The sequence below is a fragment of the Vidua macroura genome, chromosome 2, assembly GCF_024509145.1.
Source record: "Vidua macroura isolate BioBank_ID:100142 chromosome 2, ASM2450914v1, whole genome shotgun sequence".
Classification (NCBI taxonomy): domain Eukaryota; kingdom Metazoa; phylum Chordata; class Aves; order Passeriformes; family Viduidae; genus Vidua; species Vidua macroura.
In genome coordinates this window covers 87,420,286-87,669,025 of record NC_071572.1, presented here as the reverse complement: position 1 = coordinate 87,669,025, position 248,740 = coordinate 87,420,286, and the positions used below count along the sequence as shown (strand labels likewise).

At 38.1% G+C, this 248,740-nt stretch overlaps 1 protein-coding gene across 5 annotated transcripts; it reads right to left on the bottom strand.

The window, feature by feature from the left end:
• Nucleotides 1-20,231: 20,231 nt before the first annotated feature.
• GRIA4 (glutamate ionotropic receptor AMPA type subunit 4) lies at nucleotides 20,232-231,668 on the bottom strand. Of its 5 annotated transcripts, none has more exons than XM_053969887.1 (16): nucleotides 231,478-231,668; nucleotides 230,148-230,306; nucleotides 163,276-163,515; nucleotides 109,372-109,556; nucleotides 94,555-94,608; nucleotides 92,430-92,588; nucleotides 90,446-90,613; nucleotides 88,767-88,871; nucleotides 83,328-83,438; nucleotides 75,638-75,844; nucleotides 69,012-69,382; nucleotides 67,402-67,600; nucleotides 62,260-62,507; nucleotides 37,425-37,539; nucleotides 27,960-28,094; nucleotides 20,232-21,365 (listed from the first exon to the last, which is right to left on the bottom strand). In XM_053969887.1, exons 1-16 carry the CDS (start codon nucleotides 231,563-231,565, stop codon nucleotides 21,201-21,203), a joined length of 2,709 nt encoding a protein of 902 aa, XP_053825862.1. In that variant the 5' UTR covers nucleotides 231,566-231,668; the 3' UTR covers nucleotides 20,232-21,200. The 5 variants fall into 5 exon arrangements, with proteins under 5 accessions (XP_053825862.1, XP_053825858.1, XP_053825859.1 ...); XM_053969883.1 differs by lacking the exon at nucleotides 37,425-37,539 and adding an exon at nucleotides 30,351-30,465 and having other exon boundaries at nucleotides 231,478-231,645; XM_053969884.1 differs by having other exon boundaries at nucleotides 21,279-21,365; nucleotides 27,847-28,094; nucleotides 231,478-231,645.
• Between the last annotated feature and the right edge of the window lie 17,072 nt (nucleotides 231,669-248,740).

Here is a 248,740-nt window from a genome sequence, read left to right as displayed (position 1 = left end):
CTTAATTGTTTCAGAAATTTGAACACTTTTCCAAATGTTAATAGAGCTGTATGTAAGCAATTACTTTTCCTAACAACTGTTCAGCCTCCTAGGGAAATGATGCATCTTTTGGTTCTAGAAAACATCTTGGAAAGTACTGAATGATGAAATTAAGTATTGAGATAAATCATTGAAAATACAGTTTCAACATAAAATTTAGAGAAAATTACAGAGTTCAATACATCTATTTTATAGCTTGTTTTTTCATAATGAAAATGCAGTCATTTTGTGTTAATTTGAATTAAAATATAATATATTTAAATAATTATCTGCAATCCCTTTAATTGTTTGATTTACCAACCTGAGATCCTGATGGTAAAGCCTAAGGTCAAGATTTTGGCCCTGTAAATGTCACCCAAGTTAGGACATACACATGAATTAACTGTTCTACCAATGCTGATCATGGGGTGAACGTTGTAAATGCAGTCCCCAAGAACAGCCCAGGATGAACAGCGTCTCAACAGGACACAGCTGATAAAGCACACTAGGATTCAAAGACAACTTCCTTTCCTTGAGTTAGTGGTCTTATGTTATTTCTAGGACATTTTGAGCAACTTTCATTGTGCATAAAGAGATAGTGCAAGCAACGTACACAAGGTATAAAATATTAGTTTATTAAGATAAACAAGAGATGGTTAGGATTTCATAAGCATTTGTATCCTTGTCACCTCAAGGTATTTTTACTAGCCAGGGAATTATCAGCCAAAAGAGGAGGAGTTTCTAAAATCCCCCTTGCAAGTGGGAACAGAAGCCCATAATTAATATTTCTTCACCTTTTCACATAACTGTTCATGCAGTTGCTACAAAAGAGCATCAGTGATGAGTATCCTCTCTGGCTCATTCGCCCCTGAAAGGACCCTGCAGAAAGGCACGGAGTGCTCCAAGGAGATGGAGTTAGACCTAGGGCTGATATTTTACAAACACAAAAATACCCTCAAAAATCCTACTCTCTGTCAGTCAGGAGCCTTGACAGAAGTGATAGGTGGGAGAAGAGGGAGGAGGAAAGACTAATTTTTCTCTGTTGTTGCTGAAATTAATTAGTGAATTTAAGCCAGACTGTGTCAGAAAATGTCACCACATGCAATTTTATTCACGTTTTTTTCTCTTTTCTCTTTTTCCTTTTTCTTTTCCTTTTTTTCTCTTTTCTTTCTCTTTTTAATTTTCTTTTCTGTTTATCACTATAAGTCTGAGTACCTGCATCACTCAGACACTGTTGAAGTTTGCAGCTAACATTAAGATGAAATATTAATAGGCTGGATTATTCTGTAAGTTAATGGGTTTGTTTTGCATTAGGGGCTCAGAATGTTTGTAGTTGGTATTAGGACTATGGAAAGATTTTAATCCAAGCTTAAAAAAAATTAAAAAAAAGAAAAAAGAGAAGAAAAGAAATATGATTGCATTTTTAAATGAATTCTCACCTGTTTTTTGTTTCCAGATAACCAGCTTATTTGAAGATGCACGCTTCAAGCAAATATGAGGAGTGAAGAACACCTTTAGTATGGGCTTGGGGCAACTTGCAGTACTTCATCTTTTCTTTCTTTCTTTTTTTTTTTGTTTTGTTTTGTTTTGTTTTGTTTTGTTTGATTTGTTGTTGTTGTTGTTGTGGGGGGTTTTCTTTGGGTTTTTTTTTATTTGTTTGTTTTTCTGTTGTCAATTTTTACCAAAGCCATGATTTGGTAAAAAGCACTAGCTATGCCACTAGCGCTCTTGGCTTGGTGCCCCAGGTGATCTAGCAGTGACACAGTGATCAGCCTTTTGTCACTCAGGCAGCATCAAATGGGAGTCGGGAAGGGAGCTTTGGACAATGGGAGCTCTTGCCCACACCTCATTGGGTTTTTCTCTCTAGTCTCTTAAATCTCCAGTCTCTAAATCTCCTGATGCTAGGTCACAAGATGCCAATGAATGCAAGAGTTCTCAGCCATCACAAAACATAGTAGGAAAAAAAAATAGATCCAAGACCAGAAATAGACGCAAGACCAGAAGAAGCCCTTTTCAGATGCTGTGCATAAGCTTTGTAAACTTGACCTGCTTTAGAGGACATTTCCATCCTCTCCTTTTACAGATTATTAAGAATGTCATTGTTATTTTCTGTTCTAGTTTTATTGGTTTTAATTTCCCTGCTTCACTCTATCAGTAGTTTTATTCTATACATTAGTAGACTGTGAAACACCTTGTCTTGTTACTTCCATACTTTCTAATTGCAACACTCCATCATTAGTCAACGGGTTCATAATGTGGAAGGCAAAGTTGCTATTTCATTTCATGCTATATAATACAATGCTTTTGGTTCAGTAATTACATTGTGCCAGACTTGTGATCAATCCTGAGATAGCTCACTTGTGATGGATAGCCCCATCACAGAGCGTATAAGAGTTAAAGGAAGAAGCAAATTTTTAATTTTGCTCCTCTGTCAATTTAGCTACTTTAATACTTTGCACACCAATATTTATCTCGCTGTAGAGATTACAGAAATGAGAACTTAAAAGAGAGAATCGAAGTTTGAAAAGCATTTTATAAAGTTTTGGTTTGCAAACCAGGAAAGATAAAAATTAAATGTTCTTCCACAGAAAGCTATTGTGTGTTATTCTGTAAATGGATTGCCAATCTTCTAGTCACCTGTTTAATGTACTGGAGAAAATCATTACCTGCTTCTTATAACTATTCTAAGGGTTATGTGAAATGAGCTCATCGTCTTACTAATACTATTGCTCAGTGCTAGGCTTGTGAAAAAAAAGATTTCCAAAGGTTTTTTTCTCTGTCATAGAGGTGTTTGTAAGTCAAACAATTTTTTGAAGTGCTGGCAACGTTCAAACAGTCATAGGATATAGGGAGTGCCTTTTCCTGACAAGGAAAGGGTTGCAAGTATGGGGTGCAAGAGGGTAGCATGGGTTGCAGGGACAGCCAGGACAGCCATGCCAATGGAGTAAAGGTGAAGTGAGCTGTGGCCTTTAAGGACAAATGACACCCTATTGCCTTGAGGTTGCAGCAGAGGAAAGCCTGATCCTAGTGGAGCATGTTTACATTTTTCTGAAAAAGGCCTCCTCAGAGCCAATTTCACAGACAGAATTTCTGTCCAGACAGACTATTACTTTGGTTCAATAAAGCAAAGTTCATGTTCTTGCATATCTTTATAGATAGGAGGGCACAACCTATTCCTATGTTTTTCAAACATAAATAGAATTTTTTTCCTATTTATGTTATAAAATTCTCTGGTCTTCATTGTTCTCTGACTTTTGCTCGGGGCTGCATCTCAGACTTTTCCATCCTACATCCTATCTGCCATACTTACTTGTATATAATCTGTCCCCCGAGGAATACCAGCGAGATCCCACTAATCAGAAATAACAAACTTAAAAACCCCTCAGAAAGCCAAGGTCCAGTACCCTAATGGGGATTTTGTCATCTTACCAAGGCAAGGTGGCTGTGTCTCAAATTATGTCAAGGTCATTTTGTATCCAAAACCTTGGGAAAGGTCTGAGGTTCAGAATTCCATTAGAGGTAGTTCAAATTAGAGAGGGCAGCAGGACTAGACTGGTGAAGCAGGTAGTACACACTCTGCTCTGACAGTGGATATTAAAACAGCTGAAAGGAGTTAACTGTGATACTTAACAAGGAGGTAGGGAAAGGAGGTATCAGGCAGAGAATTCTAGGTGGACAGAGGCTGCCTTTCACTGCCTCCTCCTCTTTCTCAAGAAGAAACAATACAGCATTGCTTTGGATTTTTCATTAGAGCAGCTCCTTCCAGTATCCCCTACATGGCAGATGAGCAAAACCGACATGGCAAGGCCAGCTGTAATGATAAAAGGACAACACAGAAGGACCGCATCTGGAATTGGATTACAGAGGTAGAGTCAGTAAGTGGATTCCAGGGACATAGGAGAAGGCCAAAAAATGATGGCAGCTACAGAATGGATAGCATCTCACCTCTCTTCTTGACTCTTCAATATGCTTTTCTATTGATTCAGGTATTCAACTGACTTTGAAATGGAAGCATTGCTACTATTTTATACACATGCTACTAACACAAAAGTTTTTTAGTTGAAGGACTTCAGGTTGTTTCTGAGAACAACAAGTTGCTCCACCAAAGAGAATTTTGGAGAAGTACTGTGAAGACAGATAATTTGTTCAGTCACTCCATTTTGGCATGCATCTTTTTTCACTATTGCATCAAAATAGCAATTAAAAAAGTAAAAACACAGCAGAAAAAGTGGGGAAATTGAATATGCAAAGGTGAAGAGATGAATTACTATTTTTACCATGCCTGGGTTCAGATATGCTCAGCAAGAACACTAGTGCTTTGAGCTCTTGCAGAACTGAGGTCTGCTTGGTGATCCCTCCTTGGGGAATAAGCCTCAAGATTTCTGGACAAGACCTGAGAACTCAGGAGGTGAAACTAAGAGAGTGAGCAGTATCAGCACAGACCCCTGGGGAGTGGGATGGTCACTAAGCCTGGGATCCCAGGGGTCAGCCTGTGCCGACTCTGAGCAGCTGGGGGAAGAAGAGAGGTTCATCATCCTGCTGAACTGTGGTTGTCCTCTTCCAACTGTCCCAAAGCTTAAGGAATTGCAAAAAATACAGAAAGGAAAGGAAACATAGATAAGTGCTACTATTCTTTCATATTTGTTTTAGTATACAATAAAATCCCAGAGCTGAGGGCAGGAGACAAAAATGGACCAATCTAATGAAAACATTAAAAAAAAAAGATGTTTTTGCTGTGTGACTGTATGGATGCTACTTTTCAAGACCTGCACAGGGCTTGGGCAAGGGTACAGTTGCTTTTAGATGTGTGCAGGTCTCCCTGCAGAGACCTCCCAGAGCACTGGCACGTGGTCTGCTCTAGGGATGGTGGCTGGTGCACTAATGGCTCTCTAAATCACTCAGAGCAGACTACAGTTAAAAGAACTAACACTGTTTCTCTTACAGGTTGGAGCTGGAGAGATCTTTCGGCTCAGAAATATAGAGGGAAAAGGGTGGACTAATCCAGAATGGTTTGCAGGGTAGCTCTTACTTCTAAAGACAAGCTAAGGGTTATCGCCAGCCTCTGAACTGACTCACACCCAAGAAAAAGCATTTCTGTCAAGTCAAATCTGCATTGTCACATAAAGTACTGATTTATAGTTGACCTCATATAAAAGATGTAGACAATCTAATTTTTTTGTCCTAGATCATCTTGATAAAAAAATATTTTCTGGAAGCAGTTCTTTCAGAGGAAGGAGTGAACACAAACACTTGAACTACTTCATTTTTATCACAAAAGGATAAAAATTCCTGTGAAGTGAAGTGCATGTGCCAGCTCCTCCTTCTTCCAGGAGCCTGCCAGCTTCCCTTCCTTCAGATTGTTTTTCCATCTGCAGTGTTTACAATAGTTGCAATGTTTCTGCAAGATGGAGACAGGGCTGTTTATTTACGAGGCTGTACTCAGAAACTTGTCAGTTTAGCTGGACTGTTTGCCAGAAAAGAAAATTCAGTCTATTAAAAGATGCCAGCTTTTATTCAGGATGAGCAAATCCATTCAGTAAATAAATCCCTTGTGCCTTCTTCATACTCTCCCTTTTGATACATGAGCATTTTTAAGTCTTAGTTCATATGTTTATTCTTTTTGTAGAAAAGAGTTATTTCCTGTAGAACAAAAGTCTTTTGGGAAAGAAATCAAGCTCTGTGAACTTCAGTTCACAGCTTTTTATCCAAGAGTTCAGAAAGAGGTTAGGGGAAAAACAAAAAAAGTGTAAGTGGAGCAGACTTTGAAAAGCTTCTCCTGAACCTGCTCTGACAATGTCAAAGGGAGGGAACAACCTCCAGACTTGATCTGCCAGCTTCCCTTGGGATCAGCAGAACCTTCTGCATGGCACAGATGGTGTCAGGGCCATGGTCCTTCTCCTGATGAGCGCTGTGCTGGCATCCTCACCATTGCCTGCACCAAGGGAAGCTCAGAAGGTTCAGTAGTGTCTCCACTGCTCTTCAGTTGATGGAGACATCAACAGGAATGGTACGTCTGTGTGTGCATATAAACCAAAGGAGGTTTAGGAGAATATAGGTTCTGATGGAGATGGACCCCATGGACCACAGGATAAGAGCTGCCCCTCATCCCATGGGTGATGCAGTTGAACACTTGTCCCAAGTGTTGCTGTACTCCTACCCAGGTGCACACTACAAATCTGACATGTGTGACATTTTTGTTGGGTGGTCTTCATGAGTGAGAGGTGTGGTGGTGCATCCCTTCTTTCCTCCCAGGCCATACTATGGTCTGGGAAATGCTTGTGAGGCCTCAGCCTCTGACGAACAGTACCTGGAAAGAGCTCCTCTCTTGACCTTATCAGAAACACCAAGTTCTCAGGAACTTGTGATGCCTAACAACCTCCTGCCCTTGTTGTTTTTTAATGGACAGCCATAGAAAATTTTTTTGCCTGAGTAACAACCCAAGTAAAATGACATTTTTGTTCTCAAACTTTCAATAAAAGGAAGGATGCCGACCCAAAGTGTGGCCAGGATGGAACTTCATTATGACTAGAGCCTAGTCTCTTGAGGCCCTATAAACAGCAGTCCAAAATGAGAAACTTTGAACTCCCCTGGACCACAGTGTCTCCTATACCACAAGTGTTTATATGCTGTAGCCAATCTGGGAAAAATGCTGCTCTCCTGGATTCTTAAGTACTTTATATTTGTAATTAAGTTAGGCCTGTAAATAAGTTACTGTTGTGTTATTGTAAATCCCATATGAATCCTTTACTCTCTTCCTGTACCTCCCCCCTTTCCCCCATCTCCGCAAAATGGTTTTGGGTTTATTTTGGTTCATTTTGGTTTGGATTGATTGACCCTGGATTTCTTCTTGCTGTTTTTTCTCACTGTGCTTACCCATCTAGTAAGTAGCAGAGTGAATCTTGCCAATGAACTTTGTCGTGCTGTCGCTTCTGTAATTAACTTTTTTTTACTGATACCTTTGCTGGTGATTCTTTAAGCAATTTACAACACTCATTCACAAAAGGAGGGAAGGAGGTTGTTGTTTTCCTGAACTAGTCTTGTCCAGAATGGCACAAGCATTCTGGGTCCTGTGGCAGGTTTTCCATCTGCTTCACAGTCTCCCCACCATTGCTGTGCTTCTCTAACTGGAACCAGCAAAGAATAGAAGGGTGGAGAGCCAGGACAGATGGAGAATTCAGAGATACTATCAGGAAGAGACCAAATTAACACTAGCAGCTCCTAAGGAAATTTAAAGCACTTTCCCTATCAAATGATCAGGAGAACATCATTGGCTCAGATCCAAAGTCTATTAAGGAAAAAAAAAAAAAAAAGCCTTTTTGAGAATGAAAAAAGAAAGGAAGAAGCAAGTCCCATTGTTAAGGAGTGACTATACTGGTTATTCAAACTGATTCTATGATACTGAGATAAATGGATTTTGGTCTGAAATCATTCCTCCAAAAACAGTGGGGAACTTCTGTGGTGAGACCTTCAGAAATTTAGTGGTACATCGAAGGAAAGGGAAATCATAAAACTGGAGGGAAAGAAAGGAGCTGCTCAGGTTAGTTGCATAGCAGATTTTCCTAATGGAATGTTTCTTGTCAAAGGCCTGGGCTATGGAAGTGTCCTGGGATGAGTGTCTGAGAAGAGTGAGCAGGTCCAGAGTTGTGACAGATACAGTTTATGTGGCACAATGGCATTGTTTAGACTTAATTTTAATTTGACAGCTAAAATTAAATACCAGAAAGTAAACAAACAGGGAGCTTTGAGACTATATTTTCAGGTGAACCAATATCATCTTTCCATCAAGCTGCTTTTCTGACAGTGTCATTGTTTTTCCAATGTAAATTCCACACTGATCTTATTAATCCTGCATTTTTATTAGAGATATTTTTTGTAGACTTATCTCTGCTCCTTTGTCATATTCAACCTGGAGTTCAAACTGAAATTTTAAATTAGTTTTGAAACCAGTGTAGTGAGGCGGGTAGTAAAACTGAACTGTCCTGTTTAGATTTCCCAAACCTTGGGTACAATGCCTACCTGGAAAAGTTTTGCCCAATATACAGATTTTTTTTTTTTTTATGCTGGAGAAGGAAGGGAAATAAAAGGGACTGAGCAAAGATAGAAACTTGTTTTAAACAAGTGCTAAAGGGAATTCTAGCAAGGTATTTGTGAGAATAAAAACCAAACACCTACAAAGTTTTTAAATTTAACATTTTTGGCTTGTTCCTTATTGAAATTTGACCTCTAGTGTTCTTACTATCAACCTCTGCAGCCCTGAGAGATGCTGTTTCATAGGTGATGAGAATCGTCAGGGAAAAATGGGTTTGCAAGAGCTGAGCATATTTATGTCAGCAGCAGAGAGAATGTCCCAAATCAATTCTCAGGTATTCCTCTACAATGGTTTCCCATACATCAGCACCCAAGTTTGACAACATCACCAAGCTGAGCCAAGAGGGTTACAAATGGACAGACAGCTTTGCCACCATAATACCAGGCAGTTCATCTCCAGAAGCAAAACACAGTGAAGGATTACTGAGGTGTGGTTTTCTCTTTAAATAAAGGCTGATGTCAAGATTTACTGGTGTGGTCTGGGGGCAGCCAGCACTGTTAGTGCCTGTGGAATATTTTTCCCAGGGCTATACAAGAAATTTCAGTTTCAAACAGAGTCTGTTTGGTAAGTTTTAGCAGTTCTTATGTATTTGGCAAAAAAAAAACCTCCAACCCACCAACCATGCTACTAATATATACGAAATGCAGCACTTATTTTGTACTTATTTTGTATATGTGTGGGCATATAGGAAATCATCCAAAAAAATCAAATTAAGAAATGCATCACCAATTATCAAATATACATAAATTAATCTTTTCTGCCTGAATTACCAATTCAGGGGACATATTCACCTACTCATCACATTTCCCACTGAGATTAACAGAACAAGGTTGTTGGCCCGCAAGGAGTAGGCAGGGGAAAAGCCACCACATGTTCACTGCAGCATGTGATAATAGCTCACTGCTGAGTGTGGTTGGGCTCTCATCCCACCTTGTCCTCCCTCTGACAGTCTGTGACTGCCTTGGGATGTGGCCAGTTGCTGCAGGATCAGCTCTGGAGGGGTAAACCTGTCCTAGGGGTCCTGGGTGGGAGCTTGGCTTCATTCTTCTTTTCCCTGAGTGTCCATCCAAGGCTGGTGGCTGTGGTGGGGTTTGGGTGGTGCCCTCATTGACTGCTTTTGGAGGGAGAAATGGTAGGAGCATCTCTCCTTTTGGGTCATTGCTGGGACAGCAAACCTTCCACGTCCCTGAAGAGAGGTCAGGCAGACCTACAGCTATAACCAGGCAAGGCAGAGCTTTCTGTCTTCAACTGCACATGTCTGAATGGATCTCTCACGGCTGCAGAAAAGTTTCCCTTCCTCCTGCCAAAGTGACAAAGCTTTTAGGAGTATGAAATATGGCTGATTAAAGCATTGTGCTGACACAGCCCAAGGGTGCATGTATCAAGAGCTGCTCCATGTTGAAAAAAACTGCTGCACAATCAGCTATTTAAATAATAGATCAATTTAATTTATCTGAGAGAACATGTCATGACAACATAACTTGATTAAGGTCTAGAAGTATCTACATGGGAGATTTCAGAGGGTAGGATATTCTAGCACATAAAGGCAAAACAACACAATCAAATTCCTGGATACAGAAAGTAGCTGTGTTTAACCTTGAAAAAAGTTAGGGTTTAAGTCAGTTCTGAGTGGCATTTGAAAGCCCAGCACCAGCACAGGAGGTGCTGTGGGCTGTCACAAATGTGCCCTTCAGTGAGATGCTTGTAATTTTCCCTTCTCCACTGTAGCCCTGTGAATCTCTGAAAAGAGCAATTTGGGATTGCCCAAATTGTCCTTGCTAATAAATGATGAAGGTCTAAGTACCTCAAGAAGATAAACACCCCAGGTGGTAGGTGGGTATCATGAGATGGAGTCAGCTTGTACCACACAAAAAATTAGCTTGTGAAACCAAGTGACCAGCCTACACCCCAGTGTTTCTTCCCCATTATCCTTATATGGTATGAATTATATTGTATGCTGGTAGATGCTCCTTATGTCCTTGCAGTCCGGCCATTATGATGTCTTTTTCCAAAATAAACACCAGGAAACAGCAACTGCTTGGGCTTTATAGTTTAGTGGTGGACTTGGAAGTGTTAGGTTTACAGTTAGAGTCACCGATCTTGAAGGCCTTTTCCAGCCTAAATGATTCTATGATTAATTTGCAACAGTTTGCATTTACTCTGCTACAAATGTTTGCTCCCTTCAGTAATGATAACCACTCTAGCACTGCATCTATCACACATCTCCTTTTCTCTGCCAGGACTTTGCTATAGCTGCTCTCCCCATTCCTTTGTCTCTATGCTTTTCCTTAAATGTCTTTTAGAAATGAAACTATCTCTCTTTCCTGTATATAGGGAACTGACAGTAGAAATCCAGGCAACTACACATGGATCTTGCAATATGGGGGTTCTCTTAGTGAAAGAGATTTGGGAAATATAGGCCATGGAAGGTCATGAAAGGAGCTGAGAGAGCAAAGGGGCTGTGGGGAAGCCAGGCATTATAAGGAGCAACTGTTTAATATATGCTCTCATCCTTTTAAAACTAATCATTTACTAGACATGAATAATCCTTGGTGAAGAATACCAGCTCCCCACTGTGATGGACAAATCAGGATCTGTGGGTGTGCTGTTGACTCCTAAATTTTGTGTATGATCAGCACCTTAAACTGCACCCTCCACATCATCTCCCAGCACACACTGCTGTATCACATGCTAAGCATAAACCTCCTGCTCAGCAACCTGTTCCTTCTGTCCCAGGAAACTTGTTGCTTCCCTCATCTTTGTGACTCATTGCTGCCACATTGGCTGCAAAGGGTTTAAAAGTCAGAAAATCCCACTTATGGAATGTACTTTTAAGAACAGCTCCAAAATCTCATGTCAGCCAGTTCTGCTGCCTTTTTCACTTTACTTCATTACGTAGGATCTGCTTGGCCACAAAACAACTGTTTTTGTCTCTCTCTAAATTGTCCATTCAAGGAACAATGCTGCTTCATGTTGAAGAGCCAGTGACAGGAAGGAAACAGTCCTCCACTGAAAAATGCTTAGAGAATATCATTTAACTTGCAAGAAGCTCAAGGCCATTGCAAGTTTCTGTACCAACCCCCACTGAGAGCACGGACATCCCATCTCAGTGTTAGATCAGGTTGCTCAGAACCACATCCAGCAACTTTTAATTACCCCTGAGAATGGAGTCTCCACAGTCCCTCTGAGCAGCCTGTCTCCATGTTTGACCAACCTTTCTGTAAAAATTTTGTTTACAATTGTCTAACTTGGATTTCTGCTGTTGTTACTTCTCTCCATGTCCATGGAGATGTCCATGTCATGTCCTTTCTTTGCCTGTATTTCCCCTTCAAGCCTTTGTACACACTCTTGACTTGGTGTTTCCGGAGATGCTCTCTCTTGGAACAATCTCCCACTGGATTTGTTCTAACAAGATATTTGGATTTCTGCTTGACCACGAGGACCAACTCAGTACAAAAGATTTAGCCTTTCTGTGACTCATTCCAAGGACTTTCTCCAAGTACTGTCCAGTTTTGAGAATACTGCTAGAATTCTTCCTTTGTTTTTGTTTCAATTGCACATTTGCTGTTTGACATTAATGGTAGCTGGAACTGTGGGGTTTGGCATATTTTCTTTTCTTTTTTTTTTTTTTTTTTTTTTGAGGGCTGACACTGGGCTTCCCATTGAATGAAATGGTGCTCAGTGGCATGTGCTGATTCCCTATAAAAATTTCAATCCACAGTTGGAAAATGTACAAATCTTTTTCTTTCCTCTTCTTTCTTCTAACAAAGAACATAAGAAAGGATGTTCTAGAAAGGGACATTTCTTTGTCTTAACATCATTTTACTGAATAAATGGGATTTTTTTTTTCTATTTATCAGAGAGCTAATTAAAAAACAGAAGATAAAATTTTCTGATTGATGACTTCATACCATGAAAGAAAGAAATATTGTTCTGCCTAGAAATTACTTCTGTTTTGTAACTACTGGGAAACCCTTCAGATATATCAAATTTACTAAAAATGTAGTGTTTATCCCTTTGTACAAGCTTACTGTATAGGTATAAATCTTACTTTCCTAAGGGATATTAAAGTAAATGGGCCTGAAGAAGTACTGTTGAAATATTTCTCTTCTTTCAGCTGTAAATTTGGTCAGAGGGAAATTAGGATATTTGGCATTTTATACACAGAGAAGCTTTAAGTTTGCAAAGCTTCATCTCTCTTTCTTCTTCAAAGCCAAACTCATAAACAAAGGAACTGTTCCCAAACTGTCACTATAATGTCACTCAGTTCCACAAAGTCACCACATCACTTCTGTTGTTATAACAACTTAATATCATCTGTTGCTAATGCCTCAAAACCATTTCATGACAATCATTTTGAAAGTAACTCTGAAGTGATGACTTTAAATGCAGTTTCTCTGCAATGTTTTGCAGAAAATCTCTGTTTCAATAAGAAAACTTTAGAATGAAGAATTATTTTATTAAATATTATTAGCACTGGTAATTTGTGATAATAAAATCATGTTTCTCACTATTAAAACTTATTTTTCCATTTTGTTCTCCCTTGTTATTTTCTATTTCATATGAAATGTTGAAAAGTTTTATATGAACCTAAGATTTTGAATAAATAGTTTAGAAAAATGGAATGCAATTTAAGATGGACAAATGTAAAACTGTACACTTAAGTAGGAGTAATCCACATCAGAAATGCAGAATGAGGACTGAGTGGCTCTGTAGCTTTACTGCAAAAAGTCAGGAAGAAAATGCACCAACACCCTCCTACTCCTGTAGATAAAAAAAATATAAATTAGGAATTCTATCTGCAATGAGCGAAAGAAATTTATGACCAAGTGGTCAGCCAGGCTTTGGCAGAAGGAGCTGGAGCATGGCAGGAACATGCTGGAGACCAGAGCTGTAGTGGGGCTTGAAATAAGGAAAGACATCTAAGAGAGTGTGGGAGAGTATGTAAAGAGGAAAGGCAGCCAAACAGCAACCAGTAGAGCAGGTTCACAACTCACTCATTCAAATTTCCATCAATTCCTTTCCTGCTCACCAGCTATAGCCCACTGATGCTTGACAGGGCAGAATTCTAGCCTAGAATCTCACAAACAGGAAAAAGGGCCAAAGTGGCCCAGCAGAGAGGGAAAAGAAGAAAGCATGGGACCAGAAGCAGGACCAGAAGCAAACCACCTCAGAGGAGGCCTTTCTGCTCCTCTTGTTTGCTGATCCACAAGTGGCCAGATGAGCATCCCACAAAGTGCCATGTCCCTTATACCTGTCCCTTAGACTGTGGATTGCAACTATTACTGAGACTCATAACAAGATGAGACAGTATGACTGGTTTGGGTGAACTTCATGCTGATGGAAAATCAAAAGCCTGTGTTGCCTTGTGAGAATAAAATCTCCCGAGAGTTTTTTTCAGGTTGACCACAAATTGCTAGTGCTCTGTGACCACACACAGTCCCCTTTCCATGCTTCAGAAAACAGCATGGTTATGACAATACTGAGTGAAAGCATCCGTCAATTTCCTATTTGGGTCAGGACTTCTATGATTTATCTGTAGAAACATCCTACAGAATTTGCCAAAAGTAGGAAGAATGGATTCATGCTTGTCAGTTATTTTTTCTCGGTTAATTTAATGTCATAGTGACTCCTGGTTTTTAATTCCTAACAGAGGATGTGATAATCAGGTGGACAGCTCTGAATGCATGGAAAGTATGTCAGCATGATGGACCAAATCCTATCAGTTGTGCTTGCTAATGGCTCCGATGTCTTCCAGCCTTCTCTCAGGCTTTGCATGCCCCTGTGACCAAATAAAATGGGAGAAAAAGAATGCAGCAGCATTTCCACATCACCTTCCTGCCTTCCTGAGAAACCTGTCTGAAAGCAGTGACCTTAACTGCACTCTCTCTCCTGAAACAGATTCTGTTTGATGGGGAGAAAGAGGAGACAGGTTAGAAGTTGTGCCCGCATGCTTAAAAGAAACCTCCCCTTCTGTTCAGGAACTTTGCAGGAATTTCAGACTCAATTGCATCACGCTTGCCACTTCAAAGCCTTCAGCGACTGATCACACACTTGGAAAATATCAAACCTAACTGAACCTGACATGGTTATCAGTGTAACTCAACCTGTTTGACAGTCTCCTTCCTCCTTGTACTCAGAAATGTCTCTGGGGAAAGAGCAGACATTTCTTCCCAACATTATTCAGAGTGATAATTGCTTGTTTTAAAAGAAATCACCTCTTTACATTTTCCGTGGGAATGATGCAATTCAGTGGTTCATACAGTAACTTCATTTTTTTTTGCTTTGTGTTAGAATTAGTTTAAAATACTCCGTAAATGAAGAAATGAAGTCTTACATCTAGTCTTTATATAAATGATGCCCTTTTAATGTATGTTTAATTTCTTTGTTATCATCCTAGATCTGATTCATGGAATAGTTCCTGTGGTGAAGATGAAAACCAGTCTGCCCCTGGCTTGGGTTTCTTCTGTAGACATTCCACTTGGTGTGAAGAAATAAGCATTAATAGAGTGAAATTAATGAAATGAATTAAAATTGAAATTGAAAATGGAAATTTCTGTATTACCTACAGTTAACTCACTTGAGCTGTAGGAAATACAGGCTCAAGTTCCAGCTGTAATGAAAATGTACCTAGTGAAATGCACAGAGAGAGTGCCTCAGGCTGCACTGACCTGCCTTCAGCCCTCTTGATCCAAAATGTCATGCCTGAGGTTTGCTGAAGACGCACTTGCCACTAGGGAATTATCTCCTCACCTCCTCTCACCTCTCCTTTGAGAATTCAGATTTTGGGACATCTAGCTGCTGCTGTAACCAGGGTTCCCACCAACTTACCATTGGCTTATATTAATTAAATGGCAATTGAACACAACGGGTACCAAGCAACATAATCTTTTGGAGCTGGGGGACAGCAGTCATTGCTAGAGGTTAGTGGTATCTCAATAGCAGCTGTGAGAGTAGCAGGGAGTCCAAAATTGTGTGTTTACACACAGAATGGCTAGCAAGCAACCTCTGGCATCAGGTATTGTGTAGTTGCAGGTAGTAAACATTCCGTTTGGAAGCAATGGCAGCAACTCCATCCTTGTGTCCCTGTGTCACTGGCACTGTGATCAGAGCTCGTCACACTGATGCTGCAAATGTGCCAGACTCACTCCATTTCACAGGTGCTGGCTGGACTTGGGTCCCCATGAGGAGGAGTCATCTGCCCAAGTGTGGGCACCTGCACTGTAAATGTCATCTATTGAATGAGTCATTCTTGGTTGTCTTCACCAACGAAACTCAGAAAAGATTGTTAGGGCATAACTATCCCACCCACAAAGCATAGTCTAAAATCAATTATTTATACTACATCCTACAAGTTTCTAGACAGTTAAACTGGAGATGTTTAAAGTCAGTAAGTGTCATCCCGAATATCAGATGTTCTCAGAATGCCATTGCATTTTCTATAGGCTTTCCAGTAATTATTTATTAATCCTTGTGATGGAACTTTTAACAGATGAATTTTTTTGTAGAATATTGATTCTGTCCTTCAGACAAAAAAGCATTTTTTTCCTAAAGTTGTTTTAGAAATGTCAGGGAACTTCCAGCAATTGACAGTATTGCAGGTAGCTGGAATATAAAAGGGAAGAAGGGAAGACACCACCTCTTTTATGTATTTATGGATTTCATGACTACTGTAGAGTTTAGAAAGACTTTTTTAATAGAATTACTGAATTTAAACTGCTGCAGTCTTATGACTTCCAAATTCTCCACATCTTCTACACAGTTGCACCAAAATACGTTTAAAAGTCCCACCAGATCAGATCTTTCCATTCACACTAGTGGTTACATTTTTACACCATTATGCATGGATTTGAACAATTAGTATTGGGCAAATGGCCAGAACAGCTAAAATACACAAAACCTTGAAAAGTAATGTAATTGTTTTTCCAGGACTTAGGAAAAAGTGTCATTTATCTTACAGCACTTGAAAGTCCACTTCAACAGTTTAACCTTGTTGAAGCTCTTTGAAGCTCTTAGAGATACAACAATCTAAAAAGACAATTAGGGTCTGGCCTTTAGAACTTTATAGTATTTGGTACTAATGGAAGATGAGGGATTGGTCAGCTAGGGGTGTGAATCTTTGCTTTAGCCATAAGGAAAGACTGACAGCAGGGCACACTCCTCTGAAATGTGATGATAACATGCCTTAGTCCCCTAATAGGTCCTGATTCTGAGCTCAGCAACACAAATGATAATGCACATCTTCATTTAGGTAAGAAGCTTGGGATATGTGTGGCAGCTTTTGAATCTACTCTCAATGCAGAGTAACAACAAAAAATTTAAGAAAATGTTGCCCTTAGGAAAATATTGAGAGTGGTACGAACTTTTGAAGAGGTTGCCCAGAGAGGTTATGCATTTTCAACACTGGAGATGCTAAAATTATGATAGAATAACATTGAGAAACCTCTTTGAAATTGGATCTAACTTCAAAGCTGAATCTACTTTAAATGGATGTTTGAAGGAGCTGACCTCCAGAAATCCCTTCTAGTCTAAATTATTTCATGTTTCCTATTTACTGGTTTCAGCTTGCCTGACCTTACATTTAATGCAACCTTTATGAAATCAGTAAGTTATTTGGAATCTGTGGCACTCCTCTCACTTAGAAAAGGAAGTGGCTCTAAATTTCTATTTATAATTCCACTGGTGACTTCTTACCCTTAGACATTTTAGTTGAAGCTAAACTTGTTGTTGCATACCAATTACACATTTTGTGGTAACAATGTTAATTAATCCATGTCTACAACAAATCTCTGCAGCTTTTTGCAGGCTGCCTTTCTTTTCTTGTTTTCAGCATTAGTGTGGTAGGTAAATTCTGCAGGTGGAGAGCTTTAGGAGGTCCCTTTTGCTGTAATTTTCTAATCATGGATGAAAGTATACTTACACTGAATATTAAAGAATACTTGTTCTTCATTCTGACATCCTGTCAGGGTTGTTATTACAGAATTATTAAGCAACAGAGGTCAAAAGTGTCACTGCCCTCCTTTACCACATGCAATGATTACAACCAGTTGTATAAAGCTATACTCCTTTCCCCAGGCTCTGTTCTCAATTGCACTGAGACAAATTCAATTCAGAACATGTATATTTAGTTCCCAGAATAGTCCCTAGGTGAAATTCAGCAATAAGAAGTGGTTGCATAAAACAAATTCTGCATGTGAGGCTATCAGACAACCCAGCAAGTCTGTACTGATTTTAAATTTAATAGGTGTTTAATAGAATACACAACCAGTGTGAGAGGGTTTAATGTGTAGGACAAGAAGCTACTAATAGAACAGTGAATGTTAAAGCAGGCTGGTCCTACATTATGATTCACATCAGCTCAGAAAACTTATTTTGCAGATGAGTCTAATATTGTTGTGAGTGTTAATGTTAATAATTGCTCTTGATTACATTGAAACTGAAATTATTTTAGAAGCAGATAAATGCTGATATTATTCAGTTCATCATTAAGACAGCTAAATTTAGAAATCTGTAGGAAAATTATGTGTCTGAATTCTTTTCATACTCCATGGAGATCTAGTCAATGGAGGCTTGAAATGAACTCATCTGTAGAGACTGGGACACAATTCATTTACTCTTCTACAGGTAGTATTTGAGATGCCTTGGGCCATCTGAGACATCTGCACAGGGATCCCTTATCTTCTCCAGACTGAACCCAAACTCTCTCAGTCTGTCTTCACAGGAGAGGTGTTCCAGACCTGTGATACACTTAGAAGCTCTCCTCCAGAATCACTCCAGCAGGTCCACATCTTCCCTGTGCTGGGACCCCAGAGCTGATGCAGCCCTGCAGGTGGGGTCTGAGCAGAGCAGAGGGGCAGAATCCTCTCCCTGGCCCTGCTGCCCACCAGTGGATGCAGCCCAGGACACCATTAGCTCTCTGGGCTGTGAGAGCACATTGCTGAGACATATTAAGCTGGTCATCCAACAGCACCCCCCTGTCCTTCTCCTCAGGGCTGCTCTCTATGGTCACAGCATATACAGCAGCTACCCTCTTGGAGTAAGACAAAAGATTAAGTCACTGTGGAGACAGCAGACAAACACCCTGAGATTGCTTTCTCAACCACTTGAGCTGTAGGGCAACTCTCCCTGCTGTAGCATTTCCTATCTAGATTTTTTCCTTTTTTTTTTTTTTTTTTCCTTAAAATATTTTATCTGCATATGACAGGGATCAGGAAAATGAGAGTATCCTCTTTACCTCAGCTGACCAGATATTCCCTTGGCAAGGACAAGGCTTGGAAATGGTAAGAGGATGTGTGGTGATCCCCCACTGTGGCTGTGGCTGCATGGCCTTGGTGGGCCACGCCACTCCATGGCCATGCAGCCCAGTGGCTGCACCGCTCATGCTGCTCAATTCTGAATCCTTCTTGGTGCACGGTTACTGACACTGGGCTTCTCAAAGGACTTGGGTGCCTCATTGCCAAGTGGAAATCTGACTTAGAGAATTAACAGTGAGCTCCATGGAGCAGCATTCCTAACAGCAGAGATGGACTGTTTGCTGAAAGTGAAAAATAAATATAATGTGTTAAAGAGACAGGGGAGTGTATAAGAGTAACACTGGAAGGCAGTAAATATCCCAAGACAGCCCTGGCACTGCTCACAGTCATGGACAAGGAAGGGATGAAGACAAGCTCCTGGAAAAACAGACAGACACAGTAAAACAAAACAGACAGCATTCTTCATACTCAGTCTCTCAATCCGTTTAGCCTCTAATATGTTTAATATGTTACTTTGTGAAAAATGGAGGCAAATACTTTTTTTTTTTTAAGACAAACTCAGAACCAACCCACTCAGAAGCTGTTTTTTAAATATAACTGTAAAAAGAAGGGAGCTTCCAGGTTTACTCAAAAAAGAGAAAAACAAGATAACTCACCTAACCTAGCCAAAGAAACACAGAACAATTTACAGTAACTCATGAGTGTGCTAAACATGCCAGTAAAACATGGATACAAAGTAACATTAGTCACAGTGATTCATTGTAGTGTTATCAGTCTTTTTCTCTAAGAACCCTGCACACACTGTAGTTATTATGCCTGAGGGGTAAGCATCACCTTATTTTCATGTTTGCCTGCACTGCTAAGCTCTGTATAAGAATTGGTCTCCATCAGCCTATATTAAGGTTAGTGGAAGGATTTAGGCTCTTGCTGCTGTGGTTCATCTGTCTGATATTTTAAGGTCTACTTTAAGACAGTAGCTATAAAGGGTTTCTATAGAGTATTTGAGGCAAGAAAGTCATATTTATATTGTTGATATCTGGAGTGAAACTAAGCCCTGCTTTGCAACTCTGTGGCTGTCTGTGTCAGACAGCAGGAGCATCAGCTCAGCAGTGTCTGGTTGCTGTTTTTGGCAATAGCTGGGGGTTGGTCCTTGCTGGGCAGCTTTGGGCTCCACTCTTCGGCCATGAGAGCCCTGGAAGCTGAGAGAAGCACCAGCACCAGGCTCATGGGCCTGGGAAACTCAGGAGTATGATTACTCCAACTCTGAATTCACTTGCAGTCTGGGCTCTGGCACGTGGCTGTTACTCTGGTGGCAATACTCTGGATTTGGACGCCACTGCCAGGCCAAGGAGAATGACCATCATAGAACAGACTTGCTGTAACTTTGCCCCTACAGACATGCCTGCTCTTGTTCACATCTGCCTTTTATTCAAATGGTGGCTTTTAGTCTTTCCTAGGCATGCCACTGATAGGCTGGGGGTTGAAAACCGAGGCTCCTGGACACCAAGCAGGCTGCATCTATCATCTATCACATCAGTCTCAAGAACTGTCATTTGTACTTCCTTGCTCCCTGGTATTGCTTTCCTTGACCTACCCAGATGACAAACACTATCACTAAATGGTTGCCTAACACTTCAAAAAGGTTTTTAGTGGCTAGTACTAAAATACCTAATGAATAATCATGACAATTCTTTAGCTGCTCAGAGTCCTTCCTCCCTATTTAAGTGCCTTAAAAGAACTTTAGAAATGTGCGGGAACTCAGTCAGACTGACTCTGACAATATTCTGAGTCCTGTTGTAAGAAATGAACAGCCCTTTTCTATTTTCCAGGAGGCATCCCTAATGACCAGAAAACAACTCAAGCTCTGTCAATATTATAAGAACAATTGTTGTTTTATTCTTTTTGGTGGGTACAAAAACCACAGTTTCTTACACAGAACAAGATTATAAATAATATCTGTAACATGAGTGACCCGTAGTCTCTTTTGATTCTACACTGCAGACTGATGAAGTACTCTAAACATTTTATCATTTTGTTTCTTGTATTAGACAGATGCAAATCTGTGGAACACGGAATGATGGAACAGAATGAAGGTAACAGCAAACAAGAGGATGACCAACAACTTTTATAAAAAAAAATTCTCTGAATTTTATTACAGTGATGGCATTTTATATCAATTATTGCAATGATTTTCCCCTAAGATGGTTAGAAAAAAGAATTGTGTTGTCCTCTACTGAATTTACATCAGTTAAAAAGCAAGCATGTTTCAATATTTCTCTTTTTCCAAAGAAAATGTAAATAATTTCTTTATTTTTTTTCACAGGATTTACATATTTATTATTTTTTTAATCACAGTTTAGTGATTCATTTCTACAGCTGAACAGCTGAGTATTCTTCCATTGTATATATTGATGTTCTGGAGACACAGGTTAGCATGTTCATTGACTTCTATAGCTATTTTTCTCTCATTGTCAAAACAAAGACCAAAATGGTGTCCTTTCTGAGCATGTTCTTCACAGTTTAATGCGCTAAATTGGCAAGTCTTATTAGTTTTAAGTCCACTCAAGTGAAATTTGTTGCTGTTAATACACCCTTCCCAGCCCCCTCCCCCCAACAAAACTAAATTATGAATTTTCCTGATATAAAATCTGAGTTTGGGTTTCCGAGCTGAGCTCATGCACACATTGTTGCTGATGATGTCTGGCGCATTTGGACGTACTTCCCTTTCTCAGCCAAATTATTAGTTCATCAATGACACTCCCATGTCGTTACAGTCTGTGCTGTGTTCCCATCAGTCACCAACACAGTTTGATTAAGGCACTCAATTATTTTTTTGGTTTTTATGGTAGGTCCGATGCAATTACAGCCAATCCTGAACTTTGTCTAATTGCAGCTCCAGTGTGCACGGCCTTCGGGCAGTCGGGAGTCAATACGCGTCCGTTTTCTCCCACGCTCCCTGTGATGGATAATCTGGCTTTGTTTCTTATGGCTTCAGAAAAGGTAAGCTAGGTTTGAAGAAAAAGCAGAGGAGAGGAAAGTGTTATAATGTTTCTGTCCTTCAACCGACCAGGACACAGCAAACACCAAAATATTAAATTTTAGACATCTGCATTTTTTCATGTTAACATTAAATATAGAAATAGTAATCATCATAAATATAATACATAGCACTTAAGTCTACAGGGGAAAAAAAGACTAGCAATTCTGAGGGTAAATTTCACTACAATAAACTGTTACTGATTTAAATATAAAATTTGAATTTGATAATGAAATTAACTGAAGAGGTAATACCTTCATCTAAATTGCTTCAAACTAAATTTATAAACAGTGAGAAGACCTTTTGGAACCTGAAAGCATTAGCATCTGTGAATAAAGTCATGCTCAGGTGTTTATAGGCTTTGACCTTCAACTAGGAATGCCAGGATTAAATATAACTACTGAAAAATGTTTATAAATTGCAATAACTGTACCATCTATCTGGCAGTTCCTTCATTCAAATCTGATGAAATTATTACTTATTTTCACAATGGATGTATTTAGTACCAGGAAATCTGAAAACTGTCATCAAATCTCTTTCATATATATATATATATATATATATTTTTTTTTTTTTCCTACAATTAGAGAAGGTGATAACTTTCAAAGAAGATGCAATTTATTGAGAGAAAATGCAGTTTTATACAGTTTTCTACATTATGTATAAATTTCCCATAAGAAGGTTTAAATTTTTGTTCCTTGAAAATCTTTAGTTTCAGCTAAATCAGAACAAAATATCTTGTTTAGGGACTAAATTACTCAAGCAAAAAAATCTGGATTTGTTAAAAGACTTATAGTTATTCTATCTAACTTTAGTCATCAAAAAATCAGTAGCTAAATCTAAAAATCTAATAGGTCTCTCAAGTGATTATAAAAAAAAAAAGCCAAGATGACTAGTTTAAAGTAAATGATTTCCAGATTACTAAAATTAGGGTGTCTAAGGTAAAAAAATGCAGCAAGGCATCCAAACTATAGTACATTAGAAGAGATTTCAGAGATAACTATGTTAAGATACTAATTAGTGGGGAAATCTGATTTCTAGTCAGAAGCTATGTAAATGGTATGTAGGGATGCAGTCTGAAATACTAATTAGGAAGAAAGGGAGATAGGAGTCTTCACATGGGAGCAAAAGGATGACAAACATCATAAAGTCATTTTGTCTGCTTTGTTACTAATCTGTACATTTTGAACTTTATCCCTCTGAGCCCAGTTTCTTCTCCTTCTGAGGTAGCAGTGAAATCCTGAGCTGCTGTTTGATATGTGGAATTTATTTTATATATGAGTATATAGGGATGAGGAAGAGCCCTTAAAACTCCCAAACATTTCCACTGCTTGTGATGCACTTCTGTGGAAATGCACCAGTCTAATATTGCATTGTCATCAGTAGCTCCTTCAAAAAGTTGTCAAAAATACAGCGGCTGTTTGTGGCACAGTCAGATCTTGGATTTAAAAGCAGCTTTCCAAACCAATTACCCTAAACACTTCAGCCCTCAAAAGCACCCAAATTCAGGAAAAGGCCTCAGCTTACAGAACGCATTATGGCATTGCCCTTACACTGGAAAACCTTGGCTTTGGTAAAGGGCATCCTTTGAAACCTTTCCCTGCCACCACTGTACTTTGTGGCAGGGACTGTCACCAAACATATCTTGATCTAAAACAACACCCAGATACAAAAATGTAGCAGAGGTGGTGAGGAAGTGGGGAACTGGGCCTATACATTACCAAGAACTTCAATTATTTCCCAGCAGCAAATAAAAATCTCTACATTAGCAAAGCACAGACACAATGCAGTGTGGTACAGATCCACATGGTGCATGTCCTGAGTCCCACTGCAAATGGATACCGGTAACTGCAGAAGTGCAGAGAACATGTTCTGGTCAATGGAAAGAAAAAAACCTAAAGGTGCTTTAGTGTGGAAAAGGGATGAGAGTCCAAACCAGACTAAAAAGCAAACTTGGGTGGAAAAGGGACAGCTTGCTCCAGATGGGTTAAATTTCCCAGAAAGTCATCATTGTGTACCAGAGTCTCTTCAGCACACTGATCATCTGTTCATGGCCATTCAGTTTCCCACTGAGTAAGAGCACTCAGATTTGTATGGGATATACAAGTTGTATGTAACTGTGCTAGCTCAGTCTAAATAACTTTCTGGCCATTGACAACACACTCAGGACAAAAAACAATAAAAGGGATCCGGGATAAATAAAAAAGATGAAAAAAAGAGAACAACACTTTCTCAGTAGCCTTCCACAGAAGAACAGAGAAGCTGCAAGGAAACATTTCTTATCCTCAGTGCAAGACTAACAACAGCTCAGCAACACACCACAGGACAACTCAGACACTTACAAAGCCAGGAGGATCAGGTCAAACTTGTACTTGGGACAGTGCCACAAAGCCAAGTAACCAGGTAGGCATTTGCTCTGTGTTTTAAACTGTGTTACAGGTAAGAAGCCAGGCTAATACTCTGCTTAACTGTGCTGCTGCAACTTCAGATTTATGGCCTGGATGCAGAAACAGTTTCAGGAGTGGCTGGGATAAGAGGGAAAAGTCTCGGTATTTCCTGTGAATATTATCCAAACCATGAAAGTCTCCTTTCAATAAGTGTATGCGGTTAATGGTGATAATGTATTTTCAAATTTGTCATTAGTTTTGATTAGATTAGTTGTGAAATTAATCACATGAAAACACTGACTGCCCTGTTCCTAGAAGGGAAATGGGAATTTCAGAAAATTATATCCTCAGTCTGTTTAATACAAATATCCAAGCCTGTGTGTGTTCTTTTGTTGTTCAGGCTCCTCTAGTACATGGGTCACATGGAGGGAGCTTTGGCACAAATATCTAAGATGAACTTTTTATATATTTTTCTTTCTTGACTATGAAATTGGAACTATACAAGTCAAAATAAGTACATTACACACTTACTGAGCCATCCTGTAGCACTTCACCTTTTTTTGTAGTTAATTGTAATAACGATGTTTTTCATTGCTTTTTGTAGTTTTGTAATTAGTTTCATTCATTAGTTATAAACAGCAGCATGGGATGGGCGAACAAGAGAAGGCAGCAGAGCTGGAAGCTGGTTCCTGAGCTTCATGGCCCACTGAGAAGACCATGAAAAGGTGGTGATGGAGGCTGGCTGGATACTGGAAAAACCCCTTCAAAAGCCTGTGGGTTTGGGGTGAGGAACTCAGCAGGGCTTTGCCTTAGAGCAGATGAACAGAAGGATGTTAAACTCCTCACTGCTCTCGGTATCAGCTCTACTTGTACACTAAGGGGTTAATACTAATGGGAAACTGCTGCCTGGAGGAGGAGCAAAGGATTGTTCCCTCCTTAAAACAAATTTCTTCCCTCTCTTCAGCAAATGCAACTGCCTGCCAGTGCTTCTGAAAGTCTTTATCCCACACATATAGACTAGTCCATTATCATATAGACCAGTCCACACATACAGACTAGTTCTTCATTTTCATTTTCAGCTGCCTTGCAGGCAGGGTGAACTTCCCTGAGGTAACTCATGTTTGACTGTATGAAACTAAAATAAAAATCAGGGTAATGAATATTAATTGTCAGGAGGGTTATTTAAGCTATTTTATATTAGTTTAAAACATATAACATTAAAACTATTTTATGTTAGCTTAAAAAGTCAGATGTGTTGGTTACTCATGCAGGTTAGAACCACCAGGCAACTTTCCATATTAGTGAGTTTTAGTTCCAATACGATCTCTTTACTCCTTGGATAAAAAAACCAAAAAACCAAAAAGATATCAAAGTTTTCAAAATGTGTAAGACAGACATATTTCTGCAGAAATATGTGCAGCCATCATCATGGGCTCTGTAATGCTGCCAGCTAAACAGGGGTTTATGACTAGCACGTGTATGAACAGATGGCATAGTCCCCCTGTGCAGTGTGGCACACAGGCAACTCTCACTGCCAGTGTGGCCAGGAGAGGATGACTGGGCCTTGGCAGTCTCCCACATATGAGCATAAGCATTTTTATAAGAAGTTCACTTGAAATTTCTCAATTTCATGTAAATATTGCCAAAATAATTTTTTCTGCCAAATAAGCAGAAAGAATTTCAGAAGTCTGTAAATATTTGTTAAAAATCCTAGTGATTTTTTTTGAATTTTAAATGTCTGAACCCTAAATTGTTAATTATCAGAAGTTTTGACTGACCTAAAAATGAATTTTCAGTAAAATAAAATGCAACATTTTCGTATCTTTTTTTGTATTGTTTAAAGTATATTTTTCCAATAGGAATTAAACCCTGTGTTACAAGTCCCACAGAAATCCAGATTTTACAGTAAGGTATTTATGATCTTTCCTTTAAATACAAAACTCAGTTAGCTCTATTTTTTTATTATAAGAAAACACTAAAACAAAAAAAAAAAATCCTGCAAGTATAATCAGTGTCTGTTGCAATGGAATAACAGAGCTGGTTGGCAACTGTGGGGATTGTCAAGTCATGCCATGTTTAGCATGCTCAACCAGTTTGGGTCAGGTCAGTCTTTGAATGAAAGCTTAATTTTTTTTGTTTGCTTTTTTTAAGACTGTATTTTGAATGCACTGCACTCTGTAAACTTGATAATGAATATGTTTTCTGGGATTCTTACTTTTATACTAGCCTGGGGACACTCTCAGTTGTGAGCACATCACTAAAGAATTTAAAGGAAAAATGCACCCTTCACTTGCATTTTGCACAATGATGTGCACAGGATTACTTCTTTTTAAGACCCTTATTACTGACAGTAGGGAGTGGACTTGGGAGATTAATACTGGCATCTGGAAGTCCTGTTTTCCAGTTCACAGTAATGAACACTGGTCTATACTCTTGGAGTCCCCTTGGCACATAGGGTGCCTCACATTTTCTCTATGAACAAAGTGCATAGCTGACAGTTCGTTTTTTTTTTTAACGTGGGGAAATTGGTAGCTCTGTGACAATTAGAATATACCCAGTCATGACTCTTTCTAGAACAAGGAAGAAAAGAAAATCCCACAGAACAGTGTGTAGGGGACAGTTTCCCAGCCAGCCCCCTCCCTCGCGCCCCGAGAACCCACCTATTCCTCGCAGCGCTCCAGCTATCATGCTCAAACAGCATTCTCTGCTCACTCTGTGTTTGCTCTGTACTGTATGGTTCGGTACTGTACGGGCTGTGCCTTTAGGCTGTAAGCTCCTCGGGACAGGGACCTGTTATGTGTCTGGCACACTTCACCTACTGTACAGCGCCGTCTACTCCAGCGCTATATAAATAATAAATAAAAAATAATAAGTGCATCTCCAATTGTTTCCTACAAGTTTTTTTTTTCTTCTAGGTGGCAACATTAGTACTATATTATTTGTCTCATTTCCCTAAATTTGTGTTTTCTACTTCCACTATATATGGATGGCTCAGGAAAATGTAGCTGAAGAAAGTTGTTAACAGAGGAGACATGTGGCTTGCTATTTGTAAGGGCAAGGGAGCTCTAGCATGACCGGGTAGGGTGCTAGCTGCACATTCACTTATAAAGCAGCCAGCATAGCTTGGGAGCTACGTAAAAGTTATATTTAGAAGCTCAATTTGCTGCTGCATGCCATTTCCAAAGGTCATGGAGTTGATTTGTCTAATGATTAGTTGGCAAGATACTCACTGTATGGATGAGAGCAAGTACATTAGTAAACCATCCCTGCACACCTACTCAGGGGAGCTATGCAGGATGCAGCTCGGCAGCATCAGTGCTTCAACCTCCAAAATCACTGCATGAACGTCTAAAATACACTAGTCTTGACCTAGGTAGGGGGGTTTGTTACTGAAAGCTGAGGATGATAATCAAGTTCTATCCACTGGTTAGTGACTCTTTGTGAATATTACAGTGGGCAAAAGTTGACCTGAAGCAGGATATTGTGGGGAGAAAAAAAAATAGCCACACAATTAGCACAAAACATGTATCAAAGGGAGGGTGAAGGAACAGGGAGGGGAGGAGGGAGAGAAGGTAAAACAACATTTAGACTTCTTGTAACAGTGCCTTTTCTTCCATTAGGTTAACTATGGTTCAGTGATGTTGCCTATCCTAAATCTTGGTTACAGATAGGGCCAATATTGAATAATACAGGCTTGCAGCAATTTGTCACTAGTAGAGTGCAAACCTTTCAGAAAATACACTTTCCAATCAAGTACTTAAAATCTGGCCCTCAGGATATATACTTTCTTATTTAAAATAGTTGTCATCTCTCAACTGATTTGACAACTTTGAGTTGTTCAAAATGTATTTTTCATGTTAAAAATTCCTTGCAATGCAGATGTCTATTAGCAACATAGAATAATATGCTGTACATCTGCAGCCAAAAGAACTGAACCACTTTGCACTGAAGTTTTCCAAAATATGAAGCTCTGTTCAGAAGCAAGCACCACTAGACAGACATGTCACAACACTGCGTTACAAGATGCATCACCCACTCGCTGTAGTAGGCCCTAAGTCCTACCCCTAAATTTTAATACTTTCGGTTCCATATACGTTGTAACCTTCTCTATATGTTGCTAAATTCTGGGTATTCTGCGAGGAAGTTGGGTTAAAAGTCTGTGCACTCTTTGCCACCTTCATTCGTTTCGCCTCTGCCCTGGACTTGTAACAGAACTCTATCAAAGCCACCAGCATTGCCAAGCCCAAGCCTCCAACCAGAATGTAGAAGACTCCAGCAACGTTGCTGAGACTCAAGGCACTCGTCTTGTCCTGGGAAAACAGAAGTGACACAGTTAACCCTGGAAAATGGATCCCAAGAAGCACAAAACACACATTAAAACGTTAGAAATAGACAAGTAACACTGTTTAGCTGAAATTTAATGACAGTTGTTCACATACTTTAGCAAAATTTGACCTATCTGGATCTATAAAATATATTTTAAGCAACTAGTTTTCCTGGTTGGCATAAAAAAAATATTCTAGTATATTGCCAACATATCAGGATGTCATTGCTTGCTTACTGCAAAGCATTACTTCCATTACATGGAGAATTAAGCAATGACATGTCTAGGTCTATTTAGGGGACATTTCAGCACTGATACGAAACTGCATTTATGTAAAGCTCTTCAGAAGCCTTGGAATCCTGAAATCTGTTTTATGTCAGACAAGACTCTGCTTGATCTTTAAAAAAAACAGTAATTGTACTTGTGATAGGCATTGCTGTTAATTTAAAAGATCCAGACTGAGCTTCTGATACTTCAATGACAGGCAAAAATAACATGTGAGGCTTAAGTTCTTTCTTTGAACAAACACTTCCTTTGAAAGTGCACACTGTACCATACACATTGTGATATATTTGCCTCTTACCTATTATTGTATTTTGGTTTTATTTTACTATAGATACAGTTCTGGAACATGCCCATGGACTACTAAGCTCAGTAGCAGTATACTTCTAAATATCAATTTATGCAATTTAACACATTTTTCATAATTTAGATAAAAATGAGGATTTTCTTTAGCAAATTATTAAATATTCATCATTTTAGAATCACCTTCTTGGGTGTATTGTAGTAAATAACTATTCTACATTTCTCTATACTTCACTGCTTAGTTATGAACCACATTTTTTTTTACTTGAAATCCATGTGCTTTTTCAGCATAGTTCTCAAGGAACTCTCTCAGGATTGACTTCATATGCTACATTGTGTGCCTTAAAATACTTATAAAGCTTTATTCTTATGCAGACTATATAATCTTTAACTAAAGTAAGGAGAGTATTTAACTTCTGATTGTAATCTCTATGACATTTTAACTTATGAAGACTGCAAAAAATTTGGATGTTTAATTTAAAGAGGCACTATTCATTGTGCAATCAGTAGATTAGCACAGTAAAGGTTCCCATGGATGTACAGAGATGATTGGGGTTTATAGCTGGGCTCTGCTTTGTGCCTTTTTAGCTTGCTAGGAAGAGCCTAAGTATCTTGGAGATGGCTGTTCCTCTGGTGGCAATTGCTAACCATGGTGCTTGCAAACAAGGAGGAGGCAGGAATGAGAAAGACCTGCCCTGATGTAGGTGATGGGTTGAGGCTTTCTCAGCTGTTATTTACAGGTACTTTGTCATCCACTTAAATGATTTTCACTCATTTTTTTCAAAGCACTTGCCAGAAAAAGCAAAATGTGTTGAAAGCTTGTTTCCCACATTAATTTTGTCAAGGTAAGTCTCGGAACATGCAGGCATCAAGCAGTCAGTGCCTGTCATTATTTCCTTTTAGCTGTGGCTGCAGAGGCTGACATGGAGTCAGGTACTGTGAAGAAATGTCAGACTCCTCAAATACAGGGCTGGCACTGACTGTGGTGTTTCCCAGCCATCAGAAAATACCCGTTTCTGGGTCTGTCTCCACAAAGAGAAGGAGCTGTCAGTTCTCTGGAACTGCCAGGATTCCTGTTTGGGTATGGACTAGGATAAACACTGGAAACTGCAGAAACTATTAATTACTGAAGCCTTTCACTTCAAAGTTCAAGTTTTCAGCTTTAAAGTTGAGTTTTCCTTGGCCCTCAAGGAGCCGGGGACATCCTCAAAGGCTGCAAGACACCACCTTCCTGGCCAGCAATGAAAGGCAATCCTTTCTGCCAGCATTTCTTCTTCTCAGAAAACTGCTAAAGCAGGCCAGCTCCTAAAGAACTTGTGAAGGGACATTTCCTAAGCAGTCAATGGGAAAAGTCCATACCCTCCAGGCAAGAAGGAAACAGCTAATCTAACCTGCCTCTTCCAAACCCAAAAATCTGCTTTGTATTTCTTCAAGAGATGCTCTGAATATGTGGGATGATGTTTGTTGATTTATATCACTGAAGACTTTAAAATGCAATAGTGCTTCCTTAAATTAAAGTGTGGCCGCCATCAAGATGGGCCAAAGTTGATTCATTCTGTGTCTACAGCTGCTTATTTTATTTCTATGTCATTTTGTTTATTACTTCCTCTACTGCTTTGTGAACACGATAGTTAGGTCCCGAACTGTAGCGACTGACCTTACTTCCAGAGTCCTTGGGTCCACATTCACCTTTATCGTACCACCATTTGTTTTTCAGCTTGTCTAAGACGCCTGCCTCACTGAGTTTCAAAACGGCAAGGTTTACAGGAGTTCTTCACGTGGAAAATAACATAAATAACATTATATATGTTATTTTATGTTATTCAAGTAAAACTACATAGAATCGCATTGCAAAGTGACAGAGCAGAGGCCACAGTGGGTGCTATGTCATGTACTGTTGGCCCAGGTTTAGAGACAGACATATGACCGGGACCTGCTCCATCGCTTTAGGTAACAGGCACATACTGCTGGGGAAGATTTGTAAATAAATAGTATGCAATTACTGTGAACCCAAAACTATTGGCTTACACATATTAACAACATACCCTTCAGAGATATATGTAAGACAACTGCATACGCGACTTAAGAAACATTGATTTGTATTCCTTGCTTTCAATCTATTTTTAGTTTGCACGCATACAAACTAATAATATGATTTGGCCATAGGTATTTCATTTACTGCCCTCAAAATTATCCTGGCAAGAAAAGAAGATGCTTCCTGCAGTGTGCTGCCCATAACCATTTGGCACAGCCCTGTAATAGGAGGCCTGCATGCAAAGAACTTGGGGGGAGAGCTGCAAAGATCCCCTTATCCTCAGCTAAGAAGGACAGCTAGTCTTCCATTTTAATTTCCCATGTCAATATTATTTTAAAATTCAAAGTATTTCCTTAAATCTCACATATTCGTGTCAATATTTCAAGTGTCCCAGGCTGGTGATAAATTTCTGCTTGGAATAGTTATTTTTACTGGTGGTATTTGCTGTGGGTGATGTAACAGAGTTTAATATTGAAATGAAACCTAATCCCATGCCTCAAAATGATGAAATGCTATGGGTTTACAGTGAAGTTGCTTAAACTCATTGAATAATCTCAGAGTATTATGGTAATGCCCCACTTCATGCAGATCTATCACTATATGTTTTAAAAACATATTAAATTATTAACAGACTTTATTTTAAGTACTTTCCACTTCAAATCATTGCCCAATTCTTAATGGAATTATGTGGTAGGCATATGGATATCTATTTATGTGCAGGTGTGCATGCAAATACAATATATATCAGAGAAGCAGGGAGATAAACACAAATGGCATGTGATAGATAGCCTTCTAGTGATGTTAAATGTCATGATACTGTGTGTGCCAGCAGATTTCTATGGGAAAATGTATCTCCCATAATATGCCATAATTAATTCATTACTTAAACATTAACTTATGGATTCAAGTCTTAATAAATAAATAAACAGTGCAAACACGAATTAGTATAGTGTAACTGAACCTACTAAAATAGTTTGCATTGAAGAGGAAAGGGGCTTATTGCACTCTATAACTGATTTAACTGGAAATTCCCAAATGCTTTTGTATTAATATATTTGTGCATGTTTATCTATAGCTATTTAATACACAAGTAACAGCTCTGACTCTTGTATGCTATTCTTAGCTCTAGGGACCCTGCCTCTTCATACATTCTGTTTACTCTTTCCATATGTACCTAAAGTGGGGGGATTCACCTCATCTCAGTATTTGCACCCTTAAATTATGCCCCATGCTTTGTCTCTCTGTCCACACCTCCCTGCAGTTAATGGGAAAGGTAGATACCTCCAAGTGGTGGGCTTTGATACCAATATTAACAAAGGATGATGTTGAGATGCCTGTCTCATCATTTACTGCTGAGGAAGCCTTGATGCCTTGGAGAAATTTTTGACAGCCACAGTTGGGTGAGAGGATTTCCCAGGAACTCTCAAGTGATTACTCTAAGTAAAGGAAAAGCTTCATCCACTTTCCAAATCCCACACATTTAATTCATACGCAATACTCTGTTTCTAGAAACAAAAATGCCCAATTTTTGCTCTTTTCCAGTTTTAAAACTTAAATTTTGCCTTAAGGCTTCTGGCAGCAGGCTGTGCAGGTTGACAGTGGAACATGAGAGTCCCACAGCTGTGAAATGAGTGGGCTTGGGGTGCTGGCAAGTTGCCTGTCAACATGATCCTCTGCTGGCTTCTAGTACAAGCACAAAATAATTAATATTATTTGAATAGCTGTCATCTGTAACATGTCATGCACTGGCACTGAGCCACGTTCCCATGCCCCTGAATTCTATCAGTGTAACAGTGCTGGTTATGACAAAGGTAAGGGGCCATACAGGTACTGTTCTCCCTTGGAAAATCAGAAGCCTATGGAATTGTTGCAGGTTAAACTGATCAAACTGATAACTAGGAATAGATATGAACTATCAAGGCCACCAGCAAAGTGGGAACAAGTCAGAAAACATAGCCTTTCCTTCTTTTTTTTTTTTTTCCCAGCACTAACATTTTAGGCATTTAAAGCCTGAAACAGGCTGAGAATTTTTTCTTTTTTCTAACTGTAGTTCCTTTAATGTTATCCTTCCTGCATTGTCTCTGCAAGGAAGCTCTCAGGTTTTCCTTTGGGAAACAAAAATCAATTTCACACATTAAATTGCCATGCTGTCCTCAGTGTCTAAGCCATCTCAATGGCAATGGTCAGTAGAGGAAGTTCCCATTTTTCACTGGGATGCAGTAGTGATGTGACTGATGCCAGGCCCTTGTTTCTCCTCTCCACAAATTTTAGTGGAAAACTTTCTGAGTGAAGACCCTGCTGAAGTTCAAGAAAGCCTGTCCTTGGCCCCTCTCCTTGTTGCCTGCTTTGACAAGGCTCTATGACATTTCCTTCACATCTGCCCTCAGACAGTACCAGCTGTGATGATGGCAAAGCATTCTGAGAAAAAAACTTAAAATTATATATTAAAAGATTTTAAAATATTTTACACCTTCAAAACAGGTTTTCTGTCCTAATTCAAATCAGTCAGCTGTGATGGGAAATGTACAAGGTCCAATATAAGAAGCCCAGACTAAGGCACTGCAGAGTGGAAAAGGAAGATGTTTTGCTTATGTTTTCCAGATTCACAGCATATATACACCTCTTTGCAATCACAGTAAATGATTGCAGGTGTTATGAATAGTAATGTATTTTAGGCTTTTGTTTCTTTGTTTCATTTTCAGTAGATTTTCAACAGCTCTTATGGGAGATGCATGTCCAGATCAGCTTGGCTCTCACAGCAAGTCACTTATTTTGATGTGACTGTCAGTCACAAATTCAGAGACTACAACTTGTTACTGGATTACTTACACAATCAGTTGGTGAATAGTACCACTGATATTAAAGGGGACAGAAACAAAAAAAAAAAAAAAAAAAAAAAAAAAAATATGGTTTGCTGTATGTGAACAAGAGGAATGTACTGAAGTCACATACAGGGGATAAATTCAGCATTTATAATTAAATTTCCCATTAAGTTCAGTATTGTATATTTAAAATGGCAGTGGAAAATTACTATAGATTTGGGTCTTGTTCAATTGCTTAGTGATTCCTGAATTACTAAAGTTGGGCTAAATCTTCAGCTAGAGTAAACTGGCACAGTTTGTGAAAATCAGTGTAGTTTTTTCCAGTGTACAGCTGCTGAGAATCTCTCTTGCTGTATATAAAGACGATCCAACTGCCTCAAGTTCATGTAAGGATAATATATGAGAAATAATAACTAAAATTACCCTTTATCTATGGAGAAGAATTTGCCCCACATAGCCATAGTGCAAAACTGCTGTGTGACAGCACAGGAGACCCTGTTCTTCACCCATGTGCTGAAGTCAGTGTTGGCACAGCCTGACCTGGGCACAGGGACACTGGTTTTCTAACTTTTCATCATGTTCTCAGCCCTTCTACCTCTTCTCTTGGCTTCTTATTCATTTCCTCCTATCCTGTCATCAATCACTTGCTGTTGGAAGGGCCATTTTTTAAGAGCCTCAGGCTGGATCTTGAGCCAACAACATCAGCAAAATCAGAGTGCTTTAAAATGGATTAATGAAGTTCTGAGCTAGCTGTGTTCAGGACAACAAATGGGCAATTATAACATTTAGATCACAATACTGAGTGATTCTGAAACAAATATAGAATTCTGGCAGACAAGGATTTTTAAAATGCAATCATGAATATATTTTAGGAGCATTTTCATTACCCACTCATGGCTGAGACATTAATTAAGTGTAAGGTCAGTGTCATCAGCTGACTGAAAAAACACGGGCCACCGTTTTCTCCTGAGGGCTGCCAGCAGAGACTGGACAAGATCTCCATTAGCACAGCTTCTGTCCACTCACACTTTATAAAAACAATGGAGCAAAGTGGCAGAAACTGTGTTTCAGTACCTTCCCACGCACCACATGAAATGATGGCATACAGTTAGTATCTGAGGTAATACTTTCAAAAACACTCAAATGACTTGAGGAACTCACTTTTGTCTTCAATCATGAACTAATTAATCAGATCACTAAACCACAGGTGGTTCACACAGGGCAGCCTTCTGAACTGTCTTTCTGAATTTTGAAAGATTATCCCTTAAAGGGAACAATAAATGGGGAGGCTAGAGGTGACCTTTTAACAGCAGAGAATGGAGGTAGGAGACATCCTCTTTTACAGAGCAATACAAATCTTTGGAGAACAGCTGAACTCCCTGGAAGCTCCCTCATTTCTGTAGTCCTCTGTACTATCATGAAGGGATATTGTGGGTCTGCACTCTCATATTCTGAATAATGAATCTCAAATAGTAACAGCACAGTTATCAGTTAAGCTTCAGGTGCTGCATTTCTTTCAAGTGGAGTTTCTTATTCTCATTTATGAGAGGACAAAGCCCTGCAATTTAAACTGGAGCTGCTAAAAAAGCTCAGGGTTTGTTCTTTTTGAATTCATACAATGAAAAGAAGTATTCTTAAGCTTCTTAAGAAGGTAAGAACTTAGTTCAGGACTTGTTGGTAGCTTTCAGGATTACCAAAGAAATGCATAGTGTCCTGGTTTTTCCACTAGTGATAATTTGCTAGCAGAAAAGAAATAAAATACATAGAGCTCCATTAATTCAGCAGAAAGGGTTTTGATTTCAATTGATCAAGACTGTTTCTGAGCAAGGAAATGAATTTTACAGATGATAAATGGCTAAGTAACCTTTTGGGGAATCAGCCTGGCTGTAGTTTATAACCCAAGATCAGATGCTGCTGCAGTGCAGGCTTTGAGAAGCGTGGGAGTGCCTGCTCACGCGCATGATGTACCTGCTTCCACCAAACGTGGGCACTCTAGGCACACGATAGACCTGAAGCTTCCCAGGACCACTGGTACTGCCAACTCACTCAGCTGTGCCTGGGAAAAACTGTGGCAAGAAACAGGCCCAAGGCCAGAAAGATGCTCATGGCAGGCTGTGTATAGTCCCAGAACCACTGGTTGAGCTCCATCACGTTCTCCATCCTTTGCTAACACTGTCCTGCCCACCACATTATCTACTGTATCCTGAACTGCCTGTGTCACCTACTGTTTATTTACACTGACAATGTGTTCCTTCCTTCCTCCTGCATTCACAGATCCTTGGTTTCTCCATGAACCACACTCCTCATCTTTCTTTTCTACTTTTCCCACCAACTCCTTTTCCTGTCACTTTGCACAGCACTTCCAGACATTTTCCTGGTGAAGCTCGGTGTGTTCCTCTACCATGAGCTGCTCCCTTTTCCCTGCTTCATGACTCACAGCACCTGTGGCTGGTAATTAGGGAAAGTAAATTAAAAAACATCCTTAGTTTGCTATCTAGCTTTTGTCTCACTTTGCAACCACTGCAGGCTTATGAGGAGGATATTCTAAGAAAATTGAGGTATTTTAATGATTTTATTCTCTGCCTGTGATATTAAAAGCATAAATAAATAAATACTCCTCCCCCAGTAATACAAAAGCCCAGGCTTGAGTAGAGGTAAGTGCTATTTGGTCTAATATATCTGAACATTTTGGAAGAGAAAATAGAGACCATTTTTGAAACTGTGACTGCTGGCGAGCAGAGCGGTGTGGGGAAAAAACAACAGGATTGCAGGCAAAGTGAAGAGGATTAGGAGACCAGTTCTGGGTGAGTGCAGAACAGCCCAAGGGATGGTCCCTGAGGCCAGGACACAGCACGAAAGAGCAGGAGGACTAAAGAAGGAGAGAAAATAGTAAGAAAAAATATATGTAGGCAACTGTAAAGAAAGCTACATAAACTGTGTATGACAAATCAGTCAAATTTAATCATCTGTATCTGACTAGCTCTGTGCCTGCACAACTACCTGTGAAGTATTCTCTAATATATTGTTCACACACAAGCACATAAATAAATATTATTACATGCTGCTTGGAACAGAAGGGGTATTTTTAATACCTCAGTTTTCCCCCACTTCATTGTCTTCCACATTTTTGCTTCTTTCCAGCACCAGACAGTTTTTCAAATGAAGCTGTGAGGCAGCAAGGAAGTACTGGTACTGGCCATATGGAAGATAGGGAAATGCAGTAAGAATATGAAGCTGTTAACACCTCAGCCTAGCATGCAGCCTAAAATTCCTGTCTGATATATTCTGGTAAATTATGCCTAGGGAACCACCATGGATTTCAATTTGTTGGAAAGTTATCAGAAAATGTCAGTATGAAGATATTTTATCTGAAATTTGTCTTCCTATTTTGGATACTTGTGAAAATTGTAATTTGTAAAGTATTGCTTGTGTCAACAATGGATCCCTGAGCCTGGACCATACATTAAATTACCCCTCAGAGACAGGCACACTGATTTTTTTCCCCTTTTCCTCTAATGTCACTGAAAAATATTTTTAGTAGTACCATACAGTAGGAAAAAAGTCTTAGCTGGTGAGCAGGCTTCTGAAGGTATTTAACAAGCTTGGAAAAGGCTCACCACAATTTCAGAAGATGCATATTTCTGAAAACTGGTGATAGATCTCACCCCAGAGACCATTTATGAGTTCCCCTTGGGGTGCTTAAACGAATGCAAATATTTTTGCTTTGACAGTAATTGCATACACCTCAGTTTCAGCTGCAGGTACCAGCAGTGCTGTGCTACTGGTGAAGCTGTTTTGTCGCAGGTAAGACCCCAGCAGATGCACCAATTACTTCACATACTGTTTACCCGCTTTTGGTGACATTGAGGCTAACCTTGGAGTCACCTCCCCCGCTGCCACATTCTCCTTTGTCGTACCACCATTTGTTTTTCAATTTGTCCAAGAGGCCTTGTTCATTCAGTTTTAAAACTGCGAGGTTAACAGCATTTCTTGAAACGATAAAACATATTTTGTAAGAAACTGCACAGCTGTTAAGATGTTAGAAGGAATGAGGACTTAAGCTGTTTATAAGCTTGATCCACACACTAAATAAACCTCTCATTTCCATATTTTAAAGCCCTTGGCAGCACAAATAATTGTGGTTACTTCCAAATGTGAAAAATGTGTTTCCAGTTCTAGAAATGATTTTCAGAACAGCTTGGATTTTAATGCAAAAATTCTATCAACCAACCCAAATTATTTTTGCAAAATGATGATAAAACTCTGCCTGGAATTAAAAACGATTTACACAGATTTATTTGAATCTATATTTAAAGTGTGGGCCCAGGCTGTTTTTTCAAGCAGATGAGAAAATGTATCCCCATGTACTAAAGACTGCCTGTGCTAGATGCTGCCAGTCACTGTGTCACTACAGTTGTGACATGTAGCACTTCAGACTGATCCTGCATGAGCTAAGGATTAGGGCTCCAGAAACAGGCTATGGGAGGAAGAGCTGAGGAGGACTAACAGCTCACACACTGACTAAGATGCTGTCCAGAGCCAGTCAATAGAAAGCACTGTACAAAAGTGCCCAGAGGTCTGTCTGTCTGAAGCCCTGCTGCTGGCACATCTGCATATGGGATGCAGGCTCTAGAGTCCTCATCCCTTTGCACATTAGAGGCTTAGCTGAAAGGCAAGACCTGGGGTCTCGCCTAGTGCCATGACTCCAGGGACTGCCCTGCTGTTCTGGGAGAGCACCCTGTGTCCCAGCCCAAAGAACACCTGAGAAATGGTGGAAGAAGGTGATGATGAGGGGTGACTGCACTGGGGAAACCTGGGAACAGTGTGGCCAAACTGAAGCTCAAGCACTGCTGGAAGAGAAAAGCCAGCCAATTAGTTATGTGCTGAGAGACAAGAAGGTTTTTTGGACATCCTGGGGACTTTTCTCTGGAGAGTTTATACATGTTATGCTACCACTGAATGAAAGACAAATCCTGCTTTGCTAGCAACACAGTGGCATGGGTGCAACAGACTGAAAGGGGTTCTGTGAGCCTGGTGTCCTCCATATCATGTTTAAATTATCTTTTTTTCAGATGAGAGAAATACCTGAGAGAGACTTTGGATCTGTGCAGGCAGAGGGGCATTGTCAACACAAAGGCTAAAGCACAGAACCACTGCTTCTGTAGGAATTCAAGGCTGCTGGAATTGTACTGAAACTCAGCCAAGAACTAGGACACAGCTGCTCCTAGGATGCAGTTGCTTCTGTGCATGCTCAGAGGTTCCCCTTTAGGTGTCAGAGAGCATCAGGACTGGATGGCAGCGGTTAGACAGTATAGACCACCATACAAACCTGAATGTAAGACATCTGGATTTATGATAGTGACTGTAGCCACTATATAACATTTTAAAATCAGTTGATAATTAATCTTCCAAGGTATTTATGCAGCCTTCATCATCTCCAAAGGAAACTTTGCACTTAAGTGTACAGCTTCCTATCTGCATTACTAAGACCCTAAACAGTCACATATCCTAATGATACACAACTACATCAGTATCAGTAAAATTTTATCTTCCTATTTTTATGTCCAGAGGTCCCTAGTGCATCCATGCCTAAAAGAAATGTATACTCTCTCTGATGGGTGTCTGCCCAGGCTCGCATGTGGCTCTGCAGAGGCACGTGGAGCAGCAGCACAGTTCATCCCCAAAGTATCTGTCAGTCAGGACTGAGTGGGATATGACAAGAACTGTGGCTGTCAATAACATTCTCACTTCAACAATGAGAGGATGCAACACCTTCAAAGCACTCAGAGAAGGGCCAGGAAGAGATTCTTTGGCAGCAGGGCTCTGTCAAATCATATGGCACTAGAAGACACTGGGGTTTGTGATTCAGCCCTTCTAGAGATGGCTGATCTCTCATCTCTGGGGGTCCTTTCTGGTCTTAGAATATAATTTTTTTCTCTTATTAAGAGAGGTATCTTCCTGGCAACCAGGTACAGATAATGGTACTTCATAGCTTATGGAGAGTCCTTTACTACTCTGGTTCATCTGTGGGACAAATGTCAGCTTCAGGACAAACCTTTACTGTCTTCTAGTAACAGCTTTTCATAAAGCTCCTCCTGGATGAAAGACAGGTCCTTGCTGGCTGGTCATGAAGTTTGGAAACTACTTAAGTAGATCTGATGTTACCTAACTTCACTGCAGTTAGACTTACAGGAGATTTTCAACAGAGATAAAGTGATTGCTTGTCTGTCCCTGAAAGTGAAAGTGAGAACTGTAGGCTGTAGTGGGAGTGATAACAGACTGCTCTTGGTGGATAAATCTTTAAGGGGAATTTAGCAGCCAAGCTGACAAATGTGATTTTGTGTAAGTGCTCTAATTATGGTTCGCACTCCAGAGGGAGAGAAGCAATTGCAAAATTGGAATGAAATTGTTCATTTGTCCCTTTTGTTCTTGGAAGCAATTGCTTTTGAATCAGTCATATTTACTACAGATTTTTCATACTCAGCTTTTCATTACAAAGCCTGTGCTTTCAGTCTGTTTGCCCCATTCAGAAAGATAACTGTGTGGCCAGCCTTGCCACTTAACAGAGAGATTTCCAGCACACTGAATATAAATGTTACCTTTTTAAGGACATTGGGATCAGGCCATAAATGAAAGATGATCCTGGAAACACATTTCTTTGATGCTGAACAACATTACTTATTCTGAAAATTGCTTGGATATATATCTGGAGCCTGCTGTCTACAAAGTCAATGTCAAAACTCCTTCTTGCTTCAAGGGATCCAAACCAAGGTCTAATTTAATGTTGTTATGTTGAATTGTCACACTGGGCAGCAATAACACAAGCAGCTGCTTTGACAGTTCTACAGATGCAGGCAGGATTGATCACTCCCACAAAGAATGAAATATATCTCAAGGAATATCACTAACTCTCAATTCAACAAGCCACTTAATCTCAGCCTGATTTTAAAGCAGATGGGAAACCCTATCAATCTGTCTATCTGAAAAAAGCATCTTCAAAGTATTTCCTCTGAGCTGTAGTCTCTCAAGTGTGAACATTAAAGCTCACCAAATTAGACAAAGTCCTTATGCTAAAATTCTTAGAAAGGTTTTTTCTTTTCAGTCTTTATCTTATTTTGGGTGAAGATGTTACTTGATAATTTAGAACTTTTTTTTCAAGTTAATGTCTACTTACACCTTTCACTTGGATATTCCAAGATGAATTAAAAACAACTAGTTGATGTCTTTTACAACTAACATAAATTTTCATGTTTAATTTTCATGTTGAAGGGAAAGAGCTTTCTCACTTGCCAAATGTTTAAGTTTATCTTTCAAAGCATTAAAGATTATCAAGGAAAATATTCCCACAGTCATTTAGAGAAGCTGCAGCTGGTTGATAGTAATCCTAGAGTAATAAATAAATAAATGAAACCCATTCATGAGAGGGTTATTTAGCTGGGTTATTAGCCATATCCATAGACAGTTTCACATCACAATAGAGAAATGAAAATAAAAAGGATGAAGAAGTAAATGTGGATTTAAGCTGCAATCATCACTCTGAAATTAAACTGTATTGTTTATAAATGTAACACATTATTGTCCTCATCATGTCTAGTAGGCCATGTAAAACCAGGTTAGTTTCACACTGCTTTCTCTGTTGCTTTGTTATCCAGGTCCACCTCAACATGTGGAAATAAATAATTTCCCTCTGGTCAGCAAAACACAGAGAACCTTTGATCAACACTGCTGTACCTCCCAGGTAGGTTATAACTAAGAGCCTAAAACGTGCAATGGTGACTGCATTGAAAATTATATACCAAGATCTCAGAGCTGGTCTAGATCACCCATACTCATCCTAGACAGTGCTTTGTTCTGCCACAGAGGAAGGCATTTGGAAACCTGAGTATCCATGGCAAAAACTTTTCTTTCATCTTAAAAAGTAGGACTGCATCTGCAATGCCACACTTAGTCCAAACAATATATTCCTCTATAAAGGAACTGATGTCTTTGCAAGAGTCAGGGTTTAATAGTAGTAAGCAGGCAAGGCCTTTAATATTTGACCTTTAATCCTTGGTGTCACTGCACAGTCCTGCCTCTTCCATTAGTCTGAAGAAAACAGAGTCTTTGCATGCAATAGTCAAGACAGTTAAGACAAAACTGCTGACCTCACTTCACAAGTACTTGGGTACATGGACAGTGATTTCAATGCATGGATCACAGCTATTTTTAACGAGTCTTTAGAATTACAGTATGAAAGATGTGATGAGGATTAAATCATTTTCACTCTTTTAAAATCACTGTCCATCTCCCTATAAATAAACAGCAGTAAGCAGTTTAAAATATTAATTAGTACCCCTTCTTTTTTTTTCTAGAAGAGCCCATCTGTGCTGTAGATACATCTTACACAGTTATCAAAAGATAAAACTCTACAGACAGATGACAACGGGACTACCCAGTCCCTTGCAAAATAACATCAGTGATTCCAAACAGATACCTCATTTGTTACCCAAAAGAATTGCAGCAGGGTGTTTGCCCAAAGCCCAGGGAAGCCAGCAGAGAGGTTTGCTTTGACTTCCAGTGAGTTTGGATCACATCTATGGTTTGCAGTTGACCCATCTGCTGGACTTCAGTCTATAAGAAGCAGTGAGGGAGGCATGCAACAAGTCACCTGAACACCATGGTGTACTACATTGTGGTACCCAGCTCGTGTACATGCTCAACCACAAGAGGGGCATTTCCACAGCTAATAAAGACACACAAAGGTCCCTGCACCACAAGGAAATGAGGTTAGGTCCAGGCTAGGGACCACCACAGCCAACAGGCACCAATCAGCATCATTCCCAAATGCAATTCCAAGGCCTTGGCCTGGTTCATGGAGACTGCCTCCATGAATTATGGTCTCAGAATATCTGCTTTTGAATACTAAATACTGAATACTGGCATAAAGGCACAGACAGGTACCTAAGTATGCATTACAACCAAGGCAGGATCTCTGCTGTAAGCATTTAATAACAATATTTTAGGCAGCCAGTAGAGCCTTGCCAGGAAAACTTAAATGTCTTAGCTATTTAAACAGCTTTGACATTTTCCTGAATCCCTTTCCTGAACTTAGTCTCATAAATTCTGTGTAACTGGCGTGTCAGATACCAAAAATACTTCCTTGCATCCTGAGCAGATTCTTAGCACAGTTCTGCAGTTATCATCACAGACGGCGGCACTGTTGTTTCACTGCTAGAGTTGGGGATGTTGTTCATTTTCAATATTGAACGAGCTAGATGTGGAAAAATAATGTGACTCACTAATGAGACCCTGCATACACGAAAAGAGCCTTGTTTAAATTGCAGCCATAATGTACAGCCCAGCATCCCAGAAATGCTGGGGCCACCACTACTGCTGAGGAGGCAAAAGCAGAGCAGAGACCCCCAACCCTCCAAAAGGCTTTTCACAAATCATTCTCACAAGGGATTTCAAAGTCTCAGAAATTGCTCAGTCACTTAGAAGTCACATGGTGCAAAGAGATGGCATCTCTGGTTAACCTCAGGTTCTCTGAACATACAACAAAGTTCAACAAGGAATACTGAATGTTATATGGACAAAGCTCCATAGGTGGGCCATATACAAGGTATGAACCAACTGGCAAAGTACAGAGGCTTCCTTTCTATTGGGATAAAATATATGACCACATTGCCCTATAAGTGTGTTGCACATATACTCTTATGTAACTGTAAAGAAGAGGGTGCCTGTAAAGAAGAGGGAATCAGAAAGATGGGAAGTAAAACCACATATGTGGTGGTGCATCACCACTACAGGAACAAGCTTTCCTGGGACTGCAGTATCACAGCCAGTGTTGGCAAGTGATGATGTGTCCCAAGCTCATTTTCTTCCCTGCACTTTGGATGTCTTTCCCTGCAGCTACCTGCTGGTGCAGCCATCATGCAGACCTGCCCCTGGGCACTCCTGGAGCAGGCTGGAGGGCTTTCTCCTGCAGGACAAGGCAGAGAGGGTGCTCAGTGAAGCCAAGGGCAGTGACCTTATTTCAGTGATGTGAATTGCAGTTATTCTCTCGTGATCTAATCTGTATCCAGCCCAGGTGGCTTGGGAAGAGGAGGCCACAGCTGCCAGGAGCCTCTCCTCACCCCCCAGCCTAGCTCTTCCTGCATGCAGCTAAGGATCTTTCTTAAATGTGCTTAGCGAAACACAAGTGGGCACATTTTTATAGCTTATGTATATAATCCATTCAAATAATTTTTAACAGGAAAAATTAAAATGCAACCTTACCAAGCAAAAAAATTAAGACCTGCACATCTTTTGAGCTGTTTATTTTACCCATGTTTTGAAAAGCACTGATGGCAGATTGTAATATGACACAAATGTAGTGCGGTTTAAGGGTGTTTGACAATTCATCAAGAGAAATTAAGTGTAAAGCTGCATGGCACTGCTGAATATGTTTAATAAATTAGGAATGAAACAAGCACTCTGTTAATGAGGAAGATGCAGCCAAGGCTTACATCACTGTGTACTCAGAAGGCTTGAAAGATCAATAACATAAATATTAAAAAGAAGAGCTAATGCATGAACATTTTTACAAGAAAAATGATCTAAACTTTAAAGACAAAAGGCCTGCTTTAAAAGCATGTCCTCTTAAACCAATTTAAGATCTTACACGGGAAATTTTTTTACTGTGATTGATAAAGGTTTGCATACTGTCATGTTACTTGTATGAAAAAAACTGTATTCAAATACTGAAGCACAGGAGTCATCAAAACATTTTCACGTTACTTCAAACAAAATAGAGTCCTTGGCACTTGCTGTCAGAATTTGGCCAGCATTTATAATAAATAAAGAGCTGCTAGTATTCATGTTGTGAATCTTCATATATATTAGCTCTTCTCCAGTGGGTCTCTCAGGTTTTTCTACTAAGCTCATCCATTTTTATGTTCATGCTTATCAAAGAAAGGACATGATCAGCCATCTCAGCAGAAAGCTCAGGTCCAGCTCAGGACTCACTGGAACAGTGAACGCCTCCTGAATTCCATCTTGCAAAATTCACATACCCCTGCCCTGAAGAACTGACTGGTCTGTAGAAAGCCAAAGTGCTGCAAAAAAGCTCTGAGCAGTTTCTGTGCTTCATTAGAAGCTGAAGCCTTTTAAAAACATTATTTTAAAATCTCCTGTCCAACTGCACTTGAAACACCTTTTACAGAAAAATATATCAAAATATTAGTCAAACAATAAGAATAAAGTAATTTTACAAGAATGTTTATTCCTATCTATTTAGATATGGGAAATTTACAGCAGTGCTCAGATACTTTTCAATTGTGGCTAATTAATATAAGTATAGCACTCTTCATTTAGCCATCCAAATAAGACAGTTAATTTCCAGGGGCAGTGAGTATTTACAGCTTCTATGTATAGCCTAAGTATAGTACATGTTTAGTTCCTAGAGCTGAGCTTTGTAAACAAATATGAGCCAAACTGACACCTTGAAGATCAGCAGGAGTTCCAATTAATGGGAGACCCACTGCTGCTAAAAATTGCCACAGCTACTTTGAATTCAAAGAGGTTCTGACAATTTACACCAGCTAGAGGTCTGATGACTGTAGTTTAAAATATTTATATAGATTGAAAGCTGTTTTGCAGCAAGATATTCCAATTACAGTATGCAAACACTTCTTGGCACAAGCAATTAAATATATATTTTGCCTGTGTAAAAACAACAGCAGTTGACCTGGGATTGCTACTCAGCTTGTTTCTCTGTTTTACACAAAACTTTGCTGTAAATAAAAAACACATAAAATTGTCCCTAGAGAATTGGTTCATATTGGTTCAGTACACAGTCTTTAGCAGCAGCAGAAATGCTAGTTTCTCCCAACTCTGGGGTATTTTAATTTTTGCTAACAACTACCTAATCCTGTTGTCATTGAGCAGTGCATTTTGTTGTGGTGGTTTTTTTTTGGTTTGGTTTTTTTTTTTTTTTTGGGTTTTTTTTGGGGTTTTTTTTTTGGTTTTTTTTAAGCACAATTTTTCTTGCTGGTTCCAGCATAAGTAGGATTATGTGAATTATGTGAATAGGCTGCTGCAGTCCAACACCTGCCAGTCAGAATACATGTTTTAAAGGCTTAGAATCTTAGAGTCATAGAATAGTTTGGGTTGGAAGGGACCTTAAAGATCATCTAGTTCCAACTCCACTGCCACGGGCAGGGACACCTTCCTCTAGACCGGGTTGCTCAGAGCCCCATCCAACCCAGCCTTGAACACTTCAGGGATGGGGTATCCACAACAATGCTTGGCAACCTGTGCTAGTGTCTCACCACCCTCAGCAAATCCCTCATTTGAGTGATATTTTTCAAAAATGTCTGAGACCAGTTTAACACTGTCTCCATGCTGCAGGAATTACTCTCAGGATAAGCTTAGCCCACTGCCAAGTGCCTCAGAACTCTCTTTCACCTCAGAAACATTAGTAACCTTGAGCCATTTATGGTTTTTACATAGTTGAAATTGCTGAAAGAATTTACAGTAATATTTTTAAAATTGAAATATGTAAAGTGAGCATGTGTAAGTACATCCCTCTCCCCCACCAATACATAATGCTTTCAGATGGGCCAACATTCAACTCTGGCTTGGCTGGCAGAAAGCTTTTTGCTTTTTATGCCTTATGTGAAGCAGACATCAACTCACAGTTTTGTTGCAGCAAGATGTTTGGGTACTGTTTCACCTGCCTCTCCAGTAACTCCTAAGTTTAGGGTCCCCCAGCTGAAAGAAAATGACTGTATCGGCACAGACAGGTCGGGGTTTCATGGCAAAGCACAACATGTGGTTCAGTGCCAGGCAGAGGTTCCATCTGTGTTGGATAGGCACTGCTGAAAGTCAGGGAGTAGCAGCTTGAGGTGAGGGTCACAGCAGTGAAGATTTATCATGCCTCATGCTGTCCTGCTCCTCTCCCAGTTAGACTGCATTAGTGCAAGCCTCTTGCAATGACATTATGTTTGGTTACCCAGGCATATGTTGAAACTCCTTATGTCTCTCCATCTCAAGAAAAAGCCAAATGCTGCACAACTGATCTTATTGTTTTGCAAATGGATGATTTAACAGGACTGAAAATATTATTCACCATTACTGATCTTGGCCAGAGGATTTAAATTTTCCTTTATATAATATCTTAATCATATTTGTAAGGCATTTAAAATTTATGCTTTTGAATGCCACAGAGGGACTATTTTCACCCAGTATGAGGCTAGGAAAGCATATCTCTTTTGGATGCAATTCAGTGCTTATTGAATAGAAATATGGTGTGGTTCCTTGTAACTTAGAAAGCTGTTTCTTCTTTACATCCACCTCAATCCATTTGATATCACTGATGGATTACTAGAGAGCCTATTAAGATCACCAACTCTGGCTACCTGATGCAGAGGAAGATTTTACTACATCAAAACCTTCCAGAACAAAGCAGGTGGCAGCTGTTTCAGCAGCTTCTAATTTTTCACTCCATTCAACATGTCCCAGCAGTGGCAGAAATATTATACCTTTGACTGAGCATTTCACAGCTTTCCTCTGCAGGAAGACCCAGCCCTAGGTTGAATCACCTATCCCAGAAGAAATGTTACTGTGATATCCAAAAGGAATCAGAACTTATTGCTGAATCTCACTACAAATCATGGAAGACAAAATATCCTGCTGGGCTAACTGCAAATTTTAAGTTTTCTAGTTCCTTACCAGCCCCATATCTCAATGTGCTATATAAATGTATGTTCTATTTATTGGGTAGCAGGGCATAATAACAAACCCATGATTTTAATGCAGTATTGAATATACCTGGCATTTTTGCAGATTTGATTCAAATCTGGAAATATTTCAAAATATTTCACTCTCAGACTTCTTCTATTATTCATTAATGTAAAGCTGAATCCACCACTTATGAATATACAATAATGGGTAAGAGGAGCTACATCTGAAATGGTCTTTGCCTGTTTTCTACTCCTTATGATATGTTGATGTATTTTCCCTCTTGCAAGCATCAGGATCTCACAAGAGCACCTGATTAGTGTAAGATGTCTTTAAGACTCAGAAATTGCAGAAAAACATCAGGAGTCACGATAGAGTGATTTCTGCAAGTAAAAGTGCACAACTGAGCATCTCTGCATGCTTTTTTCATAAACTACCTCATCATCAGCTTATGATTCTCCATAAAAAGTGAAAAAATCCTCTATCCTAGCTAATATTTCTGAGATATCCTCAGAGAAGTCATACAAATGGAGTTGCATTTAACCACTTTCAAGGTGACAGATACAGGTATCTGTGGCAAGAGCTACAGTGAAAGAAAAAACCCCAATTTCTGTCATCTTCCCAGCAGCTGCATTTGGGGGAAAAAATACTACTGCTGTTTTCAGGAATTCATGGAGTAACCACATTCAGTTGAATTTATAAAAAAAAACCATGGCCAGCAAGTCAAAGGAGGTGATTCTGCCCCTCTATTCCACTCCTGTGACTATCTCCATGCAGCTCTGGGGACCCCAGCACAGGAAGGACAGGGACCTGTTGGAATGGGTCCAGAGGGTTGGACCCTGGCTGAGAGAGCTGGAGCTCAGCTTGAAGAAAACTAGGCTCCAGGGAGACCTTATTAAGGCCTTTCAATACTTTAAGGGGGGTAATAAAAAAGATGGGAACAAAGCTTTTGAGTGGGCTTGCTAAAGCAAAACAAGGAGCAGCGGTTTTCAGCTAAAGGAAGTCAGATTAGACTGAAAGAAGGTAGGCGTAAGAAATAAATTTCTTAGAATAAGGATGGTAAAACACTGGAATAGGTTGTCCAGAGAGGTGTCTCATTCCTGGAAATATTTCAGGTCAGGCTGGACTGAGCTCTGAGCTCTTCAATAACTTTTTCCTAGTAAGGAAAGCTTACTCCACATAGGAAAGCTGCAGGGCAAAACTGCTGTTTGCTTGTGAGGGAATTCATCCACTGACATCAATGTCCATGAAGTTATTAATGAAACATGGCCACTATGCCAAAAGCTATTGGCAGCACAGAAATCAGGATGGATTCTTGACTTTTGTGGCCACCAGAAACAGATCACTAATTCATGAGATTTGTACAGTTGATACAATTTTGGCAGGCCTAAACTTAGACTGAGAGGAGGCATGAGGGATTTCTGTAACATTACATTCATGCTTCTTTGTGCCTCCATACAGATGTTTTTCATAAAGGCAATAAGTGGAAAGATTCCTGCTAAGACATGTTTTCTTAAGCTTTGGTCTGATTATGATGCAAGCACTTTGAAGTTCATTACTTTGATAAGAAGCAGAGACTGAAAGACAAAAACCAGGGGAGCTATTTCCCAGGTGGGAACTGAAGCTGCAACTGCAATGCAAGCAATAAAGAACACTGCATAACTTGTGCCCTAGTGAAATGCTGGCTTGTGTTTTGCCTAATGGCAGATCAATATTATACAAATGAAGCAATTACAGTTGTGCCATATAAAGCCTTATTTGGTCAGCAGCCAAAATGGGGATTAGCTGGAAGAGTTCCTAGGACTTTCTGTCTGAATATTATTGCAGAAGTTAATGAGGAATATCTGATATGCTTAGACAAACATAATGAGTGCCAGCAACCAGATGAGATGGTTGGTCCAATAGCCGGTGTGAGGATAATTAAAATGCCCTGAAGCCAGCTGAACAGCAGCCCAAGATCAGGTGAAATGATCACAAGGGCAATCCAATCCCTCTGGCAACCAGCTATATGATGTCACCATCAATACATCCATGTACACAGCAGTAAACTCTCCATCTTCCCCAAGCAGGGAAGCAAGTTCCACTTAAGCATCGAGCACCTTCACTTTTGCACAGCTCTGTGTCCCTATACTGCCACTGGTGGTGGTGAAGGAAAGGCCACAGTCAGCTCAATACAATGGTTCTGCCAGGACTTTACTATGTCCCACTCATTCTCACCCACTACACCACCTGGTCCAGCTCCTGCCCATGGCAGGGGCTTGGAAACAGATGATCTTTAAGGTCCCTTCCAACCCAAACCACTCTCTGAAATGTAAATATAGCAGCTCTCAGACCAGGTGGACCAAGCACAGTCGCATCAATATGGTAACACATGCTTGTAATGTCTCAAATACAAGCAGCCAGGCTACAGAGAAAACTCAGTACTAAAAGTGCTACTAGATATCCACAGTGGATATGGAGATACAAATAATGTAATTACTATGGTCCTGAACACATGCCCATGTGCCAATTTTAATTAAAAAAAACTTATGGAGTAGGGTCCACTGGTGATGGAGATTTCTGCCATTGCTTTCTAAATGGAACACAAAACATGTGGTCATAGACCACAGACTGTTTCAGAAACCATTAGCTGAAGTTACATTTTCCTGGTCGTTTTCTTTCCAGATGAGTTTCTTTGACCAAAGACACCAAGAAATCTACCACTGTGTTTATCCTGACACACACACCTCCATGGATTTGAAATAATCATACAAACATCTGGAGTGGGAATGGGCTTCAAATATCCACAGCACAATAAACACAATGCTATTAATCTTCACCATTCCTCTGAGGCTGATGGGCATTTGTCATTACCCTCAATTTGCAAAGGTGAATCTGAAGTAAGAAGGTGCACAGATCTCCTCCAAGACTCCCAGGAAATCTGGGCAGGGTCATTAACTAAGCTCACCAATATGACACAACTTCAGGCAATAAAACTTCATTGCTTCTCAGAAATCTCTGTGTCTTTTCAGGCAATCATTCATAGAGAATTTATCCTTCTGGTCTCCCAGAGATAGACTAAGCTTAAACTTCTGTGTGTATTTCCTCAATTCAGTCTTTAACCACAATATACTCCTAATTTATCCTGTCAAAAGTGGGAGACAGCCAACCTGAGTGGCCTCAATCCCATAACAAATGAACTCTTCCACATTTTGACCCGCACAGGAGTTCCAAAAATATCCAGGCTGTCAATCACTCAGCAGCTGTATAAATCTGTTTAGGAAGTTAACTGCTCCTTTTTCCTGGCAAAGAAGAGGTATGAAGCACTGTCACTTACTTCACTGACTTCAGATTCTCTCACTCTATTTTGCTTTTCTAGCAAGAAAATTTTATTCAGATGGGAATGATCTGTTTGACATTTAATTCACAGAAATTGTAACTAAAGCCTAGTGGTCAGGAGAAGACCTTCTACCACGCAGGAAACATAAACATCACTTTCCATAAGCTATTGCAACTTTCCAAATACTCCTGTAGCTCCAGGAGATTCAATGTGATGGTGAAGATATCCTTATCATAGCCATAATTTTCAAGAAAGGATCATAGCACAGTGCAGTCTGGAAAGTGCCTAAGGAGTTGTCTGGTCCAACTTCCTGCTCATACAAGGGTCAGTCCTGAGATCAGACCAAGCTGCTCAGGGCTTCAACCAGTCACGTTTTGTACACTTCCAAGGATGAAGCCTGCATAGCCTCTCTGAGCAGAGTGTCACTGTCAGACTGCCCTCAGGCAGTCAGGGGAAATAGTTCCTCTCTACATCCAGTCTGAACTTTCCCCTTTCATTTTATGTTTGTTGTCAATGCCCTACACTGCTTGAAGAGTCTGGCTCCATCTCCTCGAACACCCTCCTGTAGACACTCTGGGCTGCTCCTAGGATGCCCCAAAACCATCTCTGCTCCAGGCTGAACAAGTCCAGCTCTCCCAGACTCTCATCATCTGAGAAGGTCCAGATCCATATCCAGCTCTATCTTGATAATTTTCCATGAAATAGGTTCAATTTATTGATGTTTTTCTTAAGTGAGGAGGCCGAAAAAAAGGATGTTGTGTTCTAGATGCAGCCTGAATGTTTGCAATTATTTTATCTAATGCAACAGTATCTTCTCTTGTGGTCTACAAATTGGATGAACTAAAAGCACTCTAATTGGAAACTGCTTTGGATAATTGCCCACTATCTAAAAGAGATGCCAAAAATAGCAGCCTGCTTATTTAACTGTGACAGGAAAAAATCCTAAATCCTCAAGAAACTGTGATGACTTTCTGTTCACTTTCAACTACACTTTCATAGACTGAGTTTGCATTACTAAACCGAAAAGTCAGAACTAATAGTCAAGTGTTCATGTGGTTTTAAACCAAAAAATATTAGCAGCAGCTATAGAATATAATCAGAATAGTATCATATACTGATTAAAACCTGAGGAACTGGATCTCAGTAAATGCAGAGCATCTGAATGTAGGTTAGTCCCCTAGATTTAGATAGAGGGCATTTTCTTTTTATTTAAAACCAATAAAGAAATGAGCATCGTCCCAAAACCTGTCTCTTCATATTTTCTGTTGCAAGCAGTAAAAGGCTCTTGTGGAAACCTTAAAATTCAAAACTGTGGTTGAACATGTAAAAATGTGAAGAATTGTCTAGTAATGTTTACATTTAGGCACATGAAATATGGACAATTTGGGTTTTCTAGAAAAAGCTGAGATTTTCTGTAGGAAATAACTAGATCCCATGAATTTTTCTGTAGGCTTAAGAGTTTTAAGATCCAAAATAGACCTAAATCACACAAATGACGTAGCATAAAATGTGTGAAATCAGGTGCCTGCATCTGTACCAAAGAATCCAAAGATCTAATTTTACATATAAAAGCCTCTTAAAGACATAGTTGTAAATCTGGGCCACACTAAATGCAACCATATCAGCAACAGATTGGAAAGAGCCTGATGTGTAATTATGTTTAGAGAAAGCTGTACATTTTCTGGAGGTAACAGATGGGCTGCCAGATGTTGGGGCTGCTCTCACCTGCAGGCCTCATTCATCCCTGCTGCTAATAATGGAAGGTCTGGAAGCTAGCAAGGGATCTGGATCTTCCTGCACAGAGATGATATTCCTGAATAAGAGGGGAGAAAAAATATACTAAGAAAGCTCTATTTTCTTTGTGTGCTGGAGGCACATGTGTGGCACATGAAAGAACATGTGTTCTTTCAGAGTAGAAAGAAGTGCCTGAAGTGCAACAACAAAACAGGTCTCTGCATCAGGTCATACTTGGATCCCTTTTATCCAGTTGACTTTTGGCTTTAAAAAACTGCAGGGAAAATTTTAGTCAAACTTTGACTACAGAAAACTGCCAATCCTGCCAATAACTGTTAAAAGAAAGTCATAACAAAAAACCAGACAGCATTGCTTAGCATAATGGGATTTGCTAAAAGATACAGTTAAATAGGAGCTAAATCCTTTTTCAGGCTTGATTTAAGCTTCCACTCAGTGACTTGTTTGGAATAGGAAGCAGAGGAAGGAAAGCAGAAAATGGGGGTAAGGCATTGAGTTATGGAAGTACAGAGATGTGAGCTAAGGATAGCTAGAGATAGTTGAGAAAAAGAGCTCTAGTTTTCATTCTACCTCCTACCACACACAAAGTAGATCAATTAAGAGGAAAAATTATTGATGAGCCACAAGTCACCATTTTATCAAACAATATTTTAGACTTGAACTGTTCAGTGAGATATACATATGGCCATTTTTACTTGGAACCTGAGCTCCCTGGGAACATTCTGATGATGGGAAAGAGCTGCATTTTAGAGCTGTTGTGTCAAGGCACACAGTAGCTTAAATTATACATTAAAACTTCTGAATCTTGTTTTGTGCTGTCAACACCTTTCTACCTTTCATGCTGGGATGTTCAGTCCATAATGCCTACTCTGTCACACATTGTGCCAGTCTGAGATACTGTTCTCAGTTCAAAGCAACCACAAGAAAGAAAACAAACTTTTCTCCCTACTTTTGGTTGGCAATTTCTCACAAGAATCAAGGCTGCACAAAGACCAAATGGCCATTTTATGTCTCTTGGAGTCCATCTAGTACTTACTGTCAATTGGAAATGGGCAGTTTTGCAACTATCACACAGACTAATAGCAAACTGTTTTTCAGGTGCTATTTGTACCCTAAATGTCATTTCCACAGAGAGGTATTGTTCAAGCTGCTGAGATGCCTTTCAGCAGCCTGCTCCCTTGCTTCGGTCTACCTCCAATTTACCTGAACAATTATTATCTTAGTGGGATCGGCCTTTAAGTTGTCGGGAACTGTACCATCAACTTCAAAGGGCAGTTCCTGGGACTTGACACCTAAACAGCCAGAGAGTTGTAATAAAAAGAAAAGAGAAAAATCATAATGAGCAGCATTGTTAAAATATAAAGGGCTGCATCTTGCCCTCTGCTGAGATGCTTTACAAGGGATTGGGAAAATGGCAGGGAAAAGGGCAGGAGAAAATTATTTCTGAAGTGCCAAGAGGAAGCATTTATTTCTCAAGGGATCTATAGACTGGAAACCATAACCTTTTGTATCCCACTGGCATACAGTGGGGATTAATGTTTATCAAAGGTTTGTAAAAGTCCAGAAAATCAGTAAGATGTGTGCACAGCAATGGTATCAGTATTTTTGAGACATTACGGCCTTTGCTGATAGTCTGAGGTAAGTTCATTGGTTATACTTGACTATAAGCCCGTCTTTACCTGTCAGAGAATTCAGCAGTCTGACAAATTTCATTTGGATAGATTTGTTATTGTGAAGCTCCTATCCTGTTTGCATTCAAATCATTCTGAAGCAGACAAGCAAGAAAAGAACTCTGATCTTTTTGCTGCCTTGATTTCTTTCTGATTGTAGAAAACAAACATGTTGTTGAACTTTTCCTGGTGCTTACTATCTCATATTGGCCCAATGCTTCTGTAAGACAGTAAAGAAATTTTTAGTAATCACTTAATATCAGAATGAGAAATCTCTTGTATAAATAGCTTGTAAAAATATTTTTTTTAAAAAAGCCTCATTGTGCTTTTAAGCAAATACTAAAGCATAAGATACAGAATGGTAGCTTCATCTTTTACACTGATTATACTGCTAATTTAAATATACCTATTGCCACTGAAATTTTTAGGAAAAAAACCAACCAAACAAACAAAACCAACCTTTCTAGGAAATAGTTTTACTGCTGTTTCCATGCTCTGTTCTTTCACTCCTGCTCAGAAACACTTCATTTCACAACTTTTGTCACTAAAATCCCAAGACTTCCCTTGAGTAAGGAGCAGGATGATACTAGCAGAGAGGCACCAGAACCTGACAGTGTGACCAAGATGGGAGCTAAGCTTCTTGGAAGAGCTTTGTCTTCCATCAGTTGCTTCTACTGTCATTTGTAGTGTAGGAAAACAGAAATGGCAGCAGAACAAATTCCTGTGACTTTTGATTTCTCCTCCAAACCACAGACAGCTTTGTTCAATTATGAATCATCCCTGAGAGCGAAAACTTCCTGCTAGTGGCAATGAAGAAACAGGCTCTGTGAGGCAAGGCAGGTCAGAGATGGCTCTTTGAAGTACTTGAAAGATAGAGTGATTTTATTCTCCCTCAGGTCACAGAAAATTCAGCAAGGACATTAATGAGTTGTTTTCTTTCAAAGAGACAAGTATCAGAAATTATCTCAATAGCACTGCCATTTGCTGACTTAAATGAGAATTATTACAATTTCCTTCCTCTATAAGTAAAAATTGCAAGAATGGGCAAAACTCTTTCAAGTAGAAAATTTTGCCTCAATACATTTGCTTGTACGTCTTGCAGGGAATCTTATTAGTCATCAAATTTTCCTTTTTTTTTACTGCACTATTTTTGCACAGGGAAGACCCTTATCTTGATTGAAAATTATGAGATTAATCCAACAAGCATCACTGGGGAACAGAGCAAGGTGGGACTCAAATCTCTATTCCCAAGGCTTTATATTTACTTTTTAAATAGATACTCTGTTTTTAGACAGAAATAACCCAGGTAACTAAAATTAAGTATGCCTCCCAGGCTCAGCTGAAAGAACAACTTGCTAACATTCATTGTCAGGCTCTCTTCACTGATCTTATTTTGACCCCTGACTTTTATATTTCTTCCTAAGCGGTGGCCCATTCTCTGCCTTTTTACCTAGTAAGTGTTATTTTCAGTTGATAAAAAACCCAACAAGCTCTGAAGGATCTGACTTGCTTGAGAAATATCTCAGCTATAAGCTTTGACACTGAATGGTAATGATGTGGTAATTCAAGCCTTGTTATGCCTACAGTGAAGGGAAAAATATTATGCAAAGTCATACAGTATGATCTAAACCATCAAACAGGATAATATTTATATATGTATAAAATGCTACAGATCACATTCTAGTTTTCATATAATTTTGTATCACAGAAAGAAATGACCTTGGAAAATCCTTCTAGGCTGACTAATATCCTGTTCTTTCAAGTATCAACAGACTACCCCATAACTATGGAGGGGTTTTTGCTTTCTCCAGTGGCCCTTGCTTCAGAAGTGTAGAGGTCAAACTCAGTATTTTCACATCACTCATTTTAATTGTCAAACATCAATTATTCACCAGTTCTTTCTATATCTTCTCTACATCGTATATAAATAACATCAGTTTTGAGGTCCTACGGTGCTTTGCTGAAACGACTGTGAATAACACTGATTAAGGGCAAGACCAGGCATTCCGGCAGGGAAAGGGAAATGTAAAAAAAATCAAACCTGCTTCCTCTGCGTCTCTCCTCACTGTGACAGTTGCTCGTCTTCAGAATGATCTGGGGAGTCCTTTATGTGCCAGTGTTGCCAACCAGAAGACAGCTAACTAGCAAAATATCCATTCTTCTCTCTGGAGTGCCAGAACATGCTCAGAGGCACACAGGCTGCTGGTGTTATCAGGATGACCCAACCACACACTACTTTTACCTATTTTTGTACCTTTCTAGAAACAGGAACATGCCATTGAGTGAAGAATGCAGCCCAGATGCACAGAAACACCAAGATAGAATAGTTATATCAACAATATTGGTTAAAAATTAAAAAAAAATCTATAAAGACCTTTGAAAACTGAACAATATAGGGTACACTGAAGAGTGGTCTAGGGAAATGCTTCCTTTATGATACAACACAGTTTGTACAAGGAAGCTTCACTGATGGGAAAAGTCTGTTTTTCTGAAGTCTATGGATTTCTGCAGTACAAAACCATTGAAAAACAACAGTGGAAGAAGTCCTCTGTAGTAAACAAATGTTGACAGTGTAAAAAAATTGGGAGGTCAGCTCAAACATTTTTCCTAGTTCTTCTCTTACTCAAAGGAAGTCTGTGAATATCATACCTAACCTTTTGTACACACAAATCCAATCTTATAGAAAGCATAAGAAACCAGACCATGCAAGAAGTTTGGGGGGAAACGTTTTTACCTGTCCTTACAGTTGACTACTACATAATGACTCTGATGGTTTTCCTACAGAGCCGGGTGTGAATTACCAGCTCACTGACCTACAGGGTCAGTTATCCAGGGTAAAATGAGAACTGGTGCATATCTCAGAATAATATATTAAGTTCACAATAAACATCTTTGGCAGTGAGTGATGAGCTGGGAATTCCTTCCACAATAAGCTCCTTATAGTCTGGTCTCCAAAAATATTGAGGACAATATTTGATAAAAAATTAAATAGTCCCACTGGAAGAAACTATACTATCATAATGCTATTTTCAGGTCAATGAAAAAAAAAGAAAAGGAAGTATCACTTACCAAAAAAAAAAAAAAAAAAAAAAGGGGTGGGGGGAATATTCCATCCTATGTAAGGTCTGACAAATTTTTTTATGAATGAGCATGCATTACTAAAATAAGTTTTCTTCCAACACTAGATTTCTAATCAACCATACTAGATATATCTGTGAAAAGCAAAGGTAACATTGCCAGCTGTAGTGCCACATTGAAATGAAGCAATGAAAGAATGGTAGTTTTAGATATTCACCTCATAAAAACAAGAAGATGAAGTCACTGAGATCAAGATGGTAGATTACAGAGCCCATGCACACAAAGACTCCCCTCATAACAGATCTTTATCTTATTCCCACAGATTCATTTTTCTTGAAGAAAAACGTCCTTTCACCACAGATCTCTCACTTCTAGGATCAATCTCTTTCAAGTACTGCACATTACATTGTATAAAACAGGAGAATCCATACACTGTTGACACGGCACTGTTTGGATGCCTTTTGCACCCAAAGCATTCTGCAGGGTGCTCCTCCCTTGCACGGGATGGAAACTAAAATCTCTAGCTTCACTTGCATTACAGATTTCTCTCCACAAAAGTTCCTAGAATGATGGCAAAGTTACATGTGCAACACTAGCATCCCTGATGCACCACCCACACTGCACAGCTTGTTAAACATGGTAAAGAACGGATAAAGCGTAAAGAGTCAGTTCATGTCACAAGATGTCACACCAGCAGATATCACCAGGTGGACCTTTTTGCCTTCCACTCCAGAACATAAAGAATTCTTCCTAAAGTCAAACTAAGTTAATCCTTTACTACATAAAAAAATAGAGACTTGAATAATGGAATATAGAATCCCAGGTTCATATATATATAAACAATAACTGTAATTCCAATAGCAGGAACTTACTAGAGCTCTGGATTTCATTAGGTTGTTGAACAAATATCACCAATCTCTAAAACACATTGATGCATCTAGTCAAAGTTTTCCTATTATTTGTCTAAATCTAATCCTGCCATTCTCATCTGCCTGGGCTCAAAGTGTCTCACCAAACACTTATGACCTTGCAGGTTTCACTCATCCATGCTGCATACTTTTGTCTACAGGACAGGACAAATGTCCTTAGTTGAAACAGTAAGAGAAGAAATGACAACTCCTCATTTTTTAGCCCAGCCTCTCATTCCCCTTTACATAAAACAGCTTCAAGGTACAAAAAGCTGAAAAACCTTTTAGTGTGTACCTTTGAGGAAATATTGCCCTTAATTCCTTTTTCATTACCTCTTAGGGTGGAGAACTCTATCATGTTCTTCACTATTCAAACTTATTTATGATGCCTACATATCTAAAACAGAAAAGCAGAGGCATGCAAGGCACAGGACTTGAGTACTACAAGATCTCCAGGTGTTGCCCTCTGGAAACACAGTTACTGCAACTGGCAAGGCAGACGACCCAGGGATGATCCACAATGGCCAGAAGTCTGGCCACAAGAACATCTTCTAATGACAACACTTTAACAAAGGCGGGTCTTGCTAAGCAGACAAGCAGCACTCTCTTAACCACCTTTGAAAGCACCACCTTTGAAGGAAAAAACTCATTAATTCACACTGGGTACTATACAGTGACTTTGGAAGGATACCTACCGTTGTAGCAGGAGAAACAGTAAGAACAGCTGCGTAATGCCATGAGAGAAACTCAATCTTTGCTGTGATGAGAGCCTTTGCCCTCAATCCCACATTCCTTCTCAAACACTTCAGTCTTTTACAACATCATATAGAAATGAATATCACTGAAAAGGATGGAAGGAAGGAGACACACATGATATGTGATGTGGTACTGCCCATTGGGCATAAAAGAAACACACATCAGGCATTTCCCATTCTCCTCCATTCAGTGATATGCATTAATTGTAATACTGCACCAGCACTGAGAATAAATAATTCCAATTAGCCAATAGGTACTGGTTGAACACTGCAGGAGTGTAGCATGAAACCCAACAAGGAAAAGTTTTGACTTAAAATCCACTATCCTGCTCATGTGTACAGTCATGAGCAACAGGGAGACCAGTCCTTGGATCTCTCTGACAGGTGGATTTCATCTGCATGAACCAAGTGATGGGTATGTGCTCTGTAATGAACATGAGCCTGGTGATGTGATGGCAGGGTACCATCCCTAATCCTATACTACAGGAAGAACCACTTTCTGTCAGTTAGATGTGTGAAAATATATGGTCTGGTTCTCCATAGACTCACATCAATTTTATTTAGATGCTACTATATTTTCAGGGAAAAAACTCCTGATTTATATAATTGTAAGTAGGAGGATTAAGACTAAAATACTTCTAATGAAATAGGTGTTCAAACAGTTCAGTGATTAATTTGATATGAATAATTCATTTGGAAAAAATGTTTTTTTCCCTAGTCCTGAACAAACCAAAGATAGCATTTGAATGTTTAAATTTTATATACTACTTGCAATTATTTGTGAAGTACATCAAGTAATTTGTGGTCTACATATAACTCAACTAGGAAATTAGGATTATTAAATAAAACAGAATTTACAATTCCTGTAGCAAATTATGTCTTTTGGCTAATTTATGTAATGAGCTCAGCTAGCCTGCCCTTCATGGATTTCAAGCTGCATGTTCAATATTTGCAATTATCTGTGCAGACAGCAGTTACATAAGTCATCTGATCAGTGATAGAAACACTACCATGTGGGATGCAGCCAAAATAGCAAAAGCAGCATATTCTAAATCTTTAAAATTTAAAAAAATACTGAAACATGCAGATAAAATTTACAGCTGACTCTTTTCTGTTCAAAATCATAGGGGGAGGAAGCATTTCCCCTCTTCTGCAAGTGCTACTCTCCATAGATATACATGAAAGAGGTGGTACAAATATGAGGTATTGCTTGTTCTTTATTTTTATCCAGAACATTAAGTGTGTTGCTTAATGTTTTTAGTAGGTAAGCAGCACTGATGATTTGTTGCTGGGGCTGGAGAGGGAATGGGGTGCAGCAGGAGAACAAGCAGCTTAGCACATGTGAAAGAAAGGCTCAGGAAAGGCATGGACATGGACAGCCAGTCAAGACAGCTTGAAAGAAGATTTGGTCCAATTTTCAAGTCCAGTCGGATTTCCCCTGTTCTGCTTTTTGAAACGTGTTTGAAAGTAGCATGAGAAAAATGACATGTTTTTGATCACCTCACCCTAATCATAGCTTCTGACCCCCAGTTAGACGAAACTATGGCCTGACTGAACTGTCTGGGAGCTTGGTCTTTAGCTGGGATGGAACCACGACTTCACACTGGATCCTTACAATCGTGGTTGTGCTCTTCCTCTCTGCTCTTATTAGTCTTACTAGGCCCTCTTACTTCTAGCTAGACTTATGTCTCATCCCCATTACTCCGATGTATTTTTGTCTAGCTAACTGAACAAACCTGAAATAAGCCCAAATTTGACACAAATCAACTTCCACAGGCTATCAGTGCTCATTATAACAGGCTGTCTCTTGTTGGTATTGAACGCGCTGCAGAAGGAAGGGGAAGGGATTAAAGAACACTATAAAGCACACTTAAAGCAAAGAGCCCACTGCTAGGACATATATGACAGCAGCCAAAGTACTCCTAAAATGTATCCCCTAGCTTTGACTCATTAATGGGCAGCTTTGACTGTCAGCAATGGGCATTTCCTTACTACCCTAAACTGCAGTGCTGCCTACCACTCTTAGGTTGTCTGAAACACTGAAAATGAGATATTAATTTATCAGAAATATAAAATAAAAACCCGGTGTTCTGAAAATATAGAGCAGCCTATCTTATTAGCACTGCTTTCTAACTACTCTATGAGTTCTGGACATATTTTTCTATAGAATTAACATTTTTATTATCATTTTCCCTCTCTCACCTCCTTAATGTTCTCTTACTACTTTATTCAGCAGTGAAAGTGGCAATTTTTAATTCTGAGAGGTACTGAATGTTAAGGACAAAAATTCATATCCAGTAACTGAGATAACTGGCCTGATTTTCCCCTGCACATTTTGCCATGGATGGAAATGATTCTAATGATATTCATTTCACCATCCCTGTAATACAGTTACAGCTACTGATGCTTGTGGCATTGTGTGCAGGTTAAACTGATGAGTTATGAGTGAGTCTAGTTATCTGCATAGCGGTAATGATGTCTCCTCTGCAGTCAGAGACGTAAACAAATAGGTCCTTAGTTACTTCATCCACAGACATATGGCTTCACCTGCACTTGCGACTCTTCCCTTACACCTACTTCCTCCCCTTTGTTTCACATTGTAATCCCTTATCATGAGCACAAATGTGAGAAATGAGGTGCTGAGCACGCTGCAGAGCATTCCTTTTCCCCCACTCATGTGCACCTCATTACTGTCAGGCTCCCTTCAACTGCTAGTTGCTCTTTTGTTTTGAAGAAAATTGGCAAATCTACACTGGAAAATGCAAGTTTTGTTTGCGTTAAACATTAAAGAAACAGAATGGCAAGTACCGCCAATTTTGACACAAAACTGGTACCTTGACTTGTGTCCCCTGACAATTTAAATGAAATGCAAATGGTGTTTCGCCTGTGAATCAAAAACTCTCCTACTTTACTGAATTCATCTGATACCATGAAAAAGAAAATACTGGTGAGTTTGAAGGCAGTACTGAAATGCATAATGCTAGAAACACAAACATTTTTTCTAAATAAGAAGGTGCTTTAGTAAAAAAGTACTTTAATGAAGTTGCTTTAATGAAGGACTAATTACCTCCAAGCACTGACATTTGAAAAAAGATGCTACAAGCAGCTTCTTACTCAGAAATTAGTAGCCAAGATCAATAAACAAAACATAAAATGTAGGCATATTATTGATGCAGATACTGATGTAGATAATGTAAACATAATATTGCTATAAAGGGTTGAATTCCATGAAAAAAGCTGATGAAATAGAATAACTGGTGTTAATTCTATTGAGGCTGACTTCAAGTAGCTAGTGTTCAACCAGTTTGGTTTTTATATGGCCTTGAAACATATGCCAACTATAGCTGCTCAATCCATACTGCAATTAGAAATGGTTACCTTTGTTGATCAAAAAAAAAATGAAATGGAAGAAAAGAAAAATAACATACCATGTTCACACACAAAACAAAAAGAGCTATATCAGGGACATCAGGGAAGGTGGAATACTATAACAACACATTTTATATTGTTATACTATTCCACCCACCTTAATGGAGAACCCTTCGGTGTGGCTACGCCATAGCCTTTCGAATCCAGATTTCCTCCCACTTTCATGGTGTCACATGGCTTTCGTTGCTCAATGTATTCATTCATGGTGGACTCCAGCAGGAAGGCAAACTTGCCCTTGGATTTGCGGACACGAGCTACTCCCTCTGCAGTAGTCCTAGTGAACACTGATGGCTCAGCTGATTTCATGTAGGTCCACATCTTTTCATACACTGCTATTTTTGATCTCTGGAGAAAATCAAAAACAAGTTAGAACAAAAGAATGTTGCAACATTTCAGAATGGCACTGCTCAAATAAAATCAATCATACTTTAACTTTTCAGACATTTGAGGTTGGGAAAATCTTGGAGAAGGGTTTTATTTGAATTCCATTATTTTAAAAGAGACAAGAAATAAAAGTATCAATACTATAGTAGCAAATAATATTTTTGAGTTTGGCTACCCTCTAGCAGTCAAAAAAGAAACCTGCAAAACTGAATTTACTGTTAGATAGAGGAAGTTCACACAGTCAATGTGTTTTAAGGAATGATATATGAATCAGATGTCCACAATAAGCCTGAACTCTTAAGAGAAACAGTAAAATAATCTCCCCATAAATACACAGCTGAATCTTAAAGCATTTCTCTAACACCCACTTCTTCTACCATCAGAACCACAATAGCTTAAGTAAGATTTCTGCTTTCATGATTCAGAGTCCAGAACTGACCTGATTTATATTCAGAAATGCTATACAATATTTGAAAACATGGTTCACAGTAAAAGATGGAAACAGCAAGTTGGAGCAAATATTAAAGGAAGTAAAATGCTATAAGCATCTTTCTTAAAGAATTATGTGTGATTTTAGAACTGCAATATCAGTGGATTTATTTTAAATATTCCGATCCTGCCAATAACTGAGTAAGAAATGTACTTTCTCAAAGAATGAATAAGAATTCATGGCTTAAAGTGCATTAGTTGGAAATTTTTCTGTCCAAGAATGCATGGAGTAACTACAGGTAAATACTTAAGCAAAAATAAAACTACTTCATAAAAAATTAAAGCAAATAAAATTTTTCACTAAAAGAGAGGAATGAAATGCTGTCAGGCTGAGAAGTTTCCCATGCTCATTAGATTCACTCAACAACTCCTTTGCTTCCTCCAGCAATAGGAATACATACATGCAAACCAGCAGTGTGTCAGCTGAACACTACACACTATTTTTATAATAACAGATGGCACTTGTCTTCCCCTATGTATGCTGCAAAAAGGACTTTTTAACCTAATGCTCAAGTCAGCTTTTATTTGAGTCAAGAGGAGTTTCTAGCTAAGCAAGATTTGGTCTATGAGCCTGTTCCTACACGGTGCTGAGCACCCCAGGAAAATATTCATTATTCTAAAGCCCCAAAACAAAGGGCCTTAGATTATTTAAACAAATACCAGATCCTATAATCTTAGTATTATATAAATTAAAAATGGCTTTAAGAAGCCTAGAACTGAGCCTTTTTTATATGTGAGAGTAATTTCCCTGAAGCACTTCTTTTTACCAATTACTGAATGACTGTACTATTACTTAGAAAATAATTTGTTAGGGACCTAAGCCTATCCTGAAAACAAGGGGCATTTAACTAAAACTGTTCAATAAAAATAGCAGAATATAGCAGAACATCATAAATTATGCTTTCCTTTTTTAGTTTGTTTGTATGCATAATTTTATCTTTCTGTCAAATATAATAACATCTGAATCAACAACAGCTGTGCATGTCCATAATCACATCCTGATTTGTCACCTTTTCTTTCCACTCTAGTCACAGCTATTTTACATTTACATAATAGTGGCTGGGAGCAGAATATAAACAAAGCCACCAATGCATTCTTTTTGCTTTACACTGATGTAATTACATGGATTTAAATTTACAGAAAGAAAAAAATGGAAGAGAGTAGTAATAAATCAGTCATAATTTCAAGAGTATTTTCTTGCCTTTGTCTGCCTTCACTTCCAAACATTTCTCTCAACATCCACTAGATCTATTTCTTTATAAAGTAACCATATAATAGGTCACTTTCATTTATAACTTTATGCAGCAAATAAAACAGCTTGATTAGTAGCAGGAAACACTATCCTACATAATTGAAAAAGGCTGCATTTAATTTTTTTTTCTTTTTGAATCTAGTCTCCTTTGCCTATGAAAATAGAAAAATATGGAAAGTCTAGCAAGGTATCTGCTCTCTAACATTTTCTTCTCCCAAACTTTCATTTGTCTGCATTCAATTTCTACATGTCAACTCAGAGTTGAAGGGTGAACTACATGTCAACTCAGAAAATTGAAGGGTGAACTAACAATTATTTTTTATTATCATATGAGGAAACATTGCAGCTTTCCCTGCAGTCAGCCAAGCTGGGATAATTTTCATTTTGGGCTTTTCTGAGTAGAACTGCTAAAACTAACTACTTTCCCACTTGAGCAGTCTGCCTGGAAAATACAACTCTCACTGCATGTAAATCAGAAAATAGGAGTATATAACAGCTAACAGTATCAAAGTTCCTCTTTTTCTTTATGTTTGCTTTAAAATTATTTTCCCTTTTCTGCTTTCAATCCAGATTTAAAACTGGCTGAAGAGGTGTTCAGAGTTTCTGACATTTTGATCAGAAATGACAAAATGATGAGAAAATGTCCTGAAGGCTCATCTTCAGCCAGATAATCACCACTGACAGAAAAGTTACACATGATTCTAATACCAAAAATTAATTGCTTCTAAACCCACAAAATGTTCGACTTGGCACACAAATCTTCTTGTACTATTATTTCAGGCTAAGTCTTAATTTATATATTATGAAAACAGCTTTTGTGTAAATATTGTCTGTCGATATTTTATCTTTCTCCCTGTTTTATGAAAAATATTTTTAGAAATAGCATATAAAGTATCATTAAGAATCACTATATTGTGAGAGTGATTAGAAATCATTTGAAAGTAGAGCTTCAACTGCACCATTTTAAAGAAAGTGATCAACATAGTTTAAATCTTCATTAAGCGTCACATTTTGCATATGCAATAGTATTTAGTATTGGTAGTTAATTTTAAAGTTTACCTCTGTATTTTGAAAGAAAAGAAAAAATAAAAAGAGCAACATTGATTTTCCTTCTTTTTTCTCTTAACCCTTTAAGATTGAAGTGAAAGAAGGGCTGTCGTCTTAGACATTTTTACTCCATTGTAGCATCGTCTCTTTAAAGTGAGAACTTGCATAAAATATTGAATTTCTGTGTTTACTGGATAATTTAAAAGAACCGTGAATTTTTTCTGACCAATATTGTTTCTACATCAAAATATCTGATCTCATTACTTAATACAATGTCTTGTACAAGTAGTTTGAAACTCTTAAGAAAACAATTCCAGTCCTTCATTCTCTACTATTTCTTTGGGAATTGATTTTTGCATTCCATCACCTAACAAATTTGCAAGCACTAGATACTCTTGAAAATGCAACAAGTTAATAAATACAAAGTTACATAAATCTGCCTGACCATCAGCATCATGGTTTTAAGTATCATCACAGCTTCATTCTAGTAGAAAGAACTATTTGTACCCATATATTGTGCTCATTACCTCAACTTATGATGGACTGAAACTGGAGTTCCAAGAAGAAAATATTTAACTTTCCACAAAAAGAAATAAAAATGTGTTTATAGGTGAAACATAGGTGAATATAAATAATCAGTAGAAGGGACTGCACTCATTAAAAAAATCGTAAGACAGGTGTAGTAAGAAACCTTTTAGTGGACAGTATCCATTAAAAATGAGGTACCATTCAGCTGAAACCTTCTAGAGTTCAAGAGGCAGATACTTTAATGTGTGCTTTATTTCATCATAACACACATATCTCACACAGGATGCACAGGGCTGTTTTTATTTCTCCAGTGTCTACAGAAGAAATCTAGAAAACTGGCTTAAACTGAACTCCTTGATCAGTTTCATGACGTGAAGGTCCAGTCACTGTGTTTAAGTGAAATCTATATCTTATAAATCATCTTTCCCCAGCTAATAGAACAGATTTGCAAGTTCTTCTATGGGGATATTTGTTGCAATAAAAAAGTTATTTCACTTGAGACACTGTCTTTGAATGGATGTTGTCTATAGTTTTCAAATGACATTGAAAAATTTGTTAATGGTTTACTGAGTTCAGTTTGGCCAAATTGAAAACAGTGAAGGTGCATGTGAGTACCTAACATAGAACTCCTTTCAATTAGGCAATTAGAAAAAGTTTTCTTTGCATCTTCCTGACTTATAAAAATCCCTTAATCTCCACATTTCAGCTAAATAATGAGCTAATTTTCAAGGAAGGGTTACTGGCTCATAGCATTTATTCAGAGCAGTGTTTAAACACTAAACTCACTTTGGTCAGCTGAGTTTAACTTTAATCTGCTGGAGACATGAAATAAAACAGGAAGGACTGTTTATTATGTACTGCCTGTGATGTCCAAGCTCCCTGCTTTCCAGCTGGCAAATGATGAGGATTACATACCAACCACACTAATCCAGGAAAGCAAATGACAATGAAGTCATCAATAGAGACAGCACAGGCATATGAATGGCTATTTAGGCTATTTCCTAATGCTCCAACCACATCCCCTCGAGTTAAATTTTCTCTTTATTATCCATCTGAAAGTCAGCAAATTAAAAAAATGCATTTCCTGCCCACCACCCAAGTCCCTAAAGCAAAATGCACGCAGCCAAATCCATAAGCAGAAACAAAACCTGCAAGACTCCACTTTACCATCACAGGCTTTCAATGCTGCACATCAGTATTGTAGCTTCAGATGAATCAATAGTGCAATGCTGCTTTAATTATCACTTGCTTCAGTATCCCCCAGGGCATCTCTTTTGCATCTCTTTTTTTTTTTTTTTTTTTTTTTTTTTTTTTTTTTTTTTTTTTTTTTTTTTTTGACAGGATCAATAAGCTTTCCACAGATTAAAAAAACTGAAAACTCCAACAAATGGTCTTTTGGGGGTAAAAATGTAGCTGAAGTATTTCAGGAATTACAAAACTATACTGCATAGAATTGCAAAGTCACATTATTTCACATTTCCAAGCATCTTATAAGAGTGGTTGGGAAGGATAGCTGCTCTAATGGACGCGCCAACTTACTCTGAAGAACTCTTTGGTTGACCCTGAGTCCAGTGTCCCGTAAGCAATTTCAGTTTGTTTGGCAAGGTCTTCTGCACTCTCTATGGGTGAGACCATTCGCTCAACAGTCAAGAAAGCAGCGAGGTTAGCAGTGTAGGATGAAATAATGATGAGCGTGAAGAACCACCAGACACCTCCGACAATGCGACCTGAGAGGGATCTAAACATGAATAAGATAATGCACATTTTCCTGTCTCTTGATCCATAAAGAGTGAGAGAGAGAGAGTGAAGGCACCATTATTGCTGAATATTTGTCATTAAGCAACAATCAGTGTGAGGGAGATAATTTGCATTTTAAATATTAATAGATGCTTCTACTCTAGAAACTTAATGTCTACACTGTTGTCCACTATACCATTGTGTATCACACATACACAGAAGTTTTAAACTTGAACAGTCCTCTTGAATAGTAATGTCAGTGTTCCATTATTTCAGGCTTAAAAATAGGAAAAATGTGTCTAAAGATACTGGGTAGGTAATCTCTTTTTGGAGACAAAAGTAAAGCATGGTAGCTGAAAATCAGTAGCTTTCTTGGTTTCCTCTTTAAAAAAAATGCAAAAGGCTTTGCATATGGATTATGTTGGCTCTAGGATTAACATGTTCCTGTCACCCAAACCTCTCAAAAATTCCACAAGCTACTGCAGTCATTCATTGAACATCCACATTTTTCTTTTTTAAGAAGCAAGAATTTTGTGATAGAAGAGACATTTCTGTTAAGTAAAAAATTGTATTTTCTTTTTCAATACCTGCAATTTGATGAGAAGGTTGTTGAGGAGCAAGGCACATCCACTCTTAATCAGTACCAGTTTTATTGCTAACTTCAATAATAGAAAGATTAGGCCAATGCTGAACACTCATAATTTCACTGCAAATGGCTAAAACGAAGCCTTTAAGTTTGAAAGATTGGGTCATAATATTTAATTAAAAAGTTTTAGTTACTGCCCACTAAAGTTCCAGAACTTCATAAAATGTTGAGAAATTCAGGACTGCATGCATTAGACTAATCATGTACTAGATGATCATATATTATAGGACAAATCATGTATTATAGGACCAAAGAGGTAGTAGATCTGAGGCATGTGCTCTGTAAGGCACACCCAAGCAACACGGTGTAGTTTCTCAGAAACAGACAGTCAAATATTGTCTCTCACAGACAGCAATATTTGTGAAGCAGCACTGTAGAACTTGAAACAGAAGTGGGACATTCCTTGATGCAAGGCACATATTCAGTACAACTGTGTGTATTCCATGGTTTTAACACAATGGAACTAATCTAGCAACAACACAGTTCTTCAGAAGTCAACCCAGTGGAATTTTCCCTGTGTGAACCTGCTGTTTCTGAGAGCAGTTTGGGGTTTATGCACATTGACATTGGTAAAATAATAGTAATGACTGAAATTCAAAGCAGTTTAACTGTTGCTCTTATCATGGCTATTAAAAAAGAAAAAGAAAAAAAAAAGGAAAAAGGTTGAAGAATGAACTTCAAAACACTGCCAGGAAAATTAATGAAAGAAGACTTTATGCTTCAGTGTTGAAGATAAAATGCAAATGTAAAAAGATTTGACACAAACCTTGGGGAAATATCACATCCTTGTTGCATAAAGGCACCCAGGGAAAACCAGAGGCTGTTGAATATGCCAAACTCATTGGGAGGCTGGTCACTGGGTCCTTCTTTCCCATCCTCTGGTTCTTCTGTGTGCCATTCATATGGACTAAACCTGCTAACTAGGAACAGGACCACACTGACACCAATGTAGGCAAAGACTATGCACATCCAGATCTCATACGCCAAAGGGTCCAAGAAGGAAAACACTCCTGGTTTAGATTTCTGGGGCTTTTTGATCATAATGGATATCCCCAAACTCATAAAAGGCTTAGAAAAATCAATGACCTCTTCTCGTACCAAAGTGATGGTCAGAGGCGCAACAGCAATCTCTGCTTTCTATAAAGAAAAAAAGAAATATAGATGTATAGATTAATTGATGTGTGCTTATACACTTAGTAAAGCAGCTAATTCCAAAGGTATGTTATTAACATCAGGACACTGTGGCTTAAATGCTCTTGGCAGCATTTTTCTCTTCCTTTCTATCACAGTCTGCATTTACTCAATATGCTTCAGTAAAACATACACATTACAGGTTTTTATTTTACAGAATTATACAAATATTTAATTTTTCTGCTAAGGAGAAGACTCTTAAATCTTATAGAGGTGAGCAGCAGTATAGGAAGATCATTTTAGGCATTAATTTAGATTTAAATAAAGTAATTCAAGAAAGAGTGGAAAATGAGAATGACCCTATTGTCACTGAATGTATAGAGACTTTTTAATTGTTAAATTTGGTAAGACATAATAATATTTTGAGGTAAAGCAGTTCATAGAACTCAAGAAAGCTCCAAATGCCATGAGGCTGCAAAAGTGATTAACTGTTGCTGTGATTCCACCAAACTGCACAGAGTTGTCTCAAGGGAAATATAGTTCAATGAGACTGAATCAGGCTTTAAACAGCAAAAAAATGGCAAGTATACAGGAAATAGGTGTGCAAAATCATGTGATAAAAGGATAAAATGTGTGCTGAATCCATTCCCACTAGTGTCAGGAATATTTTTTAAATATATTTCTAATATGTTTTTTGGATGACGATGCCAATCTTGAATGAATCATTATTGATGGAGATGATTATGGCTGCTAACAATGATGTCTGTATGCACTATAAAATATTGGAGCTAAGCTAATGGATCGTTTTTCTCCTTAGGGATGCTACACTACATTAAGGTTTGTTCCTTGCCTAACTTTGCCTTTTACACTAAAGCTGTCATTACAGCAGTGCTTCAGATGGAAATTGTATGGGGACCTGGGTCAAAGGAGGCACTTCTGAGAGGGGAACAGATGCAAGAGCTGCTGAAAAGAAACCTGTGTCCTGTTCATCATCATAGTGCTGTGTCTAGGTACAGTCACAGAGCAGAGTCCATGCTCTGTGACCAATGTGGACTTAACAGTGGAGTAACAGTCTTCTGCGAACAGTTTTTTGTTTCAATGAGGTTAAAACATGCTGAAAAATAAAGATGTGCTCAAATAGTTTAATCCAGTGTTATGTATAGCTCATGTGCCAAAGAAAATGTTGAAATGGAGCTTTTTTGTCATCTTACAACTTTGAAACAGGTAAATGCATTTAAAATAATTTGTGGTTTTTATTTTATGTGCTAATTCATATGGAGTTGTATATGTTTTATGGAATTTAATTTTCAACCAATATTGTGTAGTTGAAAATTAAACCTATTTTGGCAGCTTTGCAGTTGTAAATAATTCAAAAGAACTGACTCATTCCAGTGCAATGGCCCAAAAACGCACATTTGTATTAAGATGGCTGTATATTAATCATCAGATTACATTCTGAAATTATTGTGATGCAAACACTTACCAAAATTTCATATAAAGATATTATATTTTAAGCAATGCATCTGAAATCATAATTTGGCAAAAGTATCAGAAATTACCTCTGGTGCTAATGTCTCAGGTAAATGTTACGATAACACTGCTAATTCTCTGAATTTTAATTTACATTTTGTTATACAAAGCATTTTAAAAAAATTTGGCTTCTTAATCCCTTTTGATTACCTAAGTCAGGCTGAAAACAGCTATTATATGAGAAGGGTAACATGTCTAAAACATATTTTTAAGTAGTCTGAAAATGATAAACTAAACTTAGTTTCTGTAGTCTAAAGACTGTAGGATGGTTTGAGCTACCGGCTTTTCTACATAGTTTTTTTTTTTATCTCACTCATAAATAGCTTTTCTCCAGTAGAATGGTTTCATTCTTTAGAGTCAACATATTTTGTATTTCTAAATTTTGATTACTGAGAATGCCTAATGTGGAGTCCTTTAATTAAGCAAAAGATTCATGGCAACTGTGATTTTTTCCTGCCAATCTTCTCTGTGTTTGTCACATAGTGGTATCTTCATTAACACAGTATAAACGACAGACCTGGTCACTAGTCTTCAAAGGTGTTGGCTAACAGTTTTTTTTTGTGTCTGCAGATTTCTGTTGGGGTTAAAACACAGATCCTTGGGGGCTGTTTGTTTTCACAGTGTGAACTGGAAGAGTGGCGTCACCATTTCATGTGAGTTGAGGAGATTTTAAATACCTACTTAGCACATTGCATATTATATGTGAAATGCTGGAGAGGATTTATCTTACCAAATTTAAATGTTCAAACAGGGTATGCAGAACTTGAACAACATCAGAACTGCTGCCTGCAGTACTTGAAGGAGTTAAAGAGGAGAAATAGCAACTTAACCCATTTTTTACAATAGTGATCTAGTATCAGATAATTCATAATTTAGATAAATCAATTTCGTGCCAACAAATCTAAAGGGAAAATATATAGCTAGGTCATAATTGAATGCCAAAAAATTGGAGAAACTACAGCCCCCCAGATTGATCATAATATTATTTTTGTAAGACTATTGTGTGCCATGTAAAGCCTACATAAACTCTTAATTGCAAAAGCTAAATAGTGAAAATAGCTGTGCATGATAATTATCAGCGTTTGTGCTTTGCCCAGTTAATGTACACCATATAATTAAGGATTAAAATGATTAACAATATGGTGCAAAAACAATTAATGATTTTGTTGCCATTGAAATCTGTTTTGACAAAGACTAATGATACTTCACAGTTAAACCAACTGCATCAGTAACAGCATTTCAATCAAGGCTCCACCATTACCAAGTACAGATGCATTCTGGATCCTTCCAATATTATAGAAGGAGACAAGATTGATTCTGATGGAGAGAGACATTTTCTTTTCCAGAATATATAATTATTATAATGTTGTGAATAAAATTTATGCTCGGTACAAGTATTGTGAAGGTAGTAAAGCTATCTGAGAAAAATCATGCAGAAACAGATTTTAACCTCAGAAGCTCATGGCTTCTGAGATTTCAAACAGAAATGGGTTGTGACCTTTTGTGTTAAGCAGTGAAAGAAAGGCATTCTGTGTTTGGAGAATGAATATTTAATTGGAGCTGACTGGTAGTGAATTTGGAAACACCTGTTATATGTGCTTAGTGGCATTTCATCCCCAGCCAGCATTTCTGTGATATCTAGTGAGCTAGATATCAAGGCAAATAGAATCCACCTGGACCACTACATGCATGTGGGTACATCAGGGACAAATGACCAAGATTTCCTCATAGTTTATAATAATGTGCTAAAAACAAAACAGGAAAATAAACAACCATCCCCACCATTACTTTCTCTACAATCTTAGCAAATGCTATACCCCACAGCATTTTATATGATGTTTCCTCTGGGATGTGATGGAATAATCAACCACAGAGTTTAGGAAATGACTAAGCTGTTCTGTGCAGCACCTGAGTGTCCAGGTACCAGAACAACCTCTGGTGTATACAGGTCTTAAAGGAACATGGGATAAAATTTTCACATGTCCACTGTCAGTAATAAGGATAGGGCTAAGGGGCTTTGGAGTATGATGGTAAGAGCAAGAGAGCAGAGGAACCTTTTGAGTTGTACAGAAAGGGTCCAATCTCACTGGCCAGAGCAAAACTGTCTGTTAATCCATTAACATGGTTGGAAATTAAATGCTGTAAAATGTTTCCCAAACAGATCATCTAGTCAATTTTTTTTTAATTCAATTGCAAATTCTCTCCCAGTCCTGGCTGCAAATAAAAAGCCTTGCTTGAAACACAGCCAACTACTCAGACTACTTGTGTTTATGATTAGGGGATCTATCAGAGAAGATGAACATACTCTTCTTCTAGCAGAGCTTTGCAGCAAAGTCTCTGGCTGACTGATTTTTCTGTTTTCTCCTAGGCCTGGGAACCTGATGCTCTGTAAATTGTCTGGCAAGGACTCAAGGAATTTGCAGGGAGGATGCTCTTGATGGATTCCCTGTGGAAATCTTTAGCAGAAAACTTTGCAAGTAACAGAAAGAACAATTTCCTTTAAAGCTACACCTGTAGAAGTACATTAAGCATTCTTGGGGTAGCTCTTGGCCTTAAGGCCCAGTGGCACCGGACAGGCCGTGTTGCTGCTGTCAAAGTCACCCAACCTCCAAACCTGCATGGCCGCATTCAAGCTGCTTATAGGGAAAGGTCTCTGCTCAATCCCAGGGTCCAGCCGGGCTCAGGAATTGTTTTGGACAGTAATTATGGGCCAAAAATGAACTGGAGACTATTCTTGCAATTTAGCAGATTAATCAGGCGAATTCTGACATTTCCTGGTGCCACTCATACACCAGGATTGATACAGCCTCAAGGAGCCTTATGACAGTGGAGCAAATGTCCTGGGCAGCAGCTGACTCCAGTAAAAAAGCAGCTCCAAGAGCTTTGCTGCAGCTCATTCCCAGGACCCAGTCCCAGAATTGCAAAGAGACTGCAGCCATCCAGATAGCTGGAAAGAGCCTCCTCCTCACTCTTTTCCATTACAAAAAAATGAAGTGTTGGCTTTGTATTCTGGGCTGGCCTTCTTCATGCGGTTAATTTGCAAGAGATTCCTCATGCCTGTGCACTTTACTGCTTTCAGCTCTGTTAAAAGCTATTGGTGTTGACACATCTGTGTGAACTTCCTTACAACACTTTTTATTTCAGTCTAGTCCTAGGGCGTTGGTGAGGTAAATTTTTTAAGATAAAAGAAGGAAAAAAAATGAAAGTGTAATATCAAGTTTCCTCTATAATTTTCAACTAGATGATAGGCCACTGAAACTGTGTGTCTGAGCAAAAGAGTTTTCTCATAAATAGTAACTTTTCTTGGATAATTAAAAAACATTCTCATATAAAACAGTGCTTGGCCATTGATGCCCATGGGTTTGCTACTGCAATTAAAAGCCAGAGAAGGAGTAACCGCCCTACTTGATGAAATGAGTTTGAAAAATCTTTATCTTTTGCTCCCCTAAGAGTTGAGCTGCTTTCAACTTCTACTTCAACTTTCTGCTTCTTACTGAAGTAGATATACATGCTTGGTGACATTCAGTGTTTCTATTTTTTAAAGGCAAAATTGAGGTTGCCTCCTTCATGAACTTCAAAGAATATGGAGAGTTTTGTGAACCTGATATAACCTTTCCATTCCAATGGGGAGGGGAGATCACTGAAATTCTGGGGCAACATTTCCCACACTCCTACAGCACAGAGACTGTTTAATTCTGCAGAGTCCCTTGAACTGATACTAATGGAGAATTTATCAGCTATGCTAAACTGACAGAAGGGAACTGAAATGGAGCTGCTACAAAAGCCACGAGGCCTTTGCAACATATGGCCCAAACTGTCAATGGAATTGTGAAAAATGCGACTGGGGATGGATCAAATGGTATGCAGGAATTTTTTTATGGGGAGGTTGAGGCATGTTATGAGTTCATGGGTGGGAATATTTACACTTGAGTAGTTTGAGGATTTTTTTTTAATTCTATCACTGAAATGAAAAGTTTCTCTAAGAATTCTGAACTGTTCTCAGTGCAGATACAAGCAACTGTAGTCATCAGCAAAGTCAGCTCTGAGTTTTGTTACTTTTGGTAACACCTGATATTGAAAATATTTATTTAGGTTTGTTGGAACTATTTTCTTTAAATATTGGAACTTTATGTGTCAACAGAATTGCTAACTATTTTGGTATTCTGAAGAATCATTCTCCAGAGCACTCTATAACATAATGTTTACAGTTGTTAAACATACCAGGTTTGCTCTTAAATTTTATTATTGATGGTCATCTTAAAAGTCTGTCTTCATTGTGAATTGCTCAGTTATGTACTTGTCTGTATTGGTTTATTACCTATGTTTAGTATATATGATGGTGGATTTTTCACATCTCAAACTAGACCAAAAATCCCATTTTTTTAAAAAAAAGATCTGTCCACCATTCTATGAAAATGAATTAATGAGTGATATTCTTCCCGACCAAGTTTTACAATGTGTCAAGAATAGATGGTCTCTAACATTAACGAATTTTTAAGGGATATACAAACTATGGATGTTCTAATGTATAAAGGTACTAGTTAAATAAATAGTAGAACTTGCATGAAACTATTAAATTTTATCTTGAAAATAAGTGAAAACTCACAGACCTGAAACAAAATTCTGTTTCTTTTCTGTGACCCCAAGATTAAATAAAATGCACATATACTTCCTATTTTATGACTTATACTATGATAAATTAAATCCTGCTTCAAAAATTGGTATGCTTACCCCATAAACAAGTTCTCCCACCATCCCATTCCAGATTTTTGTCTCTGGATCCCTTGCTCCATATTTTCCATCAGGAACGATGGCAATTTTGTACTTGATACCAATATGTTTTGCAATTTCTGATGCCAGATCTACACAGTATCCTTCAAACTTGTCATTCCCTTCAAACGTATCATGGTTTTTCTTGAACATAACATATGGGGCTTCCTATAATGAAAGAAGTAGAACTGTAAAGGAGAAGTGTACCGAATATAGTCTGAAAAAATACAAACATGTCATGAGCTGACTGAACAACACACAATTTATAAAAAGTTCATGGATAGTATTAGCATGTTAGCATGTTTAAATTAAAATGTATGAACAGAAATCCTTCTGGCAAGTTATACTCTTCACACTAATTTGGGTTATACATTTCACAAGAATTATCGACCTTACTTTGTTTTAAATGAAAGACCTTAGTGCAGTATATGCTAAATTTAAATCATGAATAGAGGTTGAGCCTATACAGTGCAACAGTGTAATATCATACATAATAATGTACCATATCATATCATATCATAATAATGGCTGTGAGATCATAAAGGTACAATGTAGACTTCTGACTTCACTGAGTAAGCATATCCTCTAACACAGTGTGGTTTCTACCTATGTAATTTCAGATGCAGAGCCTGAGTGACTTCATTTCTTGACGTTTAGAATGTATAGATCCTAAGAGGCTGCATACATTTTAGTGAGAATACAGAAATACACTCCCAAGGAAATATTCATCTTGCCTTTAAAATAAACAGTGCAGATTCTGCAAGGTTGTTTAGGATGAACTTAAGTGATATGCATGGACAAGAATGGTATTAAGTTGACATTGATTTTACATGTTGTATGAAAAAGAAGTACCAAATATTTTAGGACAGTGAGAGCCATTGCGAACGAGTAAAGCCTGTCTTGAAAAGTGGATCTTGCATTCCCCATATAAACCATACTATCACAATAGTGAACATTATGCAACTGGGAAATCAAGGTAATTTTTCTTTTTAGCTCTATGTGAATTCAGACTTTAGAAATTATTAAGTAAAAGTATACTTTCTGATGGTATTTTAAATTACTTCACATTATTCACATTCAGAGCCAGTTCCAGATGCAATATTTGTCTAATATAAAGGGTAATTTAGGTCACCCTTTGTTTGAATTCACATCACAAAATACTGGCAACTTAAGTTTTCTCTGTGCTCCCTGGAAAATGTTGGTCTTTTGACACTAACCTTGGTAATATTCTGCCCCATTCCCATCTTTCCTATAATTAACACAAGAAAAAAAAAAAAATTAAACATGTAGTGCAGCAATGTCTGCTTCACTGAAACTACAAGAACATCATCTGTAAGCAACAATTTTGTAACCTCTATTAGGTGTCTAACAAGGGAGGATAGGTGGTATTACATGAGTGCAGTGCAATGAGTGCCTTTGCCTGTACAGATTTTGCATCTTCAAAGGAAAACTGCTGAGTCTTACCAGCAGCCTGCATTTTTTCTTGTATTCCTATCGCTACTTAAATCACCTTGATCTCAACCACTGGTCTTCTAGAGGGAGAGAGGGAGAAAAGCAGGGAGATCTTGATCTCTGCAGTAGTTCTTGATTTTCGGAAGTATTTTGGCCATGTGTATAAAATGTTCCTCCCTCACACAGGCTTTATGTTTACATGAGAGGAAGACCCAAAATCTGTGCCTTTCTACATATGTTATTGCACAGAAAAAGATTTAAAATAAGGAGAGGTGAAAAATACTCTGTCCTATCTGTGATTTAGCCAACTGCTTGCTAGAGGGGCAACCAAGTCTGTCCACTGTCCTACATTTGTGAACTCTCCTTACAAGCTTCAGCTACATTGCTTGCTGCACCTCAAAAGCAATTTTGCTTTCCAAAGACCAGTGTTAGTGATTTCTAGCTCTTCTGATTCAGCCATAAATATCCAGCCAAAGGCATGCAACTAGAATCACACCAGGAGATAATTCTGGTGATGGACTTGAAGAAGACAGGCACAGTGCATGCCAGATCAGTTTGCTTCTTCTTCCAAAACCCAGACACTGTGCTTCTGCCTGCACCTCACCACTGGCAGGGTTGCTGCAAAAAAAAGCATTTTAACTGTTTCTGCACAGCAAAGCCAAGTGACAGATGCCTCAGAACTTCAGCCCTCCTACCCAGGAGTTCTGTGAAGGAACACTGAGAAGGGAAGTGTGGGGGCCCAATACTGTCCTTGGTAGGCACAAGCAGAGGCCATCCCATGCAGTCGAGTGACCACCAAGATCTAACAGGGATCTGTTTGGTACCTGGAGGAACTGCATTGGTTCTCTTCCCCATCCACCTCCCTTTCTTACACTGATCTCACTGATTCAGAGCAAAATACAGCAGGGAGAATTTTTCATAATGCAATTATCTTATAGAGTAAGGTAGCATGCCTTGCTGTGACTGCTTTCAAAGAAGCAGCGACTGAGTATGATCTGCCAGTGTGGAATGGTACAGTTAAGGATAACAGCAACACCTACTACCATTTGCTTACTGTGTTGATCTTTCCCTCCTAACCTATTTTATATAGCTTTAATTGTTGTGCCTACTTTACCTGCCAAGTAATCAGATATCTATTTTCAAGATAGAATTTGATGGGGGAATGCAGGTGGGACTGCATGTGAGTTTCTGATAAAGACTGTTTAAAAAAAAAAAGAAATCAAATAGTAGTCTTAGTTTTAAATCCTGTCCATTTCAGACTTTGAGGATGTCTCAAACTGATGAGGTGTTCAGTTGTTATAATAAAAAGATACTGAAAGGCAAGTTTTATTGGTTTGCTAACAAGTAACTTACACAAGGTCACACTGTGAAGTCATGAAATATCTGAATTGATCAATAGCATGTACTTAGCCATATCTTGATGCTCTCTTCGATCTATGGCACTGAAAAAGACCTTTTTATTTTGTATAATCCATTGCAATAGCGTTTTCAAAGTTAGTAGTAATGTTGGTGTAATTATGGTAGTCTAAAAATGCAAGAGCTGCAAGTCGTCTGTGGAGAGGTATTATCTTCTATTAAATCAGCTGAAATAGCTGAAAACATAGGCCTACTTTTTCATTGTTTCCAGTTTTAGCATCTTGTCCAATAGAAGGATTATCTCTGCCCACCATCTTTGTGCTTACTATATTTTTGGACCATGAGCTTTTAACCTACTGATGCAAAACACACGTCTGACTTACTGCCGAATGAGGTTTAACATTGCAATATTTGCAAGATTTCAGCCGCTTGAGAATATTTTATGGAGTAGCTAATCAAGAAAAAGTCCACATTGAAATGACCAATGACTAGCACGGAACAGATATTTGAAATGGTGCAAGCTTTACTCATATAATTCACAATTTCATAACAATACTTAACATTTGCAAATACAAGTTGATGTCTGCAACAATTACCTTTATAGATGTAAACAAATCATTCCACCACATTGCCACAAATTCATGTGTACAATTAAATGCTCACAACTGATGATTCATACTATAAGGGAAGTCGGACAAAGTAACTAACCAAAATAACAAACAGATTTAAACTGGGTTCTCCTATTCCAAAGTGGATTTCAATATAATCACCATTGCAAAAATAATTTGTAAAAGTGACAAATATCTGTGCAAGGAAATTTCTAATTTTTAGAACAGGTGTGGGACACATTATCACACTTTATTCTGAAAGAAACTTCTGTAAATGTCAATGGAAGTGACTTTTTTTTAATTTTTCTTTTTTTTTTTTTTTTTTTTTTTTTCTGAATAAAGTGTCCAGGATTCGGTTTGAAGTCTTTATTATTTTCATGCAACAAACTTTATTTTTTTCTCCAGTCTACTGAAGAATTTAATTAATAAAGTTTCTAATGAAAAAATATCTTTCTATTATGTGAAAAAAAGGCTATAATTAGAATTTCTGAGGTAAGACTCTATCAAGAGTATATCAGTCAAAACAGTGATGGTGATTCTCAGTCACCTAATGAAAGTTGCCTATCATCTTAGATGCCCTAAGGTGACCTGCTTGACCCCAAGGTACTGCTCTGCAGGTGCTTTGTGCTTGCCCTTTACAGATAGGTCTGATAACCTCAGTATAAGGCATCCACCTATAGGCCATTGAATCAATTTCTAAGTCTTTGTGGAATTACAATCTTGGGGCAAAACTTACCCCACATGCCTGGAAAAGTACATACACCAGCTAAAACATCCAGAGGGAGAGGTCACATATACAGCATGAGACAGGCAAGGGTCACCCTGCCGGTGTAAGAAATGGGGGACAGACTGTATATCCTAGAGCATCTTGAATGTCACTGAATGCAACTGAATCAATACCCTTTGTAAAGTCATCCACATCTAGGTGACTTGCTTGTGAACTGGATCCTGCCCTTGAAACTTAATCTGCCAACACTACGGATATCTCATTAAGATATTGAACTGTAAGCCACAATGCAGATGCAGCTTATCATCAAGCTTTGGTTTTAAAGGAATTTTGTGATTTTTAAGTTTTGCAGTCTTAGAGTTAAGTACAGAGTTGGCTCTATCATGAAATGTATTGGAGAGTTTGGATTAGTCTTCCAAGCCTACTTCCCTAAATTCTACCTCAGCAACTTGGGACCATATTTCTGAACCTGCAAAATTAGAGATGATTGTTCTCCCTAGCTAGATAAGTCCCTTGCTTTATCTTAGTGTTAAAGCAGGGCTGCAAAGAGCATCCCTTCTCCAGTCATGCAATGAGCCTACTGTGCATTTGGAGGTGTTACCATCCCATTCCAAAGGGAATGCTTCTGCACAGGTAGGAAATCTGTCCTTTCCAGAGACCAGGAGGCTGTGCATCTCATGAAGTGCAGAGTAGGAACTATAATGGCAGTTGGTAAAGAACATCAGCTTCTGTCTCCTCTCTCTGGGCTGCTACTGCACCACATAGCGAACTGGGGATAGGCTGAGAGCCTAAACCAAATATGTAAAATAACTTCTACGTGCTCTCACTATGTTACAAATGAAGGAAACATTTTGCCAAGTAGAAAACACTCTACTAAGTTCTTTGGGTGCAGAGCTGATTCATTATAATGCAGTTTCTATGCAACAGGCATACAGCCACACTACAGCAAAGACTACAGCATAGACACATAAAAGCTGAAGAAACAGAGGACAAATCAACTTGTGCTATTTGGCTTTAGGCAAAAAGTAAAGCGAGCCATGCTGAAAACCTATAAGCTTTTCCTATGCTGCCATGACATCTGTCTTTGAAGACTGAAAAGTCTGACAGCACTGCTTGCAGAAGCTTTTCAGTTTAATGTTGGAAAATATGCATGCAACCAAAATTAAATGTGTCATCTACAATGGTTCAACTTCCCTTCAACATAAAGAGGGCAATGAAGAGGTGCAAAAATCTCTGTGGCATTTGCAACATAACAAAGAAGAGAAAAATAACAGGACTCTGAAAGTTATTCTAGTTAAATATTTCTTTTCTTTGTGTGTGTGATCATATGCTTGCAGATGCTAAATACATTGTCCTAGCAGGCCAATATTAAGAATCATGGTTCTATTCTGCCTTCAGCATCATGTGTGCAGCTCCCAGAGGAGTACATGGGAGATGGGTATGATAAGGCAGAATTCACCATGTATTCTTATTCAAACCAAATTCCAATATATTTCTCTTGCACTGTGATTTTGAAACATGGAAAGGGGACAGTTTTGGTCAAGAAGCTGTGCTGCTTTCAATTAATTGCATTTATCCAAAAATTACATGCTGCATAAACACAGGGCATGATTTGGAATATTAATTCAGCTTTTTGGTTTTGCAAATGATCCCACCAGTCCCTTCAATACAAGGGCTGGAAAAGTTCTTTTGAAGATAACATTTATTATGCACATCAAAATGCTTTAATGCAAACAGGACAGGCAAGATAACACATTTTAAAAGCTTTCTTGTTTTCCTTTTTTTTTTTTTCCTTTCTGGTGAACAGAAACCTTTTCTATTACTTTTCATTATTATATTTTACTCGCTTCTCCTAAGCTTGGAGCTATTTATGGAAATTACAGTATTCATGTGTGAGAGCTTCAGTCAAAGGTATCAGGATTGGTTTGAGAGGAAAATTTCGACTGAAAGCTTGTAATTCACATCGTTCTCTTCTCAGCTTGGCAAAGTTGAAGGTTAACATCATCTGTTCTAGACATTTCAGATTAGCCACAGAACTTTTCTTGGTGGTTCATTGCCTGGTCATCCAGTCAGAGGAACAGTAATCCATATGGAAAAATTAGCTCAATGTTACTAGACTGGTGGTTAATACTTGAGCCTTAGTTAGGAATGTTCGCAGCATCTTGGGACTCTTTTCTTCCTTGATCAATTTCTTAAAATAGGATTCTTCATCAGAGGCTGAAAAGAGGAGGACTGTACTGAAGTATATTTTTTCCATCACCGAGTCTTTTTTTTTTTTTTTTTAAGGATAAAGATACATATATTTAAAATTTCCCATGCAAAAATAAAATTAAAAGTCACACAATTTGGTTAGGAGTTATATTCTGAATTCCTGTATAGTAGTTTGGTTGTTTTGTGTCCTGGAATGATAACCTTCAACAGGAGATTTATTAAGACATAATTAATGCAAAATGCTGATACACACTGCTGAAAATCTGGTGATTAACTGTATTTTTAGTTAGAAAATGTCTTGATGCTTTCCTTTGGATTACTTTAAGCTCTGTATTGAGTTAGAAAAATTATCTCTTTATAACACCTACAGAATATTCCTTCCCATTTGAGACACAGTTTATTGGGTTAACATGTCTTGTTTAAATGAAGCAGGTTAAAAGGGCAGTGAACTGAGACGTAAAATCTTAAAAGCGGTCACGTAAAGGTCACCCTTTGCCAGTTGGCTTTGATAAACATCAGCTTTAAAGGGCATGTCTGACTTCAGAGGAAAAAAAATGTTAAATATTTTGTTTAAAATACAGATTTGTAAGAAACAATTGTTTTGAAAAATTGTGAATTAAAAATGTAAATGAATGAAGCAACCCATTCTCCTTCGCAACCACTCTTTAAAAACACAATAATCCTGGAAAATCAAACTCCAAATCTATATAGATTTTATTAAAATAGAAATTTTACTGCAATGCTGAATGAACATTAAGAATACATCTACTAAATTCATGTTTTCATTCACAATTAAGAATAGATAATACAGTTTTGACTGGCTGACTGAACCATACTACTTTGAGCTTTAGCTCTTGCTAAAGTCAATTATTGAGTTTATAATTTACCAAGAAAAAGGGACACTGGCATTACAGTAATCTCATTTCATACCCTCTGTTCTACTCTGTCATTTAAAGGTTTTGGGTTTTTCTTTACTTCCAATGTTCTGTGAGTCAAGATTTATCAATTAGAGGTTGCAAGAACTCATATCTCTGAGACTTATTTTATCAAAAAATGGAAAAGACTGAATTAAAGAAAAAAATTATCACAACTCAATTTTTAAAACCTGATTTTAAGTGAATCATTATATTAAATGCATACCAAAAAAAACCTATGCAGACATGACAGTCAGTATGATTAAGATATATGGGTCTCATCCTCCCACCAACCTAGGAACTGGCAGATTAAATTAGATCATAACTAGAAATGAGATTGTGTCACACACCAGTATAAGCATTACAAAAAAGAAACACCTTACCAAAATTGTAGTGACAACTACTGTTCGATTCTCAATGGCTGCAGTGTCATTTCCAAGTGTAGGTTCATGCTGAATCAAAACTAATTTATCCATGTCATTCCAGTAACCAACCTGCAAAACAAAATGTATATCATTTGCAGTAAGGTCTACAATCTGCATAACTACAAATATAAACTACTATAAGAACAAGACTGATCCAAAGATGGTTTTGTCCAAAGGAAATGCTGTCACGTTAGGCATGGGAGTATGCATCTATCACTTTGGGTGTACCACCTCGCACCCCTGCTGCACAGAGACAGACCTGGTGTCGCCTCCACTTTGCTGCTCCTGAATGATCTGAGCTACTTACTTCAACCAGAGACACAAGGTAAATCCCATTTTCATTAGCTTGAAGCTTTCCTGGGGCATAAATGAGATATAAGAATTTTTATTCCCCACAAGAATATTTTCATTTGTTAGTCCTCCAGATCTTTTGGTCTTAGACAGAAGAATGAAAGACATCTGGATGACAGTTTTGCAATCCCATGGCTGATCTCAGTTCCTTGCTCCACCATGGGCTTCCCAGGAGACCCCAGCTCTGGGATTTACACCAGGCTTGTTCCACTTAACTGCTAGCACTGACCTTTTATTATCTACATTAGAAGCCCTGTTATTTGTGCTTTTTTTACACTCACAGGACAGACAGTACCAGCAGTGACTCAGCTCATGCAGGATAAGCATCCCTCCTAGAAAGGTGCTTGCTTTTCCCACTGACTGTAAAGCATGGTGAGACTGAATTCTTCCTAAATATATTTTTGGGAAGTGCCTACAGGGAGGTGGAACAAATCAGGTTTTTCTGTTCTTGGCTGCATTTAGGCTGCCATAACCCTTCCCTGAGCAGCTTTAAGGTAAAACAGCTGCCCTTGTTTGTTGCTGGCAATGAACTTCTCTAGAGTCAGATTTTAATCAGTCGTCCTTGTAATCCTGTGGAGGAAAGCCCCCAAACCTATTTTTTCCCCCCTTCTTGGCCATTCTCTTTTCAGCAGATAGATCATGGCTGTCTGTGCATCCACTGACAAGGCTGCTGGGGCTTCTCTGACCCAGCACTGACAGCACTCAGCTCCATGTCAAATGGACAACATGAACACAAACATGTCAGTAGCACAGTGTTTGAATCCCACCTCAAGGGGCTCCCCGGCTTAATGAGAACCTAATGAATTGGGAGACTGATCCCAGCATGATTTAACAGACACATGATCTAAAAGGTTTCTATCAAAAAGATGCAATTGAACCAGGCACAGCTCAGTTTCTGGGAGCACCTGGGGACGAGTCAGCAGCAACTGTCCCTTGCCCCCTTCCTTGATTAATTAGGACTTCATGAGACCAAGAGCTGAGAGAGAGGAATGCCTTGTTTATCTTACTAGAAGAGGAACAGGAATTTCAGTGGAAAGTGGGCTCCAGGAAAAGCTTCAATGGAATTGTCAGGATGGAAGGACACTCTGTGCCTTGGATGAAAAATTTCATATGATGGAAACTGACTAAATGATCAAATCAGTTATGTAGTCAATATTATTTCCAGCACTATTGTAAAACCCTGATTAAATTCACTGTCACATAGGATTCTGCCTCCATGACATGTTCAGCTCAATGCAGTGATGTGATATGAGAGTCTAAAAGAGCAGGGGAGTGCTTCTTGTTCCTGACTCATATACATTATATATATATATCCTGTATTTTATTAAAATAGTCAACCTTCCTCTCGATTTTTACATTTACTATTTCATTAGTTTCCTTGGCAAAAATGCATGGAGAGGCAAGTCATTTTAACAGTCCTTAGAGCAGTTTGACTGAAAATGAATGGTTTGTATTTTTTTTAATTAATGAAGCAAACAAGGACAAACTGTCCTTGCACAAGTTCTTGTATATTTAGTTGAAATGTTCCTTTTCTTTTTGTGATTGTTCTTATAGCACTGGAGTCTTGATTTAGGTGTCTGCAGCTAACAGGAAGTGTCAGCAGTGCTGATATAGTAGAGGAAGGTTTTCTTCCTAGTAGTATACACTGCTAACAAATATTCTTTTTCAGCCAGACAGCCATACAGCTTAGATACAATTGATTATTGAAAATGTGGAGTTCTTGTCAGAAAACTGTGACCAGCTAAAGGCAAAATATGTACACCAAAATCTGGCAGTTTGGGGAAATATGATAGTGAATGATGATTTTTCATTGTGCAATTCTTCACTGCCATGAAGTTCAGAAGGAAAGAAAATGAAAATGAATGATATACTGTGCGACAGAAGTAAGTACCATATGAAAATTCAGACAGAGATAAAGGCATTATTTGAGAAATGACAGGCATCTTTTAAAGGAATTTTAGCTTTTGTGTGTTAGTATGAGCTTGTATGTGTTCAATGCTAACTTGTGCTAAAGTAACTCTGGAACTAGATTACTGAATAAATATGAAAGATATGTCATGACACTTGTATAAAAGTATAGAGATACAGAGTCACTTGGAGAGCACTAAATAACAGTTTGCTTTCCCATAAATACCTCAGCTCCACAAGGGGAAAAAAACTTCTCAAAGGATAGGATTGAATTTAGCTATAAAAGTACCTCCAATTCTATTTGGGTTGCAATTGAACTTCATAGCAGTTGCATCCACTTATACAGAGGCTGAATTTATCTTTTAAGAAAAAAATACTGCAAAAATATTCACCTTAAAGTAAATTTGCCATAACAGTTTAGCATTTAAATGAATAGTGTCCTTTCTGAAGGCCTGTGCTCCTTGTAGTAACCACAGAAGTGATCCTGTTGGAGCTCACAAGCCACTGCGGGCAAGAGAATACAGAAACATTTTGATAACTAATTTTCATGTTGTCAAGTTGGAATTCAGAAGGCAAATCTTAGACTGTCTTGTGCATGTAATGTAATGTATATACTTTGTTTACTTTTTCTTTTCCTTTTTTTTTTTTTTTTTTTTTTCATTTTGGTGATAGGCTGCATGATGAATGACACAATTACAGAATTATTGAGCTGGGAATGGACCTCTGGAGGCCATTTAATCAAACTCCTTGTTCAGCCTAAAGCCATTTGCCCAGGACTGTGTCTGGATGCCTTCTGAATTTCTCCAAAGAACCTCCCTGCACAACCTGTGGCAATGCTTGGTCACTCTCAGAGGATGAAAAAGTATTTCCTAATGTTCAGAAGGAACTTCCCGTGTTTCAGTTTGTGCTCGTTGCCTCTGGGCCAGTGCCTGGGCACCAGTGAAAAGCCTCTATCACTTGATCACAACCCTCCAGTCATTCCACCTCAGGAAGTCATTCCATTACATCTCTGTGATCCTTGTCCTCCTGTCCTTTCCCCTCACCAGCAGATTTTGTTACTGCTCTGCAGAAAAGAACCAAGTCAGAAGAACTGCATAAATGAAACTAATGTTAGCATAGGCTCATATTTCCCATTTTACTAAACCATGTGGAAGTCTGCCTCTGTCTAGCTGCGCTGTTTTTTAATAGTCTCTTCACATATTAAAAGCTGTGGGCAACAAAAATCACTTTTCTAAAGATTAGAGCCATGCATTACTCTGACTGGAAAGGCAGTTTTGAAAGGATAGTGCTGGGTGACTCATAAGTCATGTTATGTTGGACATGAGAAGAAGACATTAATAGTGAAGGCCTCTTAGTTCAATTAAGTAGAGTAATTTCTCACATATTATATAGGATTTGTCAGGCTGGACCACAGAACTGGTCCAATAATCACATATAAAGCACTATCTAATACATGAGAAATAAATTCTTATGAGTAGCCAGATCTGTCAAAGCTGTTATGACTTGTTATGTCAAATATGGGTAATGACTTAGGCATGGCAGAGAGGCATGACTGAAAGGTAAGAAAAGCACCTTGGGCCTCTAGCACAGCTCTGACATAGCTCCTCTGTTTGCAATCACCCTCCCCTTAAACTGCAGGCAAGAAGAGAGGATGGGGACATCCCTGCAGTGGGGCCAGACAGACACCTCTCCCATATCAGGTGACAAAGGTTGAAACATCAACTCTTTTCAAAAGTTTGCTGACAAGCAAATTCCCGAATGAGTTACTGAAGTTGTGACCTGATTAAACACATCTCTTTGCACCTTGCCTTTCCTCCTATACAACAGGGAACAGGGGATGGAAAGGGCACAATTCACTGTTTCCTCCAGTGCACCCCAGCCATATATTGTCCTGGCTGCCAATGGTGCGAAGGAAGCAGGGCTGGTAGCAAGATCAGACACATTTTCTGGCACAAGACAGTGGACTTCCCAAGAGAGGAAAGACAAACTCACCTTTCCCAATTTATACTTGAGCCATCTGTCACACTCTCAAAAGACAACTGCACCAACAGGCCTTATATGGAGGCACATGCTTTGCTTTGGTCTGCAGCCCTATACTGTGATATAGTGGCAATTTTTTCATCCAAGTGTGTAATTCTGCTCTGGGTCTGCAGTTTAACACTCTGTCTTCTCAGATCTGTGGCAGGTGACTGTCTCCAGGGACACACAGTTCACCTGGTAGTATTTACTGCACTTGCCACCTCTGGCCAAGAGCAGAGGACTATTTAACTCAATTTTGATTGCTTTAGCCCTACTCAAGCAGCCATGAGTATCCTATTCACCATCACCTGCCCTCTTTTCTTGTTCTGATGACCTCACAAACAAAATAGGTCACAATGACTCAAAAAAATGAAAATCCTCGAGCCTGAGTATGTTTTCTGCTTTTATTTGTTTTATACTATGATAAATGGACAAATTGCAGCACAGAAGAGAAAGAATCTACAAAGTACCCAAGATTATATTTTCAAAGTGATTGGGCTGAGTGATAATAAGCATTCAGACATGAAGGATCTGCTTAGACATGTATTAATGTGCATTTGCTTGCAAGCAATCAAGCCAATCAAGCACACAGGATTAGATACTGCAATAAATTTCAGAAAATACAAGTATTCAGGTCATTCTCTCTTCTTCCTCTCTCCTCTTCTGTCCTTTCACCCTTAAAAGCCTTATGTTAGTTACAGCCTATGGTTCATGTTTACACAGAATGTACAAATTAACTTGCTTAAAAATGCAAGTAATTTTCAAGCCAGAAATCTAGGGATTACATACAAGAAATATCTACTATTCAGAATTCTGACCATTTTCCATCACCCAGCAGCCCAGCAACATGCCATCCAGCTGGCTTTCATTAGTATGCTTGACTGACTGACACCCCACCACTCCAAGATGTACACTTGTTTTTGTGTTCCCCAATTTGAGGCACTGAATAATAGCATCTAGTAGAAAATGCAGCTAAAAACTGCTTTCACCAGAAATATCCACGTACTCAGTGTATTATACCTTTTCAAATGGCAGAGTCCACTTTAATATAAGTTTGCATAACATTTCATCATACACAACTCATTTATATGATATGAGGATAGCAATGTCAGCACATACCTTCCGAGGGCCAGTGTTTTTCAGCTCAAAGACATCCATGGTGTAGTTGACTCTGCGACCGTAGTGGTCGAACTGAACATTTCCAGTCAAACCTTGTATTCGGACCTACAAATGGAAGAAAAACCACCGTGAAGATCCAGTTTTATGATCTTTATTTCAAATGTCACAGAGCACTACAAGTTATCCTGGCTACAGCCTTAGATTACCATAAGAACACTACTGTAGAACAGTTCAAATAAATAAAGTTGGCTACTTTCTTTATGTTCTTTTTTTCCTGTCAAACCATGGTCAAAACAGGCTTAGATATGTCAGTATCTAACTGCTAACAAAGACACACAGTGGACCTTCCCTTCTTTCATGCTGTGCAGATCAACACCTTCCAGCTGCAGGTTCTAAAAAGAAATACATTTTTTAATATTCTCATCACTCCTGTGGTCATATAAAAAACCTAAAGGAAGTTTGGCCTGAACTCATGTGTCTTTTTAGCTCACACTCCCACTTGACAATAACCTTAGCTCCAACAAAGCAGTTTACTATCAGGGAAGATGATACAGGGCTGATATGGATAGGGCTTGAAAAGGGTGTTTTCAAAGCATTATAATGAAGAAGGCCAGATGTGAAGCCTTACAATTGTCTGTGGCAGGTTCCCAGCACCCATGCCTCAGCTGAAACCAGAACACTTTTTCTTTCTTTCAGCACTTTATTGTGTCACTGAAGGATACCCCAGCTGTTGTCCTTGTCCCAGAGAAGCTGTGGCCATATTGCTGATGGCTTTGATTTTATCAGGATCTGGCCATGAAAACCTCTTTGGCAGAATTTGAAGTCTCATGCTGTCTGCCTGAACACAGAAGACTGACTTACTGTTTCTCTCAATTGTAACAGATCTGTGCATCTGCACAGAATATGTGAAGCATACAAAATGCTTTATTTCTCTCCCTAAGAGTCAGGATGTGGCTTGAAATCACTTACTCTTTCCCTCTGTCCATTTCTATCTGCTGATTTTTCTCCAGGACCGAAACCTTGTCTTCCAGGCACAGAGCTGCCAGCTCTGTCAGCAGTCACTTCTCCTCAGCAGTTTCTCCTGAGTGGAGTCTGCTCATTTGCAATGATTTAAATTCTACTGCAGGATTTTTATTTTTGTTATTGTCCCATTCAAAGGAAAGGCTAAATCATCTTGACAGAGATCTGGAACTTTCTAGGCATCCATATTCATCAGGAATTCAAAATCCTGAAATAACCCATAGCTCTGGGTTATTTTTTTTTAAAGAGAAAAAAACCCCAAAACTACCTATGTAATTTCCCTGGGAGAACTCTACTTTTATTGAAGATGACAGAAACATATTTGAAAGGTTATATTATGTGGTTATGCCTTTTTTCTTAAATGACAATATCTGTACAGCCAGGTTATTTACAATAGTAACAATTGAATTTAGCAGTGCAGTGGAGGAAGTTCCAACTCTCTCAAAAGATCTAACAGTAGCTTCAAATAGTAGTAGTTCCTTTCTGCCTTCATTCCAAGTTACAAATCAGAGCAACAGCCCAAGCTGCTTCCAATTTACAAGCAGAAAATAATTTTCCCTCTCCTATTACTACCCTTGTGCATACTGTTTGGGAAGTCATATAGAGTGCAACTAGTATACAAAATTCTAAAAGATCCCTAGAATAAAGCCTCCCCTTACCTGTTTTAATGTCCTCTCCATATCAATTCCTTGACCCCATGGGGCTGCAGGGTTGGCAAGACAATCCCCAGCATTTCCTCTCCTTGAAATATCAATTTTCTGTCTTCTAAGATTACGGAAAGTTTCAGCCATCACAAGTACTCCATCATATGTCAATGCAGATGTATACTAAATAGACAGACAAACACAGCCCTTCAGAGTTGACAAAAAAAAATCTGCTGTTTCAAGATAATTCTAGTTTGATTCATTATGCAGCAGTTTCTATACCTACATTTAGAAAACAGCTCTCCTCAAAATCAAAAGCAATTATGTCTAAGGGACAAATGTAGGACATTTCAGTAGGTACAGCTTTAAATTTGTATTTCCTAAGGGTAGAAAAATCTGCATATTAAGAATTAATTAAAAAGAAAACAAATTAAACTTGAAATATTCAAATATTTTTCCTTTTCTTTTTTTTTTTTTCCCACTTGACTTATACAATAGGAAACGACCCCATCCACTCAACTTACTCAAAAGAAAAGAAGGAAACAGTAACTCACTGAGAAAAAAAAAAAAAAAAACCTGAAAAAATGCACAGCTGATGAGCAGACATCCAGGCTACTAGAACTGTTAAGAATGATCAAGAGTAGATTCTTCCTACTGGAAAACCTGTGTTGGATCTCTGTCTGATAGGTACCCTGAGCAGTCTGTGTTTCTACACTAACTACAGCAATTGCTATAGGTTGATAACACGCCAAATGAAACGTTTAGAACAAGTCTTTGGCAGATGTTAGCCTGGAGCCACATAAACAAAGAGGTGTTTTCTCAGTATGGTCCTCTGACAAAAACAATGCATCAGGGAAAGTTGTTCACATGCCCAGGGCTGATATTGATATGCTCTCTAACTTCCAAAATTCAAATTCTATTATTCAAATCTAATTTCCTTCCTTTCCTTTGTCTTGCAGATTATAAGGTCTTTGACACATGGTTTATCTATATCGCCTCAAATTTTGGTTATCCCGAGATGAATTATGTGTGATTCCAATTAATCATGCTGACTTCTCAGAAGCAGACAGAATAATCTTGGTTTTGTCGCAAGGAGTCCTATAGGTGGAATCTTTCCTGTCACCAGTAACTGGGGATGTCTGCATTCCAAGTCCTTGGTTTTGATTTGTTTCTTTTTGTTTTTGGTGTTTTTTCTTTTGGTGTTTTTTTTTTAACATAAATTTTTGGAGTGTCACTGAATTCTGTAGCTGTGTTTTGTAATAACCATGTTGATGCTCTCTCTAGACTTTGCCAAGCTACCAGTGTTCCAGCCAAGGGAGGGCTGGTTGCTTATCTTTGCATAGGGCCCAGCATAAAGGAGCCTATTTTCAAGCACCTCTGGTATGCATTAGTGCATATAATAACAGAACTACTTAGTTGAAGTCATATTTATAGCTGTGCTGTGATTTGCCTGCCAGGAAAATTATATGTCAAAGAAATATTTTCTTATCAATCTGTGAAGGATTAGGGTAGAGGAACTCTGGGATGCCATTTAACTTTAAAATCATGCCTGAATGTGATTTCTGTGATTTCCAAAGGAAACCCTATATGAAAATTTAAAGGTAGCAGATTTACAGTTAAATAATATCTCATCCAGAAGAATTCATCTGCCAGGAAAGATCTGCACTCCAAAGAAACCTAGATAATTAGACTAATTAATGTAAATTTTATTGAAATTAAGTTGTCAGTTAAGCATTTGACCTTTATCTGCTGTCGGTAGAGGGATGAAGTTGGAGAATAAGTGACAACAGACATTTAAGTACATCAGCAAAATGTGTTGCAGTTTTCATTTCCACCATACAAATGTAAAGATAGGCATGATGAATGGCCAGTAATAGTAAGATCAATTGCCTTCTCCTCTGCCTAAATATTAAAGTCTTCAATCATATATTCAGCAATGTTAATTAGAAATTAGAACACTGGAGTGATATCTGTGGTAATGTTTCAGACTGGGGAGTACCTTTGGTGGGGTCTCAGATCCTGGGTATTCTCTCTGGTCCAGTTTCTTCCAGCGCTGCATCAGCTTAGTTACCATTGGGGTACTGAAATCCACTAGCTGAAATCCAGTCACATTGGCTCCCCCATGCATAAACCTCTCCAGAGAAATGTCTTTGAATCCCTAGAAAATCAATTTAAGATTTTGTTTGCCTTCCTACACCACTGTGGGTCCAATCTGTTCTAGGTCAGCAGATAATGGCAGAATAAAGAATGCACAACAGCAGGATTCCATTAGAAGGCAAAATTTCAAACCAGGGAATAGTGTTGAACTTTCATTCATAACTTCCATTTGTGTAATAAAGAAAAAAAGCCAAGAAATAGATTTGCCACATTATTGCTAGGGTGGTCTTGACAGCTAAGCAACACATTGTTGGGAATGGCAGACAGTTTTGGAAGAACTGCCTTTGGCAAATCAACTGAAAAATGCCTGCAGAATATTAAAGGCTTAATCCAATTTCCATCAAAGTTGTCAGATTGGAATAAGCACTGCAGTAGTGATTTAAAAAATGCATCCCTCTTTTTTTGCATGTTTAAAAAATGAACAATCCTATTCCGTAAATACATTTACTCCAGGATTCATTGTTTAGGCTGAAAATGAAATAATATAATAGACATTAGAAGGTAGAGACAGCGCATGAGGATCTCATTGTTAGTGCAAGGAAAACGACATCAGAGTAACACTTCTGTTAAATAGGATTGTGGTAGCTCTTAGATCTGTTATATATTGAAAATCTAGAGTGAATCCCAACACTGAAAGAGAAGATAAAGCACATATATTTCCTGACCTATTGGTTTCTCTGGCTAACTTGTTCAGCACAACTCTTTATTGGAATTTGCCTTTAGAGACAGAACTGAACTTCAATAAACTGCATAACACAAATTGCTAAAGCACTAAGAAGCAAGCATAAATATTTCTCCTTTCCTAGCTGCTATGTAAAAGGCTAGCTCAAGAGGCATCTTATATTAATTTTCTTAAGTTCCTCTGATTGGTATTTATCAGTGAAAAGACAAATTTAGAAATATTTAGGAAAAAAAAAATTTTGTGGGGTACTGGGGTACTGACCTAATATGCCAGGGGAAAAACACTTGTTAAGGACAGAGATTTGATTCATATCCTAAGGGATATTGACAGTAAATATAAAAGGTGACACATCAGAAAGTTATATTACCCACATCATTGAAGAGACAGTAGATAACAAAGTGTGCCCCTGCTGAAGTAGATCAGATGTGCCCATCTCCACTGCATACCTCACTAGGAGATCACTGCAACATCCAGTTCCTTGTTTACAGCAACTATTTTGCATGAGAAAAATTACTTGTGGAACTATAAAATTGTAATGCTGGAAAATCTAATTTATAAGACCTAAGAGTACAGACATCTCATTTGAAACACCTGAGGCTTCAAATATAATCTGAAGTGGTACTAAGTGAAGGTTCAAGTGCAGCAAAGCACAATAAAATATTTCACATCAACTAAAATTCCTTGAGGGTGAGTAGAAAGAAAACAGTTTAAAGCATGCATTAGACTCTGTCCTACATTCACTGTGCTTTGCCAGGCAGGTATTTTGACTTAAAGAATGAGTCATTTAAATAATAAAATACTGCATTTGCTCTTTCTTTGCCCTCTTCTGAACATTAGCTGTGTGAACGTCTAATTTAGCCTTAAAGTAAAAATACTGAAGCAGTAATTTGACTGGAAATAGCTGATCTTACCGGAAAATACATGTTCCTTGGGGAATGTATAAAAGTTACCTCTAGAATTCTTAAGTTACTAATAATAAAAAGACAAGTAAAAAATCATTGTAGTTCTGTAAATTTTAATTCAGCTTCAAGATACATGTATCAGTTCTTCCTCCTACCTTGATTTTGATAAAATTTTGGAATATTACTTACTATATTACTGTGCATTTCATATCTAGATAGCTGCAATAAGAAACTCAAGTTCTTTTACACATCATCAAGAATGTATTATGTACAAACACATATTAGAGACAAATGGGAAATGCTGTGTGAAGTGCTATAACTTCAAAGTAAAACTGAGTGTTTCACTTACCAAGCAGGGGTATAATTCTAGAAAAGTATCTTACCAGGTTGGCAACAATATAATGGTATCCTTTAACATGCTTTCCCACGCTCACAATCTGTGGGAGAGAAATAAGACATAAAAGGAAAAACAATGTCATACTGTTTTCTCTATAAAGGTGTTTTCATAGAAAGCTAGATATAAACTGAAATATATAGCACTGGTAATATAAAGCTGGGAGTCTTTTTGCAATAACATACCTATAACTTTCCAGGGGCTTAAAATGGGAAAAGGTTAAAATTACAATGAGTGAAGTAATGAACTGGTATGAATCTGAGTGCCTTCTATATTGAAAATGTTACTGTAGTATACTATTTTACCAAATAGAGCAATTATCTATGGGATACAAATTCAAAAGGAGGAGATGTCACACTAGCTAGAAAGTCTACCCACTGATTTACTTTTTCGTTTGAAATAAGTGCAGAATTTAAGAATGAAACTGGGGGCTCATCTCTTGGGATCAAAGCTGTTTGCTCTTGACATGGTCAAATACTAAGAGTGTTATTTAGATCTTAGTAAAATGCTAAAGATTTTGGGAATGGGCATGGACAAGGACAGAGCAAGGTTGCCTGAGCGTTTAACCAAAATGTAGCATCGAGTGATGCAGAAAAGGCAACAACCACGATATGACAAGATCAGCCAGAGGGTTTAAACAAAAACTACGTCCACCTGCATGTTGCATCAATATTATTGTAACTTCTGTGGTGGAATGACTCTCATTTAATGAGCAGAAAAAAGAAAATGAGGTAGTATTTTGTCAGTAGAAAATGGTGATAATAGATGCATTGCAGATTAAAGCTGCTTTCACTAAAGAAACTAACCAGTACTAATAACCAATAACTAGCAACTAAAGTACCGCCAGTAACATGCAGCTTGTAGTTAACAGTACAGTCCTTTGAGCTCTTATTTTTGATAGTCCACCACTCATTTAGAGGTCTGCATGCAGCTCAAATTTTTACCTCCCCAGAAAGCAATTTAGCTTCCCTCCAAATGAATAAGACACAAGCAAAGGTTTTCCATGAAGTGCAGGTTGCTCAGTTAAGTAACAGGAAGCTGGTGGATCTGTTTCCTTTCCTGCTTTGAAATCTTAGCTCTAGACTCTCCCTGAAGAATTGACAACTTCCTGCCTTTAGGAACACCTCACGTTCAAAAGACAAGAAACACTGACTAGGCCTTGCAGCCCTTTTTCCTAGTGCTGTAAAAAGTGAGTAAAAACACATTTTAGAGATGAAGAAAAGCTGACAAAGGACTAAATATTTTGACCAAAGACATGCTAAATAGATTAAGATTTGGAAATGCTTTATTCTGGACTCTATCATTCCAGTAAATCAATTCCCTTTTGCAGCAGAATGGATGGGAAAATCCAAGGGATGTGGCATAAGTATGTGGTCAAACTTGTTCTAATTTTATTACCTTAAGTAATAAACTAAATAAGCAATTTTTCATTCATCCTTTTGCTCTATCTCAAACTTTGCTTCATATGTATAGATGTACTAGGTTGACTTTATGATGCTTCTCTCCCCAGTCGTCTGTTCTGTTCATGCTGGATATTAAGTTCTGCATCTTCAAAACTGGTTTTGAGAGTGAAGGCGGGGAAAAGAAGCGCAGTCGTTTTCAGAAACTGCGCTCACTCCCCTGCATTCTCCCTCACCATTCTCCCTCATGGACTGTGTTGTCTGCAGCATGGACAGCGAGAGAGAAAGAGACAGGGAGCTTTTTTTTTTGCTTTTTTTGCTGGTTTTCCTCATTAGCTACAGCAAGGAAAGCTTTCCCAAGACTGTGTCATTTTTTCCTGGAACTTTTCAAACCTGCTCTGGGCCAAAAACCCAGAAGAACACCAGGGGCTCATACCTGTGGCCCACCAAGGCCCAGGATGTGGCATTTTCCAGTGCAAGAGGGACTGATAAGAGACTGAGTGAGCTGAGCTGCAGCCCATGAAAAGGACTCTCTCTGAATTTGCCATCTCTTCAGAACAGCGAGAGGTTCCATTGTTTAATATTACTCATTTTCTAATGTTTGTGAATACTTTGCTTGTTAAATAAACAGTTTTTTCCACTTCTCTCAGAAGAGGTTTATGTCTCCTGAACAGGTGGGGGAGGGGCCGCTTGATTTTGCTTTCTAGAGAGACCCCTTCAGAGATTTCCTCCCTAAATGTGCTCTAAACCAGGACAATAGTCTACAGCTAAAGTGCTTGTATTTAAAAACCAAAACATAAACCTAAAATATCCTAAAAGACACTAAACACCCAAGCCATGACCAGGTTGTTACCCTTTGTATAAATGAATTTTAGGCTTAATACAACTCCCAGATCAGTGATTTAATACCATGGCTACCATTTTATTGGGAGTGGTAGAGAGGGAGAAGTCACAACTTTCCCTATTATAAGCTCAACTTATGTGAGGAGGATACTCTCAAGTAATTAATTTTTCCATAGAATAAAAAGTTTCAAGTCCTGGCTGGGTCAATGGCTTCAAAAGGATTATAATCCTTAATCCCAATAAAGTTATAAAGTTTATGCATCTGTACTCATTCAGCAGTGCACAGTAATGAAAATATTTGCCTCCCCATTACTGGGAAACTGATATAAGGTAAGAAAATTACATTTTTAAATAAATACCTCATCACAACCTGAAAGTTATTAAGTGGACTCACATAATTTAAGATCATAGAATCATAGACTGGTTTGAATTGGAAGAAACTTTAAAGATCATCTAGTTCCAACACCTCCCAAGTCTTTCTCCTCGGATCTGTTCTTAATCTATTCACCCTCATCTTGGGCAAATCTCCTTTTGAGATTTATTTCTGTGCTTGTTCCTAGGAACTGCATGTAGAGAGTACTGCAGAATTCCTGGATTTGATGTGAATAATACATAACATATTTGAAAAACCTGAAATTTGATGTTTTCATTATATTCTTTCATTATATTCTTTCATTGTTTCTTTGGGTAAGTGACACAAGTATACAGTTATGTATCACAGAGTTGTCTTAACTTCCCTTATAGTCAGTGCAAAGAGCAGGCTCTCTGAAGAGATGATTCAGCTTATTCTAAAGGACATGTGTAAAACTAATTAGACAGCTTGTGCCCTGAAAGTGTGTATTTTTCTGCATTGACTAGAAAGAGTTGATGGGGATTAGCTCTGATGCAGACACCTACATTTTATATCCTTAATGTTAACTGAAATGAATTTTACCACTATAAAATGCATATACATATAAGAAACTAAAAGGAACAGTGCATTGTAAGAATTTTTAGTTGCTGATCTACTATAACACAATTATGAAAATGCCTTATTCTGATTTCAGAATTCCAGTAGTAATCAAAAGTAACTAGAATTATATTGACTTTAAAGTTGGATAAAAGCAGGGCCAGTGAGATCCAACTCAGGCTCTTGACACAACTCTGTGACTTTATGATACAATACTGTTCTTTCAATTTAGCTGAACAATAGCCTGGTCTAGGAAATTCAGAAACTATTCTACTATTTGAAAGAAGGGTTACCAGTGTCTGCTTTGATTATTTTCTTTTTTTTTTTTTTTCCTGTGTGTGGCAAGGTCACTGACTTTGATAAAACCATTTGCAAACTTGCATCAGCATCTGAACAGAGAATCTGGCCCCAGGTCATCCTCTGTTCTCTACTACTGTGAAATGGATATTGCACATAACTCATTTTAAAATAATGCTTAACTTCTGTAGCATGAAATGTCCCTCGTTATGATTTACAGAAGATGGAGGTCAGTACAGCTGGAGCGAAAAGGACTTATTTTCAGTTAAATCTTTTCAAAGGGTGACAACTGTGCATTAACAAAGGTTTTCCTCTCTGGTATTGTGTCACAATACACTGCCTTAAGAAAAAGAACACCTGCAATAAAATGAAGTCTGTCTAATGCAATATAGAAAGAGTGGAGACTTGTTAAAGACAGAAGATTTAGACCTGATCTGAAATATTGCAGCAGAAATGGCAATGATATAAACCATAACTGAAGTGGGATTTTACACAATATCTGAACCCAGGATAAATCTTTCACAAAGCCATAAAAAAAGCATTTGAGAAACAAGCCTAATTTTAATAACTAGTGCCCAGAAAAGGGCATTCTTACTGGGGAAAGGATGGACAGTCATTAGAGAGGATGCTAAAGAAGGCAGAAAACAAAGCAGATGTGGCTCTGTCTCTCTTGTGAAGGCAGGTGCTGGGCTGGAACAGGGCTGTGCACACCTGCCCCTCTCACAGCTGGGTAGAGAACGATGTTTCCCACACAGACCCCATGCTTACTGCCAGCTGGCAAAGCAGAGAGCCCTGCGCAGTGCAGGAGGCTGCTGGGGAAGAAGACCTGGAGAGGTGGCTCAAAGGTCATTAACCAGTGCCCGGAGCATAGCTATTTGCTTCCTTCTGCTGCTAAAGTTGTTTGCTTTCAAAGCCTACTCCTATCCTAAATAGGATGTGGAGACTTGTAAGGAAAAAGGAAGCGAGGAAAGAGATGAAGGGTGTAAGAAGAGGGTCACTTCACCAATCCTTTGAATCATTCATATTCATCCTTTGTCACCTGCTGCCTATTTGCTCTTTCAGTGACTGAAATAACTTATTTCTCATGTCCAAACCTCATCAGTTGTGTGCTGCAGTAACAAAATGCATTCTTATTGGGCAGTGTGGGACTGTGTGCAAAATCCCAGCCACCCCACAGAAAGGAGCCTGTGTAGAGATCCTCCTGGCTCTGCGGGGTGAGGAAACTACTGGTGGTAGTGCTGGCAGCTGGCTCCTTCAAGGAGAAGAACTATCAGTTTGTATTGGCATTCCAGTGTTGCTTACAAGCAACTCCATAGACCTCTAGGGAAAAAAAAAAAAAAGGCATGGAGAGTAGAGAATGATGAAAAAAAGGCACTTCATGAATCTTCCATTCCCTCTGGGACTGAGATATGCAGAGAGCTGCTACTCTGGCCCTGAAGATGTATGAAGTCCAACAATGCTGCTACTAGCCCACACTACTGTGTGCTGTGCACATGCCAAATTCTTTGGTTAATGATTTGCTCCTGTGGTTCTGTGGAAGCATAACTAAACCTGCATTTTATTCATGCAAATCTAATAAACATAGGGGAAAACTGCAGTCACCCCATGCTGTTTCTGAAATAAGAGATAAAGAAATCTACATTACACCACTAAAATACATGTAAAAGCCATACTGTCTCTTGATAAATACTCATCTGTGTTGTGGTAGTGATCCTTTGTGCCAACACATCTCTGTCCTGATGAAAAACAGGGAAGCAGGAATGTTGGAGCTAGTATTCTATGTAACTCATGTGTCTGGTTAATTTTTGCCTTCCTGTATTATGTTGCAATTTATTGCAAAGTATCATGTTTAAATTTATTACTATATTAAATTATGCATGCTAGTTATGTAAATATGATTTGCAAAAGTGCCAAGTGCTATCTTCAGTTAGCAGACACACTAGAAACTAAGACGAGAAAAAAAAATGTTTTTAAAACCAGCCAAATTGACAACTCAATCAATTTAGAGAAATTCAGCAGTCAAACATTACTTTTTCAAGTTTAGCACTCCTGAGGAGTGCTAGATTGAGAGGAGATGAAGAAGGAAGGGAATATTTTGGCTTCTGTACTTTTCTCCACACACACATTTACTTGCTCTCATTTTGATGGTAATACTAACTACTAATACTACTGCTACTACTACTATTACTACCGCTGCTACTAATTCTTCTCCTATGACTACTACTACTAATTCTTGCTGTGACAACCTGCTCCATTTTACCTATCAGAGAGATTTGGTTTTCAGTGCAAACACATACATGATATTTCTCAACAACATATCTCAAGGCTTTTTAAGGCTGAGGAATCAGTGGTGTCAAACAATGCATTGAACAACTGATTTAGTTAGACAGCTGTGAACAGCACTCAAGACACTGGGCAGCTACTTCCCTATTATGCTTGTTAATAACAATCATTAGCTGTTATTAATTAGACCTTATTGACTTGCAGTTTTTACAAGATTAATGATACTAGTATTTTGTGGCAACTTTACATCCATGTGTAAATTTTAATATTACATGGACAAAGTAATTCTTTTTATGATTAAGTGTCGGTTCAGCTGCATACATTGAAGCATTAAATCTGTGCCAGATGCTCCATAACAGTTTTCACTTCTGTGTTTAAAGGCAAATAAGCCCTGGATGAGCAATGAGGCTTAATCTTGATGATACAAAGCACTAACAGAGCTGAGAAAAGTGCTCATCTACTGGGAAACATCCTATTTAATTCTTATGGTCTGGGGAGAGCAGGGTGCAGGAAAAAACTGACTGGAATCAGCCTGTTTGGTACACCAGGAGCTAGACTGCTGATCTCTGACAGCAAAACTGATTCAGTATGCAAAATTCAGAAGAAAATGCTGTTCACAGTGGACATTGGAAGGCTCTGAACACACAGAAAACTGAGGTTTCAACTTTGTCAGATGGAGACGGTGGGAGAGGATGGAGCTGCTACAGATGGAAGAAGAAAGGAAATCCATTGCCATTCATGCAGAAAGGAGAAACATTTCTTTTCTGAATATAGTCCTCATCATGTGGATGTGTTTATGGACATATCTGTATAAATATAGAAATAATCACTGTCATATTACTGCATGTGAAAAGCCCTAGAAAACAGAAATGAGGAGTAGCAATATTCTCTTTCAGAAAGGAATAAACATAAAGGTCCTAGGCAAATGCAATTACAGTTAGCTTGTGTTTTCAGCTCGCTCTGCTGAGTTGCACATGAAGGTCATTATGGAGAAATTAAATCGAATTTCTGGTAAAAATCTGAGAGGGCTATCAGAAATAAGGAAGAAGTAGCAGACTACTCAGTAGCAGAGAATGAGGAACCAAAATGCTGAAGAAGCATCTGTTTAGTGAAGGACATTTTAGATGCAGTCACACAATATAGCACAGAGGTTGATCTGATCACCCTGGTATCCCTTCTGGCTGTTTCTGATGCAAACACATTACGGGTTTGCAAGATTCAGTACAAGATGATACACAGTTCACTCACTCATAAGGTATTTCTACCTCAAGAGCTGTCTATAAGTGTGTAAAAAGAGTACTGTGAATCAAAGGAGCTCATCTGTGTACATCTGTGCCTTATTTCATGGCCTGACTCTCAGCCTGACTCACCAAGCACAGCAAGACAAGCTGGGTACACACTGGAGAGGAAGAGGCCTTGCCATAAGGCTCCTGGGCTTCTGGTTTGAGTTTCCCATGGGCCAGTCATGCACCCTCATGGCAGAGAAAGCCAACAGCCTCTTGGACTGCACTGCCATCATGGCGAGGGAGGTGATCCTGCCCCTCTGCTCAGCTCTGCTGAGGCACACTGTCAATGGTGTGCCCACTGCTGGGCCCCCCAGTACAAAAGAAACAAGGACATACTTGATCAGTCCAGAGAAACATCAAAAAGGTTATTGAAGCATCTGTCATATGAGGAGAAGCTGAGAGAGCTGTGACTGGAGCAGCCTGGACAACAAATACCTCAGGCAGATCTTAGCAATGATCTATAAATACCCAATGGGATGGTGTAGGGAAGAGGGTACCTGACTCTCCCTTGAGGTGTACAACAACAGGACAACAGGCAAGGGACACAGGTTGCAACACAAGAAATTCCAGCTAGATATGAGGAATTTTTTTTTTCTATCAGGTAGTCAAGTAGTGAAACAGGAAATAGAAGTGTTATGGGATCTCCATCCTTGGATGCATTCAAAATTAGGCCAAATGAGTAACCTGATGTATGGTTGCCCCCTTGAGCACCAGGAGTGGTCTTCAGAGGTGACTTTCAATCCCAGTTATTCTCTTTGCTTGTGAAATAGAACTACTCTTGTCAGTACTTCACAGTCAAAACTTTCAAAACCAGCTCCGAAATCTATCTGAAAACAAATACCACCAATTTGAGAGTCCAGCTTTTTTTTTTTTTTTTTTCTTCTGGTAACTTATTTGTTCTGCAATGCTTAATATGCGATGACAATGGGAATTCTGTCAGAAAAAGGGACAAGCAAACAAAACTGTTAACTTCCTATTTCAGCACTTCATGCCTTTGAAAGCTTGCTTACATAATTTTACATGTCCTTTTGGTATAGATTAACAGCAAAAAGAAAAAAAATATTGAAAGACCAGAAGAAAAGGGCTAAAATATTTAGAGTTAATAACATTATTCCTCATGACCTAAATGACTCTTAGCTTACACTTTTCAGTGTAATTATCAAATATGTTTGGAGTATTGACTGCATTGTATACCTGAACATATTTCTGAGCAGTGAAGAAAGTATAAGAAATAGCTGTGAGATCAACTATGGCTGAGCAAATGACAGTCTGCTTCTCCAATAATAAGGGTTATTAGTCTCTGAAGAAGTAAAAAGAACAAATACAGTGGTTGAACAAATAAAATATGCTTTCACTGAAATCTTCAAAATTATTTTCTGTGATAGTCTTCAAATCTGACCACATTGTTTTGTTTATTTATTGTTCAGCATTGCTTGCAGAACAGCAAACAAAGACATAATGGAAGAAATCTGTGATGTGTATTTAGTGAAGGTAAGGTATCCCAACTAATTAAATGCAAGTACAACCTAGGAGAAAGCACCATGACATTTCCTTAAATGTGTGGTTTTAGCTATATATTTTCTGTCATCTTTCCTAAGGAAATATTTTTTCTGCTACTGAGCTGTCTCTGGGTCTGTAAAATATTTTTTAACACATATGACAATTTCAGCTATATTTGAAAGGAATACAATATCTTTAAGACACATCTAAGGTGTCAAGTCAGTGCAGTCCTTATTAATACTGGCTGCTGGGTGGAGAACAGAGACTGTTCTGACTGAACAGAACTGTTTTAGCCACCAAAAGGACAGGAAGCACCCGGACACTACACTTCCTGTCTGACAGCTCCAGTTAGCACATGGGTCCTGACACCTTCCACACATTTCTTGATGAGCCATAGGAATTGCCTTTTCTTTCTTGCTCAGCACACTTTTGGGAAGAAAAATTTTATGGTGCTTGTTGAAGAGGTGGTCTAGGAGAAAACCAAAACCCACAAAAAAACAAGGAGATGTCACTTGTTTTAGTACTTCTGAACACCATTTCCATCTGCTGTATGTAGTTTCTGTATTGTTTCAGATTTGACTTATACAAATTAAGAGATAAATAAATGCTAATGTAAATAAAATTCTGTGGGAGAAATAATTTTAAAATAATGATTTTGTTAGACTGGGAAGCCTGACTTGGGGTTTCATAACTTCAGCTTAAATAGATTTGTGGTATGAGTTTGACCTTTCTCTGTAATAAATAAACCCACATTACTTTTGTTAGCATCTTTATTTTGGAACATAGATTCTGCATTTCAGACAGAAATTCAGTAAATACATTTAAGTTTAAAGTAATGATTTTATAATTTTAGTAGATATACCCTTCAGCCCTAGGCTGACTTTACTTCTGATTTTCACTGAATGAGCAAAAAAATGCAAATACACTAGTTTTAAAAGGCAGGAAGAAAAATAAAATGAAAAGAAGGGCTAAGAGAAGAAACAAAACTCTCAATGAACAGTTGTGTGTTTCTTGCTGTGCTGTATGTGGCAAATGACTCCTTTGGCCTGGACTGTTCAGATGCTGTACAGCTTGTTGCCAGTGTTAGTGGATTAGTTGGAAGGAACTGGAAATCATGTTACAATGGGCTTCAAGCATTTGTTTCATCTTAAGCAGAAAGTTGTTTGTATTAAATTCATGGGAACACTTTAGAAACACAGCTTGTAAAGAAGAGACACAGAAGCAAAGAATTTTCCATCCCTTTCATTGACTTTCATCCTTTCATTCAAACAGAATATTTTTGTGCTTTTAAAAGACCACCTGCTGAAAGTGCTATGGAAAAAGGGATGTTAGTAAACAAGGACACAATGGTCCTTGACAGAAAATGAATCACTAGAAATGCATTCTGCTATATAAGCTATAGCTGTTACATAAAACTGTGGCAATATAATTTTATCTTTCCGTGTCTTTGTTTTAGCTCCCTTTCTCTGTCTTTTCCCTGTAATCTGTAAAGGTAATGGCAAAAAAAATCTCTAATCTCATGCCTGTAGGAAAATGGGGCTTTGCCTCTGTTTCTAGTCACTTATACAACACAAATAAAAGGCTATCCTTGTTTATATTTTGAATTAAAAACTTGTTGTACCTTTTTTTTTTAAAGGCTGTGTATGAACAGATGAAACAAAGGACTAGGTAAATTAACTGTGAATCAGATTTAGTGACATCACTTACAAGGTTCTAGAAGGCATTCTGTTAAGCATAAGACATTTTCTATAACCGTTAAGTGCAGATGTGCTTTCTCCAAAATGGAAACACACTTTCTGAAAGATGTGTGGAAAGCTGACATGGAATAGATCATTGTAAGATAACAGAATCCTAGAATGGTTGGAATTGGAAGGGACCTTAAAGATTATTGGGTTCCAACTCCCCTGTCCCCTACTTTCCATCTAATTTTACTGCTCTGGGGGCTCCTGCTCAGCAGTGAAATGCACCAGATTTGGGTTATTTCTGCAGGAGAGCAGCAGTGGTCATGTCAAGCACTGAATCCCCTTGTGTTACAGACTGTGGGTCTGCCCCAAGCACCAGCACTGCCAAGGCTGCCCTGAGAGGCCACGGGGAGGGAGCAGTCCATGCCTAGAGCCACAGCACCCCCAGCCACACACCAGGACTACAATGGTCAATAAAATGGGTGCAGGCCTGCTTCCCCTTCTCAAAAGCAAATCATGTGCATCACTTAAAGTGGGCAAGTAAACAAAACACTTCTGGCAATAATCTTGGTGTTTGTGTGGTGTCTTCCAGAGCCCAGGATGCAGGATGGTAAGGTCTGCCAGAGGAGCGTAAAAAGGATGAATTTCACTTCCAAGTAACAAAAAGGTTTGCCTGGTTATGGTTGTTGTAAGCTGTTAAGAAGGTAAGGTGTTTCACCATCCTGAGAATAAAGGATGAAAAGGAGCTAAAATTATCTTGGTAGGCTTAAGTTATCGCAGATTATTAAGTGTAGGTGGAGATCTGCTGACTCAGGCTGAAGACACTCTCTCTTACTGATCATAGAGGCAGCAAGTGTTTCATGCATGCAGAAATGGATGTCTTGCTTCAGTGTCAGTTTTAAACAGGGCTTTGAGCTGAGCCATGCCAATGGGGACTAACATTAAAACCAAGCAAAATGTTTCCAATATTAAGAAAACTATCACAGTCTCAGAATATCCTTGAGAGGTAAGATCTGAAACCTTTGCTGAGATGAAAACAAGAGGGAGCAATCCAAACAAACCAGATATAAACCCGTAAGTGCAGGCTGAACCCATCTTCTGCATTTAATGTAATGACAGCTCTGCCGTCCCTTTCTAGAATGGAAATCTGAAAATCAAACCCCATTTCTCTGTATTTCACCATAAAAAGCAATACAGACTCGGCCCTGCCCAAAACATTACAGCTACATAAAACCTAAAAGGAAGATCTCATGATAAAAAATGCACATCCTGGGTTGTGCATGGGGGGAGTATGGAATTCACACACATCACTGGATTCCAGGAGAGAACTCTTCTGTGAAGACCCAGATAGAGAGTGTGGGGGGTAGCTTCTACACACACACACGCCAATGTACATGGAGAGGAGAAAATAAATGAGAAAATCTAATAAACTAAGGGAAATAGTTTAGTTACAATAAAGTTATACAAGAAGTCAGGAAACAGCAAGGTGTGTTTTTTTCTCTGCTGGCAGGTGAGGAGGGCAGCGAGCAGAAAACATCAGGTCAGATGAGTGGGCAGCAGGCATGGGCAGAGGAGGAGCATATTAGCTCACTTCTACAGCACAGCCAGTGGAAAAGCCTCCAGTCTTCACTGCTTGAGATACACAGTTATGAGAAGTGTGAATGTGTATGTACATGGGCAGTCAGTTGAGAAGAAAACCACAAGCCCACAAGCCAGTTTCCCTCCCTTCATTAGCGTAGATTTAAGGGCAAAGCACTTTGAGTTATGGTCTCATTACTGAGATTTAATTACTTTTCCTAAATGTTCTGCAGAACATTTACTTGTACATTGCAAAGTATTACAGTATAGTCACAACTTAGGCTCTCAATTACAGGAGAACTAGGCAAGAAAGAAGTTGAGTTAATTAGACTCACTGAAGCTTAATCAATTCCTCAGTGTATGCAGGGAAGAATATGCCAACTTTTAGTCCATCTGTGAAGCCATCTTACCTGTCTGCTACAGGTTATTAAAGCCCTCAAGCAAAGGGAAAAAGTCAATGGCTGATATTTGAAAACAGTTGTCATTTTGCATTTTGTACATTGGGCTATTTTCTTCTTGCTAATTTCTTCATTCCTATTTTTTGAAAACTAAATATTTTGTGTCTGAAACTGCTTCTGACTGCCCATCCTCAAAGCAGCATTTGGTCTTTGAGGGTCATATTGGAAATCTAACCCAGCACCCCAGGCTCATTTGTAGGTCAGCCTGTCTAGGAAGACCAGAACCTTCACAGGGGAGAGTAAAGCTGCAGCTCTTCTGCATACTTTCTCTAGCCTGGCTGTAATGCCATTCCTGCTTTTACAGTGATGGTACTTTAGAAGGATGGAGAGAATCTCCAGGCATATTGGGAAAGAAGGGAATTAACATGATACATAATTCCCAATTTAATTAGATCATGCAAATATAGATAGTATATGTTAGATATGTATAGATGGTGACTACTTAGAGAACAAAAAAAATCTGTAAGCCCATGAGCCAGTTTCTTTCACTTCAGTAGTGTGGGTTTAGGGCAAAGATTTTACACTTAGGAGCAAATAACATAAGCAAAAGTACAAAAAAAGCTCATTTCCTAGGTAAAATTTGTCCCACCCAAAATTAGACAGTAGCCAGAAAAATCACTTCCTAAAAATGATACGAGTATGTTGCATGTAAGGTGTTAACTCCTACCCTCAAGTCTCCCTGCGCAGTTAATGAAAAAACTCAATTAACTTTAAGACTTGTCTTGTGGAGGTGTGAGACAAACTCACCATGTCTGATTCAGGCTGTTGTGGCCACAAATTCCATTTTTATTTCTTAGCATGCTTGCATTAGCTCCCTATTTTAGGCATGCAAAATCCAGACCTGTATGAACTGACTATGTAGCTGCTGATCTAGAAGGAAAATAAGTAGCAGCTCCTGGATGAAAATAAAAAGTACACGTGAGATCAGTGAGATCCAAACATGTACTCAATGCCTTCATTTTCCTTTGCAACTGAGTGGATATTCAGTAGGAACACCTATCAGGATGGTGGGTGTACTTCAAGACTTCTGATAACAGAACATATTTTTCTATATCACATTTGCATGCCTTGTAAAAGAAATCAGATAATATCATGTGCACACACAGAAGTGAGGGAGAAATTGTTTTTCTGAATGTAATTTAGAAGACCCTCACATGGGTCTTCTGTTTTACTATAATGTAGACTAAACCAGGGGAGGATTTCATTATAAGTTGTAGAAAGTGTGTGTCAAAACATAATGGCATTCAGAATAAAGAAAGATATAATGGCCAAATGAGTATCTGTAGCAATATGGCATTGTCTGTTCTTTTTTTAGCAATAGTCATAGAAAAAGTTCTTGTTATATCAGCCACACTATTAATTCTCTCTTTACCTTCTGCCAGTGAAAGTAAAATTAATGTATATATGATATTGAGTACTATTTTATGCATTTATGAGTACTATTTTATGAATTTCTGTATGAAAAATGACATTTAATTTTTCAGTGACTTCAGAGGCAGATGCATCATGAACAGTTTTGCAACAAAATCTCCAAAATTCTCTAATGCATTAACCAAGAGAAGCCAAGTGGTGTCAGAGGGTCCAGCACCAGCAGATGGCATTCATTCCCTGCAATTCCTGCAGCAGCAGGAGGCACTGAACAGTGAATTTGCACCACAGCAATGTAATATGTGGGATCATAAGAGATGCAAATAGTTAACCCTAAGTTATTTTCTTGTCATTTGGCAAAATTTTTCTTTTAAAGCATCATTTCATTTTTTTTTCCATTATTTAAGAAACAGCTTACACATAAACACTATATAGAGATAGATTTGCCACATCAGAGCAGCATGGTTTGATATTCACTTCACACACTGGTATAGTTAATACCTAGTGGAAGCCACTCTGTCTGACCCAGTATTTTCTTTCCCCACCAGCATGTTTCCATGGATAACTGATGGAAGAACCTGACTTCTCTTTCCAGTTCAATAGCACTTTTATTCACTGCTCTTTGTGTTCCTAAATACCCTGCTAAGGTGATAAAAATATCAGTTTAAATATTTGTAGCAATAATTTTAAAGCTTTTTATGCTAGAAATACGTGACCTATGCTATTTGGGAAACATGAATTTAAAATAGATTTTTTCCCCCCTCAAACAAAGCAGAGCTTTACCCCCATGAAGGTACAGACTAAGAGCACACTGGCAATTCAACAACACCATGTTTTTCCAGCAACTCTCTGACCCTGATGCAGGAGGCATCAGGCAAAGAGGGGCTGGAAAGTGGGACCAAATGTGCAGCTGCCCTGACTGCTGGCACCTTTCACCACCAAGGTCCTGAGGGGGAAAGGAGAGGCTCCCTGCCCTGACATGCCAGCTGCTAAGACAAGTATTGTAGATAAAAAGAGAGCAGAACAGGCAAGTGGACATACAAATATAGGCTGATGAAATAATAAAAAAAAATAAATAAAAGAATCAATTTCATTTCCATTGACAAAATAAACAAAATGCAATCTCATCTGGAGTTTCAGTAACATTAAAAGCAGTTGTTACCTGTTCTAAGAGATTCTGAAGCCTCTCTATTTCACAGTCTATTACAAATTTCTTTTCTTGCCTTCGGTCCAGATCTTCTAAAAGCCGCCTGTAGCTGGCATCATTAAAATTCTCCACACAGATGGCACTGACTTGCCAGCTATTTTGTCCTGCTTTTTCCATAATTGCTTGAAGTATTGAATAACCTAAAAGAGAAGGATACAATACACTAGTAACACAATCATTGCGTTTTTTGAATAGGAATTGTCCTTAATCAATACTATGTCTCTTAACATATGCTCCTGCAGGGAAAGGAATAAGAGGATATTTGAATCATACCTATGCTGCTTGTCATGATCAGCATACAGTATGCAATTAAAAAAAATTACAATCGTTGGGAGTGATCAGAATGCAGAGCATTATGGATAATCTTCATATGATTCATACACACAAACTCTTCCACTCAAGCATTCAGCTTCCCAGATTAGTTTTGTACAGTTTCTGTATCTGGACACAGCAAAGGAAAAATCTGAGCCTACTCATTCAGCAGAAGTATTTGCATACCACAAAAGCATTCAAATGCTTTGGTTTGGGTTTCTTTTTTCAATAACAACACTTAATCCAAGCAGCTTCTAATGCATCCTATTGAGAATTCTTTGTTTAATTTAATTATACATATAAATTATATGCCAATGTAGATGTATTAATAGAAATTATATTGAACTATTTCAGAGCTTCCATATAGCTTGAAATCAATGTATGCAGAGAGATTAGAGGTCAATGAATGAAGGGCACCAGAGAAGCATTAACTGTTACCACTGGCAGGATTATTGCTCTTTACCAGTACCAGTATTTGTTGCCCCGTGTTGTCTTTGAGGCTGTTCACAAAAGGGAAAGGCAGTGTCCTGTCAGAGGTCTCCCCTAAACCTGCAGGGCAGTCTCAGGCTGCCCTGGACCACCAGCCCTTCACCTTCTTCCTGCTATTTTTTAATTTTTTCACTGGGGATGTGCAATGGGAGGAGGCAGCAGGGGAGCTTATGACATGACTTAGGACAGTTTGCAAACCTCATCTTGACTTGCACAACCAACCCATGAAGAAGAAAGCATGTATTATTCTATTTTCCAACCCGGATAAGTAGGGAATTTGTTTGAAGCAATGAAGATTGTACACCTCACACCCAGAGCTGATTTTTAAAAAAGACAAAAAGAACAAAATGACAGATATGTTTTTCAATAGCAGATTCATAAAATGATGCAATTCAGAGAAGCTCCTCCTGTCCAGAACCACAACAGGATTGTGGCTTTTAACTCATTAGCTGACAGAATTTCCCCCCCTAGCTTTAAATGAAAGATTTCACCTCTTAAAAATCTTCTTTAGTGGTCTGGTTACCCAGTGGTAGGATCTTTCTCTCTTCAACAAGAGTGTCCCATGCCTGAGTGCAGTGACCCTCAGGTGTCATTTTAATGCACTTAAAGATGCCACTGCATGGCAGGTTCCCTGTAGAAGAACTATGAGCTATCCCCACAGACTTCAAGAGGAATCTTAGTAAGTTACATTTCAGAAAGAGCGCTTTTGAGTGTGTGGTTGCTAACTAACTAATTAGCAGAAGACCTACAACACAACGGAAATCTGAGTTTGCCTCAAATCAAACTAGATGACAGTGTTATTAGAATGTGACTTTTTTGGACACATGAGAAATTAATCTTTTTGCAAATCAGGAGAAGCCATTTGTCTACTGGCTTCTATAACATTTGCAGTCTTTGAAATATTAACTTAAAATATAACTTTTCTTATCTTTATGACTTTATGCACCAGCACTCCAAAATGAACATGGTTTTTTCCCTCTAATTCAGATGACATGTTTTAGATAAAAATACTGACAATTATAATAAATACATAAAATGCAGAACATATTTTTTTACATAAATGAGACATTTATTTTATGAAACAGAATTTTATTGCAGGAAATGAATTCAAATACTCAATGTATCAAGTATTAAAACATTTCTGCACTCAGCATATATTTTTAACCTGATGACTGTTATTTTTTTTCAAAGAACCATCAGCTTTCCTGTTAATTGCTGCATAATTATTCTGCTTTTCCTGTTGCTATATTCAATCTCCTTTTTGCCTGTAATTATCTCTGCAAATCATGACGAGATTCTTTCCCAAGCATTGTATTTCTTGCTGCATTTCCTATTCATTTCCATATATAGACATATATTAAAACCACTCCAATGTTACAGGGATTCCTGCTTCACTTAGCACTGTAACTTTGACTTGATCTTTGCTACCAAGGCAGTCAACATTTACTTAATTCAGCTTCCTGACACTAATTAACATTTTCTTTGCTAAGAATGAATGGTGTTTGAAACAGCAACTGATATTCCCTCCTTCCTTTCTTAGTTCATTTGGACAACTTCACTAAGATGCGTTTTGATCAAACTGGTAATTTATCCCAGCACAAAGCATGACAAATTTCAGACAAACACACAGAAAACCTTTTCTTCTATCTTGGATCAAGGTTTCACTTGCCACATTTCATTAGCCTTCATTTAGGTATTTGAAGCTTCTGCAGCTACCAGCTGGCAATTAGATGAGGGTTTTCACATGTAGGCACAACACAGCTAAACAGCACTAAGTGGATATCGTGCAATATTCTCTCCATCAGAAGAGTTCAGAATCCCTGTGCAAGTCTTCAGTGGCATGGTCATCTGTTCAGTGTGCAGGAACAATTTTTACTATAACAGACTGACAAGGATGAAGTTTACACAGAATGAATAAAGGCATTCACAGGCTCAGTTGGATAAAAATTAGACATGCTGCGGAGAATGCTTATTTGTCAAAAATAATTGGCTACAGCTGACAAGGAAAAAAATGGCTTCTGCAAACATTTTATAAGGCATAAACCTCTGAAACTAACCTAGGATAATTCTCAGAAACTGAATGCTGCATTTCTATTCAAGCAAAATTCCGAATCTTTAGAAAGATATTTGCCCAAGTAAAGACATCAGACATGAATATTATAGCTGTCATCTAAAAGGTATTTATTTTCTGTTTATCGGCTGTTTATCCTCAGTTATGCTACAGACAGATGAATGATTTATTTTCTGGAATACCTTCCCTCCCATTTATTGTGAAATACTATTTGTTACATACATGCAAACAAAAAAAATCCCTAGGCTGGCTCATATCAGCTGAGCTGCATAATCCATGTTTTTTCTAAACGCTATTATTTAACAAAATGTTTAGGACTATGCCAATATATAAAAGTAAGCTAAGTTCTCTCACAAAATTTAATAGTAACCCTTCCTCATCAACTAATTCAACCTTGAAATGCAGACAACTCATTTATTAAAAAAGACAAATTGTTGTGCCCAAGCATAACTTTGAAGCCTGGAAATGTGTATCAGGAAGTTCCTGGTCCTTTATGGAGCTTGCCTTTTCTTTTTTTTTTTTTTTTTTTTTTTTTTTTTTTTTTTTTTTTTTCAATTAACAAATCTATGAACTAAATAAAACACCAACAGAACTTCCTGAAAGCTCAACTGAAGTCCTTTCCAAATGCAAGGACATTATATGCAAGAAGGACTTATTTTTCCTCTTTATGGGACTGTATTCTGAGGAGTTTTCCTCAAATGACCTGTGATGAGAAGTCTGCCAACTGATTTTTATAGGTCATTGCTTAAATGTAGATACTATTAACAACTGCTTAGGGACTAGTAATACCAATTCCACCTCAATATACTGGAACCAAAACAGCAACAGGGCAAGTCTGCAAAGATTTTGTTCTCTTTGCTTTTCTGTTCTCTGGTCAGGTAGAATTGTGATGACCTACCATACTGCTATTTTATCTTTTTTTTTTTTTGTCCCAGAAGATAACACACAGTCATAATGTTGGGGAAAAAAACCCATGACCCCACCCACCCCACCACCCTCCTTCATGAAAATTAAATGTTACTCTATTTGTTTCCAGTAAAATGAAAGCTGGAGATGCCTACTGCAAGAAATCCATGCATTGGGGTTGATACTACAGTTAAATATATTATAAACTAAAATCTCAGATTTTTTAAGCCTTTTTCCCTCATTCCACAACCCATTGGCATTTTTTCTTAAAAAAATGGATCAGTCATAGAAAAATAATAGCATATATGCACCTGGTGCTTTGAGGTATTAGTACTTCTTCAGAGTCAGATGTCTTCTGGAGGCCAAAGTGTGTAAAATGGGCAAGTTTGTAGTCCAGGATTCCTCCTACTCACTGTAATTGGAACCTATACACAACCTTCCTCCACCCAAGTAGCTGAAATAATGAGAAATCTTTTTGATTTCAAAATTTAAGTTATCTTTCAGGCTTTTTTATTTGTCTTCAGCTAGGCTTTCCCCTAACCAATTTCATTTCAGCAGGCAATGATCTGATTTAATTTATTTCAATTTAATTAAAAAGTAAAATTTGATATCTAAATCTCTTTAGCATGTTCAGAATAAACTATAAACTGAAGAGATATAGGAGTACCATCTTGACTTTTTTTTTCTGCTGGAATGCACATATTTCCTTTCTTTTCTTCTTACTTTTGTTTCTTTTTCTTCTTTTTTTTTTTTTTTTTTTTTCCTTGCTTGCTTACTTACTTTCACCAGAAAATAGTTCAGTGATCAATTGCAGTGATGTAATAAATTTCAATAACGTTCATCTTCCAGCAGCCTTTTCATTCTGGGAAACCATTTCCCCAACCCTCTAAGCACAAGCAATCATTCCTGAATTCCTGATGGGCTTGCCAGGACACAGACAGCAAAGTGGCTGTTTGCTCCAAACAGTAGCACCCCCAGTAATAATTCTTATTTTGGAGCTTTTGTCCAGTAACCTATTAGTAATTTTCTACAGTTAAGAAGATGCAATATTTACATATTATTACTGTGTTTTACTATGGTTAGCAGACTAACAATACTGAATTAGTAAGTTAACAGGTTAATAAACTTGGAAACAGCATAAGCAATATATTTGTTATGATCCCAGGCATAGAAAACATATCTGACAAATATGGGTCTTTTCCAAAGATGAGCTTACATGGGCTCATATGCTGCACATTACTGAACTGCAAATTAATTTATTTCTCTTTCAGGGCCAGTTAATTTTCAAATAGGAATAAATCTCATTCCCAAGATTTACTATGATTCCAAAAGCCCCATACCCTGGTGGAGCTACTTTACGAAAGCTACTTCCAACTACAGGAATTAATATTAGGGTGAGTTTTTTATAAATCCAACACAAAACAGAAGTGAAGAATGAACAATAAATCATTTGGTAAGGATAAGCCAATATATTTACAATTCAGGACTGGATTCATGTTGCTTAATTCTAGCTGTTTATAGAGTACTTGTCTAAGTTAATCATCCAAGCTTTCAAAGGAGAGACATGTGATCCATAAAAAAACCCAATTTTTTGGGTCTTGGATATCTATCTCAAAGGTGCTTTTTCTTCAATGAATGCTGAAGGAGTCTGGGCATGAGGCTTAGTGAAAATATCTACCATTTATTTTATCTGGCCAAATCTTGTCAAGATGAATCCAGAAAATACAGTGATGAAAACCATACAAGAAATTTACAGTATGAGTGATGCATGACCATACATTCCACCAATAACTACAGGCACTCAAATTCATGCATATTTCATTTTTCATTGTTTTTTTAATTACCTTTTTATTAATGTACAGTTTTGTTTCAAATTTTGGTCAGCATAGAACTTCCAGATTTTAAACAAAATCACTTGCACCCCTGATTTTTTCTACAGTGTGAGCCGGAGCCAGAATTTTCAACAAAAAGTACATACAAATTGGCAGAGTGGAAGCTAGAACTACAGTTGTGTTCAGAGTCCTTCTCGGGTCTGATTCACAGAAATGATACAGAGATTGGAAAGTAAGATAGGGAACTCAAGAAATAGTTCCATCTATTCCTCTCTAACCCTCCATCCCCCAAGACATATAAATTATATTTTAAAAATTCTAGACAGATATTTTTCTTTGTCCTTAAAAACCTCTAAAGAGGATTCAGTCACATCCTAGGTAATATATTCATTGCTTAATTATCCTTATCATTAGGAGATGTTTTCTAAAGTGTAACCTAAGTCTCCCCTGGCATAATTTAACGCCATTCATTCTTGTCCTAGCTCTAGTAGGCCTGGAGAACAGTTTGTTCCCTTCTTCCTTAAAGCAATCCTTTATGTAACTGAAGACTGTTACATTTCTTTTTTACCTGCACTTCTGTTTCTGAAATATGATTCTCTCAGCTTTTCCATGTGGAAAATGTTTTAGTCTCAATTCTGACAATTTTCCTTGCTTTCCTCTGGATATGTGGCAATTGATCCAAGTTTTTCCTGAAGTGCATTGGTGAAAATGTGATGTATTTAAAATATGTATTCCAGAGTACACACAGTCCTCTTAAATTTTTATCCTCTGCAAGCTTAACAAATGCGTTTTGTATTTCTTCGTACAAATCATTAACAAAGACACTGGGAAAAAAAACCTGCAACCAGAATGGATCAATACTTCATACTTCTTTATTTGATAGTGAATCTCATATACTTCTTTCTGACTTTGAGTGTGATCACTGTTTGATAGGTCTTCTAGAAATGGCATCAAGAAAAAATTTCTTTAGCTCATTGCCACGGGTTGACCTTGCCTGGATGCTGGGTGCTCACCAAGCCTTTTATCACTCTTACTTCTCAGCTGGATGGGATGAGGGAAAATATGGGTCAAGACAAAGAAAGGGAGACATCAATCAGCAATTACTGTTGTGGGCAAAACAGTCTCAACTTGGGAAAATGAATTTATTGCAAATCAAATCAGAGTAGAATAATGTGGAAAAAAATTTCTTAATATCTTCCCTCCATCTCCCCTTTCTTCAACTATGCATATGGCTGTAGAAGGTCATTCTTACCCAAAGAAGCTATGGATGCCCCACCCCTGGCAGTGCTCAACGCCAGGCTGGACAGGGCTCTGAGCAACCTGGTCTAGTGGAAGGTTCCCTGTCTGTGGCAGGGATGTTTGAACTAGGTGACATTTAAGGTCTCTTCCAACCCAAACCATCTGTAATTCTGTAATCTGCTCGACTGTGGACCTCCATGGGCTGCAGGGACACAGTTGCCTCACCATGGTCTGCACCAAGGGCTGCAGGGGAACTTCAGCTCTGGGGCCTGGAGAGCATCTTACTCCTTCTTCTGCACTGACACTGGCGTCTGCAGAGCTCTATCTCTCATATTCTCACTTCTATCTCTGTTGCACAGCTTTTTCCTCTTCTTGAACACAATATCCTAGAGGTGCCACCACTATCAGTGACTGGCTTGGCTTTGGCCTGTAGAAGGTTCATCTTGCAGCCAGCTGGCTTTAGCTCTATCAGACATGGGGAAAACTTCTGGCAGCTTCTCACAGAAGCCACCCCTGGAGACCCCTATTACCAAACCCCTGCCATGCAAACCCAATGCATTGATCTAGCAAAATTTCATGGAAATGTAAAAACTTGCCTTAGGATGAGATACATTTTTTTTTTTTCCAATGTTTTGTAATAGAATGAAAATTGCTTTATCTCACATAATTTGTTTTTGAGAAATCCATGTTTGGGCTTACTTAGCTTTCCAAATTCTTTCTACTTTCAAAGAGATTGACTATGATGTAGATTGTGAATTAAGCCACCTATACCATCAATGATAAGGGCAATTTTACTACACATGGTTCTGAACTGAAACTGAGGAAATAATAGATCAAATTTAGCAATCTCTTCTATTGTATTTTTGTTTCAAATACTTCGGAATATTTGATGATAAAGGAAACTACCTTTGAGATCATGTCTCTTGCCTCCCTGACAACTGTGACCTTGAATATTTTCTTGGTGTTTGAGATACACCTTCAAAACAAGATCCTGCAATAGTGTATGGTCAGACTTTCTGCTATTCTCTCCCTTAATCCTTTTGAGACTGGTACCTGTGCACCTACATCTGCAGTATTTAATAATCCTTCTATCCTGAGGACAACTCAAAGCTACAAGAAAATGCTGGCAATATATTACAACCATTACTTCTTTAAAAAAAAAAAATCTTAAGTGGAACAACATAGCCTAAGAAATGTGCTTTCAGGGAGCATATGGGAGGAGGTTTGGATTACACCACAATGGGAATTCATGATCAAAGATTCAAGCTGTGTCAGGTCCCATTAATGCTACACCCACTCAGCAGCAAGATTTTCCCCCTTCTTTGCATTTCAGAGTCCGCAGCCTTCATATGAAAAACACTGTAAAGGTGTCTCATCAAAGTGCCAAGTGATAGAGATAACTGGGAACTTGAGAAGGACTGAAGAAAAGCCCTGGTTTTGAAGCCAGTCTAATAGTTTTGGTTGGACTTTCACAGTTTTCAGATGACATTTCACTAAATGCCTTCAAAATAACATTGCAGTCCCATAATCTTTCTTATGACAAGCATGCATGGAGATGAAAACATCTGAAGGTACTTACAGATAAACGCCAAAACCAAATTTTTATACCTTGTTAGCATTTTATGTATTATTTGCTTTTATTTGTCTATTTTTAGTTATGCCATAGGCTTCAGCTACAACTGGTTCAGGTGAGAGGTCATTGGTTCCTCTGTAATTTACAAGCAGAAAGAAGACACTTTCTTAGTAAATTTTAATTACAGAACTTTAAATGCTAAATTAGAAACTGCAAGTAATCACAGTGTTACCAAAACTTTACAAACTATTACCTAAAAAGCCCCAGCAATTGAGCTAACAAGTGGAACAAAAGAGGGAAAAAAAGAGAAGCATGTGTTATGCTAACCCTCTGTCAGACGATCTGTGTAGTCTCTATAAATAACCAGTTATCCGTCACCTTGGGACAACCATTAGGGCTAATGTGTATCAGTATTTTTAATGAAGAGGCAGAAAAGATGAAAAACTTACTCCACTTTGGACGAAAATAAGTTCAAATATTTGCCTTATTACCTTCTGCCAAAATTCTTCCTTTTGCTAAAACCTATAGTTTGTAAGACTGATATTAATAAATTATCCTTCTTGCACAATCTTCATTCAGGCATAATTATTTTCCAGAAATTGCAAACTTGCCAATAATTCACCTCTCTAGTCTCAATTTAACAGGATTTACTTTGCCCTGTGATGGTATACAAATGTACACGGAGGTTTGTGTAAATAACATCCTAAACAACCATGTCAAAGGATATTAGCACTGTGAGCTAAAGCTCTCAAGAGATGGTGTATCTTCAAATTAGCAGTACCTTAATGTGTTCTGGTTAATATATTGTGCTGCTGTCTTTATATTGTCACGTACTACTTTTCCCCATAAGGCATCTGCCTCCATAAGATACCTGTGCCCTAAGACAGAACTGACTGTGGGTACTAAATGAAGATCTTCTTGAAGTCAGATCTTCTGCCTCCTTTCTATAGGGATTTCTTAGAAAAGTAGTGTTTTATTATAAAATGTCTGTCAGTCTCTGCCTATTGGCTGTGTCATTTTTAATACCTTCCTGAGAGAAAATAGAAAGAACAGTCTTCAGACTGAAATAACAGGCATTCACATTAACAAGCATTCTTTTGAAGGAAGTCACAACCTTTATTCTGTCTCTATGGACTTGTCGCCATGTCCATACTTACTGGTAGCTACACAGCACATAATCTTTAGGACCTTATACCTCCCATAAGTTCTATTTGTAGATCCCAGGCACATTATTTCTGATTTTAAATTTCATTTAAGACGTTTTTGAAATCTACATTTTGAAGTATTTTCCTTTTTCAGAAAAATGTAATAAGCCCTGGGAAACAGGACTTAAAATCTGAACGCTACGATTATGGCTACCACTTGTTTGAAGTGAGTTTGAAATAAGTCTTACTGTATTTTTTAAACTGACATATGGACCACATATTTATTAGAAGTTACTTGCTCCCCCAACAACTAACATTTTGGAGATAATCCTAAAGATCTATGATTTTCTTCCAGTTCCTAAAATTAATTCAGTGCTTTTCATATGTAGACCAGCGTTAAGATGAGGTTCCTTCTTTTTGAACTGGAGCAGCAACTTGTGAAACATCTGAAGATGTTTGGCTTTTATTGAAGTGTAATGACAACGATCATTCCGCTTACCTGGCTTCAAATTCAGTTCTGGGCCCCTCACTGCAAGAAAGACATTGAGGGGCTGGAGCGTGTCCAGAGAAGGGCAACGGAGCTGGGGAAAGGTCTGGAGCACAAGTCCTGTGAGGAGCAGCTGAGGGAGCTGGGGGTGTTCAGCCTGGAGAAAAGGAGGCTTGGGGGGAGCCTTATTGCTCTGTATAACCACCTGAAAGGAGGGTGCAGCCAGATGAGGGTCGATCTCTTCTCCCAAGTAAGTAATGACAGAGACAAGAGGAAAAGACCTCAAGTTGCACCAGGGGAGGTTTAGACTGGATATTAGGAAATATTCCTTCATGAAAAGGGTTTTCAAGCCCTGGAATAGGCTGCCCAGGGAAGGAGTTGAGTCACTATCCTGGAAAGCATTTAAAAGGCATGTAGAATTGTAGTGAAGTAGATGACTTAGGGGTGAGCACAGCAGTGCTGGGTTAATGTTTGGACTTGATCTTTTTCCAACCTAAATGATTCTACGATTCTATGACATTGAATAATGCACCTACCAGGCACTTCATTTTAGGGACTGCAAATATCACTCTCAACTAAACCTTGAAAAGGGCTCAGAATCTGAATTTCTTAAAAAAAAACACACCCAAATCTTACAATTAAAAAAAAAGAAAGAAAGGAAAAGAAAAAAAAGTGAGAAAACATTTTAATAAGTTCCACTGAATGTTCCAAGACATTACAAGTGTACATATATATATGTGTATAACAAGTAAATACATCTATATGTATGTATATCTGTAACTGCTGTCTATGAATCTGCAAACCAGTATGCAAAGAAATAATAAAAATTTCAAAGAAGGGAAATGAACAGAGACTGTTGATTGTTTTGGCTTCTTCCTCTCTTCTCGTTCTTTTCAGTACTCCTCTGAAAAGAACGGGCAGAACAAAAGGCTCTTAGTAACCTTGCATCATTTGAGTGTCTTCACAAACACTACCATTGCAGTCATTGATATACAGAACTGATCTATTCCATCAATGCTGTAAGACAGCTAATGTAACATCTAGATACTTATACAGAGAATCAGGGAAGAAAATGATATGATCTTCACAGAGAATACTGGACTACTCCTACATGGCTGAATCTTCTTTTGGTGTCCACATGTAAAAAATTAATGCTAAAATATTTGACAGAGGTCAAAGAAGCAAATCAAGATGATTTGAGGCCAATATATAAAACATGCCTCAGAATAAGAGAATTACAGGAGAATTTATCTCAACTGAAATTTTGCCTAATTTGAATTTGGCTAATTCTGAGATAGCTTATCCAGTATCTTTCGTCACACAGCAGAAGGAAACAGGCACCTTCTTGAAGGAAGCTCATAAAACCCTCCATCATATGTCTCATGTACTTTCCGGAGGAGAAGACACTCCTCCATGTTTAAAATGAAAAATCCCAATATTATTATTTCTCAGGTACAATGCCATGAACACTATTAACCTAATGTTATGCATATGGAAAGAGCAGAACTAAAAGCAACCAGCAATATTATCCCAGTATCTGCTACTGACATGCTTTAAATTTGTTCTTCTATTTTGTATCTACATTTCACATAAGATACAGCATTTCATTTAAGTAGAATTAAAAGTTAGGTTACTTTTATGCTTCTCTTGTGGAGGATGGACAGCTACACGTAGGTTTCCTTTGATTATTCTGGTGAAGGGATTTGCATACAATTACAGAGACAATTTCAGTTCCTAGCAGGAACAAACACAGAATGAAGTAAGTACTCACCACATGATTAGACTAATTTATTGCATCCCACTAAGGCAAGCTATATGCCAAGAAGTAATAAACTCATGTTCAAAGCTCTGGTAGAATGAATATATTTAATAATTCAAATTAAATTCCAGCTGTAGGAAGTGACATTTAGTGGGAAACATGGAAATGGGCAAGGTAAAATGCAAAGGTAACAGGTAAAAGAATACAAATATTGAAAGATGTGACTGGCCTGTCTGAAAACAGACCAGGAAAGAAAATTGTGAATAAAATCCTGGCAAGTTTCTAGTATGAAATATATGTTGATCTGGACTTTGGTTAGTTTTAACTGACCTTGGCATTAATGTCTGAAAATGAATACAGTGACCAGTCAATAACTGCTCTATAAAAGTTAAGTGCCTGTGACGTTTCATTATACAATGGCACTTGCACTGACCATTTTGAAAGCAAATTATCTTAAGAACTTTGTTCATTTTAGAGCTGGGTATTTTCCTTCCCCTGAACAGCTGTTTATTCACAGAAAAGCACACTCTGGTGTAATCCCAAGTCTTAATGAGCAAAGTGAGCATTTCTGCCTTGGACTTGCCAGGAGAAAAAAATTACTAAGGTTTCAAAAGAGTGGAAACATCTCTTTAATAAAAATGGATGTCGCTTAAATATTTCCATTTAGGGCATCTCCACAAATAGAAACAATAGGCACAATTTGGTATCTGCATAACTTATCCAGGAGAACAGTGGCAGCAAGACACCTGCTCGGTATTCCTGGTCAAGAAAGCATGGAATTCTGCAAGTGTCACTGAATGCCCCTGAGTACACCGTGTCATGATCATTAGGACTGAGCACATCCTGGGTGGTTTAGTCTAAACCTCTCCAGCAAACCCACAGTATGAAAACAATGCTAAAATAGTCACCAAGGCAGAAAAAGACAGTGAAAATTACTCTGCAGCATGGTACAAAGACTATTTATCAGAAAGGTGGGAAACATTTAATGCAGTCTTGTCTTCAGCAGCTAATTAGTTTTTAAAAGAATATCTGAAAAAGTTGCAGAGCATGTGAGAATTGGCTGCAAAAACTTAAGGAGGTGAAAAATAAGACATTACAGAGGGACTTTCTGCATCTGAGAGGCATGAGAAGTGAGAACACAGGAACTGCTCAGTGGATATAAGATACTTTTTAAGTCCTAGAACATGTATTTGGCATTTTAGACTTTAATTTAAGTTGAAAATAAAATAATAAATAAGGTCGAATTTCAGTTGTAGTAGTGCAAAAACAGAAAAATCCCACTTTGACCATTTTTTTGGATGTCTCCACTTCTGTACTTGGAAATTAAAATCTATTTCTAAAAATCTACAGCAGATGATAATCCATTAAAAAAACCAGTGTTGTTTAATTTTCTTTACACACTGCTGCCAGGAACAACACTATCTATGCTTGTAGCTCAAAAACCACTGTAGAAAAATCTGGTGCCCGCTAATAACTCTTTGTGTATTTTGGCTTGTGCTTCCATTGCTCTATTCAATGTGACTGACAAGATATTATTTCACAGTATAGTATCTTAAATGCTATAAATTACCTCAACTGTCATCTTTTCCTAAAGAGATCCAATGTAGATTTGAATTTTCCAATTTGCTTAAAGCAGTGACATCCAACCTTTTCAACTTGAGCCCTGAAGCATTATTCCAGAAAGAGCAGCGGGCCACAAATATTCCTTGAGGGCATTTTCTCTGGAAGCAGAGTGGAAGGAAGCGGGCATCACCCCTGGCTCCCTTGCTGGGGATCCTAAAGTGTCACCAGGAGACCAGGCTACAGCTGTAGAATTTCACAGAATTCCTTAAGCACATTGTGTTTTGCTTGTGATATTGAATTATGCCCAGTGGCAGCCTGAAGCAGCTCTCACATGGCAGCTTTGTGCCGGGACTCCAGGCTGGGATGTACGTGGTACAATGTCCCAAAGTACAAAAGACAGGGTGACCTCATTCCTCCTGCTAAAGTTACCTGCTAACGGAGGTTCCAAATCATTGAGCCAAATCTCAGGCTAATTAATTGCAAATAAACAAACATCACCATTACAGAAACTGGACATTTGCCTACGTCCCTTATGAGACAGTTTCATAAGAGAAAATTTGCACAGATATAAGCAGCAGCAGCAGGCGCTTCCCTGCTGAGCTGTTAACACTGGAGATGATAGGAGGACAAAAATCTCAATATTGACATGCTGCAGGACATTTACACCAAACAACCTTGCTGCAGCTGGGAGGACTGTGTGCATTTGCAAAGATGTCGTGTGTGGTGTTGGTCCTCATGTCCCCTCCAAGGACCTCTCTCCTGGAGCCAGGCTGCTTCCATGGCCTGGAGCTACTCTGAAGCATCATGTTGTGTCTTCTGGGGCTGCTCATGACAGACACATAGGAGAGATTTCTCCTTAATATAATGAAGAAAACGTAAAGCATCTATTCATGGAAGAATACAAGTTACCAGTTTCAGCATACATTTAGCATTCTATTGCTGATGTCATCATGACTTGTGCATCACTAAATGAAGACTTAAGAAAAAACCCTTAATGTCTTCATTTAGAAACATATTTGTACATGTAAAAGAGTTGTAACTACTTAATAGATATTTATTTAAGGTTTTATCTCTGCCTGAGAATGTTAATATTCACGATTTAGCTTTCCTCTCTGTGGTAGTTAAAACGAACAAGTCTTTTTCCAGTGAAAGAGTCTGGTGTTAATGCATTTTTATGATTAAAAAGGTTATTCTGATCCTGAGACAACTATCTGAAATACAGGCCTGCACAATACAGCCTGTGGTAGAAAATGTGGATAAAATTTTAGGCATGTTGATAGGAATAATTGTATTTACATAAGCAATGTTGCGCTCAAAGGCTTCATTGTTCCAGGTGTTGTACCAAGTACATTTGCAGGAAAAGGTCTCAAAAAAGATGACTTTGGAAACCAAATAGACTCAGAGGTAGGACAAATTGTTTATTCCTACTTTTATTTTTAAATGGGTGAACAAGACATTTCAGGCATTTTTCATACTTATCAGTCTGAAAATAAAACAACCTGCTTCTAAATGGATATTCAATAATTCATTTAGAAGTAGGATGATCAAAAATACACAATACAAATTAGACACATATTGGATACACATATATTCTTATTTTTATTTATATTTTTTCTTTTAAAATATGCTTAAGAGCAAATAACTTAAATAATTTACTTTGCATTTTCCTTTCTATCATTCTTTTTCAGCATAACAGATAAGTCACTACACAGTCCATATTCTAACTTGCATTCTAACTTGCATTTTCACAGAATAAGAACTCGAGAAATACTTGGTGTGTGGAAGTCAGGATTACTTATAAAAGGCAGGACAAATCCCGTTGCATAACTCATAAAATATTCGTATTGACTTTAGCTGGAACTACTCACAGAAGAAGAAGCTGGTTCAATATTTGAAATCTGATATAATTAAAATTTGAGAGCATTTAATTCCAAAACCCATTTAATACATTCACTGAGTTTTAACTGTATAACAACTATTTTTGTGCCAGGTGAAAATGTAATTGACAAAAAGAAGTTAAAGATAACAAAGAACCAGATATGAAAATGGAATCCCTGTATGCTGGCAAAACTTTACAGCTGGAGGGAAGGCAGGCAGGAAGGGGACCCTCCTTTGAAGGACTAGGACTGGACACTAAAACTGTTGTCCTGTCACAAAGCATATTAAATGTTATAGGTGAATTTGAGTAGTAAACAGAAAAATCATGGTCTGGACTGGAACTGATTTATTCTTGTGTAAAATATTGTCATGATATACTTTCTTTCCCACGAAATAGATTATTCATTTTTTAAACAATGTTCACCTGTTCTGTGCAACCTTCTGTAATATATCCTCCATATACATACAGTTTTACAACTTCAGGGTGGTCACAACATATGTGGCACAATTTTGGCACATGGTTTAAAAAGCTTCTGCATATGTTTTATGATTGTTTCAAAAAGATATAAAGCGACAGGTTCTGATTTTTAAATGACATGCCTTATTTAGAAACAGAACAATTAAAACAGGGCTAAACATGCCTACTATAGATAAGCATACTTGTTTTCTTTAGAATTCATGACATTTTTGACAGTTCATTGTCAGCATGCCAGTATGTCAATATTAGCTGTTTCATGGCTGAGTAGAGCTGTGCAGGTGAAATGTATGAAATATTCCATGGATTGCAGTAGCCAAAGCAGCCTTCTACCCTGGAACGTACTCAGTTGATTCATACCCAGGTTAGTTAATAGCTGGCTAAGAAAGAAACTTTAAAAAAACCCCAGCCTCCCATGCTAACAAACGCTACAGAACATTTACCAGGGAGGTAATTTGCAGCAAACTGGTATTTCACCATTCAGTTCGAAAAGCAACTTCCATTGTTGGCACAGTAACTTGCTCCAGGCATGCTCCAGGCTTGCATGTCAACTGAAACCCAAGAGGAACTGAACTTGTGGTCTCATGCCACTCAAAACTGGTACTGGAAAGGCATTTATGCTGCAACACAGTAATATTCAAATCTGAAAGCTACCTTGTCTTTAGGTACCTCATCATATCCTGCACGTTCGCACCACACTTTTCCATCACACTCTGACGCTCCAAGGGTTTTCTATCTGGCAGGTTTATTACAATTCAGGTTTAAAAAAGCTACACATATATTCTGACTTGATGCTTTTAAGATACATGATTGAAACATGGCAAAATACCTAACTTTCATATATTAGGAAGGCTTATGCCAATGCCTAACCTTTATCCTTGGGAACTTCCACCTGTGTTCTGGAAAGGTGCCCAAGAACCTGCTTTTATACACTAACCCTAATAACAGCAGACATGTCCAAACAAATAGTTCTCATAAATGTCACAGGCCAAATTTCAAAGTAATACAACTTGCAGTACAAGCTACATGAATGGGATAAACTTATGAAGAGTGATTTAAGAAAGAATGAACCTAGAAGGAACTGTCAATCACTTGGGATTGAAAAATACATTTAAAAATCAAATTTTATACTGGATTGGCTCTTTCAGAGTTTGCAAAATGTCTTTATTTTCCAACAAAGTGGAAGGAGAATATTTAGCAGGAAACCAGGCATCTGAAAGAGAAGACAATAGAATGGGCACATCTGATAAATTAGCACCCTGGGATTTTCTTTGCCTGATATTGCTCCCGATATTGGTCTCTTCAGGATTTGTGAGCTATCTTCATCTTAGACTCTCCCTGAAGATTAAATCCATGCTTCATTAGAGTACTTCATTGCACTTAAAGGGACCTGAGTAGGCACCTGAGTAAATTTGCATAAGTCCAGATCCACAGATTTTGTGTGGATCTGAGTATTTGTTTTATGGTGCTTTTTTAATATAAATGCTTCTTTTCAACAAATACAAAGACTTAATCCACAAATGTAATGTATTCACCCAAAGAAGGTAAAAAGACTGTGGAAAGTGCCCAACAGCCTGGGAAAAAACCCTACATTCTATCTTAGTGCAATAAAATCCCATTCAGTAACTTATTCCTCATTTATTTTTAGAAAGCAGAGTGCCAAGCTACTCTAAGTGTCTAGCCACTCCAAGGCTGAAATTAAGGATTGGTGAAAGACTGAAGTAATCAAGTTCAAAGATACTGGTGATAATCATATGAAACCCATGACTGTTCTGCATTACGTAGCATGGGCATATTACCTTGAGTTAAAACCTCCTCCAATTCTCTGGAGCGTTCATTATTGCCACTCTTGCCCACACTCAAATATGCTGAATCAGGAAAAGGGAATTAAACCTTTCTATGCTATTTAGTCCCATCTCACCTCTAATAATTCAATAGAGAATTTCATCTGGTGCTTTTGCTTGCAATCTGATAAAACACAGAGGGCTTGTTTTTGGCATCAGGAAGCAGCTGGACCTAATCCTGGATGCCTGCTGAATCATCTTCTTTCCCCACAAGCAGGTCTTTGTACCAATTCATTATCCCAACAGGATGTATGCGTCTTCTACACACTGTGGAAGAAAAAAATTAACCTAAAACCAGATTAATTTGTGTTAGTGTGTGTTGTGTTAGTACAGTCCCAGTGAAACTCAACGTCCTTCCAGTAATTACAGAGGGGATGCAGTTCATTATATGTCAACATAGGCAAAATACAGTCAGCAAGATAGAAAATGCTTTTCTAGGGGCTTTTGCCAATTAACAGTTTTTTTGTTTGTTTGTTTGTTTGTTTTTGAGGGTTAGTTTTTTGGGTTTTGGATTTTTTTTTGTGGTGGTGGTTTTTTGGTTTTGTTTGTTTTTTTTTTTTTTTTTAGTTCAAGAGTCTCCTTCATTTGACTGGTCAAAATCTGAGGTTTTTTTTTTTGTTTTTTTTTTTTTTAATCTGACAAGTAGACATAACACCCCAGTGAACAGCAAGAGAAGAAAAGGCCTTCCTGAAAATATTGCTTAGGTATGGGGCATAGGATAAAGTCCAAAAGGAAGTGAATTAATTTCCTAAAAGCCCTGCCAAAGACCAGTGTATCTAATAAAAGAGAAGAGTTACTTGACCCAAACAGTCAGAAGAAGAACTCCCCTCCAGCCAGTGAGACACAATAAGAAATAGAGAGGCAAAGTGTATGAAAGGGTCAGGCATCTCATTTTCAAAAACTTACTTTTTCTTGAGAAGTAAATAAAATCCTGACAGTTCTTGGTTTTTTATCTTCTTAGAAGCCTGATCTTTCTTTTACCATAGTGGTGTTTCTGACCCTTAGTTTACAAAACTAAATCCTATATTTCATGAAGAATTTGAACAGGATCATTTTCTATTTATTTTGGACTCTTCTCGGTTTATTCAGATGATGTTGATTTTTCCTAATGGCACAGACATTTGCAAAAGTAAGACAATACAAAGCCCAAGATTGGGGAAAACAATTTTACAGAAAGTAAACCAGCAGAATTTCTGATTTTCTACTATAAGTTCGTTGATTGGTTATTGATAATGGGTGATTTATAGTGCATATAGTATTTTTAAAGTCTTCTGCAGTAGTTATCACTACTGTATTTTTGAATCTGAAAAGTGGGTTGTATTCATACAAAACTACCACTATTACTTAGAAATCGCCAAATATCTTTGCTCCCTATCTCTGCACTGCTGAATACGGTATGTTCCCCGAAAGTGTATGTATGCCATTTTCAACAGTTGATACAGAAACACAATACTAGAAGCACGTGGTATCAGAACAACACACATTTCTTTTTTCAAACATTAAAAGTCATTCTGTGATAAAACACCTGGACAAAATCTAACCTTAAGACAAGAATCATCACTCTACCTTTCAAAAGTACTTCACAATCTTTTCTCTATAAAGCTCATGTGGTGCTTCTTCCACAACCTTCTTCCATTTTTACTAGATAAAATTATTTCCAATATAGATTAGCTTTTTTGGCCATTACTACATTACTTTGTGTTTGACTCAACACTGTTCTTTAGTTTAAGAAGTTTTATTTCTTCCATTACTTTTATTCTCCTAATATAATGATGAAACCCAGTAATTTTTCATCTACAGACAAGCATCTTTATTTCATGACACAAATGGTGCATAGTGATGATCGTCCTAGCAGTTCTCCTCAGAATCCCTCTTTCTCCAAGAGATGCCATAAGAATTAACTGGCTAAAAGTCTTCAGCACCAAATAATAATTAAAAAAAAATATTCATCCTGAACAGCATTATGCACATGAAAGCTAACAATCATCCATTCAAAGCACAAACCATTTATTTGTTTTGAGTTTGGAAAGAAATAAAAAAAACCATTAAGAAATGTTAGGAAGCACACAGACTATTTAACATAACTCAGCATGAAATCTCAGGAGATAATTGAATACTACAGCACCTTGAAGAGTGGTATCCAAGTAAATTCAGTTCTCCAGAGGTATGATAATCTAATTTCCCTGACGTTTGTCTCAGGGCTGTTTGAAAAATCTTTAATATGCAAAAAACCCCTGATACTTAAGACGAAGGCAGATGAAATATGGAGCTCAGAGAGCAGAACAGTGGTTTCCAATGAATCAATGAACATCGTGAGTTACGCACAGTAATCTGCTACTCTTTGAATGTGTACTAATAAAGATGAGTGGTTAAAAAAATCCATTTAGGCAGCCTTTTTGGTGGGGGGAGGGAAAGGTACAACTCATGCATGGGAAATAGTTTCACATGCCTGTCACGTCTTCAATGTTGCTTTTTAAGAAGCCATCATGATATATATTGTAAACATTAAGGATGAAGAAATACAATTTTTTTCCTCCCCTAAGTAATATATACAGATGTGGTAAGAACCTATAATTGCCAAAAACATTACTTCGTCATTCATGTTTTGAGGAAAAAAGAGCAAAAGGCATGAAAATGGCAATGAATTGTAAAAGCAATTCTTAAAGAGATTTAAAAAGAAAAATGCACACGTGTGTAAATTTAGAGATTAATTAAAAGACATAAAAATATTTTAAGTGCCTTAATGTAAACTATTCCGGTCTTTCTAACACATTTCTCTGGGGAAGAAGAGGAATAAAAACACTAATGCTTATAGTACACATCATTACCAGTACTTAATGTGTCCCTTTCTCTGTCTCTCAAGTTCTAAATGCTAAAAGAGGTAAAAATTACATTAAATTCTCCAAATCCTTTGCTATCATCCTCCCCAGTATTCTCATCTCTAAATTTGAGAGATACACATTTGATGCCTGAAGTGTTAGGAGGATAAGGAAATGTCTGTCTGTCTGCACTGGCCAAAAATATATTGTCAATGGCTCAATGCCCAAATGGACACCGTGAGCAGTCTTCCTCAAGGGTTCATGTTAGGACCAATAATATTTAATATCTTCACTAATAACATAGGCAATGGGACTGAGTGCATGCTCAGCAAGCTTGCACATCACATCAAGCTGAGCTGATTTGGTAGATGGATATGGTGCCATCCAGAGGAACTTTGAAGACTTGAGAAGTGAACCCATGAAAAACTCAAGAAGTTCATCAAGGTCAAGTGTGTGGTCCCGAACCTGGGTCAGGGCAGTCTCAGTATCAGTACAAACTGGGGGGATGAATGGATTGAGGACAGCTCTGATGCGAAAGGCTTGGAAGCATTAGTGGAGGAAAAATGGGACATGATCTGGCAATGTGTGCTTGCAGCCCAGAAAGCCAACCATATCCTGAGCTGTACCAAAAGCAACATGGCAAACACATGGAGGGAGATGATTTTTCCCATCTACTCTCTGCTTTCCTGAGATCTAACCTGGACTAGATGTCCTGCTCTGGGACCCAGTACAAGAAAGAATGGATATGTTAGAACAAATCCAGAAGATTGCCACAAAAATGGTCAGGGGGCTGGAACAGTCAGAGATAGAGAGAGCTGAGGTTGCTAAGTCTAGAGAAGACAAGACTCTGGGAAGACCTTATTACATCCTTTCAATATATAAAGTGGGCTTGTAAGAAAGATGGAGACAGACTTCTTGCCAGGGCCTGTAGTGGCAGGACAAAGGACAATGGTTTTAAAATGAAAGAGGGTAGAATTAGGTTGGATAGAAGAAAGAAATTCTTTACAGTGAAGAAATCCTTTCCAGTAAGGCTGGTGAGGCACTGGAAGAGGCTGCCCAAAGAAGCTACGGATGTCCCATCACTGCAACTGTTCAAAGGCCAGGTTGGAGGGGACTCTGAGCAACCTGATGTAGTGAAAGACGTCCCTGCCCATGGCAGAGAGGTTGGACTAGATGATTTTTATTAGTCTTTTTCCACCCCAACCATGCTATGATTTTATGAAAATAGAAGTGTTTAAATTATACTCAACAAGACTCACTAGAGAAAGAAAGAATATTTCTTTCTCAAAAGGATCTCCTAGAATGTAAAGACCAGCACCACAAAATATAAAAAAAATCCTACAGAAAACAATGGGAATTATGTGTTCAAGTGCTTTTGCAGACTAGTCTTTCATGTTGACCATGTTGCTGGGGGATGGGCTGGGCATTGGCCTGCAGGTGGTGAGCAATTGTATTGTGGATCACTTGTTTCTCTTGCGTTTTATTCTCCTTCTCTCTTGTTTCATCACTATCATTATCGTTAATATCATTAGTATTACATTTTGTTTTGATTCAAGTATTAAAAACTTAATATCTCAACCAACAAGATTTACCTTTTCTTTCTGATTTTCCTCTCCACTGGGGAGTGGAGTGGTGGGCAGTGAGTGAGCAGCTGCATGGTACGTATTTTCCGACTGGATTAAAAACCACAACAGCCCCTAAGGCACACCACCAACCACCAATACTTGTCTGCAAACTGGGGTTTGTACAGATAATCACAACCCTTTCAGCATAATTTATGCTGCCCCCAGTACACCCACCTTAGCACTCATGCACGCAAACTGTATCCCAGTTGTTGATAGCATAGAAGATAATGTCAAAAGCCCAGCTAAAGTCCAACTAAACACTTCTACTCACAACTGTACTGGTTTCACCCTTGTCCATGGAGTCAATATTTTGATCATAGAAAGCAATCAAATCATTTAGGCACAGTCTTACAGTCACAGTAAATCTGTGCTGGCTATTCCAAATCACCTCCTTGTCTTTCATATATGTAGAACAGTTGCTCCATAACTGTTTAGCAGACTGAGCCAAAGACAAGCCTCTTCCCCAAGTCCTCTTTCTTCCCCTGCTTGAAGATGGGTATGAAGTTTTCCTTTTCCATGTCATCATGAACCTTCTCTTGAAAAACAAGATCTTTCAAAGACCATAGAGAACAGTCTTTAAATTATATTAGCTGGTTTCTTGAATACCCTTGGATAGAAACCATCTAGTACCATGGGTCTGAATAAAAACAATTAGCCTAAAAGGTCTCTGACACAGTCCTTCTTCATTCCAATTCTGCCACTTTGCTCATTGACGTAGAGGGCCTGAGGGCAGATCTTCCCCATAAAAATCAAGATAAAAAGGCATTGAGATTTTTGTGCACTTGTCCACTCTTCCACTCCTCTTTGGAGAGTGGGCTCACATGGCTTTTTTTTTTCCTCCTTCTTCTGCACTTTCAGACACACTTTACACCCCTTTGTTGACTCTTGCTCTACTCCACATGCTTGAGCCATGTTTTTGTAGTCCTTCAGAGAGCTTGTTCCTGCTTCCATCTTCAGTAGACCTACTTTTTACATTTGAGCTCTGTCAGGAGTTCCCCATTCAAGCGCTTGCCATGCTTGCTTGACTTGCTACACATCAAAAAGGATAATCTCAGTGCTTTGAGGAAAATGTCCTGGAAGATCAACTGGCTTCCCAGATCCCTTCCTCTACAGGGTAGAAGTCTGTTGGTCCATGCCAAGAAGATCACTAAATGAGCTGCTCTCCTTAAAGCCAGGGCTCTGACTCTTCTATTACCTCTCTGCATTAATTTCATAAACACAGAGCTGATGCTTATAAAGCTGCCATTGCCTTGTCCACCTCCAGCCTTACTCTTCCTTGCTTGTAGCTGCAGGTTTAACAGGTCTACCCTGGTTATAACCTTCACTGCCTGTTTCAAGAAATCATCTGGATATGCGTCAGAAATCTATTTTGCTTGCATTCTACCTTATTGCATTTTGACCACTTAGCAAGACAGCTGAAGTTCCCCGTATCAGAACTTGCAATTTTGAAGCTTCCTCCAGCTGCCTAAAGGTTTCCTCCACTTGCACCTCTTCACTGCATTTAGCAGAGGTACCATCACACCTACTTATCCATCCTGTGCTCCTCACCCCCACAGTCCAGGCCAATTTGCCCCATAGGGAATTTCCTGGACAGTGCAGTAACCCCTTTGCATAGAGCACAGCACTGGATCCTGTCCATCTCCTCCATGCCCTGCAACACCCCCATCCTTTTAGTCGCTGCACTTTCTGTAACCCACCACACTGGTGGCCATACAGAGACACCTAATCCCACTTGCTTGTTCCATATGCTCTCTGAATTCACAGAGACAACTGGGATGGGACTACAGCCACCATTTTTTTACCAGGTGAGAACATGAGAGCCTCTCCCACTACTCTGTTCTCCTGGTGCTTTCTCATGGCCTGCTTTTTCATGGCCTCCCAATCCCCCTTCAAGCCGTCTGAAACATTTCTAAGTAAACAGATATGCAGATAATTTTGATTTTTAGGCCTAAATGTGACAGTTTAGACTAGGAATCAAATTAATTTTTATGTTATCAGAACACAAATGTGCCTCAAATTATTACTATTGCTACTTATTATGTTTTTCCTCCTTCCTTTACTTAAAATGAGCTGATTTAGCTTAGATTTAAAAGTCAATTCTTAGACTAGAGCAAGGCCTCAAAAGCAAATTGCAGACTTCTAGTAATAGTATTATAAAAGAATATTTTTACTGTTGTAGTATAAACAACAAATAATTATGGTATCATGAAGCATCATTGCTAAGGAAACCATATTTGTATTAGTTCCTATTCATTATTTGCTTTAGATCCTTATCAGAAATATATTACTTTGCAACACTTCTTGGAGTATCCTTTGTATATGGGTTAAATCTGAAAATCGGAATACTTGTCTGATTTGATTGGATTTTTTTCCATATAAAAAGACTAATAATAGAGTGAGATTCAAAGTGTCAAAAATACATTACATATATTCCATTTTCTCTCTTTATTTCCCCATTAATTTCTTTCTTTTCATTTCTAGGCATTAAAAGTGGTATAAAATGATCAGCAGTTGATGCAGTATGCCTCTAGTCTTGCATTAGCTCACATAGCAGGCCTGATGAATTGGCTATGATTTCAGGACTTTATATAGCTCTCATTATCTTTTGCTGCAGCAAAGGAGGTTTTGAAAAGCAACATCCCTCCTTTTGCATATTGTACTCTAAATGTAATATAAACCAGTTATATTAGCACTTACCTATATAATTAGTGGAACAAAGCTCTTAATAGAACAATTTAATGCAGACCCTTCACACATTAAGTCACTGTTATGCCCTTTTTACTCTCAAGGAATTGCTGAATTCCCAACTTACATACTTAATATAAAATAAGGTGGCAATGAGGCTACAGTGAAAGAAAAAAGTGATTGTGTTTGCCTTTGGAGTATTTATTTTATAAGCTTATAAGTATCAATAAACAGGTATTTGCTCTTCATACACATTAGTTGTCATCATTTCCTCCCAATCAGAACTTAAATTTGCACCAACTCTGCATCCATTTTCCTTTACAATTACTATTTTAATCTCCTTTCTTTCTAAGCTTTCTGAATCCACTGCTTACATTCCCTTTAAGCATATTTGTCTGCCAGATCCCTCTCAGATCATCTCGTCTGCTTTCCCACCTACCTGTCTGTATCAGCTAAAGTTTCTGCTTAAGCATTTAAATCTGTATTCTGTCCCTGCTTTCCCAGATATCTAACCATTGTCAAATGTATAACCTGTGCATTTGTGAGTCTAGCCTGCGTTTTTGATAGACGAAAATTGTCCTCTGCCTTTCTACTCTTTCCTCATGAACTCAGGATCAACATGAATAATTTTCATTTGACCTGCCTATTGACTTAAATAGTGTGATAACATAAATGGCATATCTTATTTATAAGGCAGGATCTTAACCTACACATCAGAACTCTAATAATTTATCACATTAAACATGCTAATGGTACAATACTATCTTTGCAGTTTAAATTCCTTAATATTTGCATATTTTATCCAGCCTGCAGTCCAAACTCACCATAGCTTCCATCCTTTTTCTCATCTATTTCAACATTATTTATTAATTTCTGAAATACATATTTTTTCCTCACTCATATCCATCCATATTATTATTCAATGTCTCTTAGCTTATTGTTATGGTGATAATATCCCTTTCTTTGTATTCCTGTTACTTTGCTCTTCTTTCCTTATGGCATCAAATTTAAATATTTCTCTCCACTTTCAAGGCCCTTTCTGATGAGATCCACCATATTATTATTTATTTTAGAGACGATGATGATGATTGGTGATGCTAAAGTCACATCCACTTACTAAATTTTCCAGCTTTTAACTCAGCTTTCTCCTTTGTGGCTCTTCAGAATCTGTGAGGCTGAGCAGAATCCCTGTGAGCATTTGCTTAGTCACCTCGTTATCCTCCCTCAAATACTGCTTTTCCATGCCACCTGCAAGAAAGCTCAACAATGAGCAGACTGCCATGATGCTAAGAATACTTTTCATGCCACCTGTATGACTGAATTCTCACATCTTTTGCTCTCGCTGTCCTGTTTAATACCTAGATGTAATCACTTTAAGCAATGGTGATGTCCTTCCTTTGTACTTCTATGTGTAAGTAATTTACTACAGGTCTCCAGTGCTATGATGATCCCAACAAATAATACTCATATGAACATACTACTTCCATTTTCTTGGTAGTTTACCTTTGGGTAGTTCTGCTGTTAATTCCATTCTAAAATTGTCATGCTGTCGATCCATTAAGGTTTTTGAGGAAGACCCATTTTTGAAATGCTTCTTGAGCAGTCAGGAAACCTTCATGCAATATGACAAAAATGGTCAAAAAAACCAAGCTGTCAATCAAAGCATAACACGAAGAGTAGGCATAGCCCACATTGTCTTGACTCATTTCTTATTATGTTTAATGAATCACTTGTTAGCTAACTATGCAAACCAAGAATCCTATATCTGAAAAACTGTAATCTTAAAACCAAAGTCTTGAATAATACTAGATGAAACAATCACCTGGATGTTTTGTTAGCAGCTATTCCGTCCTACCAGAGGCAAAAAATAGTCACGACTATGCCACACTCCCACATTAATTCCTTTCAGCAGCTCTGCCATCTGTAAGTGAATCTTTGGGATTGAAGAGCAGAAAAATCAGAGCACTGTGCAATGGTCCTCAGCCATTTTGTTGCTGCCACCTTCTCCAATTTTGCCAATACTCCTCAAACATCTTTGCGGCCATATGAAGCTAAAAGGTGTATGCCAGAGTACATTGAAAATTAGAAGAGTGAAAAAGGAAAGGAAGTAAGAAATAAACCCACTGCTGTTCATTTGCTAATGCACAGCACTTGTGATAGCATTTACCAGGTAACAGTGATAATTCAGTACCATCAGTAGTTGTACTTTTTGTAAGTGCAAAAGAAGTCAGAAAGTCAAATTACAGCTGCAAGAAAAAAAAAAAGTAGGATGTCTCAGTGTGCTCCTCTCTCTGTGTTTTGGCATGTAATCTATGAAATATATTTCATAAGAAGAGTGCAATTGAGCAAATTGCAGTTTCCACGCTTTGGAAAATTGTATGTGACAGATACTGAAGAGGAATCATCTACAGTTGGTTGTTTTAGCCTTCCACATGTAGCTGACATCACTTTATTAATTCGAGGGGGGAGAGTTTTAAATAAAAATGTGGACTTTTGTAGCATAATGAATAGTTCAAAAAGGCAAAAAAGGGGCATCATTTTATGTCATCAACTGGCTTTTTGCCTGCTCCAGGGATGTGGACATATAGACTTTATTCTCTCCACAAACAAAGTAATTTACCATGTGATTTGACAAAATCACAAAATAGAGGAAATGAGGAATAAACTCTCTGTTCTATGTTAATTATCACTTCTTTTATAACCTTCAGATTCCTTTTTCATAGACTTCAATAGCTTCTGGTATTCTTGTATCTCAGCATCTAAAAACTGTACTTTACTGTGCATGTTTTTGCAATCAGAGACCAGATATTACCCCATTTTACAACGAACTTGGACAGCCCCTATTCACTTCATGTAATATTAATGTTCTTAATATGTAGCTATATGCCAAAGCCTGGTCCTTGATAGGTACCTAGAGATTATGTATTTCAGTGATCCCAGGATAGGTATAATGTAGCCACTTGTACAATACTTGTATGTTATAAGGCAACATCATTCTGTTTTTCAAACCAGAAGGAAGTTGTTAATAAATAAAATTAATGACTAAGAAATTATAAATAAACTCTGCCATGTCATTATTGAACTATATGGAACAAATTATATTACTGTCATTCTGTAAAGACTATGAAGGATTCCAATGACTGCTCACAAATATGTCCCCCTTCAGGGAACAGGGATAATTTGATCAGTGCTAAAAATACTGAAGGAAAATTTTGTATAAACCATTTCAGAAACATAATTATTTTTTCTGCTCATACCTTTTTGCTTCTTTTTTCTCAAACCCATGCAAAACTTATTGCTTTATTTTTTTTTCATTTTCATAATCACGATCGTAATTAATTTTGCTTTTTTGAGTACTTTAATAATATTGATTCCATTCTGATGATGCAGCATTGCTGTTTGCATTTCCAAAGTATGCATGCCACCGTTCTATACCAGACTGATGTATTTCAGTATGCATGTGAGATAGCCTGTTTCCAAAAAGGAGGATGATACTATTACTTCTCAATTTTCCTCACTTTCAGTTTTTAACTTGGTCCTGGCACAATGACTCAAAATCAGATCTAGAAAAAAATGCATCTATTTTAAAATTGCAGTCTGACTGTTGTTGACAATGTAGTATTGAGTAAATGTAGCTTTTTTTTCCTTCCCTCTGGTGCTTTCATCCTGAGTTCTTACAATTGTCAGCCTTTACATACAACAGCTGCACACAAGCAGTGACAAGGAGAGACCTCAGTGGCTACAAGTGCTTCTGCTTCTCATTATACTATCTCCTCATATCCTGCATTTCTTGCGAAGTCACAATACAAATGCATCCAGATCTGATCTTGTCTCAGTTGCAGTACAGGGCCTGAAAGAAGCATCAGTTCAGGGACAGACTTCTGACATAATCACACATTATTGTTCAGGAATGTACACTGCTATCTGCCTAGTTATCCCCCCCCCCCCCCCCCCTTTCCTGACTTTGATCCTCCTTTCACCCCCAAATCAGGACCCACAACACCCTTCTGTATACAACATTGGAAAAATTTACTGAGTGAACACATAAAACAATGAAAATCTGGATGAGCAGCTTTCAGTAATAATAAATAATATACTAATAAAATGAAGTTACAATCTCTGAGAACAATAGTTCAAATTTTCTGGCATACAGACAGTTATAATTGTCTGATGTTGGATGTTCTGCATTAGTATATTTATGGTTTGGAGGAGCTATATTAAGATCAAAAATTTTCATTCTGCATAGTAATTCCATCAGGAACAAACACAATAAAAGGTATTTCTGCTGATGTTCATAAAGGCTTTAAATTCAGTTATGAAGCCTTACGCTGTATAAGAGGTGCTCAGCTTTTCAAAGAAAAGAAATAAAGAGCTGTCTTTGTTGGAGGAAAGTTAAATTGTTACAAGCAACCTATCAGGAGCAATTATGCTGATTCATGTTGTAAACATCATTCCAATGTATGCTCACCAGAAAATGTAGAAGCATGACATTTAGTGCATCAAATTTAGCTTTGTCATTGCCTTAGCTACAGGGTAGAGAGCTTTGCACACATTTCCCAGTAGAGAAAAATATCCAGTTAAATCGTCTTCAAAAATACCCTTAATTTATAACTTGAAAACCAAATTTCAGTTGAAGAAAGAATTATTTCAGAATTTTCTTTTCGGCATTTCTCTACACTTTACACATAGACAGAGTGCACTGCAGTTCTATAAAACAGCCATTGTGCCAACTTATCTAATCACAGCTACATGAAAAGAAGCTCTGAAATTTATTTAGATCACACAGTCAGCATGATCCCTGAATAAGGAAAATATGTAATTGCATAGCTCAGGGGCAGATTCGGGTGTGCACGGTGACCCAGAAAGTCACATTTCAGTCCCCTGCTTCCTCCTTGCAGTGGGAGCAGCCGGTGCCAGGCATGCCCCAGGTGTACTGAGGTGCCCTCCTGACAGCCCAGCTGCTGTGAGGAGAGTGCTGGGGCTCAGAGACACAGCAGGCCTCTCATTGCTGCCTCCTTTACACTTCCTTCATTAGCTCACATAGGTGCAGCACACTGGGGAGACAGCCCCCATCTACCAAGGCACTGAAGCAAAAAAATTCAGCCCTCAGCACTGTGTGTTTGCATATCTAAGAAGTGGGACATTTCCATGCCATTTGATTATCCCTACTCCTCGTGTGACCAATCCCTCACGCACTACTCACTAAAGCCAGGAACAATTTCAATCCTGACACTCAGTGGTGTTTTAAGAACTGTTATTTCATTGGGTGTCTCAGAAAAGGATGGGCTCAGGTGGAGGGGAGATGATAGATGTACTCTACAGAGTACAGAATGGAGCAGAGCCACAGCTTGTTTTTTCCCCTGCCAAGAGGGTATATAACCAGCAAAGTCTAACACAATGTGCAGTTTCTGTCTCTGCAATCAGTTTTCCCTCAAGGCAGAGAAAAAAATCTTCTTATTATAAAATTATACTACTGACACCATAACTAAGATTGAAAAAGGCTATTACTGGTGTAAGTGACTCCAAATAAGGTTCTTTATTCATTTTGAATAGCTATGCACAGTGAAAGAAAGACAGGCCCAATAGATGCAGGCTCCAGACCCAGAATTTCAAATTATCATAATGAAAGTAATAAAAAGGGGAGATTTCTCAGAGATCTAGGATCCTTATCATTGGAGATACTAAAAAAAAATGATTAGAGAAGGTTTTGAGCAACCTTTCTAAGATTGAATTTCGCCCATGTATTGGGGTAGGAGAATTTTCACATAATATCCAGAGGGCCTTTCCAACACAAATTATTCTGTGATTCTGTGATTTTAGCAGGGATATCAGTCTGTTTTGCTATAAACTCAGATGTATGTTTGCATTGGGTTTGCATGGCAGGGTTTTGGTGGCAGAGAGAGCTACAAGGGTGACTTCTGTGAGAAGTTGCCAGAAACTCTCCCCATGTCCAGCAGGGTCAGAGCCAGCTGGGTCCAAGACGAATGTGCTGTCAGCCAAGGGCCCGCAGAAGTGATGGTAAAGCCTCTGTGATAACATATTAAAGAAGAGGGACAAAAAAGTTATGGCACAGATGTAACTGCAGCCAGAGAAGAGCGCAGTGAGAACACGTGAGAGGAACAGCCCTACAGACACCAAGGTCAGTGCAGAAGGAGGGGCTGGAGGTGCTCCAGGCATCGAGCTGAGATTCCTCTGCAGCCCATGGCACAGACCATGGGGAGGCAGCTGTGCCCCTGCAGCCCCTACAGGACCATGGGATGCAGAGCTACACCATGAAGCCCATGGAGGAGATCCACACCAGAGCAGGTGGATGCCTGTGGGGGCTGTGACCCCATGGGAAGCCTGTGCTGGAACAGGCCCCTGGCAGGGACCTGCAGACTTGTGGAGAGAGGAGCCCATGCTGGAGCAGGTTTCCTGGTAGGACTTGTGACCCATGCTGGAGGAGCCTGTCCTTGAAGGACTGACCCTGTGGCCCATGGTGCAGCAGTCTGGGGAGCACTCTTGCCTGCAGATACCCACAGTGCAGCAATTTGCAAAGAACTGTTACCCCATATATGGCAAAATGCCCAGGTGATGAACACAGTCCAGTAACTCATCTTTAGGACCCCTCAGTTCTCATTGAGTCAGACTGATGGGAATATTAAGAGGTGCTGCATTTCTTCACCATTTATGTGGTGCCCATCAGAAACATGATGATTAACAGTTCAAGGAAAAGAAAGAAGAAACTGGACAAAAAGAATGTAATGTTAGAAATTCTGCCCATGTCTAACAAGACAATCTCACCCTCTTTTCATCTGTGCTCCCATTTTTAACACTGAATCAAGTCTAATGAAGAAACCCATATAAAGATAGAATACATAAATGTAATCCAATATGAACAAAACATCCAAGACATAGCAGGGGTGTTGATCAAAACTGTAGTAGTGGTGGTATTTTCTCAATGAAGACAGAAGTTTTTCTCATATACTAACTCAAGAGCTTTTTGTTCATTCTTTTTTTTTTTTTTTTTTTATTTTATCAACCAGATTAATCCTTTAAAGGTCATTCCCCAGTTTTTCATTTTAAAACTGCAACTGGGCCAGACCACTATCAGGTTAAGAATCAGCCAAAAGGAAAATTATATTTCCTTTAATTTAACTACATGTTCTTTGATCAACTCTCACAATGTAATTTGTACATGAGAATGTTTCCAAATGAGTGTCTGTTTCTAGTAAAAAATTACTAGGAACATTTTAGAGCATCAGATTTCTAGTTAATATTCTTTCACTCATTAACAATAAATAGCTTTTTTTATTTTTGCAGGCTCTCAATGTGAACTAGTGCTCAGACTGTTCTGATTATTTATAATTGCATTATTCATTATTAGGATGTTGTTTTCAAGCACTTTGTTGTAACATTGAAAATCTGCAAATACTTATATACTATGTGAAACAAAAAAAAAAGTTCCAGAGGGCAGGCTTTTGCCTGTTTAGCAGTTCAGTTGACAGAATCCCTCAGGAGGCAGTCCTGAAGGGCAAAGGAGTCCAGGAAGGCTGCACATTTTTCAAGAAGGAAATCTTAACGACACAGGAGGAAACCATCCAAATGTCCTGAAAGAGGAGTGGGCTGGAAGACCCACCTGTCTGAGCAGAGATTTGGCCAGAGTTCCGGGTAAAAAAAAGACTTTAAGAAGGGGCAGGCAACTCAGAGGGGCTACAAGGATGTTGTGTGGTTATGAAAGGAGGAAATTAGAAGGGCCAAAGCCCAACTAGAAGTTAATCTGGCTACTGCTGGAAAAGACTAAAAGATGTTTCTATAAATGCATTAGCAACAAAAGGAGGGCTGAGGCAGAACCTCCATCCTTTACTAGATGAAGGGGAAAACATAATGACAAAGGCTGAGGAAAAGGCGGAGGCACTTAATATTAAGTACCTCTTTGCCTCAGTCTATATTAGTAAGATCAGTTGTATGCCAGGTATCCATCCATTCCCTGAGCTGGAAGACACTGATGGGGAGAAGAGTGAAGTCCCCATAACCCAAAGAGAAAGAGTCAGCAACCTGCCACACCATGTACACAAGGTTTTAGCTTGTTTCAGACAAGATCTGGCAGTCATCTAACTGTTGTCTAAATAATTCAGCTGGAGTTCAGCTGTGCATAGCGATATGGAACAGCACCTATTCCTAATTAGTAGATAGTGATAATATAGTTATTCACCATAGGGTGAGCAGCCCATGAGTTAGAATAAAAGTGTCATGCAGAGCAGAACAGGTAGAGGTGAAGTGCAGATGCCTGATACTGTAATCACAAATCACAGCAGCCAGTGGCTGGTCACTTTGAAGTGACTGTCAAGGATAACAAAGAGAACAGAAAAAACAGGTAAGACAGAATTGGAAACCAGTGAAGAAAGACCAAGTGAGACAATCATTCTCAGAGCTGCTTGGTAGTTAGCTAATTGCCAGTTTATTGCAAGCATCACTTTTAGGTAAGTGCTAAGAATATACACAAATATTCTTTGCTAAGCAATGTAGATGTGTAAGACCTGATAATGACATCAGAGATCTACGAAAAAACTTGGTTTAAAACTTCACTGAAGGTGGTTTTAGATTTTTAGACTCATTTCCCTCTATATATATATATATATGTGTACCTTGTTACATTTGAAGAATGGCATTTCTGAACTACCAGAAAACAGAGGAATTTGTCTGCCTGATTTAAGTTTTATTTTCGTTAGAACTTTAATTATTTGCTACAGTATTCACAGAACTTTTACTCCTCTAGTTCAGAAAATAAGATTCTACTTTTTTGTGGGTTGATGGCTGTCCTAAAGACTGATTATGGAAGAAGCCCCAACATTTTCTAGGATATGGGTTCTCTTTTCTTTTTCTTTTTTTTTCTTTTTCTATGTATTTGAATAAGTTTTTCACTCTATGGTTAAAGAGTTTGCAGTAACTTTGACTGTCATGGCACCAGATATATTAGTATCTTTTACACTGCTTAGGCAACATAATACTAAATGATACAGAAACACACACATCTTTTTTTTCTATTATTTCATCATCTACATTTATAATTTTATTGCTCCCAAACCCAATAATATTAGCTGTTCAAAAAGTAGCTTGATATTCAGTTTTTAGCATTTGAATGTTCCGATTTTCTACACAAACATTAGTCAGCTGTACAACCTCAATGGCATCACCTGATGGTGAGTTTTACCAGTTAGCAACAGAAAACACGGGAGCTGCATCCTATGAGGAGACTACATGATTCGGCTTAAAAATCAGAATGAAATGTTACTTCCCCACAAAAAACTAGATTTTCATTTTATGTTGTCATTAGTTTTAAAAACAATTTGTTAGCTTTGTAGTAGTTTTTCAATCAGGAGTTAGAAGATTGATTACTTCTCAGTGCTTTTTTTTGCTGAAGTCTCTTATGTAGCTTATCTTAAAACTCTAAGACCTACTGTCACCTAGAATAAATTATTACAGTCCTACCACACTGAATGCAATTGGGCAAACTATCCAAGAAAAATTTGGGCCAGATAATTTTTACAGACAGTTTTTATATCACCATATTTGAGAGACATTGCCATATTTTTTACTTTGGAACTTAAAATATTTGACCCTAAAGCCAAATCCATCCAGAATCCTACCTCTTACACTATGCAACACCAACTGCTTCACAAGAAGGCCAAAAGGCAGTTGCTATGTTTTATATCCTCTATCAGTTTTGTCACACTCCCTTACATTCAGATACTCATTTAAAATCTGCCATGAGTTGTCTTCCTTGTAATAGCTCTTCTTTGGCTCTGCTGAAGAGATAGTGGCTCTACTCAAGATAGTGTTACTCATCACAGTCTCCAATTGATAACTGAGGCATGCTACATTTATACCTTCAGCAGTATCCTGTAAGTGTCATTTTTGTGATATACTTCAAAACTGTATACAAAATTCAAGAGTTTTGAACTGGCCGCCTTTCCATGGCTGTTTCAATCTAGGATATCTATAGATTTATAAATCTATCATATCTTTGTTCATATGCCCTCAAATGGAGAAAGAGAACTTGTCTTTTTTAACAATAGCTTTATTCTCTTTATTAGATAGCTTCTGTATTTCCTCTGATTAATTTCAAAGGCAATTAATAAAATCTACAGCTATCTGTGCCTGGTATTCAATTGTTAGCTTCCTTTCCCTTTAGTGATAGTCCTGTAGTTACAACATTTTACATTTCCCAGCATCTGAATTCATCCCACTAGGCATTTTCTGAGCCTAGGACTCTGCTCTTAAAGGTTTTCTTTGATTACTTTAAAATAGAATTCCAAGTAATTTTCCATGTAAGTTTTTGATGCTTAAATCCCCCATCTTAGTAGCTCTTTTGTAATCTTACCAAGCAAAAATAAGAGTTTGATATCCTTATTTTGCTTTCCATTCACTAAATTTATTGAAGTCTTGTTGGCTATTAAAATTCTCTGACTGAGTGAATCTTCTGGCCTCTGCATTTTAAGCAGTTAGTCTTAGGTGTCAGTTTGCACTTCGATTCATTAGAAGAATAGAGTGGCACGTTTTTGCTAAAGATCAAAACCATGTGTTAGATCTAATTTGAAAAGGACAAGGGACAGCAAGAAAAAGAGAAATGAAATGGCTTATTAAGTTTTACTAGCAACAGGTAGTGACTTGTAGTGTTCACTATTAACCAAATATAAGCATTATGCTAACCTGTATGCATGGAAAGTTAAGAGGGGTTAAAGCAGTTTGCAAAAAACTCTGGAAATTAAAGTCTTCATTGATCTTTTAACCAAAAGTCATCCATCATTTATTAACTAAAGAATTAAACAGTCATCGAAGATTGCACTAGTTCAAAATTACATACATTAAAATATCCTAATCTGCAAATAAAGAATATTTCAGGCAGTCTCTGCCATACATTTCTCCAAGTTGTCTGCTACCAGGCAGACTTTGTCACCATTTTCAGAGGCATATATTTTCCTTTATAAAAAGGCAAAATACTGTGTTCGAATCGTTAAAGTGAAAATATCTTTGCAAAAGGTCTTCACATCTAGTACAACTTCTTTGTACTTTTTCAGTTGTTTCTCTGCATAAGAGCAATGGCTAACAATGGCTCTACTTTTGTTCAGCATTAGAAAAAAAAATCAATTGCTCATAGGCCAGTACTATTTTTCCTTCCTTCAAGCTGTGTCATAATCCATAAAGAAATAATCCATCACTGCAGTATATTTTCTTCACAGCTGTGACAATAAATTCCTCATTTTGTTCTCATCTTATCCCAGGTAGCTCCACTGCCTTTGCTGGAGTTACTGCTGATTTTCACCACTGTCAGTGAAGGCTGAATCAGGCTGAAGAAATAGCCACTGCCATGTGCACTTTATGGAGTGTATCTACGAAGCACAAAATATATTAAAAGCTTTGTATCCCTTGTTTCATTAATTGAAGACCAGTTCATCTAGGATTTCATTTTAAGCCCCAAATGGTCCTTTTAATTCAGAAACACAAGACATGCACATATATTAGTCATGCATTGAAAAGCATGTAGAGCTGATATTAACTGTTTGCACACTGTGATTTATTTTGATTGATGTGAGCTGCTCTAAATTTCTTGTCACACAAACCAGTGGCAGACCAAATCTAAGACTATGATGGAAATATTATGCTACATAAAATATAAACAGGGATAAGAAAATTCACCATAAATATTGATGTGTTTGTACTTGCAGTTTTCTATTTTTATAAATCCACTATGTCTTACCGGAGTTCTTTAATACATTATTTGAATTTCAAACACTCTCTTTGAAAATTCAAGCATATGTATGATCCAAAGTAAGGCCAAGCTAAATTCATAGGTTGTCATTTATAATACAATAATCCATGTGGAAAAAGGAGAGGTAGTAAGAAGCTACACACTTCTATTTAGATAAGACTAGGATTTAAATGTTTTAAGAGATAACGTTGACCATCATCAAAGTGAAGGTCAATATTCACTTGCCAAATGTACTGTAAAGTTTGATGATCTGAAGAGTGAAGAATCAATATATAAGGCCTTACATTTTCATGATAATTTAAGGTAAATAAATGTAAATTTGGTGTAGTGTGTTTTAATTCAGATAAATAATATTTCACTTAAAAGTAATACTATTTTATCTAGAAAGTAAGCTACTCTGCCTTACAGAACACCTGTACCAGTATTTCTCACAACCAGTAAGAGCTCAACGTGCCCAATACAGTAATGTCCTCTCCTTGTGCTTAGGTTGTAGGATGCTGGAGGAAAAGGGCCTCAGAAACACCTCTCCTAACACTTAAGGAAAAAAAACATCTCACCAAGTTTTGCCTAGGGTGAGTCTGAATACCCTGAGTTCTTGGAAATGCAGAAAGCAAATTATCTAGTTATTCCAGGCTGGTATATGCATTTTCTTCTCCTGCCCAGGTTGTGAAAATTCTGACAGCTATGGAAAAGATGGTACCAAGATGCTGGAAAACATTTTTCTCACTTACAGCAACATTATTATCTAGAAGATAAGAAGAAATTAAAGAGAATAAGGTAGTAGGCAATAAACCCAATTAAATAAACTGTCAGTGATTGTGGATTTCATAAGATCTTTAGCAGTGTGTTGATTTTGGGGGTTCATTTGTTGGGTTTTTTTTTGGTAGGATCTTGTTAACTAAAGTATAACTAAGCAAAAAAACTTCCAAAGCAATTGCTTGATACTAAAAAAAGAAAAAAATCACAAGACTATAATATATATAAGAATAAAGAGATGTAAAGGTAAATGTTTTGTCACCTGATTTCTGAGCCAGTGCAGTGTTTGGGGTCATAAACTCTTTTACATGATGGAGGAGGAGGACAGAAATTTCTTTTTTCATGTTTTCTTTTTGGACAGAAAGGAGTGCTGAGAGCTTCACAAAACTTCCTGGCTCTCCAAGCAAGACACTCAAGGAAGAAAACAATAATTACTGTTAGCTTTGAAATTAAGTCACATGGTTTTGCAGAATGGGGTGAAGTGCTATGAAGCCAAGAAAAATGGACTTAAACACAGCTAGCTAAAATGAGAATTGACTATTTAAGAGCTCAAAACAGCCTCAAAGAGATGCATCTTGCCATGCCGTGTAGCTAGTTGTGGCAACAAAAAAAAAATTTGCTTTTGATTATAGCAATGCTGTTTATCAAATTCTAATGTAACAGATTTAGTAATTTGACACAATTATATTCCAAACTGCAAGGTCTATATAGATCAGACACTAGTTTGCATTGGTTTTAGCACCAGAATTAGAAGGAAACATGGAAAAATAACCTGGAAAAAATTCCTGACAGCATTAAACAGCTTTAAGGCTTCAGGTCCCATTAAAAGGCCTCAGGTCCTATTCTTCACATTGGACAGCCTGATGTCAGAGAGCCATGTGTAAATCCACCTAATAGGATTTTTAGTTAAGTAGATCAAATTTTATAACTTCAGTCTCTGCCAGAGAGTGGATTTTTCTTTACAAGCCAGATAACTTTTTAGCCCTTCAGAAACTGCCTCTTTACTACAAATGGAGCAGAGAACCAGAAAGAATTTAGTGTCTTGTGCCAGACGATTCTTTCAGACATATCAATTAAGGTACTCTGTTACTATCACAGCCAATGTGGTATAACACCTTGCTAATAAAAGCAGTGGCCAAAGGGGATGTGATGTGGTATTTATATGCAACTCACATGCTTAGGGCAGGACAAGGCCATGGCACAGCCACTTGCAAATGAATGTCAAAGTATTAGGAGCCTGTTTGCATTTCTACAAAGAGGTTTGCCTTTTACCACACTACAGTCTCAGAACTGCCACACTGGTATTTAGGGATTCCAAACAATCAGAGTTGTCCTTCTTTCCAAACACCAGATGCAGGCTGCAGAAATAGAAACAATGATGCAGAACTGTTGCCTCAAAGTCTTCATACCCAACAAAATGTCAAAAGCACTGCAGAGCACTGGAGACAAGCAAAGGATACCATGCAAATATGAAATAAAGTTCGTGGCTGATGTGTGGTAGAAGAGAGACAGGAGAGAAGAGAGGGAAGAAGCTCACAGTGTACCAGCTTATGTTTGTTCTCCAGATCACCGGGGAAGGAAAATTCGACACCCAGGCAGAACAAACCATTGATAGCTGCAACAGGAGTGAAAGGTGCCAGGAGCAGAAACAGGCACCACAGTTCACTGGAGCATGATCCACCCCTTTGCCCCTGCTCTGCACACATTCATGCAGTTTGTAGAGGTCTCTAGAGACTACAGACCAAGTTTTCCTCTTGATAAAAGAGATTCAGCATTTCTAAACCTAAAAGGAGTGCTTTTTAGCATTTCTTGAAGGTGTGGCACTAATGGAGCACGGCTCAGCAAAGCATCTTCCACTATTAACTTTTGACAGTTCATCTTGACTCTTTAAGATCTTTGCTTTTTCTTCCAAATGGAGCAAAAAGGATGAAACAAGATGAAAGAAAGAGAAACTAGTTAAGCCCACATTGCAGTAGAAAGTGGCTGCTGGAGATTCAGTAGGCATGTATATTGCAGATATTATCAGCTATGGTTCACGTTTAGTAGTTTTTTCCCTATTATTTAACCTCCACGCAAACACTTAAATCGTTTCGACTTTTCTGGTTTTTAGTCTAAAAACCAAAAGCTCTGCTCTAATACATGGATACCTGCAGAGGGGCCAATGTGAGCCATGGCACAATGGGTTGCCCAACACCTGCACAGGGCTGAGCCTGGCCAGGGGCTCCCCTCCAAGGGTGAGGGGTGTCTGGCCTGGTCTGCCTTGCATGTGACACCATGGAGGAGCCACAGGGACACGGACCGCACTGCCCCGTCCCAGCTGTCTTCACAGGCATGAGGGGAAGGCTGTGGCCACTCGCCAGCTTTGGCTGGAGTCCATCCACTTTGCACCAGCTGAGCAGCATGACATGGACTGTAAAATCTGGCCTAAAGGTTTTTAAACATTTAGAGCTGCAAAGGCAAAAGGGTAGACTGAAATAATGGTGTGGCCTGCCCTGACACACTTCTCAGCTCTGGGAGTATAAGAGATCCTTCTTATTATCCCAGACAGGAGCTGAAAAATGACATCATACTGGAGGAATAGGACACAGGGGTTACTTTAGAGATGATTCAGATCTTATTATTAATTCTCTTTACTTGGCAGAATGTTTAAAAACTGGCAAAGGAGCATTAGCATTTCTGGCAGAGCATTTTAACAGCTGCACAGGTAGTGAGAAGTCAGCAAGAAGCTCTTTCCAGCCTGGCAAAAAGGGATAAAAAGCAGAAAAGAATACTGGCCCCACATCTCAATGACAAAATCATGTGACAAAACTCAAAAGCAGGTCAAATAAAAAACAAACAAGTGTTCTATCCTACAAGGTTGGCACCACAAAAGTGAAGCATGTCATGTGTTGATATTTGGATTTGGCCTCTCTCCATAGCAGAAGTCCTTTCCACAGGTCAAGCAGAGAGGGTGAACAACTGATTTGATGGCTAGAAAAATGCTGAGAGAAAGAGAAAAAACCTGGAGATGGTCCAGTGTGTAGTACACGTTTCATAAGTGTATCTGTAAGAAAGAGAGATAATTTTCTTCACAGTTCTTTCAGCAGGTGTTTATCCTTTTTGGCATCGACAGCAATATTTTGTAGCTACACAGCAGACATGCAGAATAAGATTCCTTTCCACACTTGAAAAGAATAATTTCCCCTTATGCGACTTACAGCTGCTTCAGTCATTCATAGCTGATGTCCTCCTTCTCCAAACCAACACTATCAAAGTATTGCTGCTTCTGGCATTTACTAAGAAAAACAAAATCTCCAAGTTGTGCCCATAAGCGAGTGACCAAGGTGTTCTATTGGCTTCCCTTAAAAGCCAAGGAAGATGCTTCCCTATGAGCACAAACAGAAAATCCTCAGAAGAAATATTATGTGCTGTTTTGATGCTAAGATGATAAGAACTGTTGAAAGAGCCTGAATAAGGCAAGAATCAGTGTACAAGTACAAATTAAAACAATCCCTTCACTCCCTAACAAATTTTACTCCAACAAAAGAAAATTTTCTTTCCCTTCTGAAATGCACAGAGGTGTGAGGATGTCTGCAAGGACAAAGTCAAAAGACATGGTTTTCTCACTGTAGCTGAGGTGAACCCTTTGCTGAAATAACTCAAGGAGCTCAGGTCAGTAACCACCTTTTAGTAAAGCACTTCCTCATATAATAGCTTAAATGCAGCTTTACAAAAACACCAGCTGCTGAAGAAAAGGGTATCTGAGCTCTTACTATGGACAAAGCCGAAATTAGACCTGCCCCAGTAACAAGACCTCTTGTAAAGCCATATGGATTCATAAATCGTGCATGAGCACGAAGTATAGGATCGGTCCTGTGGAACAGAAAATCTATATAACATTAGAAGTTTAAACCCAGTGGCCCAATTCCTTCTCAGTACAAGATGCAGTCAGTAGGTTACGCTGAGCTGCTCTGAGGATCTGACCCTGCATTTCCTTACATGTGAAAATGTTCTCACATCTCTGATGAATGCATTTACACTAACTGCATTTTCTATTATCCCCATTTCTGCATTTACTAGAACAATTTTATGTTCAAAACAAATTAGAATGCCGTTTAAGATGTTGTACCTTCTTTTAGCAGCTTGAATTTGAAGTAAACAGTGTTTTTGAATAAAACTGTAGTACTTTCTGCTAAAATAAATAATAAAATGGCAGAGAAATACTCTGTATTTCACATATTTTGGGTAGATTAGGCCAATTATTCTGAAAGTGAAATGGACACTTCATACCAGCAATATTTTCCAGTGATCTCTATCCTCATTAGGTATTCTCAGTACACCCAGAAGAGTAGTGTAAATAAAATACACTGTTTTCTGATGAGCTTTGATGAGCAGATGTTTGGGGTTTTTGTTGATTAATGTCTGGGATGTTTTTAAAACTTTCTGCTTGTGCTCCATTTCCTGTTGAAGGAATTCAAAATGACCCAGATGAAAAGAGACAATTGTGACTGTGTCTGCCTGGATGTCGCCCAGGCCAGCAGCTGTGCAGTGGCCACTGCAACGTGCCTGACTTGCAGGAGGAGAAATTACGTAATTTTGTGTTTAGACTACTTGTGAATTCATCTTTTGGTACAGATTAAATACTGCACCTCTATGCATTTCCTATTGTCACTTGTCTGGAAGCTTGGAAGTGCAGTTGAGATGACAAGATAAAGCACTTGGTGAACCTCTCCTCTTGCTGTTTAGGTGATTCATGCACATGAAAACCATGAACATTTTTAGCAGAAATAAAGTAAGTAAAAAAACCCTGGAATTCTTTCTCATCCTAAAATGCCATAGATTAAAACAAAAATTAATTGATATCTGGTTTCAGGTTTTGTTTTCTATTTTCGGTTTTATGTCTTTCAATTCATTCAACTGGAATGTTGATGCATTAAAATGTACTGATAACTGTTTGTTCACCCTGAGACAAAAGTGCAAGTTTTTTCACTATGACAGCCACAGACTAATTTTAAGTCTTATTATGTTTGATTTTTCAAGCTAAAAACTGTGATCTGTGATAATTGTAAATAGCGGAGATAGAAATAAATTACAGTGGGATGCTCCCAGACTCTGAAAATAACGTATGAGAAATGAAAATGGATCAAGCTGACTGGAATGTACTGAAAGAACTGGAAAATGTGGCAAAAGGATTAGAAGGTGTAGAAAAAATCCCAATATAAGTCATCAAGTAGGAAAAGAAAAGCAGAATCAAGCCAATAAATCTGGGCAAATATGTGAAATCAGGAATGCAGAGGTAGATCCTGAGATGATTCACAAGATAATGCAACTGAAAAGAATTAAACTTCCCCGAAGCAGTGGAAATGTGAGCAACAAAACAGCTGAGTTTTGGGAGGCCCTACCAAACAGACTTTCTGAAGGGACAGAAGATAAAGTTGCTGCAGTTCTACCCACAGTTCACAGATTCAGAACTTGCAAGGAGATATTCTGATACAGAGGAGAAAGGAAGTTCCTCTTCCCACAAGGGGTAATGAAGAGATCACGAAAGAGAAGGATGCATCAGGTGGGGGGGTTTAGGGGATGTTTCACAGAATAATAGAAGTCCTGTGCAGAAAGGCACACTGTGAACGTCACCCTTGGCTTCAGAACAGAGATTTTCATTCTGCCTCAAGATCAAGAGCATGTAGCTGCATTAGGAAACACCTGGCAGAATGCTTTGCTTATTTGAGGAGGAATTGGAAGTGAAAAGATATATACAATGCTCTATATCGTCTTTTAAAACACATTTATTAAACACTTCAGAAGACAGATATTACTTTCTCAGTAAAACAATTATATGATAGTATTAGCTGGGACATTTTTTGCCCGACTCTTTCCTTGAAAAACGCTTTTCATGGGAAAAGGCTATTTTAGATGATTTTCTTATTTTGAACAGTTTTAAAACAAAATAATGGAGATGTTGAGATAACTAGTTGAAGGCTGTAAAAAAAGTTTGGTTTTAATCTAATGCTTAATAAAAATGAAAATACAAATTAAAAAGAAAATATTATCTAAAATTACTGCTAGAATATTTTTCAGTAGCATGATTTGAATTTGTAAGATATGTAGATTTTTGATATTTAAATGATTTCAGTTGTTCTGCATCCAGACATAGCTAGGACATATAATTAATATTAGGCATATATATATATATATATATATCTGTATATGAGAAAAATTCATCCACACCCTCAAAAGTAAATTCCACACAAAAATAAATGATAGGGTCAGGTCCATGTCCTATTTTGTACTCTAAATGTAAACTGCTTATAATGTAAGTTTGGCAAAGCTGCCTTATTTTTACTATCATTAGTTGAAGATTCTTAAAAGAGTTTTTAATAATTTAGACCTATTTGAAACCCTCCTTATCCCATTATATAAAGGAGAGTACTTTGTTTTTTATAGGAAGAATATAATTCAAGACAGAGATATCATAATCCCTTACTTTTATCAAGTTTACTAACATAGTAAACTTTTTTCTTTCCACTTGATTTATCCATACATATCAAATCATTTTAAAAGAAGCATCTGCAAATATATTTCTCTGGTATGAGAGACATCTTTGAATAGCACACTTAAAAAATGTTGCTTATTCTTCTTCTGTGTTTAATACTTGTTTATTATTTTATGTACACTTGACATTTTTTATTTAGTTTTCTTATTCTGAACTCACTACAGAGGAAATTTGGCTCCGATACCTTTTATGAAACAAAAACATGTATTTAGGACCTTCCCAAACTCACTGTCCCATGCTGACTGGACTCACCCTTAGGAGAGGGATGATCTAGGATACAAGTCCTTACTCCCAGGAGAGTTTCTGTATTCTTTTCCTAGTGAGAGGTTAACATAAAATGTGTATCTGTTCGAGGGACCTACTAGCAACAAGTTTTATATTCACAACCCTTCTCTTTGGTGACACTTCATCATTTATTATGCCCAGATCTTCAAAACCACATTAAATGTTCTACTTGCCATTTGCAGACGAGGCCACACTGGAACAAAATGTATGCCCCTTGTCCAAAGGAAAATGTCCTGCAGCATCCAGGTGTGCATTAATATTAAAACCCACCAAGGTAGTTCTACAAAAAAGGGATTTTGAGACCCCAGGATTAAAGGACCCTTTGGTAACTCTCTTTCCAACTGCAAAATGCTAAATACCTCAAACATGCATTGCAATTTTGGTAACAGAAGCAGCTGCTAATGCTGTTATCTGTAAATACTAGTGCAGGAAATTCCCTGTACAGAGGCAGAAATAGCATCTGCAGAACTGTGATAAGCAGTCAATCATTTTAAAAGGCTGTCTACACTTCAACCACCCCTTCTGGAATTGACCAAAGACAAATTATTTGTATAAATATGTATGCAAATAGGATTCAGCTGTAATTTAAGAGGGAACCACCCAAAATATATTCCATTTACAGGGAAAATGCATCTCAGAATAGTGAACGTCTAAATACATTGGAATATGCTTCTTTACAGAAGCAGAAAATGTAGCCCTAAAATCACAGATTACATGGATGATAGAATGACAGTTCAATCAGCTGAATTAAGAATGTGCAACTCCAGAAATACCCTTATGTACAAACACAGATTTACACTAAACCAGAATTACCTTTACCTCCTGCTCCAGCTCTGGAGAAGTAACTCACACTACACAAGGGATAAATGTCTCACAAATATGCCAAGGAGGGATCATGAAGAATTAAATTAGTCTTATATATCTTTTGATTTTTTTTTAAAACAATAGGTGAATAAAAATGGAATAGTATATCTTGATATTTGTAAGTCTATGTTTTGTTTATTTATTTTTATTTTTAAAAAGCCTGCTTTATACTCTATTAAAACTTGAAACATTCATCTACACAAAGATAATACTCTCAAAAGACAAGCTAATTTTTCTAACTAAAAATGCATTTAGAAACAACTTGGCACAAGTATTTGTTTTACATTCAGTATTAAACTGGCACCATGTCTGGGCTCTGGCAGCATTGACTATACTGCCCTTTGTTTGCTACCACTTCGTGCTCCAGCACTGAAGCCAACACCTGTGGCTATATAAAAGGCTATGTTCAGCAGCTGCAGGACTCGGATGTCCATACTGAAAGGAATTTCTAAAGCAAAAGCATTTGGATGTGTGGCTGGCTTCCTCGTCTGAGTCTTTTCAAGGCCCTCTTTGGTGGGCCACACTGCTGGGTGCTGCATCTATCAACTGTCTGCTACTGCTGGCCAGTGTGTAGTGGTGACATAGCACAGCCTCAGACTCAGAAAAGATGCTCTTGGCTATGCTGATGTAAGGCTGCCTTCACTGAAGGTAGTTTTTTGCAGGGTTTGTCAAATGTGATACCACTGATACAGATATATATAAAGAAGGGTAAAGTCTACCCTAAATATTAATACGAAAGTTAAATACTAGGGAACCATAGCACAAATTTCTGCTTAACACTTTGCTCTCTGACAGTAATTGGATTGATTCACAAAAAAGATGAACACAAGTCCAGTAATTAATTATGTAAAACACCTCCTCTTATTTGGGATTGAATAATAATAAAATCAGAAATGTGCTCAGAGTTGCTATTTGAAACTCATAAGAGCAGCTGAACTTAATTCTACTGTTCATAAAATCTAGAGCAAAAATTCCAAGACATGAGCTTTTTTCAGAAAAAAATTATATGAAGTAATTTTTTTTCTTAACTGCAGCCTTGTGTGAAAAAAAGCTCTTAAGTAAATGGAAACAGACATTCAGAATTACAGACCATACTGTCCCTGCTTTCAAGTAAATACAGAATGTGTGTAAAAAACAGATAAAAATGACATGCTTTCATTTAAAGGAATGTATTACATATGCAGGTAACAACAAATTAACTATTCTCTAATTCTCTGATATCGTTAGAACAAGCCATTGGAAGTTGCAATGTTATTTACATTTGGATGTTGGAATATAAAAGCATATAGAAGTTACAGGCATAATCTTGTATTACACATGTGCAAAACTGAGATAAATGCTACTGAGAAAAGAACTTAGCTCTAAGGATTCTACAACACTGTCACAAACAAATCATTAGAAAAGGCAGAGATGATTCACTGGCATGGCAACTTAAAAAACAATATTTAAAATTATCATGAGTCTCTTGTCTTCTCCATGGCACCCACTAAGTCAGAATAAAGAAAAGCAAATTCTTCAGACTAGGAATATAATAAGCAGCCATTTATTTAATGTTTTAGGATTTATATATTTCTATGGCATTTGCATATTAGGCTGCACTCCATTTTCTGAGTGTTTAGCCAGATGACCAAACACACAGAAAAGTTCTCATGCAGCATAGTTTGAGCCACATCTTACATGGAATACCAAAGTTAGGGGACTCATCTGTACACTTGATGATGAGCTTTTGATTCCAATACCTGCATTTTCTGTTAATTTCAACCTTGATCTAATGTTCAATCATTTTAGTCAACAAGCACTTTTGTTAAATGAAGCATTCTGAAAGCTCTTGGAAGATTTTTCACATGTAGTAAATTAAATGATGACCCTGTTGATTTACCAGTATTGCTTCTCTTCAGTGGTAAGACAAGGGAATGATGTAAAGTCACAGTATAAATATTAATGCTGATTTTAGGAACCAGCTGCGTTTTAGTTTCACATGCACATTTATTACCTGTATTTTCAAGCTGCTACCACCTGCTGAGAAGATGAGGATGAGCTGGCATTTTGCTGGTATAATTATTAATGAGCTAACACTGACAAAACAAAATTTGCTGCAAGCTAATTACTGATGGATAAAGCACATTGCCCTATTTCATTAAAAACATGGAAATTACTGTTACTGAGTACAGACAACAGTAGATCATATGACAAACTTACTGCAGTGCTCTAAATTCACTGATATTTGACAAAACATTTTTTTTCTATGTTCTGTGTATTGTTTCAGATTGCCCTGCATTAAATTACAATATAAATTTGGTACAAAACAAACACAGTGGTAGCTGGATCCCAATGTGTGTGTGACATGATTCACTGGCCATGTAAGAGCGTTTGCTGAAGACAAACAGCTTTTTATCTATCAGAGCTAGTGAGGAACATAGAAAAGTTCAAATCTGCAGACCATGATGTTAGAGCAGTCTAAGGACTATGAGAGCAGGTATTGGATGTTGTTCCTTTCATCAATATTTCTTTAATGTCATGACAACACTGATCTTTATTTCACAAAAGTTTGGCACAAAACTGCATGATGCAAGTAAGAACCTCACATTTTTAGTGGACCCAGTCATGAACTTATGTTTCTTTTCTATTGTCCAACATTTTGCCAAAGATCAGTAGGATGAAAAATTCATTTTGTGGGAATACTACCAAATTCTTCCTGGTGATAGTAAAGAAAAAAGGACCCAAGACAACGTGGATGACTGCAATTAAACAAAGTCAGATTCCCAAAACAATGTTCTTTACAACCCAAGACATAACTTTTTTTTCAAGCTTACCTGTGATATTATTCTAGAAGTTTAAGGCAAGAATGTTGTAGGTTTGGGCTTAACGGTGCTACGCAGAAAACAATAAATACAGAGCACCTGGTGTCACAACCATTTTTTTCAGTATTGTGTTTTAAGGTCACCTGCAATTTGCTTTTTATTAGCAGCATTTGGTCCTTTTCACTTATTTCACAAATAAGAGCCTTGACTCAGAATTTTTATTCACATAAAAATGTAAGTTATATGTTTATATCACTACTGACTTTAGCAAGTTTAGCTCTTTCAATTGGGGTATTGAAATAACTTTACAACTTGCTATTATATTACCACTACATTCACTAGTGAGACATTGAAAAATTTGTTCAAAAGTGCAGTTAAAATATCGAGTAATACTTGATGTAGGGCCAATTCTTTCAGCACCTAAATGCCCATCCAATGATAACTTATTGAATACCATATTCTAATGATAGTCCTTCAACCTGATTTTACAGTGCTTTTATCTAGATCACTTAGAATATTTTTGATCTGAGTTTTGAATAATAGAACACACTAAATGTTTTACAAAGGCTATATATATATAATTGAATAGAAATAATATATTATTGAAAGTTGCTCCATAGTAGAAAATTAAGAAAGTTATCTTTTCAGTGTCCCAAGTACTGTGAAGAAGCCATTCCCAGTTTCCTAGAGAAATCATGACAACTGCATAAATAATCCTGAGGGGACATAAGAGATCATCTGAGGTGGATATAGCAAAGCCCATCACCACTGCAGATATTTAGTAACCTCTTTAAAACTTCTGAACTGGTAACAATCTTACCTCAGTAGTAAGAACCTCATGGGCTTATTCCAACTTGATTGAAACATTTTTTCCTAGTAACACGTCAAATAATTCTACACGCCCACATAATTCTATCTTGCCTACATCTCATCAGCTACAAACAATTGATCTTGCATCTTAACAGTCCTACAGTTTAAAAATTTAAAATAAAATCTCCATTTGTGAAGGTTTTTCTCATCAGTCATGTATTTTTTTTTTAAATATTTTTTCTCTTCAGTGGACCCTTGAAACTTATATCTGTATGTGGTGGTCAGTGATCACAGTGCCATTCCAGCAATGGATCCTTGTGCTACATTTATACAGAAGGTCCTTGTTATAGCTGAAAACAGTGTCTAATGCTTCAGAAGGGCAAGGAATTTTTTTTTTTTTTTTAAATTTTTGATGTTTTCTTTTGCAGTGGAAATCTCAACATGTGACACAGCAGCATGGCCAGCTCAGTGACAGCAATATTCAGCTTTCACATCTCACATGCAACATTCTTTTTTGAAATTTCAAAATAACCTCCACTTTATTGGACTCAGTATGGCTTTCTGTACTTATATTATACTTATAGCTCACCACAACTCCTGAAATATATCCCATGACATTAATTCTGAGACAGTTACTCTGCACTTTGTATCCATGATTCTTCCCTACTATGTTTAGCCTTTATACCACCTTATCACATTTCAGCTTCTTGAACTATCTACTTGGCAGATCACTTTGAACCCTGAACCCCTTTTGTACCACTCATACCTTGGCCAGGATCATTAACCCACCAAAGCCTTTCTCTGTGCTGTCATTGCAAATTGCAATCCTTTGCACCTCATCTGATACCTGCCCTTACTTTTAAAATATGTTATTAGCAGAAAAATTTGGGGTTGTGGTTTCTACTTTTCAAACTGCTGTGGTATAGTTGAACTTCTGTTTTCTATCTTTTTGTGTAAAAAAGTCAGGCCTGAGGCAGTATCACTGGAGGTACTGATCATGGATACACCAAACCTAGTGTTTTCTGCTGAGCCAGATGCTCTGCCAAAGCTGGAAATTAGATTAGACTGATTGATTGTAAATAAAATCCATAATCTCCCTCAAAATAAGAGGGAAAGCTTGAAATTTCCTATACCATTATTAGCCTTCTCCAGACATCTTCTGTTCTCTTCTGAGACTCACTTATCCTCCACAAGTTCCTAGAGACAAATTCTAGAGATTGCTATTCTGTGTACTCTAGGATTAATTCTAACAGGCCAACAGTACTTGTATAAACCTTCTGCCAGGTTTAGATAGTGATAGAACAGTTTCAGCTTTAAAGGAGTTGCTATTAAAACACTATCCAGAAATGTGGGAAAATTAAATTTACCTTGTGCACATTGAGCTAATTTTCCTCATCTGCAGCCATGACTGAGTTGGCTTTATGGACATGTAATTAAAAGGAGTGGAGGGAAAGAAAAAAGCATTAGCAAGGTACATAAGCAGGCTCACACATGATGCCTAATTTCTGTAGAATATACCTATTTTACAGTCCTTGCCCCAGGTGAACCAACTGCTAGGCCAGCTGGTAGCTTCACCCTTTGTGCTCCCCACTTTAGTCACAGTCAGGGACTGAAAACTTGCTGGGAAACACAGCTGAATTCAAATGGATGCTGACATTTTGTGAAAACAGTTTCCAGCTTGCTGGCTGCCATTCTCTCTGGTGTCCTATGTGTCCCCATGCTGCTCTAGAGCATCTCTGCCCCTCTCCATTGTGAGACCTCTCAGCTCTGGGTAATCCCTGGAGTTAAACTAGCAACTTCAGTCATTCCAGCTTTCACTAAGGCTGCACACGGTGTGGAAATCTAACGCTGACCTCTTGTAGGTTCAATTCTTGCACTGCTCAACTCTATACTGGATATTAGCAATGCTAGGTGAATGGTTGGACTTAAGGTTAAGTGTCTTTTTCAACCTAAGTTATTCTATGATTTTATTCTTAAACAGCTTCTCATACATCACACAAACTCCTCCAGCCTTCTTCTGTGATTTCAGGGTCTAAACTTTTCTTTCTGGTGCCAGAAAATGTTGTCACCAACTAGTGAAATCACACTACAGGCATACTTGTGCTAGGTCAAAAAATCCCATGGATTTACAGATACACAGCTCCACTTGATTATATGCCTCTTTTTAAATCAAATACCTCTCAGTCACAATAAAACAATATATATAAACTGAATGTTCTTCTGCTCTACTTATTTGGTTTTTTTCACTTAATTCCCTTTAGCGATGACATCAAATATTACCTGAGTTCTTTTTCCCTGCTGGACTTCCCTTTCATCTGGGTATCTCAAGGAGGCACGGTTTTGTTTCAGCCCTTTCCTACTATGCTTTGCATAACTCAAATAAATGTTCTTCAGCCTCCCCTTTCCCTGTCCTGTCTGTGCTCCTGGCACTTTGCTGTTAATATTAATTGTATTAGGCATCAGGTCATAATTAAACCTTTTAAAACCTGTTAGGAGGATAAGAGAAAGTGGAATGTATTGAAACAAAAGGACCCTTCAGGCTTTAGCCTTCTGTGTCATTCTTGACTTGCTCACTTTCCCCTGTTAAATAACGAGCTGCATTTTCCTTCATCTTTCTCTTAAGTCTCATCCCTCTTGCAAAACCTGCTCTCCTCCATAATGTCCCCTGCTAGATCCAATTGATTTTGTATTTTTGCCACTATTCTTAGTATCTTCATTCTGTCACAGGATGTTGATTTTCCAGACTGTGAGTTTGGCAGAACATCAGAAAGGGAGATTTAACATAATACCTGAAGCCAGCACCTCATCATAGTTTGTGTGGTACAAGACTGCTACAGGGTCTAACCAACCCCAAGTGTGGTATGTGGGATTGACTTACAGAGATGCAACAAAAGTACATTCCTGGCCTAAACTGAAATGTTAACATAGGTGGCTCCAGCATTAAGGACTGGGGTTCTGCAGGGAGCTTAGGGCTGTCAAAGAGATGAATGAAATGATACAACAGAGAAACCTACCTTGGTAATAGGATTTCTCTGTTCAACCCCCAAGACTGAGCGCAACTGAGTCACATGCAACAGAACCAAGAAGCAAGCAGGACAGAAAGGCTTGAAAGCAGGTCTGAAAACAACATTCATTTGTCCACCACTGCTGCTGAAGTGTATTTTGTGAAGTACCTCTGCCTTTTACAATACTGACAGATGCTAAATACTGCCTTCTTCACAGACAGCTACTGTGTCAGGCTGGAATTTAGGCTTATTGCTTACCTTCCCCCATAAGAACTTATTCATAGCTTTCCACTTAAGCTGCAAAGATCAGCTTGCAAGCCCAGCAACAAAATGCTGAGGGGGTTCCCCTTCCTTCAATTTGCTTGGTTGGGGCTGCTCAGAGAAGCAGGGAGACATCTGGCATATAAAGGAAGGATCTCTGGCAAAAATCTGGACAAGGTTAATTTCTAGCCTCACTGACAGAGAGTCTATGACTCAACATTAATGTTTTTTTTTTTCTTTTTACAGTTATTCTGTTAGTAAGGTGATGCTTACCTTTTTTAAATAGCATATCTGAGGTCCACACTGACCTTTTTGAAATTTTGTCTTGTGCAAAGGTGGTGAAAATTTACTCAACAGTTATGTGTCTTTATCGTACTCTAAATACCAAAAGATACATTGAATCTTATTTTCTCCAGCATGAAACTGCATCACAAGACCTACTGAGAATTTGAGAGACAACCCAATGTAGCATCCCCTGAATCCAAGCTGGAAAATGTCACGTCTTTATCAAAGATGTGCTGATGAGTTCAGAGTGGCAGAGTTCCGTGCCGTAAGAATTAATTATTAACCATGCTCTTATAGACTCTGTTCTGAAACTATCCCTGGTGTGATATCACCTGCTTAAAAATGATGTCTCAATCTAATTAAGTGCGTGAATTTAGATGAGAAAGGTAACTACAGGTTGCGAACGTCTTTACTTAACAATCTGTTGAACTTGTAAGACCTGACATCTGACATCTGTAATTATGTGCATGTTTTCTTGTTACCCGTATCTTGAGTGGAAATTCTTTAAAATTCTGTTATATTTTTCTCTTTCCAGTTACCTAATACATTCTATAATGCTTCCCAGAACTTCCTCTATGGGTCCAGCAAGCATTAAAAAAATATTCCGTTAAAAACAACCAACAAACAATTATGAAACAATACAAACTCTTTCATTTTCTTCCATTATTCATTTTGATTCAAATTCAGATATTTAGGCAGCATATCAAGGTAAGAACTCACTAAAATGTAGCGCTTGTATATAGGAGAAAAATAGCTTCTATAGCCATAATCAAGTAATTAAACAGATTTAGGTCTGTGTAATTCCCTATTTCTTCTGTCGAGTAATTATACTGGAATAAAGCCACTTTAATTCTGGAATAGACTGTCCACATGGGGAACTATATTGAAACAGCTGTAGTAAAATAATTATTTGACTACAGCTATGCTGTTTACTCCCTCCCTGAAAGCAAGCCACCAACATAAAATCTTGCCTCTTTCACAGAAGCTCAGCTATGCTGGCTCAGTCCTATTCCACAAAGACTTTGCCAGCAGAATGAACACACCACTCAGAGAACAGCTTTTACCTCTCAGTTCCTCACTGAGAGGTGAAGTACAGTGATGCACTTACAGTTTTTTATCACTTAAACAGTTCTGAGATGCATTGGGATGTGGAATTGAGACTGTGGATAGAAAATACACCCTTTTCTGGAATTAACTATATATTTTGTAAAAGTGTAGTCCATCACAGAGATAACTCCAGCTGAAAGGAGCAGAAGATGGGCTGTGGCATCACTCCCTCCCTCTGCCTGTGGATACCTTGCGCCTTCCAAGCATTGCCTCTGACCTCCACTACTCTGGCACAGCCTGAGGGCAGAGCCTTTCTCTGCCTTGACCTTCCAAAGCTTGGAAGTCCCACAGGCTTGCTCTCATCTCAGCTTACAGCAGTGCAGATGCAGAAAAGAGGCTGTTCCTCTCTACTTCTTTGTACTGCTGTCTCTTACAAAGTGAATTGAAGAGAGAATAGAGCTGTAACATTCTGCTTATTGAACTGTATTTTTGTTTCACTACCATTAGTTTAAAGATTTTAGTATTCTAGACTTAAAGCACAGGCTTTGGCTGGTCGATTACATACTATGTGAATCCAATACCCAATTTTTGCAGACTAAGGAATTCTTCCTTCAGCCACACAGCTACTCAGTAAGAGGTATTTCACCTCAAAGGCCCTCTAAAATTTGGCTCCCCAAGCGATCAATGGGACATAAAAGTTCACAGCTCTTGCAAAAGTCATTTGAACGATGCAGATAAGAAAGCTGGGTCACAACTTACCTCGATCTGTGTCATACAGGAAAACAAAGCGGTTCCATTCATAATGATCCAGCAAGCTCAGGAGGGCTCCCCGCAGGGACGGCCGCAGCTGCAGCACGAACTGGCTCTCACCCTCCGTGGGGAAACTCGGCGTGATGAGGGAGATGTGCAAGGCGCTGCAGAATGAGGTCAAGGTATGTACTGATCTCTTATCATATAGTCCAAAAATGGCAAAAACTCCTCTAGAATACTGGGAGCAAACTGAAAGAAAAAAACAAGCAAACAAACAGAGTTTAAGTAGTGACAAAATCTGTAAATATGTGCTTACATATTCCAGCATCCTCAAATTTCTAATTTGAAGATTTTCAATTCTGCCTGTACAGTTACATTCAATTTTCACATTGTTTTATTCTGGAAATCAATAAATAAATAGCTAAATAAAGTTTTGTGACTTTCTGATCCTATTCATAGAACACTAAAGTATCCATAGTGGTTTTACTTTAAAATAAAATGTAAAATAAATAGCATATGTTTTTGCATAGCAGTGAAAAAAGTCAACATATACTGTTTTAGCCATAGCTCTGCATAGTATCAGGCATTGAGCATTTCCATTACCTTGAACTGGAAAATGCTCACATTCTAAAATGTGAAAATTATCAAAAAATATTACTGACCTTGTAAGTGAAATTTGGACATTTTGAATTGTAACGATTTGCTCCCTTTTAAACAGGAAACCCTTGCGGGACATTAAAACACTTCTAGAGACATTGAGTAAAACCTACTTCATTAGTAATCTCCTTGATTTTATGAGGGCAATTTAAGTAAAACGTAGTAAGTCAATGTGATTTAACTTTTGCCCCAACACTTTTATTTCTACTCTGTACTAACTGGAAACCAGAAAACAAATGACCTGAATATATTTTCTAAGTTTTGATTTGCTCTTGGACTCATTTAAGACATAGGGAGAGACTTCTATTGATTTCATCACACTGGGTAAGGACTTTACTGATCTCTGCACATAAAAGCAGACATATGGGTATTTTCTTGAGCATCCACTGCATTCCTAACACTATCAATTCATAAAGGGTCTAATGAAAAACATCCCATTTTTCTGAAGAAGAAACCAAATTGTTAGAAACTGTGTGATCATTAATAGTGTTACCTCTCCTAGACACACAGAAAAGGGAGAAATGAACAGTCAGTTAGGGGATCATCATATTTTCTATGCTTTCATCTCACTATTTCCCATGCTCTCCTGTTCCAGATCCTCTCTTCTCAGAGTCCGTTCTTACATGTTGCCTAAACATGGGAAAACTTAAGGCACCTTCCCACTAGCTGGGAGTTCACACTCATTCTGCATGTGCAGCACACTCAGGGAACAATGTACACACTTAGCAAATTCAAACCACTCCAGGTTTAATTTTTTCATATTACATTTATTGCTGAAAATAAAAACTGTGCATTTTTCTCCTAAGACTTGGGTGATTTACCCAGTTCTGATGCCAAAACTGGAGTAAGTAGCTTGAGGTCAATTTTGTGATGTTATGCTCTCCCCACTGTTATAGCTCCCATCCTAATGATTTTTAATTCAGATTTTATATCAATAAAGCTTTTTCAAAAGTTTTCTTCCTTTACCTAGGTTCACCTTCAATATGCGCATCTCTTACAAAAACCCTCTTAGTATTTTCTTTGCTGGACCACATAAAACAGTTTCTCACAGACCCTTCAAATGATTGGTTTGTCATTCCACTTATCATCACAGGGAGCCTTGCTCTCTGCTTTCCCAGCTCCATCTCATCTGGCTTGAACACAGATGACTGACGTTGAGAATTTCAGTTAAAGGTTTCCTGCTTTTTTTTACATTATTTCCCCATCTCAACCATAAAATATTTTTTCTGATATATCTTGAGATAACACTGTGTTTTTCTAAAATATGAACCTCAATGATGGCTGATGATCATGTTGGGATCAAAAGTCTGCTCCTTCTTCCTTCTGGGCTCTTTGCAAATGATGAGTTTCTGCTTATAACAGAGTATTTTCATTAGTCACTGTATTTGTTTTCCATCATGCCACATATATTTCTGCACTCCTTTAAAATTATTTCCTTGTATGCTTACAGTCTCAGTCTGCTCTGCTTGATGTACTTATCTGCCTCTCCAGTGAATTCCATCATTGTACCCTGACTTTTTATCTCTGTGTCTACTGTAAAATTAGTTATTATCTTTCTCCTATAGTTGTACTTCTCCAGCCAGGTACCTCCTCTTCTACCAAAATTTATTGCCATCTTCTCCACAGTTTCATGCTTGCCTTTTGACTCTGTTTGTCTCCATTTCCGTGAATCACTTCTCTTAAGACCATGTCTATTTTATTACATTCTCTTGGCAACTGGAAGATAGAGATCAATCCTATACTGTCTACCTTAGTAATGCATTTTATGCCATTTTCAATCTATATCCATATTTTAAAGCTTTCTTTACATCAAAATCTGTTCTATAACTTCATTGATCATACATATTACAGCTCTAGTAAGAGGCACTTGTTATTGCATCTGCCCTTCAGTAAACCAGTTCTGGAAGAACCAGGGAAGAAAGATGTGATGTCTCTGTTCCAATTAGTCATCACACCTCTTTTAAGAGCAACATTCTCCTTGAGTGAAAATCAGTGTGAAATATCTATTAGTTTTAAGTCTCCAACCAGATTTTCCTACTTTTCTGTCTCATCATCAATATAGAACAGCTTCACTTATTTTTCTATTTTCTGTATTTTTACTTAAATAGGTAATGGAATTACACTGTTGTTTTAATGTACTTCAAAAGTTTCATTTTCCAGTGGAAGCCCCTAACTTAAGCTTTCATTTCTGAAGCAAATGTCCTTTATATCTCCTTTTTTTTAAACACAATCTTTCTTATTAATAATCTTTTCAAACACTTGTTTCTTGTATCTTCCTTCAATAATCATTCATTCAGTCCCATCCTGTATGTTACTTTCCTCTGCAAAGGGAGTTCTTCGTGTTTTACATGGATTTCTGTGAGGCTATGTCAGGCCTTCTCTATTTTTAAACACAGTTCAATTAACTGAAATAATTGAACACAACTCTGATGTAAGGGTTAGTTACTTAATGTGTTTCTTGTTTAGACAAAATCCTTCCTAAGGCTCCTTTCTGTTGTACTTTGCAGTTTTACAGGGGCAAAGAGTACTTTTTGTAACACATGGTCCTTACAGTAGGAATCCATATGATGAAAAATTCAAGAAAGCAATGCCAAGCTGTGAAATGGTACACTTAGTGGAGTTAAAGCTCAAATTCATTCTCAGGATGGAGAAAAACTCAAACTTGAAATTTCATTAAAAAACATAATATGACCCTGAAGTACTTATAACTTAGAGTAACAGAATAATAATTCTTCATGTTCAAAGCAAACTATCCTTGCCCCAGTCTAAATCCAAATACGACAAAATATTATCTGAATATCATTAAAGTCCTGAAATAGCCAATCCAAGAAAACTTGTGCTATTATACTTGAGATCAAGACTGGAAAATAACTGAAGAGTGTCCTTCTTTGCTCCTTGATAAGAAAAAATGCTAAGATGAGGGTTATGAGATTTTTTTCTTACTCAGTACAAAACCCACAGAGAGGAAAATGCCTGTGACACTATGGAGATGAAGCTTAAACATATGCAGAGATGCTGCAACACTCCTGAATCAATTTTACAGTAATCAGCAGCGACCACAAAATCAGCAAAGCCATGAGGATTTGCATTCCAACTCACTACTGTTCTCAGAAAATGCCTCCTGGCAAACATGACTACCTGAATTTGCCAATTCTTTTTCCAGTTCTCTTACACTTCTAAAGGCATTTTACTTATTAAAAATTAACTAAATTATGCTTGGTAAAGCAGTAGCATACTAGCATTCTAAGAAAATTTTGTTCAAGATTTTTTCCCTCATAAATACAAAGCATAAATATTTTTATGAGCATACTTTGAAAAATATTGAATAATAATTTGTCTTTAAACTAGATACCTCTTAGTAGCTGACAACTTACTATCTGTATTACACATACTATTCTTTCCTGCAGATTTTGCAATGCCATCGGTCTCACCAAAGATGAGATGAATGGTTTGGTTTGAAAGGGACATTACAGATCATCTAGTTCCAATATTCCCTGTCATGAGCAGGGATACCTGCCACAAGATCAGGTTACTCAGAGCTCCATTCTGCCCGGTCATGAACATCTCCAGGGATGGGGAGTCCACAACATCTCTGGGCAAATTTTTCCACTGCCTCACCACTGTCACAGTGAAGAATTTCTTCCTAATATCTAATCTAAACCAACCATCTTAAAGTTTAATACCATCCCCCATTGTCCTGTCACTTTATGCCCTTGTAAATAGACTCTCTCCATCTATCTTGTAGGCTCCCTTCAGGTACTGGAAGGCTGCAATTATGCCTGAAGCCTTCTCTTCTTCAGGCTGAAACCTGGTTCTCTCAGTCTGTTGTCACAGGAATGGCGCTCCAGCCCTGGGAACAAGTGTCCCACCTTTGGACTGGCTCCTTGTTGTGCTGGGGACCCCAGAGCTGATGCAGCACTGCAGATGGCGTCTCAGCAGAGCAGAGCAGAGGGGCAGAGCCTCCCTGGCTCTGCTGCTCACACTGCTTTGGATGCAGCCGGGGACAGCAATGCCTTTCTGGGCTATGAGCACTCATTGCTGAGACATGCTGAGCTTCTCATCCACCAGCACCTCCAAGGCTTTCCCCCAGGGCTAGTCTTGATCTTTTCTCCACCCAGCCTGTTCCCTTGGAACAGACTCCAGAAAAAAACCCACTGCATTGTATCTTAAATTGCCAAGATAGCATTATTGCAGTTGTTGGAATATGAATTAGATGTGTTCTATTCTAGCTGATCCTACTACATGTTAGTACAATCACTTTAAAAGAATAGGGGACTTGCGGGACCTTCAGTTAAGAAATGACATCATAATGTCAAAATGGCAAAACCTGCATATACTGAAAGGTTTACTGAGACACATGGAAAAATCACGTGGTCTTCTTTCTCTGTAAGAGAAATACTTTCCAAAGTTCCTGGTATTGCTCTAAAGACAAGTCCCTCACTTAAAACACAAATCTTATCTTGAAAAACAAAAATAAAAAAAATTCCAACAACTTATTATTCCCAAGTTATACCCCAAGTTATGCAGCTTAAGTCCTCTAAATAATATATTTACAAAGAATGAGTACAGCTGGTGTGCCAACAATGTTAGTTTTGCGCAGCAGCAAACAGGCAGCAAGTATAGGAACCATATATGTAGGAACCTGGAAGACCTGCAGCCTAAGACCACAGTAACATGATAGAACCTTCACCAGTCATGACTCGCTGACCCTGAGTGTTCCAGGACACAGGTTCTGGAATGAGCATTATAAAATGCTTTCCCTTACGTTTTCAACTCTTTTGTGGGAAGCCCTAGCACAGTCAGCTATTACAGATATGTTGACAGACACACTGATATGTCACAAAAACACAAACTGTGGAAGTGTCAAAATTGAAAGACTCGAGTAGTTTGCATTGTGGGAGTTTTCAGATATGAGGATAGTCTTTCATTGCTGTCTCTTCCCTTCCTCCTATGCTTTGGACATCCAAATTGGTTAGGGATTGTGATTTGTCAATGACAACTTTTGTCTGACTCTCCTTCCTCCTCAGGCTGCTCACCTAATCCAGCATTTGATCTCCTCAGGAGATACCATCCTTTGCAAACTTCTCCAGCGTGTGCCCTTGCTGTGGGCTGCAGATCTTCAAGAACTGCTACACTGTAAGCACTCTCCAAGAAGTAGTCTTTCAAGAAAAGACTGCTTCAGACTGCAGGGTCCCCCACAGGCCACAATTCCTGCCAGAACACCTCCTCCAGCGTGGGCTCCTCTCTCCATTGGGCCACAGCTCCTGCCAGAAGCCGGCTCTAATGTGGACTCTTGTTGCCCTGTTCTTTTAAAAGTTGCAAAGTTCTTCTAAAAGTTTTTTATGCCTTCTGACATCTATATATTTCTTCTGGATTTCTCATGCCTGTTTGTGTAAATAATGATTGTTTTACATTCTTTTTTGTGGGTAGAGAGAATTGATAAACTGTTGGTTTGACCAGTGTGGTTGGAGAAGTAGCAATTTCATCCTCCAATCCACTGTCACTTTTGGAATTCTATATATTGCAAAGTCAGAAAATAAAGCTTTCTCTTTTTGCTCTTTTCTCCTCTTCTGCATCTAACGTGTGTGTGTGAGTTATTTCATGTCATAGTGAGACAGACTCTCCATGCGCTGCAGCGTCATTCAGGGCACTTCCACCTGCTGGTGTGGGATCCTCCACAGGCTGCAGGTGGATCTCTGCATCCCCATGGATTTCCATGGGCTGCAGGGGCACAGCTGCTTCACCATGGGCTATGTGCCATGGGCTGTGGGGGAATTTCATCTCTGGCACCTGGAGCACCTCCTGCCCCTCCTGCTGCACTGACCTGGGGGTCTGCAGGGCTGTTTCTCTCACATGTTCTCACTCTACTCTCTCACTGCTCCTATGCAGTGGTTTTTATCCATTACTGAATGTGTTATCACAGGGGCACCACAGCATCACTGACAAGCTCAGCTGGCTGAAAACTCCATCTGACAGAGGAGTGGCCCCTGGCATCTTCTCACAGAGGCTGTCCCTCTATTCCCCTCCTCCTAGCCAAAGAAGGGCAGGCACTGATCTCTTCTCTGTGGTGGACAGTGACAGGACCTGACGGAATGGCCTGAAATTGTGTCAGGAGAGGTCTAGGCTGGATATTAGAAAAACGTTCTTCACCTAAAGGGTGGGTGCGGCTGGGGAACAGGCTCCCCAGGGAAGTGGTCACAGCAGCAAGCCTAAGAAGGGTTCAAGGAGCACTTGGACAACATTCTCAGGCACATGGTGTGACTCTTGAGTATGGTCCTGTGCAGAGCCAGGAGTTGGACTTGATTATCTTTGAGGGTCACTTCCAACTTAGCTTATTCTATGCTTCTTTGATCTGGTAAACTCCAGAGAGCAACAGATTTAAAAAGCATATTTAGGGAGTCACATTTCCTTGTGCCACCATAAAAGTACGTGAAGACTTTCATTATGAGGTGTGTCTGCAATGTCATCAGTGATCCATGTCTTCTTGGGTCACAGTCATGTACACTGTTTTGTTCAGCTGCTGTGCACCTGCTAGCCCTGATGTAAAAAATACTGTGCAAATTCTTCTGACCTGAAGAACTCCTTCCAAGAGGAACAGCCTACCCATATGGAGATGCAAGCTCTACATGTGAGATTAAGCACAGAAGGGAGAATCGTTTAATCTAAATATGAACCACCTCCCAAGGTCAAATGATTTATAAACTTATGTCCAGAAGAACTGTGACACTGGAGATGAGATTAAGCAGTATTTCTAAAATAGCTTTGGCAATGTCTAAAACAGACATTGGCATTTCCTGTTAAAATGTCTATCTTTCTGTTCATTTTGCACAGATCATCCCAACAATCTCTTTCTCCTCTCTGCTCTCTGATCCATCTCCTCCTGATTACTCCATTGACCTCCACCTCCCAGAAGAGGACACGGGGCTAGTTAGAGCTCTGGCACTAAAAGACAAGTCATCTAAATTCATCCCTCTGTAGTTTTAAACTACCTTGCACCCAAATCCAGTACAGATTTGAAACACATATGCTCTTCCTCAGTTGTGTTTGAGACTGCTAATTTAATACTAAATTATGCTCTTGCATTAAGAAAAATTCCCAGCACTCAGATGAACTTAATAAGCTGAACTAAATCACTGATATAAGATGACAGACAGGATTATAAGAAAGGAAGTAGTGTTACATAAAGTGGGCAGATGAAAAACATTATAGATGTATAAGGACCAGTTTACTACTATCTTAAAAACTGTCTGAAGTAAAATAGGATACCTCTAAATACAGTTATCCAAAATAAGACAAAAGGGAAACAAGGACTTCTTTACAAATTATATAGTTAATACAACCAACAACACCCAACAAAACCCTATTCATGTTCTATATATAGACCTGCACCCTCTAAATCATCATCTAACTTTGCCTTTTGATCACAAACTCCTTCAATCAAATTAATTATCTTGTATTTAGGAGGCATATATCACATATCAGGTAGCAACATATCTAAAGTGGTATAACCACAAATAATATCACAGCACTACTTTAACCAAAACCAGCTTATTGCTCGAAAATTTAACACCATATTAATGGTGTTTGAGGTGAACAAAAAGAGACTACATTATGATCTTTCCAGCTTAAAACAAACAAACAAACAAACAAACAAACAAAAAAACCCTCCAATGAGTCACAAATATTACCCTCTTGAGAATTTATTCCTCTCAAACATTTGTCCTCCTATAATAAGAAATTGCATAATGAGAAGTCTGGCATGTTGGGTACTGAATCACTGAAAGAAACGAAATTCATCCCCAGAGCAAGTCACTTTGCATTCCCATGTCTCAGTTTTCAAGGTTTAAACTGTCTGTTCCATTGAGGACTATAAGCACTTGACAGGAAGGCCAGTCTCCTATTAGATATCTGTAAAAAGTTTAGCACAATGGTCCAGCTGTCTCAATGTGGCTTCTGAGTGCTACCCCAATGTGTATGAATGTTATACCTAGTGGACCTGTCTCTTGCAGTTCCATAGTAAATTCTGAAACCCTAAAACTACGTAAGCCTTTGCCCTAAAGGTCATTGTGTTTGGCTGTAGGCATAAGATGAAGCATGTACTAAAAAGTGTGCAGGAGTTTTTAACTGGAGTTCAACAACAGATCTACTGAACACAGAAAATTCATGAGTGTTTTCTACTCGTAGCAGTGGATTCCTTCTAGTACTCTCTTCTAAGCAACTTACCAGCTCATTTAAAAATCCTCTCCTAAGTACAATTAAAGCCTTGGGTTAATGTGCTAGATCAAATGGTAGTTTGGGAAATGAAATTCTGTTTGTTCAGCTGCAGATGTGAGAACATATTGCAAAACAAGATACAAACTTACTACATTTTTTAATTAATTGCCACATTTCCAGAAATCATTTTTGCGAATTGTCTCTAAAAGACTATTTCTGCTCAAAGACAATTCCTGAAACAATATTTGAAAGTGCGAGTGCATTGCTTGCCTATTGAATGGATAAATTGAATTGAATGAGCTTGCCTAATTGCCTAATGCATTGTATTTTCTTATTTTAAAATAAATTTAAACTTTTTAATATAGTATTTTGTGTACAATGTCTTATAGCAGATCACTAAGCTACAGAACTTTAGCTTTAGAAGGTTATCCTTAAAAATGCCCAAAATAAAAGACCATTGAGACCAGGCAAGACTGGCTTGTAAGTCCAGCTGCTGAACTCTTCTCCATGCTCCATATGGAGGCAAGATTTACTCTCCACAAATTAATACACTGATTAAAATTTCCTCCAAGCTAATTGTAGAAGCTGTGAAACAAGCATGTGTGTCTTTGTATGAATAGGGGCACACAGAGAGTGGAGGAGCCTGTCTCACCTTGTTCTTACCACCCAAAAGTCAAGGGTTTAATTTCTGGGGCTTTTTTTTCTGTCTCTAAAATAGAAAAAAAAAAGTATATTCCAAAGACAGATCTTAAAATGGGTTATAAATGGTGTGTACTGATTTATCCACTAGAGGTACCTTTCTCTTTTTAACTGCAAAATGAAATGACGCAATTTAAATAGACAGATTAAAACCTGTTCACACAAACTCACTTTAGGAAAAATATCTCTGTATTTTTAATTCCCTTTCCATCCTAGATTCAATGTGATTTGGAGCTGTCCTTCTCTGAGGCCCATCTCATATGACTCACACAGATCCCTTGCATCCAGCGGCTCCAGGTATTTCTCACACACAGATCATGTATCTCTATTTTCCTTAAAAATGCTCACAACTCTCATTTCTTGATAAAGAACATAAAGTAGCTTGGCCATTTATAAATTTCTGAGAGGGAAACTGCTTTAATCTTTAAATACTTTCCATCTGAAAACTTGGGCACAACTAAAGTATTTTACTTTCATTAATATATAATTCCACATAATTTAAATCCAATGGAATGTTTTTACCGAACAAGAAAAAAATTTCCACTGGGTTTATTTACAAAATTTACTTTTCCTCTGTGCCTTGGCTAATTTCTTTGATAGAGCACCCCTCATGAATTCCACATTTGCTGAACACTAACAAATCTTTTCTCATTTTTAAAAGCACTTTACAGCTCTACAATAAATCATCCAGTCTTTGTGCCTTTGTCCTCCAGTCCTGTGCACTCCATGGATCTGATATTTATAGCTGTCTGGCAATGCACATACACGTGCGTATCCCTAACTCTGCCAAAACTTTCTTTTTGAAAGCTCTCCCATAGAGAATCCACATACAGCATTTACCTTTCATAGTCACATGAATGAGAATCCACATTGGTACAGAAGTTCTTTTTTGGCTGTTTTTAAAAGCTGATAAAAATACCAGTAACACGTGAGAGTTCCAAGCTTTTCAGAACTACAGAAGTTTTTTAAAAAGTTAAACGTGGTAGGAAGTTCCTATGGCACTGGCAGGTTTTCTCAAGGACAAAGTCTCTACAGCCATCTTTGATTTTTTTTTTTTTTCTGCTTCAGGATAAAAGCTTAGAGAGGCATAACAGATTGCATGGAAATTAGATTGGACTACAGTAAAAGACTGGCTTATGGAATCAATTGTAAAATTCCCAGTTGCTTAACTGAGGTGTACATTTCACCTCTGATACTCCTGGTGGTTAGAGATCTTGCAAAATCCTATCACCTTTTGAGTTTGCCAGCTGAGGGAAAACACATCCTCATTAAAAGAATATCTAGAGAAATCATGTTTGATAACTTATCTAGATTACCTGTGTGATTAAACATTTTTTGGTTCTCTGATTAAACATTTTTTCTCTTTCTTGGATTGATTAATTTTCTTACAAGACCTATTAATTCTTTCAGTTCAAATCTGGACTTCATCCAAATATTTCTTTGTAGAGAAAACAAATTACTTTGCAGCTTGTTTTTCCCCTAAAATCTAAGATTTTATAAAACCTTGCCCCATATACTACTTTAATGAAACAGATCAAAGAAAAAGATAAATTTTGTTTTAAGAAGTAATCCTGTGATGGCCCACTTCTCTGCAACCCTAGCCTCTTTTTTTTTATTTATTTATCTTGAAAAGGGAAAAAGTAGGCATATTAAAAATAATCTTTTCTTTCCAAAAGAAAAAGAGATGGAAAAAAAGAAAGAATCAGTTTAATAAATTTTAAATAGGAAGGTAGCTTATGAAGCATGCAGTTAATTACATAAAAATAGCTTTTTATTCATAGCTATGTAATCACAGGTTTCTCTTACATATTAGAAGAACTATTTACAGTTTACAGAAAAAAACAGCTACCATTTTTTTTTCTTCATTTTGGAGAAATACACGTTAATTTTGCAGTACTCCTGTGAGCAAAACAGATAGATGTTAGCTTAGATGTTTCTAAAAGAAGTATGGCAATAAGCCTAATAAAGTACATCACTTTGTGTCTAACATATTTATCTTACATATTTCTCCATGTTTAGTTCACAAGGAGAGTTTATTTCATTTCAATTCTGGGGCAGGAGATACTTATGGAAATGAATGTACTGTTGTCTGAGGGCCTAGCAGTTGATGAGAGGAGAATGTTTATGCTGTCTCGTAAAACATTGCTACCACACACAAAACAATTTTTCACATGAAATAATTAACTTCTGCATTAAACCATTAACTTCCATTATGAATAAACACCTCTTTTGTAACTCTGTACTTGTAAAACATTAAACAAAATGGTGTCTTTACCCAAAAGTTAATCTCTTAAGGGCTTCCAAACTAAAAGCAGACTGTAGAACAGAGGTAAAGGTTTTGAATGCTTGGCATGACCTATCTCCCCTTGACTCATGTAGCCATTCTGAAACCCAACACTGCCTTTCATAGGCAGAAATTGCTTAGCACACCTTGTATTCCCTTCTAAGAGCAAAACTGCTAACTTGCATTAAAATAAATTGATGTTACTGAATTTAATTATTACACTCCTGACTACAGTAATACCATAATCTTTCTTGCAACCACACAAAAAGATGTCAGTGCTACCTACTGACTTAAAATTATAAACTCAAAGAAATCAAACTGCTTCTCAAAAACTATCTTCCCATTGCTCTCCTTAGGCACAATGTAACACAGATATTTTGGTTCCCATCCTGCTTTTGGCACAACAATCAAAAATGCTGTTTCCATCTCTCTTCCTATGACATTGTCAGGTTGTGAGGTTATAAATGAGAACAATAGTCTGAAAAGCACAACAAAAAGATGGCAAAATGTATTTGAAATGAGAGGGCATTGCTGGTCCAAGCCTAAAGTAGCTGTCAATATTCAGTTTTATGCACCAATTCACACCTTTCTACATGCAATGAGTTTTCTTCATTTCACAAAAAATACACCTTCTGGAGGCAGAGCTCTTCACTTCTGTAGTTGGAAAATGCTTAACAACAACAACAACAACAACAAAAAAAAAAGGCAGCGACAAAAATATGTGTTTAGTACTCTCCATTTCTTCCTGAGTTTTCAGCTAATTCTATCTTCTCTATGTTTGGTTTTCAGGCACCATCTTATGTATTTCCACAATTTCACTACTTTAAAACAGGAGCGTGAGCCCTCTCATTTTGTTCTCTCATATCTTTGGCAGAAATGGGGCTTCATCCAAAGGCATTTTGAAATAGACTATCTATAATTGGGATTTTTACAGAGCTGGAAAATGTGCTGGTGATAGTTTTAGAAACGAAGAAAGATAAGAAGGGAGCTGAGATTGTTTGGCTGGCATCCTATTATCTCTGTGAATGGACCAAAGGAGGATGTACTGTGGGGTCTGGGGGAAAAGGAGGCACATTGTCAAACAGGCTTTGCCATTACAAATGGTTTTTTAATCATGTTTATCACAAGAGATTTAAAATCGCTCTCATCTTATGTAAACTTCTTTTGCTGTTCCAACAGCAGCCTTCTCAACTGAAACCTATATTTTTTCTATTTATTTTTGGACTTTAGCAGAGCAGAGTCCATCACTTCACTGAACTGTTTGGTCAACAAAATGAGCAATATACTCTATTCTTTTGTACATGAAAACAGACAACTGATATTTAATAAAATATTTAACAGCTTGGTATGCAAGAACATGTCTTTGTTGATGTATTGAAATCAATTTGCTCTAAAGACTGCTTTAAGAATAATGAAATGTTGTATATATTACCTTAGACATTATGTAAGGCAAGTAGCTTCTATGCTGGCATTTGCAGCAATAAGCAAAATTAGTTCAGCACAGTTCACAGCTGTGATCACTGGAGTAAAGCTCAGGGTCTAGGGGCTGCTAGCTTTGATACTCTACTAAAAAGGCAGCTGTACTTTACTACTGGTCCACTGGGCCTGATGCTAATAATTTTTAAATGGCCGGTTAGTTACAGCAGTGGCCTCAAGCTACCTCTTATTTCAAATCCTATTAACATTTGTGTATCTTTAAACCACTTTATTGTCTTAATTAGCATATATTCATTCATAATTCCCAGTCAATCTGTTGCTATATAAAGAAAGGAGAAACGAGAAAAAAATATTAACAGTGGCCGAAGAGTTGGTGGATGAAATGTGACTGTGGTAATGTGGAACCAAACCAATCACACAAAACAGCAAGTGCAGAAATGCTTCTGTACACGCTGCTTTTCTCCACAGTGCTCTGCAGGATCAAACTGCTGCCTTAGGATAATGGATTGGTACTGCCTACAGGCATACTGGGGGGAAAGAAACCAATATAAGTAGAGTATTTAAGAAAACCAGGTTCAATGTTATTTTTCTTAGTTGTAAAATTAGATTTAAAAAAAAATGAAGGGTTTTCCAGAGTTTTATTGGTTCCAGAAAGATGTACTCAAAACAGTTCTAATAAAGCAAGTCTTGCCTTGCACTCTGAGACTTATCTTGCTTATTCTTCTGTTTCAGGCAAAATTTCATTAACAGAAATGGAAGCTTTCCCTGAACAAGGATTGTAACACATTTCTTAATACATATATGCTAACATATATAAGTACCTCTGTTATTAAAAACTATGAACTTCTGGTAGCTCAAACCTACCATAACATGTATTTTTTTAAAAAAAGTCCCATTACATTTGTCTTGAAAATGTTTTGTGATCTTTACATTTGTAACATACACAAAACTCAGTAGTTAAGTACCACAATGATTTTATTACACAAATATGCAATTACTGGCCAAAATCAACTTCTTCAAGTCTAGAAAATGCTGATCATGCTGATTAGGACTTTTCAATCAACCAAAGATTTAAAAGAAATGCTGACATATATCTAAACTAAATCAGTCAGGAAAAATGTACAGAGCAAAGCAATTTTTTTCTCCTACACAGTTATGCAAAATCTAACTACTTTTTGCCTGATTAATTTGTTTTGCTTATGGGTAAGCAAAGGAACATAGATACTACTCGAGCTTCAGAAAAAAAAAATACAGAATATTTTTCACAGCTTGATTTGAAGTAAAAGGGTTGTTGTGAAAAAGGTATAATACATAGAAGCACAGAAAACTTATTCTTTTAAAACTTGATATTCTCTACTGTCTCTTAGCCTATTTTTTAGCATTTCCAAAGTAGTTATGCTTCTATACCTACTCACAAAAGAAAGAGATGCATTATTTACTCTCTTGTGTATGATAAAACAGGTAGGGTCATTTCACTTCTTTCCAGGTTCAGCTGGGTTTAAGGTGTGTCTTGTTGAAATCACACTGAGGAGATTAAAAAAAAAAATCCAGTCCTTGTACAATCTTGGTTTTCAATGCCTGGATCATCTACTTCACAGCCATACTTACTGCCTAATTCTTCCTATGTTATGATGAAGAGTTAGTTTAACCAAGCCAGTGGCATAATTTTCTTCTCTTCTTTATTCTAGACTGAAGACAAGGGATGTCCTGCCAGCTGGTGGCCTGTGAGAATCGAGGAGACTATACTGGAGATTCAAAGGAATCTCCTCCAGCATCATGTTCCTTGTCATAATGTTCTGATCTCAGGTGCTGACAAACTCAGTACAATCTCATGGTAAGGATTTCCTTACCATGGTACTTTTTATCCTTGAGTTTAACTGAGATCAAAATTCAGAAAAAGCAAATACAGATAGAGAGGTTTCAAGTAACCTGTCTGGAGGGCAGGAACAGGATCACAGGATAGTTCAGACTGGGAGTGACCTCAGGTCTCTGGTCCAACCTCCTGCTCACAGGAGGCCAGCTCTAAGGTCAGACCATATTCTCAGGGCTTTACCTGGCCAAGGTTGAAAATCTCTAAGGACAAAAATGGCACAATGTATCTGCTTGTTCTGTTCTACTGCCTGTCTTCACAGGGGCATCTTAAAAAAAAATATTCAGTCTGACTCTCTCTTGATTCACTTTACTTTCACTGTCTCAGCTTCTCACCCAGCCTCACTTCACTGAGCCCAGCTCCATCTCCTAAATGATACCCCATAGGCACTGGGGGCTGCTGTCAGGTCCTCCCCAAAGTCATCTCTGCTCCAGACTGAACAAGATCAGTGCCCCCAGCCCCTCCTCACATGGCTGGTGCCATGAGGCACCAGGTGAGTAATACTCTGATCTATTGTCTCTACCCCTTTTCATACAGCTTAGGATACTGATATTGGTTAACAAGCCCTCTTATAAATTTTACCTGAAAATGTCACCATTTTCATTGCACATGGCAAGCAGTAAGTAACTACTATGATCAAAGTCAGCACAGATACTAGGAAAAAAAAAAACAAACACCAAAACCTTAACAACCAAGGCTTATCAATGGTAATGTCAATGAACACAAATGTACATATGTGCCTGAAAATACAGACTTAAAACATAATCATATTTGCACTTGATAATCATATTGTTCTATCCTAATACAAATTTGGACCATGAGTAAGGCAACTGTAGAAACATAAAGAAAGTCACATCCACTTATGCATGCACAAGCCCATGACAAAATATTGTTAATACACTGAGGAACATGTTTTATTCCAAATCACTTACTAACTCCAGAAAGCCAGACTGATCATTTATTATGGATTTGGTGCACTATGAGGTGTCGCAAAATACAGCTCCAATTGATTAAATAATTGCATTGCCATAAAGGCTGACAGACAATATCCCACTTCTGTGTGGAGTCACCTTGCCTCAAAGTCAGTAAAAACTGCTTCTGCACACACAAGGGCAAAATCTAGCCTGAAGTCATCCCACAGCATCAGAAAATAAAACAACATATATCAATGAGTATTTTAAACAACACAATTTGATTATTTGACACTGTACACAGCCTAAGGCATAGGTCTAGACATGTCAGAATAGTGCAAAGGCCTTGCTCTTTAGAGGTTATATTTCGTCCTGTTGTACTATTCTCTATTTGCTGTCCTATCTTTTTGCATTACCTCAAGGAAGTAAGTGGCAGACCAGAGCTGTAACAGAACACCTGTGGAAATCAGTTCCTACACAGTCATAGGAGATTCAATTAATTAACAAAATTAGGAGGCTATGTAGACAGAGTACACACTTTAAAAGTGATCTATACCCTTAAGTTAGTGGAAGGATTGTGAAAAAAATAGATACAGGTCTTTCAAATATATTTCAGTGTCGCATTTAAGGACTATCACACAGGTGTACATACATTTAAGAGAATCTGTTGTCTCTTCCCATTTTTTCCCTCATTATTCCCTGCAACTGCATGAAAAGAGAATATGACGTGCTCCTCATCCCTTGACCTGTCATCCCAAGGCCATAAAGTCTCTTAATTGCCCTTGGACTTCTTGGTGCAACTTCAACACGACCTACCTGATAAATTAATAATGATCTGAGAATCTGAGGGCCATATCCAGGGTAGGAGGCTTTCTCTTCATCTTTAACCTCATCCCCAGGGAGGCAGCAGGCATCCCTAAGGAGTGGGTCCAGTCCACATATTAGGCCTTGTGTTCCCTTCAGCAGGCCATCTCCTATGGCAGTGACACATTTTTTTTCCCTTATGGAAGTGATTTTGATGCAGGGCATAGGATGGGTTAACCTTGGCGACAACTCCAAGCTGAATGAAGCTTCATCCTCGTCGCTGTTCCATCCCACTTGCACAGCCTCACTCCTATTACTCAGGGCACCTGGGAAGGGGAGGCAGTCACAGCACTGAGCACTTCCCCACAGCACGTGTGATGGACAGGGATGCTTCTCCTTAGAGATAAAGCAACGAGCTGATGGTTACTGAGGGAAACACCAGCACTTCAGCCTCCTCCTGATGCTTACATTTTGCCTGACACTGAGTGCTGTGACACTTCAGCACTGAGCAGTGTTTTGGTTTACGCTCGTCTGGCCGGGTGAAGCAAGGCTATCACCTTGCTTCACCTAAAAGCTCCTCCTAAAAGCCAAACGAGGAAAGTGCAAGTTGTTTTCTGCACTAGCCTTGCAGCAAAGAAATAGTGAATAATTTGTCAAAACCACGTAACTTTGCTTTTAGTGTAACTCCAATCTTCTGCAAAATGCTGAGCAATCAGGAAATCAAGCAGCTAGTGAGATATGCCTTAAGCGGTCTCTGATAGAGGGCTCTCTCTTATCCAAAATGCTGCCAATTTTTCTCCTTGTCGCACTGCATCACATAGGCAATGATAAAATATCTTCTTTTTGCAAGGCTATTGTCTTTAAATTACATCTACTACATTATGCACATATTTTAGATTTATAATAGGGACAAAACAGAGTGATACATTATACAAACAATGAAGTAAATAGGTAGTTATATGTGTATATACACACAGTCAAATTATTTTTTGCCATAAGTACTTTTGGTTTTTGTATTTAACACAAGAGAAAAGTAATTAGAAATTGTGACATTAGTCTGGGTTGGATTTCATAGATGAAGTATTTTTAATTGCATAGATGATTACTTACTGACCTTTCTCTAATTTTCATCTGTTCATCTCTTGAGATCCCACATGTCAAAAACCAAGGACTACCAAATAATTTCAAAACAATAAAAATATCTAATGAGAACTAATGGTCCTAATTTCAGTAAAAAAGCCACAAGTGTAGAGTGCAATCCAAAAAACTCTCTTTTTCTGACATCTAAATAGGAATATTATTAGGAAAATACAATTTCTAAAGAAATAATTATATTTCAAATAAGAGTAAAATAATGCATTTTTTTAAACTGACTTGGAAAAATTTGTTTCAGGACATCCTTATTAATTTCCTTTTTCAGACGATTTTTCATTCTCACTTGAAACAGAGCTCTCTGGTCAGACCACAGTTCCCATCATGGAACAAAACACTTCCCCTGGCCTTCTGAACAGGATGATTACAAGAGCTGCTGCTAGGGTAGAGGGAATAAGGAGCAGTGGAGGAACAGTCTTTTTGATTTTCCATCTTAATTTATTCAAAAGACATGTAAGTATATGCCATATAATACAACTATTTGATCTCCACTATTTCGATAAATGTCTAAGAGCAAAGCAGAAGGAGGTTTTTTTAACACATGGTTTGGTCATACCTGACACTAGTGCTAGTCAAGAAACCTGTCATGAAATGAGCAGTCTAACTTTGAGAGCTATGCAACTGGAAATACACCTGACATTCAAGGATCATGAATAATACATACACCTTCATCACTGCCAAGAGTTGAAACAAGCACATCAAAATACATAGTAGTTTTAAAAGGACAGGAAGTCATAATTTTGTAAGACAAAAATAATTGACTCGATTTCACAAAATACCAGTTGTTCTGCAATTAAGCTTCAGTGACTCAGATTTTGAACTTGTTAAACAGAGCCCTGCAGTGATTATATTTTTTATACTTCAGAAGATAACATTTCACTAAGCTAAAACAACGTGTACACAGCTCAGCATTCAGCTTACAAGCTGTTGAGAGGTGAATTTGACAAAGATATTTTGGCATCTTTTATAATATTAAGCTTTTCTCAGATCAGGAATGTTTATCTAGTTCCCTTAAAAACCTCAGCTTCAGAATCTAAATATTCCCATGTTCAATCTCAGTTATCCTATCAACAGAAGACTCCAGTAATTAAGCCATCTGTAGCTGTGAAAGAGGAGAAGTTTGAAACCATCATGATATAGGACACCTAACATAGTAAGAAAAACATAATTTTCAATCAAGAGTACAGTGAGAGTCTGGCAAAGATATTAAACCATTTATAATGGTGGCTAAAGTTTAAGAAGAGGAAATATTAATATATGATATATAGTAATGTACAAAATACATGTAGTAAATGTTACGTACATATGTATGGGAAGAACTCAGAGATATCAATATACACCTAACAGAAGTGTAAAATGTAAAGTAAGCTAAGGTAAAAGGTGGTATGGCTGTGCCAGTGTACAATCAAATGTCTGAGGCTTATGGAAACAATTTTGCCCATGGAAAACAATAAAAGAAGTCCAAGAAGAAAAGCATATATACTCCTGAAAGCAGTGGACAAGCACTGTAAGAAGCAAGCTGGAATTGGTAATGCTGTCCAAAAGCGTAAAAGAGGAAAAGTTTGGGCAAGGATTCAGGCATCAACCAGGTTTGTCCCCAAAGCACATTGGAAGAGGAAGAAGTGAATGGGCCCAGTGCCACAGGCTGCCTCCAAGGTCCCCACCACACACCATGGCTGAGGTCTGCAGCCAAGGTGAAGGACTCAGGAGGGAAGGACTGCAATTGGCCCTGGGAAAAGCTACTTAATTAATTTTCCCACAATCATGTCTGCATTGTCCACAGCAGTAATTGTTAAGGTGGCCCTTAGCCAAGGTCAGCCAATGACACTGTTTATGAGAGTTTTTTAATTCTTAAAAAAAAAAAAACCAAACAATACAAACACATAAAACTGAGAAGCAAAGAGGAGAAAGAAGATGCCAAAGAAAAAATAATTTTAAATTTGCTTCCTCAAAGAGGTCAGAAGAAACATTTCTAAAGGATAGAAAAGTAATAGTCTGCAAACACTTCAATAAAAAGGAGGATAGAAAAGATACTTTGGCTTGCACAACTTGCACACTCAAGCAGGACAGAATGAAGGTAATGCATAACTTAAGACAAGTATGAAGAATCAATCCAGCCATTCCAATGTGTAGATGAACCACCCCATGAGCAGAGGCAGAAGCTCTGCTGCCTCAGACACACTGAACTGCAAGCTGAACACAGAAAGTTTCATGAGGTGGGGGAAAACCAACACCAACAGGACATCATAGAATAATTAAGGTCAGAAAAGACGTCCAAGGTCATCAAGTTCAACCTTCCAAAATACACTGGAATATCCAATCTATGCACTTTAAAAAACTCTGATTTTTCAGAGCAGCTAAACTGAGCTATTGCACCAGATGTAGAATTCATGAAGACAAAAAAAGATTGAATGATTGAATGAATGATTTGAATGAAAAAAAGCACACCTTTAAGTCATTTGTACAAGAAACACAATTCTGTAGGAAATCCAGCTAACCCTCAATGTGCACAATTTTCTGCAATAGTAAAGCTTAAAGTACGAGCAATTAATGCTCTGTCACTCTCAAGAAGGCCAAATTCAGCCCATAGCTGAATATTGCCTTCTTCCATCAGTAGAAATTTCTACCATCCCATCTAGGAGAGGAGCTACTGTTAACCCAGCTAATATTTACAACTAAGAGCCTTTGCAATCAACCAATCTACCATAACACCCTGAACATACACATTTTTAGTTCAGAAGACACCATACTAAAATCTTGTCTAGGCACCCTCATGATATAAACTAAGTAGTTTATTTGTCCTATTTAAATTGATTAATTAAAACTTTGATGACTCTTTTACAGATTTTTGAAAGTTATTTTTTTTGTTGCTTTTGGTTTGTTTGTTTGTTTTTTAACAAAAAGCCTAATCAGATCTGAGAAAGGCAAAGAGGTACATTTGCAAATTAAGAGAAGGAATGGGCTACAAAACTATGAAGTTCTTTCTTGTTTCCAAACCTGCATTTAAAATTATATGTGCTAGAGTAGTGGCTTCTGGTACCAGACTTTTGATTGATCCAAAGCAGTCTGCAAATCTCAGCCCATTAAGCACTGAGGAATCTGTACCTAAATAACCCAGTGCAGAATCCTGCAAATCCTGACTGTGACTGTAAACCCTTTTCGTGTGAGGAACTTCACAACTGCAACAGCTTCCACTTGCTCTTGCTCGTTGGTATAAATGTGGTACATTACATAAATATTTGTTTGACCTACAATAATTTTCCTGGCAGGTCCATTCTTCGCTAGCATTCCTGCATAAACCATAACTTCAGGTTCATGTGCCTTAAGATTATGGATTTTTGTTTATCTTTAATCTTATAAAATCTTAAACACAAACCATATTTAAATTAATTTCTATCAGATAACTTCAATCCTTTGGGGTGTTTGTCATTATTTTGCCACCAGTGCCATGCAGGAATACTTTTTGCATTTATTTATTTAAAATCTTCTTTTGGGTATCACCACACAGCTGGTTCATGTCAATAGGGCAGCAGAAGTCATCATATCCCACTGCCTGATATAAACCCCCTGATAAACCTGGCTTCCTTCCATGTGAGACTGAAGCAAAGCTTTTATGGGATCTGCTGCAGGCTGGTTATTGAAAATGGAATATGCTCAGTGCTTTGCATGCATAGCCCTTTATAAATAAAATATAAAGGTCAAATAAGTTATTTATTGGGTCTTTCTGTCCGTTTTATGTATGCTACTTTGTTTCAGTATTGAAGGTCTGATTTTCAGTTGTTGTAAATTCAAACCGATTGACATGTTAACTTACCATGAGCTGAGAAACTGGAAAACAGTGAGAACAGTAATTTTATTTTTTTGGCTCAGTCAAATGCAGTTGTCTACCCATATTCACTGATTTCTCTTGAAGCTGTCTCTTTTCGCTCTTTTTTTTTCCCCAATTTTGCATGTTCACACACTGTTAGGTAATAGTCTTGTATAGGTGACTCACAGCAAAGCTGCTTCTTCAGTGATGGCCTGTCTCAATTTATTCAGTTCTGTAAAACACTCTAACTCATGATTTCACAGTATCTGCCCAACTCACCATGGCAAAAGAGAGCTCTTCTGTTTCCTCCAGGAATTGCTTCACCATGTAGTTCTGATATAGCCTAACACAATGTTCACCCCTTTTCCTTATCTTCCTCCCTCCTGCAAGTCATGTCTAATACTTTTTTCTCACACTGCATGCAAGACATTTTCTTTGCTTTGTTCTCCTATTGCACCTTCACCAGCTCAACTCACAGTGATGCCTGCACAGTGGCCTGACAGAAATCACACTTGTTACTTTCTGGTCTGTGTAAGAGTCATCCCTGACAGGGTCTCCCTTGCTGCTTCTCATCACAGCATCACCTCTGAGCTCTCACCAGTGTTACTTTTGCGATCTCTAGCTGCAGCAAATTGAAAGCAAATAGTCATGAAGGCATTATTCACAGCTCATTTGTTACATTTCTCACAGTTATGCCCTCACTTCTCTCCATGGTTCAACTCCAATGGGATCACCTGCTCTGAAATGTTTGGAAAAGCTTCCCACTCCCTGCCAGGTGTCTCCTTGAGTCACTCTTCTTCCCTATGGCAGCTTTCACATATGCATTGTAGGGTGCATAGGTACAAAGCCTACATTCACCTAGCCAGAATTGCTGCAGGAAAAAGGCTAGCAGCAGCCCAAATTCCAGCTGCTACTATGTGCTGCATCATCATACTTCATGGGAATGAAAGGAAGAGACAGCCCATCCCTGAATGGGGCTAGGAGGCAGTGGAGCAAGGAAGCAAATCCAAAGCTCTCAAGCATTTCATACACAAAGAGCAACATGGGAGCATTTCCCAGTCCAGCCCAGCCTCAAGGCCCCGCAGGACCTCTCTGGCCTCAGCAGCATGCTCCAGCTCCCGTGGCTGCGGGGTTTATTTCTGCAGCGATGCCCCTGATGAACAGCCCCATGGTGGCTCCACATGCACACGCGGCAGGGGCTGTGTGTCACCTACTCAAGTGCCACAGGCTGGTCCCTCCTGACTTAGATGGATCAGTGTAGACAGCAACAGCTTAAATACCACAAATGTGTTAAATTTAGACTCAGAAAGGAGAAAACCTGCAAATAATGAGACGTTTGCCCACCTTCAATCTGACTCTTTGCATATTACATCTGTTCTCGCTATTTTATGCATTTTTTTAGATGTAGGCTATGCTATCTTCTGCATTTCTAAAACACTTAGTAAATTCTGGAAAATACTAGAATACTAACAGTAGCAATAATTATGGCCCTGCTCTTGTCTAAAATGCTTAATGCATTAATAATTTTCCACAGTATCAACATTCAGTAATAATGAAATTGATAACTTTTGTACAAGTCATTAGCAATTAAAATTTATTTGTACACTATAATCTGAATATCTGAAAAATAACATAGTGCTAATTAGTGTATACAGAATCTCTTACTAATGAGTTAAGGATATTAATTTGTCTTTTCTTTAGTAAAGCCATATTTCTCTAAAATGACACAAACAGTCCAACAAGAAATTAAATTCTATAGAAATAGTGATTTTCAGCACTAGCCATTTTTTCAATAGTGCACCAGAATTCAAAAAGCAAGACTTTGCCCTCTGCCTTATGAATACTAAACAGCATTCTTCATCTAAAGGTTAAACCAGAAAAAAAATCTGCCTCTCTGCCTATTTTTATGAGAATTGCAGAGTATTTTATGTGTATTGTTCTTTTTAAGTGTAGCTAAACCTGTCCTGTATGTCAGCAAACTTTAATTTAGCATATTGTTTTTCCATAAAAACATAACACTATAAATAACCTTCAAGACACAATCGTGTATTTTCAGTCTATTAAAGCAGGTAATTCAGAAACACCTCTCCCCTATTTTATCTCTTTCACGAAATCCACAAATGCATTCCATGTCTCGAAAGAAACTGCCAATACATAAATATTTTGGGAGTCTTACCTGTTCTTAAAAGGGGTCCTTTCACAAGAGGGATAGCAGCCACAAAGCTGCTATGGCCATTGAATTTAATTGACTCTGAGTCAGAGTTCAAATGACAAAATGAGAAAGTTATGAAATGGAAAGATTTCCTAACAGAATCCATGGGCTGCATTACCCAACACCTAAATCAGGGATGAGCTATGCAGTACCAGATCTGGGGGTTTTTTTTGGCACATATATTTGAAGGATTCAACCGAAACAGTGCAGACATAAAGCAGTTCACACCAGGGTTTTCCTGTCCTACACTGCTCTCAGAGCTGAACACAGGAGGGTTCCCCATACTTTCAATGTGGGCAAACCACCATAGACCTGACAAGTGTTCCTGCTTTCAAATATCATCAGCCTTCAAGATCGACATGATAAACCAGCTTTGTTAAAGATTACAATAGCAGATATTCAATGAAAATATGTGACTGGGGGAAGGATGCTGACAGCATTTTGCCAACACATGCAAGACAAGGAAGAATATAAATTTCTATGTTGCAATTCAGTGTGCTCCAAATACAAGTTCTAAGCGATAAGAATTGCATCACCAGCCAAAACACATTGCAACTGTTTCTACCAGTGCAACTTTAGCTATAGTGCTATGGGGAGTATCTCTAGTGTGGTAGGACCATACTGAACTTTTTCAAAGTAAGGAAAGATGTGAATTCATAGCAGTCAGAACCCCACAGTTATCCTTGGCAAATGCATATGAAGAAAGATAACCAAAAATATTTTTTGTTTACTGAGAATAAACTACAAATTCTGGGTGATTATTAATTGATTAAAGAGAATAAAGACTTCTGGGGAGCATCACCAGTCCAGACTGACTTTCCAGGAATGCTGAATTTTATGTCTGGATCTCTGTTTTACTAAAAATGGAGAGAAAAAATACAAATCGAAAGTACAGGTGATTTTGTCTCTTTGTGGGAGGGTATATTTGAAGGATCAAAGACATAGTGATTTGAGAAAATAAAATGTATTCTTGTGTTATCTATACAATAATATCTACAGAGAGTACCACAAGAGAAGACTAAAATACTGCAGACTGGCTCCACTTCCTGCCATTACCTCATTCTTAAAAAAAAAATACAAATGCATTCTTCCAATCTAACACATTTTAGGAGACAGGACGAGAGCAGGGTAACTATTTTGGACAGAGACTGCATTTCCAATACAGAGTTCATTCCAAATTTGGTGCTATGCTTCTGCAGATCTCAGATCAGAGTCAAGCCTTTAGGCATTAACTGAGATAAACAAAGTACGATACGTCAAATCTAATAATGCTATAAATATCCAAATAATATCTAGATCTCCAAGGTAATTCTAAAGAGCCTCAGTGACAGAGAGGCAAATATGATTAAGTTTAAACTGCAAACAGCTTGTAAAATATGGGAAATAGCATTACATGTGAAAATATCTGTAGGGAAATATTTTCTTTTAACTAATAAGGCAGGAAATTTTGTGACATAGTAAATAATATTTCCAATAGCTTAAGGCATCTTAAAGAAAAAGAAGGATGCTAAATAACTACTATACATTCCAGCTTTAAAGTCATCATCAATAATATGTGTTTCATAGCTCCCAAGTAATAAAAAATAGTGGAACACATTCCCCCTTCCTCTTCTTATATGTTTGCATCAATTATAATAATGAAAGAAACACTTAAATTGGTTAGTGATTCAGTTTTATTTAGGACATGTGAAAATAAAGCCTTTGTCTCATCCCCTTTCACAATTTTCATAGCAAAAATATAATGTCAGCAGGTAAATAAAACCAAGAAGGATTTGAAGGAAAAAAACCCCACTGTTAAATGACAGACCTCTGTCATCCCATTTACTGCCCATAGAGGCACTGATGTATGGTTAAGTGCACCTAGCTACAATTTTATTTTAATATCAGACTGAAACTGAGCTTGTAAATGCATACCAAGCATCTGTATGACTCTGCCCTCTAGTCCTCCTGTGTGAGTTCAAATCATAGAAGTCCAAAGACACTTCATGGTTTTCTCAATCAAATGACAGAAATTCCAAAACTGTTCAGTGCAGTTTTCAGGAACAAATTTGCATGCTTGTAAGGCACCTGGAGCTATATGCCTTAATTAAATCTGTTTCCTTTTGCATTATCCTAAAGCACTTCCATTAACTTTTTACCTCTTTGAGCTATGTGTGCCAACATTACTTCACAGAATATTTGGCCAGTTACACACTCACATGGCCTATGGGAAACCTTTTAGGAGAACCTCAGGAACATCTCCTGGCATGCAATCTTACACACTGCACTTGTTAAACCTTCATCTTTCCCATGCAAACATGGTGCATACGGAGCGCCTCCATCTAATATTCAAATCCAAAGACAGCATCTTGGTTGTATTGCCCCCTGTGGTATCACTCCTCCGTCAGTGATTTAAGCTGGCTCAGTTCGTAGTCAAGTGATGAAATATCAGATCACTTACATACATTCATGAACACAGCTAAAACCTACTAGATCTTGACTGTACACAAAGTTGTGTACACAAGTGTTCTCCTCAGTGATCACCAGCTAGAACTTGTTTCTGCATGAGGGTGTTATAGACAGGACACACAACCAGCCACACAGGCTGAGATGGGATACAGCTTGGCCAAGGTGAAAATCCCTGATTAGTCCAGAATTGTCCTAAGCTTTCAGGTCCAAGTACAAAATTGTGTACACAGACTCAACTAATTCTAAGACCCAGCTTCTAACTTTGGGGATGTGAGTAGAGAGATGTATAGAGAAATGAAACATCAGCTTTGACAGATACGGATTTAACTACTGGGGCACTTCTGCAGCAGCCAGCCTGCCGCATTCCCACAGCCTGAATTGAAGCCAATGACAGATATATTTGCAGGTCTTCTTCCAGTGCTGAAGGAATATATTTCATGGTTTAAGGAAAGTGAAGTCATGTAAGAAGAGCCAGATAAAGACAGAAACATCACCTAAAGGAAGGATTATTCTGAGCTGCAGGAGGAGGCTTTTCTAAGATGCAGAGAGATAAGGCACTGCAATGTGCAGTGACAGATGTGATCCCAGATCCCAATGGACATTGCTACAAGTCATCTTGTTAGCTATGCCCATTCTCAGGTCACTTCATGTGCCCAAAGTAGTAATATAAGTGGGCCCAAAGGAAATCTGGGCCTGCTGGAAGAGTCCCCTCTTGTCTTGGTACCTAGGTAGCAATAAAACATTCTTCACAAAGCCTTTGAGCATGGCTTTCAAACAGAAGAAATTTTAGGAAATGTTCCATTTTCTTCCTACTCCTTTGAGTCACTGTAAAAGAAACTGGAGGCCTTGTACACACTGCACAATTCCTTTATCATTCACAGTTCCCTCACATAGAACCTCAGAAAATATAAAAACTGAAAAAAGCTCTCCAGCCCCTCCAGCAAAGCACTTTTTTCTCCCCATTCACCTTGTAACCAGATAGCCTCACCAGACATTACTGGATAAAAATACGTCTGGTAAGTTATAATTTTGGTTAACAATATGACATCTTTAAATAGCACCACAGATGTAAACAGACAGAGAAATTTCCACCCTGATCTAAAGACTTAATCTAAATTAGACCCACTGAATAGTGAGACATTATATTTGCTGAACAGAGTGACAGAGGGCTAATTGCACAGATACAATTGCAAGGACAGCTTTATGGAGAAAACTCTCATGTTTACAAGATTGTCCCTACCATTGGACCAGGGAGGATTACAGGACCTTAGAATCTGCCTTGGGAAAGCCAAGCACTAACACTAACATCCTCAAAGCAACTACATGCAGTTACAATCAATATTATTAAAATGTGATCTTATAGACTTAAATACATATATTTTTCAAAGGGTTAATTTTAAAAATTTACATTTATTTTAGGGACAGAAATTCACCACATACTATAAAAATACATCCTAGAATTTAAGGTCACGGACACATATTTGCAGGCAGCTGGAAGAGCTGCAAATGTTAGTACCTCAGGCCATTATTTTCCACTTCCATGTTGAAGTTCACCATGACAACAGCAAAGCAAACTAAATGGAGCCTACAAGTGCATCCTAGACTCAATGCCCCAATGAAAAGTCTTTTTTTTTTTTTTTTTTTTTTTGTAAATCTTAAATCAACAGTGAAGGCATTTCAATCTAACATGCTTGACTCCATACTCAAACAAGGAAAAGGTCAATGGAATAGGGAAGGCAGCAGTCACACACGCCCGGAGTTGTACAACAGCAGTAACGTGGAGTTATAGGAGCTGAGTTACCAGCATTAAAAGCATCAGCAGCTAGCTCCAGCAAAGAACAGCTGCCATTGCCAAGGAATTCACTTAACAGCAATCTCAGGCTGAAATATCCCAATGAGCAATGTTCTAGTGGAGTCTACGGATCCATAACAGGACCTGCTTTGCTGTTTCTCGTCTTTGAAAGACATCAACTTACAGCTGTGACTTAGCTTACAGTTAAGACACAAAATGTTTACAGACAATTCTTAAGGAAAGATTCTAAATCATGGTATTTTTCTACTGTTCCATTCACTTCTAATTACATACATGTATGTAAATTATAATGAACACCAGATGATTTATGGTTCAGCTTTTGTTTCATTTCAGAGATGATATGCAGATCCCTAGACTTTGAAGTCATGAACATAAACTCCAAATTTATGTTTCTTCATTTTGTATAATGTTATCTTCTTTGTAATTTAACTGTAGATACCATGAGTTCTTAGAAAACTGGTTTCTCTATATAGAACAGTAATTAAAACATGTCCCAGGTTCATAAAGTTTTTTACAGGCTTGCCCCATGCCCTCATTACCTGAATTTATGCATATAATTTAGTGTTCTGATATTTTATCTCAGGTCATCAGCCTTTGGAATTAACCCATAAATATTTTTCTTGTAAAATGTGTTATTCAGATCATGAATGTCTTAAGCTTCAGGAAGTTGAAAAAATTGAATGTGATTTCTTTCAACAGAAATACCAGATGCATCTTGCTATGCTTCTATATTATGAATGAAAAGAAGCATTTAATGATCCAGGAAATTTCTCTCTAAGTATCTGCAAGCACAGTGGTTTTTTTATTTGCATTTTTCTTCACTGTATTTGAAATTTCAAAAAGCCTCCATTCCTACAAGTATAAGCAATATTTACTTTATGGAATACTGTTCACAGTACTTGTTTCTTATATTGTGCATTGTCAAGGAGGCATTTAGTAGGTAGGTGAAAATTTTATTCAAAATCAGTGTGCAATGGGTAATGAGAATTAGACTCAGAAAACCTGCAATTTCTGCATCCTTAAGAGATATAATTCAATGTTATTTATCATTCTAAAACTCAGAAGCTGGCTGCAATATGGTCATGTGAAATTGAATGTAGTTTCTTTCAGGAACTAGCACCTGTGAATAGTACCTGAAAAAACCCTATTCCAACAACTAAGAACAACATTTTGGCTCTCAAAGCACCCTGGGCAATGGCTACCATGCACAATGGTTTTATATAGTTAGAAAGAAAAAAATATTAAGTGACACAAATATAAGGCATTATTCATCAAATAACAGATATTAGAAATTAACTAACAGGAGAATATCAGAACCCCCACCTAAATTTTTGAGCTTTTCAAGATACCACTGCTCATTTTTATTAACTTCTCTAAATAATATTTATTATCTATGTACAAGACTTCTTATTCCACTGTACTGTTTTCTATTACTCATCATATCACCAGTATCTAAGGAGATAAACATAAGGATCTGAAAAATTATCAGCAGGAACAGCATCTCTGACTGCTCTTTATTCATAAACTATTTGTTCAGCTCCATTTTTCAACATATCTGCAAACATTAAACAGACATTTGAGCCAATAGGACTAGATTGGAAGGGTAACACAGTTAATTATGGGTTGAAGTGATCTTTTATTTAATTGAGGCTGGCTTGCAAATGTGGATCCCAAATGTGCTCATCCCAGCATGATACAACAAACTTGCATTTCTATTATCTGTGATCTGACAACTAGTGTATTACATAAATCTGACATTACACAATGATACTGTTATTCAACATGTATTGGCAGTGAGCTATTTGGACAGCTGTTATTCAAGTTAGGATGATCGAACCTTACTTGTCTCAGGAAATCAAAATATAAAAGTGATCAAAAGCAGATGCTCCTACCACCTTTTCATAGCAAAGGAAATCTCTTTGAACTGTCTCCAGGTTAGTGAATCTCCTGAATTTACTTAAGCACTTTTACTAGCTTTCAGACATAAAGCAAACCTTAATATTTTGAGCTTCTCCTTGCCTGCTGTGGAAGGATACCCTGAGGAGCTACCCTTTAAAGGGTCTCCAAACACTAGTGATCTACTGTTATTTAGACACCCATATCACCAGTACTTTACATTACACCAGTCTCAGAGGATTAGCATAAAAAGGATAATACTTTCAATCAGCTGATAGCTGAGGAGGGACTAGCACTGCTGAATTTTCAGTTTTGCTCCCAAGCCTCTATGTAAGCTGAGTCAGCAGTTGCTTTATTTTAAAGGCTCTCTTTATTCACCTGCACTGCTGCAAATTGATAAGACCTATAAATTCCAGTTGCCTCTTAGAGGCCTGCTGTAGAGATTAAAGGTATATACCTGCTTTGATACCACAGTGTCGCTCCCAAAAGGATTAACAGGAGTTAAGTGCGTGCATGATAAGCAGGAGATACTCTACACCTCCCGCCGACAGAAGGCAAGAGAGGAAACAGACTCTGCGCAATCCTTCAGAGAAATGTAAATGCCATGCAGGTGAACTGTGACTAGACCACCCCTCTGCTCCCTCAAGCAAGTCTGCAGCACGCTGTATGGTTCATGTTAGGAGTTCAAATCTGAGCAAGACACAGCGCTGTTAATTAGACACTAAAATCCTCATGTAGGAAAGGGCTTCACTGCACATTTACTACAAACTGGTAATACAATTTCAGCTTTCCTGGTGTGCCCAAAAATTACATTTCTTTCTTCTACACTGCAGTTGCTTTTGATTTCATGGCCATATTGCAAGTGTTCATAAATCAGCACAGGGTATTGAACTGTTCTGCTGTTTACCTAGAGCTTTTTACTTCATAGTGTATAATACAAAATAGAGGTAAGGCAATGATTGGTACTGTGTAAATCTGGTGACCTTTCTGGTGACATCTGAAAGAAAACTTAACATCAGATCAATTCACATGCTCACTAATTCCACATAGGATACAATGCAACTTGATAGCACTTCTCTCTATTGCAGAACTATTGCTCCCTGGTTATGTAGCTGATCAGCTTATGAGTGCAGGACGTCATTTTTTTCTTTTAGATTGCACACACTAAAAATAAGAAAGAAAAAAAGCTGTATAAAACAGAAAATATCTTTATGTAAGACTATGTAATTGATCTCAGGAAGTGGGGTCTATATTCAGGCTTTAGAATTTATAATTAATGCAGTTTAAAATGGACACTTTATTTTTGTTTTTCATCCTAATGATAGCTGTTACTAGTCTTTTCTATGTCAGATACTTGTGTAGAAAGGATTATGACAAAGCTTTCGCTTCAGCAGTTGTACAAAGAGTAATTTAAAACTGAATTAACATTTTTAGTAACTTGTATATATGATGGGAAGGGATGTTGCAGCAGTGCAAACAAGTTACAGGCACTTACAGTTCAAACAAGTACAGGTTTTATGGCAAGCATTGTCTAAATTAACAATGAATAAAACAGTAAACAGTTCCACAACAAATGAAAATAGTAGGTGCTTTTATACTGTAAGGGCTCTTTCCTAAATGTGTTGTGAACTGCCTGAGTATGGGGTACATTCTTGCAGTTGCCTTCATAGGAATATCTTCTCCTGACATACAAGTGACGGGGTGCCAACACTGCAAGGCTGGCAAGATCTAGAATCTCTTTACAGCCACAAGTGCTGTAGAATGCTGCTTGTGATGGTGAAGGTCTAGTGATGCAGGTGAAGAAGAAAGGAGAGATCAGAGGAAGACATGAACCTTTACAAACCACAAATTTTCAATCTGAGAAGCAAGGAGGTGCAGGAGGAAGGACTTTCCTGGGTGGAGAATGACCCAAGGAAGCACATATCCAAACAAGGCAGGAAGTTGAGATGAATGGGAAAGGATATGGTGCACAGAAAACACCCTGGAAGAATCCTCTATTGAATCCCAGTTTTACTAGCTGATGTACCAAGAACCAACAGTTTTTTGTTGTTGTCAGCAGAAACTTTCTAAGGAACATGCAAAATTCCCAACATGTTTACACCATTCAGTATCTCACTATTTATACAGATTGAGTTTTATCTGTTTAGCTGCCTTGTATCTTATCTGCAATTAGGGTTAGAAATTAAATTAATTCAAGAACAGTAAGCATACAATTTCACAAACAAGTCTGTGCTGGAGCATGGATTTGAGGCACAGGTGGGATATACAGAAAGACCTTAGAACCAAGAAATACCTCCAGGTCCAACAACCCCAGCACAGTCATTGCAGGTGGCACAAACTGCAGCCACAGCATAAGAAGCCCCCTAAGGAGATTCTGGAACAATGTTACCACGCACTCAGCATCAGCACATGTAAAGCTTCTTTGGCTGTTTTTCAGCAAGTTCCAATGAAGACCACTTGCCAAAACCTTCTTTTCAGGAGGCTGACGAAAAAACCCAGGGTAGAATAACTATTGCAAATTGAAGCTCTCTGTCACTTTCTGCCTTTCTCTAATTCAGCATGGGCATGCAGCACCCTTCTCAGACCCTGCAGGCACTCATGAGGTGAGTAAGGTGGCTAGATTAGACCTGCAAACATATCCTTGACCTTGAAACATTGCTTATTAATATAATTGTTTACATTTACCTTTCAATTACTGAGATACTATCCACAGGTGACTTAAGTAAGAAGGCAGAACAAGTGCTTTCATTTTGTTATGAGTCTATTGTTACGACATTTGTGTAAAAAAAAATGTCTATTTTCTAGATGTTTTATGCCAATGACACAAATTCAGTACAGACTTACATAGCAGAAGTGAATGGAACTCCACTACATCTCTACTGGTGTTTTAATGTATTTCCTTACTGAGCCTCCAAAACTCAAAGCATAAAATCACATTAATGTTTCCTGTAATTTAATAGAGTGCATTACCATATAATTAATATTTAATAAATGCAGGAAACTCAGCTTGTGGAGTGGCAGAAAGGGACACACAGAAAATGAGAATGGTGCAGCTTTTCTGACAGTACTGAAAACAATTTATATTGAACAATACTTATGTTGTTCATGATTTTTTTTCTTCATGGGTGCTAAAGGGCAATTCCCAGTGCATCCTTCAGGAAAATGGACAGCCTCCAAGATTTCATTCTTGTGAGCATCAAGTCCTGAAGACTGTAACACCAGAAATACCAGAAAACCCTCAAATTCATTTCCTAGAAGCCCTTAAATAGGTAGAGAATAACAGAATTTGTGGCAGATCTTTGTATAGGGTTTACATATCCATTATCCTGACAAAACTGTGCTGTTCAACATTTGTTTGTGTATACAGGTAGGCTTCTCCTGTGTAATTTTATTATGACTCCAGTTCTGCCTTTTTCTCTTAGAAACTAGAGAAATTGCTAGAATTCTATTTATGTACTAAACAAACAACCTTTACAAGAAATTTCTGGATGCAAACTGTAAAGAAACACACTTTCACATTAGGGGGATATAAAGGCCAACACTTCAAAATTCATAGATTCAGACCTGATTGAGAGACTGCCCTCAAGCCTCTCCATCAGTTAATTTCAGTGGGAATAGTAAGACATTCTCACACCTCTCAAGCACTTAAGTACTTGGTATTTGACACCTGTAGTAGAAAATTTAGGCTAAAATATCTGTTTTCTTCCTTTCTCATATCAACATGATTCATCCATAAATATTGTGGAGTTTGGTACCACTGCTACCTTACCAACACCTGCCCATATGAGCACTGCTGATTCTTTTTGGGAGGGAGGGTACTCCCACTCTCTGCACTAATCATCTCCTGCCCCTTGGGCAGGGACTGATTCCTTAAGCTGCTGTAGTGCCCAGCACAGCATTATTTTAGATATTACTACCTTCAAATTATAACCACAGGCAATACTAATATACAGTACACATGGCGACCACAATCTGTGACTTCTTGAAATGAAATGTTTCCATTAGACTGACTTTTGGTAGTGAACAATTGAACTAGACAATCAATGTGACACATTACTAATATGACACCTTTCAGTCTAAAATTTCATTGAACACTCACATAGGCAGCTCTCAGCTATCTGCTTTTCTGTATACTTCACATTCTAAATTCAGCATTTCATATACTCAGCATTCAATATTTTTATACGAAATCAATACTTACCATTACACTTCTGTTTGACTGAAAAGTTAAATGCATGAAAAATGTCATGCTTTCAAAAGAAAATTTATGCATGAATAATATTCAGGGACTCAACTGATTCAGGTGTAAAAAGTATCCACCAAATGTGCTTAAAATAGAGGACAAATGGGCACATAAAAAACTTGTTGAGCTGCTGTAAGTTCTCCAGGAAAGTCATAAATTTATGTAATGGTTTCAGTACCTTAGCGCCCAAAGAGAAAATACACAAGGCAGCCAGATTATGGAGAAGCAAAGTCTTTCAGATACATTACTCTTTTTCTTTTTTTAGGAAACTTTACACAGTGTACCCATGCTACCCAAACTCCAAAGCACCTATAAACCAAGGACAACCAGGTATTGCCTCAGCAATACTCGTAAACACATTATAAACAAAACAGAAATTTCAGTATAAAAAGTATAGTCTTAGTCTGGATTAATCCTTTAGTCCTAAGAATCTATTTGGATCTAGCAATAAAAAAGAAAAATACCAACAAAAAAAACCCAAGGCATCAGGTCCCCCATGCCAAACAAGCTTCCACAACACAATCTTTCCTGCTGCATACAAAGTGAGTGCTGATAGCATGTAGCTTCTATTGCAATAAAGATAACTAATCATCCTAGAAATTATTATCTAACAATTTGAACCACATGAATTCATTCTACCAGAGCCAGCTCATATTTTCTCTGTCAAAACAGAAAGAACCCTGCTTTCATTGTAGTCCCTGACACTCCCCTGCATTGCGCTTCCTACAGGCAACCACGTTTGGCAAAACACTTCTCCAAAATGATATTAGAAAGAGTTGGGTACCATTATGTGGCTCTGAGCATGCTTTACAGCCACCTAGTACAAAGTAGGGCAGAAGCTCGTCCTTCATGTCTCTGCTCAGCAGTGAAAAGCAGTACAGCCTGATGAGGATCTGAGGTGACAAGCCAAGACGGCACATCAGGATATTTTAGGTCTTCAGCTGGGAAAGTACATTTCTGGCTCACACTGCAGCGAGACAGCCCACCCTGGCAAGGCTTGGGGCCGGTGTCTGCAACCATGTTATAAGTGGTTCCTACAAGGAAACCTGCGAGCAGCTCAGGTATTAAAAGGATTTCATAATGCTCCTAACTGCTGAGTGAGCCACTGCTGACAAAGAAATGTAAAGCCAAAATATTAAGTTCTTGCTTAACAGCATCAGGGAACATTTCATGTGGCTTTTAATTAGATTAAATCAAATCAATACTGGACACAAAGGTCATCTGTTCTGTATCCTTCCTCTGAAACTACAGCCTAGTCTAACTTTTATAATAAATTCTTATGAGGAGATAATATTCCATTTTTAATATTATAAAAAGAGTTTCTGTAACTAAATAGTGGTGGCTTCCTAACACTAAAAAATACATTACATCTATTCAAAGTACAGAAGAGCACAAAAGACACTTAAAAGCCAAGGCATATAGTTGAATAGCATGCACAGGTATTTAAGATTATCTTTTTAGAGAGACCATATAATAGAAATTTCAAAAGGCAAGGTAAATCTATCAGTAACTCAGTAACTTGGTTTTACACAACTCAAAGGCATTTTCTCTGACAATGCTTTTTTTTATTGCAAATACAATTGACTTTCTTTGGCATAATACTCATCCTGATACTCAGAAAGCTGTCAGTTAAAGAATGTAGCTGTGATGTCTTAATGTGCTTCTCACTACTAAGAAACATACACCATAAAGTATGTTTAGAAATAGAAGGCATTTTTGCAAAATTTTTGGAAGAAAGTTTTGCTTTGTTCAGTGGAGAAACAATAATTTCATTTCCCTTCTGCCTTTGAAGTAGTAGTTTAAAACAGGCTAAAGTAAAAATTTCAATTACTTATCTCCAAAATGAAAATAAAATGAAAATAAAAGCATAAATATTTCTTAATCCAAAGTAAAAAATCATTAGTTTTATTTGAAGATTTTAATTTTGCTCATTTTTTAAACAATCTAAAGAAATCCTTTGGGAAAAAAAAAAAAGCCTTTTTTTTTTTTTCCAAGTCTATTGTAAAAAATAATGTATCTGGAAAAGTACCTCCCTTTCATAGAAACCTGTAGTACAAAAAAATCCAAAAAACCTTACTATGATTGGCACATATAAGCACATGTATTATGCTACTTTAAAAACTCTATCTCAAACATAATTATATAAATGTACATTTTTTTCAATTTGAAACACACATACACTTCTTACTCCAATTCAGCAGCAACACTAGAACCCTTACTGTAGTCCTAAATTCACAGATCACATTTTGACTTCCATCTGGTTTAAACAGTACTTGCATTAATAAAAATCTTATTCAAGTGAAACAGAGAACATATTTCATCATTCAAGAATATACTATGCATCTTAAACATAAGGACTTAAAATTATACTCTCTTACACATATGTATAAAAATACATTTCCATCCATTATCCCAAGTGAAGAAACTCCTCTGTTCAGATACTTGGAAACCTCAAGGCTGTTGAGAGTTTATTTTGCCTTCAAAGAGAAGTCACTGTCAGTTAAGGCAAGTGCTAGGATATTTGAAGTAATAAAACATTTAATATTAATTATAATATTAATGGTTATGAATCTGTCTATTATTTATTTGAACATTGCCTGAATAAAAACATGACTGACATTTCAGTATTATTACCCAGCTATGACAATATTTTATGAGACTAAATTTGGCAGTGCAACCTTAAGAACAGGTTACCACTGCAATACTATAATGAATTTAGGGTTAGACAGTGATTTATTTATATTATCCCTTGTCAAGCTGATCACATGTTTTACTGAGCTGAGGAAACATGCTATCAAGCAGTTCCACCCTGAAAATGTATAAATGTTGTTACAGTTCATGTTAGTGAGATTGTGTCCCAGTGCATTAATAGAAATGAGCAGTTTGGTCTGTTTTTTTCTTAAATACTGTCAGTTCAGCTATTATTTTATTCACTCTAGCTGATTTTATGCTTTTTAAGTTCCTAATCAATTTTAATTTTGAGGTATGACTTCTCTTCAGCAGTGAATTCCTGCTGTGATTCAGTGGCAACACCACACTTACCAGCTCCAATGGTTAACACTGCTGTGCTTTTACCTTGTATTGCAAATATAACCCAATATCTTGAAGTAACAGATTCCTTTTAAAAAGTGCACAAGGTCTGAATCTGAGTTAGCAGCACTTGGATAACCCATAACCTGAATTTCCACATCCAGCATCTCATCCCAAGCTAGTCTCACTATTACTGGTACTAGAGAGCTATTGTTAGTCACAGTCCTCCTGTAAAAGTGACACAAATGGACATCCTGAATTACTGCCCAGAGCTACTTAGACTGCCCCATTTAAGAACTGTATGTAAGCTTTTCTTATTTCTATGGCAAGAACAAGTGGTAATAGCATTTGGCAGTATATTTACTTGATAGCTGTTTGCAGCTACGCTAGATCTCTGTAGAGAAACATGTACCATGAGCCTGTGGTTAATTTTTTACAAAAGGAAAGACTGTGTATTTGCAGTGCTGTAAATATTGACTTTCTATAAATGATCACTTTATATAAATGGTATTTTCTGGCTGTAAGCTTCCCCTTTGATTGTTCTCTCTCTTCATTATTTTGTGGTACAAATAATGAGTAATGTTTAATTGCTGCTTGAATCCCAGGGAAATCTGGTGGAGGCCCACTGTAACTTTTTATTTAAATATGTATTATCTTGTCAGTCAAGCTGGAACACTACAAGCTGGTTAATGTTATAGTAAACAGACACTGTGATATATATTTTAAAAGTTTAAATTATAATTTTTAGTCAATAGAGCACAAAGACATGCAGTCTTTAATAGCGTATGACAACCGCCTTCTAGAAAGGCCCCCTATGAGTTACAGAGTAATTCTCAATTTCCAGTCATGCTTAGCACTGATTCTAGTACACTGACAGGAGCCACAGCAGCCACAATCACTGCACCCAAAAGGTTCATTGCCATGAAGCTGGGCTGTGCTGGCAGGGACAAAGCCAGACATGTGGCTCCACTGTGTCTCCCTCTCCTGTCTCTTCTGCAAGCAAGGCATGATAGCTTGGCACAGGGATTTACCAGGTATGAAATTTTCAGTTCAGCCCTGCCTTTCTGGGGTTCATTTTTTTCCTCTGAGTTTTACTCAATTTGAAATTCTTTCTCTACATCTCTAACTCTCCTCATCTAATCAATATGATTAAGTATGCCTCTCATGGCTTAATTTGGAGTGTACTGATGGGCACCCGTCCCAGTACATAAGAATCTATTATTTGATTTGTCAGGCATGACAAATCCTCAGTGTACAACCATTGTGACTCTAACAAAACATCAGGTAAAGCTTTGTAATTCCCATTCTACAAAATTCATGATGCATAATGGTAAACTCAGCATGTGAGAGAGCAGAGCACTATGGAACTTGTGAACAGTCAGCAAACACAAACTTCAGTGGTCCCATTGAGGAATTAATTTAGTGCAGATAAAATAGCTCAGCATTCAGCTGCAGTGTGAGCTGCAGGTTGGGTGTTGGGAAATGATGGGAGCCCCAGGCAACAGGCCATGAACTGGTGCTGCCCCTCTGCACAGCAGAGAGACCTCTGGGGCCAGCCAGGAGAGCAGGCACTCAGAGATACTGCAGGAGCCAGAGACTCAGCAGGAGGAGCCCAGACTGTGGCACACTTAGACTGCAAGGGTATAAAAGCTCAGGCATTTGGTTGTTCAGGGTCCTTCCTTGGATGCACCCAGCTCAAGCTGGCTTTGTGTTCTGCACCTTGACTAAATTACTTAAAGGATTCAGATGTCTGAGATCCTGCTATGGGAAATGTGGAGTTGAGCCAGTAAGGAAACTTAGTGTCTGACTGTGTGAGCCTTGCTACAAAGGGGCTTCAGCCCCAGCAGTGAAAAGTCTTTGATGGTGGGAGTGTGACTGCCAGAGTGCTCCCTGAATGGTCAGACAGGAAAGTTTCCTTAACAGGTTAAAAGACATGTCTATGTTTATCAGTCAGCAAAATGAAAATATAAGATACTACAGTTTCATTTAATATTTTAGTTGTTCTTTTAAAACAATGGTTACTAATTAAGGAGATAATTTGTTCATATTATTGTCAAAATATTTGTTATAGTTAAATCACATATTAGAGTTCCACAGCAAAAAAAAATACACTAATTTCCTGTTAAACTAGAACACAGATAATTGTTTAGAAAGCAAAATATATTTGCATTATTGTTTTACTGTGAAAACATAAGGTTTACAAACCTATTTCACGATCCTGAACTGCTTTAAGCTCATGAATACTTCTTGTAAAAACAGTAGGACTGCCAAGTTGCTGAGCTGCTAGAGGTGCAAGTGGTTACTAGAGCAGGGTCACAGTAACAGGTATGCTAAATTTCCTATTGGGAAAGTCTTAAGGTTATACTTGGTCAAAAGCCAATTTTCCAAAGAGAAAAGCTTCCACTACTCTTTGTAGCTATCTTAATTTTAGCCAAGGGCTTTCGCTTCCCACAGCCATGGCCATGGCCTCTCTACAAGATGGGGAACTCAGGGATAAAATACTTTAATCTCCATTCACACTTCTGAGAAGGAAAATAACTTCATGTAGGGTAAGGATGTGTATCTGAAAGGGAGAAATCATTCAGAGCAATAGGGCTGCTTTGTTCTTTCTCCTGCTCTATCTTTGCAGTTGGGTTCAAATCCTGGATTAGTTTCTCCAGTGCCCACAACTGGACCTACAGTCCCACAGCCCTCCATGCCAGTCCTAGAGAACCTACATGGCATCCAGCAAATGGTTCAAAGGCAGAGAAATCTCATGCCTGGCTCATTTGGTTGGTGTAAACATTCCCAGAAACATGTTAATCTTTGCAAGCAAAAACAAAAGGAGCACAACTTTCACCTTTACTAACCTTAAAATCTTATTTTCCCGAGGTATTTACAGTTACTTCAGTAGACGTGTCAAACTTGCATCAGAACCAACAACTAGGCTTAGGGTAAGTCTAACATGCACACATGCATGCCTGCATCTGTAGGCATACATACACACACACACACACACATACATATATATATATATATATATGTGTGTGTGTGTGCATATATATATATGCACATGTTGCTGTAATTTATAAGGGTTTTTTAAGAGGAAAATAGGGAAAAAAAAATAGGTAAAATAGGTAAAAACAAACAAAACACACATATTCTAAAATATCTAATATGAAAACAAACACAAAACCAACATCAAGTCTCTTGCATTTCCCTGCTCTAAAATTTACATACTCACTTTGTAAAATCCTTTAGCACATAGAAGTACTAAAATGACATTACTTTTGCAAAACAAAGGTGCACCACACAGGGCAATAATTCAGCTGACCTCCAATACATGGGGAGGGACTTTATCTGGAAGATCCACTGCCAAACTGGTAAAAAACATTAACCAATTTGGTTGGGCTAGCTGCTTTTTCACCTGTTGTACATACCAATGATCAAGCAAATTCTCATTAAAACCAATCTAAACAAAATGAACAGAAGAATGACTTACAAAATGAATGACTTACCTTCCTCCACTATTTCTACAACTTAACAGGATTCACAACACAGATTATGGGCTAACTTTTAGCTCTAAGAATGCTAAAACATTTTGAAAGACTACTTTTAACATGAGGATTAGAATCACATTTGCTTTGCTTCCAGTTAAAAACAAGCCTTGAGCTTACTCAGACAGCTGTGTAACCTGAACATAAACACTTCCAAGGTGGTCTGGTACACCAAGCAGTCTTTACCATTTTCAATGAAACAAAACAAATCACTTTGCACTGTACCAGACTTGGAAGACTGCTTGGCTTCCAAGCACTTTTTCTTGGCTTCCTCAGTCATCTGGGGGACATGCAGACCACAGGCCTGATGTTTCCTCAAATTAGCTGGTCAGCTGAAATGGATTGATGATTTCATGTTCTGATAATAACTAGGTGTTCCTTATTCTGAACATATATTATTCAATAGCAATGAAAAACATCCTTAATACTATGATTTTCATCTATCTGTAATTTAAAAGCTGAGAGAGATCAAATTTTTTCCACAATAAGTTGGTTTATGGAATATTTTGCAATCTCTTCTCATGTCTTTGGAAGTGTCTCTGAGTATCTTTGCTCCAAGGACCAAAGACTCTTTGACGGAACTCGGTGCCAGTTGATATTTTCCTTCCACACTGCCTCCAGCCAGCAACTCATCACACATCTCCTTTTTATTACCCCTGTACACACAGCTGCAAGTCTGAAGGAACAGAAAAATCATCTCAACATCCACACTACTGCACCAAAAGATCATTTCTGTGTTGGGTGGTGAGTATCTGCCTTTGTCCAGTGCATGAGTATGTTGTAGGTTTCAGCAATGTCCATGTATCAGGAATGCCAAACTGGAGCAATGTGCTATTGTGACTTGAATCCTTGGACCTCTGACAACTCCTCATGACTATCTCCTCATTTGAATGAACACCTATGGATTGCAGTTTTTCTGAGATGAAATTTTGTTCCATAATATCTTACTTTCTCTCTTCATATGAAACTGATCACAATTTCAAAAGACATGAAGAGTTCATTTGCACTCTAAAGTATTAAAAAATTAAATTTGTCATAAATATTGTTGCCCATTATCACCAAATCAGCAAATAGGAAGCAAAATATAAGGTCTGTCAGCACATGTTAGAGAAAAAGCCATAAAATGGTTGATTTGTTCGACTGTTAGTTCTGAGGTAAGAGTGGATGTCAAAACCTAAAAAAATGTATTTCCATTTTTAAGTAAAGTGTTCATTACTTTTAACTGAACATGATTATTCATTTTAAAAGTATTTATATGTTCACCCATACTGCAATTTAAATGGAAATATTTTTACAGGTCAGACAGTCTCCTTTTTTGACTGTAAAGATAGGAACAATAATTTCTTGAAGCTTACTACATTCTTATCTAAGAAGCATTAATTCCTTAAAAAACAAGGAAAACATCACTTGTCCATGTCCAGCACAAAGTCCCACTTCTTTTCTGTTCCCTAAAGTAAAGTCACTAGAACACTAGATAGGTAAGCAGCACTCTAGACTGCATTTCTTTGTTCTAATTGCGGTATGTACTATCAACTAATAACACACATCCCTGTTCATTAGTGCTCTGCAGTAGGGTCACATTGGAAAGACCTCTTCATTACTCATGCACTGCTTGTCAGCACACAGGCTGGAGCAAGATTACTAATACATCTCTCTAATTTTACTGAGAATATTGATGTTAAATCAGTCTCATTCACTGTCTACACAACCAGAAGCCTGTCCAATTGGGAAAAAAAAAAGAAACCCACAAACTTGTTCTTCTTATCAAACATCCTAGGTGGAAATGAGGAGATGTGTGTAGCCTATTGTGCTGTATTTGTAATCTGCAATAGTTATCCAACACCTTTATTTCAGAGATTACCACATGTAATGCTGAAAACAAAAAATTTCACAAAGGGACATATGCTAGTTTTGTATAGGAAAAAAATAAGGGAAAAAAATTGAGGAAAAAAAAGCATATCCTAGTAGATTTTCTAGATACCACTCACAATACATGAATAACATAAATTCTCTTCCCGACTTATACTTTAGCTTGCATTAAAAAGTTTGGGGTTTTTTATGGCTTTTACAAAATAAATTTCTGTTAAAAATTTAGTAGGTCAATATTTCGAATTGAATCTGAACACTTTTGGTGATTCTAGTTGCTTTCTGCTGCTTCAAAATAAGTCAACAAAAGGCCCCCAATATTCAAGCAATTTTCTCACCTATCATGGGTATCTTCCTAATTAGGCAGTGTGAAAAAATACAGAGAGGGAAAAAATATAGGGAAAATAAAATCTAAATTATCTACTTACATTGATTTGTCATAAGGATTATTTCTTGTTCTCTATTAAGTGGTGTAAAAAGTTGAGAGTAAAGCAAGCAAATGAATTTCTTCTATTTCTCAAGGGACAGAGTTCTAATAACTCTGGTAGAGAACAGCTACCTGCAACATTACAGAATTAAACTCCTACATCTCGGGTCTGTCCCTGCTTGCTGTGTTTCACTGTCTTTCTTCACTGGCATGACATAAAAAAATTTTCCCACTTATTAAATAATTTGCAATTTTTGATCATTCATACAGGCATTGCAATATCCTTTAAAATTATTCTGCGCTTACTTATCATAAAAGTGCAATTTCCAAAATGAAGTCTTCTAACACTTTTCTCTGTTTAAAAATTTTAGTGCAGTGGTTTCAGGAAAAGAAGTCACAGATATTACAGACAATTTTACTGTCATTTTGATCTTTTTAATCAAATGCCACCTCTTCAAAGAACTTTGACAAATCCAGTGTCCTCAAGAGCTAGATGTTCCACTTGGATTTTGATTGACTGAGCAGTCACAAGAATCTTAAGGGGACAGGGAGTACCACAGCAACTTCACAGCTGCATAAAGAGACAAATTTTTTGACAGTTAATGTCTTATTTTGGGATACTTCATGCAATGTACCAATGGCATACGTGTTCTTTTATTATTTGCAAAACTAGAGTACACCAGTGAGTACTAAAATACAAATTATTGTCATCTGAGGCTTCTAAAATAAACGAGTTTTCCAAAGATGCATGAGGAAAACAGTCTGCATAACTTCTTTTTTCAGTTTGCTTGAAATTCTGCAAATGAAATCAACATCTTATGTGAGATTATGTGAGATTTTTTTTTTTCAGTAAAACAGTCAGGAACATATCTGATAGTAGAAAAATAATTCTGTAATTTCATTGTTCTACACTGAATTCAAAGTAGTTGTCAAAACTAAAATGTCAAATACTAAACTTAGAAATTGGTATTTAAGTATGTTGAATGTGAAGGAGATGAAAGAGACAGGGAGAGAACATGCTGTCAGACATACTCACAAAATATAAATGGATTAATGAAATATATCAATAGCAACAGATCTGTATGTTTGGCTAAGTGATATTTTAGAGGAAACATTTTGCCTGGTTTAATCAAAGCTTGATGCAGCTTTCTGCATAAACTTCAGAAAAGCAACTGGCAGTAGATGAAGATCTGACTCCTTCCCATTAATTTCATAACTTAAAACAGGAAAGACGCTGCAGGTGATGGATATGATGTATCTCCAGCTCCCTTCCCACACCAGGATGTTGACAATTTCAGGAGGATACACAAATTCAGAAAGGGATTAGGCAAATTCCTGAAGGATAGATAAACTGATTGAATAAGTCACCATGGCATGGATAAACACATTGGCTCCAGAAATCTCTTCATCCTGGTAGAAGTGGCATGGTCACACTGCAACTGTTCTCATGTTCCAGCTCCCTGGAATTGTTTTTCTTACTTTCCTATTTGTCTCATGGCAGTAAATCCTTTCCATCTGCTTTTTACTCTCTTTTGTTATCTTGACTGAAAGAGACCACATTAACAACAAGACTGGTTCACAAGTCTCCAACTCTGGGTGTGGAGAATACTTTTCAAATTAAAACCCAAACTACTGAAAACAAAAATTTAATAAAAGAGTTAAGAACCAATGGTAATTCAGATAAATGTCAATGAACTCAATCTAATTAACTTTTGTTTAAAAAAAAAACCCAGTCTGGCAAAGAAGAATCTAACATCAAAGGCCAACAGTGTCATATCTTGCCTTTTTTGTTTTGTTGGGACTTAAAAAAAAAAAAAAAAAAGAAATTAGCTACTGCTTCCACCTTGCAATGCAGGCAGAATTTTAGTATTCCATGTCTGTGAGTGTAGTTCTGGTGGCAAATCATTTGAATTATGTTTTAGGGGTTGCAAGGCATTAGACACTCCTAAGAATTTTGTGTCACTGAAAAGCAATAAAAGAGAGAGGAAATTGGGCTGACACAATTCCGGAACTACAGAAATGCAGCTGACAGACCTCAGCTCTTATCAGTCTTTGACAGGTGCATTTAGGTATTCTTGGGTTATTGCTCTAGGACCTATTAACCTCTACTGAGCCCAGATTTCACCTCTTACAGTCAAGATCATGCAGGGATACTTGGGGCATGTAATTTAATAGAAACCTCCAGAAAGTACATAGTTTCTCACATCCTCAATTTTTCTGCCACCCACAAAAACTTCCTCATCGAATAAAGTAAAAGTTTTTCTTTATCTCCTAAGCATAGAAAAGCAGACAGTGCATGCCAGGATGGCAAGTGAACTGCTGAATAACATGTTTCCCTATTGGTTGTTTCCTTTGCAGGCTGCTTCTTTTTCTGGTCTCCCGGTCAACCACAGGACGTAACTGTGGGCTTGGCAACATCTGCACTAAAGGCAATTTTACTGCACAAGGTAACAATAGATATCACCGTGGATTTTATTTTTTGACCTCTTATATTCCTGACCTCAAAAGGTCCAGTTTTCAGCTGCCAACTGTGAAAATATCTTTTTCTGCATCATCACTGTTATAAAAAAGCTCAGAAGATGAAAAATAACTTTTTGGTGTATCTATGCACCACAGGACTTTGGATTATACTCTTGAGTTGTACTGTGGTATTGACCATTGCCCTCAATGGGACCATTACAGTAATGGATGGGAAAGTAGCAAAGATGCAGCACTAACATTCAGAGATGAGACACCAAGGCTTTTTCTCTCCAAACTTTTGAATATATAGGGTTTGGTGAAGATAAGGTTTTGGCCATGATCTAGTGCAGGAAAGTTTGTAGAAGAATTGAAAAGAGCTTCTGATATTCAGCCAAAGCCTCTAGTTTCTATTAGTTTTGAGCTTGCCTTTTTTATTTTAATATTCAATGCATATTTTTCATTTCTTGCATAGTACCCCAGAGTACAACACAGTTGCTTTGGCCTCTAGGGAGAAAAGTGCATCACCTGAAACTGAGCAAAACTACATAGAATCATAAAATAACAGAATTTTTTTTATGTTGGAGGAGACCTTTAAGATCACTAAGTCCAATTATTAACCATTTTGTCTTGAAAAAAAAAAAAAAAGAATGTGCCAAACAGCCAAACAAAAAGAAAAAAACACCAGTACTCTTAAGGTCATCAGCTAAACCACTCTACACTAGCAATTTAATGATGTCCCTAAATGTGCAGTAAATGTCTTTGGGTACTTTTACACCTTTTAGAAACTCTGTTTTACACAGTGATATCAGGTAAATAAATCAGTTCACTAGTTCTGTGGTGTAAGACTCATACCCCGGCCTGGGAGGGGGAAACACATAATACTATCTTGTCCACTTAGGTATCCAGCGTGTCAGCAAGTCTGTGGAAATTGCCTTGGCTTATGTAGAGTGCAAAACAAAAGGTTTGGGGAGGTGAGGATGTGCAGGTAGTATTTGCTGCTCTGAGGGTCATGTGTCCCAGTGTGTCAATTCTTTTCACCAGTTCCTGGAGCAGACAGACCATTGTCACTGCACCATCCTGCCATGTTGTATTACCACACCAGTCCTCTGATGCTAATAGACAACACCAAACCATGGTCTTGCTTCATGACACTGCTCTGTGGGACTCTGTTACCAACCCAAGCTGACAGTGGGAACAAGACCCCCCAGCTCTACAAAATTAGAACAGTACACGAAGATCTGCAGTGGACACAGTGGAGTAACTCTGTCCTATCCTGCTTGCTAGGGTGTCTCATGTCTGCACTTTATTACCTACCAAGGGTAATAGGCCGTTAGCTGGGGAGAACAGAGCTTTTAATGGATTCTGTTACAATATAATGCTTCGTTAACAGAGCTCTCAAAGAAATCAACAACTTCAAAACTCCCATAATCAATCCAATTTCATCTGATATATGCTCTGTCAAATTGCATTTCAAAAGGCTTTTATAATAGCGAAACTCAGTTATCTAATAACAGCATTAGCAATGTTAATTTTCTAATCAGAACGCAAAATCATTAATTAACCATGCCTTCTTTAACTGAAAGAAGCTGCAGTTCCTAATCAGTAACCCTACGAATCCTTTGATGTTTATGCATAGAAAGGGTACATTCTCCTCTGAAAATACCTGTGAGGCTTTCATTAGTGCTGGTGTTTGCATTGGACACAAAATTGCTTCCCTGGTTCTGCGCCTCTCCCATCCTTCCATCTCGTGCCATTACCTACAGCCACAGGAGGCTGATGCTCAGTAGCATGAGCAGCAGTCCCAGGTGGTTCTTGCTTCCCAGAAACAACACTCAGTTGTCCAAAGACACCTCAGGTCAGTCCCAGCAGCCCAAAGATGTTGGTTTGCCATCATGTCTAGCCCGTCCTCTAGCTCGTACACAGTGGTACATAGAAGAATCTATAACTGTAACAGGATTGGGAGCATGCCTCAGAGTAAGAAAGGCAATTTTACCTCAGGTAAAGGATCCACCTATCTCCACTAGTGTCCAGAAATCAGTAATTCCCCTGAATATTCACCCAGCATGCAACTATTTGCATTTGCAACTCCTGATCACAGCTTCTGAGTGGTTTGGACTCATGGATCTCTGCCAGTGCACAGCTAATTTGAACTTGAATCCATGAAAACTGCTTGCATCCCCAGTTTTCTTCAGGCAAAGATCCCATAGGACTACCACTTGTCATGCAAAACCATATCTTTTTTTTGTTTTGTTATATGTTTATTTGTTTTGAATCTGCTGCTTAAAAACTTTATTGAGAAAATACAGAAAAAATATACTAAATAAATAACTTTAATTTACACCATTATTACTTAAGCTACAAAAGTTCATTCCACTCTCTGGAAACAATTGTTTCCACACTTTAATGGTTATTAAAAAGTCAGCATGGACATAAATTTTCCTTTAAAACAGCCCAACAATAAACAGAAGAACATTTTCAGATTTTTTTTTTTCTGGCATAGATTATTATGTGTGAATCTTACACTACATATTTAATATATTATTAAAACAAAAGTTAAAAACAGAATAGTAAAACAATAGTTCAGCAACTGTTCTTGACATTTACAATCAGGGAATTAATTTTCTTGGGAAACACTGTGCTCCATGCTCCAGGAACATACCCTTTAAATCTGATGATAAACTAACTAACAATTGCATATCCCACTAAAATTAAATGACAGCTTTCATATTTCTAGGGAAAATAAAGCATACTGCTAAGGCTATAAACCTTTTCATGACAACACTATAAGATAAAAACAAGAAAGTATGTACAATTTTTAATTTATTTTCATAATAATAGATTACCATGTAATAGCTTATTTTCTCTTTTAAAAATCCTATTTTTCAGACAGAGCATTTACAGAGAATGAAGACAGCCATACAACACATCCACCATGAAGTTTCTTACACCTATATCTAAATAAGTAAATGGCTCTCAGACTGTGCTTCATCTGTCAAGAACCTAGTGAAGGAATTCAGTCCCTTCCAAGCCTGCTGGCAACCGGTTCCTTAGCCTCAAGCAAGCATTTCACTTTGTTTTCCCCATTTATGAAATATTTGTGCTTTGGCCTGAAGAACAATGAAATGTCCTGAATGCCTTGTTCAGCTAAGCATTTCTAACTAAGTGTGCTTAACTTTACACATACACATAATTGCAAAGACTTTGACATTATAGGTTTTCTTGAAAAAGCACAAAAAGAACTTTTTTTTCTGAGATGAGCCTTGAAGAACATCTGTAACTTTTGTTATAAAGTGGAATTGATAAAAGCATATTAGATGGATCATAAAGTAATGATTATTTTCACTCATAGCTTGGCTACAAGTAATTTGTAGCGGATAGGGTGTAATGTCTTTCTGAAGTATAAAAGTGCCCCCTTAAACTGTCAAATATGGGGAAGAGGACCATGCCTGACATGATTATGCCATTGATTTCCTTCTCAAACTTTTTTGTGTATTTTCAATCTTTAAATAGCAGATCACTTCTGATGAGGACATCTAGCTAAAATAAAATTTCTGTGTTTGGCACATACATGAATAAACTGTTGGAGATCGGACCTTGAGTCATTTTGCCATGGAATTTCCCTAGGAAATGTTATTGTACACACAGCATACACAGCTGAGCATTGAATCTTTTTGAAATTTGCAGCTGTCCTGGAAATTATAAAAGAAGTTTGTTTTGGCTGATTTTACCTATTTTACAACCAAAAATAGAACAAGAAGTTAAAGTCAATTCGCCAAACTACTGACTCTGTAATTGGGTGAAACCATTTATGTGCTTCAGCAGAAACCCTACTGACCTTTTTTTTCCAGACAAAATAAACTGCCTTTGACATTTGGTGATTCAACTGGGAGAAAAATTCAGCCTTATTTTTCAGAAAAGTGAGAACACATCTCCCATTAGCTTTCTGGCTCATGGAACGGTGTGTGTCGTCAGCACACCACTCCTGGAAATAAGACACCAAATGCCTGATCAGTAGAAAATTAAAGAGTCATAGACTGGGTGGAATTGGAAGGAGCCTGAAAATCTGTCTCATTCCAACCCCTGCCATGGACAGAGACACCTTCCACTAGGTTGCTCAAAGCCCCATCCAACCCAGCCTTGAACACTGCCAGAGATGAGGCATCCACAGCTTCTCTGGGCAACCTGTGCCAGTGCCTCACCACCCTCACAGGAAAGAATTCCTAATATCTAATCTAAATCTTAGCATAGCTTCCAGGAGAACCTGCTCCATGACTTTGCTGGCCACCAAGGTGAGACTCACTGGTCTCTAGGTCCCTGTGTCTTCTCTTTTTCTCCTTCTTAAAAATGAAGGTTATGCTTCCCCTTTTCCAGTCAGTGGGAACTTCACCTGTCTGCCTTGACTTCTTAAGTATGCTTCTGAATATCATTTTATAAGTAGGTGTTTTCACAGTAGGCAATGGGGTATCTGGCATTTTTTTACTTTTAAAAAATTACAAGTACCTTTTTCATTCAAAATCTATGAATTATGTTCCCAACTAAACTGCATCATGTAGAGTAAAACAAGTTAGGGGCTCTGAAATTTTGTACTCCCCTAACACCCATGTGTGGGAACTAGTAGAGGCCATGGAGCCTCCCAGCCAAGTCCTGAGACAATCTGGAGACAGTCAAAGAACTACCCCATTTAGGAGCAAGGTAACATATATCTGACACTAAGTCTCCACACAAATAGTGCATTGTATTAAATGCCATTTCCATCCTAAGTGTCCCAAGACACCTCCACAAGAAAAAAGGTTATTATGAACAAACAAAGAATTTCTATTTTGAATCTTCCACTACATTTTCCATTTAAAATTTTATTTCAAGCCATGGACATGTATACTGCAGAGTTGCCATTTATTCACCTTTAGGTTAAAAGCATTCCTAGTTATAATAATTGCCTCTAATGATCTAAAATTATGTGCTCATCATTTTCTTATAGCTGATTACTTCTCCAAAGCCAGCCTGATGGTTAGGCAATCGTGTGCTTTGCTATCTAGACTCAAGTTAGAGATGAGTATGTTATATACTGAATATATATGACACATCTCACATGCTACTTTTAATTTAACCTGAAAAAAAATAAATTTTGAAGCTGGTGATTGTATGTTAACAAGAGAAAGACTGTGAAAAGGTCATTACCTAAACGTGTCAAATCACTGACATATCATCTATCACACCACCCAAATTAATAAGCAATTCTTAGAATATTTATCATTAAGTCAGTTAGATATATATATTCAAGAACAAATGCAATAGACATGGTTAAGAATTATTTTACTTAATGCATCCAAAGTTTCAATGGTAGCTGTTAAGTAACCAGAGAAATATTTGCCACAGAGCATACATAACATCATGGCTGATCCTTTAGCTTTTGCATTTAACAACTCTCATTGTACTTAAAGCTTTGTTTCAGAATTCTGAACATTTGTGATGAATGTACATTTGTGCTATTTCCAGCCCCTCTTCCTGGAATGACTTTGAGAGTTCAAGAAAAATAGCTGCAGCAAGACAAAATGGAGGAAAGAAAAATTCTACACACTCTACTCCAGCATCTATTCCCTATGCACCATCTTCCATCTATCTTTCTTGCGCTGCAAAGCCAGCCCAGTCTATTTGTCTACCTCCTATTAATTAATTATGAATTCACCTGATAATTAAAATTCTGTGTTTACAATCCTGGCTGTGCAGTGGCACAATGTGTGATTCAAACCTGTCACTCTGTGTTAAAAGCAAGGTATGCAGATCTCCAGGTCTCTGGCAGCATTTCATTTTCTTGCTAGAAACACTTAGGAGACATGCTCTTATGACATGGCCACAGTGTATTAACCCTGAAGAGCAAGAAGAAGACACACATAATTTCAAGGCATACAAACAAGCACCAGTTATTTTGCTTGTTAAAAAGTCTGAAAGTTTCCCTTTGAAATCAACTATTTTTGATTATATTCACTTATATTCATCTTAGTAGCTGCAACTGAGCTTTTTATGGCAGAACTCAGTAACTGCAGTAAGCCTGAATTAATAATCAGCATTTTTAGGTTCTTACCTCTATAGAAGAAATGCTGATGCCCTCTCCAGCCCCGCTGCCTGGCCACCCTCTCCTGGGGGGATGTAGGTGGGCAGCTCCATGTCTGGAGCCCAGCAGCTGGCAGGCAGCCACAGAGGTGGGCACTGCTCCACACAGCTGGAGCTCAGGGCAGGTTTGTTCCATCACTCTCACAGAGCTGCAGCTCCCCCGACTTCTGCACAATTTTACCAGCTAAACCTCAGCCCCACCCGATAGCCAGCCCTGCCTGTCCCCCGGGTGCCTACACACCCCTTCCCAAGGCCAGCCGGGATGGGACAGCGGCTGCAGAGACAGGGGTACCCCGCAGGGAGGGGGTGCCACAGCCCTGGGGGCAGCACTGACACATCTCCCGTAGCCGTGAGGGCACTAATGACCCGTGAAACAGCATTAATCCAACACAACACCTGCCCTGGTGTGCCTCGCTGAAATGGAAAGTACCAGCTCTGCCCACATTCACTTTGCAGTTTTCTTTTTTTTTTTTTTTTTTTTTTTTTTTTTTTTTTTTAGATTTAGATTTATAAGACTTATGCAGGCGATTTTTGGTTATTAGTTTTGAATTTGAGATAAAACAAAACAACTTCCAAAAAAACAAACCAAAAACAGACATCAAAGCTAAATCATCATCCCAAGCATATCTGAAAGATCACACCTGAATGCTCACATCTCTTGCTCATGCTTGATCGCATCACTAACCCTCTTCTTACAAAGACATGCATGTTAGAAAGACATGTTCTGTCCCCTCTGCAGAAGGACTTTCCTTCAGGTCACAGTTGGTCTTTTTGACTGAAGAATGCAGAAAACACAGATGGCAGGTACAACAAAAATATGAAATATATATATATATATATATATAAATCATCCTGATAGTTAGCAGGTTCCTTTCATAAAGCTTGGTGGATGTGATAGCCCAAGAGCGAAGGGAGAAGGAAGGGCAACCACGTCAGGCAGTTCACTGGGACTTGACTCCACTCATCTCCTGCTGCCTGTTCTTGTTTCTCCAGAGTGCCCTTGTTACTGCCTAGACCCGCGAGTTCTGCTGTAGCCTCTTAAGATCCAGAGTGTGCTCTGGGCAACACCACAGACAATGACAGAGGAGCAAGAGGGGCAGAACAAGCTGCTGAAAATCATATCATCCTGTGAGCAGCATGTGGAGTGGGACAGAGGTGACTCACTAAATGCTTCTACAGTGCATGTGCACATTCCTGAATATTAGAAAACAATAATTAAGTTGAAATAGATAAGGACAGCAGCTAAAATACAGTCAAATATACTAGTTTCTGGGGCAAATTTCACTTTGGTTTTACATCTCTACAAATTTTGAAAACTGCCTTAAGTCTCTGCAATGTCTCTTGAGTCCCCATCCTGTGACAGCAGAGCACTGAGCCAAAGCTTTGCCCCAGGAATTTCTAGCCGCTCATTTTTTGTTCTCACTGGGTGCTCTAAATAAGCAATTGGATGCATATCACCACAGAGTTATTATTTCTGTCATAAATTTTCAAAACTACCTATATGAATAACTGAAAGCTAAAGTCCTTCAGGGAGTGTCATAAATCCAAAAGCTGTCTGAGTGCTAGATTTAGTATTTCGATCATTGAAGTGGCTGAAAGTAGTACAAAAATATATGCACAGAAGGACAGTTCTCTGTCAGCTGTACACATTTACACAGATTTCTGGGCAACAGTTTCAACCAGAAATTAACAACTTGGTCTAAGTAAAATAACTCCCATCCAGGCTTCCAACAGGGTATTGGAATTTACCCTGCCAAGGTGTGCAATGCTTAAAGTACCTTAAAGTGTCTTCCTGAAAAGCATCTCCTAAAGGTTTACTGTTCTCCATATAAAGCCAAAATACAGCATTTTAAAGGTATTTAAATGTTTTATAGAGCTTTCTCTACATACAGATGGAAGAAACCAAGTAAGACATTTTTCCATGTATCTGCAGCTCAACCTAAGACACCATCCCAAAATGCCGTAGCATAGTCTTGGTGACTTGTTCCTGTTATCCCAAACCTCCTTTCTTGGGTACAAACACTGTCAACCAAGTTTATCATTTTGAACACAAGTAACAATCCTAAGAAAACAGTCCAAGCTCCAAAAACTAATCTGGGTAGAGGCTGTACTGGATGAAATGTAGATGCAAGAGTGAAAGGCCCAAATAAGTACAGGGTCACCATCTTCTGCTCTCTTCATGTCCTCCACAAAGCTAAATGTGAATAGAATTAGCTGGGTAAACACAGGCGTGGTGGAAATGAGATACTTCAGCAAACCTCTGGTGCAATTCTTTGGGATCATTGTAGGGTGTTATAAATTCCAGGGGATTACAGCCAAACAGAGATCAGGGACCAAAATATCTGTTTGGTGAGGATGAAGAGAAGACAGTGAGAAGTATTACAGTATAACCTCTGACGTTGCCTTCTCATGCAATGATGATGACCAGTAGTGAAAGCATTTCATCCAGTGCGGCACCAGGAATGGCCACATCCAAGCTGCCACTATGGGTAACAACTGGCTATATAGGGAGCAGAATTGTGGTGCATCATGGATTTTAGGAAATCTGAGGCATTATTTTCTCCCTGGAAGTCAAGTATCAGGATAGACACATTAATGGAAGTGACAAAGAATTCTTTCAGTCACCCATGCTATAGAGGCAGGGAGATAGTCTGCTTTGTTCCTGACAGGTTTTGAATGCTTCCATCTCTGTCTGCTGAGACAGGTGGAAAAACAGTCAGGTTCCCACTAAAATCTGGAATTGTTCATTATTCTCAGTGTGGAAAGTCTATCAACAAATTAAAAAAAAAACAAACCCAAACCCTAGGATTTTAATGACTTTTCTATTTTTGTCTTAATGAAAAAACTATAGCACCCCTTTATTATGGTCACATACCGTAAGGAACTTACCATCATCACAGCACTAACAATAGGTAAAAAGTTTTGAAAGTTTGACATTATTGACCTTATAATTTTAGTTAAATGTGGAACACTTTTATTGAGGCCAAAAAAAAGCCCTGAGGGATTTTATTTCAGTAGATAGAAACTGCTAACTTACTGTGCCAATAATCCAACAGTTTGCAGACAATACTTTCCCAGACAGGAAGGCAGTACGTTATTGTAATGCACATCTTTTAAGAAATCAACAGACTTAAAGCTATACCAGTGTGTTACATTTTTGGTGGCACACACTTCACTCTCTTAACTAGTACTTCTAAGACCTACATGATGTGCAGTCAAGAAAGGAAGATATCTTATGTAAGCATGCTCCCACTGAATCGGAGAGATTATCTTTTAATGTTCTCCTGGCTTTTATGGGCGCAAAAGGAAAAAAATAGAAACTTCCTTTTATAGGCACAAGAGGAAAAAATCTTCTTCATGGTGCCAATTCCTCTCATTCACATCCTCTTTCATGATTTCATTTGTGCAGTCAATTGCTCACAGACATGAATAGGAAGGTGGCAGTACAGCCCTGCTTTACCATATAAAATACAAGGTAGCAGGAAGGTGAGGCCCTGGAGAGCAGTTTCTCAAGGTGATGCTCCTGACAGGGGATATCCACACCTTTTCAAACAGGTAACATTATGCTGGATCTCATTTTAATTTCACAGACATTATATAAGGGCAAGGAACTGCAATAATTATTATTATCCTATTATTGTAATTGCTCAAAGGATTTTCTGCTAGTCTCCCATTTAGCATAGTATGTGAAAGGCTGACAAAGAAAACGTGATGAAGTTGTGAAGCTCTGGTGCCTGACAGCTGTTCTGAAGAACAAGAGATTCCCATCATAAACAGTAACTGAATGATGGGCTTTCTGGTCCTTTCATCAGGAAATGAAAAAACAGTAGTCCTTCAACATCTGTTAAAGACCCAGAAAAGTATGGAGAGAAGCAACCCAATTCATCTGCATGAACTGTTTTTTTGTGGTACAGCACCACCACTCCCTCAAAATGTTGCACATATTGAAGTCCATATCTGACTTGGGGGAGTAAGACAGAGATGGAAACAGGCAGAGTTGTTCTGAGGTCATATTCAATTTCTTTTTTGTTTGTGACCAAGAAGCAAATGTTTTATACTCCTTCCCTTTCCTTCCTTTCCCTGCAGTAGTTAAGCTGACAGTTATCTGCAACCAATACATTACAGGATCTAATAAGCTGCTGTGGCTTCTGGTGCTGAACCCAGAAGATAGAACAGCCTGTGTCCTTAGCTATGGGGTAGGACTGGGACTGTATGATTTTGGTTCTGGGATGCCTGGATCCTCTTCAGTGGTGCAGAGCATGGGAAGCACCATGTCAACTGCTTCCACGGGTAGTGCTTCTTGAAAACTGCTCCCATTTTGTCATGTAAAGCTGGGGTATATAACAATAAAAACCAGAAGAAAAGACAGAAGAAGATAGCTGATGGAAGCAAACAGAATTTTCTCTGTGTTTCCTGGAAGAGTATTTTTCAGTCTTGTGCTATTCTGTTACTCCTCCTGTGCTTCACTGGATGTCTGGTCCAGGTGTTACTTACCGCTCTGTACTAAGTTTTCAGATTGTCACAACCACATATTCACCTTAAAGCATTTTAAAGTCATGTCAGCTCACACCAGCTATAATGCCTGGTTCACAAGCACCAGCCACACCTTACAGCTGTTTTCAGAAGCAGAAAATTCCCCATGCAGCGAGTAGTGCTCCATGTCAGTCAGTTCTCTGCTCTCTGAATCCTCTTTCGCCAACACCAAATAATGGTGTTTCCTTAATACATGGCTCCTGATGTATCTTGAAGCTCTTCTCTCACCCAGCTGGGCATCCACGGAGGGCAAAGAGCAACTTCAGGGGCAAGATCTCAAACTCTAAATTAAAGTCCTTACTCCGGATAATCTCCCATTTCTGAGTCTGCAGAGGTGCCTGAAGAACCAGGGCAGACCCAGCTCCCACCTGGGCTCCAAATCATCTCACGCAGCACCTGCCATAACCTTGTCAATTATCTGCTGCACACATGCATTTCCGTTAACTGTGCATGTTCTTTTTCTGAGTTATCTGAAAAGACCTTTACATTTTCCAGCTGATTTCAATAATAACTGAATAATAAATAATTTAAGTAAAGCATTTAATGGATGGAATAAACAGAACGCTGTAAATACAGCTATTACTACAACCATAATTAATTGTTGAGGTCTTTTGTTACTACTTGTCCCTGTTTAAGTGACTTAATAGTATCAGGAAAGAAAGGGTTTGTCCTTTTTTATTCTTTCCATATACATCTGGTATTCAGAACACTGCAACAGATCATCAAAGACAGCTATGGGAGCACTTCTTGTGTTCCTTTATTCAGTCTTTTGCTTTCTGCAAATATTCTTGTGTTTTAAATCTCATTCATCATCATGTTTGTGTTCAGGCTGCAATCTCGTCTGACACACAAAGCAGATGAAACTAGGGATTTCGAAAGCTAAATTCATAACTCTTGATATCTTAAGCTAACAGACCAAAGCCTCCAGGTGAAAGCAGTAACAGATTCACGTCCTCTGTGGCTCATAGAAAGTGGAATATGTATAACATATATGACCATTAAGTTGAATTTGTAGGTAGATGAGTCTGTAAATACAAACAATGGGGATTAGCACACATTTGTTAGCAAAAATGTACTTAATGGTCTTGGAACACATTTACCAAGCTTATATTACTGTTGCTTGAAGCCACAGTCCCTGCTGGGGTTAGGAGACGTTTTTCTCTTATGAGAGGGGAAAAAGTCCTACCATTTGTGTCACCCTAAGCATTCTTCAAGGGAACTTGAAAAAGGCCCCAGTAAGTCCTTACATGTCTTGCCATAACTAAACCATGCTACTAAAGGTGTCCCAAGCCACCTTTCTGTGCTGGCAAGACACAGTTCCAACCATCCAGAACAAACCCCAGTAAAAGCCAACAATTAACTCAGTAGACTTTTTTCCCTTGCCTACTCTTTATGGCTCCTACATTCAACACAGATAAAGACACCGGATGACATATCCCAACGAAGTCTTGATTACATGACAATTTACCTGAGATTTTTTTCTGTCTTCAAGTCAAGACTGGATTTATTCAGGAAAAAAATAAAATTACAGGCTGAATAAAGGTATTGAGGCTGTCTGACAAGCATCTTGATGGTCCCACTGAGTGATCAAAATGGTCCCATTTAGCCTTAATCTGTGGACATTATTGCATACTATCCACACTCCCACTCACTTGGTGACCTTTACTTTTTCTTTGTTGAAGCAATGATGCTCGTAGCCATCAGTCAATATTTCCTACCCCAGACTGCTCTCACATCTTTCCTACATCATCTCTAAGGACTTCTAACTTGGATCACTTCCATTCGGCACCACACCTGACTTTCCAGACACACTTTGATGGGATCTATGTAATTCTGCAGCAAATGCCAATGAAGGTACTCCCAATACACCTCTACACCTCTTATGCTCTTTTCCTTGAATCTTTCTTTGCCCCTCCAGACAGCAACTCTAATTATTAATTAATCTATATAATAACATATCATACAGTAATATTCAGCTGCTTTTACCACCTCAGAGAAGCTGACCAAAGATACTGATTTTTTAAACAAAGGACCTGAGAAAGAAAAACCTCTGACCAGCTCTCAATTGCAGGCCACACAAACAGCTAGATACAGTGTTAACAGGGTGCGCAAACAGCCCCCAAACCCAGCTTTTTACTTGGCTTGTGCTTTCTACTTGGAGGGGAAGTGAGAAAAACTCCTGACTCAGACAAGAGCCGATGACTATTGATTTTTAAAGGAAATTATCCTTCCAGTTGCAGTGGTTTTGAAAAGCCCACTTTTAAACACTCTTCTCAGTTTAAATGAATGGAAATTATCAAGGCTGAATGCTTTTACTAGAAAACCTCTCCAGGGTAGATCCATACAGAAAACCTGGAGGAAATCACTGAAAGAAGATCTACACTACTCTGCTGAGACTGAGGGTCTGTAAAAGCTTCTTCCTTTTTCCCCCCATCAACTTAGGTGAGAAAACAGAGAGCTCAGTTTTTTGATAGCCACATGCTACTTAAAAATTACAACTTTCTTTCCTGAATTTTACGTGAATGTATCTGTGTTTGATAAAATCTTTCTCCCTTATACTCAGTGTTTTTCAGACATTAACATAGCATCATCCAGATCCATATCTCACATTAACTAGTAGTGTGAAACACCTCTACTGAATGTCAGGAATATTAAAGTAGCAGAACAAGATTTTGGGGACAAACCATATGCTACATTTTGTATTTTTTTTCTACAGGAATGTCCTCTCTTTCTGCTGTTTTTACCTTGAATATCTATTACATGAATCTCTTTTCCCACTGGGAAAACAGCTCTGACCCTGACACGGTGACATCAGTGAAATTGCTAACGAAAAGAAATCATGGAATGGTTTGGGTTGGAAGGGGACCTTGACAATAACCAAAAATGAAGCATAAGGCATATCTGAGAAAGAAATTAATAAAAATTGATTATTTTTATAATAATTCCTAACTACTTTGCATGATAATTTCTAATACTAACATATACATTATCTTTTACACCACAATGTGAAGATGTAAATTCTATATCCTTGAAAACTGTGGCAAGCAAAGCATAAAGGTCTCAATTCCTTTCAGCAATTAACTACCTGTGAACTTTCCTAAAATTTGATGGATATTCACTAGGCATATCTGAACTTTACATCAAGAACATAAAAAAAATAAAAAGATGAAGCAAATAAAAAATGAAGTTGCATTTTTATGGGTTTAAAAGTTCATTATGAAAATACACATCAGAAGCAACTGGAAGAGTGTGCATGCAGAGATGGCACAGGATCTACCCCACAGAGGGTCTGAAAGCGAGAAACAAAGAGCTGTTATGAGTAGTTAAATAATTATGTATTTTAATATATCTTCAAAATGTGTTTAAAGCCTTTCCCCACAAATAGCCTAATAAATAATATAGTGAAAAGTGGAAGTACTTTTTCTTTCTTTTGGACCGTATTTGTATTTACAGGAAAAAAGCCCTGCATGTTGGTTATGAATATAGTGAAAGGTACTGCACAAGCCTGCATGCTTCAGGAGCACTTGCTGCATATAAATACAACATTGAAATAGGCTGTGGAACACAAGAAAACAGTAGCCCAACTGACTTTCTTTGTAAACAGGCAATTATGTACCAGGGGTCCAATTGCTAAACATTTTGGTTTTTAAAAATAACAGGAGTTAAGCAATTTAGTAAGTTTAAAAATTTGAGCTATGATATGAAAAATGAGAACATATTCTCCTTGCAAACAAAGTGGATTCCTACTACTCCTTCTTTTTAAGAGGGTCTAAACTCTGCAATCACTGCTCAGGTAGAGCCCCTATTTAAATCACAAACAGCTCTGTCTGGGGGAAAAAAGCCTGCAGGACAAGGGCCAGTGTTTGCATTGGAGTTTGTTAATGCTAGCATAGCTGGTCAAAATCCAGCCATTACAGTAGCTTTGTTGTAAGTATCCGGGTATTTCCAGTTGAGTCCAACATAAATTTAGCTATAGTCAGCTCTGGAGGAACTGGTGAAGAGGAAGAATGATCTGGGTCTTTCCAATGTGTAGCCAGGACAAGGGTGATGGGTATGTGTCACCCTGGTTCCATCTTCTCACTATACAGAACCTGCAATTATTTGTACAAGTCAGGCAGACTTCATCTGGACTATGGGCAAAAGAGCAGGGAAGAAAGAGTCCTCACAAGGAAGTAGCAGCACCAACAGAAGACACTTGCTCCATGCATTATTGCATAGAGGAGGACAGATTTTCCCAAGTGGTCAGCAGTAAACAGTTCCCAACAGGAAGGCAGGTGCTTCTAAGGACTTTGGAAAACACTAGACTATCTCTGAGTGCCAAAATGTAAGGTAGCCTTTCTATTTGAACTTTAGTGCCTGAAAGCAGACATCACTAATACAGAATTTTTGAGATAACTCAAGATATAACTGCGTTGACAAACTGAATCCACATCAACATTGATAAAAGCCAGTAGGATCTTTGTAAACCATAATAACAACAAAAATCTAATAAGAACCTGGACTAGATAGAGGAAGATGTTAAAATTTCTGAAAAAATTATTAAAAGTAAAGCCAAAATTTCAAAACAAGACACTATGATCAGATACTTTTGAGTAAATTTATTTTCCAAAGTTCAGAACAATTCTTGATTTACACAGAAATAAATTATCTAGTTTGACTTTGTGTGCTACCACATAACTTCGGTGTGCCCACCTCAGTTGCAGAAGCAGACTTGGTGCTGTACTAGCCCAAAATCTTTGCCTCAAGCTAAGTGCCAGAGGAATGGAAATCCAGAGAACAGGCCAATTTTCCCTATAATTACACTGGTGCAATCATAGGGACATCTTCACTTTTGCACTAGCACAGATTACATACCCTTAAATCAGTCATATATTAAGGAATAGGAACTATGAGAAATGACTATTTGGTCCCATATGTTTAAATCCAAAGAACTTCACCTGCTCACAATCTGGAATTGCACAATTCATTGTAGGATCTAAAACCATTAAGAAATCAAAGCAGACGTCTTCCCCTCTCATGAACAAGCAAGTCTCAAAACAATCAAGACCTAAAAATGAAATGCATGAGTTATTTTGACTAGCATACAAACTTAGATCACAATGATAAAGCTGAAGTTAATCAATTTAATTTAGTTGTTAAAGTGCTTTGTCCTACACAAGAAGTACTGCACTGTTTTGCCTACTGCAAAACGAATGAAGAAACACAGTCTTATTAATCCTCTGAAATGAACATTAAATTGCTTCTATAGGCTACTATAAAGCTTTTGAGTTTAAAGTTTTAGTCAGTCCAGTAACATGCTAGGACAAATGCCAGGGAAATGAATGTTTTGGATTTCCAGGGTAGAAATATGACTGTATGTCAGCGAAGGCCCATCATTTATTTTCCCAACAATAACCCTGAAAATTAAAACCAGACTCCGATGGATTGGAGATATGGACAACTGATCTTCTCTCTGTTGTATGGCTATTTACAAATGTCACATTTAGAGCTATGAAACTCTTTGAATATGGATGTTCTTATCTCTAAAAAATATACAGAATCCTTCTTATGGCAGATGACACCCAAGTACACACACATTCTTTGATTCCATCAGCAAACGCTAATAATAAAAATTGTTAAGAGAAATTGTTTTCAATAATTGGAGTCTAGCTTGAGATAAATTCTGCATATTAAAGTAAAACACTCACTTAAAAAGGATTTTTGTAATCAAACCTATCTTAGAAGGGTAAAATTTAATCTAGTTCCATCTTTCTAGCCAACTGGTACACTATTTGCTTTTGCAGTTAAAACCTGACTGTATGATAACTCCCAACACACCACAAACTGCATCCTTGGGAGTACTGCACTGCTCTTGATAGCAAAACACCATTCAGCTGTATGAAACCTCACTTTCTAAATAAAGAATATCATGGTTTTAAATGACACTGATTATTCAACCAAGGTTATGCTTCTATTGCTAAATTGAGTTGTAATTATAAAGCAGAATTAATAACCAAATTTAATGAAAATCCCATTATGATGCAGCTGAGGAAATCAAAGTTGAAACTCCTGTAGGTAAAATGACAGATAGTCACAATATAAGGGCAATACTATGTGTGAGTCTATTTCCTCAGCTTTCTAGAGCTCTCAGCAGAAAGTTAACTCCAAAATGACATTGCCTCTCCCCTCAGGAGCATGCACAGTCCCAGAGACAAACACACAGAGAGGTGAGGGTGACAAGGGAGGCTCCTGTCTGACCTCAGGGCTGCCTCTGGCCTCAGTTGATCTTCCCCAGAAACTGCATTCTCACCAGTGAGGCAGAATCAGGCCCTCCAATTTCAGGTCACCAACCTCACATAAATCTAGAGGGCACAAGAGTCAAAAACACTAACTCCTGGTTAAAGAGGAAAGTCATTCCAAGATACAAAATTTTAAATTCCAGTAGGCTTTTCTTCTCATCCAGGTGGCACATAAACAAGATTATGCTTTGGGAGATTTGCATCCACTGGGATTAAAATCTAGTGAAACCAGAACTGTGAAAAAGAGGAAGGAAGTGTCTCATTTTCCCTAAATTATACTTATTAGGTATATATTCATCTCAGAATACACATTAAGTCAAACAGACTCAAAGAGAAAAACTTTACTTTTATCATAAAACACTAATGAAAGACTGGAATTAATCTCTCTTCATCCCCTTTAGCCTAATTCTGTTCAAGAACTGCAAGATGCTACAGATTAAGGATTTTTCCAACTTCAACAGAAAAATTCTCAACCACAAGACAAGAGCTGAAAGGGAAATAGTTCTTAGTAAATCATAGCAATAACTCTCATAAGTACTCAAGCATCTTTAATGTTGACTGCGTTGCTGAGATATACTAATGTACTATATAGATGGTGCATGGGGAGGGAAGAAAATTATTTCACATTCAGCCAAAGAATAAATATATACAATCCTCTCCAAAAATCAGTGTTATGCTCCAACATCTGAAATCAAACTGAATACAGGTAAATTTCATCATGAGCAGAATTTCCTGCTTATAAGTGGCAGACCAATGTATGCCAATAGACAAATGTTTCAGCTCTGGTGTATTGTGTTCTGATGAGTAAGAATCTTGTACTATTCATGTTTTTGAATAATTTCAGCTCTGTCAGTAAGAGGGATTCTCTGAATAATGTATGTAGTGCAAAAGAAATGAAGAGTTTAAATAAAACACGCGAATGTGAAGGGAAAAGAAAAAGGATTGAAATCTCCAAAGTGATATAGATCAGATCAATTTTGATAACTTACAACAGATTTTATCTGCTAAGACAACCTGTTTCATATGCATTCAAGACTTAAAATAAAAACACTAATGTTCTAAGCCTGTTTGAAGAAAAGAAAAATGCACAAAATAACCATTGGCAATTAGCTATGACATTGAACACACAAAATTTTTCCAGTTCCAAAAGTACTCCTGGGTGAACATTTTGATGTATGTTTTTTACCTAGTGAAAAGAAAAAAAAAATTAAAGTTTTGCAAGTGTTGCAGTGAGTTACCTGCTAGTATGCCATCCATAATCCTTTCGAATAATCTGTCTACTGTCCCTGACACATGCAAAAGGTCAGACCCTGAATCTTCACAAGCAACCTCTGCAGGAAATGGAAACAGAAATAGAGGAAACTGGTAATGTCTCAGAGCTTTATGCTTGAACTCACATGAATATTCATCTCGGTCCAGCAGCTCTCAGGCTTTTGTACTGTATATTTGGGGACATGTGCTCTGAGTAATTTCTACACAATAGCAAGGTCCAAACTCACTGTTTCACAGCAGTTCAGCAAAGAGTTTTCATTTCATATTACCATGAAATCGCTTAATTCAGAGCTGATGGTGGGGGTTTCTTTAATTAGGTTAGAAAAACTCACACATCTGTGCTTTAGAAGCCTCTGTCAAGCCAGGAAATTCAATCACATGGAAGCCAGTGTCCTCCAGCTATCAGACAATTGATTTTTGCAGATCTCTGCTCACATTTAGCTTAAGGAACATGAGATATGTTCATTCAGTTGTCAGCCGGTTTGCCTACATTTCATTTGGAGAATATCTGTTGTTTAAAAAATATTCTTCAGTAATAAAATGTTTTTAAAAAGAAGAAGTAGTCAGATTATTGGCACAAGACTGCAAAACATGAAATAAATGCAAACTTGGACTAATGCAAAAATACATGTGCATTTAAGCGGCAAGTAGAAACATAAATAAGGCCTTTAGGATTACTTTAATACAGATGTACAGAATTTTATGAGCATACACACAGATAAGCATATAAATTTAATTTTGCCTTTCTTCTCTGCCTCCCCCCCATACTACAAGGATTCATCATTTCTAAAGCTATTAAACACTTTGGAACCGAAACTGGGTTCAGCTTAAAGAGGAAACGAAAAGGATCAGGTTATGAATCACTATTTCTATAAATGACAGCAAACATAATGGGAGAGGTGTTCCTCAGCTAAATATAAAGCAAAAATAGCATAAGGTGATTGGAATGAGAGAAGAATCTGCTGCAAACAGTGTAAATGAGCAAAGGTTTGGGCAAACACTTTTTGAATTTAAGGTGCTTAGTTTTACACAGAAAAGCGGTCCAATTTTAGGCATTTTTAAATGTGTGCAAATCAAAATTAATTCACTAACATTCAAATGGAAAGACTAAGCAGTATCCTTAATCCAAAATGTAGCAATAGCCTGAGAAATTGTCAGAACTAGATGCGTAGGCAGAATCTAGAATAATTGACTTCACCTAAAATTATTGATTTTTGTACACAAAAATTTTAGTCCCATCCTCTTTTACTAAAAATGTAAGTTTAAAAAAGGTACTGTGTCATTGGTCTCCGTGGAAGACATGCAAAAGTTGACATGAACTGTAATATTTTCTCAATGAACTACACCTGCACAGACCTGATTCCTTCCAGTTTCAAAGCATCTTTTGAAATGTTTTTACCTTATGGAATTTGATACTGATTTCCACGCTACACACAACTAATACATTGCTTAAAACAGAATTCACGCTTTATGGGACATCACTCTTTCCTGCATAAAATGAATGGAGCCATTTTGGCAGCTCAGAAGCTTTTCCTCTTAAACAAGGTGGCAAGGTCATCTGAAACTTGAAGTAGCAAAGACTTGTATAAATAAATTTAGCAATCATGCAATAAATTATTCATGAGAACTGCACAGCATATTGTATGTTTACATATTAAAAAGTGCCACAGAGATGGCAGTGAGAAAGTGAAGAGAATCAGAGCACATATTTTTAAGGCACCATGAACACTTAAGACATTCTCCAGTATGTTTCTATTTTAAACTCGCTCAGCAATGTCGCTTAGAGCATCTACTTCCAGAGGCAATTCACTCTTGAATGAAGAGGAGGGATTCAAAAACTTAAGAGCTACAGAGGAAAACCTATAGAGTCCTTAAATATGAACATCAAAGTAGTAACACTACTAGAGTCTTCAGCTTTGCCCCACTGTACACTGTCTTACATAATAACATGAATTCCTTTTAAGAAGCCAGACATACACGAAAACAAATAGAAATAATGCTTTGCCCCTTTCAGAGATTAGGCATATCTAGTACGTGGTTCAACCACTGGTAAAGACCCTGGGGTGACTGAAATGTAGCAATTTCAATGCATCTAATTATATGTCACTTTTATGAAAATAGAAATTAAAGAACATAAATGTTACCTCATTTGTTAAGGGCATTTCTTGCTCTGACTTCATTTCATTGTGTATGTGCATCTGTGTGTATGTGGGTGTGTGTGTGCTTATAAAATATATAGTAGGACAACAATATTTGTTCCAGTTGAGGTGGTCTGTGAAATCAAGTAGATCAGATACTAACTTGATTTGGCACCAATGTATGGATGCATAGAGACATATCCACAGGATGTATGCATTACGAAATGGTAAGAGACATTTACAACCTAGAATATAAGAGCAGGGCTGCCTCAAGTGACATCACCAGATCAACTGCAGCGTCAAGCAACTCAGATATATTATCCTGCACACCACTGCTTCCCTGTCTCCTTTCCAGCCATTACAAAAGCATTTGGGAGCACAAACATTATCATATATTTTCAAATACACTCAAGGCACAGCATGCACAGAAACAAACAAAAGTGTGGGGTTTATGCACTTATTGAGACATTCATATTTTTTCTTTACAACAACAAAATTCATCTCCATAGAAACCAGGAAACAAGAAACTACAGTAATACCGCAGCTTACTTTTTTACTAAAGTAAATGTCACATCAGGTTAGTCAGCAGAAGGCAGGAGAGGAGATTTTGCTCCATTAAGGAACCAATGAGGACTGCTGCCCCTTTTGCTCTTCTGCAAAGGCTATCTGTACCGAAGACAGACTTCCTGATATATTTATAATGCAAGATAACAACGTGGTTTCCTGTTCTTTCCACTACAATTTATGCGTAAGGTGCTCAGATCAGTGGCATGTTTACTTACAGGCATTTGTTACAGCGAAGCTGTTAGCTGTTTCAATGTTGTCTACATGAGGAACCAAATTAAAAGGTGCTTCGGATGCATTGGGGCTGGTGTTATGAAGAAAGATTGCTAATCGAAAAGCAGTGTATTCCTGATCTGTGTTCCTGATGAAGAGACCACCTACAAAAAACAGAAAAAAAAAAAAAAAAAGCAAAAGCAAAAGCAGCTGGGTAAATAATTTGCAAGCCTCTTACTGTCTTGTAAAACCGAGCAACTGTCTCTCCCAAAGCTGCCCAATAAGGCAAGTCCTAAGACTTTAATGGATAAAGAACTAATCGTATTCATAATCACAACCACTGCCTTTAAATCACCGTCCTCAATCGATTTTAACCTCCCTGATGCATTCATGCTTCTTTTCTGACTTCTCAGTTTTCAGCCTTTCATACATAAATACATAAATACCCAGATTTGTCATGATTACAGTGACCTTTTAAAGTGTTTAGCCTCCATCACCCTGATACTGAACACACTGGTAAATCAGCTGCTCAACAGCCTCTCACATTAAGTGGTGGGCTGATTAAGCGGAACGATGCTTTCTGGATTAAAAGGGAATACCAACTCGACGTAGGATAATCTGCACTGAAGAGGAAGATAATGAACTTTGCTCCTCTGCAGCCATGTGCAGGCAGGGAGCAGCTCAGCCTTATTAGCAGCATCTTTACAAGTCCACAAGAAATGATGCAGTGATGGAGCTGAGCTGGAAAGAATTCAGATAGCCGCGTCCCATCCCAAACACGTCCGAAAGAAGGGAAGCAGGAGGCGATGGGAAAGGGGTGAGGATGGGGCACAGGACTACAGGGAGACACTTACAAAACCCTAAACTTTCCAACAACAGAGAGGAACGAAGGACGCTGTAGCCTTTTACCCACCCCCCCCCCCCCCCCCATCCCTGCCGGCTACCGCAACCTCCGGGACTCGTCATTCCTTCGAGAGTCAGGCAAATGCAAAGGGGAGTCGGAGGGGGCTGAAGAAGCCAAGGGGCATTAGCCCCGAGCCCCTTCCTGCCCTGCCGATACCGCACGCCCGGGGCTGGAAGGAGTTCTGCACAAGATAAGCATCCTCCTTCCCGCACGCGAACGCACACAGAAATATTTACGCACACAGAAATATTTACACACACAGACACACGGAGGCACATATACAGAAACACGAGGATGATTCGTGCAGGCACGGAAATGGGATGGTGCTGGAGGAGAAATCTACAAAAACTGCCTTCAGAGCCTCCTTTCCAACTCACTTCGCACAGGATTGAACCCCTGGACACACGCACGCAGCCCAATGCAGCGCTTACCTATTTGCACGCTGCTAGGAAAAGCTCCCATTGCTAGTCCCCAAAAGCCAGAAAACAACAAGACAAGCTGTCTGCAAATTATCCTCATCTTCTCTTCTGCCTCTCTGTCTCGCCTTCTCCCGCTCGCTCGCTGGATGCTGCTCAAAGAGGCATCGAGGGCGAGGAGGATACACACAAAACCAGGAATAAAAAAGAAAAAATAAAAAAAAAAAAAAAAAGGGGGAAGGGGGAGAAAAAGAGAGGTTTCCTCCTTTTTCTTTTTATTCTTTTTTTTTTTTTTTTTTTTTTTTTTCTGGTGGTTTGGTTTTAGAATTTGTTCGCTATCCTCTCCCGCTCGCGCCCTGCCTCTCTCCCGGCTGCCGCTTCAGCAAGCCATGCCGCCGCGGCGGATTTTTCCCGCAGTCTCCATCGCCGGGGAGCGGAGTGTGTCCGGCTGCAAATGTTGCACATGCAGAAGATGGTGGTGAGTTTGGCGGCGGGGGGCAGCGTCTGGCGGAGGCGCGGCGCGGCGCGGGCGGACATGCGCCGTGCGCCCCCCCCGCCGCCCGCACCGCCGCGGGCGGGAGCCGCCGCCGTGCGCGCCCCGCTCCGCCCCGCGCCGCGGAGCCCGCCCGCGCCGGCCGCAGGCGCGGCGTTTGCCTTTATTTTTCATTTTTGGGGGGACTTCTTTCTTTTTTTTTTTTTTTTTTTTTTTTTTTTTTTTTTTTTTTTTTTTTGTGGTGGTGTTTTGTTTTTTTTTTCTTTCGCCCCCCTCATCCCGTCTTTTTCCTGCTGCTCGACCATCCGCGGACGCGCAGCATCGCAGAACTTTGTGCTGCGGGAGTCCGGCGGGAGGACCAGGCAAGGACAGTGCCCCGGGCTGGGCGCGGGAGGCTCGCCCGCTGCAGCCCATCAGTGGGGCTGCTCCTATTAAGTACCTGTTATTATTAATGAAGGTGGCCGGGCGGATTTGCGTGCGCTGAGCGGCTCCGGAGCGGAGACGCGGCTGGGCAGGCGTGTCCCCCCCCTCCCCGTGGGGGCGCTCCGCTCCGCGCGGGAGCAGCGGGACCCCTCCGCGCTGCCGGGCTTTGCGGCAGAGGATGGAGCGCAGGGACGAGAGCAGAGGAGCGCTCAGCGCTGTGACACTCGTGCCAAAGGGAGGGAGAGCAAATGGAAAGGAAAACTTCACTGCTCCTACACCGTCTCCTTTTCACTGTCTTCCCCCCCACCCCTTTTTTTATTTTCTTTTTTTTTTTCTTTCTTAATATTTTTAAGTGGGGAGAAAATAATGGAGCTCTTTTAGTGTCTAGTCTTTTTTTGGTGCCTTTGAATTTTTCTCTTCAAGCCTTGGAAGTTTCCCAGAGGAACTGCCAGAAGTCTGGGTCTATTGCAGTTAATAATTAAAAGATATATATAATAAATGATAGGTAATGAAATCATCCAACAATAGCTGTATGTCAGAGGAGGGAGCTTCTAACTTCACATGTGGCTTTACAAGATACTTCTATCAGTCACAGGGAATGACTGGAGTTGCAATAGCATAATTTTAAAATGTTAATTGACAATATGAAAGAATATTGATTTTTTTTAAGGTGAACTTTGTGGCTCTGCTTTGAAACACACACATTTGCTCCAGGATCAGAGTTTTGCTTCCTTTCATTCAAGTTTACTTTCTTAGTTTTTAACTGCACCTTGTGACCTCAAACTCTCCTGTTGCAGGGTGAAAGACAACCCCTCCATTTGCTGCAGAGGGTGACAGTGATTTGTGAAGAATGATTGTGGGCTCCTAGCATCTACCACATGGGAGAATAAGCACAGAACATTGAAAGCAGAGAAGTGTAGACAGACAGACTTATCAGCATGGACATGTCCAGCTGTGTGCATGACTCTGTGTGTGCATGCATCTGGGAGACAGCGAAGTTCCTGTAAATGAATTACTTTTTGAAAGATTTCTTTGCAGATCAATGGCAAACAGACTTAACCTGCATTTCAGAATACTCATTCCTTTATGTTTCAGTAAATCTTCTACTTCTGTTTACTTTCCCCTCACGTTTTCCAGTCTTCTCTCTGAAACAGCAGGCTTGCTCTTCACATTATTTACCCATCTCTTTTTGTGACCTCTGCTTTTGCTCTTGCTTTACTATTCTTCTTCCGTGCTTTGCCTTCTTTGTCTCCCTAAATTCTCCCCAAAATTTGGTTCCTCTTTTCCTCCATTCTTCATCATTTAACTTTTTGACTTTGTAAACCCAGATATAAAACAATGACAATGAGATAATATTTCCATGGCTGCCTAGTTCTTCACCACTAGGAGCAAGTGAGCTTAGAAAAATATTTAGTTATTTTGCTGGCATATAAGCATGTGAATTCATGCAAAGATTCATGTTAAGATTTTAGACCTATATCTGTGTTAGTGGATCAGCAAGTTACTGCCCGAGCTGAGGCATATGTTTTGGTCTTTTTCAAACACAATGGTAGTATGTTAATTTAAATTTAATTTGAGAGTTCACAAGGAACATACAGTGGTCTAACCTGATCTGACCAAGAGTCTCACCCAGCGATTCCTACATCAAATCTGTAATTTCTCTTGGAGTTGGACAATGTATTTTAGAGAAACATCCAATCTTGATTTAAAGACTTCAAGAGACAGGAAATCCATCACTTCCTGGGCTAAGTTGTTCAAGTTGATATCTACTCTCATCTGTTAAAACCTGCATTTTTCTAGCTTTGGTTTCTAATGTTCACTGTCAGAGATGAACCCAGTATTCCTGTAATGGTATCACTCAGTGCTATTCCTGGAAATAATCCTGTCCTCCACTTGACCCTCCCTTGCTCAGACTGCTCAGGATCATTTTGGCAGCTGTGGAAAGAAGAGGAAAGAAAGGGGAGGAGGCCATACTATAGCAATTTTGTTTAAAAGACACAAGGGGAAAAAAAAATAAAGAATTGCAGTGTCAAAGGAGGGAAATCCCATTTCAGTAAGTTTTGAGAAGTGAATGGCAGATGATGAAGCAATTGACCACAATGTTTATCTTACAGAAGAGCTGGAACAGGGAAGGTAACAGGGATGTAATCAGAATTAAGGCTGGAGGAGAGGAAAGGTGAGATAAGATTTTAAACTCTCTAATGCTCTGGTGAGTTAACTTTGTCTGGTTGCCAGGTCCCTATGAAGCTGCTCTCCCTTTCCCAAAAGGAAGGGGGTGAAAAATAAGGTGAAAAAGCTGATGGGTCATGGTAAAGATGAGATCACTCACCAGTTACTATCACAGGCAAAACAGATTCATATTGGGTAAAGGTAATTTATCGCCAGTAAGGGATAGAATAGGATGGTAAGAAACAAAGACAAAACTATAAACACCCCCCACACACCCCTCTTTCCAGGCTCAACTTCACTCCTTCTTTCATGATTTTTCTCCCTCCTCCTCCTCCTGAGCAGTACAGAGGTGCCACCAAGCATTACTCAGATTTGGGCAGTGATGGGTCTGTTTTGGAGCTGGGTGAAACTGGCTCCTTTTGTGAGCTTGTGGTGTCTTGTGACAGAGGCCCTCTGCAGCACACCCTCCCACCCCAACCTTGCCATACAAACCAGTTTAGCTGTAGTTTGCCAAGCGAGACCAGAAGGAAGACCCTGTGTGTTTTCCTGGTGACAGCTGGGGAGGCACTGCACTGAAGCCATTTCTGAACTGAGATCCCAGGATTCCCTTAGTTCCCCTCAGGCAGACCAGGAGGGTTGTGGTTGGTGATTAAGGGAATGAGGGACAGATCTCAGAATTACACAATGAAATATCAGAGAAATTAAGAAATTAGTGAAAGAAGTTTTGTTGAATGCATCAGTTGTATGGAAATGATAGACTAGAGGGGGTCTGCCTAGGGAGCACTGACAGTTGGTGGTGAAGTCTTGCTCTGCCTTAGGGCACAAACAGCTCATGTTGGCCTTGGCTGGAGGCCACCACTAGAGACAAGATTCACTCTGTAGAGAATCTGAGCCTGACTATCTGCTGCAGTACATGAATGACTCCTGCTGCAGAAGATGCATGAATGTGATTTTTTTTTCCCCTTCTGGCAAGGTTTGGAAACCCTTGGATGTTTTCTTGATCAGATAGTCTTGCGCTAGAACAAAATGCCTGTATGAAAAGACCCTGCAGGAACTTGAATAATATGAGAAGATTTACTCTAAAGAAGAGATGAAGGCTGTATGTTAGCTAGGAGGAATAATACTGCAGAGAAGATACCAGAGGCATTCATCTTATGGGAATCCCAGAGGAAAAGCAGGATATGGAGGAGACAGACACCTTGCACTGTGGACAGAGTTTGTGTTGCATATGTAGCAGATAAATATCCACATGCTGAAGTAGAAACTTTGATTCTTATTTATATGTTCTTGCATCCAAAATGCAAATTCCCGCTGCACCATCTATTAAAAAAGCATGCCATTATGTGTCTGGAAACATGTAACTTTTTGAGGGAGGTCTTGAGTGAGAAAGGGGGAAAGTAACAGATGTGCCAATTGTCAAGTATAGGTTGTAACAATTAGGAGCACAGAAAGGAGGAAAGAACAACAATTTCACTATCAAAAGACACAAAAATAAAGATACACCATCACCCGTTCCTAGCAGGTTCCAGGTGCACAGAGGCAGCTTTAAAACAGGCAGCACCATGTCCCTGGCCTGTTTGCCAGGGCTCCTAATGAGTCCTTTCAGAGTAGAAAAATGTTTGCACCACAATGGCTCCCTATGGCACAACCATCTGGGTACAGAGATCCATCCCAAAAAGAGACTCCTTCATTTAGATTAGTCTTGCTTCAAATACAATTTTCATTGCAGCTCTCACTGTGTGGCCACTGGAAATGCTTCAGCAATAAATAAATGGTGGCAAAACCAGTTGAGTCAATACCTTATACTTTCTTAGTCCTTTCTTGCCTTATGAAATGCTGTAGCTCACATATCTGTCAAATAGATCCCTTAGACTGTAAACTCTGGGACAAGGCTATGTCTTTTATGAAGTGCTAGGAATAAAAAGTAAATAAAATACAAATCATCTACGTAGAATTTTTTGCATTCCACCCCTTGGTATGGTCTCATGTGACCTTTTGTAGTTGTATCAGCAGTACTGAATAGATGAACAGCGCACAAGAAGAAGATAGAGTTTTCTTTCAGTAGCAGAACTCCTTTTCAGGAAATCGCTTTACAGCAATTTCTTCCATTTGCAGGATTTTTTCCTCCCATTTTCATTCTTACTATTTTTCATTTATTTAAATTCTGGGGTAGCAAGAACAGTTAATTATTTTTAATAATACTTCTCATTAAGAGTTTTATTTTGATACTGGAACAACTGTAGTACAATGCATCTGGCTTTGAATGTGTTCATACACCAGTCCTACTCCTTTCTACTGTGATGCATGTTAACATCATTCTTTACAAACCTAATGACCTGAAGAAATTAAAAGGATACTATAAGACACCATGACCATGAAAGGAGAAGTTGTTGTGGAATGGGAAAAATCCTGATTATAATTTAAATTGTGCTGATATCAGTCAGGGAGTTTTTTCAGTCTGAGAAAAATGTGGTAACACTGATATAATTAAGAACTGCCTTATTAAGTTAGACTCAATGTCCATTTTTAACAGTATCTTATGTGTAACATTAACTGATAGAGGTTTATTATGAAAGAATATGAGAGCTGAGCAGCTTTTCCTTTAAACTTTAAGGGACTTTGGGGAGGGTATTTGTTGCTGAGTCCTCTGACCTCCTGACAGTCAGGAGGGCTTTGAGGCTTCTAAACTAAAGGTTTTCTAGAGGTCCTTGTGTTGAAGAGTTGCATACAGTGTTGTTGTCTTATATTTACTTCCATGTCCAGCAGAATCCTATGCAAATGCACTATATAACTCCATATTAAGAAAGTAGTTTATTTAGTTTGATTTAAATCTTACTTTGTATTGACCTTTTCCTGGAAATTCCTGAAGGTAGTAATAATAAAGAAATGTTTACCTTGCCATATAATTAATAGCTTTATATACTGTTATAATGTCATCTTTCAGTCACCTCTTTCTGTCTTCCCATATCTTATAGTCTGTACTATATATCAATTCTCCTTGCCACTATTCTCTTGCTGCCTCTTATGTCTTTCTGAAAAACAGGACACATGAAATAGGAAACATTTTTTCGTGTGTAAAACTGGTTTCTGCTTAACTCATTTTTTTTCCTAAATAGTCCTAAAACATCATTTTCCTCTGAGCATGCAGATGATTTCAGGAAACTATCCACAAAGACTTCCATATCTCTGTCCTGGCTAGTAATAGCTGATTTAGAGCCTATCATTGTATATGCATAGTTAAGGTTGTTTTTCTCATGTACACTGCTTTGTAATTTTTTTTTGATACAGAAATTCTTTTGCTATTTTATTTTTCAATCAATTAGTATTGTGAAATTTTTCTGCAATACTTTCCAGACAGCTTCAGTCCCTGGGAATTTGATAAAATAACAAAATCAGAATCTATTCCCTATAAATTTGATCTCATATTCATTACATTTATAATGGCTTAATAGGTTTTTTTTCTGTCCATATTTATAACCTGGGCTGCATCATGGGGTGTACCTGAGAAAATACAAAAGTTTGAAGCAATGTTTCTTTCCTAAGTACAGCTTCTTGCAGTAGTAAATGCCAGGCAGTTCTGAGGGATGGGGAAATTTCCTCATTAATTAGAGGTGTGCTTATGGGGAAAATGCAGCAACTTAAAAGCATTCCACCTGAGCCCATCTGGTCTTGTTTATACAGGGAAGAAAGATCAACTTTTGCTAATGCTGTTTTCTGCCCATCACTTGTAATCATTCTTGAATTCAAAATGAGTTATTGGTAATCTTCTAGGTACTGGGCAAGTTAGACCAACTGTCTGTAAACTTACATGAAATAGGGTTTAAAATAAGTGTATTTCATTCTCATTTTCTATACTTATTCATCTGAGTACTTTTCTAAAGTAGCAAAGGAAGGGTTCCTCTGGGTATATCTGAGGAGTCTAGTTAGTAATCACCTGCACCAAAAAGACAGGTTGTTGCCTGAAAGGGAGGGTACAAGTTGAAAAAGGTCATTCACCCACATATCCCTTTACTGTGGACAGAACACATGCATATGGCTCTTCTGAATCATGCAGTATTTAAAAATTTCCATTTTTATCTGGGATCAGGACATTGGTTCTACATCTCCTAAGCAAAGAACAGTCACAGTAACAAAGACAACTCCCCACAGGTGAACGCTTTGTAGAGAAACTGAATTCAGTGTGGAATGAGATGGAAAGAAACTAGGAGAAAATCAGGAGACAGAAACTCGATTTAGGTAATTACAGATATTTAGAATGTGAATTCTTATGAATAAAAATTTGCTTTTCCTAAATAAAAAAAGACTATTTTTTTGGGGCTATATTAACCCAATAAACCAAAACCAAACCAAAACCCAAAACCACAAAAACATATTAAAACATCACACTAATTCCATGACAAGATTTTCCCCCTAAACATTTTTCTACTTTGGGTTTTTTTTTGCCAAAAGTTGATGGAAAGTATTTTTCATTTTCTTACCAGTTCTCATTAAAATGTTTTCCCATAAGCTCTGTGACATAATCTACTCAGCAGAGTGAGGAACATGCCAGAACCATATGAAAAATAGCCTCTGTTCAGTACCCATAGCATTTTGCTGTATTGACCTAATTGTCACTTCTTGTGAAAAAACACCCCAAAGTTCACCTTTGTTTGAAGGCAATAGTTTTTAGCTCATTTCTCTTGTTCACCTCCTGAGTTCTGTCACCCATAAGAAGGAGTGAGCTGGTTTCTGTGTGTCTTGTGCCACCACTATCAGAGAATCACCTCATCAGATCAAGCTGCTGAAGTCTCAGTACTGATGATGCTGGATGACCAAAAAGGATGATTCCAGATCCAGAGAGAAAGAGAATGGTGAAATTGCTGAGAAGAAGCTTCTGCCCTGTGTTTTTAACACATGAAGTGAAACAAATTTGATAAAAAATATTTCAAGCATGATAACCAGGAAACCTTCAATACTGTTTCTGTAAAATCATACTTACAGAATGTAACTGCAGTTTGATACACTAAATTGCTCATAAAAATTAGTTTTAGTGAGGTTTATTGCCAATAAAAATGATACTTTTCACTTACATCCTGTGATCTTGCCTTGCATTTGCCAGTCCCTAACAGACTTTTATCTGCACGTCTGAGAAATAAATATCCTGCTTTTGTACCATCTATACTTTTGTCCCAAAGCATTGCTTATTTATATAAAGCTATTTCTCAGCTTTAAAAAAAAACAAAAAACATACAATCAAATATTGCAATGCTTTCTTCAAATCACACACACTCTCTCTATTTTCTGCTGAATTTCACATTAATAAGAGCCCATAAAATATTGCCTGGATTTGAAGATGCATTTTCAGCCCACAGTTTTGGCCTTTCTGTATTCAAAATTGTATTTTTCTCTCCATGGTAGGGTTAAAGTTTATCTCAAATAAATCTGTCTTTTTGGCTCAGCTCTAGCTGGCTTCCAGCCCCTGTCCCCTACACCACAAAAGCTGCAGACTAGATAATTGCTGTTATTCAGCCATAGCCATGTGCTGTGTTTGCAGAACTAGAATCTGTTTCCCTAGAAAATCAGACAATCTTTGATGCCTTAAATGCTGTAAGTATAAGTTCTTACTAGTACTCTGATAGTCAAGACATGCCCGTTTTAATCCAGTTATTTCTTCTTCAGAAATATGTAGTGAAGATAGAAGGTGGGTTTATCTGTTGCATTATTAAGTAACGTTTATGAAGCAATTTAGTGCTGTAATGGTCCCATTTAGCACTAATGTCCCTGAAAAGAAATTAATTTATAAGCTGTTGGTTTATTTAACAGTTGATACACAATGATTCATAGTCTAAGGGCTAGAAGTTATTGGCAGAAAGTTTTTTCATTGAGCATCTTTTAAAACAGGTCAGATTTTGTCATAATAATTGAGGAATACATACTTATAAAAATTATCCAAAATACATTTTATGTTAACTTTCTCAGTCTTCGGCTGTGCTACATAGCACTCTAATCTGCAAGTAAGTGCAAGGCAAGCAGGGGTACCTTTAGGAGAAGAAAATGCTACTTTGGAAAAGGGTGGAATTATCTAACCTTATGTCTCTTAGAGCATCTTTTAAAAAAACCATAAGTGGTCCTTACTAAAGCACATCATGTGGTCATTGACTTAGAAATGCAGGGCTGGAATAGATTCCAAAGGTTATATCGTCCAGTCCTCTGGCTCTAGGGAAGGAACAAATACACCAGAATTTCCTACAGAGATTTTTATCTGCTACTTTTTTTTAGAATTTCTGCTAAAAGACTCTCCAAGGGTGTCCTCTTCAAGCTTTCTCCTCTCAATTTTTTTATTAATATATGACCTATATAGACTTTTCTGTAAGTTATACTGGGTCCTTTTTGTCTTTCCTTCCCATGGACAATTCACAACAATTGATCATTTTCTTTCCTATTAACAATCTGCCATATCCTAAAAGATCTATCAAGTCTTTTTCCGCTTAGACTAAAAGAAATCCTTCTTTTTGCAGTCTTCCTTCACTATTAATACTTTCTTAGCCCTCTTCTCTTTTCTGCTGTTTTCTTCTGTATTCTTTCCAGAGTGACTATGTGTGTTTAGGAGTACGGCACTGAAAGCCACTGGCACTCCTTCAGCTGCATTCTCCCTGTAAACAAGTAGAAGGAAATTATTCTGACCCATATCTTACCTTCCAAATGCTTGACAACAGATTTTCCCATTCCTTATTTTGCAGTAATACTTCACTGTTGACTCACAGGTCTTTTCTAATACTTTAAAAGTTCCAGGTCGTTCTTTCCTCACTTGGCATTTTAAGTATTCATTTATCCTTACTAGTTATTTTGCTCTGAACTTTATTTCTTTTTTATTCATTTCTTTTTAATTCTAGATTATGTATTTATTAGGACAGTTCAGAAGTCTCCAGACTTCTATAACCCTCACATTTCCTATTTCATCTACACTATTTTTTAACTTTTTAATCCATACTTTTAATGAAAGATCTGAACAGAGTTGGGCCTGAAATCTCTGAGGGTTGCAGTCTGAAAGAAAATCCCTATTTGATACTGATAGTTATTCATTGAGAGGAGCTTTCCATGAAGTCACACACAGTCTCTATATATTTTTTTTCATGTAGAAGACATTTCTTTTATTTTCCTACATGAATTTAATATGACAAAAAAATTAAATTTCTTACTGTACTCAAGACACTTCAAATTTATTCGTCTTCCCTGTGTCATGGTTTAAACCCAGCTGGCAATTCAGCACCCCACAGCCACTTGGTCTCTCCCCCCGCAGTATAATCAGGGAATCAGGATGGTAAAAATGAGAAAACTCATGGGTTGAGATAAAGACAGTTTAATAAGGAAAGAAAAAGACACACATACAAGAAAAGGAAATAATTAGTTCACCAGTTCCCATGGGCAGCCCAGTGTTCAGCCATCTTCAAGAAAGCAGGGATCCATCATCACATGTAACAGTGACATGGGAACACAAACACTATCACCTCTGAACATCCTCTCTTCCTTCTTTTCCCCTCAGCTTTCTAAGCTGAGCACAGTGCTGTGTGGTCTGGAATGTCCCTTGGGTCAGCTGGGGTCAGCTGTCCCAGCTGTGTCCCCTCCCAGCTCCTTGTGCACACTGAGCACACTTGCTTGTAGGGTGGGGTGAGAGGCAGGAAAGGCCTTAACTGTGTAAGTGCTGCTCAGCAATGACTAAAACATCCCTGTATTACTGACACTGCTTCCAGCACAAATCCAGAACATAGCCCCAAAACAGCTACTATGGAGAAAATTACACCACCCAAAATCAGCTGACCCAGTAATAAAGTTATCCTGCCCCAGGAGAGCAGCTTGACAGTTAATTTTTGAAAAATACACATTGTTTGATTTTATTATTCTTCAGATGTTTCCAAGTGTTCTGTGTACACATCTTTTCCATTTTAATGTAGTCTGTAGTTAGGTGAGGTGTCCTGTTTTCTTTGGATTTCCCATTATGCCTCTTTTGAAGACACATTTTCTTATTTTCTGAGATTATCCCTCTCTAATATGACCTCTAATATGACTCTAATATGACTTCTCACATGTAATCACTTCAAATACAGTATTGTTTATTTCTTTATGCACTTGGAGGTAAATTTAAACAAGTAGTGGACACTTTAAAATAAAAAACTCATTTAAAAAAATAGCTACTCTGTCTTAACTACTGAAATTCAGATGTTGCCCTTGAAATAGTTTAGAAGGCTTAAATGCAGCTTGAAAGAATTATCATCATAAAATTGTGCTTTAAAGTATGCTAGTGGTGTTTGAAATATCAAAAGCCTGTTTTACACAAGTAGCCAAGACACTTTTAAAGCTTTTTTTTTTTTTTTTTTTTTTTTTTCAGTTCTTTTGGAGCATTTCACTTTTTGTTCCTTGAAATGTTTTCTTATTGTGCTGTCTTGTAAGGTGAGGAGCTAAAGCAATAGTTCAATAAAGCAGTATTTCAGGAAGAATCTTGAGTGGTTGGAAAAGGATTGTGTAATGCCTGAGGTGAACAGATTATTTCTTTTAGCGGTATTTTGAACATATTCATGTTGTACATGCACCTGATGCACTTAGCACATGTAAACCTTGCAGAGAGATTTTACATTCAGATCAGGTAAACCTCCAGCCAAATACACTCATGAATACTGAAGTAATTACTGAGCTCTAAGGACACGTTGCGAGGACATTATCATTTGTCAGCAGGATACCAGTGACTGCTGTCATGGAAAATTTACATTAGCATCATTGTTAAATAGTCTGTTTACTAGTTTCTTAATGACCTGCAGCAAACAATAATTTGAACTACTTTATGAAGTTCAGCGTGGAAGGCTGCAGTTATGTTGAATGTATTTTCATAGGTTAATGGTATTAAGACAGAATCAACAGCAGCTGTCAAGTCATATGCAACCAAATCATCTGTGAATAGGTCTAGGTGGCAGTTGTTTCTGTGATGCTAGTGTTTGTTGGAGATGTAAATTTAGTTTTAAAACATATTATATAAACATAACCATAACCATAACCATAAACATAAATATAAATATAATATAAAAAATATATTATATTATATAAATATAATATAAATATAAATATATATATATATATATATATATATATATTATACTTGAAATATAAGTAACCAGATAGCTGTGCTGAAGCATGAAGCCCAGGGAGGACTCTGAAAATCCATCTCACAGGTTAGGAAAAGCAGGACTTCCTAAGGCAAAACTGCCAAGAGTCATTCACTGTAGCAGATCAGAAGTTTCTAGGAAAGAAGTGTGGACATATCAAAACATATATGGTCTTCTTGGTAATTACAGGTTAATAGTTACTCAAGAAACACTGGACAGTGCTAATAGGATTAAAAATATTTTCTTAGGTTTTACTGACAATTACCTGCTACTCAACAGCTGAGAATTTGGAAATTTCTTTTTAGCTTCCACAAATTATGATTTGATCCATGATCAGATGTTTCTGGAAAGATTTGTAATTAAATCTTACTAACTGAAAAAATATACATGATTTCTGATGATGCACAACAAACTTTACATGTATTTAATATTTGAAGGAATTCTTTCCCTGAGCTGTCTAACAGGTTTCATGGAGGGAAAATCAGACTTAACTGTTATTTGGCACACCTAATAGAAAGAAAATGTTCTTGTAAAAGTCTATGTGCAGTGTATTATTTTATTTTTCTTTATCAAATATAATAAAAAATATTGATCTATTTAACTTTAACTGCCCACAGCCCTTTCCCAGCTGGGGTTCCTGGCTCAGTCTTTGACAGGAGCCAAGGAGCAGGACCGTCCTGGAAGCAGGTGTCTGTAGTTCCTGAGTGTGTGTCTGTGTGCACCTGTGTGTCTGTCTGTGACAGCTTGCTGGTTTTCAGCTGGTCACTTAATGATGTGCAGAGAATGTTCAAAAGGAAACTCAGCATAAAGCTCGTGAAGCGACATGCGCTTTGGCACAAGATTGAGTATTCACAGAACAACTTTAATAGCTTTGTGAAGCAATACATAAATTATGTTATTAATATAAGATATTAAGTTATAATATCTTATAAGATATAAGATATGATATATCTTACTTACTTGAAAGGGTCTTGGTGGGAATTTTGTGAATTTTCAACCCTTCTTTAATTTTCAAATTAAGGACTTGTGTTTGTCTGTGAGTAGGTTGTGCTAACTCTCCAAACAACAAAATGTCTGAATCCCTCTCATATCTTCATCATTACATTCAGTAGGCTTTCTACCCTTTTAAAAATTATTTTGTATATTTTATTAAATTATACGGAACAAACTGTTTTTTAAAAGAAACTGATTCTCAGGGAAAATGTCTTTGCATTTATTTTGAATAATTACTGCTATTCCATGTGTACAGGATGAAATGTCTCCTCATTTCCATCTTTTATAGACTGCCTCACAGTACTGCGGGCTACCAGGAGCAACAAGCAGTGGGGATTTCTACATTCAACATTTTTTGACATTTTTAGGATTTAGGCTACAGCATAGTCCCAGAAGAAGAAATGGCAGCCTTAGAAAAATGGTGTTAGTTCAGTCTTGTAAATGAATGTTACATATATTCAAGCAAGCTTAATGAGGGAAAATATGTCAGATTTAGTGTTTGCTAATGTTATTGGCCAATGCATCATTGTAGCACATTCATCAGATCTCCCCATGAAGGCTCCCGCAGGTCTTTTCCAGCGTAAACCATTCTATGATTCTGTGATTGTAGATAAAGATGGGTTGATTTTTTCCACTAAATATTTACTCACTTGAATAATGACTACATACCGAGTCAGAATTATGTGGAAAAATATTCAAAGTAATTGTGTAATGACAGTTTATAGTAATGACAGTTTAAATTATGTCTTAAAATGAACAAATTTAAAATCACAAATGCAGCTCCAACGCCTTGATTTTCACAGTTCTAACTGCTTGATTTTACTATTTTAGCTGCATATCTTGTAGGGCTTTTCTTCTTATGTAGCATAACTTTAAGAAGGAAGTAAAAAAGCTGCTCCAAAAGGATAACAACTGAATGTAAAAATGAGAAAAATTTGTTTCTCAAGCTTCATTGTTGCATTCTTCAAAATTATATTGGACACTGTGTTTGCCTTTTCTTAAATTTTCCTCTCAATGTTCAGTGTCTTTTGAATAGATTTATATCTACCTATACAGAAAAAAATAGATCTTTCACTATTATGCAAACCCAGTAAAATGATTAATCTTTGACCAAAAAAAAAAAAAAATCTGGAATTCTAATGGAGCTGGGAAATTTATGAACTTCTAAATTTTTAGCAGACTTATCTTGAAGCTTGAGAGCTGATATAATAATAGCTTTTCTCTTTTTGGCGTGAACAAGTGGGCTTCTACGGAAAATTTCTTGAAAACGCTCAGTCTCTAGTAAGAGCATGCTCATGAATTAATAGGTTCTCCCCCCAAAAAGTGTGGGAGCTTTTAACTGAAGGTGAAATTTACTCTTCTAACAGAAACTTATGTAAATGCTCAGAATCCCTGTTTTTATAGGACAGGGAGAGTCCTGACTTAACTACTGAATGAGATTTTTCAGGATGAAATTTGAGTAAGGAAGCAGTATCACTTACTGTAGGAAATTACGGGAATTTCTGTAGAGCAGAGGAAGAAATAATCAAAAATCTGAAAACTGGTAATACTGAGCTGGTTTATCCAGATCTAAGCATATAGCTATTCCACCTAAATGCAGAATATTTTTACAAAGTATGCATTAGTAAATACAGTTGAGATTTAGCAAATGGGGAAATATTAGGCATATTTAGGGTTTTTTTAGTAAAATATCTGTTATCTGTAATTCAAGATTTGCCATTGGCACTAGCTGAAGATGTCATTGACTTGGGAATTGGGAGCTGGGGATCTTGATCTAAGGGAACAAATATATTCTTAATTTGAAAGAGCTTAAAACAAGATCAGATAGAGCAGTAGATATTGCATAATAAAGGACAAATCATGTTAACAAGCAGACTGATACATTATTGTAATCTGTTCTCTTCCTAATCTTGTTTCATCCTTACTGTGTGGCCTACCACTATGAGGAAGAAATTATATTGAGTAATTTATTTCCAAGCTTCAGTTCTTAACACGAACTTGTCACCCCATATCTGAATACCTTCCCACCTGGCATGAGTGTCCAGTGTGATTTCAGATTTGAAGAGAATCTAGCTCTTTCAGAATCACTGTATCAACCTTCTTCCTCACTATATCTTCCCTAACAGATAACCAAATACCTTTGGGAAGTTGACTTCAAGGCTTATTGATAAAGTACCATTAGATTTGGGGAAAAAAATCAAAAACTTGCAAAATAAAAACAACCTAATATGTTTTCACCACTGAGATAAATAAAAATGGAAATCCCTGTGGATTAACTTCTTTCTAATAGACCTCTGGAAATATCACATAGTTGTGAAAGTTTACAACATCTGGGTGTGCAGTCCTCGTGTTACTTCTTTCTTTGCCAGCTCACTTCTGCTAGGAAGATATCAAAAAACAAAATCACCTATTCTATTAATCATAAGTTAGGAAATCCTAGGTTTGTGTTATCCCAAATGGAGAAAAATAAGTGAAAATGAAAGTTGATTTTGTTTTTTTCCCTGGACTTGGTACATCTTGCTCTGGAAGAGATTTAAGTCGCATCAGGAAAGCTCATGCCACAATTTGAGAGCACTTGATCCATGCAAGTGAAAATACTGACATATATTGTGGTTACAATGAAGAAACAAATATATCCAGTTAATTCTGAATCTAAAGGCATTGTCAGATTGCAAAAAAAAAAAAGTCTTGCAATGTGCCAAACATAAAGGAAAAACATAAAAGAAGATAATCTGGAAGGCTATCAGCTGTTTTGCATGAAATCAAAATTGCTATGTTTCTCACCAGGTAGCTCTAGAAGAGTTCAGTAATTGCAGAGGGGAAGGGAATGTTAATGTATAGCTATCTTCATATATTCAAAACCACCGAAAATTACAACAAATTGAAAACCAGACTGGTTTTCTGATAAAATTTCATGGAAATCATCTGTGACTTTTTCTCTCAAACATTATAGTTAGTATTTTGCACTTAAGCTTTTTAGTGAACTTTTTAGTAAAAATGCTTTTCAACAGTATAGTCCTGTTTACTCAGGCAGAGGACGAAAGAAACCTTGTAGAAATCTAGTGGTATATATTCCAAGAGATTGGAATTTGCTCTTGTTATTAGTGCTAAAGTGTTCTGAGATTCATTCAGGTACTTTTCACATGAAGAAATAAAGTGTACTGCTTCAGATAGCCCACCAAAAAAGTTCTTAATAGGAAACAAACCCCAGCCAAACAGAGAAGTAGGAGCTGGCTGAGAAGGATGTCAGGCAATAACAAAAACAGTGATAGTTGAGAGAGGTTAAGAAATGATCAAATTATTTCCAAGTGGTCAAGGCTTACTACAGCTGCTTTAGAGTTTTCTCCTCAACACAAGATGAATACCGATGTGTCAGCACATCTAAAAAAACTCCTATCAATTATTGTTAATAGGAGATAAAGAGATTATAATATGTGAACTTCAAAATTTGACTGTATATTACGTTCAAAAATATATAATGTTCAACCATACAATTCAAATATACCTCAGACATAGTACGTGACCCAAATATTTACACAGTATAGTCTTGATCCTGTAAAATTATTTACATATATGTTAACATTGAAATCATCCTACTACCTCTGAGGAATTATTCAAAGTTAATACAATGCAGAATGGTTTACCATGCTGCAAGCATGAGATAGTAAGATGACATGTGAGGTAGAGGGCTGAAGTATGGGGAAGGACCATTGTGATGCTTCTTAACACTTGCAGCAGCAAATGGCTTAAATGCCACACCTGTGCATTCAAAAAACAGTCTGTGAAAATCAATGCAAACAGATGCTGAACTGATTGGCTGATATTATATACTTTGACCTTTAGTCTGAATTTCAGTGAACATTTACAGACATTCATCATGTGGCTCATGGTTCATGCTTTTTGAGCACACATGTAGAACTAGGCTTTGAAAGAAGGCTACATTTCTATTTAATGTGTATTATTTAAAAGCCTCTTTTCATGATGCACACCCCTGTCTCTCATCTCTAACTTCTGTCTTGGGAACTGGGCTCTTGTTTCAGTTCAGGATCATAACTTAGATTTATAG

Bases quoted from the DNA above. Each gene is read 5' to 3' on its own strand.
- GRIA4 (XM_053969887.1), bottom strand. From the start codon at position 231,565: ATGAGGATAATTTGCAGACAGCTTGTCTTGTTGTTTTCTGGCTTTTGG. The intron at 69,383-75,637 runs GTAAGCATACCA...TTTTCTTTATAG, and splicing joins TGGGAGAACTTGTTTATGGG to AAAGCAGAGATTGCTGTTGC. The intron at 67,601-69,011 runs GTTTGTGTCAAA...ATTCATGTTTAG, and splicing joins GGATGTGATATTTCCCCAAG to ATCCCTCTCAGGTCGCATTG.